Raw genomic sequence first — 288,358 nt, 5'->3', positions numbered from 1 at the left:
TGCTTCTGCCCTCTAGTCCTTACTGGGCACTTACTGTTTTCTGGGCAGCCAGGGACAAGGTGGTCCTGGCCTTTGAAGGCTACAGTCTAGTGCTAGAGAGGAGTGACAGGGGAGTAACACCTGGTACAGGTCGCAGAATGTGAGCTTGAAAGGGATGGAGAGACTGTTAGGACCACCACTCCTCTCCCATTCCCCAAGGAGGAGGGACTTCCCCAAGGTTACCATGTGAGTTGGTAGCAGCCTAGCCTTGAAACCAGCAGACTGATTGATAGGTTTAATTATCTTAATAGGCACTGTTTCCTTATTGAGCACTTCCTACATGCTAAACCCGCATCTTATTATCTCATTTATCCCCACAGCGACCCTGCGAGGTGGTGTCCCCTTTTCACAGACGAGAAAACAGAGGCTGTAGGAGGTTATGCCACTTGCCCAAGGTGGCTTGTCAGCAAGAAAGAGCGAGCAGGACCTGAACCCAGAGCTGTTAGATTCCCAAGTGCCAGCGTTGAAGGCTGCCCCACTCAGCCCGTTCTCCTCTGGGGGAGAGAGGTGAGAACGTGCAGCCGGGTTGGGAGCCCTTCAGGAGCTTAGGGAAGGCGCTAGCCCTGGGAGTTCCAAGCCGGCCTCAGTTCTCTCCCTGCCCCAGACAAGGACACAGTGTCTGCAGTTCCCCACGGAGCAGCAGAGTGGCACATCCCTGCGGGGTGCCTGCAGCCTTGGGCCAAAGCCATGGGGTTGGTGCCAGCCCTACCGCGAGCATCATCTGAGGACACTGGGAGCCGTGCTCCCTGCAGCAGCTTGCAGGCTGTTCTTGCCAGTGTTTCTCTGGGGTGTCCACTCTGTGCCCGAAGTGCCTGCAGTCCAGTCCAGGAAGACAGCCCGAGAGCCACGAGGTCCCTTTTATGATACCAGGAAGGGCTTTGGTACCTGGGGTACCGGCTGATCCATTTCCCCCATTTTTCAGGTGCGGAGCCTGGGGCTCAGAGACGGCGTGGGGCTTGTCCAGGGCCATCGTCCATCACCAGGCAGACTTGGGACATGAGTCTCAGGCTGTGAGTGATACGGGGCCTTCGTGAGTTTCTGGGGCCCTGGGCTCCTGGAGAAGCTTGGGCCTGCTGTACCCCGGCTGGGGGCACTTGACACAGGTCCCCCACCTGGCCCCCTGGCTACCAGCAACAGAGCAGTGGAGGTGACACGCCAAGAGCCAGGCCCCTTTCCCTGGGAGAAGTGGGGCCGACAGTCAGGAAAGGGATGTCGAAGAAAAAACTGCAGAAATCCAAAACAAGAGAAGGGAGTCAGCACCTCATAGCCCAGAACAAGAGTGACTCAGAGGGACTTCCTAGGTGGCGTAGTGGTTAAGAATCTGCCTGCCAATGCAAGAGACACAGGTTCAAGCCCTGCTCCAGGAAGTTCCCACATGCCGCGGAGCAACTAAGCCCGTGCACCACAACTATTTAGTCTGTGCTCTAGAGCCCGTGAGCCACAACGACTGAGCCCATGTACTGCAACTATTGAAGCCCACGTGCCTAGAGCCTGTGCTCCGCAATAAGAGAAGCCACTACAATGAGGAGCCCACGCTCACAGCAACTAGAGAAAGCCTGTGTGCAGCAACGAAGACCCAATGCAGCCAATAAAAAAAAAAAAAAAGAGTGAATCGGAGGTTCAAGGCCAGACCATGATGCTGGCAACTGCACTGGGGGGGAGGGGAGGGGTGCATTTCAGAGAGATTTCACCTCTTCTCCTTCTCCAGCTCCCTGTATTATTCCTTCAAGGAGGGACCTCCAGAACATGCACCAGGCCTCTCATTTCTCAAATATTCCATGTCCCCAAAGCACCTTTTCATGTCTGCAATTAAATGACTGCTTAATACCCATTTCTCTCGCCAAACCAGCAGTTCTACACGGGCCTGGGCCCCACCTGCCTCACTTACGATAGCATCCGAGCGCCTGACCCAGGGCTTGGCCCAGCGCGGGGCTTGGTCAATATGTCTTTTTTTAATTTTTTTTGATCACTATGTCTTGAAGGAGCAAATGGGTGAAATGACTCGGCGCCCCCTGCCCACCCCTGGAGTTCCTGAGCTCTCCAGACCCATGAAGCCGGACTCAGATGAGGCCTTGAGCCCAGGGCGGGTACTGGAGCAGAGCATGCGGGATCCAGGTCCCAGGCCCTCTCCCTGAGGAGTGACCCCCCAGGGCTGACGAGGTAAAAGGCGATCAGGGCCTCCCCCTGACGCTGGGTAACTATCGCTCCGAACCGGGCTGTGGGGGCAGCAGGACTGGAGGGGCCGGCACCTCCGCCCCAGCTTTCCCTGAGCTGCTCTTGGGGGTGACCAGGGACTGGCCCCCTGCATGGGCTTCTAGCAGCCTCTCGGGGGATCTGCCTGCCTTTAACTTGAAGCCTGAGCTTTCTAAAGGAACCCTTTGCCATTGGGCGCCTCCCCCGGCCTCCATTCTGCAGGGAAGACAGTTGTGGGGGACAGGACAGGGCTCCCCCCAGGATGGCCACGTCCTAGTCGCCAGACCTGTGAGTATGTCACCTGACTCGGCAAAGGGACGTGGCAGACGGGATTAAGTGAAGGCTTATCCTGCACCATCTGGGTGGACCCGATGTAATCACAAGGTCCTTGTACGAGGGAGTCGGGAGGGTCAGAGTCGGAGAAAGAAAGTGTGACGATAGAAGCAGAGGTCCGAGACGGATGGACTTTGAACGTGGAGGAAGGGACCCAGAGTCAAGGAAGCCTCTACGAGCTGAAAAAGGCAAGGCACAGAATCTCTCCTGAAGTCTCCAGGAGGAACCAGCCCTGCTGACATCTTGATTTGGGGACGTCTGACCTCCAGAACCGGAGGACAACAAACGAGTGTTGCTGTGGTCATTTGTGAGAGCAGTGCCAGGCAACTAGGATAACAACTATGCCATTTTGTACTTGTCCCCCACCCTTGATTTCCATTTTAATATTTATTTATTTATTTGGCTGTGTTGGGTGTTAGTTGCAGCACACAGGATCTTTGTTGCCACATGCGGGATCTTTAGTGGTGGCACATAGGATCTTTAGTTGCAGTATGAAGGATCTTTTAGTTGTGGCATGCAGGATCTAGTTCCCTGGCCAGGGATCGAAACGTGGTCCCCTGCATTGGGAGTGCAGAGTCTTAACCACTGGACCACCAGGGAAGTCCCTGATTTCCACTTCATAGTGAAGTGATACCCCGTAGCTGTGTGACCTTAGGAAGCCGCTTGACTCCTCTGGGCCTGTCTTTTCTCAATCAATAAAAGGAGAAGAGTAATTCCCACCCCACAGGGCTCTTGTGGACGTTTCACAGGGTAGAGCGTGTATGGGCCACAGCACAAGCCTGACACGCTGATGTCAGCATGAGATGCCCCAGGCCCAAGTTCCGCTCGCTTGATTTGGAAAAGGTACCGAACTGTTTAAAGGCCACCAGGCCGGGCAGCTGGCCACAGATGTCATCAGCCCTCTCCAGGCCTCACTTTCCTCGTCTGTGAAGATGGGACATTGCACACCCAGCTCTCAGGCTGGGCTCGGCTTTGTTTAGCCTGCTCACTGTTTAGAAAATAAAAAGGAGTTGTCCAGGCTTGAAAGTTGAGAAACTGCATCTTAAAACTCCATTTCTACCTTCTTTTGAAAAATGGGCCCAGTTCCTCCACTGCGGGGGTGACCAGAGCTCAGGGCCGGATGCCTTTTTTTTTTTTTTTAGCTCTTTATTGGAATATAATTGCCTTACACTGCTGTGCCAGTTTCTGCTGTACAGCAAAGTGAATCAGCTGTATTTATATATATATCCCCATATCCCCTCCCCCTCATGACTCCCTCCCACCCTCCCTGTCCTGGCCCTCTAAAGCAACACTCATCATCGAGTTGATCTCCCTTTGTTATACAGCAATTTCCCACTAGCTGTCTATTTTACATTTGGTAGTGTATCTCTGTCTATGCTACTCTCTCACTTCATCCCAGCTTCCCCTTTACTCCCCCCCCACCCCGCCAACCCTGTGTCCTCCAGTCCATTCTCTACATCTGCATCTTTATTCTTGCCCTGTCACTGGATTCATCAGCACCATTTTTTTAGATTCCATATATATGAGTTAGCGTATGGTATTTGTTTTTCTCTTTCTGGCTTACTTTGCTCTGTATGACAGTCTCTAGGTCCATCCACCTCATTACATGTAGTTCAATTTCATTTCTTTTTATGGCTGAGTAATATTCCATTGTATATATGTGCCACATCTTCTTTATCCATTCATCTGTGGATGGACATTTAGGTTGTTTCCATGTCTTGGCTATTGTAAATAGTGCTGCGATGAACACTGTGGTACATGTTTCTTTTTGGATTATGGTGTTCTCTGGGTATATGCCCAGTAGTGGGATTACTGGATCATATGGTAGTTCTATTTGTAGTTTTTTAAGGAACCTCCATACTGTTTTCCATGGTGGCTGTACCAACTTACATTCCCACCAACAGTGCAGGAGGGTTCCCTTTTCTCCAAACCCTCTTCAGCAATTGTTGTTTCTAGATTTTGTGATGATGGCCATTCTGACCGGTGTGAGGTGATACCTCATTGTGGCTTTGACTTCCATTTCTCTGATGATTAGTGATGTTGAGCATCTTTTCATGTGTTTGTTAGCCATCTGCATGTCTTCTTTGTCTATTTAGGTCTTATGTCCATTTTTGGATTGGGTTGTTTGCTTTTTTTATATTGAGCTACATGAGCTGCTTGTATATTTTGGAGATTAATCCTCTGTCTGTTGCTTTGTTGGCAAATATTTTCTCCCATTCTGAGGGTTGTCTTCCTGTCTTGTTTATGGTTTCTTTCGCTGTGCAAAAGCTTTTAAGTTTCCTTAGGTCCCATTTGTTTATTCTGGATCTTATTTCCATTATTCTAGGAGCAGATGCCTTTCTGAGACCAGGCCTGTTGTCCCCGGCTTGCGACAGTCACCACCACTCCCTGTGATTACACCCCTCCTGTTCCTTTCACTAACCTGAGCTGGCTGCTCCCACGAGGGCGCTAGAGTTTGTGGGTCCTGGATGAGATGCTCTTGAATTCTACACCTTCGCCTCCTGTGATCCTCTGCTGTAAAGCAGCATTGAGTCTGTGAGCTCTCACTTCTCAAAGATGCTGCATCTCTGGAGCTCTTTTTCTAACTGCTTTATATTCAAGCGAGTAAGATTAGCTTAATATCCAACTCCTTTGTGAAACCAGAGGTCCCTCAAGGGCACTCGCCTCCACAAATGGCTCTGCCTCTCCACCTCCGGCCTCCACCTGTTACACGCCCTCTCCCCTCCTTCTGGTCTGGCTGCCTCTTGTCCAGTTGTGTTGTTTACAACGTCTGATCTCCACAATGGCCCCCTTCTCCCTTTCCAAGTATTACCATTTCAGACCTTCTACAAGAAATAAGAAGAAAATCCCATGCTTGTTAGAAATGAGTCTAAAATAAGAGTGAAGGGGGGACTTCCCTTGTGGTGCAGTGGTTAAGAATCCACCTGCCAATGCAGGGGACATGGGTTTGATCTCTGCTCCAGGAAGATCCTACATGCCATGGAGCAACTAAGCCTGTGCACCACAACTACTGAGCCTGCGCTCTAGGGCCCGCAAGCCACAGCTATTGAGCCCACGTGCCTAGAACCTGTGCTGTGCAACAAGAGAAGTCACTGCACTGAGAAGCCCGTGCACCGCAAGGAAGAGGAGCCCCCACTCGCCACAACTAGAGAAAGCCCATGCACAGCAATGAAGACCCAATGCAGCCAATAACTAACTAACTAAATCAATTTATTAAAAAAAAGAAAGAGTGATGGGGCCCAAAGAACTCTCTTGTCGGTCAAGGGCATGAACTTGAATTCTTGGCTTTTGCAACCTTGAAATGGCCCCTTTGGAGGATTTTTCATCTTCCTTTTTGGATTCTTTTCAATATTCCAAATAACTTGAGTTGTTCATCCAGTGATTTCTGGATGATTGAGGTATTTCTAATATTAAAAATTTTAAAATCACCAGCTTTGGACTGACTCCATTTTGCAGAATGGATCTTAGGGTCCTGGGTCCTTAGAGTGAGATGCTGGTTCACTGCAGACAGGTCTGCCTCGGGCATGCCTCTCTTCTGCTGCCCAAGGCAGGAGTCAGAGCTCTCTGGCGTCATCTCATGACACCCCCGCAGCTCCCCCACCCCCATTGCCACTGTCCCCAGGCCATGCCATTAATTGCTGGCCCTGGAAAATGCACACAAAGGGAAACTGAGGCAGCCAAGGGAATGTTGGTGAGGGGCAAGAGCCTCTCCCTACCTGTTGCTCTCTCTAGGTGCCCACCCCCTCCTCCTCCCTGCCTGGCTAGCATGCCGCCGGCGGGGGGCGGGGCAGATGGTGGGAGCTGCAGTCTGCAGGTGCTCCCGTGGCCCTGGGGAGGGGGAAACGAGAGTCTCTCCCTTTAAACATAGATTAGCAGCTCTCTTCCCTGCTCGCCTTCCTTAAAAAGAGAACTTGTCAAGGTTTACATCAATAATAGATAATGGTGCATCGCTGTGGCAGGTTCCAGCCGGAGGCTGTTTTGATATTTTCTAGAGAATTTGTCAGCAATCGCACAGTCAAGGAACAGTGGGGGCTGGGGGGGCGGGGGCAGAGGAAGCACTTTCATTAATTTCTCCTCATTTGCATTCTCACTGTTAAATAATGTATCGATCATTGTCCGTGTCGTTCTCCGCGTCTGCAGCCTTCCCCTGCCCCTGAGCCGCTGGGGTCCTCCCCAGCGTGAGAGATGAGCTCATCACTGGTCTTTGACAGTGGAGGGCGGGGGGCAGGGCTGGGTGTCTCAGGGACACCCCACAGCCCCGCTGAGCCTGCCCCCAGGATCCTCACTGGCAGGAACTCTCGCCGTATAGGGCATCATTACCTACCGTTTACTAAGTCCTTACCAGGAGCTGGTCCTGAACCAAGAGGTTTACAAGGACAGAATCCTTGTGATAGCCCCATGAGAGCGGCACTGTTATTAACCCATCTTACAGATAAGGAAAGCGAGGCTCAGGCAGGTCAAGGGCCTTCCCCAGGTCACAGAGCCAGGAAGTGGTGGAGCTGGGTTTGAACCCACTCTGCCTAGCTCTAAAGCCTGGGCTCTGGACCTCTAAACCTGCAAACCTCACACCCACCTGGGAGGCTTCCCAACGCCCATGGGGAAAAGGGCGGTGTGCAGTGAGCTGGGAAAATGCTGGTTGGCTTCAGGTGGGGAGGAGGAAGCTGAGGCCAAGGGGTGGACAGTCTGAGTCACCCCAATGAAGAATTGACACTGGCTTGTGGAAGTTCTTAGGAGACAGACTTGGGGTCCACTTCAAGAAGGACTCCCCAGCCCTGAGACCACCTGACAGCAGAACGAGGCTGCCACGGGAGTCGCAGGCATCTGTCACCTGTGTGTTTCAGAGAAGGAGGTCCGCCTGCCAGGGGTTCCTGCTTCCAGTGTTTATATCTGAAAACACACACACACACACACACACACACACACACACACACCCCACTGAAGGATTTCTACCCCAACTGGGGATTTACTGATTAAATTAGGATCTGTCCACACAACAGAGTATCACACGGCCGGTAAAAATGATGCTGGAGGTGCATTTTTATTGCTGTGAAAAGGTGTGCACAATTATCATTGTGTGAACAACGCTGGCCCTGAAGCTGGGGTGGAGCTTGATCCCATGAACGTAAAATTGTGCCCCCGCAGGGCATACGTGAACACGTGCGGGGAAGGGCCGAGAAGGTGCACTGCAGTCTCACCCCTACCTGGCCTGGGCTGGCGGGATTTGGGTGATTTTTCTTTTCTTTGTATTATCCTATATTTCCTCATTTCTCCCGGGCATGTATTTCTTGTGTGATTCCCAGGCAGGTAAACACAGGGCTGTGAGAGCACCCAGGAGTGGGAAGATACATGCCCACAGGGACTGGGCCTTCAGGGTCTGGGGTGACCTCTGGCGTTGCATCTCTGTGCTCCTCTGAAGTCACCCTAAGCAACTCCTCATGCCTCTGTTTCCCCCCAGCTCAGACTGTCCTTTTTCTACCAAGTCTGTATCAAGTATCCCACTTACGCCCAGCCCTGAGAGGGAAACAAACACTTCAGAGAGGTTCAGTGACTTACTCAAGGTCACGCGGCTTTGAGGAAGGGGCGGAGCCTGGGCAACAACCCAGGTCCCAGCTCTGTGGGCCGGTTATACCACCTTGGCTCTCGGTCCTTTCTCAGGTAAACGGCCTGTGGTTGCTGCCTCCACCAGGAAAGAGAGGTAAGCTTCACCACATTCATGACAGGTCCCCCTTCTGCTCAGAACCGAGTTTCACACAGCACTTGGCCATTATTTTTTTCAAAGCTTTCATTTCTGCTTTTTCTCTTGTAGTCGGGTGAGGGTGGGGGGTTTGCGGTCTCTAATCCACCTTTTTGTTTCTCTTCAGATCTTTTTGGGAGCTTTACACCATTGTGCCAGTTTCCGCTGTACCACAAAGTGAATCAGCTGTATTTATACATATATCCGGATATCCCCTCCCCTCTTGAGCCTCCCTCCCACCCTACCTGTTCCACCCCTCTACTAGGTCATCACCAAGAGCTTTTTTTGTTGTTGTTGTTGAGCCTTGCGGCATGTGAGATCTTAGTTTCCAGACCAGCGATCGAACCTGTGTCCCTTACAGTGGAAGCACAAAGTCTTAACCACTGGACCGCCAGAGAAGTCCACTTTTTTAAAAAAATATAAATCACTTTGTTAATTTTCTTTTAATTTAAATGATAGGCTTATTAAAAACCTTTGTCTTGGGGTTTCCCTGGTGGCACAGCGGTTAAGAATCCGCCTGCCAATGCAGGGAACATGGGTTCCATCCCTGGCCTGGGGACATCCCACATGCCACGGAGCAACTAAGCCCATGCGCCACAACTACTGAGCCTGCGTGCCTAGAGCCCATGCTCTGCACCGAGAAGCCACTGCAATGAGAAGCCTGTGCACTGCAACGAAGAGCATCCCCCGCTCTCTGCAACTAGAGAAAGACCCAATGCAGCCAATAAATAAAAAATAAAAAAAATAAAAAAAAAACCTTTGTCCTTCTGATGTTTTGTACTAAAATGTTGTTCCTCAGCTTTATGGAGAGAGAATTGACATATAACATTGTGTAAGTTTAAGATGAACAGTGTGCTGATTTGATACACTTACATATGCAGAATGATTACCACCATAGTATTAGCTAACACCTCCATCACATCTCATAATTATCATCTTTTTTTTTGTGGTGAGAATACTTAAGATTTACTCTCTTAGCAACCTTCAAGCATATAACAGTATTATTAATTGTAGTCACCATGCGAGCCTTGTTTTCAAATTAGCTTAGGGCTATTTGGTCTGAGCTGAACACACTCTTTGTGCTGAGAAGGCCACTAGAGGCTGCCCGGGTACAGGGGGTGGGTCGGGGCTGGCGTCTGAAGACCCTCTCAACTCACATAACCCTCGGGGGTGGGACACACAGGGGCTGCCTGGCTGGCCAGTTCCCCTCATGCACCCAGCTCAGAGCTTTACAAGCAAAACCTCACCTGGTCCCCCTGACTTCCCTGTGAGGCCAGTGCTAACACTGTCCTATTTCACAGATGAGTAAACCGAGGTCTGGAGAATTAAGTGACATGCTCAAGGTCACACAGCAGAGCCAGGAATTGAACCCAGCTCTGTTCAGCTCAGAGGCTGACCTCGGAATCCCTGAACCCTGTGCAATACGTTAGAGCAGGGGGCAGACATCCACACTGGCAGGCGACAAGAAAGGCGAGAAGGGGGAGGTGGCAGAGGGTCTTTGGAAGCGGGCCGGCCTGGATGGAGGGGCTGGTGGAAGCTGCTGACCTGTCAGCCCACGGGGACCCTGAGGGCCTGTGGGTTGACGGTGCCTGTACTTTCCCGGGAGCTTAGTTCGGTTCACAGAGGCAGTTAGTGACACAGATGCACTGGGAATTGAGTTCACGGATCTATATGGATTTAACAGAGATCAATATAAGCAGGAGGCGGGAAATGGAGGTCACGGATATAAACATGTATCTAGACTGTAGCTGAAGCATAAATATAAAGACACAGCAATCATTTCCTCATTTGTCTGTTCAGTAAACACCTGCTGAGCCCCCAGAGGCAGCAGGAGTGATACTGGGCTCCAGGGACACACAGATGAAAAGGACGCAGCACCACCATTGTCCACAAGGGGCGCCCTGAGGGCTGGGGCTGCTGAGCTGCCCACCCAGCGGTTACAACGGAGCAAATGCAGGACGGAGATGCTCCTGGGGCGCAAGGAGGAGGGGCTCCTGGCCCAGATGAGGGCGGGGGGGCATCGGGGGAGCAGTCTTGGGAGGGTAAGGCCCGAGGGGGGTCTTTACACACCTGCACATACACACACACACCACACACACATACACAAACACACACACATGCACAGATACACAGAGACACCGTAGGTAAGTGAGGTATAATTCAGGTACAATAAGGTGCCCAGATCTTACACATTCACTTGGGGAATTTTATATGCCCACGTGACCGCCACCCAGAGCAAGATACAAGCCGTCCCCATCACCCCTTCTAGTCAACACCCCTCCTCCACTGCTCTGATTTTTGTCATCATTTTTGTCACTAGACTTCTGCCTGATCCAGGGTTTCTTTAAATGCACGGCACACACTCACTGGGCCTGTCTTCAAGGTCGTCAGTGCTGTCCGTGGGCCAGTGACAACTTCCTCTCACAGCTGAGCAGCATCCCGTAAGGGCTTGTTTTCCGTTTCTGGCTGTTATGAATCAGGCTGCTATGGACATTTCCAAGCGCGTCCTTTCTGAACACGTGTCTTCATTTTTCTTGGGTGAGTTCGCAGGAGTGGAACTACCGGCCACAGGGCAGGTGGCTGCTGGACGTTACAGGAAACGGTGGTCAGTCCTCCCAAGCGGTGGCATCCTAGGCTCCTGCGGGAACCGGCCCACTTTCAGGTGCTCTGCAGCCTCACCAGCATTTGGTGTTGTCAGCCTGCTGGTTTTTAGCTGCTCCACTGGGGGCTGAGTGGGTTGCAGAGCACGACGTGGAGTTTCCCAGGAGACAGAGAGGGGCTGGAAGGAGGGCACTGCAGTCGTGGAGGCGAGAAAAACGGGGTGGGCGGGGTTCCTGCCTCAGGCCAGGCCGTCCGGGAGGCGGGGAGCAGTGGGGGGCGGGGGGAGGCCGGCGGGGTCAGCGCCCAGGAGGGCCTCGTGTGCAGCCAGGCCATGGACTGTGACCTGGGTTGTCACCTGTGTGGAGGACCCCAATGCAGCCCGGCGACTTGGGCTTGCGTGGCAGGTCAGTGTTTCACTTGGTCCCACCAGGGGAGGCGGGCAGGGCAGAGACGCTGCCCCGCTTGCAGGGGAGGCGCTGCCGCCAGCTCTGCCGCTTCCACCACGGCGCCTCGGGCTGCTGGTGATGCTCTCGGGGCGCCCTGAATACGCCACGCTGTCCTGGGCAACCTGGGGAGACCGGCAAGGCTAGAACCAAGGTCCCGCCCCAAGGGGCTCACGAGGGAGGCCGCCCGGATGAAACCATTCCAGGGAGTGACAGGTGTGTCCGAGGGCCCACTGGGCGTCGGGCCCTGCCCTGGGCACTGGGAGTCGGGGAGAACAACTCAGATCCCGCCCTTGCTGTGCTGAGCAGCGAAAGCACCAGATACCAGTGAAGAGGAGAACAAAGCTGGTGGTAATAATTGTAGCTTTGCTTTACCGCCTGCATCCTACATGCCAGGCGCCGGGCTGATGCGCGAGCGGGGCCGCGACCAGGCCAGAGCGGACGACTGCGGGCCCGGAGCAGACCCGCTGCGTGTGCCGCAGCTGTGTGACCGGGGGTGGGGTGCTGCCGCCCTGGGCCTCGGCTCCCTCTTCTGCAGAACGGGGCAACCCTGACCCCTGACTCGTGACCACCGAGAAGACGCGGTGAAATAACCCGTGCCGCCAGCTAGGGCTCTCCCCACCCCTCCCTCACAGCTCTGCCCCCAGGGCCACCAGGCCCCGGTGACAGTGGTGGCTGCTTCCTCCCACCTCGCCGAGACCCACCTTGGGACCTGCGCTGGGAACCATGACAGACGCCCGAGGAGGCGGGTTCCGCACTGGGCACTGTGGCCTATGGGGCCCCCGAGACCAAGGCTGTCCTTGGCCAAGGGGCACCACAGGGCACGGGGTGGAGGGGAGAAAAGGCAGGGTCCCCCCTGAGCTCTGTGGGTGCAGGAACGGGCTGCTCTGTAAGGTGGGGCCCTGCGCCCTGCCTCATGGGCTATTGGGAGCTCTGGTTGAGTCTGTGCGGGCAGCTTAACACAGGTATTCACGAGTCCTAACCCCCGGCACCCGTGGATAGGACCTCATTGGGAAATAAGGTCTTTGCAGATGTAATTAGCTCAGGAGAGGTCCCGCTGTATGAGGGTGGGCCCTCAATCCAAAGACTGGTGTCCTTATAACACGAGAAGAGACAAAGAGCCACGTGGGGGAGGCCACAGGAAGACGGCGGCAGAGAGTGGAGTGACACGCCCATGAGACGCGGGGTGTCTGGAGCCCCCCGAAGCCAGGACAGTGGTCCGGACCAGATCCTGCCTCAGAGCCTCCAGGAGAAACCAACCCCGCCAACACCTTGGTCTTGGACTTCTGGTCTCTGGGACTGAGAATACTTTTCTGTTGTGTTAAGCCACGCACTTAGTGGTACTCTGTCGCGACAGCCCCAGGGCACTGACACATGAAGCCAGGAGGGCTGCTGCCCCTCTGCCTAACGCCTTCAACCTGGAGGCCACCAGCCAGCTCCCTCGCCTCCTTCAACACTTTGCTAGAACCTCGATTCTCAGAGATCTCACCCTCTTTGACAGCACAACACCCCTCCAATCCTGACCCAGTGCCCCTGCTTTACTCCTCTCCCTGCGTGAATCATCTTCCAATGTTCTCTTTAATTTCCTTACGGATGCCTGCTTCCTCCTAGGAGTGAGCCCCATGTGGCAGGGCTGGGTCCTCAGTGTCGGCACAGAGGGGTCCCTGTCAGTAACTGCTGAATGAATGGATGGGTGGATGGATGTGTCGGTGGATGGGTGGGTGGATGGATGGATGACTGGATGGAAGGGTGGATGGATGTGTGGGTGGGTGGATGGATGTGTGGGTGGGTGGATGGATGGATGGATGGATGGATGGATGGGTAGGTGGATGGATGGATGACTGGATGGAAGGGTGGATGGATGTGTCGGTGGATGGGTGGGTGGATGGATGGATGAATGGATGGAAGGGTGGATGGATGTGTGGGTGGGTGGATGGATGGATGGATGGATGGATGGATGGATGATGGGTAGATGGATAGATAAGTGGGTGAATGGATGGATGGATGGATAGGAGGATGGGTGGATGGATGGGTGGATGGATGTGTGGGTGGATGGGTGGGTGGATGGATGGATGGGTAGATGGATGGATGGATGGGTAGATGGATGGATGGATGACTGGATGGAAGGGTGGATGGATGTGTGCGTGGATGGGTGGATGGATGGATGGATGGATGGTGGGTAGATGGATGGATGAGTGGGTGAATGGATGGATGGATGGATAGGAGGATGGGTGGATGGATGGGTGGGTGAATGGTGGATGGGTGGATGGGTAGGTGGGTGCTTGCACCCTGCAGCACCACAGAGACCCCCTGTGAAGTTCAGCTGCCCACGTTCCTGCAAAGGAAACCTGCCCAGAAGGCATGGGTGTGAGAGCCGGATTTAGGGTGACAGCTCCCCTCCCACAATGAAGCATACAGATGTTTTAGCTTCAATCGACCCCAGCTCTGCTCTTCCCTGTGCAGGTGATTAGCACACGGTTTAATTGGCCTTGCAGAGCTGTGGGCTAAGTGAGCGGAGGGCAAGCTTCCCTGACCCACTGGGACCACGTAACCAAAACGCAGGAAGAAGAGCCGCCTCTGTGGTGACGCTGAGGACCCAACACCTGGGAAAAGGTGGGGAAGCTCTGTGTCACGACTGGGGCCCCAGTCGCGGGTCTCCCATCTCCCTCCTGCACGGCCTCAGCTCTCGGGAGCACAGGGACGGATCTGCCCATTGCCAGGTCCCCAGCGCCCAGCCAGCACATCTTGTGCAGGGCTGCAGTGTTGCACAGCCCCAGGGGGCGCCCACCACCTCAGGCTCTGTGGGAAAGGTTCTCCTTGGGCTTGTGACCCTTGGCGGCCCTGGTCCCCACATGAACCAGGAGCTCAATAAATGTGCCCAGACGGGGGATGCTCAGGCAGCCACGCTCAGACTCACCGACCCTTCTGGCCGATCTGTGAACCTGGGACACAAATGCTTCTCACCTAGTGGAACATCCGGGTCCTCTTAGGCTCAGCTCAAGTGCTGGTCAGAATGTTACCCTCCGTCATGTCCACCCTTCTACCCCCATGCATGCCCTTGTAAGGGCAGCGGTCACAGCAAAACTTTGTGAGGTGCTTACTGTGTGCTGGGCACAGAGTGGTGGTTCTAAACAAGTCATTCTCACAACAACACGGGGCTGTTGCTTCCCCCCGTTTTACAGATGACAAAGCTGAGGTCCCCAGAGATGAAGTAACTTGCCCGAGGTCACATAGCCTGGAAGTGGCAGAGGCAAAACACTAATGCAGGCCTTTCTGACCCAGACTCCCCTTCCATCAGGCTAAGCTCCACGTGCTGCATGGGCCCCGTGGCAGGTACGTGGTGCCCTGTGTATCTGTTGAGCCCCCTGAAGGAAAGGAGAAGAACAGGATGCTCTTCCCAAACTCGAACCCCCCGCCAGTGAGCATTTTGAATTCACTACAGGAGAGGGCGCTGGTTCAAGATATCCAAGTGCTGAGGTTTGAAATGGATGTGGGATCAGTAAGGGAAGGGGAAGAGAGCCAGGGAGAGTGAGGGGGAGTCACCAGGCAGAGGCACCCCTGGCTAATGAGCGGAGAGGCAGAGAACCACAGGTGACAAGGCTGAGCGGGAAGAAAGGCAGAGATGAAACGTGTTGGAAGCACCAAGTTAATGGAACTACTAAGTGGTTCATATTTCCCAGCTAATGAGGCCCCTTCTGCGGGAGAGAGGGGCCAGGACGAGAAGGCACCGTGGCTCAGTGACTCAAGGCACAGGAGCTAATGAAGTCACCGGAGACTCAGAATTCCTTGGGCACCTCTGACTCGACTCCGTGGCGATGATATTTTAATTCAGTCTGAAGATGACCGAAGGAGAGAAAGTCCCCTGTTAACATGACGAGCTTGGGGGACAGGAATTTGGAGGGGGTGACAGGAACTCAGCGAGTTGTCTAACACGGACAAAGGACCCAGGATGGATGCAGGGATGCAGGGATGGTTGGGGCTTCCAGGAAACGTGTTTGAAAAGGCGGAATGAAGCTGCAGCCCGCAGGGGGCAGCCGGGTTCAGGGGCAGGTGCGACATGCTGTCCCGGGAGGCGGCATGGCACGCACGCTGCAGACACACTCAAACACATGACAAAGCCCGTCAACCAATATTTATCCAGCACCACACGCGTGCAAAGGGCAGAGACCAGTGAGGCTTGGATCCCACGGGGCCGAGATCTGTCCAACCTCCAGCTTGGAGCCACGCCCTGCTTCTCTCGGCAGGAAGCCTGCGCTCCTCTGGGGCTGCCTCTGCCCCTTCTCTGGACACATCTCGCATCACCTCCTCCCTCCCCAGGGCACCGGTCACCTGGTCCTTCCTTCAGCTCCTCCTTCCTGGCTCTGGGCCTTTGCACCTGCTATTCCTGCTGCCTGGAGTGCTCTCTGCTGTTAACTCCCACACAATCTCAGGTATCTGCTCAAACGTCACCTCCTCAAGGGACGGCCCCTGACTCCTTACAGGGCTGGTTCCCTCTGGAGGCTCTGACTTAATCTGTCCCACGCCTCTCTCCCAGCTTCTGGTGTCTTCTGGTAGTCACGGGCGTTCCTTGGCTTTTGGCTGCATCACCCCAATCTCTGCCTCCGTCTTCACATCACCCCTTCCCCTGGGTGTCTGGGGCTTCTCTTCCGCCTCTTATAAGGACACTGTCATTGGCTTTAGGACCCACCCTAATCCAGGGTGATCTCAAATCGAGATCCTTACCCTATCACATCTGCAAAGGCCCTTATTCCAAATAAGGTCACATTCTGATGTTCCAGGTGGACATGATTTTTGGGAGGATGCAATTCAATCCATCGCCTGGCTGTATAAAATTCATCACAATTGGAAATCATCCTTTAATGGTGTAATTACCTGTTGGATGTCTGTCTTTCTGGCTGGGCTTTCAGGTCTATGAGAACAAGGACTGGATTGGGTTACCCCTGCTGCCTCTGCAGTGTCCAGTTTTAGGGCAGGCACATTGTGACTGTGTGCAGAATGAATGATAAGGCTGGCAGGCTCTCGGAAAGGAGGTGAGAGAGGGCACACCCAGGGCCACCCCTGCCTGGTGCTGCATCTTTCCATCCCCGGGTGAGGAGCGTCCAGGAGGTCTCCCAGACAGTAAGAGCCAGAAGGGCTCCTACAGATTGGCTGGCTGTCGGCAAGTCCTCAGGACAGGATGGGAGGGCGCAGGTGGGGGGCCCTGAGATGCTCTCCGATGTGAGGGGGTGCCAAGGAGAGGGTACCACTGGCCAGAGTCACTCCCACATGCTCAGACATCAGACGTTTCCTCTGTGTCTTCAAAGAACTTCAGTTTTCCTTTAAATCTTTTCATTTTGCTTAATTATTGTCCAGGCGAACAGTAAGCGAGAGGACATGAAGGATTAAGGAGGGTCAGGAGGAACGTGCATCAGGGCTGTGAGCTGGATGAGGTGAGGATGCGGGGATGCAGAGGCTGAGGGAAACGGAGAGTCTGGCCACAGCACTGAACGTTTTGTTCCCTGCGTGAGGCAGCATGCCGGCGTGGCTGAGAGAGCGGGCTCTGGACTCAGACTGGTCTGGGCTTGAACCCCGGGTGGCCGCTTGCTAACTCGGGGAACTTGGGTGAGTTCTTCATCCTCTCGGAGCCTTGTTCTCCCATCTGTAGCATCAGAGTAATCGTGTCTCCTTCCAAAACGCATCATCAGGAGGTACCGCGAGCACCACACCGTGCCTGGCACAGAGTAAGGGCTCAATATGTGACAATGACAGTACACGTAGAGGTCAGGGGAGATGTGCGGGGCTCGGGGAGTCGTAAATAGGTTCAAAACCTCTGAGGTGGATTCCAGATGGCTTTTGCATTCAGTCTTGAAGGCCGGGCCACACCTGTCCAGTCGCCAGTGTAACAGTTCCAGTGCCCAGAGAGGCTCCAGCGCGTGGAGGACCTCCATACACAGCGGTGAATTGACTAGAAGCTGAACGAACGAATGAAGGAAAGAATGCCAGCAACGCTTCTGTTCTCCAGCTGCAGAGGATGATGGCTTATTCCTCACTCGCCTGGCGTCTCCTGCTCTCTGGCATCCTGGATCAGCCCCCAGACTGCGTGGGGATGACCGACGTTCACAGAATCCTTTCCAGGGCGGGTTGCTGGGATGGAATGGCCCCCACCCCGAACTCTGCCACCTTCCTCGCCCCTCCCCACCACCGGTGACTCCAGCGAGTTTCATGATTAATTTCCCTCCAGAAACGTTCTGATGAAGCCGCACGCTCGCACCAGGCAGCCTCCCAGATCAAGGATTATTTCACAAAGCTGCTTTCCTCTGTGACGTGTGCTCATTAGCTGCTGCAAGGGTCAGACAGTTCGGCTGTTTCAGAGGGGTCATCTCTGAGCAGACAGTCCCCCCCGGAGGAAGGCTCTCCCCAGCCTGCCCATGGTGGAGAAGGTCACGACTGGCCAGGCCCAGTGGCCTGGCATCTGTGGGGGGAAGCAGATACCTGGCAGGGGGTGGGATGTTCTCGAAGGAGAAGATACTGAGAGGAGCCGTACGATATTTCCGATATTCAGCCAATTGTCGACTCAGGAAGATGGCATTTCAAGCTAAGGCCATCTAAGTTGCTCCTATAGAGAGGGAGGGTAGGCAGAGGAGAAAGGAGTCAGAAACCAGGTCCAGTCCTGCTCTGCCTCTTGTCAGCCGTGTGGCTTGGGGAGCTTGGCCTCATCTCTCTGTGCCGGCTTGTTGAGGGCAGGTGATCACGGCACTGCCTCACAGGGAGGGCACGCAGCTTCCCTGCAGCGGCGTGCACCCCTGCTGCAAACCCAGGGCACACTCAACAGGGGCTGTTTCAGCATTAACTAGTAACTCACGGGGGCGCTAGGAGGGTGCGGCTGTCCTTCAGCCGGCTTTCCCGGCATCCACTTCTTCAGAGCTGCTTTTCTGGCAAAGGCACCCCGGAGGCTCCAGAGACTTTGCGGAAAATGCACACTAGCTGATACCAGAGAGGTCCTCTGTGGCCCCCTCCTACTGGCAGGTAAGCCAAGGCCCCACGTAAGTTCATTGCTTGACACAGACAGGATATTCGGCAAATGCTCGTGGAATGAATGAATGAGGCAGATGTTTTGGTTGACCTCTTGGGAGACTGAGAACTAGCCTTCATGAGCATGAGATACACACACACACACACACACACACACACACACACACACACACACGTATGTGCACGCCAGGAGTGGGGTCTGGAGTAGGAGAGTGGTAACCAGCAGTCAGAGGAGAGGGGGCTTTTATGGGGGCATGGAAATCACTGGCATTTTGAACCCAAAGTCGCAGCTGGGGACCCAGCAGCCTCGTCTCTGCCGGGCCTCAGTTGAAGCCTGGCCACCTTCTTTCAGGAATTCCAAGCCAGGGGAGACAGGAGGCAGGGTGGGGAAGGGAGGACAGAGTGAGAGGTGACACCAGAGAAAGGCTGCTGGTCAGACACAACCAATGCCAGACTACTGGGGGATGGGGTACTTTTGTTTTCACATTGCTGCAATCCCTAAGCAATAATTCCCCACTGTGGGAAACGTGGGCACCTCTCCCCCACCCACTGTGCTTTACGGTGAAAAGCAAACCCATCCCATGTCTCCAGACCTAGGATCTGTGCTCACAACCTTTCCTCTTGGCCGCCAGCTCTTTGTAGGCCATGGCACTCACTCTGTTGCTTTCAGCCCAGGCCTTTTGCTCACCTTCCCACTGTCTCATCTACCCACCCCTTACACCCTTCCAGGCCCATCCTCAGTGTCTCCTCCTCCAGGAAGCCTCTCTTGACCACGTCAGCCCACTCTGCCCTCTTGCTCCTCTGGCCTCCTACTGAACTTAGAGTCAAGCTTAGCAAGCAGTGCCTCTCTGGCTGTTCCCCATGAGCTTTCTCTTTCTCGCCACCAGCCGTGGGCTCTCAGAGGATCCGAGTCTTGTCCAGAAGAGCCGAGCCTGGACTGTGTGTGGACATCATCGCCACCAGCAGCAGCAGCGGCATACCTCAGCTGCCATGAACAAATCTAACACCGTGCTACGGCTGTGCTGGCACTTTCCATGCTTTATCTGACTCAAAACTCACAATAACTCTTTGAAGCCGGTCCAGTTATTATCACCATTATAACGGGAGGCTCAGAAGGATTGAGTAACTTGCCCGAAGCCATACATGCACCAGAGTCAGGGTTCAAGAGAAGGTCTGTCTGACCTCAGAGTCCAGCTCTTAACCTCCGTCCGTCAGATTCATAGCAATGACCAAGAGCTCTGCTCTTTACTTACAGGGAAACTCTACCCCCCAGAGAACCAATGCTAGGAGAATCAGAGATAGCATGGCTTTTTACTGGGATGGAGCAGAGCGCTGCCATCTTCCCCCACCTCTAAGAGTTGCACTAATTTCTACGAACATTTATTGAGTACCCACTGCATGCCATGCATTGTGCAGTATGATGAGTACTGAGTCAGATGGTCAAAAGTAAAACGCATGCTGACACTGGCAGCCCGAGACAGAAGCTTTTAGAGAATCAGAAAAGGAGTCCGTGGCCCAGCCCCATCTTTCTCCCGGAGGCCCAGCCAATAGGTGGCGCCAGCTTCTCTGTTTTCAGAAAGACCTTGGAGTATTCTGAAAATTGCATGGACTCCTGGAGAGACAAGAGGGACACTTGGGATTGGGGTCCTGGAGTTTTCAGGAGACAGTAAGCCATAGATACGCCTTATCTGGTGGCTGCTTTGCTTTGTCAGGCTGTTGAATAACGTCAAACCACCCCGGGACCCAAACCGGTCCATCAGGATGGGTTTCTGTGTGCGCGTGTGGTGCCCTGAATGGTGAGGGGCACACACGCCTGCCTGCGCACTTCTGCATTTCTTTTCAGTTAGAGACCTATCAATGCTGACAAGGAACAGGAGCAGGAACACGATGAAATCGTAAGGTTATTGCAGCATGGGTGCACGATGAGGAAAATAAGATAAGTGAAAATCAATTCTCCCCTGTGTGTGTGTGTGTGTGTAAAAAACTCCAGCCAATGAGAAAATGCTGCTTCCTCTGCTCTCAAAGCTGATGCTGAACAGAGCAGGGGCTTTCTGGGGGGGCTCCTGGAGTTGCAAGGTTGGGGTGAACGGGGGCCAGTAGGAGGCTTGTGAAGGGGCCTGGTCAAGCTTCTCTCCCTCTGCCGTCCCCCAACAATGGACCTCTGGGCAGCTCCTTCCTGCTCTGAGCCTCCCCTGCCCCCTACCCCCTCTTCCCTGCATCTTTCCCAAAGGGCTGTCATCATGTCAAAAGCCCAGGGCTTTTAAAAGAGCCTTTCTCTCCTCACCCTTTGATTCTGTTTCCCCCGGGTCTGCTAGAGAACAAAGTGCATGAGTGAGTGGGAACGGGTCCCTCGTGTCAGCCTCCGTTTCAGGCTCCCGTCCATGGGAGTTGCAATTGCTGGCTCTGTGGCTCCCTCCTCCTCCCGCTGTAGGGAGTCAGTGCCCCCATGTGCTCCGTGAGAGCGAGAAGGGCCTCTCAGTCACAATCACTCAGGAGCAGAATTCTTTCACTCCACAAATGTTAGCGCCTACTGTATGCCAGACGCCATTATAGCTGAGGGGATCAAGCAGTCGTCAAATCGTCAGACAAAAGCTTTGGCTCTCCTGGTGTGGCTTTGCTGTCAGACCTTGAGCAAATGGCCTCCATTTTTCCATCTTCATAATGGAGAGACCAAGAATGTATCGTTTATCTATTGCTACAATAATGCTGCATAACAAACAACCCTCAAATCTCAGTGACATGCAACAATATGCACTTACTTCTGTGGGTGGAAACAATGTCTGTCACTTGCAGGCCTGGCCCCCAAGGCCTCCTGCAGGATCCCCCACAGCTTTCTCTTCCCTGGTCTCCTAATCAGATACAGACGGTCCAATGAGGGATGCCAAGCCTCTAGGGCAGGGGTGGGAAAGCTATGGCCCTCCATCTGTTTTGTTTTTGTTTTCTGTTTTTCTTTTTGCTGTGCGCGAGCTTCTCATTGCAGTGTCTTCTCTTGTTGTGGAGCACGGGCTCTAGGTGCACAGCCTTCATTAGTTGCAGCGCCTGGGCTCAGTATTTGTGGCCCTTGAATGGTGGGAGAGTGTTCCACTCAGGAAGGCAGATCACTGCAGGCAGGCCTGCTGGAGAAGCGGATGAGGCCCACAGTTTCCCCTCCGTGGGCGTGGCCTTGAACCTCAGTGTTTGCGTAGTTTCCCTGCGTAGAGCTCTTAATAGCAGAATGTCTAAAGCGCGCTGCTCTGGGAATATGCCTCCCAGGCCATGAATTCCTTAACCAGCATCGTTTACCCCATTCCCTCTCAGGCCAGCTCTTCATCCTGCTCCTCCATCTGACAGCTCTGGGGGCAGCAAAGAGAAGAGTTGGGAGTGGAGGGTTCTCAGGTTTTCTGGGCAAAGAGATGTGCTCAGCGCCTGTGCTGCCCTGGGTTTGCTGGGTGACCTTGGACAAGTTAGTTAACCGCTCTAGGTCTCAGGTGACTCACCTGTTGAGAGGGGGAAGTGAGACACAGGGAAGGCCTTATGGTGGGCCAGGGGCTGGTAGCTGGGTCACGCCTCATGTTGCCTGCTGAGCCCAGAGATGGCCAGCAACTTGCTTATAATCACACAGCCAGTAAGGAACAAACACAGCCTAAGTCCCAACTGCCATAACTCAGTGTCCTCACACTTTGGAAAGGAAGGAGCTCCACAGACAATTAGATCTGAATCCCAGGCTACTCTGTAAAAGGGGAAAAGCTGCCACAGGTGATGGGGGTCGAGGCGCTGCAGAGCTGGGGCAGCTTTAGGGCACCTAAGAGCACGGGAGGGGGTGGGGGGAGCCATGGCTCTTTCTAGGACCTTGGAGCTGGAGTGGCTGCCGGGCTCGGCTCTTAGCAAGAGAATCTGGAGGCCAAGGGGCCATGTCCCTGCCCTCCCACCTTGGCTGAAATGTTGGCAGATTCCGTGATCCTGACTGAGCCTTGGTTTTCTCATCTGTAAAATGGGATAATGTTAGCAACTAGATTACATACATGAGGAGTTTGTGAGAATTCAGGGTGCTGTTCTATCTAAAGCCGGTGCATAGTAGGTATGCAATCAGTGGTAAAGGTCGAAACTCCATCAGGCACAGAGGAGGGCTGTTCAGAGAAAGAATCAGGAAACAGCCTGTTGGCACCTCTCCTAAGAACATCCCCTCCTAAAGCAAGGCCGAGAGGGACCCTGACAGAGGAGCCCTGGACAGGAGGGGTCTGGCTCTGACCTTGGGTGACCCTTCCAACTCTAAGAGGCAGGAGGACCCGGGAATCTCCAGTGGAAGGTTTAAACACGCCTCCCCTCCCCCCGCTGAGGAGTGCAGGGGAGGGGAGGGAGGAAGTCTTTTGGCTTCTCTCCACCCAGACTTGCCCTGGGGTTCCTGAGAACCTTGAATTCATTAGCGGCTGCAGCTCTGAGCCTTGATTAAAAAGATGCCGTCTTTTTTTCTCTTTTCCCCTGGTTCTTTCCTGAGCAGTGATTTCAATCTGCAGCCACCTCTCTCTGGGATGGAGAAGGGCGGGGCTGGGAGCGAGCCCCCTCCGCAACGCCCCCCAGCCCCTCTCCCCTTTCCTCCCTCCCCTTTCCCCCCTCCTTCAGCTGCAGGCCAGGATCGGACACACCTGCAGTGTGCGCATTGATTGCCTGATTAAGGGGGAGATTGATTGGTCCCTGCTGTCATTAGCATATAGTTAGCAGTGGCCTCTCTGCTTGGCCTCCGGCTGGTGGCTCTGACCTGAATGGACCAGTGAGCCTGATGGGAAATGGGAACCTGGTGAGAGAAGGGGCGGAGCGGGGGTGGGGGTGGGGTGGGGGGTGCAACTGAGGTTTCCCAGTGCCCGCGTGGGCAGGGGTAGGGGAATGTGGGGGGAGGCCCCTCACCTGGCTTGGCCCAGGACCTTCCACTGCGACCAGTGGACCTCAGTTTTCCTCTCTTCTAAATGGGGAGATTGAATGCAATGCTTCCTAAGAGCTTTGTCTGAGTCAGCCTTGCCTCCCCAAAGCCTTCATCATCTCCCCCACCCTCCCAGGCCCTCTGTACACCTGGACCGGAAGCCCCCTTAAGCTGAGCTCTCTGTCCTCTTTCCAAGCACTTTCACCCTCATTGTGCTGCAGAGAGGAGCAGCAGCTGCCGGGGTGTGGGGAGACCTAGAAGCCGGGTGTGGTGGAAGGTCCAGCGCAACCCTGGGGCACCCCCAGACCTTGATAGGCACCCCCCACAGGACTTGGGAGCTTTGCTTGGCGGCTGCGTCCACGTCGGGTGCCGAGGACGGGGTCCCTGGTTCGTCCACATCTGTGGTCCAGCACAAACTGGACCTGAGTAGGGGGATGAGGGCTGCATGTCTGCCTCCTGCCCTCAGAGGAGAACGATTTGAAGCTGTCAAGAGTGCAGAAAACTAGCTCCATACGGTGTAAAACAAAGCCACCGTTCTAGTTGCTCAGTGGCTGTGAAACTCGAAACTTTTTCAGAAAGCAAAAATCGGAAGTTCCAGGTGCTCTGGGGGAGGTGGAGGGTGGGGGGCGACCCCAGAGCCCCCAGCCCGGTGGAATTGCCCAGCCAGGGCTCACTCTCCCTCCTCGTCCTTAGACTGACAGCCTGTGCAGAGCACATGGGCAGGGCCTGGAGAGGGAGCACACAGGGGTGGTCTTAGCAGGACTTCAGGGTCAAGTTTGAACCCCAAATGTCACTTAGCCACTCGGTCACCTGCAAGCTCACAGCCTCTCCGAGCACCGGCTCCCTCTTCTGTGACATAGGGGATATTAACTACCCTGAAAGGATGTTTGAAGGGCTTATGTGAGATCGCTGACGTGTGGCGTGGGGTGGGGAGCTCACGAATGATGAGCCGTAGAAGGAAGACTGACCTGGCTGTTTTCACCTTGGCGAGCGAGCAGATAAGACTGTGTAATATGCTTTTCTTACTGCCCTCCTGGAACATATGCTTCAAAAACAAACACCAAGGACTATTGTGACTTCTGTAACCGCAGGGAACCCCCACCTCATCCATCCTGGTGTCATCGCTGGTGCCGCCCAGTACCTGGGACACACAGCAGGTGTGCAGGTGTCAGGTGAGGTGAGGCATCTCGGACTCAGGGTGCTCCCAGGCTCTGTCCCAGGGTGCCTGGCTCAGCCCTGTGCATTGGGACATGTCCTCTAGGGCTGTCAGAAGGTGACAGTGAGGTCAAGCCCAGACCACTCCTCCAGCTCCTCGGAAGGGAGATTTCCATCTGGCCACAGCGAGGGGAGCCCTGGACCGGTGGATGGCTGTGGGGGGCCCCAGGTGGGCCTGACAGGAGAGCAGGCCTGGTGAGCAGCCCTAGGCTGGCAGATGTCCGTGTCCAGGCCACATGCTGGGATCCCCGGCGGGTGGAGCCCCTGAGATTGGCAGCCTCTTGGGTAAGGTCATGTATTCCTTTGCCAGGGCTGTTGTGACACAGTACTGCAAACCGGGCGGCTTAAACAACAGACATTTATTGTCTCTCAGTTCTGAAGGCCAGAAGCTTGAGATCAGGGTGCTGGTAAGACCGGTTCCTTCGGAGGGCCTCTAGGAAAGGGCCTGTCCAGGCCTCTCTTGGCTTGTGGATGGCCACCTTCTACCTGAGTCTCTTCCCTCTGTGCGTCTGTGTCCATGTGTCCCCCTTTTGTAAGGACATCATGTTGGGGTAGAACTTGCCCTAATGACCGCACTTTAACTATGACCTCTATAAAGACCTTGTCTCCAAACAAGGTCATGTTCTGACATATGGGGTTAGGACTTCAATGTATGAATCTGGGTGGGGGGCACTTTGAGCTCAGGGCACGGATGGGACAGTGAGGGTGGCTGTGGAGAGCCTCCAGCCTGGTCCAGCCCGCTGGTGGGCAGACAGAAACCCCCGGGACTCAGGAAGCAGCAGCTCTTGGGGGGCAAAACGGGGCTGGCTGTTGGCCACTGGCACCTGGCTGAGATGCTGGGAGACTCTGACGGGGCCCGGCAGAGCTGGGTGGTGCCAGCCAGGGAGGCAGCCTCAGCCGGTTGGGCCGGAGAAGGCTTCCTGTGAAGTCGCAGCCTTTGAAACCTTGACTAATAACGTTTTCTTCTCTTTCTAAGTTGAATGAGTCAGTAGCTTCATATAGGATCCCATCTGTCCACTCCATGGCTGCCAGTCGGATTCTAGGCCCCTGGCCAATTAAGAAAACCAAACCAGCTTAGTACGAATCTGCTCGACAGCTAGTTTTGGGAGTGTTCTGTCCTCCCTCGGTGGAAGAGAGGCCTCTTGCCTGCCCTTCCGGGTCCAGACCGAATCTAGAATCCTGCAGCCGAGGAGCCTGGCTGGCATCGGAATGTGTATCAGGAAGTGGAAAGCAACAAGGAGATGGATGTCAGCTAAACGTAAGGAAGGCGTTTTCCACCACGTGGCTCAAGGTCGGAACGGAGGGGCCTGTTTCAGGTCTAGCACCTGGTCCATCACGGTGTGAGCTTTTCTTTACCTGGACGTCTCTCCCACGGGCCCCTTGAGGACAGTGCCCAACACTAGTCATTAACAATTGTGGGATGATGAACACGTGCCCAGGGAGGGAGTCAGGGCTCCCCCAGGACTGGGCACCTGTGGGTCTTCAGTCCCTTGGTGGGACTCTGGGAGGACGTCCGCACCGCAGCGGGCAGTGCCCTGGGATTCCCTGAGGCCGGACACGCTGCTGGAGGGGGTGTGTGTGGAGCGGTGGTGGGCCAGTGGGGGAGGGGGGATGCTTGCTGCTGGGCAGTCACCTGACTTCTCTGTGCGAGGGGCTGTGTGTGTGAAGATGGGAAGCTCATGAGGGCAGGTGCCACCCAGAAGCTCCAGTAAAGAGTAAGCAAAATCCCTTGGGGGGGTCAGAAGAGTGGCTGCAAAACCCAGGTGTCTTGCTCAGACAGAGCTCTTTCAGCATCAGGCAGACACGGAGGGTCTGTGCCCTGCCCGCAGCTGAGCAGAGAAGGCCTCGGTTCCTGTGAGAAGTGGCCCCCGGAAGCAGAGAGAGGACAGCCGCCAATGGAGGAAGAGGGCAGAGGACACGACGTTGGGGGCCATTTGTGCAGGGGAGACGCCCAGCGGGACAGTCAGTTGTTAATGTGCTCACCAAATCTCCAAGAAACACCGCTGTTTTTAGGACCCTCACCACGCTCTATCAGAGCCCAGCCCTGCCCTGCCTCCAGCCACCCTGGCCTGTGGTTCCCTGAATCCTCCACATCCATGACCCCTTGCCACAGGGCCTTTGCACACACGGTTCCTCCTGCTCCAGGGCTCTCTCCTCCCCTCCCCCAGCTGCCAACCTCTGTCTTTTGATGCCGACTCGATCAGATGTCAACCTGAGCCTTCCTTTCCTGCCTTCCCTGACTCCCAGGCCGGCCCAGGGCCCTTCATCCTGGGTTCTCATCAAACCTCATGACTTTCCCCCAGAGTGTGACTCCCAGCTTGACACCATACTCACTTCTGGGATCGTCTGAATCACGCGCCATGTGCCCGCCTGGAGCGGGGATGTTGTCTCACTTGGTCTCCATTTTATCCCCAGAGGCCAGCACAGGCTTGGTTCACAGAGGGGCTCACAGACCCTTTCTCAAAGGAAACAGGGATGCCACCAGAGCAGGAACCAGTCCCCCTTGGAGTGGCCGGAATTCCTGAGAAGGGCGTTCAGTGGTTTAGACCGTGCTTCTAGAGCCAGCCCTGGGTTCAAGTTTCCATTCTGCCATTGACTGGCTTAGTGGTGGCCTCAAGTAAGTCACGTAACCGCTCTCTCTGGGAGGTGTTGTCCCCTGTTCCCTGGCCAGGGCAGTGGGAAGAGCCGATGAAAACACACGGAAGGAGGAGCCCTGGGCCCAGAGCCTGGCAGGGGCAGGCTCGGCAGGCAGTGGGGGCCCAGTGATTCTGCCAGTCCCCCCCCACCTCTGCCTCTGCAGGCCTGGATGCTGCTGGCTCTCGCCCAGGGTTGGGAGCAGGGGACCTCCTCCGGCTGCCCCGGAGCCATGCAAGCGGCAGCTGCCCCGAGCGGGCAGGGCAGGCGGGGCCCGGAGGAGACCTGAAAGGCTCTGGGCTGCAGGTGCCGTTGGTGGCAGTGGCTCCAGTCCAGCCCTGCGAGGGACGGCCTGCATGCCCCGCCGGCCCCTCTGTGTCCAGGGCCGGCAGAGCCTTTGGGAAGAACAAGGGGGCGGGGCGCCCTGCAGGAAGCCGGCTGCTGATGCCTGCCTGGACCGCTGCCCTGGGAGCGCAAGGCTTCCCCAGAGCGGCCAGACCCCGGGAGATGCCCAGCGGCAGCACAATCTCGAGGGGCTCACTTAACCTCTGAGGCTCAGTTTCCGCATCTGCGGGTTGGGGGTAGACATGCCTACTGTGCGCAAGGAGAAGACGTTCACAGAACTGCCTGGCGCGAGACAGGTCCTTACCCGTCTCGGCTCCCGGCTCTCCGCCCACAGCTTCCCTGCACGGTGCTCCTTTCCCCTCGGCTTGTTTTTTTTTTGTCTTGTCCCCTTGACCTCCATCCTAGACGTAGGGGCCTTCTCTCTGGTTTTAGGAGAGGATCTCAACCCCCTCCCGACGGCAGAGTTCAGGCACAGAATGGCTTCTCCCCAGCAGGAGGCAGTGTTGATGAGCAAGACGTCACCATTAGCCATGGGACCTGGGCAGTAATGGTGACATTTCAGGACTGGCTCGTGGGGCAGGAGATTTTCAGGCTGAATGTGAAGAATGAAGGGGGTGGGAGGAGGGAGAGGGAGGCGAGACCAGTGTCCCCCGAAGATAAGGTGTTAAATCCCAGCTTCTTCACTCCCTGGCTGTGTGACCTTGGACAAGCCTCTCGACCTCTCTGAGCGTCCTCCTCTGTGAAATGTGGGTAGTAGCTGGTGCCAATTCCTACCCCTCAGGGCTGCTCTGAGGTCCACACGGGCTCCGCAGGTGAAGTCTTTAGGGCGGTGCCCAGCACGCGGCACGGCCTGTCCTTCCTAGTCCCTGCTGCTGCTGTGCTCATTTCTACACCAGGAGTTGGCAAAGTGTTTGAAAAATTCATCAGCCCCAAACTCTCGTCTCCCAGCAGCAGCAAGGCTGCAGGGATACCGCTCGAGGCCTGGGGAGGGGCAGACATTTCCGGACTCCTACCAACATGGCTGCTTTGAGAAAATACCTAAGTTTTTGCCCTTGGACTGGCTAACTGTGTTCACGGCTGGACGGGCTTCCAGAGGGAGTGGAGGTCCAGTGAGGCCGAGGGACTCAGCCAAGGTTACTGTGCCCCAGAACCTCTGTTTCTCCATAAGCCAAGCTGCCTTCTCCCAGGGCTTCTGATGTTTCTGAGGGCCTGGCCGGCGAGAGCACTGGGGAGCGGGCCAGATGGGGTGGGGGTGGGGGCCCTCTGGACAGCCAGCATCTTGAGGCCATGGGACGGTTGGAATTTTCCAGGACCTGCCTGCAGGAGCAGCGACCCTGGCCTGCCTGCCAGTCTGGGCAGAGTTCTTGGCACTGACCCAGAGGCAGCTTCCAGACGTTCTTAGGTGGAGGGCTCTGGGAGGTGGCCCAGGCTCCCTCGGTACCTGGGAGGGGGAGCCGCCTGCCTCTGCCCGGAAGGCCAAGGGGGCAGGCTGACCAGGGCCTGGCGTGGAAGGGGAGATGGTGAGGGCAGAGCTGGGGGACAGGCATCTGTGTTCCCATCTCCTCTTCCCTCAGACAAGCAGAAGGGCGAAATGGGGAGGGAAAGCAGGGGGGTGGAGAGGGGAAGGGGAAAGGGCGATGGGGTAGGGGGGGCCTCCCTGGCCAGTAAGCAGGAGTGAGGGAGGTGGCCTGGCTGTGTCCCCATGCTATCATGGCTGGGGAGCAGTGCTTTTCCCGGGAAATGGCCAGGGTTTCCTCCCCCTCCCTCAACACCACTTTCCTCTGGGTTTTGCCACCATCCTGGTAGAAGTAATGAGGTGACCAAGTGGCCACTGCCACACTCCTATGACCATGTCCCAGGCAGGGCCCACCCCTCCTTCTCCAGGAAGCCTTCCTGGATTGCCCTTAGCTCCACTGAGCACCTTTACCCCTCTGGGCCCTGCCACACTCCAAGCACTTGCCATGAGGCATATGAAGGGGTTTGAGGGGGGGGCAGTCATTTCATATCCACGTCATAGTGGACCCTTCACAGTGAATCATCCAGTCCTGAGAGCCTGATGGTGTCCAAGCAGCTTCCCAAGTTCCCGGTCAGCATCCTGGACCAGTCTTTCCTCCGTGTGTGTCTGACATGCTGGGGGCAGGGAAGCAGGGGGAGGGGAGGAAGCAGCTTTGACTCTTTGCCTTAGGCTGATTTAGTGGCATGAATGATGCAAGAGCACTCTCAGTACACTGAGTAAGAGAACAACAATGCCGCCACGCTTTTCCCAGCACTGCTTACCTGCAGGGACCAGGCGAAGTGCCTCCTGTGCGTGCACCTCTGAGACGGGCCTGACACTGTCCCCACTTTACAGTATAGAGGCCTGGAAGTGGCCCAGGGTCTCACCGCTATGGCAGGAGCTGGCTCTCAGCCAATGGGGAGCTTTGGAAGCCATGCCCCTGCATTCATCCCCATTTTAGAGACAGGAAAATGGAGGCCATTGAGTTCAATGACCACCTCAAGGTATCACGGTAATCAGGCAGATCTAAAGCCTGGGGTTCTTCCTCCTGACGGGGGATGGCAGACATTACACTGGCCGGTTCCCATGAGTTGAGCTGGCTGCCTGGAGCCCTGGGCTAAGAAGGATTCAGAAGCCATGTTTGGGCTCAGTGGGAAAGGGCACTGGATTGATTAGCAATGTCTGCCAAGGGTGTGGGCAGGGAAGCAGTGGCCTGCCTGCCACAACGTTGCCCTGCTGGATTATACCCCACTGGCCCTGAGCTGATGGACGCCTTCCTACTCTGGCAGTCGAGAAGTCCGTTTTATTTCCCTGGGGGCCTTATAGGCCCATTGGTCCTAGAGTTACAGTCTGGGGGCTTCATGGAGGGACTTAAGGGGATTGTGACAGCCACTGAGCACTGGAGCTGGTGCATCCACCGGGCATTAGCGGTGATGCCCTGGTGCCCGAGGCTTTCTGCACTTTGGGTTTTAGCCTGAGCCACAGCAGGGAGAATGCTGGGGGTTTTAATACACCTTGCAGAGAACATCTTTTGGAGCTGGTCTGTATTATCATAGAAGAACTCCCCTGGGATCTGAAGATGAGGAGGGCCCTTCAGAATCTACTGCACCATTTTCATAAGAGCCAAATGAAATGCAAGCTCCAGCTGCCTTTGGCTCCCAAACCACGACCTCGGGCTGCTTCTGCATCTCAAAGCTGCAATAATAAATCTTCCTCCGCGAAGCCTGCAGAGATGCTTCTCCCCGACCCGCTGTGGGTGCTGGGAGGCAGTGCAGGTCCTCGCGACAGCGAGTGTGTATTATGTGTGTTTCGGAGAAAGAAAGGAAGGAGTGTGCGAGCACGGCCCTGGACCTGCTTAGCTGTGTTGACCATACTGGCTAGAATGAGTTCATCTGGGAAATTGGTTCTCTGCCTTTGCTTGTCCTACCTTACAGGTCTCAGGAAACAGGAGCCCATGGTCCTCATCCAGAGCAGAGGAATCTGGAAGTGGAAATGAACGAGAGAGTAAGAAAGGCAGCAACGATGACGGTAATGATGGTGACGTGCCTGGTGCCACGTGCCGGGGGCTGACCTCATGCTATGCTCTGTGCTAAGTGATTCTGGTTAATTTCTGCAACACCCCCCTCAAGGGATGGTGTTACTAGTCGCAGAGGAGGGATGGAGGTCCAGAGAGGGAGGTCCAGAATTGCTGGAGGTCACACAGTCAGTAAGAGGCAGAGCTGAGATTAGTGCCGCTGGCTTCTAAAGCTTCTGCTTCTAGACGCATCTGGCTTTGGTGTGTGAGGCTACCGTGCCAGCCCCGGGTCAGGAGGGAGCTGGAGCCTCTATCCCAGGGAAGGCCTGGACGGGGTCTTCCCAGTTCCTTCCCTTGTCCCTCTTGGACTCCTGGTCTTGGAACTGGACCCTGAGCCAGGGCTGGGTCTCACCCAGGAGGTTTCAGAACTTTCTGAACTGCCAGAACCTTTAGAATGCAGCAAAAAATGATGAAGCGTTGATCCACTGGCTCGCTGGCATGAGTCCTGATTGCAGCTGGGAACAGATACATTCTACCGGAGGCCTCACGGTACAAAGTGAAGATACCTCAGAGATCACCCAGGTCAGAGGTCACAATGTCAAGTAAGGAAGAAGGCGGGTAACCTGGAGCATGGTGGGGTATGGTAACCTGGAGCATGCCCCATCTCTTCCTCCCAGTTTTTGTTTGCTTGCCTTTAAGTATAACACACATAGAGAAGTGCCCAGAGTGTATGTGGGTATGTGAAAGAGTGCCCACGAGTGCATGGGCACTCGTTCACACACTGAACGCCCATGTAACCAGCACCGCAGAAGGCCCCTCCCGTCTACGTGTGCACACCTTGTAAGTGAGACCATACAGTGTGTCCTCTTTGTGTCTGGCTTGTGTCACACAATATCACGTCTGGGAGAGTCACCCATGTTGCTGCCTGTCATGGTAGATGATTCGTTCTCAGTGCTGTATAGTATTCCGCTGGGTGGGAATACGACATTTTACTCATTCTACTGCTGTTGGGCTTCTGGGTAATTATAAACTTAGTGTTGTGATGAATGGTGTGATGCATCTTTTCCTGAACACACTTAGGCATTTCTGGTCGGAGTGGAGTTGCTGGGTCACTGGATATGCATGTGTTCAGTGTTATTAGAGCTGCTGCACAGTTTTCCAAGGTGTTGTTCCAATCTACCCCCCACCAGCAGCGCGTGAGAGCTGTGATTGCTCCACATCCTTGTCAACTCTTGGTATTCTCCATCTTTTCACTTTAGTTCTTCTGGGAGGTGTGCAGTGGGCCTGCACCATGGCTGGCCTTTGCACGTCCCTGATGGCCAGTGAAGCCGAGCCTCACGTTATATGGTTATTGACCATTTTTCTGGGCCATGGTTCTGGCCCTTTTTTCTCCTGGGATGTTTGTCTTTTTCTTACTGGTTTATAGGAGTGTTTTAAACACAAGTCCTGTTATTGTAAGTAACTTCTATTCTGTGCATTACCTTTTCCTTCTCTTAGTAGGTTCTTCTGATGAGTAGATATTCTTACAACAGTCCAATCTATTAATTTATTTTGTTTGTTTATGGCTAGTGCTTTTTTCTGCCCTGTTTAAGACATCTTCGCCTATTCTGAGGTCACAAAGATGTATCCTCTAAATGCTTTATTGCTTTGCCTTTCACAAGCTGAGTTGCAGTCCACGTGGAGTGTGTTTTTTGTGAGGTATGTTTTGAGGTGACTTCCTTTCCTCACTGTACTGCAGGGTTGCCCCTGTTGACCGTGTTGGGCGGGGGGAGCTTCTGTTCTTCGAATCTCTCTCTGTTCCACTGGTCAGATTGTCTATCCTTGTGCCAATCCCATGCTGTCCTAATTACCATGGCTTCATAATAGGTCATCTGATATCTCACTCTGTTTTTAAGATCTTCTTGTTTGTTCTTGTCTCTTTGCTTTTCTGTATAAAATTTTACATCAGCTGTCAATTTCCACCAAAAAGAAACCCACGGGGGTGGGGGGGGCTTCCTAGGTGGCACAGTGGTTAAGAATCTGCCTGCCAATGCAGGGAACATGCTTTCCATCCCTGCTCAAGGAAGATCCCACGTGCTGCGGAGCAACTAAGCCTGTGCGCCACAATTATTGAGCCTGTGCTTTACAGCCCATGAGCCACAACTATTGAGCCCGTGTGCCACAGCCGCTGAAGCTCATGTGCCTAGAACCCATGCTCTGCAACAAGAGAAGCCACGGCAATGAGGAGCCAGTGCAGCACAATGAAGAGTAGCCCCTGCTCACCGCAACTAGAGAAAGCCCATGTGCAGCAATGAAGACCCAACACAGCCAATAAATAGATAAATAAATGTATATATATATAAAAGAAACCCACTGGGATTTTGGTTGGCATTGCATTGAGTTTAGATATTAATCAGGGGGAAATAACATATTTACAGTATTGTAGTTTTCCAATCCATGAACATAGTATAGTCCTCTACTGGTTTAAAACCTTGTTAATTTCTCTCAAAAACATTTTGTAGTTTTCAGTGCAGAGGTCTTGCATGTTTTCATTGCATGTTTTCATTAGACTTCTTCCAACTTTCAAATTTACAGCTAATTCACAAGAGTAAAATAATGACCAATTCTACACTCGCCCACCTGCCCTAAAGGTACAGCTGTTCTGCCCCAGCTGAGTGGGCCTGTGGGAGAGCAGCCCATCATGGCCAGATGGACTTCAATTTTGTTTTAAATCTTGGACTTTAAAAACCCTAGACTTTGGTGTGTGTACAGGAAAGAGTTAACATAGCAGGCCTGAGATAGCTACCCTTGAAAAGGCCTGCCTGCTAGGTGGGCCTTGGACTGGCATCTGGGAATTTGGATTTTGGGAGCGTGCCCACCACCCCTTAATGTGTCAGTGGCTCACTGTATCCAAACTGCTGGTGCAAACCATGTGGTTTATGCTGAACACGTGCCTTCCTTTAGGAAATCTGGATTTCTGGCACACGCTGGGCAGAAGGTGGCTACGTGACCAGCCTCCAATAAAAACCCTAGGTACTGGGCTTCCTAGGTGGCGCAGTGGTTAAGAATCCGCCTGCCAATGCAGGGGACACGGGTTCAATCCCTGCTCCAGGAAGATCTCACACGCCGTGGAGAAACTAAGCCCGTGTGCCACAAGAATTGAGCCTGTGCTGTAGAGCCCGTGAGCCACAACTATTGAGCCCATGTGCTGCAACTACTGAAGCCCATGTGCCTAGAGCCTGTGCTCCGCAACAAGAGAAGCCACGGCAATGAGGAGCCCGCGCACCACAACAAAGAGTAGCCCCCACTCACCGCAACTAAAAGAAAGCCCGCGCACAGCAAAGAAGACCCAATACAGCCAATAAAATAAATAAATAAATAAATAAATAAATATATATATATATATATATATATATAAATTTATAAAACAAACAAAAAACCCTGGGTACTGAGTGTCTAAGGAGCTTTCCTGGTGGACAATTATGAGAACATCCTGCATGACTCCCCTGGGAGAGGACTCTTGGAAGCTCCTACCTGGCTTCCTCTGGATTTTGTACCATCCTCCTTCCCCTTTGCTGATTTTGCTTTGTGTCCTTTTGCTGTAATAAGTCATAGCTGTAATACAACTATATGCTGAGTCCTGCCAGCCTTTCAGTGAATCACCAGTTCTGGGGTGATCTTGGGGACCCCCTGACACAGAGGACCAGAGCTTCCTGCTCCTGGGCCAGGGCTGCTTCCAAGGAGGGTGTAACTGGTGGGAGAAGTAGAAGGAAGCAAGTTACGTTTCACTTTCTGATGGGAGAATGTTTTCGATCTAACGCTGTGCAAGAAAGAAGTGGGTACAGAGCAGCCTGTACCATACAACATAATTTCATTTCATAAATAGGATGTCTCTCTCAGCATTAAAAAGTAAGGAAATCCTGACTCATGTTACAACTTGGATGAACCTGGAGGATATTTTGCCACGTGAAATAAGCCAGACACAAAAGGACAGTTCCTGTATGATTCCACATGTATGAGATCCCTAGAGAAATCAAATCCATAGAGACAGAAAGTTGGACGATGGTTGTCAGGGGCTGGGGGAGGGGAAATGGGGAGTTAGTGTTTCATGGGGACTGAGTTTCAGTTTGGGAAGAAGGAAACGTGCTGGAGACGGATGGTGGGGATGGTTGCCCAACAGTGTGAATGTCCTTAATGCCACTGAACTGGACACTTAAAAATGGTTAAAATGGTATATTTTGTGTTATGTACATTTTACCACAATAAAAAAAAATACAATAAAACGGGGTGTCTCTGTGTTCACATTGTCACAGCCCTGGAAAGGCACAGGCTGACCCACTCATTCATGGCCCTCACCTCCGGGGGGAGGGATTGTGGGAGATCGTGGTCTTTCTGCTTTCCTATTTCCCACATTTTTTGGCATGGACATATATCGGTTTCTAATGTGAAAAATTTCAAATACAGAAAAGCATGGAGAAAAATAAAACAAATATTTATGTATGTATTACTTTTGTAATAAAAAAAATCTATTAACACTAAATACCATGAGGGGGAAAATATCAATGGCCTCAACCAGACAGAAAGAGTGGAAAAACAAGGACAACCTACTTGTTTTGCAAAAACACCTTAAGCCATACTCCCGTTGGAAAATACTCTGTGGAACGGGCCCGGGACTCTTCTGAGGAACCCATTTCTGGCTGGGTAGCGGCCATCTGGGGCACGATCGGGAGGATCTCGTGGATTCCCGGCCACCCAGACCTCCCACTTGGAATCCCTGGGGGCCTGGGTGCTGTGCTGTAAAAATCCTAGTTGGTTCTGACGGTTCACTGGTCTTGGGAACCCATGTCTCTGGGTTCTGTGACACTGCGTCTGCAAAGGCCTTCTCTGCCTGCTATGGCTCTATTCCAGTTTGGTTTGGGTCTTGATCTGAGTGTGAACTGGGTCCTTCAAGCCTGGGAAGTAGGGCCGTCACCCCCAGGGAGCCAAGTGAAAAAGATGGGATGCGCTAGACGAATCCATCACCTCTAACAGCGATGGCCCAAGGCGCTGCCCGTGGAGGGAAAGCACCTCACCCCATATTGTCAATGTGATTCTACACGGCCAGGGTGGGGCTCAGGCAGCCTGAGTGACCTGCCCAAGGTCACCCAGCCGGTGGGTCTGCAGGACTGAGGGAGTCCCCCAGGGGCTGCAGCCCCCCACTCCGTAGGCCCTCCGGAAGGGCGTGGTCAGGCGGACATGGAGGGAGTGGGCTGTGTCCCTTGTCTCTGAGACAGCAGACCTTGGACCACTTTTCTGAGGACCACTCTCTCCCAGCCCCAGAGCCCCGCTTGAGCTCTTCTCCGCCTCCTGGGGAAACATCTGGGGGAGGCAGCAGTGGGGGGACCAGCAGAGGGACAGGAAGGGGCAGGACCCCGTCTCCCCACACCCCCTCCTCAAACCCTTCGCACCAGCCCAGCCTCGTCTGCGCGGCTGTGGAAGAGGCCTGCTCAGAATTCACAGCTGCTCAGGGGCTCATGAATTACGCATGGGCACCAGATCAATCCGTCAGCACCCTGTCAGGGAGGAATCAAAGGCCCCGGCGGCCGGCGGCGGGCCGACAGCTTTCTGTGCGCAGAGGAGCGGAGATGCGGCTTTCAAGGCCTGCCGCCGCAATGGGGCCGCCGCGAGAGCCCTTTGCCGGTGCTGGCGGAGCCCTGGGCGCTCTGCTCCCCGCCCCTCCCCAATGCCCCGGCTCTCTGTTTCTCTGCCAGGCGCGGTTTTGACAAATGTCTTTAAAGGCAGGGGAGGGGTAACAACAAAAAGCCCTGGCCCATGTGTTTTGAGTGCGTTCCAAGATGCTCCTTGTGAATAATTGACGCCAGTGCCAGGTTTGTCAGGAGAAGGTCACCTTGGGTGGGGACGGTTTCAGCCACATCATAAGCTTCCCGTGGAGCTGATGAGACGGTCCCTCCCAGCCCAGGCCCCGGCCCAGTGCCGGGCGGGCTGACTTCCGAACAGGAGGTTCTGAGGTGCTCTGTCCAGGCTCCAACAGCCGGGTGAGCAGAGGAGGGCAGGGCAGAGCCTAGGCGAGGAAGCGGAGGTGGGTGGGTGGCCATTGGGCACCCCTGCCCTCGGGAGAAGCTGGAGACGGACCTGGGAGAGCGACGTATTCATAACTAACGACCACAGACCACGTGGCTCCAGGCGACAGAAATGTATCCTTTCACAGTTCAGGAGGCCAGCGTCCCGGGTCAGCAGAGGTGGTCCCCTCCGGAGGCCCCGCGGGAGAACCTGCTGCGTCCCCTCGCCCAGCGTCTGGAGGCCCCGGTGCTCCCCCGCCTTCCTTGGTCATAGATGCGTCACTCTGGTCTCTGCCTCCATCGTCACATGGTGTGTCCTCCTTTGTGTTTTTGTATCTGCGCCGCTCCTTTTCATAAGGACACTTGTGACTGGATTTAGGGCCCACCCTAATTCAAGATGATCTCAAGATCCTTACCTTAATTACGTCTGCAAAGACTCATTTCAAATAAGGTTGAGCTGCGGTTCTGGGTGGACACATTTTTGGGGGCCACCATTCAACCCACTTCAGCGGGAGACAGCAGCACGAGGTACCATAGGGACAGAGCTGCCTGGGTCTGATGGTTGCTGTGACCTCCCCCTCTGAGGGCTCAGCTGGGCCCAGAGCCCCTCCCGGGACAGAGTCCCAGGACCCCGGAGGGAAACCTCGGGGAGCCGCTGCTGGCCTAGCTCCCCGCCGCAGCCCACCGTGCCCAGGTTCCAGCTGCTCTGGCTGGGACGGGATGTTTTATTACCATTTAGCAAATGAGGACTGTGAGACTCAGACAGAGGAAGTGACTCTCCCCGCGTCCCAGGCCAGTGAGTGGCCGGCTGGGTCAAGGTTGGCGTCTGGGGGCCTCGGGGACCACCTTCTCTCGTTCTGAGCTGCCCAGCTGCGCTCTGGCCCCTCTGTGCTCCATCTGTCTGTGATGCATCGTCTGTGACGCTGCTTTTAGCTGTGTCCACCCCCCAGCCTCATCTGCCCTCCCTCATCCACGCCCTCTGGGCCAGCCACACCAGCCTCTTTGTGGTCCATGGTCCTCGATGCTACCGTACAGATTCCCAACCCTGGAAATTCAGATAGAAGGGAATGGGGTGTGTGTTTTCCAGGCACACGGCTCATTCTCCAAATAGCCCTGTGCTCCTGTCGAGCAGGGGCGTCCTCTGAGCGTGGGCGTGGCCCCTCCCCGCTCCCCCAGGGCCCGGCACACGGGAGGTGCGACTGTGGCTGAGAGAGCACCGGCTCCGATGAGCTCCTCGTGGTCCCATGGTTCATACACACACGACAATCTCCCGTCCTGGATCAGGCGGGGTTATCGGGGTCTGGCTAACATCAGGAAGACTAAAGACGGATTTGTGGAAGGAAATGGGGCTCACAGAATCAAAAGCGACTGCAAACATCTCACACCCACCAGGACAGCAATGATCAAAAGAGCCAGAAAGCAGCAGGTGTGGCGAAGGTGTGGACACCCGTGAATCCTTGTGTGCCGCTGGGGGGAACGTGAAATGGTGCAGCTGTGAGGGTGGGGGACTGAAAAAATTAAACATAGAATTGCCATTTAATCCAGTCATTCTTTTGAGTATAGACTCAAAAGAATTGAAAACAGGGACTCGAGCAGATATTTGTACACTCGTGTTCATGGCAGCGTTTTATTCACACGAGCCAGAAGGTGGACACACGTAAATGTCTCCTGACATATGACAGGTAAGCAAAATGTGGTCCATCCACACGACAGGACAGGACTCAGCCTTAAAAAGGAAGGAAATCCAACACACGCTGCAACGTGGATGAACCTTAAAGACATTATGTAAACAAAATCAGCCAGACGCAAAAGGACAAATACTGTGTGATTTCACTTACGTGGGGGACCGAGAGTGGTCCAATTCTTAGAGACGGGAAGTAGCACGGTGGGCGCAGGGGCTGGAAAGGGGATGGGGAGTTAGTGTTTCATGGGGGCAGAGTTCCAGTTCGGGAAGATGGAAAGTTCTGTGGATGGACGGTGGTAATGGGTGTACAGCACAGTGAATGTACTTAATGGCACTGAACTGTGCACTTAAAAATGGTTAAAATGGTAAATCTCATGTTATGTATATTTTGCCACAATAAGAAAAATTAAGTTGAAAACTTCAAAGCAAAGGTGAAGAAGCCGGTGGTGGAAAGGGCAGGTGGGAGGCACCTCGGGGCGTGGGGAACAGGTGCGAGGCCAGGCTCTTCTCGGCTCCGAGGGAGAAGAGGCTCCAGCTGGCGTCCAGCCCTCGGATCACTCGGCTCAGGGGGCAACATCCCAGGGAGTGGGGGTCGGCTGGCATGGTGAGGGTCTTGTGTCTCTCCCTTGGCCAGGGGAAGGGGGTGCCTTCAGTGACAGCCCTTCTAAGACATCATACGTGTGTCTGTGCCTGGGGTGCGGCCTCCAAAGAAGGTGGGACGGATGCTGGGCCAGTAGAAATGAGTAGGGCTGTGCAGGGCAAGCACAAGCAGTGCCTGGAAGCCTGCCGACCCCTGCGGAGTCTGAACTCGGGGACACCAGCGGCGGCTCCAGGGACGTGTGCGAGGCCAGCTGCATGAGTTGCCTGGGACTGGGTGAACTGCTGGCTGGACCTCCTATCTGACCTCCTCTGCCTGCTGTACGGAAACTGACACTTCTCCTCTGCTCACTCTGTGAGTTGGAATCAGGGGTTCCCATCTGATGGCCCCAATCTGATCCAACAAGTCACCAGTTGCTTTGGGCAAAGAAGCATTCCGAGTCTCACACGCGCCCACTCCTTCCCAACCTGGCCACTTGTGGTGCAGGAAACGGGATGGCGGCCGAGGGCAGGGGCCCGTGGGCGCATAGTGGCTCCATCCTCGCCGCTCTCTGCTGGGCGTGGTTGCTGGGGAGCCCTCAGGACTGAGCACTACCGGTGAGGCTTCAGGTAAGGTCCTGGAGGGTCCCTCTTGTCTGGGCTCTGGGGTGTTTGCCCTCTGGCCAGCCCGGTTCTTCTTTCCCAGCCCTTCTCTGTCTCCCCCCATGTCCTCCATGTGACCCCTGGCCTCTATCAACCACCGCAGCCTCTGCTACAGAATCCTCACCCCTTTGCGAGCAGGTCTCACAGACTCTCAGCTGCTTCCAGGCATGTGGGGGCCTCTGCAGCCCATGCAGGCCATGGGAGCACTGCAGGTGGCCAGGGTTTCCCAGGTTGGCTTGGGGCAGCCTGGGAAGTGATCTTTTCCCAGAGTCTCAAATGTGAACTTGGACAGAAACCTCCCCACTCCCAGTTTTCCTCTGGATCTACCCAATGCAGCATCCCTCTGGGCCAAGTCTGGAGAGGGGCCACAGGGACACATGCTCACCTCCTACCTCTCCTCTGCCTTTCTCCACTTCCTGCCCTTCCCTGTCTACCTGGAACTTTCTCTAGTTTGCATGGCTGGGAAGGGCTGGGCTTCAGGCTTCCTACGTCCTCTCCCTCAGAAGAACATGCAGGGATGGATTAATAATGTCTGCCATGGACAAGGCAGTGAGGAGGGAGGTCTGCGTGCTACTCATCTTCTACCTGGGGCTCATCCACTTCTGGCTCTGAGACATGTCTGGCCATGTCTAGCAAATGTTGGGTGGGACTGAAGACCCCTGAGTGAGAAGTTGTCCTTTGGGGAGAGGGTGTCAGATGACTAGCCTGACGGAGCAACAAACCTCAGTGTCCCCAGGTGGAGATACTATGCTAACGTAGACAGTTACTTGAGTTTACCCTAGGCCTACCTCTTCAAAGATTCACACCCACATCCAGAGGACAGGGAGGATGTGTTTGAAAATCGGAAGATTAAGCTGGGATCTCTCTAATAGAACACAACAAAAAGCAAGGAGATGCTGCTGAGCTTGGAGGGTGGAAACCTCGGAAAGTTCCACCAAGAAGCTTACCCTGAGGAAGCTTCTCCGCCAGGTCTCAGGACTGTCTCCCTTTCGCTGGGGAGACCATGATCATCAGTTTCTACATGTTCCTTTTGAAGACTGCTCTGAGGATGCCGGCTTCAGCATTCTGGCTCCTCCGAGGGAGGACTAAGTGATGTCGGTTTCTAGACATGGCGTTCACTCCCGCCGGCAAAGCCATTCATCATCGTGTGCAAACGGCTTGCCTCCTAAAGGCCACATTATGAGAAGACGCCAATAAGCGTGTTTACATTTGCTGTTGCTCCATCAGGGCAGTCACGCAGGAGCATCTGCTGAATCTGGACTTTCGTCCACATCCCCATCTGCTCCTCCATCCCTCTTCATCGATTGTAGATTGAGTCCATCTTGGGTAACCAACTGCTGGTGGGTTGCTGGGCATTTTTTTTTCCTTTTAATTTTCTGTATCAGGTTTAATTAAACCAAGGTGTGTCTGACCCTGTCAAATCATATCAAAACAGATCTCCCTGCTGCAGGAGGAAAAACATCAGCATAAATTATTGATTAATCTTCATTCAAACTAATCTATCAATGACTTTCTCTGGCTTGGTGGACCTGGAGAGCCCTTAGATATTTCAATGCAAACAGCATTTGAAAGCTTCATTTCAAAGAGGTCTGAGGCTCATTCAATAGCAGTCAATTGCTTCAGCAGCCAGTGGGGACCTACCCCTGAAATGCTGAAGTGCAGTCTTTCACTTTGGCCCCAGTTCAGCAGTGCCTATGATGTGTCCTGTCTAGTCAGGGAGTTCCATCTTGTCCCTGCCCTAGGAAGGGGGCAGCTCACAGCTCAGCAGGGGAGGAAAGCAGAGGACAAAGATAAACACACGCACAGGACACGCAGATAAAATTTGTAAAGTGCTATGATAGAGGTATTATGGAGTAACACTGATAATCACACAGAAAGCTGCTGTGATTATGCAGAGATCTAATGTTTAAACTGATCTGGAGAAGTTATCAGGAACAGTTTTATGCTGATAAATTTGAAAATTGAATGAAACAGACAAATTATTTTAAAACACAACTTATCAAACTATCATAAGAAAAATACCTATCTATTAAAGAAATTAAATCCAAAATTAAAACTATCTGACAAAGACATTTCCACATGGCTTCACTGGTGAATTCTACTAAACATTTAAGGAAGAAATAACTCCAATTTTACACAAAATCTCCCAGAGAGTACAGAAGGAAGGGATATTTCCAAGTCATTTTATAAGGCTAGCACATTAAATTAAATAAATAAATATTAAACCCTGACAAGGACATCACAATAAAGGAACATTATGGATCAACTATTTTCATGAAAATAGATGCAAAAATACTTAACAAAATATTACCAAATCAAATAAAACAATACCATGACCAGGTGGAATTTATTTCAGGAATGCAATGTTGGCTTAACACTCAAAAATCAACCATGGGACTTCCCTGGTGATACAGTGGTTAAGAATCTGTGTGCCAATGCAGGGAACATGGATTTGATCCCTTGTATAGGAAGATCCCACATGCTGCTGAGCAGCTTAGACCGTGCGCCACAACTACTGAACCTGTGCTCTAGAGCCCTTGAGCTGCAACTACTGAAGACCATGTGCCTAGAGCCTGTGCTCCACAACAAGAGAAGCCACCACAAGTGATCAACAAAGACCCAATGCAGCCAATAAATAAAGAAATTAAAAAAAAATCAATCATAATATAATAAAGGAGAAAATATATGATCATCTTTATTGGTGCTAAAAAATTATTTGATGGAAGTCAATACTATCCATGAAAAGAAAGTTCTTAGCAAACTAGAAATAGAAGGGGATGTTCTTAACTTGATAAGTGATATATATTAAAAATCTACAGCAAACATCATACTTAATGGTATGTTAAAGAAACTTCCACTTCCCCTAACCCCAATCCTGAGACTGGAAGTGAAACAACGTTTCCCACTACTATTACTTTTATTCTACATTGTGTTGGCAATCTTTTTTTTTTTTTTTCTTTGTTGGCGCACAGGCTTAGTTGCTCCGTGGCATGTGGGATCTTCCTGGAGCAGGGATCGAACCCGTGTCCCCTGCATTGGCAGGCAGATTCTTAACCACTGTGCCACCTAGGAAGCCCCTGTTGGCAATCTTAAACAATGCAATAAAGCAAGAAAAAAAAGTATAAGGATCGAAGGAAAAAATAAAAACCATAAACCTGTCATTAGCTATAGATATCATCACATCCATTGAAATTCCAACAGAATCTACAACAAACTACCAGAATTAATGAGTGACTTAGCAAGATTCTAGAAACAAGGTCAGAATACTCAGTTTCCTTATCCCAGAAACAAACAAAAAGAGAAGTGAAATAGAAAATAACATTTACAATAGAATGAAAGATAAAATACTGAGGAATCAATCTGTGGAAAGACATACAAGACCTGCCACTATACTGAACAAAGCCTGTAGTCCATTTAGCAGCACTGTACTGATGCTCATTTCCTGGTTTGGATATTGTAGTATAGTTATTATGTAAGATGTCACCATCGGGGGAATCTCGGGGGAAGGGTACACAGGACTCTCTCTACTATTTCTGCAACTTCCTGTGAGTCTACCATGATTTCAAAATAAAAAGTCTTTAAAGAGTGTATACTCTTTGATTTAGTAATCCTGTTTCTGGGATTACAGCCTAAGGAAACATTAAAATGCACTCAAAGGTTTAGTTAAAAGGATACTATATTTGTGTGCTAGGGCTGCCATAACAAAGGACCACAGACTGGGTGGCTTTAATAACACAAATATATTTCCTCACATTTCTGGAGGCCAGAAGCCCAAGATCAAGGTGTGGGCAGGACTGGTATCTTCTGAGGCCTCTCTCTGTGGCTTGCAGACGGCCACTTTCTTGCTGTGTCCTCACACGGTCCTCCCTCGGTCTGTGTTGTGTGTCCCCAATCTCCTCTTTCTGAGGACAGCACTCACACTGGATTACAGCCCATCCATATGACCTCATTGTACCTTAATAACCTCCTTAAAGGCCCTATCTCCAAATGGCCACATTCTGAGGTATTATGAGTCAGGACTTCAACATATGAATGTGGGGGAGGGGGACACAATTCAGCCCACATTATCGTATCCAAGCATTGTCTCTAGTGATGAAAAACTGAAAACAACTAACATGTCCACTAATGGGGGATTCGTGGAGTGAACTGAGGGGCAAGCATGTGATGGAACACTAGGTAGTTATTTAAAAAGACAGAAACGTAGGCTTATTAACGTTTAAAGATGCTCACAAGATGCTAGGGAGTAAAAGAGCCAGTTACAAGATGGCATGTAGTAATATAACCTGATATTTCTTAAGAAAAAAATCTGCATCTCTCTCTGGAAGGGTCTGCATCCCCATAGTAACTGTGCTTCTTTCTGAGTGTTGTGATTATGAGGAATTTTTATTTCTTCTGTGTGGTATTTTCTATTTCTTGTCTTTTAAAATAACGAACATGTATTATTTATGTAATAACTTTTTTAAAACTTATTAAAAAAGAATTTTATAGCACATTTTATTGCCCTGGGAATTCACTAGAGAAAATCACGAAGAGAAATTCCAACAACTGGTAGGGTTCTTATTTGTAAGCAATAGAAATAGTTTCTAGCTGATTTAAGCAGAACATGAATTCATTAGAAGGATGTGGGGCTCACAGACTCTCTGGAGGAGGCCAAGGACCCAGCTTGGAGCCGGGAGGGAAGAACCAAAGCTCACAGGACTGGGTTAGTGAAGACGCGGCACTGCCACCGGGAACAAGATGCCCTGGGTGCCCTGACTACCACTGCCCCGGGGCATCATCACACCCGCTGTGGAGCAGCGGCACTCCTCACCAGGACTGATTCTGCAAGGTCCTCATTGCTTGCCTCTGGTCAAGGTCAGGGTGGGTGCTATTGATAGGCTGAGTCTGGGGCACATCTGCCATGTTCAGCTTTGACAGTGGAAGGGGGAGGCCTCTGCAGACCTGGGAAGGCGTTTCAGGTGTTGGTGACCAAACAGAATGGCATCCTCAGCCCTTATGAACCAAGAACAGGGTCAGCAAACTATGGCCCACGGGCCAAATGCAGCCCAAAGGTTGTTTTTGTATAGCCCATGAACTAAGAATTGCTTTACATTTTGAAATACAGTAGTAAAGAACAATTAAAATAAAAGCAGTACTTCTGGACATGTGAAAATGTAATGAAAGGATAATTTCAGTGTCTATAAAGTTTTATTGGCACACGGCCACGTCGCGTGTTCACATATTGTCTATGGTCGCTTTTGCATGATGATGGCAGCTTCGACAAGGAAAAGCAAAGCTGTAAATATTTACGATTAGGCTCTTTATAGAAAGTTTGAATGACTGACCCCTGACCCAGAACGATGATTCCCTCCAGCCACAACCATACTGTGTTCACTGCTCTCGTTCATAATGACCAAGAGATCTCGTGGGGCTTACGCCCAGGCAGGATGTAAGATGGCTTCTCAGAGACGGGAGCCAGCTCCTCACGTTGAGCTGCCGTGAGCATGTCTCTGGTGTGTCTCCTGGCCTCCGCTTCTCATCCTGCATCTCATCAGAGCTCCTGCTGCCCATCTGCTTCTCTACCTTCTTCTCTAGAGCTTTTCTCTGTAGCTCTTGGCTTTTGCTTTCTCGCAGTTTCTAACTCCTCATCGCCCCAGCTTGTTCTTGGACCTTCCTGGGCCCTCACCTCACCTCACGAGCCCCTCTCCTTGCACCTTCTCAGCTTGACTCTCTGGTTGGTCCAGCCTATCTAGGCAAAGCTTCTTACACCAGGTCCCTTTGTGGGCCAGTGACCAGCAAGGGCCTGGCCACTCTTGGTCCCTTCAGCGTGGCCAGGGGTAGCCATGAGACACTGGGCATGGACATCTATGGCTGCCCACACACAGGGAGATATTTCCCTTTGAAGATGCTGGGGGGTCAGCAGATGCCACCATGTCCAAGTAAACCATGGAGTGATACAGACCAGCGATGCAAATCCTGCACACATTGCGACGCATTCAGAGGTGTGGAGGAGGGCCATGCAGGACTGCTGACGGTGTGCCAGGCAGCTTCTGCATGTACTGAGCCATTTACTTCTCATATAACCTTGACAGGAAGACCAGTGGGCTGGCCAAGCCTGTCTTCCTCTCCTCCCAGGCACACAGCTGGATGACATTTTCTAGCCTCTCTCACAGTTTGGTGGAACTATGTGCTGAACTCAGGTCAGGAACATGCATGGAAGTGATGATTGCCACTTCCAGGGCTGGTTCACAAAATCCTCCTGTGTCAACTCCCCGTTTTCTCTTTCCTAGCATCAGCCAGCTGGACGTTGAGACCAGGGCAATATTGGAAGCTACATGGAGAAAATGACAGAGTGCCTTTAATCCTGAGTCTCTGAGTGGAGCAGAGACCCTCCTGGCCTGGGTCCCTGAGTCCCTGCATGGAGCAGAGACTCTCCTGGCCTGGGTCCCTGAGTCACTGTGTGGAACAGAGCTCTTCCTGACTGCTGACTGAACTTTTCATGAGTGTAGTAGATTAAAGATGGTCACAAATTCTGTGAACTTTTCCCACTGAAAGGAGGGGGTCTATATTCCCTCCCCTGAAATGAGTGGGCTTGCTAACTGTTTCATCCAATAGAATATGGTGGAAATGACATCATGTCTATTTCTGGCCCCATTCCACTTCCTGTTTCTTGGCGCACACACTCTTGGGGCTGAGCTGCTGTGTGAAGAGAGGCTACCCGGCTGGAGAGACCACAGGGAGAGGCCCCAAGACCATAAGCAGAGGCCCAGAGAGTACGTGGAGAGGGAGAGGACCAGCAGAGGCCAGCCTTCCAGGTGTCTATGCCAAGGCACCAGATGGCTGGCTAGTGAAGCCACCTTGAAACCACCAGACAAGCTTAGCCACCAGCTGAATCCAACACGTGATCTCCATCAACGCCACATAGAACACAAGATCATCAAGCCAAGCTCTGTGTGAATCCCTGGCCCCTAAAATCGTGAGATTTAATAAAACGGTTGCTGTTCTAAGCCACAATTTTCAAAGTAGTTTTCTTTTTTTTTAAAAAAATAAAGCAGTAGATAACTAGAACTATGAATGAGAAATAAATTTCTATTATGTTATGACATTGATATCTTAGAGTTTGTTGGGGTGCTGGTGTTCCCTTAACTAATTTGGGGGATGCTATTATTAGGCCTGCCTTCCAGGCAAGGCACGGGATATCTTGTCCAAGCTGATGGACAGGTGGTAAGTGGCACAGCAAGGAAGTGGCTCTGGACTGGCTGATCTGGGCTGGCTCAGTTGGCCGACTCTGCTTCTGGCTGATCTGGCTGGGCTTGACTGCTGGGTAGATCCAGGTCTGCTCTATCCATGTTCATCCTGGGGCCAGCTCTTTACAAGGTGCATCACCCGAACACAAGAGAAAAGCCCTGCTCTGCAAGCACAGTTCAAGCCTGTGCTCCTGGTAAGTCCACTTACCTCTAGGGGCCCAAGACAGTCTCAAGGCCATGCCCAAGGTCAAGGGGTGGAGGAAGTCCCACCCCACTGGGAGGCCACGGCAAGGGGTGAGGACACAGTGTTGTAGGGAGGGGAGGAATCAGGACCAATAATTCAATGCATCCCAGGAGGCTGAAGTCCAGCTGGATGGGAAGATGAGGAGGAGGTAACTTCAGGCTAAAGGACAAACTGCCTGTGAACTCCTAGTCTTCATACTTTAGTTCTTGTGTGACAGCCTCAGCCCATCTTGGGTATTTTGTCCTTTGTCCACATTTTGACATCGAGAGTTCTTGTTCCCTGGGGGAGGTGAGCTTTGGGTCCTTGGCCCAGTCCCCAGGGGCCCTGGACCACCCTTCTCCACAAGCCCCTAGGCCAGGCAGCCCTCCCCTCTCCTTGGAATTGTTCTGTCCCCCTTGTAGGTGTGTGCAACCTTCAGTCGCCTGAAGATTTCCAGTCCTGCCAGACTGACCCTCCCCATTCGCAGGCCCAGCAGCCTGGGGGCAGATGAAGGATGCCCCCCGCCCTCTCCCTGCACAGAGCAGAATCAATACAAACTATCCACGCAGCTGGCACACGTGTCAGAGGAAGCCTGGCGAGAAACTCGGGCTCCACCGGGAGAGTCAGGCCTTAAACACAGAGCTATTTTTAGCTGGAAACTTTACGAGAAGAAAGGCTGTGTCGGGCCTGAGAGGGCCTGTCATCATTGTGGCGGAGGCTCCTCTGGAAAGAGGGGAGAAGCCTCAAGCAGGCTTGAAGAGCCCCTGCCACGGGGTACAGCATCCCCTCCCAGAGCTTCTGAAGACCATGCGAAAGTGCTCAGTGACTAAGGGCTTCACAATTCCTGACCTTCAGCTTTCTGAAATGTGAGAGCGAACCCTTCTGCTTCAACAGCTGTGTTTTCCCTTTAGTGGGAGATACTCTGAAGTGTCCAGGGCCCTTCTCTCATCCCAGGGGTGTGGAACCATCTGAGTCCTGGCACCCTTTGATGGAGGCTGTAGACCTTCCCCCCATCTCATGCAAGTTTACCAATGATGCGAACTCATCTGTCACGGGGCCCTGGAGCTGGGAGAGACCCCTTGGGTCCATGGACCCCTGATTCAGATGGCCTCCTTACTCTACGGAGCACTGGACATGGGGTTCCCTGCTACCCTACCTTCTCTCCTTCCCGTATACCCTGCACCCTGGAAAACGCAGCAGCGTAGGGGGAAGGCAGGGCTTTGTGAGTTCCCGCTGTGGGACTCAGTCTCTGCTAGGAGGTGATGATGCGCAAGGCTCTCAGCGATGGCAGCTCTCTTCCCAGTTTTCTGGACCAGCCTGCAGACTTCCCACAGATGCTCACCACCCCAGCTCCTCTTGCTCAAAATCCTCCTGTCCTTCCAGGCTCATTTCAAACGTCACCACCTCCGGGAAGCCCTCCTTTATACCCAGGACCTCTTCTGAATTCCCTGTGGGCTTCGTCTGTTCTTTCCTGAGGGCCTCTGACCCCAGCAGACTGCATGCGTCCAGAGGGAGGGGCCCGAGCCGCAGAAGTGGCACAGCTGTGGTGTACACAGCTCCGGGGTGAAACCCTACCTCCTCTACTTTATAGCTTGTGACCTGGGGCAAGTCCCTTATCTGCTGGTGGGCGGTGAGATGGTGGGCAGGAGGAAGGTTCCTCTAGAGATGGAAGGGGGAAGCCCAGGGTCCTGCCCCAGCCGAGCCCAGGGTCCTGCCCCAGCCGAGGCCAGAGCCGAGCTTGGGGAGGAAGGTCAGGTGCAGCTTTAGGGCGCCTGCCACCCACTTCTAGTTCCCACAGATGGTGCTTCTGGTGGTGACACCTCACTGGAAGTTGTCAGGCCCCACTGTCTCTGTGTCTCAGCTTCCTTCACATCCTTGACCTATGACCTCACAGGGGTCACATCGCTGCCCTCCCCTTCACCACCCCCCTCCTGTAGTAACCAGCCGAGGAACAGGAGGCGGTTCTGTTATGAACGCTGGCCCCGAAGGGGAAACACATTCACGATAAAAAACACATTCATGAAAAATTCCAGTTTTTATGACAACTAATGATCCGGGGGCCAAAACAGATCTGGAATTTTACTTCCTATTTCGCCTACTTTTTCTTCTTTAAAAAACAATGCATCCACACATCTCAAAAGCCCAGGTCCTCTGGTGGTTTGGGATGGAGGCAGCCCCGAATTCGCTGGGAGCGTTGTCCCACCTCACTGCATAAAATGAGGTGGGTTTTGCCAAGGACAAATCCACCCTTTTCTTTCCCTCTGAAGGACGTTCCATTTTCAGCCTGGAAAACAAACGTGGGGCTGGGCTAAGAATGTGAGTGCTCTGCTTTAAACTAATACCAAATTACTGTCACAGCCACGACCAACAGTGCAACAACAGCAGCAGCAGCTGACTTTTAGCTAATTGTGTGTTGAATCTGCACAAAATCTAGGTATCATTCCTGTCAAGGAGCCCTCCAGCCTGCACTTGTTTGCCTCTCTTGACAGGGAACTTACTACTGCGAGCCACTGATTTAGAGAATCCCAGTCTTCCGGGGGCACTGGCAGGTGCTGCACATCTTTTGCTTTCAGACAGCAGGGCTGCTGGATGCAACAGCCTAAACGGACTTTGGCATCTCATACAGGAAGGGGTGGGACTGGAGGGACGTTTGAAGCTTCCAGAATCAATAGAAGAAGCAGAGAACGGTAAGAGCTGAGGCTGGTGGGGCAGCTGGAACCACAGCTGGCCACCCCAGGAACAGCTGGGCAGGCTGCTGCTGCCAGCACCTGGGCAGGTGCTGTGGCCGCTGGGTGTGCACTCAACTGTCCCTGAATCTTCGCTCCATTTCCCCAGAATCTGAAGCCTCCAACTGGCTGAGCCACGCCCATGTCTGGCCTGGATGTTAGGGTAGCGGGAGGAGGGGAAGCCGGGGGAGGAGGTGACAGGAGGGGCCGGGGTCCTTCTAGGACTCACACACTGGGATCCCTGAGCAGGGTGGGTGAAGTCAGGCTCCCAGGCACCTACTAAGCTCACCACAGCCAAGGCCAGAGGGTCAAGTCAGACCAAGTTTTACGTGACATCCCTCTGTCCAGGCACAGCCTCCTCCCATCACTATAACAACGCCCATCCCAAAATAAGCAGCAGGTTATCCAGAGGGGGAGGAAAAGAGCCTGTCAACGCGCTGCCCAGCTTGAATGGAGGCCGGCTGCCCCGGGGGCCTCGTCTCAGGATTGCTTCTCATGGTTTTGGCCTCGTGCTTCCCAGTAGTTGCAGAAAACCCAACAGCTTGGTACCAAGGAGGGCCTGAGCGACTGCCCTTCACTCCTTCCCAAAGTCTGGAACCAAAAGACAAGACAAAGACCCACATGACGTCTGTCGTAGACGTCATTCAGCCAGAGGAGCCAAGATCCCAGCTTCACTGTGGAATGAAGATGGGACACAGGAAGGAAGGTGGGATCACCGCTGGCCAACCTGTGGAAAGGGAAACTTAGAACATGACAACCCCTCTCCCAGGACGGAGCCAGGCGGTCAGACGGAGTTCCGGGTCTGCTCCTTAGGATGAGGGAGGGCCACCACCTCAATTCCATCTTTAAAATCCTACTATTCAGCCTGAGAGGCAGCGTGATGGTGGTTATGAACTTGGGCCCTACAACCAGGAAGACGTGCAGCAGTACGTGAGCTGTGGGACCTTGGATGAGTGACTTAACCTCTCTGAGCCTACTGCCTCATCTGGAAAAGCACCTCAGGGTTCTGTTCTGAGGGCAAAGTTGGGTCACGCAGATGACAGGCTAGTGGCAGGCATGGAGAGGCGCTGCCCATGTCATCTTCAGGAAGGACCTGCTGCCCAGCTGCTGCAATGTGGCCACCAGAAGGGCCCCAGCTCCCAGCTCCTTCGGGGGGCCCGGGCTCTAGAAACCTGCCTCTCCACCCCAGGCCGTGTCCTCGGGGACAGTCAGCATCCAGTGACTGAGAGAGGCAGCCGTACAAGTCTGGCTGTTTGGGACCAACGTGGGATCCCTGGAAAGACAGTCTTCACCTGAGCTCCCTGCTGGGCTGGCTGAGGCCTCACAGTGCCGGTGTCACCATTCAGCTCCGCCCTCCGCCCAATCCTGCTTCCGCCCTCTCCCCTTCCCAGGTGCTGATCACTAATAAACATCTTGCATCCCATCTCGGATCCTGCTTCCAGAACCCAAGCTGCAGCAGGGCTCTGTACCATGCCAGGCACACGTGAGGCCTCCCTGAGTGTCCTACTAGTCCTGTTACATCACCACCATCACCACCACCACCACCATCATCACCACCACCATCAGCAGCATCATCCCTATCCCAACCAAATATCAGGTTGGAAGACAAGTAGATAGGTTCAAAATTGGGTGGAAATGAAAAACCAGAGACCAAAACAAGGTGAAATGTCCAAAGAGCAGGTAAAAAGTCCTGTCTGGGAGAGGGGCTTAGAACACCTGTCCTCAAAGCGGTGGAGACTCTACTAGCCCAGGAGTCAGAATGTAGAAATGCATGTAAATCGAGGTAAGAAAAAGAAAATCCAAGAAGTGGTTTAAACAGGAGGTGCTGTCATTGGTCACATGCACGGCTTCTGATGGCTGAACTTGGGGCACTGGCCATGTCTGCAGGCTGAGTTGTTCTGAGCCCAAATGCCAGCCACTTGCTGGCACACTTGTCTATGTCACCACCCAGCCAAGTTCACACGTGGCAAGTGATGCTGTCTCATGCTCCCCGGCATGTACAAGTGCATGAATCAGGGCTTGGGGGAGTCGGAACTTGGACCAGAATATCTTGGTATTTAATAACAGCAAGAAAGGACGCGGACAGAGAATCAAAGGACCTTGCCGCTAAATGCCTGGAAAAGCTATTTTAAGTGGAGCTGCTGTTTTAAGTAAATTCCACTCAGCCCTCCCATTAACCCCTTGAAATTGGTCGTGAAAGATTTTGCTCGGTGACAGTCAGAGAACCGTCCTTATCTCCTCAGGGAGCAGGAGGGAAGGGGCGGCTCTGGCTGCACCTGGAGGAGAATTAGCTCCAGGCGGAGATGCTGGCCCCTCAGGCCCCTCTGGGGAGGTGGGAAGCAGCTGTTTGGGTCCACAAGGATCACATCACTCCGGGCCGTGCTTGGGAACAAACTCTTTGTCCCTGCCTGAGCCCCTCCATACCTGGCATCCATCACCCGCCAGAGAAGCAAAAGGACAGATGGGGGGTTTTACAGGGTGGACACTCAGGCTAGAGCGGGAGGTGAACTCAGGGCTCCCTCATTCAGTCAGCAAGTCCCCAGATGAGGTGCTGGGACACATGGGGACTCAGTCCCTGTCGTTCACTCCAGGCGGACACAGCACAATGCCACAAGGTCCTGCACGAGGTGGGTGGGGGATGTTTCATATATTTTCTGAACCACTTGAAGGTAAGCCGAAGACATTCTAACACTTCTCCCCTCAATACATCAGCCTGTGTCTCCTAAGAACAGGATATATTCCAACACCAGCTGCCAGGAAACAGACCCTGATGCCGTGTGATCTGTTGTGTAATCCCTATTCTAACTTCTCCAGCATCTGAGACCGCATCTCAGGCCACCCTCCCCAGCACCTGAGTATTGACTGCTCTATCCCTTCACTCCACAAACACTTACTGAGCGTTACTATTTGCCAGGCCCTGTTGTAGGTGCAGGGGATGCAGAGGGAACAAGAGGACCCAGGCCCCTGCCCCTGGGGGGGCCTACCTGCAAGTTGGGGAGAGAGAGTCAGCAGGAAATGAGCAAAGCAATTTTGGACACTGACACTGGCAGTGAAGCCCATAAACTGAGTGACAGATTTGGAGGTGACTTCTGGGCTGGGACTCGGATGACAAGCAGGGATGGCCATGCCTCTTTGTACTGGGGTCCCAGACCACGCGTTCATTCATTCGCTCACTCACTACCTAGGGAGTGAAGGCACCCCAGGTGCCCAGCAGTGCGCTGGCAAGTTAGGGATGTGGCAGGTGTTTCCCATGGCTCTCCATGCCCGACCCGGGTCTGTGGGGGTAAATCACTTGGCTCTTAGCTCGTGGGTCTTCAGATGGAAAGGAAGTGAACTCCAGGAGCTGCGTTTCAGGAACTATCTATCGTGAGGAGCTTCCTCCTACCTGGATGACGAGAGCAGGGCTTGGAGCTGATGCTGTGATGGGTAGAGGCTTTTGGGGGTTGAGACTTTGGGGAGGGGGGGTGAGTATGTTTCGAATGTCCACTTGTGTCCAGAGGGCAGAGTGTGATCATTTGAACATGCCCGCAAGGTAGGTGGAGTGCCCTCCGATGGTGGAGCATAATTCCGCTCCCCTTGACTTAGTGACTCACTTCTAACAGAGAAAACGAGCGTCGTGCCTTATGACAGGAGGCGAGGTCATAAAAGGCACTGCAGGGTCCTGCTTGCTCTCTCTCTTGGTCCCTCGCCCTGGGGGGCGGTTCGCTACCGTCCCGGCAGGACCCTCAAGAAGCCCCATGGAGGTACCCATCTGGCGAGGAACTGGGGTCGAGTCTTGATTTTTAAAAAGCCTCAAGGTGTTCTATTTAAAGATGACAGGTGAAGAGGCATCTAAATCGAGGATCTGGTTTCTTTTAAGTTCATCTTTTTGATTATCCGAAACACAAGGGCAGGGCCAGGTGGAGGCTAGTGGTGGGCAGGATGTGGAAAAATCCTCTGCTGGTTGTAATGTGTAAGCGAGGAACACGGTACAAGGCGAGGAAGAGAAGCGAGGGCCTGGCGTTAGAAAATTAAAGTTGTTTGCTGTGACTTGATGGCTTAATCAGCCGATCGATACTGTTCACAGGGCACAGGGAGTTGTGGGAGTAGTGAGTTGAGATGAAAAATGCATGAGGGGCCGGGGGGCCTAGGAGGAGAGAATGAAAGAGCCGGCCTGTTCTATTTGTCCAACACCGGCCAAGAAATTAAATCGGCAAGGAGGAGATGGTGCGCCACGGGGCTGGCTGCAACTTGGAACATGTGCGTGCAGCCACTTTCCCTTCGTGAGGCTGAAACATGCTAATTAAATGGCCTTCCTTGACTAAAGATGGATTCAATAACCTTTAGCGGTGTTAAACACCAGGAGAAACTGAAATCGTGCGGGTCTCCAAAGAGGCTGTTGGAGTCACGGTGTTAATGATCTTGGGAAAGGCAGCCAACATGCCCCGGGAGGCGCAGAGCTCTCAGCACCGGCAGGGCCTTGGGCGTAGCCGCCACGAACACCATATTCAGGGGCAAAACCCAGCAGTGAACTGGGACTCTCATTTAGCTCCCCGGAAAGATGAGAGAGAGAAAGAGGAAAACAGGCTCCTACTGAGGATTGTTTTAAAAAGCCAGCTTCATCAGAGGTCCTTGTGTCAATTAGGATCAAACTCAGCTGTAAGTGAAAGTATACCCAGAACGATGGTGCCTTAAACGAGACATCTTAGTTTTCTCCCACATGAGAGACGAGCAGGGATGGACGTCAAGGTTGCCAGAGAGCCAGGCTCCTTCTGTCCGGCTGCTGTGCCATCCTCAGCGTGGGGCATCTACCTCATGGTCCAGGTTGGCTGCCTGAGGCCAGTCATCGTGTCCATACTTCCACCAGCAGGAAGGAGGAAGGGGCAGAAAAGACCTCCCTCCTCTCACCCTCCACTTAAGAAGCCCCTCCAGCAGTTGGACATAACCTGAGTCACATCTCAATGACCATTTAACTGTAAAGGGGCTGGGATATGAAGTCTTTATCCCAGGCTCAAACTGGAAGCCCTATTAGAAAGGGAAGGATGGAAGAGAGGCTTTGGGGAAGGCAAGTAGCAGACTCTGGCCGTGTCCTGAAGTCAGAATGCACTCCGCCCGAATCGAAACAATGCCTCACTCAAAACAAGACATTGACCTTGAGTGCAATGCAAGGGAAGGCGACGACAACAAAGGCAGAGCATAAGCCCCCCGGAAGGGGGAAAATGTAACGTGGCAGAATGTTAAAAGGACACGGAATTAGTCATGTACTCCGTGACATTTAAGTCACGACGCTATTCACGCTATACAGTGTAAAAACGGTAAACTTTATCCAGACAGAAAACAAAAACCTACCCTGACCATATCCATGTAACAGCTCTGCAGCGGGCCCTCAGCACCCGGGTATTTCAGTCCCACTTAAGGCACAGCAAGGTCCTCAGTCTGGGCCCTGGGTTCCATGGCTTGAGAAAGTTAATCTTGCAGTTAATCTTCTTAATCCTCAGTTAACCATGAAACAAGCCATGAAAAAAAAAGGAATCCTAGGTTCCCAACATACACCTACTATGTGCTTAAAACCTATCGGGGTAACAGTCAGATACGGATCAAATACTTCCATGAACAAACTGAACATTTCCAATGCAGTCAGGGCCAAGAAAGCCAGTAAGGGGGGGGTGTGTTAGGACCGGGTTAGGCTGCATGCGAGGGATGGAAGACACACGTAACTGCGGCTGAAACAGACGTTCACTTCTCTCTCTTCCTCTGGGCCTGGAGGTGGCAGAGGGCTGGCACAGAGCCCTCCGGTGCATCTGTTCTGGCTTGTTCTGCACGGGTGGCCTCCTTGGTCCCAGAGGGCGGCTCCTCATCCCCCAGCATGAACGAGAAACACAAGAGCGGCCCCTGTTGTGGTTTTGAAACATGTGCACACATTCTTGACAACCTCAATGTCTTGTTTCGAGTGAGACATTGTTTCAGACATTACCTAGAGGTGGGGCTTGAGGAGGCCCCTGGTGACCGCTGTGAGGGGAGTGAGGAGAGAAGGGGACCTCGTCAAGCTGTCCCCATGATCAAGTGGAAGCCAGGAAACCTGCCCAGTGGACTCAACCATCCTCTTACGGAGACTTCCAGGCTCCCGGTTGAAGGAGCTGCCTTGCTTCTAATGGGCTAAAAGGAAACTTTTCCGTGTTTAAGTAAATTGAAAGGAAATATAAAGGAGCCATAACTTGCTGGGTTTGAAAATAAAACTGTTTCTCATTCCTAGCCTCTCCAGATGGAAAAAAAAAAATCTCACAACAAAAAATGGCCTCTGGGCAGAGATCAAACCAGGAAAGGACTGTAAAATCCTGGTGAAGCTTCAGAGATGCCTAGAGCAAGACCTCACGGTGCCGTTACCAATTTACTGCCTTTCAGCTGCAAATTCACCCTTCACTGCCTGATCTATTCAAGGATGTGGGCCCTCTGAATACTTTTTCTTTGCCTTCTGGCACTGTGCTAAGCACTGACCACACACACTGGAGGAAAGGGATCTTCCCCTTCTCCACCCTGGCCCAAGCTGCACAGGAGTGAGCTAGGCTCCTGCAGGGGGGCTCTTCCAGCTCCTGGTTCCAGCAGCTTCTCAGGCCCCTCTGTTCAAGTTCAAGGGAAACTAGTGGTACTTTTCTCTTAGCACCCCAGCAAGACGTCATTGGGTGTTTTTGGCGGGGTTGGTTCACGTGCCCAGCCCCGAACCAATCACAGCAGGGGTGTGTGTGTTAGGTGAGTCTGATACTAAGATTGGCCAGGATTTCCTTCCCCTGGAGTGGAGGGGTAGACGGATGAGAGATGATCTAACTGAAGCACAGGGACTGATGAGAGGCTTTGGGGGTTGGTCCCCCAGAGACAGTGTGAGGTCCTGCCTTAATCCCGAGAAGGGTGTCACCATCACGGTGCCCGGATGCTTGTGGGCATGTGCTTCTCACGCACAAACGGGGGTCATGGTAGGATGGCATCCCTGACTTGGCAGCCTGGGGCTCCTGAGAACCCACAGCCTCTATGCAGTGAGGTGCCGAGCCCAGAAACGCGCAGGCTCAGGTACAAGATTCAGCCATGAAACACCTCCACTTGGGCCACGGTGAACCAGACACATCTCATCCCACCTGCCTCCCATCATGGGTGTTTATGTTCTGAGAAAGGAGGCCGCTGTGGGGCCACTCTTGCCCCTTGTCACCTTCGGCCCTTCTGCAGTCCAGGTGCGGCACCTCTGCCCCAAGCAGAGGGTCTGGCCTGGGGCCCCTCACCGAGGCTGGAGACACGTTGAACGGTGTCACACATTCACTCACTCACGGGCTGCCCAGGCCCCTGTGTGTCAGGCCCACGGCGAGGACTGGCCCACGCAGTATTCAGTGTCTCCTGCTGGTACCATCTCATAACCAGCACTTGGCAACAGCCCCTAAGTTCCAAAAAGCTCTAGAACCACCTGCCCGCCTCCTGATTAGATCCCTACTCTTTCATGCTAAGACGTTTTCTTGAACTTTGTTGGTTTGCAAACTAATGGAAAGAAACAGGAAGGAGAGCAAATTAACTATGGCCTTTTGGCAATCATTAATTTGACCAACTACCCTTTGGAAATGAAAGGCCAGTGCCTATTAGCTTTAGGGGCACTGAGTGCAAAGTCAAATATCAAAAGGCCACGGCAAGATAGGGACCGGATTCTAATCAAGGCAGAGAGAAGTGGCACGTTCACAGAAATGCAGGTAGGATCGGGAAATGCGGCGGTGTCCCGAGACCCCGATATAGTCTTCTGAGTAGCACTTCCGCTTTCTAAACAGCATTTTAAATCTCTGTGCTTAAGACACAGCCTGACACACAGCTGAGGCTGCCTGAGAACATCCTCAGAGGGGAGGCCCTCCCATGGGGTTGCCGCCAAACCTGTGGATTCCTTTCTCTGAGTGTTTTCTTCAGAGCGAGCAAAGAGAGATGAGCGGGTGTCACCTAGGCCAGGGCGCAAGACGGAACAGGCCCACCTGGGTGAGCACTGCCCCAGAACAAACTCTCGGTGCCTGCAGTGGGTGTCACTGACAAGGCTGTTGTCACTGTCTGGCCCTCTCTCGTTTGCCATGTGAACTGAATTCCTGGCCCCTGTACACAGTAGGTGCACAATAAATATTTGGTGTGACCCCTCACAGGACTCCTGCACTGGACAGCCAGGGTCACGGACCCAATTCACAGATGAAGTATCCACACTCAGAAGGATCAACTGACTGGCCCACCGTCACCTACTCAGCAGCAGAGTGGACACCAGAGCCTGGCTTTCTTATTCTTTTCCACTTTTGGCAAGTAGTTATCGAGCACCTACTGTGTGTAAGGGGACAGGGCAGTGCCCTAGACAAAGTTCCTACCCTCATGGAGCTGACACTTTTGTAGGGGGGACAGATGATAAGATAAATAACTAATGCCCAGTGCAGGGGGTCCTCTGAAGAACAGCAGAGGAAGGGGACTGAAAGGGACGGAATGTCCACACTTCTAGCGAATGGTCAGGAAGGCCTGTCTGATAAGGTTGCTCTTCCTGGAGGAACAAGAGGGCAGCCTGAGCTGACACTGCATGTGGTCCTCTTCTATTCGAAGTGAAAGATGACTTGGACTCAAGCTAATGTAGAAACAGGAGAAATAGTAACCTCTACCATCTATCAAGAACCTACTATTCATGGCATTGTTTCCAGTGTATTTATATGATGTTTGGGGTAAATAATACTAGCAGCTATTAAAAAAAAAAACCCTCAAATCTCAGTGATTTAACACAATAAAAGGTTTAGAAGTTTAGTCCTCGCACATAAAATCCACTGGGTGGCTCAAGGGTGCTCACCTCCAGGCAGTGACTCAGGGACTCAGAACCCTTCCGCCACCTAACTCTGCCGTGGCCGTGTGCTGCTTCCAGCGGGGCCGCAGGAAAGGAAGAGGGAGTGCGGGAAATGCGGGTCTTCCACGGCCCCACTGGGTCTTTCAAGGGACCCAGGAAATACAGTTTAGCTGGGTGTTAAAGAAGAGGCAATAGGCTGAGGTGAGCACACGATTAGTAACTGCGAGGAAAAAAAAAAAAGAGCAAGCCCTGGGGCTTTCTGGAGGCAGGACGTCTGGGCAGAGGACAACCAGAAGCCAGGAGATGGGAACGTCTGGCACTTCCTGGAAGGCAAGGATCCCACGCTGGGGGCTCTTTCCACGCCCCAGCCCGGTGCCCCTCCCCCGCCACATTTGAGGATGGTGTCCTTCCCAGCGTCAGGCTGGGGTGACGACGGCCCCTGTCCTGAGTGTGGGCCCCCAGGAGCCTGTGGGGGAGGGACCCTAACCCTAACGCCGGGCGTCCTTGGGCATGTGGGGTCCTGCCTGGGAGGGATGGGCGCTGAGCGCATTGCGGGAAAGGGCTGGGTGATCTGCTGAGACAAACGGCTCCCGCATCCAGCATCTCTGTGCCCCTTCCGTCCCCTTCCCACAGCAGAGCTGCCAGCGTGGGGTTTGGGTGGCTTGGCAGTCCCGGAGGCTGGGAGCTGTGATGTGGGGCTGTCGCCCTGGGCGGCTCTCCCGTATCCCCTAGTGACCTCACACAGGCTTGGTTAAGTGCTAGGGACTCGGTCCACAGCTGCCCATCTGCCTGCAGGACGCTGTCCGACTGCCGTCCCGTGACAGGGAGGGCGAGAACCCCTGACATTAGACCACTCCTGGCCGAGGCGCTTTGTCACCGCATGGCTCCCCGGGCCCCAGGCTGAGCTGCAGAAACAGGTCTGTCGCTGCCTACGCTTTCTTTTAATACTCTGTGCTGTAGCGGGGTCTGGCTCATGTTGACACTGCAGTGCAAGTGTTTTCCCAAGAAGGGTTTTGGGGGAGCGGAAATCATGCTGACTGAGGGAGTCTGTCTGGTTTTCATGCTGCCGCTGACCTGCTGGGTGATCGAGAGCAGGGCTCCAGGCCTCGGACGCCCTGAGTGACTATCCAACAGACGGGCTGAACAGGGAGGAAGCTAAGGTCCCTGCCAAGAGGTGGCGGGGAGAGAAAGAGAGAACCTCTAGAGGGAGGCAGGAGGAGAGGGGGAGAGGAGGGGAGAGGGAGGGAGGAAGAGGCAGAGGAGGGAAAAGTGCGCAACGCTGATCATCACAGCAGAACAACACTCAGTCTGAAGCCCAACAGGTTAGACTCAACATCAAAAGCACAACCCGTAAACAAAAAAATCGGATAAATTGGACCTCATCAAAGCTGAATATATCTGCTTTGGGAAAGGCCCCATTAAGAGGATGAAAAGACAAGCGACAGTTGGGAGAAAATATGTGCAAATCACATGCCTGCCAAGGATTCATATGCAGAATATATAAAGAACTCTCAAAACTCAGCATTTAAAAACAACCCAATTAGAAAATGGGCAAAAGACATGCACAGACATTTCACCTAAGACAAAATCCAGATGGTAAAGAAGCACATGAAAAGATGTTCAACATCATTAGCCGTTGCAGGAATGCAAATAAAAACCACACTGAGATATCACTCCACACCTACCAGAATGGTCAAAATAAAAAATAGTGATAAAACCAAATGCTGCAAAAGATGTGGAGAAACCAGATTCCTCAGACACTGCTGCTGTGAATGTCATATGATATAGTTTGGCATTTACTTTTAAAACTAAAAATGGACTTACTGTACGACCCAGCGATTGTACTCGAGCATATATATTCCACAGAAATGAAAACTTATTTTCATGCAGAAACCTGTACGTGGGTGTTCACAGCGGCTTTACTGGTAATGGCCACAAGCTGGAAACCACTAAACGTCCTCCAATGGATAAATGGTTAAACAAGGTGTGGAAACCACTGGAATATTTCTCAGCAACTAAAAGGAATGGATTCCTGATACACATGGCAACTTGGATGATCCTCAAGAAAATTATACTGTGTGAAAAAAACCAACCTCAAAGGCATATATACGGTGGAATTCCACGTATGCAACATTCATGATGTAAAATGATTCTGGAGATGGAGAACAGATTAGGGGTGGCCAGGGGTTAGGGATGGGGAAGGAGGCGTGCGTCGTTAGAAAAAGGTAGCATGAGGGAGCCTGGCAGGGAGGGTACCATTAGATATCTTGGTGGTGGTGGTTCCACGAAGCTACACACATGATAAAACCGCACAGAGTTACATGCAGACACACAACCACACAGACACACGTGTGATGGTGAAATCCAGGGAAGCCGGTGAAGGGCATCCGGGACCTCCCCGCGCATGTCTTGGTAACTTCCTGTGAATCCGTAACTCTTTCAAAATAAAAACCTGAAAATCCAGGAGAGACTCGTTGCCTAAGTTATGGTCATCGAAGAGTGGAAGGCCCCTGTCACAAAAACCCAGGGAGGGACGGACGAGGAACACGAAACCCTCAGGGCAGTGTCACTGCTCACACTTTTGACACAAGCGGGCACTTTGTGTGGTGGAGGCTGCTCCCTTCTCTTCTAGAGGAAGGGTTTCTGCTGGACCACAGCTGCCCAGTTAGAGACGGCACCTCCCAGCAGCCCTTGCAGCCAGGTCTGCCATGTGACTAAGTTCTTGTTGATGAAGGTCAAGTGGAACTGACACATGCCAGTGCTGGTCTGGTCTTTTTTTTTTTTTTTTAAATAAATAAATAAATGTATTTATTTATTTCTGGCTGCACTGTGTCTTCGTTGCTGTGCACAGGCTTTCTCTATTTGCAGTGAGTGGGGCTACTCTTCATTGTGGTGCGTGGACTTCTCATTGTGGTGGCTTCTCTTGTTGTGGAGCACAGCCTCTAGGTACACAGGCTTCAATAGTTATGGCAAATGGGCTCAGTAGTTGTGGCACATGGGCTTAGCTGCTCCATGGCATGTGGGATCCTCCTGGACCAGGGACTGAACCCATGTCCCCTACATTGGAAGGCAGATTCTTAATGACTGCGCCACCAGGGAGGTCCTGCTGGGTCTGGTCTTACAACACCTGTGCGTTTCTCCCTTTTCACCTTCACAGGAAGGTGACTGTGACCCGGCTTCCGCCATGCAGACCACATCCCAGGTCACATGGGCGAGAGGACGGAGGAACGGGGTCCCTGAGTGGCGCGTGGAGCAGAGCAGTCCTGGGATCTGAAGCACTCCCTCCCCCTGGGGCGCTGAAGTGGAAGAGAAATAAGTGTCTACATTCTTTAAGCCCCTGTTTTGGGGGCTTCTGTGTTGGAGTAACATAGCCTTTGCTAAATGGGAAAAAGCAGGTTTCAAAACAGTACACAGTATGATCTGATTTTTTACAAAAAATGCACACATGTTCACAGGAAGGTCTGGAAAGGTATACACCGAAGTGCTCTGGTAACTGTCTCTTGCTAGTGGGAACGATGGATATTATTTTCTTTGCTTGTCCACATTACCTAATTTTCTATAACAGGAGCACATGTATTCCTTCTGGAATTAAGAAATCGAGTCTATGATTGAGATGACGGCCAAGAATTAGACGAGGATGCGGAACGCGTTAAGTAACAATTCACCCCACGGCGCGGGGGCGGGCCAAGCTTGCTGGCGGCCCAGGCTGGCTCTCAAGCTCAGGGCCTCTTACTGTCCTCCACCCTCCCCTCATCGCCCCCTTGTCCCCCACCTTCCCCGTACCTTCTTGCCCAGAGGGACCTTCACTATTCTGTCTCTATCAAGCTGGGGGGCCCATGATGCAGATGAAGCCCGCCCGCTCGGTTAGCACCAAGCCACCGCTCCCACTGTCCCCAAGGACAGCCAGCCTGCAGCCGAAATTTCAAACTCAATTAGCACAGAGACAGGCTGAAGCTGTTCTTGAGTCACTAATCATCCGAGAGCTGCCAAGACGGTGCTCTACCTGGGATGTGCCTGTGAACGTGAAGGTTTCTCTCTTCAAGTACTCATAACAGGGAGCAGCCAACCGGCAGTTTAAAATGCAACTTGGGAGCGATGTTTTGAGGTTCCTTCCATTAATTCCAGGAGCGGGGGTGGGGATGAGCGTCGGGGCAGGATGGCGGAGATGCGGAAAGCAGCCTGCCTGTCCTAGCAAGTGAAGCCTAATTATTCCCCGAGTAGACGAGCTGGAGGACAGGCTTGTCCACGAGTGCCCTGCTTGGGCTCATCTCTGATGCCCATACTGTGTGGCCTTGAATGAGGTCTGTCTGCGATGCACCAGCCTGGCCGGCTGCACCCCAAGTAAGCGGCTGGGCGGAATTGGCCCACCCTCTCCTGTCGAAGGCAGGACAGTGAAAGCCCCTGCTCACCTTGGCGCACTAGCCGAGATGCGGACGCTGGGAGGCACAGACAAGCAACGTGAGTTGTCAGCTGTGTCCCCTATCTACAGACCCGACGGCCCCAAGACGCTGCCCGTCGAGTCGGCGGGGGTTTGGGATCTTGTGAGAATCCTGATGGCTGAAGCCGCTGTCCCGTCCCCTCCCAGCTCGGGTGACCTTAAAAGGCTCCCGATTTAGCATCAGGCCCACACTCCAACACTCTGAATGCAATGGAGAGTTTGCACGTTAACACCGAAAGATCACCGTGTTGTGCCTGCAGCTTTCCGTCAGTGGTGTGAAGTGTAAAAGCATCCCTCGATACCGAAAGGCCAATTCCCAATTTAGCTCAGGAAAAAAATCTGGACAACCTTTCATGGCCCTCCTCGTCCCATTCTGCTGGTTCTTAACGGGCGCCCTGCTGGTTAACAGTAACCTGGCCGGCAGAAAGGACGGGGTGAATGCTTCACTGCTTACGCTGTCAGAGAAGCAGCTTCAAGGCAGAGGTTTCCAAGTTCCGGCCGAGAGTGCTCCTCGGGCAACTCTTGACACAACGCACCCAGCAGCCCAGGGACTGCTTAGTCCCTTTGCTTCCGGGGAGGAAGCTTTCGACGACGTGGGCAGTGGGATACCCAGGCCCTTCAGGCCTCGCACACACAACAGGGAAAACAGCACGAACCCACCTGGGAGTAAAGCAGACACTATACAGAGCCTCTGGCACAGAGCGGACGCTGAGCTGTCCAGGTGGCAATCAAGTTCCCTCAAATACCTTGTCCTTGTTCTGGCCTGGAGCTCACCGCGCACAGTCTAAGGAATGGGGTTGGGGGGTGGGGTGCAGCTGGCACACCCGTTGATGGCCACAGTCCTTCCCGGGAGGGGCACCAAAGGATGCTTCCAGACTTCGTGGCTGTGCCCACGGCAGCATCTGGTCCCAGCTCCCTCACAGTCCAACCCCCCTCCAGCCTCTACTTGTGCCCACTTCAGGTCACTGTGTTCTCTAGATGTGAAGGGTGGACACACAAAGCCAGGTTCTCATGGGTGCCTCTGAAGCACCAAGCATTCAGGAATCTGGCCAACACCCTCCAGCCCCCTCACCTTTCCAGAGGCCAGCCCCTCCCTCTCAGCTTCCCCTGCTGGGCACTGAAGGAGAAGGTCAGAGCGGGGAGCGTCCTAAAGGTTGACTAGCCCGACCCTTATATTTACTCCCTTCTTTTAATTAGGGAAAGTTAAAAAAAAAAATAGAAAAACAGAATATCACGCATCACCCACCTACCCAACGTCCAGCCTCAATAATTACTCACGGCCAACTGTGTTTCATCTACAAGCCCCCACCCCCTCCAACTCTCCTGCCTCGCCGTCACTGGGGCATCAGCTGTGTGTCTTGCAGGAGAGGGGACGGGCCCACACAGAGGACCAGCGACATGTCTGAGTCCTACAACTGGGAGCGGGGGGCCCTGGCCTAGCCACCCCCGTAACACGTTCTGCTGTTGCTACGCTCTACCTGTGCGATCACTTATTTATTTATGTTTATTTCTTACTGAAGTATAGTTGACTCACAATGTTGTGTTAGTTTCTGCTGTTGCGTGCTATTATTTACTGTTTTTCTTTAATGGTCTCACTTTTTCGCCCGAGTACATTAGTGAAACGTGGAAGCTTTTTACACGCCTGTAAATGGGGAACAGGCATCAGTGGCCACAGAAGAGCAGAAACGAGTGAAAATGACGCAGAGGGTACAGGAACAATGCCACTCAATCTAAGCAGACACCACTGCCTGCCCACAGCTCTGAACTCAAGGTCTGCTCTCTCTCCACTGGAAACAGAGCTTGGCGGGAGGTGCAGGGATCTTTGGGACCAACTAGGACGCTCTCAGATTTGCTGCCAACACTTAAAAATCCAAATAGCTCTCCACAACTGTTACCGTAATCCCATGCTGTGTCTGAGGGCTGGTTTTCTCACGTGGGAACCTCCCTGGTGAGCGCTGTCAGCCAGCTGGCAGGCAGGATGTACCTGTCATCAGCACGTGCTCCAATTTGGTCACAGCTGGTCACCTTGTCGTCACTTCACGCGAGCTCTGCATACCTGTACGTCCTGCACGGGGTCAGTCTACTTGCCATTTAAAGATGTGTAGCCGTGCAATGAAATGTTATTCTACACCCGATGTCCTCAATTCTGGATGTTCTTGCAACAAACATGCGTCTTACAAGACCAAAGAAAGGAACCCCCACAAGTCCATGAAGCGGTTACGTTCTGTTACCAGGAGCCTTGAGATGGGATCGCCTGTCACACGTTCGACAGTAAGACTCGAGGCAGGAGAAAGAGCCAACCTCCTTGGACGAGATGAAAGGGATGTGAGAGCAACGAAAGGCTGGTGTGACTGATTCATGTGTCACACAGGATTATCACGAAAGCCTGCGCCAGTTTAATTGGCAGCATGATTTTTTTTCTTAGGGGATCATGAAATAATGGTGCATCTTATGAGCAACAGCATCTTAAACGGGATAAACCCTGCTATTTAATCTAAAACCACCTGCTGTATGGAAGCGTTCCTGCGCTACGCCACGCGGCTGCTCACCCTATTGCCCCAAACTGGGCCCCGAGAGCACCGCCATCTCCTAGAGAGACCAGCGGTTCCCAGACTCCCACGTCAGCCACCTGCAGGGCTTGTTAACCACGAAATTGCCGGACCCAGCCCCAGCATCTCGGATTCAGCTGTCTGGGGCGGGGCCTGAGGGTCTGTGCTCCTAGTAAGCTCCCATGATGCTGCGGTGCTGGACCACACTTGGAGGGCACTGTTCTATCGTTTCCCCATCACTAAAGTCCCGCCATCCTCTGGCTCTTTCCAGCCTGGGAGGGGTAGGTGTGGAGGGTCTGCGTGGTACCAGAACCCAGGTAGGTGCCACCCATTCTTCTGGACATTCCAGAAGGCAGAGTCTCTCTGGCATCGTTCACCACAAAGAGAACATCACTTGTCGCATAGGCCGGGCCTGCTGGAAAGCTCTGGGGACTCCCCTGTCCTTCTCAAGGCCTCCAGCAGGTCAACGCTTCTTCATACAAACAGGTTATGGCTTTAAGTATTGGGGTCAAAGCCCTGAATGAACTCAGCAGACTGGGCCGGAGTCTGTTCACGGTACTGTTTAGGACGACACAGGACACACCTGTCCTGCCCGCTCCCACATGTTCTGGCTGGTAACACGGGCAGATTCCGTTCCCTTTGGTGTATGTGTGTGTTACTGGTTTAGTAAAGTGAAAACATCTGTGCACTTTTCTCCTCAAAAAGAACAATCCGTTTTCAAGCTGCTGAGACACCTCTGAAATGGAATCTTTGCCAATGCTGCCCTCTCTCCTGAAAGCAAGAAGCAGGGAAGTGTGTCCTCAAGAATTATTTCAAATGCAGACATTACTTAGTTTTTTTTTTTTTTCCTTCAAAATGCCCAGATCTGCTCACATGTTAACGGAATTGAACGTAAAAGGTGCTTTAAGAAACAGGAGACAAAGCCTTGTCCCGGCTACAAAAGGTTTATTGCTTATAAAAATAAGTTATGGAACAAAACAAAAAACTGGGCACGACACAAGGGCTCATTCCACCTATAAAATGACTTAGAACACGGATCTAGCGGGGTCAGTGGACTAGTACTGAGAACACACACGGGAGAACACGCTGCTTAACTTCCTGACATGGACTCCTAAGGTGGTGCCTGTGCCTTCCACACGCAGCTCACGTGTGTAACAGTCCCGTCAACGGAGATAGAGTCTGCTCTTCGAGAAGCTCGGCCTTGGCGCTGTTTTGCGGAAGCGAGCGGGCGGCAGTATTGCTATCGGGGCCGTGAAGACACGCCTGAGCCGTCACTATGGCTGGGGGCTCGTCTGGAAGGTGCTGCATGGGGGTCTGTGGGCTGGCCAGGGGCTGGGGCGGGGTTACTGTCGGCAGGTGTCGTGGAAGGCTTCGAGGGTTCGGAAATCCCTCCACGTGGGGGGAAGGCCATCTTGCAGAAACTTCCCGCAGCGCTGGCATGGGGCCTGGAACAGCTTTATGTAACTTCTTAGCCAGGTCTAAAAAGAGAAGTGAGGAGAGAAAAGAAAGCAATGGGACCTAGGTGTTTCCAATGTCATCCTTCTTGTCAAGCCTAATGATCACCAGGACAGAGCGCTGGGGTTGGCCATGACCCCAAGAGGTGCCCGGTGATGTCACAGACAGCTCTGTGCTGAGTCCACAAGGTCACAGCACTGCTGATTCTCCGTTCTGGCGCCCCGGGCCCCTCCCAGCTAAGGGAGTTTTAAAACAGAAATTCCTCCTCTCGGGGGCAGGCAGCGCTCCCGGAGGCTCGGGGGCGCGTAGCCACATTCCAGCTGAGTCCCGGTCTTCTGATCCCCTCCTTGTTCCCCGCCCAGACTCGTGCGGAGAGAGGGCGCGCTGAGAATCCCCCGCTAAGGTCGACATGCCTTCTTTCTAATCTGATTTCAGAGGTCGCCACTCACTGCCCCGTGTGGCCCGACACACCTGGGGGAGGGCAGGGACAGCCTGGTGCCACCACGTAACATAATAAGCAGCACGTGCAGCCCGGCGGGCTCAGAGGGCAGCGCTCCTGCGACATCATGCATACGGATGAGGCACTCCTAACGCGATTCTCAGACTCAAGGAGACTCACGGCCACACCGACCCAAACCCGCCACAACAGGCGGCGCGTGAGGCTAGCTCCCTGTGACAGGGGTACGCGAATGCTGTCATTTAATGTCCTCCTGAATCAGGTAAGGGGAGCGCACCCTTTCCTGAGCACTTTTGGCCGAGCTGACGGATCCGAAGCCCTCTGTCTTGGGCACAGCTGCCATCCTGGTGGCAGGCTGTGGCCCACCCACCCCGCCCCCTTCCCAAGGCTGGGGTTTGAGGTTTTGGCAATAAACACGAGGTCAGTGGGTCATTCAGTTAAACTATTTATCTTTCCCAAACCCCAAAGTCAGTTACCAAAAGGAAACGGGGCATTACAGTTAGGTTACAAAGCAGGTCTTTCCATCCACCCAAAAAGGAGGTGCTGGCTGAAGACTGGGACTGACCCTGTTCTCCACACCAGAGAGCCACCAGGGGCCAGCTCCGCTGGGCCCCGGGTCTGCCCATGCAGCCTTCCCGGTGCATGCGTTGATCCATGAACTGGGCTGTATTTTCTAAGAAATGAAATGAACTACAGGCTCCTGGAAGCTTAACTGTGGCGGCAGGCGCAGTGAGGGGGACCGGACGAGCGGCACTCCGCCTGGCTGTTGGCACCGATGGGGACTTGCTCACAGGCCTGTTTTCTGAGCACGTTCTCTAACAGGCAGCCGCACTGGCAGGCGTTAAGTGCGCGTCAGCAGTAGTGAGAGACGGAGCCCAGCCACGCGAGAGCACGAAGCCACGTGAGCGCGGGGCTGACACAGCTGGCCGCTTCTGCCAGGACGCAGTGGGGCGGCTGTCGGCCCTGCCTAGGCCGCCTGGCAGGCATGTGATAAGCTGATAAATTGGCTCTGGGGGCGGAGGGGCGGAGCAGAGGAGAGTCCTGAGGTGTAGGAATGATCTCCGTGACGTAAATATCCTGGTTCAACGTCAAGTCACCAATGGTTGGAACAACCAGCTTGGGAAACTGAACATTACCGAGGGCTGGCGGGAGCTGAGCCCAGCATACCAGGGATGGCTGTCTCTGGGTCACCCCACATCCTGAGCTCCGAGCTGAAGTCTAAGGAGCAGGTGTCTTGGAGGAACGGTGTCACTGTACCCGCTCAGTGCCAAGCACGGGGCCTGGCACAGGTCAGGGGCTCGGTAAATACCTACTGACTAAGCCAGCATTGGAAACTGTGGTTTGCAAGGTCACTTCTGAACCCACTGTGTGTTCCGCAATGACAGGGAACGCCAGCTAATTAAGCAGGACGTGGTTTCTCCTAGATCTCTCCCCAGTTGAAAGGAAGTATCATTTCCAAACTGGGTCATCTCCCCCTGCGAGGCCCTTGTGAGCTAAAGACAAACCAGCTACCTTCTGAGCTGCCTGTTCTCACGTGCGGAGCCGAGGCTCAAGAGGGAGACCCGATTCCTAAGGTCACTTACCATGAAGGACCGGACCACGACGTCGGGCATCTGGGGCAGCTGGTAGTGGAGCAGTGCGGTGGTGGCATGGTCTGTCACCTGCGAACCAAGGACAATGACTGGGTGAGAGCCACTTGGAACCACCACAGAGAAAACAAGATGAAGGAGCTCCTTTTATATGATATCTTGTGGAGGAAAAGACACCTAATAAAATCTGAAGGTCGAAAGTTGGTTCACAAAGTTGGGGGCAGGGAAGGGGAGAGCAGGTGTGTTGTAAGCAGATAGGACACAGGTATTCAGGCCTGGAGGCAAGTGATGTGTGGAACCTCCCAGCAACTCTGGGCAGCCTGCAGCACCTGAGAGGCGTGGCCAGAGGCCAGTGGACAGGGAAAGAGGTGGTGGATCGCAGCAGGCTTTATAAGCCCCGCCACTGCATGAAACATGGCCTGACGCAGAGGCTCCTTTCTAACAGTCCACATTCGACTTCATCTTTACCCGGTAACAATTTTCCTGCCAGTGTAACTGGTCTTTCTGCTTCCTTTAATTTCCATTCTGTCTCATAATTTGTAGCCATATAGGTTCTGTGATTGGGGCTCTGATCATTTCTGATGATCTTCTCCTGGGGCCTCACAGATCCTACCATTACCTTTCTGAAAGGCCATGCCACTCCCAGTGTGGTCCTCTGTCTGACTAGCTCCCTGAAAACTGTGGTCTACTGGGCCACACCCACTGTCCCATAACACCCGCTGTCCCAAAACTCCCCCAGCAGGGCCAAGGGCATGACTGCTTTAAGTTCACTAGAGGTATCTGAGAACCAAACAGAATGCATACTAGGTTTAAGCCCCAGCTCTGTCTGCTGACCTTGACCCAACTACTCGATCTCTCTGGGTCTCAATGTCCCTCCTGAAAAGCAAAGGGCTGGTCTAAGATACCCTGTCGTTCTGAAATTTGATGACACCACAGATTGCTAATGCCTGCCATCCACCAGCAAATTAACAGATTATTCCTAATTTGATAGCTGTGTTCAAACTCATGGTTTTATTTGATTATCTTCATTAGGGAGTCTTGCCATTACAAATGATGTGATCCAAAACCAAAATGAAACAAAAAACCCCAGATAAAATGATTAACTTTGTGAACAAGAGTGAACGGGGTCTGCCTGTGTTGACGCATCCATTTTCCCGCCCCCACCAGGGCACCGTCACGTGCTGACGGGCCTCGGCAGCAGTCAGCAAACGGACCAGGTGGAAACCAGCAGGACTGGTCCAGGCCCCACACGGGGAGTTGCAAATGATGTGGAAGTTAGTCCAGCAGTGTGTCCACACTCAAGGCCAGAGAGGCTACACCCTGAAGAGGACGCAGGCTCCCCAGCTCAGAGAACCCCACTCTAAGCCACGGATTCCCTCTGGATAAAACAGTCATGCGTGTGAATTGCTTATCCTCCAGCTGTGCCCAGGACCCCCTGTTCCCTCCTGTCTGCTCTCCCCGGGCCCCGGACTGGCCCTCTTTCCCCCTGGACTTTCATGGCCTACCTGGTAGCTGGTGAAGCCCACTAGACGATCAGCTCTGTGCAGGCAGGGGTCACAACTGTGCAGTTCATGTTGTGTCCCCAAGGCCTGGAATAGCATGTGGCACCCAGCAGGTGCTCAACACATATTTGATGAATAAAGAAATAAACTTCAGGGCTTCCCTGGTGGCACAGTGGTTAAGAATCTGCCTGCCAGTGCAGGGGACATGGGTTCGATCCCTGGTCCGGGAAGATCCTACATGCCGCAGGGCAACTAAGCCCATGCACCACAACTACTGAGCCTGCGCTCTAGAGCCCGTGAGCCACAACTATTGAGCCCATGTGCCACAACTATTGGAGCCCACGTGCCTAGAGCCTGTGCTCTGCAACATGAGAAGCCCCCACAATGAGAAACCCACACACCACAATGAAGAGTAGCCCCTGCTCACTGCAACTAGAGAGAAAGCCTGCGCACAGCAACAAAGACCCAACGCAGCCAAAAATAAAAAAGTTAAAAAAAAAGAAAGAAAGAAAGAAACTTTAAAATGGCCACTCACCAAAGGCCGTGTACCAGAAACACCTGTACTGGCTTTCTTGCAAATACAGCAATGGTTCACATAGCCAACGTTGCTGAGAAATTCTTACCCAAATGACTTTCAAGATAAATGGTTCTTACCCCTTCAAGTGCAAAGGCTGTTTTTATTTTAAGCATTTTTGACAGACAGCTTTCTAAAATGAGCAATGCTTAAAACAAAATCCACAGTAGAATAACTTGGCAAAATGGCGGGTGGTGACTGGCGGGGTGAAATGAACGGCTACAAAATGCCGCAAAGCAAACGGGGCCCCGATGATACCTGAGCTTAAAGCTTGGTTCTTCCCCATCCAGGTGCCCTGCTAAAAAAAACCCCACGGAAGTGCCATTTATAGGCTTATAAGACATTCCTTACTATCACATTTGCCATTAAAAAAGAAACCAAGATTCTGGAGAATTCTTTCTCCTGCCCCTACCATTTATTTTACAAGCCTCTCAGGTAGCCCCGCCCTGAACACAAGCAGTCGGAGCAGGTGTGCTGGGTACCCGCTGCCCCCAGCTCGGGGTGTGCTCCTTTCCCAAGATGCAGAGCTCATTTCCAGTCCCCGGCTGAGCCTTGATCCGTCCACTTCAGCACCTCGAGGGCCTGGCTGGGGGCCCGATTTCCCAAACAGACGGGTCACTCAGAGGCCACGTCCAAGGCTGAGATGCTTTGTTTGACGGCGTGTTTTCTTTTTTTTTTTTTCTTATACAAGTTTTGGCACAGATGACCAACATTTAAGATTCAGAAAATGTCCCCTAACTTGGATCCTCAGCCTCTCAACACGTCAGAAGGTCTAGGAGCAGCAACAGTGCGCCTGCCTCATGGGTTGCTGCGGAGATTAGGTGGTCCAACCACATGATGTGCCCTGTGACTGTGACCCGGTCCTGCCCACCGGCCTCCCCAGGTCCCAGTGGCCCCACCAGCTGGGGTGGCGGGGGGTGGGGGGCAGCGCCTCCGGGCAGGGCAGGCGCCTGCAGTGTGCTCCGTGCTCCCAGTCTCACACCCAGCCCGGTTCCCTCTGCTACCTGCCTGGCCCCTGTTGGCCTTTGGATTTTAGGGCATTGACCCAAAAAGTACCAAGCATCTCTACCCCTCAGCCTCCTGGTCGCTGGGTGCCTGGCTGGCAAACCTGTGCTCATCTCCCCTCCCTTCCTTAGCTGACCTCTGGACTTGACCTCTTCTGAGTTTGGTAAGTGCACGGTGCTAAGGCAGGCAAGGCACTGTGCTAATTACAGGCACATCCAAGGCGCTCTACCAGCCCTGCTCCTCCCGTGTGCTCTCAGTAACGACCCCCACATCTACCCGGCGACCTAAGCCAGAGACCTGGGCTTCTCCTCCCCCGAGTACTCAAGCAGCCTCTTGTATTACAGCTCACTTATCCGGAACCCCTCTTCTTCTCCCACCCCACTGCCTAAGCTTCTGCCTTTTCCTGTCGTGCTCATCAGAAGAGCCCCAACTGGTTCCCTCCGTCTGTGGCACCCAGAGGGAGCTTCTGCAGGAGGGTCAAGTCTGTGCCTCGGTCTCTCCAAGCAATGCCACCTTGGGCAAGTTACGTCATCTTTTTTAGCTGCAGTTTTCCCATCTGGAAAAGGGGATAATAATGGACAGTACCTGTCACGTGGGATGTTTGTGAGGATTAAAATAACGCGTGTGTGCTGTTCAATAAATAATAGTGATTATTACCACTGAGCTAGACTCTTAACTATGTCACTTCCCTGCTGAAAACCCTTTTACAGCACATGAAGGCACTTAGCATAGAATCCAAAAGTGTGAACCTGCGGGACTTGGTCCGGACTCTTCTCCTCCCCACCCCACCCCCATTCTGAGAATGTTTCAGCCCCCCCAGTGCTCCATCTCCTCCTCCCTCAGAGGCCCCCCTCCTCCCCTCCCCTCCCCTCCTCTGCCCAGCTCCTCTTCCTCTTTCTGAGTCGGTCTGGATCTCTGTGCTTCCTGCCGGGTCATGTCTCTTTGTTTAGATCTTGTCTTTCATAGTGTTCCTCACAACTAAGCTTGTATAATTATTTTTTTTTGCAATTTTGGTTTAGTGTCAGTTTCCCTAACTTGGCTGTGAACTCTGAGGCCGACCACCATGTCAGTCCAGCGACCAACACAGAGGTTCTCGAGACGTGTGTTGACTGAACGGACGATCCCGTCTGTCACTGAGACATCCAGGGAGACTGGCTCACGTGAGGTTTGGGGGCAGAGACAAGGGCCTTAACGGGGGGTGGGGGAGGACTCTGGATCCTGGTCTACCCATACCCCGCGGGGAATCATGACTTTCTGTCTGCTAGGAGTCGCGGGGGTTCACTGGCCGGTTCTCCCCTCCTTCCTTGCACGTGGGAACCTTCCAGTCTCCCTTGTAGTTGGGCCACAGGGCTCGTTCCGGCTGAGGCATCAGGAAGCGGACGTGGCCTGTGCTGCTTCCACGGAAGGCGGTGAAGGGAGCAGCTGTGGACTCCCCAGGCTCCCTCCCCCTGCGGTGCTGGGAGCCACACACTCAGACGGTGGGGTCGGGTCCCAGAGTGACTGTGTGGCGCCCAGCCCTCAGACACGCAGGAGGGGTGTGCAGTGGGCGCAAGAAATAACATCTGTTGTTTCAACAACAAAAACTATGAAGTTAATTTGTTACAGCAGCCTTCTCTCTCCTCTTCAGACTGAAATACTACATCCTCCTTGGATTCTTTATTTCCCATCTACAAGGTGAGCCATGGTCCACGAGTCCTGTAGTGCTGCACACACAAGTTCAAGCTGAGGCCAAGGAAATCTCCAGAATGGTGCCGCTTGAAATGCGGCTCATGGACCATCACCTAAGAATGTGTTGGGAACGTGAGTTCTTGGGCCCAGTAGACCTAGAATCAGAATCTCTGGGGTGGCCCAGAAATCAGGCCAGCCTCTCCAGTGAGTCTTACGGATGCTGAGACGCAGAAGGATGCAAAGGTGAAGGAGCACACAAATCCCTGGGGATCCTGCCACTGAGCAGGAATCACGCAGGTAGGTGTGTAGGTAGGGGTGGGGTGGGGCCGAGACGGGGCATTTCCAACAGACCCCCGGGCCCGCCCCTGCTTGGCTGAGGGGCCAGGCCACTCAGGTGGCAGGGCATCCTGGGCACTACAGGAAAAAGGCATGTCATTCTGGGGTATGAAACAAAGGACTACAAACCCGAAGGAGAGCTTGTCTTTTTCACGAATCAAAATAAACGATACTACCCAAATTTCATAATGGTGCTGTGGAAAGAGGGGGCGGGGCTGGTAGTGATGAAGTATTTTCACAGTGCAATAATTCCACAGTGGGTGGTGGAGGGTTGGTAGGGTTTTCCTTATTTCTGAAAGGTGCTCTTTCTGGACCACGGGATAATCTTATTAACCTATGATAACCACACCAATGAGAGCTTATGATGAATGTGCCCCGCTCACTCAGTCCCCACAGGAGCTCAGGCGGGTGCTCTCCTACATCCACCTTAGAGAGGAGGAAATGGAGACTTACAGAGTGTGGGAAGATGCCCCAGGCCACACAGCTGGCGGGGGCAACGCGTGTGTGCAAGGCTGAGCCTACGCCACCTCCCTCCTGAGACACCTCAGCCAGCTCTGCGGTTTGCTGATAGAGGCACACGTCCCAGGGGCCCGGCATCACCTGCCCACCACCTCCCAGCCCGGCGAAGTCTACAGCAAGCCAGACACCCACTGCCAGGTGCAGGTCAGACCTGTAAATGCGGGTGCTGGATAACAGGCTTCTCCAGAGCAGCACGGAATTCACTGGGAAATGTCCTTCACCAGACACCACTGGAGTAGCGCGCCCAAGCTCTGTTTTGGCATCTAGCCCCCAGGCAGGGCACTGAATCAGTTTTTCCATTACTGGGTCAGCAATCTGGCCAAATTCAGCCTCTTTTTCAAAAGGCCCGGTGTATTCTCCTAACCGCCAAGTGGTGGCAGCTTTTTCTAGCACTGATGCGATCATTTAATTTCTTCAACTTTCCATTACCAATTACACAAGTATTTTAATAGAAGGAAACAAAGCTGACTATTTTGCTATTATGCTTTCCCTCCCTCCTCCCAAACTTCCTGCACCGGTTCTCAGGTTCCCGTGGCTGAACTCCAAAGTAGCAGGTAAGACATGGTTGTCACACGTTGGAGAAATTCACCTGCAATGATCTTCCTTTTGGTCAAAGCATTCCACCTTCAATATTTTTTTGTTTCACACTTCAACAACAAAGTTGTTTTTTTTGCTCAGCATCCAAGATGTGGGGAAAAACAGGCCTGGGGCAACAACAAAAAGTTGCTATTAACTAATTTAAATAGACTCTGGGCCAGCCCAGCCTCGTTCGGGTCCCATTGTGATGCCGAGCTAATGAGATTCCCCCGGGAGATGAAAGCTGCCCTGTGTGGCAGCGGAGGCCTCGGAAGGGCACTAATGCTCCTGAGAAAGGGAGGCCATTCATCCCACACTGAGTGCTGGTTTGAAAAGAGCTCGGGAAAGATCAAAGCAGATGGCGAACCCCAGGAAAGGGAGGGAGGAGAAGACCTGAAGGTAAGAATGGCGAGGGAGACAGGGGACCACGCTGCAAAGAGGAGTGAGGGGTGGGGCGCAGTGGCTGAGCTGAAACCAGCAAGGGCGGGAAGAGGACGGGCAGGCGAAGGAGGACAGAGAGACTCCGAGGAGTGTGCAGACACTGGGGCCTTCACTAAGAGATGCCCCGCTTCCCCTCAGGGCAAAGGAAAACTGCAGATGCTCTGGCTCGGCCCGGGGTGCGCACCTCCGCACCCCTCCCCCCGCCCCGCCCACAATCCCGTCTCAAGGGCGGAGTGCAGGTGGTTTATTTACTTAGACTAAGGTGCCATTCCCGCTGCTGCCAACACACCCACTCTGCCACCAACCAGGGCTCACTGAAATTCCCTCTCCCCCAGCTCAAAGAGGCGGAGAAGGTCTTCCTGCACCCAAATCGACAGGGAAGTCAGAAAGGGAGAAAGGAATCTTTCAAGAGACCTTGGAACAGCTGCCAGTCAGCACGCTGGAGAAGGAGACGCCAGTCAAAACAAGTCTCCCAAAGCTCCTCCACCATATTGTGTGCAAAGAGCTTCTGACGTCTGGAGGGTCCTTCGGAGATCAGGAGTTATTTTAGCTGAACCCTAAGTGGAACTGCTGGCAGTAACAGCAGGATTCCAAGTCAACATCTACTGAGCACCAGTTCTGAGCAAGGGCTGGTCTACACCATGCGGCTCGGTGAGGAGCCTGGGCTTTGGGGCCAGACTGCACGAATTTGGATCTTGTCTGTGTCTTATGAGCCAGGTGACCTTGGACAAGGATTAAATGTGTCAATGCAGGGAAAGTGCTTAAACAGTGCCCGACAAACGGCAGGCACCCACCAAATGGGAATCATCCTATCTTTTTTCTCACTATCCCCACAACCTTGTGATGGCGCTACAAATGGAGGACAATTTCCATTCCAAGTGAGGGAGGAAGTCACAGGGAGGTTAAGTGACCTGCCCAAGCCAAGCAGCTCCTGGCAGCAGAGCAGGGCCCTGGGCCTTCGGGGGGACAGAGGCTGCGGGGGGATGAGGAAAGGTGGCACATGAGGCCACTCCTCCCTACAAGGGAAGGGACCCCAAGACTCTCAGGGCGGAGGCAGGACTCTGTCCTAAGTCTGTTCACTTACACCACAGCTCTCAGCACGTGCACAGCTGTCCTGTGCCTCCCTCCCAGAAGCTTCTGCCTGTCTTGCTCAACTGTCCACCCTGAACCCAGCACCTACCCTGAACAAGTTCCAACATAGGACCCTCAAGAACTCAAGACTGAACGAGTCTCCCTGCCTTGCAGAATGAAGGGGAAACAGGGCAAATAAAAGCCGGCAGCGTTAAGGCAGGTATGCATGCATACTGATCAAGGAAAATAAAAAATACAGTCGGGCGGTGGGGGGGGGGCGTGCTAAAAAACGGGGGAAACCCCACTGCGGCAGTGATGGCTTTGGCATACGGAGCCCACTCTTCTTCTCACGTGTGCCCTCATCCTGCTGTGGGGGCAAAGAGAACGGGTTCAAGTCCAGCAAGACTATTTTCTGCTGACAGTCAGCACCCCAGAGCCTGGGTTTTATGGCGGCCAGACAGACTCCGTTCTTTCTCCATAAGGGAAGAACAGAGACAGAGTGGGTGACACACAGGAAGGATTAGCGAGGCGCGGGGAGGGGACCAAGCTCTCCTAATAGATCATTACCCCCCAGCACTTTCCTCTTTTAAAAAGCAAGACTGTGTTGCATTTCTTGGTGGCCCAGGGACTGTCCTCAGGGACTCCCGAATCCGCTAAGTTTGAAGGCATGGTTCTGACTCTGTGCGGGCATCTGGGCCGGAGCGGAGAGCTTGCAGTACAGCAGAGGGGAGGCGTACAGACTCCGGAGGCGGGCTGCCGGCACCAACCCCCAGCTTTTAGAAGGCAGTCTAGGCTGGGGGCCGGGACCTGTGTTGTTAAAAGCTCCCTAGGGGTTCTGATGTCAGCAGTGTCGGGACTTACGGGTGAACAGGCCGCTGCACGTCACTCCCACTTCCTACCACCAGGGGGCGGGACTGTGGCCACAACATTGCCGGGGGCGGAGCTGAGCCTGGACCCCGGCTCCAGCAGTTATGCGCACTCCTCCTAATGCGATGGACTAATGGCACCGAGTGCATTATCTCATCTGCTGCGTGCAGCCCACGAAGCCCAAGGCCTCCCTTGCCGAGCTAGGAGAGCTGGGGCCTCTGCTTATAAAAAGCATGTCCCGCAAGATTAATAAATAGGAAAAGTTAAGCACCCGAGTGTTTAGAAGTTGCTTATTTAAAAGAGAAGTCTGGTAGAGACCAGATCTGGCTCTCCTCCAGCCAATACCTGCTTCCACACTATGAAGAGGCGCTTCTCCTGGCCTGCATTAACGTGAACAAAAGGCAGCCAGGTGGGAGCGGAGACCTGGAGCTGCCGGGAGGCCGGGGTCCAGTCCTGGGTTCATCACTAATTACCTGGGTGACCTTGGCCGCATCACTCCCCCCCATGGCCCTCGGTAAAACAGTGCGAGGCTGCGATCACTGGGTGCCTCAAGGTCTCGGTTTTTAGTGGACGCTGCTGCAGGCCCTGTCGGCATGGCCGGAGGGTATGCCTGTGCCGAGTTCCACCCTCAGGCCAACCAGCGTGACATGAAAGCCCTTTGTTCTTTTAAAAAGGACAAGCTGATCCCAGCAGGCAGCAGGGGCACCAGGTTCCTGCCCTCCTCCACCTGCTGCCCTGATGTGATGTTACCCTCATGCGGTCCTCAATTTCTGGGCTGATTACCAAGAGCTCAGAACCAGCGAGACCATCAGCACAGCACTGTTCTTGGGAACCTCCTCCCATCTCGATGGGTTTCAAAGAGACTCTGGAGCACAAACTAACAGGCAGCAAAGCCAAACATTTGTTACTTAGTCGTACACATGCTGGTCCTGCAACTCAAAGAAATAAAAATAAACTTTCATCTGCTGGATATACTTTCATGCTACACAAGGAGATTAGACCAAGAGTTTGGGTCTCTACTCTGGGTTTTGCCAAAGACAGGCCCACCCTTAAAAAGAGGGACACTAGGAATTTCTCGGAAGGAGAAAATTCTTTGTGGGTCTGGGAGTCAAGGATGTGAACTTAGTGCATTAAATGTTTAAAGGGACAGCAACCCTGCCAGCAACGCTGCTCCAAGGATGAGCACTGGTTTTATGAAGACTATTTAAAACAGTCCCAGAAGTACTCATTCCACAAAAAGAGGAACCATCACTATTTCAAAATTGAGAGCTATGAAGCCAGTCCTGAAAGTGCTGGTGGCTGGGGGCGATGGGAAGCACTGCAGAGACCAGCTTTTAAAACTGGGATAAAAGTCCAGGAGAGTGGAAGCGTGGGGTTTAGTTTTTATTATGTGGTTCGAGTCTCTAACCTGTACCCTGGATTTGTGTGCCACGGGTTCGGCAGGCTGAGAGGCCCGAGGAGGAAGCGCTGGGGTCCAGGGGGACTAGGGATTTACTTAGACAAGATCAATACTTCCTTCTGTCTTGATGCAGGAGCCACTTGCATGGGCTGGAAGGGCTTAGAACTGTCCACCAGAGCCTGGTAGAGCTGCCTGGGGATGAGACCAGGGGCAGGGCTGTCTGGGTTGGAACTGGGGAGGGTAGGACAGACACTGCTGTTCCATCCGCCTGAAATCCCTCATCGCAGCTTTGAGATCAAGCTCTGTCTGAGAAGGATGAGATCTTGTCTATAGTACAGAACATGGCCTGTGGCACAGACTGGGGCCTCCATAAAAGAGCCTTTGTTTGGTGTGAGGGGTTCCAACCCGACCCTCTTGAAAGTCCCAACCAAGATGCCACTGATGCCCCAAAAGGAAGCCCCTCAGCTCCCCGGACCCTTGTGTGCAGACTGGCTGTGGCTCCTGCAGCCCATCCCCCCGGCCAGGCCCCTCTTCAGCCACTGCAGGATCCACCCAACCCCGTGGTGCGGCGCCTGTGGTCCTCGACGACCTGGGTCCCAGCCTTGTCTCCCTCCATCATTCACCAGTGACATTGGCTGCTTTAGTAAGCCCTCCTCCCAGACCCGCTTCCCTGACTCTGCTCAGCCCCTAACCCTGGAATGCCCCACCCCTGACTAAGCCTTTCTCTCCCTCGGAGACTTAGGTCGGGGCCTCCCGTCCCACCTGGGGCTCTCCTGTACGCCCAGTAGCACCTGTGGTCACTCTGGCCCTGTGCACGCCCGACCTGTGACCAGAAGCCCCTGCCTCACCCCAGGCTGAGCTCTGCATTGGCTCCACTCCCCTGGCAGGACCCCAAGTGAAGGAGAGATGCGGTAGGCATGACGCTATTGATTTATTTTTGGCCGGTGGGGTTAGGGGAGCAGCGTAAAAGGGGGAGTTCAGGGGCAGGAAAAGCTGAGGTCATGGGGCAGTGTGGGGAGGAGGGCCTCGGTGAAGAGGGAAACCTAGGGTGGACTTGGAGGCGCTCTCCAGGGTCCTGCCCAGCTTTAAGCTTCTGCCAGAGGTCTTGTGCAGCACCGAGAGGAGTCGCACATGAAAGGTCCTTCACATCTCCCAGGATTAAGGAATTAAGGCTCTTCATTTAGATGAACGAAAAAAAGTTCAATGCTTCCCAGATGGTAAAATGCCAGATTCTGCTGCTGGCTGCCAGGAAAGTCCAAGCCCAAAGATACCTGAATTGTTCTGTACCCACTTGGTGTGATGTTATTTTCTGCAGGAACAGCCTTGCAGCTAGAGAAACACATCCAGAGACATCTGGGCTCCCAAGAAAATACAGACAATACCACCTACTTCCCCATCAAAACTGAGGCAAGTGCAGGAGAAAGAACAGGGACTGCAGAGCGGGGAGTGAGCCCTGCCTGAGAGCCCTGTCCAGCTGCCGTGGTGCTGGGTGCCTCTGCCCAGCCCCTGCTGGGTGGGGAAACAGGGTGCCAGGGTGGACCACATCCAGCTCACATGCCTCCTGGGGACCACCAGACATGCCACCAGCCCTCTCAGGACACAGGTCCTGGGACTGTGACTACATTAGCATGTCAGGGCTGCCCAAAGGGTGTAATTTGGGGTGCCCATTCCATGAGGTAGCTACTCTTATGATCTCTGTTTTACAGATGAGGAAACTGAGGCAAGTGAGGCCACACCAAGGGCAGTGGTCAGCTGGGGTCTGAACACAGGACAGCCTGGCTCCCAGCCACTGCCGGATTGCCTCTCTCTGGACCAGTCACTGTGGGGAAGATGATGGCAGGCCTGCTGGGAGGGACGGGGGAGGGGGTGGTGGCCAGGCCTGCTGCCGGGAAGGTGCCCTCAGGGCTGGGTGGCCCGTGGGGTGGTGGAAAGGGGCCTGGGAAGGGCAAGAGGCCGGGCTTCTCAGAAGCAGCTGCTGGGTTCTGACCCGGAGCACACGAGTCTCGGGCAACCCCTCAGGAAGGAAGCAGGGCTCTGTGACTCCTCTAATGGCAGAGAACCACAAACCACTTCCAACCGGCCGGGTGGGCGTTCCTGCTCCACTGTAACCGTAAGCCTGGGTCCGCGTGAGGCTCTTGGCCTTTACCGCCCTCGGAGTGGTGGCGGGAGCCTTGCAGAGGGAAGGTGCTGGGGTATCACAAGGGGAAAATAAACAATCAAATCTATCCTAGGTTTAGAGGCTTGTGAATATGCAAACACGCCCCTTAAGAAACAAGGTGGTGATACAGGCTCTTCAGCTGTAGGGTGAGTGGGATGACCTCTCCCTGCTGCTCTCAGCTCCCACAGCCCTGGGCTGGCACTTAACAACATGCCCTCCTCTCCTCCTTCTGCCCACCCAGCCTAGTCAATACAGCCTGGCTCTCGGCTCAGGAAAGGGCTGCCCTCCGGGATGACCTGGAATTGTCCGTCGCCTCTCCTGTCCTGAAGCTCATTGACAGCCTGATGCTTGGCTCCTGCAGTCTTCCCCCCTCCACCCCCCATCACTGAGACCACTGACGGGAATCCCTCTTCCTTCATGAAGCTCCCACAGCCCTCGCACTGGTCAAAGTTGCTCCCTCGGCTTTTGCTCTTGGGGCTGCCGAGACACACTTGTGAGGCAGCGACAGAATGCCCAGAAACAGGATGCCAATGCCACCATATTCAGTCCATCGTACACAAGTTCTCCTCTTGGAAAAAGTTAGACAGCACTGAAGAGAAAAGAGGACTATGAGGACAATGGGAAAAAACAGAGGACCCTCCTGTGACAGGGAGACCCCCCTTGAGGAGGCTGAGGGATCCCCTCTAGGTGCAGGAGCCTCTGCCAGTGGCCTCACCTGAGCAGGGCACCCGCCAAGGGCAAGGACAGAGATCTAACCCGAGATCTCAGGACTCTCATCACAACCACAGACTCTTCCAGGATCTTATCTGTGCTTTTTGAAGAGGGGCTGCTGAAAGGAAATGTAAATGAGCCGGTAGGAAGAAATTTTAGATGTCCAGAGCATGAGATTGAAAAGAATCGAACAACTATTTACTGAGCCCCTCTGGTGATGTGAGATGCTACAGCACGTACAGACACGCACAGCCCTAGGTGAGAGGCGGGTCCTATCCTCTGGGAACATCCCATGTTGGGACAGCTCCCCTTCCTGGTTTGGAACTAGTGACAAGTTAGGTCTGTCATGTACTATTTGGGTAGGCACTCAATTTATGCGAGGCACTCAATGTCTCCAAAACTTCAGAGAAGTGACTCTTCTAGGGCTGATGCAATCTTGTCTATTGACAAGCACTGGGTGGCCGCTTGATAACGTCTCTCCTTGATAAAGTCTGCCCCACTGGGGCCAGTGTTTGTATCGAAGCACGAACAAGGGAGCGAACAAATGAATGAATGAGTGAAGCCAGGAATGAAGCAGTAGTGGCGGCCTGCCCGGAACACTGTCCACCACTGGACAGCCCCTGTCCACGGCTAAGCTCTGCACGGGACTGAAAGGGTTACTCTTCCCTCTGCTGCCTCTAGAATAATGATCGTGGACTAAGAACTGGACATCTGTGGCTACGACTTCTATGCTCTGCTTCCAAGTGGAAGAGCTGCCGCGCAGATGCCAGTCCCTTCGACACCGTCTCTCACGTCCCCACCTGCCTACCTGGGGCTGCACACACACTTCGCCTCTTTCTTTGGCCTTCCTGCCAAGATCTAACGCAGTAAGGAGCTCTCGCTCTTCCTAAGTTACTGGATGAAAATGCCCACTGTTTTGAAGTGAGGAGGTTAAAGATCAAAACAGTGAGTGCCCCTGCAGAGTTTAAATGTCAGAAAAATATGAACACGCTTGAAACCTTTCCTCGCTCTTTGTGATTCTGCCCTTTCAGATGGTCCCCCCTATTTCGAAGTTCCATTCTCTGAATCTGCTCTGCTGGAGACTTGCTGGCTATAAAAAGCTCCTTCGCCCTAGGACCGAGTGCAGAGAGCCTCCGGGGCACCGCGGTAAATGATGGGGGCCTGTGGGCAGCCGTGGCCCCATGGCCAGCTGTCCCCAGCCCTCCGCCACCGGGGAAGGGGGCTAATGAGGAATAGGGAGAGGGCTTGCTGACAGTTCCCGTCGCAGACAAAAGGCAGGTCGCGTTCAGCTTCGTGTGGCAGGATTTGCCACGGGACCTTGTGTGCTTGTCTTGAACCCGGGGAGCCAGGCACAGCCCGAGGAGAACCTGACAGGTGTGTGTTTCCATTCTCTTAGCGCCTGGTGTTATTTTCCAGAAATAAAAAGGCGAGTGTAAGCTTGGCTTGGCTCTGCGAGGCAGTGCCCCCTCCCATCCCCGGCTTTGTCACTTTGAGGCAAAAGACCTGGGAGGGCTTCCCGCCTTCCCATCAGGCCTCTCCCTGTGGCGGCCACCGCTGCTACTTGTGGGCAGGAAAACACACACAGCACACAGTAACTGCAACTGCATAATGAGCCCCAAAGAAAGGAAGCACTGGGGCTCTACCTACACAGAGCAACGCAGGCAGAGCCCCCTGGCGTGCCCAGAGAGCCACGCTGCCTTCAGCGTCCCCACCTCAGGGATGGCGCACAGTTCCGGCATCTGCCCACATGGGCAGGACAGTTGGGCACTGCTTCCTGCCCGAGGAATGCCCTCTTACTGGTGACCAGCGATTCTCCTTGACCTTGCACTTTGCCAATCACTTTTCCTCCTGGTCCAGGCTGAGACTTTCCGGGTCGGCGGATAACTGAGCCTCCCTGGCTGGGCTTAACCCCGCTGGGGGTAAGCAGGCCGGTGAACGCTTACCACTGTGCTCTCAAGCAGTGTCTTGCTGGGAAACGCTGCAAGCAACATCAATCAGGACACCTCAAATTTAAGTGGGTGGACAGGAAGAAAATAGAATTCTAAGAAAAAGCTGATACTAAAAAGCAGAGTTTGGAAATGTTGCCACCTAATCTTTTCTCTTGGCATTTTGAGTTTGAAATGTTAAACATCATCCCGTCAGTGGGACCCGGCCTTCAGAATCTGCGAGGAACATGGCAGTCCCAGCTTTGCTTTCAGTGCACGGCCTGGCTGTGGAACAGGTAGGGCTGCCTTCTGACCCCCAACGTGGCCTGAAATTAACCCAATGAAATAAGCCCGGTGTGCTCACCCCCCCATCGTGATTCCACACGACACGTGCCTCAGCCTCTTCACCAACGTCTTCCGCAAGAACAAGGCCCCAAACCCCTTCCACGCAACGATGGTCAGTTGGAAAGCTTTACTGATAAAGGATTAAACTGAATTCTGTACAACATTATTTTCCAATATATTCCTTAATTTGACAGCAAATAGACAATGTTTCAGTAAGGAAGAGCGCGGACCCTGTAATCCACTAATTCTTACCTGCCCCTGAAAAAGGAAAAGTACCTCCACGTTATCTGCCTTTTGTTCTCATCAGAAAGCACTATCTTCCCGTCTCCAAATTGTGGTTCTTTAACCTAGTACAGGTCATCTCAGAGGTCAAGTTCATTTAGTTAAAAAATAGGTGAGGGGAGGGATGATAAAGGAAGCTCGGAAAGGGCTCTGTACAAACAGACAACATGTCATTCACCAGCTGAGATAAAATTCCAATCTCAACAAATTTATCCATTTTTACTGCTGAACTCCAACACGTAACATAAACTATGAAGAGGGAATTGGCGGGTGCTCCTAAATCTCAACTAGCTAATATCAAATTTTAGACACTGCTGTACTGTGTGCTTGTAGTCTTAAGCAAATATAAAGAGTGCTTGGCAGGTTATTTTTAGGGGCAGTAGAATAAAAACATAGCAATGTCTCTCCAAATCTATGCTTCACCAAGTCTGTGTTTCACACATTTTACAACTTCCTAATAAACTTCCTGCGTGCATTCAAAAATACTTAATACTACACAGAACGTTAAAAAATATATTTGCCGAAGCAAGCCTGGGCAAGGCCCTCCCTCATAAAGGGTATCTGAACGGAAGTTGGACATTGTTAAAACCCCAGGTTATGGGTCTGTGATGCTCGGGGCCCCTGAAGTCATTGCCCGCCTTTTGTGGAGCCAGAAAGTACCTCGCTGCAGTACCACAGAGGACTCTAAGATAAACCGGGTTAAAAAACAAAAAACCTCAAAACTGTTTCAACGTTCCTCACTATGAAAGTGAAACAAGAGACAGGTGATGAGCAGTGTTCTTTCTCCTCCGAATGCTCTCCAGCCGGCGGCTGGGGGAAAATGACACGAGCCGTAGGCAGGCACAAGTCAGCAATTAAGGCCGAGGCTTCGTGCAAGCTGCACAGGTAAGGGCCTTGGGTACGGGCAACCGGATAAGGCCAAGATTAAAAGGTGGCTGCCGACACTAAAGCCCACACGTGACCACGTGCTTCCTTCCCTTAGGCTCCCACCCAGGGAGGGAGGCCACTGTCTCTTTCTGCGTCTAGGTAGCTCAGTTGGATAAAGGAGTTTCAGAAGAGCCAACACAATGAGCTTCTTTTTTAAATGAATTTTAGATGGCAGACTAGTTTCAGATTTACAGAAAAGTTGCAAAGACGGGGCATGCAGTTCCCACACGCCCCTCAGCCGGTTTCCCCACCGTCAGCATCTCTCATTATCAGGTACGCTCAGCTGTGACAAGATCATGACATTTTCACGCGTTCGGAGGCTCCCTGGATGCTGTGGTGTTGAGCCTCAGACCCCTCCCAGCCCTGGACATCTGTCCTTTGCTTCCCCCTTGCACTGTAAAGGGGTCCAGGGAGCAATGTGAGCTGAGGTACATCAGACACCACTGGAGGGCTGGTCCATTATGCTCCTCTGATACGAGAGCCCAAGGCTCACTGCTTAACAGGGATGGGGTTTCCTTTCGGGTGATGACAATGTTTTGGAACTTGATACAGGCAGTGGTTGCATGACACTGTGAAAGCACTAAAAGCTATGGAATTGTTCACTTTAAAATAGTTAATTTTATGTTATATGAATTTCACCTCCATTGGAAAAAAAAAAACACCGTCCTATGCTAAGCTAGCGGGCACATCCTGGATACAGTTATTACTCAAGTGGAGATAACTTAGGCCCAGCTTTCAAAATCATATCTTTCTTCCACATCCATCCCTCCAGTGGTCTCTCACTGAATTGAGAATAAACTCCAAACTCTACACAGGGACCCCGAGGCGCCTGTCAGCCTGGCGCTGCCTCCCACACTGTCCGCGCCTGCCCTCCGCCCGCTCCCATCACAGCGGGGCTGCACCGGGCCACGTCCGGCGCCCACACCACCTCTCAGGGCTGCTGCTTCCACTCTCTGGGACCCTCTTCCTGCGGCTCTTCACACAGCTGCCTCCTTCTCCTGCTTCCTCTCTCAGTTTAAATTTTGCTGCATAGAGGCCTCCTGCGACCACCCTGATGTGAAGGAGGCCCCTGCTGTCCTGGACCACTGCCCCCTGGTAACGACCTGGAGTTCTCCTATTGATCCCACTGCCCTGTTTGTCTTGTTCCCCCTGTATTCCCAGCACCTTGCGTAGCGCCTGCACACGGCAAAGGGGCTCAATAATCGCTGTTGTACGTGAGGAGGCGATGAGTGTATTTACAACCACTCTATCATCTGCACTGCTGGATGGAAGCAGAGACAGAGGATGGAGAGCACAGAAGAAAGAGGCTGGTGCCCTGCAGGGGAGCTGGCCTGAGGGCTGTGGGAGGAGCCCTCAGAAGCCGCAGGTATTGAGCTGGTTCAGGGAAGGGACCCTTCCACCACTGGGAGCTGGGAAATGGATCTCTGGTCACATTTCATTTTTTCTGACATCTCCCAGACAGTATTTCTCAAGGAAGCCCAACATCTGAAAAAAATGTCACTGTTTAATACAGAGTGGGGGTGGGGGTAGGGCGCCTGCCTCCTTCAGCCCACCCTTAAGGCACCTGTAGATTACAGGGCTGTGAGAAACTGAAATTAAAAACTGTGGGTTGAGCTTGGAGCAACTCAAAAGGCTCTGATTTTTTTTAAGGTATTATTTATATGTAGTAAAATTTGCCCTTTGTAGGTATACAGTTTCATGAGTTTTGAAACATACAGCTGTGCAATCACCATAATTACGACACAGAGTATTTCCATCACCCACACGTGTTCTTTTATATCCCTCTGGGGACACCTCCTGCCCTCACTCCCAGTCCCTGGCAAGCACTGATCTGATCTCTGTCCCTAATGTTTTGTCTTTTCCAGAATGTCATATAAATGGAATCACAGAGTGAGCAGCCTTTTGTGTCTGGCTTTTTGCACTTTTTTAAAAAGCCTCTGATTTAAGACCAATGTTTACACCTTGAAGTATTCATATTTCTCTTAATGCCTCCTGAGGTAGAAGCAAAAAGTACAACTTACCTTCTGGAACACTTGATAGTTGGATTTGGACCATATATCAAGCTGCGGGGGGGAAGAGATAAAATAGCATCAATTTTAGAGAAATGATATTGTAACTATTGTTGCTAAGCTTGAAAAAAACAAAACCCCCATGATTATAGAAAAACACAATCTTGGGATTGAAAGGATCCTAAAGGTTGTGCCTATATTTCTTATCAACCTGTGGTGATTTAAGGAGACAAAATGAAAAAATATAAAAGTGAACTTGAGGCACTTGGTGCGTCCACAGCCCCATGAGCTGAGCCCCTTGCTCATTTTTCTAATTTTGACTCCTACCAAGGTTCTCTCGCATCACCCAACGTGCCAAGGTCAGTCCTGCCTCAGGACCTTTGCACCTGCTGTGTGCTTTGCCTGGACTGCTTTTCCCACAAGCCCTCACATGGCTCCTCCTTCACTTTCTTTGGCTCAAACATCACCTTGCCAGAGAGGTATCCCCGTTACTCTAAAGTATCGTTCTCATACCTGTTGTCTGGGTCCTCTTTATCCTTTCAAAACTAAAAATTCTCATAGCTCTTAAGACTGAAACTTTATTTCTTTTGTGTACACTGTCCTGGCACAGGACCTAGCATGTCACAGCCACACATGGAGGAAGACAGTGCAGCTGTTGAACACCTGTTCCACGCCCGGCACACACTGGGCCTTGCACATGTACTCTCCCACTCACTCCCCAGAGCAAGCCCGTGTGGCTGGTCCCATTAGCAACCTTCCTTCCCAGACGATGAGATAATGGTTCGGAGCCGTTCGATTGCCCACAGTAATCTGGAGAAGCTTCTTACAGATGGTCTTGCTTGGTGGTGCTCAAACCTGGCTGGTATCAGAAGACCCTAAAGGGATTTTTTTTGTTTTTTAATATACAGATTTCTTGGTCCCTCCCCTGGAATGTCTGAATTAGTAGGTGTGGAGTGGGCCTGAGAACCTGTTCACTTGTTCATTCGTTTTCACAGCGCTCCACAGGTTCACTGCGATGGCCGGTCAGGTCAGGCACCCTGGAACCTCTGGGCAAGGAAACAGAGGTCTGAGACGACATGCGGGCAGAGTTCAGAATCTAGTCCTCCTCTGGCCGCACTTGGTCCTGCACAGGGTACTCATGGCTCGATCTAACCAAAACCACTCTGGTTTGACAGGTTGCATGAGAAATCAAATCAATGCCTTCTCACTGTTTCAAGAGGTTAGAACAAATGGCGTACGGCAAAAATAGAGCTCCCCCCAACATGTGCAGGAGACAGCGCAAGGGCAGGGCAGATTAAGAGGGGCCATCAGTAGGTCCCACGGGGGCTAACAAGTCAACTTTACTAGAGTTCACGAGTTGAGCAAATTGAAACACCTGGTCAATGGGCCTCTTGGAACCTGCCTTTGGGGCTGGCCAGCAGTCAAGGTGGAAAGCTGAGACACAGCTACTTAAGCCTGTGTGTTGTGTGTTGACTTTGGAGTGCCTGGGAGCACGAGGAGACAACAGCTGGGAAGACTCTGCTAGGAGGAGTGGAAGCGAAGCACCTGACGCGGGACAGTGGGGAGTTCTACTTCTGTTCTGAGGGCTTTCTGAAAACTGCCCTTGGCAATGAAAGGCTGAGCTGGGAACAGGCATGCGTGCAGTTCTCCCAGCTTCTTCCTGTTTGTAAGTGGAGGAATCGGGGTGGTCCTGAGAGGCCCCCCGGACACGGCAGGGCTCCTGCTGGAGAGGCTGAGTTTAGTGGATCCATGTCCAGGAACGATAACGGAGGAACTGTGATTGAACATTTATTTGAATCTGTCTGCATCCCCCCATCCCCAGTGCTGAACCATCTCCTTCTTGAATTTCCATACCTGAATGCTCTCCTTCTATGGTGTCAGTTTTCTGTCATTGCCCCCCACCTCCCACCCCCAATTAGGCCAATTGATGGAGTAAGAATTTTTAAAATCTTCAGGTACTAGATTTTTAATTTGACAGGCTAGCAATTTGTAGGGGGAAAAGTGACATGTTACCTCCAGATAACTCTGAAGGAAACCTCAAAATACACATACGAAGTCAATTCCCTATGTTATCAATTCTGCTGAAGAAAACTGTTGGGCAGCTGGTCATATGTGGGAGGATAAGTCAGGTTCACATCATAATCTTAGTGCCGCGGTTTAGCCCAGGGCTTAACAAATGTAGCGTTTAAAGACTATTCAGACATTGTGGAAAGAACAAGAACGACTTTTTGTATCTTTTAGTTTTACCAAATCACTGCCAAGATGACAGGGAGATGCCAAAGATTCTAAATCTAAATTTTTGGAGAAGTCACATCAATGTCTGAACTTGGAACTAATACAGTTCTCTTTCCATTTTCAGCCCACAGCTGTTTCTTCTGAAGTTCTCCGCTGTTTATCCTTCCTGCCTGTTCACATCATACGTAGGCAGACATAAACACAGGGCCATGCAAAAAGAAAAAAGAATCTGCACACAGCCTGAAAATTTTAATTTAAAAGAGAAAATTATATACATATAAAAAAAACCCTTCAGCATCTGCAAAATATTCTAAATAAAAAAATCACCCAGAGAGAAATACGCACAGGTTTAATTAAGAGATGGACTCCTAGCCTGACTGTGGCTTCTTGAAACATGCAGCGCTCATTCCGAGTGAGAGCACTGCTCTTTTTGAAGGCGATTTGAATATATTATTCAGGACCCTGGGGACCGGTTCTGACCATCTGGGATAGAAGGATAGCAGACAATACGCCTGTTTCCCAGGTGCATGGTGGGGGGGTTGATGACAATGGCTTTCCCTTTTGTGGCGAAGGCACAGCAGGCAGTTCGTACTTGATTTTCTGCTAGAATTATGCCAAAGAAAGCCATTTAACTGAGCGTTCTTGAGTCAGTGCCCTGCCTCTCCTCAGGGCCAGGAGGATTTCAGAAATTCATTTCAAGGAGCCGGGACTGATCCAAGTGAATATTTATTAGCTTCAGCTTTTTTGCTGCAAAGGAGGGCATGGCTACCAGTTTTTTGCGGGCTTCAATATTCAAAAAGGAGCATTCTGGAAGCTACAAACTTTCAGCCCGGCGAATGAGAAATTATTCTGAACTATATAGTTCAGGAAAAAAGAAACTAAAGCATCCCTTGGTATTCTGGGCAAGGATTAGAAAGATCTTAAAATGGAAAAGCCAATCCTATGGTAATTGGGGCTGAATCTACAGTCTTAGAAGCAGCCTGTGGACTCTGGGGATTGAAACAAGTATTTTAGGGGTGGGAACGTGGTCTCTCCACAGGTAAAATAGAAACAAACCCCACAGATGACCAACTGCTTCAGCACAGACACATCTGCTCTCAGGTTACAAGTCAGACATCAAAGGTCCTCTCGATGCACAGGAAGAACTGGTGGCAACAGTGACAGTCAAATTTACTCACCGAAATGAAAAATCCAAATGTCCCTGAATGAGGAGGCAAAGGAATGCTGACTCTAATGACGCCCACCACCATCAGCATCGCTGGCACCACCAGAGAGGGCAGACACCGTGTGCTGAGCACTATGTGTTTAGCCTGCGCTGGACCTGCGTTATCTTTCTAAAGTCTCCCAGCAATCACAGGAGGATGATAAAATTACTTCCAGTTCACAGATGAGGAAACTGAGGCTCAGAGAAGTTAAGCAACTTGTCCAAAATTACATAGTTAATATGTGGTAGAGAATTCAAAACCAGGTCTGTCTCCAGAGGCCCAGCTCTTAACCTGGGAGGAAGACGGCACGGCACCTAGACTCCAGAGGGGATGCTGACTCACAGTGCCCCTGAGTTGTCACAGCTCCACGTGGGGTGGGAGGACCCTCTTGCAAAGTTGAAGATGACAATCCTCCCAGGAATGCTGATGTGAAAGCCATCACCACTAACGTCCCTTTAGCAGCAAGTGAACATTATGGCAGCTTATCAGAAAGTTATCGACTTGTCATTTCAAAACACAGTACAATGAACTATAAATTACCTAAGATTGACACTTCCAAATAAAACTCGTACGTCTCCCTGGGACTTCGACTTCTAAAGCTTTTATTTATTAGTAGCTTCATCGTGCAAGGTCAACAGGTGATATGTCAGTAGGGGTAGGGTTCTATCAACCAGCAACGGTGATGGAGTTCTCCACGGTCATCCAAGTTTTCAAAACCACAAACTTTTATTTGGTCACCTGCTAAAGTCTGCCCACCCTCCCCTGGAGAATAAAAAAGTGAACAAGTTTTACAGATCTGTTCTTCTTCAACTTTTCACTTTCAATCAGGACATACATTTGTTACTAAAAAACTGCCAAAAGCACAATTTCAGGGCATGCTCTGCATATGAATGAAACCGGATTCCCCTTCCCCCGTAAGTAACATGAGGCCATTTTTCTGAAGGTCGTCTGAACAATTTCAAAGGCTATAACAAATCAAAATGTTCCCTGCATCTAATATCAAACGGGGCTGATGCCAACACTTATTAGAGAAATCAGATTCTAGCTTCCCCCAACCCCCTCGACCCAAACACACACACACATCCAACTTTGAAGTGGGAAGAATGTGGGGATCAGAAATTACCCTGGAGACAGCTCTGGCTGTCTTTGAAGGTTCCCTTTGATACCACCATTTCTCTTCCTCTCTTGTGCTAGGAGGCTAAAAGCTGCCTTTTTTTATTGATATGGGGTAATTAATGAAGCTATAGCATTAACATAACCTAAATCCCCTAATAAGATGAATTCAACCGAGACACTTGCATGTTTTCAGCTAAGTCTGACTGGTGTAAAGTCAGGACAATGGCCAGGTATTCAACCTAAATCTGCCTTTTAACATGCTGAGTCATGGCTCCTCGCTCCTCCCTGATGACAAGGAAGAGCGGGCGGTAAGTCTTAACAGCATTTTTATATTTTATTAGAGGAATTAGTCTACTGGTGCTTGGCATCAAAAATATGCATCACAGGTAAAGAGACAGGATGATCGGGATAGAGGTGGTGGTTGTTAGTGCAAAGTGATAGATAGGCTTGCTGGGATTCTAATGGGGAGAAAACGTGCCAGAGCTGGAAATCGGGGGTGGCGCGGGGCCACTATTGTAGCAACAGGGATAATTAAACCTTCCAGAGGCTGGCTGCTTTGGGTTTGGAAGACACAGACAACAGCACAGGCAGGAGGAGTTCGGACCCCTGTAAGCCGAGGCAAGGCTTTCCAAGTCACACCCACCGCATGGGGGCAGAGATCCACACCCAGGCCAGCGCTCAGGCACCACCTCAGCAAACGCAGGGGCTGCACCTTCAGAGCAGTAAAGTGCAGGCAGCGACTGTTCTCAGAGACCACACCGCAAGCCCCAGTGGCTCCTTCCAAATGCTGCATTTTATCTGGGATGTGCCAGACGGTTCAACACAGTAACCGCACTAATGCTTATATGTCTATGAATACATAAGCTCACATACACCAGCATCGGTACTAAAAAGAGAACACTAATAATGTCTGCGTGACTTTGTTTTCATCATGTGTAAAGTACTCGGAAAAAAAAGGGGGCTAATCAAGCTGGCTGGGCTTAGATTCCGGGTGGAGGAGTCGGTCGAGAGCTTCTCTGCCGGATGTGGTAAATGTGCCGTTAAAATAACAAGTGGACTCCGTCCTCCCAATCGTGCTCTTCCTACTTTTAGGGTCCCTGCTTATCACCAGGGCCAATGTATGTGGCTGTAAAAGGGAGCAAGAGGCCTCCTGTACTGCCTTTGTGATACGACTCAGTAGAATTCAGGTTCCTAGACACACTCGCTTTCCTTCTGGTGAACAGAGAATGCGCGCTGATCTCTCATTAGGCAACTATGACCCGTGTGCACCTGTGTGCCTCCTTTATTCTTTATTTACGACTGCACTCCCTGCTGCTTCATCTAGTACCCATCTCTAATTTCTCTTCCTTTCTCGTCTCTAATTTCTGATTCTCCACTCTTTCATCCCAGCTAAAGCACTTTCACATCCCCAGGAGGCTTTTGCCTGGAAGATGAGTCTAACAGTGGTACCTCGGATTCCATAACCACTGGAGGCAACGTCTGCTTCTCACAATGCCTACCAGACCAAACGTGGAGTACGCTAGTATTTTTATTAATTGCGAGACAGACATGTCAACAAATAATCAGGATGTACTAATTCTTGTGCTAGAGAAAGACTGCTCAAAATGCTACGGAGGCATGTGATGATGGTCACATGTGCTGTGAGTGGAGGCAAACCCAAGCCTGCCATCTCTAGAGCCCATGCTCACAGAAGAGGCCTCTGGGAAAATGGGGACAGGATGAGAAAATGCGGACAGCATTCGGCCAGTGTAAAGGGAAGAGTGAGTCTGTCCGGTGGACAGGAGGGGCAAGCATCCCGGGGCAAGGGCCCAGAGCAGCTACGAGTGTGTGAAAGAATCTGGCATGTTCTGGGAGCCACAAGTAGCACAAAAGTCTGGAAAGTAGGATGAAATGTAGGCAGAGAATGATGGCAGATGAAGTCAGAAAGGTGGGCAGAGGCCAGATCACTAGGCATTTCTATGCCTCGCTAAGGAGTCTGGATTTTATTCTATAAGCCAGAGTTTTCAGAAGTGTGTTTTGCCAAATGCCAGTGTCACAATACGCTCCAAGAATAAAGGAAGGAAAAATGGGTGGTCAGATTAGTTAGGAAAAGACTGCATGCTGTATGACCCTCATAAGGCACATAGGCAAACTGAAGTGTGTAAGCCCTTCTACAGGAAGAAACCCTGCTGCACCTTCTCTAAGCCAGGGTTTCTCACACTCTTTTGGTCATGGACTGCTTTCTGCCTAACAGCTACCAACAGCCCGCTTTCCTGCTTTGGGCAGCAGGGAGATGGCAGAAAGCAGGAAGGGATCCCCTCGGTGGCGGACTTCAGGAAGGCCAAGTGAAGGACAGACGGGGGAGGGAAGCAGACCTGGAGACTGGAAGTGAGGAGGCTGGTGCAGCAACTCGCACGGAAAGAACGAGAATGGAGGAGAACGGAGGAGGAGCGGAGACAGACGGGAGGGGCCCAGCTGAAGGGATAAAGAGGGAGACTCACCAGAACCCGCTATCAGACTCCGAGTAGAGGCCGTGGGAGGAAGGCCTGGGCAGTGAGGTGGCACTGTCATCCCAGATAAGGACTGGCTGAGGGAAGCTGAAGTTGGTTTTGGACGGGCTGAACTTGAGGTCCATCTGGAGAGGAGAGGTCTGACCTCGACACAAATCAGGAGTGATCCGTGTCGTGGGGGAGACGTGCAACCACAGGGGTACATGTAAAAGTGGTCGAGGGGCATGAGTGGGGAGGGGATGAGAACCCCTGGTAATCTGGGAGTCAAGGGGGCAGATGGGAGGAAAGGAACTACCCACAGCAGCTGCGGAGGAGGAATCAGAGGGAGATTCTGGAAGTATACACGTGAGACTATTCTCTAATTCCCTTGTTTCAAGTGCAGAATAAAAATAGTACTAGTTATCATTTATTGAGTATTAACTAGGTGGCAAAGCGCTTGTATTATTTTGGACACTTTCAGTATGGGGCGGTTAAATCAATGTCATGTTAAAGGTTGATACTGATGTTGCAAAGGAGGTGAAATCTCCGCCCCTTACAATCTGAGTTCAGAGTATGCTTCATGTGCATCCTGACTTCAGTGTCTCTTCCAGCACAGCCACTCCTAGTACCTAGCTTTTTTATGTATTTCCTGTTTATCTCCCCAAGTCACCTGTAAATCCTTGGAGAGCCCGGGCTGTGTTTCACACCAGGGCTGTCTATAAAGTTGTCAACCTTGAACAGAGGCAACGAGGACCCTGTCTCTAGAGGCCCACTGATTTGGGCTCGTGGCGAGGGTCTCCACCGCCCCGGCCTTGCTTCTGCTGCTGTGAAGGAGTTCGGAATCACCATCCGAGTTTCTGAGTCACGCACAAAGCAGATCACACTTGCCCCAATTACCTACTTTATTCTCTACACTTGCTCCAGAGACATTTTGGTTTTTCCAAAAAGAAAAAGGAAAGCATCCCTCGAGGAACGCTTTCCTCTCAATGGGGAGATGTACAAGAACTTGGCAGAGCCCTGGGAGTAAGAGTAGCTTCCCACGGTGACAACACTCAAGTGGAAAGTGGAGACTGGGAAATGTTGGGTTACTTGTTCCAAATATAAACCTCGCTACTCTATGGGGCACACCTTTTCTATAACACACGGCTATGTGCTAAGCTACACTTGTCACCTGTTTTTGAAGAACATTCTATCCTCATTATAACGTGGCCGTTGGGTGGGTAAGTGCTGGTACTAACAAACTTTTAAATTTTAATGGGATTCACCAGGAGAAGGGGAAGCTCCAGGGAGAGGTGAACACAGAGGCTTCACGCCCAGGAAGTGACCAGGGTGCACCTGGGTGGGTCTCTCTCACAGAACACCCATTATGCTCTGGAAGCAGACACAAACGAAGGCTGTCAGCTCCTATTAGCATCCTCTGGTGCTCTCTGTGACTCCATATGGAGGGTGTGCAGTCGAGAGAAATGAGGGGTTCACACGGATGAGCCTCCCATGAAACAAATCACCCATGGAAATAACCCATCTTTTTTCAATTGCGGTATTCAATGTGCACTGCTAGGGGTAACCAACTTCCGGGGGCTACTTGCTAGTGTCAAGGAGAAAGATCATTGTCAGTTGTGTGTCAAACTAACTCAAATTTTCCGTGTGGTTCTAGGAAAAGCTAAATGCCGAACCATGAGCTATTGATGTGCTGCATGACCAGGCAGGGGGAATAAAAGGAAAGAAAAGAAAGGAAGAAAGAAATCCATTTCCTCAGAAGACACATTTAATGAGGCAACTGGGGTCTAAGGTGATAAATTAGGAATTCAACTAAGGGTATCAGGCTTAAAGGAAAAAGCAGAAGCCTGATGAAAAATGCAAGGGGAGAGACAGAAATGTTTTTCTGTAAAGCATTCAGCTTCACACTGATACATCGATGCTTGTTGATCATTTCAGCTCTGATTGCGAGTGTTTAATGTCATTCATCTGGGACTCTGCTACATTTGTCCTGGGATACAGAAAATAAAGGAAAAAGCAAAACAAAGGGCTGCGGAATGCTTACCTTGCCGTCCTCCGTGTGGACATTTTCGTGATACCCCTTCACTATCGTCCGATCAATGAACAGGCTCCGCATGACGACGATCACCTTCAACACCTTCCCCAAGGTCACCTGTCAACACACACGCACAAACATGAGTGCTTCCCCTTGACCGTGCACGTCACACGAACTGGGCGAGACGATGAGAAGAAAGGATCGCCTCTCTTTCCGTTTATGAGACAGGCACTCACGGACCCTCGGAGGACAGGCGTGGTGCTCGCCCCTCATGCCAGCCTCCTAAGGCACTTAAGACGGCGCAGGTGCCAATTCATCCAACCACCCTGAATTTATTTATAATTCTGGCTTATAAACCATCAGGATAATTTCCTGATGTTTACTATCTGATGGATAAAGTAAATTTCCCTCTTATTTTTTTCTGTCTCAAGAGTACCTTCTTCAAAGGCTATCCTACGATTCTGGCCTTGCAGGAGTTTGTGAGCGCATTCATACTATGTCATGACCCTATATGTACACCCACTGACTATGCAGACAGTACAACAGAGAAATGAAAGGCAGGCACCAGATATGCCCTCGTTGAATTATCTATTTTTAAAAAATATTTATTTATTTGGCTGCGCCAGGTCTTACTTGCGGCACGCGGGATCTTTTTTAGTTGAGGCATGCGGGATCTTTTTTAGTTGTGGCATGTGGGATCTTTAGTTGCAGCATGTGGGATCCAGTTCCCTGACTAGGGATTGAAGCCAGGCCCCCTGCACTGGGAGCGTGGAGTCTTAGTCACTGGACCACCAGGGAAGTCCTTGAACTATCTATTTTTAACAGCTGATAAAAAGTGGTGCAGTTCTGAAGGTAAATGAATAGTAGCTGAATTTTATTTCTAAAAAGGAACATGACCCTGTAAATACACTTAAGTGCTTTTACTCTCTTAGAACCTAAGCACATGTTACAGATAAAAAAACAAAACAAAACATACCTTAAAAAAGTGCAGTTTCATACATGCCAGGGAAAAAGTGACCTGCTGTGCTTTCAGCCCTCAAGAGAATCAGCACCTTCCTTTCTTTTAGGGGCTCATGTCACCCTTCTATACTTTGTCAAACCTCTTCTTTCATTTCCTAGATGATATCGTATAAGCAGACTCGGCACAGGACCCAACCCAAGGCGCACTGTCCGGGTTGTCCCGTGAGGCTCTGACATCACAGAATGGGCTGCAAGGAGCCCTGCTGGGCTCAGACAGGAGTCTCCACCCCAAACAGCAATCCTGACCCTGTGAATCCAGCAGCGGCCGTTTCTGGGGATGCCACCTTCAATCATCCCGTCCTTATGTCCCCACTCCTTGCAGTTATAATTTTTTAAAAAGTAAATTTATTTATTGATTGGCTGCATTGGATCTTCATTGCTGCACACGGGCTTTCTCTAATCGTGGCGAGTGGGGGCTACTCTTCATTGTGGTGTGTGGGCTCCTCATTGCCATGGCTTCTCTTGCTGCAGAACATGGGCTCTAGGCATGTGGTCTTCAGTAGTTGCAGCACACGGGCTCAACAGCTGTGGTGCACGGGCTTAGTTGCTCCACACACGTGGGATCTTCCTGGAGCAGGGATCGAACCCGTGTCCCACGCACTGGCAGGTGGATTCTTAACCACTGTGCCACCAGGGAAGTCTTCCTTGCAGTTTTTAATCTACTGTCCCCAACAGCAATGGTCCTCTCTCTTTGATCAGTCCTGGGTGTCAGTGAACATTACTAATACCTAATTCCTTCAATAATGTCTGCTGCTAAGTTGGTCTCTATTTCTATATGCCCCAAACGGTACAGAGTAAGATATATTTATTTACAATTGAGAGTATTAAAAGCATCTTATTTTTGGATAGTACTTTTAAATATTGCCACACCATGTAACATTTAATGGGTCATTTCTTGTAGAACTGGAAATCACTATTTAAGGATGCCAATAAACCAGTAAGGTAGGAGCAGAAACTCTGTCTCTAGTTTACATGCAGTGTTGGAAGGAAGCAGGGGAGGGAGAGGAGCCCAGTTGCAGTTTCACAGCCGCAAACACTGAAATGAGCAGCCGCTTGCTGGGCTGCACTGAAGGTCCAACAAACCCCCTCCAACGGGGCCACCATTTTCAACATATTTTAACTCTCCCTGCTAATAAGCATAGATAACTAAGCAATTGTTTCCCTAAAAGAAACAAAATCTAGCTAACTTTAACTGATAAATTCCCTGAGTAACTTCTCAAGCTTAAGATGAAATTCAGAAAAAAAACCACACTAAAGACACTAGAAATGTTATATTTAATTGTTTTGTTTTTAAAAGTGAATTTTGGTATTTTAAAGTTAAGTAATAGCAAAATAGTTAATAAATGCTTATTATGGAACAACCTAAAATTAGAGGAAAAAAGGAATAAAATAATTGTTTATAGTCTTTCCATCCAAAGATAGTCACCATTTTAACACTTTGAGGTGCTTCCTTTTAATGTTTTTACTATCAAAAATCTATGGTTTCTGGGCTTCCTAAGTGGCGCAGTGCTTGAGAAACCACCTGCCAATGCAAGGGACACCGGTTTCACCCCTGCTCCAGGAAGATCTGACATGCCGCGGAGCAACTAAGCCCATGCGCCACAACTATTGAGCCTGCGCTTTAGAGCCCGTGAGCCATAGCTATTGAGCCCATGTGCTGCAACGACTGAAGCCCACGCACCTAGAGCCCATGCTCTGCAACAAGAGAAGCCACTGCAATGAGCCTGCACACCACAACGAAGAGTAGTCCCCACTCACCACAACTAAAAAGAAAGCCCGCGCACAGCAAAAAAGACCCAACACAGCCAATTAAAAAAACAAAAAACAAAAAACTATGGTTTCTGAATTTTTTCCCACGTTTATAATTGAAACTAAATATATAATTTCAAGTCAAAATTTTACTTAAAATTATGAGGTAAGCTTTGTTCCATATTGCTGTGTAGTCTTCAAAAATGGCATTGCACATGGCCTGGCATTCTACAGAGTGGATATACTACCATTCTTGTAACCATTCTCATATTGCTGGACATGAGTTTCTTTCAAACTTCCCCTAATATTAATATTAGGCTGCAATGTGTACTTTTGTTCACCAAGCTTTTGCGGCATTTGGGATTATTTCCTGAGGACAGATTGGTAGAGTTGTTATTACTGGGGCAAGCAGTACAAACACTTTAAGACTTCTGACACACTACACCAGCTGCCGACCACAGGGTAAGAACACTGTCGTCAGCTCTCCACTCCTGTCAGCAAGGAGACAAAATAAAATCCACCCCTCCCAGAAGCACTGCCTTGATTACTCTCGTTAAACCTTCTATTATGAAGACTTAAAAAAACATACACAAAAGTAAATGAAATGGTATAAAGAATCTCCACAGTCCCATCCCAACGTCAATAACTACAACTCTCGCCAGATCTGGGTTTACCTACCTACACCCTCACCTACTTTTCCCTTCTTGTATTATTTTGAAACAAATAACAGCCATGGTATCATTTTACCTGTAAATATTTCAGTCTGTATCTCTAAAAGATAAGGGCTCTGAAAACAAAAGAACATAACCATGCTGCCACTCCACATCTAAAACAATAAGAAATCTCTAGTATCATCAAACCTGCAGTTCAGTCAGTGTTCAAATTTCTAGCAGGCTCATAAATGCCACATTTTTAAAAAGTCTGCTTGTATCAGGATCTGAATATGGTCCACACAATGTGATTGGCTGACGTGTTTTGTAAGTCTCTCTTAAACTAAAGGTATCCCCCTCTCTATCTCCTCCCCACATTTTATCTGTTGAAGAAACTGGGTCGTTTTTCCTATAGAGTTTTCCAGTCTGGATTTTTCTGATGGCATCCCGGTGGTGTATTTTATATGTTCCTCCTTCCTCTGTACTTCCTGTAAAGTAGTAATAGGTGAGATTCAGGCTTAATTTTTCTTTCTGGCAAGACTGCTTCACGGGGGTGTCACAGTCTACCAGCAGGAGGCATGTGAGGTCGGGCGTCTCAGCGTGTGATGCTGGCAGCTGACGACCCACTAAATTCACCCGGGGTTACAGCGGCCGTACTCCAACGCCAGCAGCAGCCTTCATTTAGTAGCTGGAACACTTTCATAAAGAAAAACTTCGCCCCATCTACTAATTGGTTACCCAGTGGTAGGATTTATTATATCGGTAAGACAGGATAAATGCTCAATTCTTTCCATTTATTCACCATTTTTTTTAACTTTTTATTTTATATTGGAGTATAGCTGATTAACAATGTTGTGTTACTTTCCAGTGTACGGCAAAGTGATTCGGTCATGCATATGCCAGTTTTCAAACAATGCATCGGTTCACTAGTTTACTTCCAATGTAGATGGCTTAGTTTTTTTCCCTCAACATTACTGTAAACTCAAGAGTGAACCGTATTTGATATGTTTTTATCCGGTGCAATTATTCTCCTTACGGGTGCTCGAACTGTCCTGTCTGTGGCTGGTGGGCATCTTTCTGAGGCTGAATCCTTTTGTCATAACCCTAGTCTCTGTGATGGCTTCCTTGCTGTCTGGTATATGATACTCTAGGCCTGTCCTGTACAATTCCCACCTGAGGTCATGAATCAGCTATTTCCTCACGCAGCTCTGATTCTTTTCAGTGGGAAATGGTATTTCAAGAGCACGACCAGGACAAAATGGGCAAGTCATGTTTTGATGGTTAAAATTTCTGTTTTCACTTTTATGAATCTGGATCAGAGCAGTTTTTCCTTTCCCTCTTTTTCCCCTTATCCTGTATTTATTTATATATTGAGGGTTCAGTGGTCTGTCTTCTTTTCTAATAAGAAAATAAGATAATCTGCAGTCATACTGCTCCCCCCCAAATCACACCTCCCGTACCCCTCCTGCCCGGTTTGCGCTGGAGTCCCGGGACAGGCTGGTTCTTCATGCCCTGCCTCGCGTGCTGGGGCATCACCCTATCAGGGAGGGTGCAGGAGTGTGGGAGGCTCACCAAGAGCATCCCCTCCAGCTTGTGTCTATCCTGGGCTGTACTAGTTTATGGACACTCAGTGCTATGAAGTCTGGCTCTGGTTACTTTTATTATCTCTCAAACCCATCAAGCTCTATGAAGTTTGTCAGTTCTTATTTTTGATAGAGCCAGAAAGGACCCTGGTCCTCAACTAGGCTGGATATGCATAGATTTATGACTTTTTGAATTTTTAACATGGTCATAATGAAACTACATACACACTTTTGAAGCTTACCATTTTGAGGCTTTGGAATCAGGCGCATTTGGAATTGGGTCTCGGCTCTGCTACTGGCAAGCTTGGCCCAGGTACTTACCTCCTCTGAACATCAGCTGCCCCCAGCTAATGGAGATAATGACAGCTCCGTCTCAGAATGACCGGCAGGAGTGGAGGAGACAATGCACTGATAAGGGGTGCGGCAGAGGGCCCGCTTCCCAGGGGCAGCTATTGCTACTCAGCCCAAACCCTTGCCTGGACTTCACAGAGGTGAAAGGATTTGAAGCCAGTTAACATCAAAGCTGGAACCAGAATGGCTGCTGCCTCCAGTCCAGTGAAATTGCCACTTATGCTAATTTGCCCTTCTGCTGTCACACCTGGGGCTAAAGGGACACAGGCAGAGAGTGGGTGACAGTTGTGCGGGTCCTGAGGTATGAACAAAAATGTGCTCTTGTTGAATGACTGCTGAGAGTCTGCAAGCCTGAGGTGCAGGTGGTGGGGCGGCAGGTACGAAGTTGCCACATGGGCCAATCTTGCTGACTCCCAAAGGAGGCCACTTAGTGTGAAGGTCAAGTGCAGTGGGATTCTGCGCCACACCTGCCACTTACAGGCAGGGTGACCAAGGGCAAGTCAAAGCCAACTCTTGTGCCTGTTCACTCAGCTGCGGAATGCCGAGGCGCCTGCTGAGGAAGTAAATTCGACGATCCATGGAAGACACATGACCGCTGGCATGGCACGCCATGCAATTCGCCAGCCACCAGCCTTCGTTATGCTCGGAGGTGGTGCGGTGGAGAGGGTCCTATGAGCCCTTCAAGCCCTGCCCTCAAGACGGAGATTCGTGTGTGTCCACTAATGTTCTTTCTGGCCCGCGTGTCACTCTATAATGATTCAGATTGTTGTGTATCTGGACTGTGCCAGTTCCTAGTGTATCTGGATGTAGCAGGTTGCAATGACCTTGGAGTTCTGGTAGACGGATATGGCGGTGCACCATATACAGGGCAACACTGCTCTACAAACCAGCCAAAGCTGGCCATGGTCAGAGCAAAACGTCCAGAGACGGGGCTACAGGTCGGTGCTTGGCAACTGCTATGGGATCCCACAAATAAAGCTAATGCCATCTGGTAATGAAGCGGGCTTGCTGTTGCCAAGGTAACTCTTCTTCTACACTGAGCAGCTCACTCACTCCTCCTCCTGCTTCTGTCCCTGTGAGTGTTCAGATGGCAAGTTGTGAAGAGTTGAGGGGAGCGCTGTGCTTCCCCAACAGGAACCAAGGTGCGCTTGGAAAGGAAGCTGCTGGGCCAGGCTGCCCAGCCAGCCGTCACCCTTTCAGGAAGTGCCCTTAGAGATGCTGTCCCAGCCCATCTCCTTGTGCGGGCAGCCAGGGCTGAACTTGTGGTCTTCTCTCTCTGTTCTAACGCAGTCGCCTAGCAAGCTGTGTGGCACTGGGAGAATTTCTAGTTCACTATGGCAAAGCAAGTCGCAAAGTGGGAGGTAAGTAGAGGAGAACAGCAAAAATGTTTTGTTTCGCTCTGCCACCAACTGCTATCCAACGCAAACGTAACAAATCTGGTAGTTGAGTTGTTACCCACACTGGCAGACCAGGTGAGCTTAGAAAGGGACAGAGCTGGGACTTCCCTGGTGGTCCAGCGGTAAAGAATCCGCCTTGCAACTTAGTGGACGTGGGTTTGATCCCTGCTCGGGGCACTAAGATTCCACATGCCTCGGGGCAACTGAGCCACAACTGAGCAACGCCACAACTACTGAGCTCTCATGCCTTAACTGGAGAGCCCATGTGCCCTGGAGCCTGCGTGCTACAACTAGAGAAGAGAAAACCCACGTGCCACAATGAAAGATCCCGCATGCCGCAACTAAGGCCTGACACAGCCAAAAATAAAATAAACAAATAAATAAAAATTAAAAAGGAAAAAAGAAAGGGAGAGAAGCTGATTGCCTGCAACCTCGCTCCCCCTGACCTATGCAGGGGAAGGCACCCCGAGCCTGAGCAGCAGCTGTGTCTAGGATGCAGGGGAGGTGAGCCGACCGATAGTTTGTTGGCATGAGGAGCCCTGGCCTGGACACAGCACCCCTTGCCCCGGCATAAAGCTCGTGTGTGGGAGGTGAAACGGGTAGCACAGTATCTGCCACCCACACAAAGGCTGCATGGCTGAGCTCTGCTTTTGGGGAGGGGATATATTAAAAAAAAAAAAAAGGCAGCAGCCAACAATATATATATATGTATCCACAAATGTTATTTTCCAGGTAGAAACAAGGTAAAAGTTTACCATGTAGGTGTTCTTAAGGGGTCTGCTGTACTTGAAATGATGTTTTTCAAAGTATAGTTAGAAAGGGGTGGGGAGGGAGGGAGAGAGGGGCAGACGGGCACTTATAGGAAGGTCAGAAACAGTTTTTCTTCAGTCCAGTACCAACAACCTTCCTCTTTGTACTAATTCCAAAGAAAGACGAGGATAAAGTGACCGATGCCTGTGAGCATTTACTTACTGACTATACAAGCGTATGTATTACGTGAAGCGCTGGGCGAGGATACCGATTCAGAGGAATGTGTAACTTTGGAGCTGGCAATTCTCCAACTCTCCCATTTTCAAAGGGAAAAGCCTAGAGAGGTTAAGAAGCATCAAATACGGCTCCTGCCATGAAGGGGGTGATAAAACTGGCAAACGCTTGAACGAACTGGAGGGTACACGGTGCTTTACCATGTGGGGCTCACCGTGTCCTCAAGGAGTTTGGGGGAGAAGCGTGCTGCGTCACTGAGCTGCTGGAAAATGCTTGGTTGCGCGCCTGCCCAATTCACCCCGTGTTCTGAAAGGTGGAACTGGCTGTAGAGATGAATGCTCTCTGGATGATGTCCCTCGGAACATTCCTCCAAGAGCTGTTCTTAGAGGCGACCTGGAGAAAACATTCCCCCAAGCTTTTCCCTGACACTGGGGGTCTTCCCCCAAATACTGTGGACACACTCTCGGCTCTATGACAAGGACCGGGGTGCGCCCACGGGGCTGCAGCTTTCTCTCCATTTAAGAGCCCGGCCACACAGCCCAGGCAGGTGTCTTAGTCTCACTCTTAATAGCAGGGAGCTGAGGTTTAGAAAGGTTTGAGGGCAAAGTCACTGCTGTTCTGCACAGGGCCAGAAGCCTGCCTTGTGCTGTTGCCCCTTCTCATGCCTGGTCCATGACCCCACAGCAGTGTCTCTAAATCACAAGACATGGCGACCACAGAGCCTTGGACCATCTAATCCTCTAACCGCCAGCCATGTATGCTGGGACTCTGGTCAGTGGCTCAACACCGTGCTTCACAAAGCTCCTGGCTTCCCTCCCAAACGGCTTTATACTCACAGTCCTGACCCCATCTATAAGACGCCACTGAAACACTTGCTTTGTCTAATTTTAGTGGGGTTTTTTGTTTTTTGTTTTTTTTAAAGTTAGCACTCTGAATTCTGCACAGCTGCTAAGTATGTGTAGCCCTGAGGGAACCATGCTGGGCGGAACTGTTCTCTTACCAGCAGGCCTCGCAAAGCTGCAGCAGTAAGAGGGGCTGGGCACTAGCGGTACAGAGGGAAACTGGCTGCTGCTTCTTTCTAGGAAAACTGTGAAACTGGAAACAGCCAAGGGAAAACGGAGCCAGACTAACCCTGAAAGGCTGAAACTCTGGTCAAGCTGAGGTAGAGAAGATAAACTTGCTGTCACGGCTGGAAGAGGAGGCCACTGGTACTGAAGGAGCTGGACAGTAACCCTATTGTAACGAGAACGGGCTACGGGACTCGGAAACCAAGAGATCAGACTGAGGGATCGTGAAAGATAAATCTGATATTCTTCTACGCCGAAGGTCACTTATTTTTTGCTCAACGGGATGGCTCAATTGTGCCTCTGATGATAAAATGCAATGCAACGTAGTGTGATATAAGAAAGAAAAATCAAACTGGATAAGCTGACTTTAGGTTCTGTCTACCAACAAGTTAGAAAATCAACTTGCCGGCAAGGCAACTCCCTTATTGGTAGACAGAACCTAAAGTCAGCTTATCTGCCTCTTCTTCCTAGGTCTTTGTCAAAAGAAGATACAATTCACCTCTTGAGGCTGTAACAACTTTTCATCTCAAATCTGATACCTTCGTGGGAGTTGCTTTCCCCTGTTTTCCCCTCAGAGTCCTTAAACATAACTCCCAGAGTTTAGATTTCAGCTCTGCCCCTTCCTGGCTGTGTGACTTGAGGCAAGTTACCCGGCCCATTAAGCCCCAGTTTTCTTGCCTGTAGACCCAGGATAAGGCTGCTGTGAGGAGGAGGAGACCCCAGCACTGTGATTCAAACTCGGCAAGTATGCCATCCGTGGTCACGCCGAGTAACTCCCTCCTTGCCCTTGTCATGGGGGACAGGCAGCATGGGGAGGGGGTGAGAGCCAGGGCTTTGGAGCCTGAGAGACCCAAGTTCAAATTCTGCCTCTGCCACATACAAAGTAGCGGTGGCTCTGCGAAAACCAACCTGCGTGAGCTCTGGCTTCCTCGTCTCTAAAACGAAACCTTTTATAAGGACTGGGAGGCTAGTGCTATGAAGTGTCCTGGGGAGTGACTGCTGTCACTCACTACATGGTAGCAATGATTAGTATCCCTGCAGTCATCCTTTTTAACAATTATGAAGGGACTTCCCAGGTGGCGCAGCGGTTAAGAATCCGCCTGCCAATGCTGGGGACGTGGGTTCGATCCCTGGTCCGGGAAGATCCCACGTGCCACGGAGCAACTAATGCCTGTACGTCACAACTACTGAGCCTGCGCTCTAGAGGTCTCAAGCCACAACTACTGAGCCTGTGAGTGGCAACTACTGAAGACCGCGCTCCTAGAGCCTGTGCTCCGCAACCAGGGAAGCCACTGCAATGAGAAGCCCTTGCACCACCACAGCTAGAGAAAGCCCATGCACAGCAACGAAGACCCAATGCAGCCAATAAATAAAATAAATAAATATTAACCCCCCCCCCCAACAATTACGAAGCACCCTGCCTCATAATATGAGGCTTATTTTTCTTTAGGCAGCTTATCTCCTTGATGAGTAAACTTGAACCACTTACTCCTGGAGCTATGCTATCAGTGTTAACAATCACGGCACTTCTGCTCTTCCTGAACCCACTTCCTCTCTTCAAAAGGCAAAACTGCCCTGGCGGGAGGGGAGTTTCATCAGAGACCACGCATCTCCAAGTCTCCTTAGCAGTTTTCATGACAAGGAAAGGCTAAGAAATAAGTTTCCATTTCATACCATAAATAACAACTTCCTCACAGCCTTCCTCTCTCATCTGGCTTCAAGTTTTCTCAATGACAACAAAATTCACACACAATGTAAAGAAGCAAAAAGACAGAGAAGAACTGTGCTTCCTGATCTTGGTTTCTGGCTACCTTAGGGTTTCCCTTGCAGTGTTATGAAAAATCCCCCAAATTGTCAAAATAGAATTCAGTTCATTTTCATTTGTAAAACATACATTCAAATATATAACATAAACCCCTCTGAAAAAGGACGACATGATGCCTGTATAAAAATAGGGCACCTACATTCCAAAAAGATGTTGTGAGAATGAAGTGGGATATGGATTAGCTGACAAAAGGAGAAGCTGACTGCTGTTTTCTCCAACATGCTGAAAACATCAAGTTTCTCCTAAGGGATGTGAAACAGAATCCCTGTCAACACACACACCCTTTACTTGTCCTGTGGCCTGAACAAGGCAGCAAGAAACCCACAGCACCCACATTCCCATGAGGAAACAAAGAAACACCATGCAGGCAAAGGAGCAGGAAAAAAACCCACAAGACCAAATCAATGAGGAGGAAATAGGAAAAATGCCTGAAAAAGAATTTAGAGTAATGATAGTAAAAATGATACAAAATCTCGATAACAAAATAGAGAAAGTACAAGAAACAGTTCATAAGAACTCAGAAAAACAAACAGCAATGGATAACAAAATAACTGAAATTAAAAATACTCTAGATGCTATAACCAGCAGAATGATTGAGGCAGAAGAATGAATAAGTGAGCTGGAAGATAGAATGGGGGAAATAAACGCCACAGAGCAGGAAAAAGAAAAAAGAAAAAAAAGAATAGAAGACAGTCTCAGAGACCTCAGTGATAACATTAAGCATACCAACATTCGAATTATAGGCATCCCAGAAGAAGAAGAAAACAAGAAAAGAGTCTGAGAAAATATTTGAAGAGGTTATAGTGGAAAACTTCCCCAACATGGGAAAGGAAATAATTCACCAAGTCCAAGAAGCACAGAGAGTCCCATTCAGAATAAACCCAAGGAGAAATACACCAAGACACATATTAATCAAACTAACGACAATTAAACACAAAGAAAAAATATTAAAAGCAGCAAGAGAAAAGCAACAAACAACATATAAGGGAAAACCCATAAGGATAACAGCTGACCTTTCTACAGAAACGCTGCAGGCCAGAAGGGAATGGCAGGATATACTGAAAGTCCTGAAAGAGAGAAACCTACAGCCAAGAATACTCTACCCAGCAAGAATCTCATTCAGATTTGACGGAGAAATCAAAAGCTTTCCAGACAAGCAAAAGTTAAGAGAATTCAGCACCACCAAACCAGCCTTACAACAAGTGCTAAAGGAACTTCTCTAAGTAGGACACACAAGAAAAGGAAAACACCTACAAAGACAAACTCAAAACAATTCAGAAAATGGTAATTGGAACACACATGTCAATAATCACTTTAAATGTAAATGGATTAAATGCTCCAACCAAAAGACACAGACTGGCTGAATGGATACAAAAACAAGACTCTTCTATATGCTGCCTACAAGAAACCCACTTCAGACCAAGGGATACATAGAGATTGAAAGTAAAGGGATGGAAAAAGATATTCCATGCAAATGGAAGTCAAAAGAAAGCTGGAGTAGCAATACTCATATCAGACAAATTAGACTTGAAAGACTATTACAAGAGACAAGGAAGGACACTACATAATGATCAAGTGATCCATTCAAGAAGAACATATCACAATGGTAAATATCTATGCCCCCAATATAGGAGCACCTCAATACATAAGGCAAATGCTAACAGCTATAAAAGGGGACATCGACAGGAACACAATAACAGTGGGAGACTTGAACACCCCACTTACATCAACAGACAGATCATCCAAACAGAAAATAAATAAAGACACACAAGCTTTAAATGACACATTAGACCATCTCGACTTAATTGATATTTATAGGACATTCCATCCAAAAACGACAGACTACACTTTCTTCTCAAGTGCACATGGAACATTTTCCAGGATAGATCACATCTTGGGTCACAAATCAAACCTCAGCAAATTCAAGAAAACTGAAATCATATCAAGCATCTTCTCAGACCACAATGCCATGAGACTAGATATTAATTACAGGAAAAAAACTGCAAAAAATACAAACACATGGAGGCTAAACAATTCACTCTTAAACAACCAAGAAATCACTAAAGAAATCAAAGAGGAAATCAAAAAATATCTAGAAACAAATGACAACGAAAACACAACAACCCAAAACCTATGGGACGCAGCAAAAGCAGTTCTAAGAGGGAATTTTATAGCAATACAGTCCTACCTTAAGAAACAAGAAAATTATCGAATAAACAACCTAACCTTACACCTAAAACAACTAGAGAAAGAAGAACAAAGAAACCCCAAAGTGAGCAGAAGGAAAGAAATCATAAAGATCAGAGCAGAAATAAATGAAAAAGAAAGGAAGGAAACCATAGCAAAAATAAATAAAACTAAAAGCTGGTTCTTTGAGAAGATTAACAAAATTGATAAACCATTAGCCAGACTCATCAAGAAAAAAAGGGAGAAGATGCAAATCAACAGAATTAGAAATGAAAAAGGAGAAGTAACAACGGACACCTCAGAAATACAAAACATCATGAGAGACTACTACAAGAAACTATATGCCAATCAATTGGATAACCTGGAAGAAATGGATACATTCTTAGAAAAATACAATCTTCCAAGACTGAACCAGGAAGAAATAGAAACCATGAACAGACCAATCACAGCTATGGAAATTGAGGCAGTGATTAAAAATCTCCCAACACACAAAAGCCCAGGACCAGATGGGTTCATGGGCGAATTCTATCAAACATTTCGAGAAGAGCTAACACCTATCCTTCTCAAACTCTTCCAAAATATTGCAGAAGGCGGAACACTCCCAAACTCATTCTACAAGGCTACCATCACCCTGATACCAAAACCAGGCAAAGATGTCACAAAAAAAGAAAACTACAGACCAATATCACTGATGACTATAGATGCAAAAATCCTCAACAAAATACTAGCTAACAGACTCCAACAGCACATTAAAAAAAATCATACACCACGATCAAGTGGGGTTTATCCCTGGGATGCAAGGATTCTTCAATATACGCAAATCAATCAACGTGATACATCATATCAACAAATTGAAGGATAAAAACCATATGATCATCTCAACAGATGCAGAAAAAGTTTTTGACAAAGTGCAACATCCATTTATGATAAAAGCTCTCCAGAAAATGGGCATAGAAGGAAATTACCTCAACATAATAAAAGCCATATATGAAAAACCAAAAGCCAACATCGTTCTCAATGGGGAAAAACTGGAAGAATTCCCTCTAAGAATAGGAACAAGACAAGGGCGTCCACTCTCACCATTATTATTCAACATAGTTTTGGAAGTTTTAGCCACAGCAATCAGAGAAGAAAAAGAAATAAAAGGGATACAAATTGGAAAAGAAGAAGTAAAATTGTCACTCTTTGCAGATGACATGATATTATATATAGAAAACCCTCAAGACTCTACCAGAAAACTGCTAGCACTAATTGATGAGTTTAGTAAAGTAGCAGGATACAAAATTAATGCACAGAAATCTCTTGCATTCCTATACACTAACAACGGAAGAGCACAAAGAGAAATTAAGGAAACTCTCCCATTCACCATTGCAACAAAAAGAATAAAATACCTAGGAATAAACCTGCCTAAGGAGGCAAAAGATCTGTATGCAGAAAACTTTAAGACATTGATGAAAGAAATCAAAGACGACACAAACAGATGGAGGGACATACAATGTTCCTGGATTGGAAGAATCAACATAGTGAAAATGACTGTACTACCCAAAGCAATTTACAGATTCAATGCAATCCTGATCAAATTACCAATGGCATTTTTCACAGAGCTAGAGCAAGAAATCTTACAATTTGTACGGAAACGCAAAAGACCCCGAATAGCCAAAGCAATCTTGAGAAGGAAAAATGGAGTTGGTGGAATCAGGCTTCCTGACTTCAAACTATACTACAAGGCCATAGTGATCAAGACAGTATGGTACTGGCACAAAAAGAGAAAGGAAGATCAATGGAATAGAATAGAGAACTCAGAAGTAAGCCCAAACACATATGGGCACCTTATCTTTGACAAAGGAGGCACGAATATATAATGGAAAAAAGACAGCCTCTTCAATAAGTGGTGCTGGGAAAATTGGACAGCAACATGTAAAAGAATGAAATTAGAACATTTCCTAACACCATACACAAAAAGAAACTCCAAATGGATTCAAGACCTACATGTAAGGCCAGACACTATCAAACTCCTAGAGGAAAACAGAGGCAGAACACTCTATGACATACATCAAAGCAACATCCTTTTTGACCCACCTCCTAGAATCATGGAAATAAAATCAAGAATAAGCAAATGGGATCTCATGAAACTTAAAAGCTTTTGCACAGCGAAAGAAACCATAAACAAGACTAGAAGGCAACCCTCAGAATGGGAAAAAATAGTTGCCTATGAAACAACGGACAAAGGATTAACCTCCAAAATATACAAGCAGCTCATGCAGCTCAATACCAAAAAAAAACAAATAACCCAATCCACAAATGGGCGGAAGACCTAAACAGACATTTCTCCAAAGAAGACATACAGATGGCCAACAAACACATGAAAAGATGCTCAACATCACTAATCATCAGAGAAATGCAAGTCAAAGCCACAATGAGGTATCACCTCACACCAGTCAGAATGGCCATCATCACAAAATCCGGAAACAACAAATGTTGGAGAGGGTGTGGAGAAAAGGGAACTCTCCTGCACTGTTGGTGGGAATGTAAGTTGGTACAGCCGCTATGGAAAACAATTTGGAGGTTCCTTAAAAAACTACAAATAGAACTACCATATGATCCAGTAATCCCACTCCTGGGCATATACCCAAAGAAAACCATAACCCCAAAAGAAACTTGTACCATAATGTTTATTGCAGCACTATTTACAATAGCCAGGATATGGAAGCAACCGAAATGCCCATCAACAAATGAATGGATACAGAAGATGTGGCATATATACACAATGGAATATTACTCAGCTATAAAAAGGGATGAGATGGAGCTATATGTAATGAGGTGGATAGACCTACAGTCTGTCATACAGAGTGAAGTAAGTCAGAAAGAGAAAGACAGATATTGTATGTTAACTCACATATACGGAATCTAAAAATGGTACTGATGAACTCAGTGACAAGAACAAGGACGCAGATACAGAGAATGGACTGGAGAACTCGAGGTCTGGGAGGGGGCGGGGGGTGAAGGGGAAGCTGAGATGCAGCGAGAGAGTAGCACAGACATATATATACTACCAACTGAAAAACAGATAGTCAGTGGGAAGTTGTAGTATAACAAACGGAGTCCAACTCCAGGATGGAAGATGCCTTAGAGGACTGGGGCAGGGAGGGTGGGGGGACTCGAGGTGGGGGGAGTCAAGGAAGGGAGGGAATACGGGGATATGTGTATAAAAACAGATGATTGAACTTGGTGTACCCCCCAAAAAATAATAAATAAATAAAATTAAAAAAATAATAATTTTATTTATTCATTTCTTTATTTATTCGCTGTGATGGGTCTTCATTGCTGCACATGGGCTTTCTCTAGTTGAAGTGAGAGGGGGCTACTCTTCGTTGTGGTGCTTGGGCTTTTCACTGTGGTGGCTTTTCTTATTGCAGAGCACAGGCTCTAGGCATGCAGGCTTCAGCAGTTGCAGCACACGGGCTCAGCAATTGCGGCACATGGGCTTAGTTGCTCCGCAGCATGTGGGATCTTCCTGGCAGGTGGGATCTTCCTGGACCAGGGATTGAACCTGTGTCCCCTGCATTGGCAGGCCGATTCTTAACCACTGTGCCACCAGGGAAGTCCTCAATGTTTCCATCTTGCTGGACGTGCCTGATGCCAGGGAAGAAGCTACTTTCTGTCCTGTGCAGAACCAGCTGACCCAGGGGTGAGAACTGGGTCCAAGGGCAACCCTACCTGGGTCTGGTACAGAAGGGCTCTCCCCATACTTGCTAGGCCACGTAAACTGCCTCCTTCCAGAATCGGGACTGGAGAACACGGAGAAGACTGGGAACCAAAAATAGCACTCCTGTGAGAGGGAGGCCGTGTAGGAAGAGATGGTGGAGGAATGAAGGGCTGGGGAAAGGAGGAGGGGAGACAGACAGACAGACGGATGCTCTGGGACCTGCAGCTGCCTTGGACTACAAATGGCTCGCTTTCCAGTTTTCCCCTGCCTTCCACCCAGCAACTACTTGTTAACATGTGTCATGTGCAGGCTGGGCACGAGGTATGCAGAGACAAGCAAAAGAGACTTTTGGAGAGCTAACAGTCTAGTGGAGGAGACAGGCAACAACTAAGCGTATACATAAACATGTAGAGTTTGCAAAAAGTTTTAAAGGAAATAAAAAGGGAAGAGCTCAAAGAGATTACTTAGGCAACACCTAAGTGTGAAAAAATGACATTTAGATGAAATGATTCAATTATTTATTCGTTCATTCAATTCACTCAAATATTTCTTGGACACTCTGATTGTGCCAAGTGTTGGTCTAAGGATTAGAGATGGAGTAGTGAATGAAAGGTCTCATGAGGGTGCATTCTTGGGGCAGGGGAGGGATGAGCAGACCAGGTAATAAAAAAACAAAAATATACCATGAGTGTGGGGCTAGGGAGGCAATATGGCTGGGTGAGGGAGTAGGTTCACATGCGGTAGAAAGCACCACACACAGCTAAGCTAGGCCGTGCAGGGTGCTAGGGCAGGGGGCCCGGCCACGGGAGGAGCCTGGTAGAGGCCTTGGTGGGGAAAGACCCGAGGAAGGAGGAGGCCGCTGGGGCAGGCAGGAGAGTGGCAGGGGCCGGGCAAGGGCAGAGGCCCTGACAAGGAGTTGAGCTGCATCCGGGGTGAAGTGGAAGCTGCTGCAGGGTTTTCAGCAGAGAAATGTCAGGTTTAATGTGTTCTTTAAAAAAACATGTCCTTGGCTGCTCGGTGGAGAGATGAAGAGAAGAACCTGGGAGACCACGAGAGAGGACAATGACAGCTTCGACTGGCGCCGTGGTGGCAGAGGAGGGGAGACGTCAGTAGATTTCAGATAGAACGAAGATAGAATTGAAGACAGGATTTGCTGACTGACAGGGTATGTGGTGAGAGAAACGGGGAAACTAAGGAAGCTTGCAGGTTTCTGGCTTGAGCACCAACCAGGTAGATGGTTTTGCTATTTACTGAGATAATATGGAGAAGCAGAGGGATAAGACAGGGGGACGGGAAAATCACTTTCCTTTTATGAACTTTAAGATATTTCTGAAATGTCTCAGTGGAAAGATGTTAAATGGGCAGTTTGGAGATTAGGACTCACGGCTGAGGTCTGGGCTAGAGAGTTCAAGTTTACGAACGATCGTATCAGGCCCTCGTTTTCCAGGCAGGCTGGGTGAATGCAGGTGAGCTGCAACTTCACCCTAAACCCATGCACCGGCGCAGCATCCTCGGGGCTCCGAGGAGCTCAGGGGCGTTCTTCCCGGAAAAAAGGTGGGTCTGTGGACTTAAACAGGAACTGACCCTTTGACGGAGCAATTCAAGTCCAGGAGAAGGTGACCCCCACACAGATCTGCCACTTGCCACCTGCATCAGAATGGGACCATGGTGCCCTCTGTGGCAAATGTGGCCCCCGTTACCTCTCCACTTCTGTCGATACCCTGTTAGGCAGCACTTGGCTTTTTAATATTTCGACTGTAGGATGTATGCCAACTTGACCTTGATGTAGAAAATTTTAATTCAAATCAATACATGGCCAAGGTCACTTTAAAATCCAATTAATATGAATGGGAAAATATGCCCCACAGTTCTGTGAGCTGAAAATGGAACACTTGCAAGTTAACAACAAAAAAAGAGACAGCCACACAAGCCTGTCTGGGTCCTTCCGTGTTTGATAATGCAGCTAGCTAGCTGTGTCCTTAAATACAGGCAGTACCTAGAATACCAAGAAATTTTATTATTATATTATTTTTTTTTGGTTTCTATTTAGGGTAGCTTAAAATTGAACTGCAGTTTTTTAAATTTTTTTGAAGAAAAACATAAAATGTACCAAAAACTGTGAATTCCTGTAATCCGATTTTAAATAATTAAAACCCTGGACTTCAACTCATCCAGGAATCCCTAGAGAAATATAAGGCTTTAATATAGTTTGAATAGTGGCAATTTGCATTTATATAGAACACATTCACAAAACTGCCTGCAATGATAACTGTAACATAAGGGGAAACTGAGGCTGGTATTTCAGAGTCTTACTCCTACAAGCAAAGGCAACCAGGGCTACAGGACACTTCCTCCTCAGATTCACCACCTCTGTCCCCACATTTCTCCTTAGTGATTTTAGAGAATTGCTTACCCTATACCAAGAATCAGAGAAACCTGTTACAAACGATGGGGATGTTATGAGGCCTGGGTTCTTCTGGGTTTTTCTCTCTTCCCTCAGCGTCACTGCTGTTCCATCTGGAATCCCAGCTTTCCTACCCTTAAACCAGGTTAGAACAGAATATAAACCAAGCATCCATCTAAAAAGACAAAATTGCTTCGTGACTTCGAGGAACGACAGCAAATTATGTAAAATTGGATATTCTTACAGATACTGGGGTGCCAGTGAAATATCATAAACCTATTTCTCAATTTATTTTACATTTGGGCATTTAAAAAAAAGGGGGGGGGGTGTGCTGCTGAAGGGACTGGAGCTGAGCTATATGAGGAAAGGCCCACTTTGGGTGGCCTTATCAGCATCCCAGGGAATCCTCACAGATTCGAGGTGCAGATGTCTTGTAACGCGGGGTGGAAAAGCAAGCTTCAACCTAAACGCTGCCGGCTAAGGTCGCGAGACAGTCGTGTGAGGGCGTGTTCACCTCCCCAGATTACACGGCAGCAGCAAATGAAAAGCGGCCCAAGTCTCTGCAGCCAAAGGACAAGCTGCTGCCTTGCACAGTGTCTGCTCGGCCCCCCATGCAATGGCTCAAAGGATCGTTCTGCACTCTCCTTCATTCGAGAATCATACAAACCAGCAGGCTTCCCATCCATCCCCCCCCCTCCCCACCAACCGCCAGTTACCTCATCTGCTGCTAGCATTAATGCTCTTCACACACTCATTATTCTTTAATGATGCCTGTTTGTAAATAGCAAGACGGGATGCAATTAAACCATGAGAGGCTAAATAAACACACATACTAATTAGGATCTCTACAAGAGATTTTTTTTTAATGTATAGACTGGAATTTACCTTTCATTACTCTAACTTAATTGCAATAGTGCACCAATAGTCAACACAAATTAAGTGCTCTAAATGATTTCCCCATATTAAGGGTGAGCAAGTGATCCTTCCTTTGGGTAACAAGCCCTGTTCTGCACAAGGAGGGGATGAAATGGGAAAACAGCACCACTAAGCATCAGGACAAGGATTTCAGCAGTAAGGCAGGTATCACACCATTGTCAAGATGCTGGTGCTTCAGATGCCTGAAGTTAAGGAGGTCAGGGTCATAGGTTCACATGGCAGCCTTCACCTCTCTTGTGAGTCGTCTAGCTTTGCTCAGTTCCGAGGTAGCAGGCATCACCCCCTAACATTTGTCAGCTTTCTGTCACTGGTTCCAAAAGAGAAAGAGTAAAGGTTTGGATCAATCAGTTCAAATCCACTCCCACCCCTAGAATAACGCCCAGGAACATTTGCTCTGTGGCAAGATGGTACTCCGCAGATATTTCTGCATGAAAGGGACATCTGTTAAGTGCAGGAAAAGAAAAGTTCTGGTGTTTTAACCTTTGATTCTAGAAGGTGAGAAAGATTATATACATTTGGTAACCGAACTGAACTGAAACAGAATATGGTGGTGTAGCAGAAACATTAGACATCTTTTCTGCAAAGACCTCAGAGTACCAACAATTTATTCATTCAACAAATATTGACTGAGCCCCTCCAGATAGCAGGCGCAGGATCAGGGTCAGGAAACTACTTTAGGAAAAATGTCACTCACTCCAGAACTCTTTTCATCTTTTACATATTTTACTTGTCCTTCCCTAATCACTGCTGCTAAGTCATGTATCATCTTCCTCTTCGTCAAGTACAGACACGCACGGATGCACATGGGCCCCAGCTTCCCTCCTGCTTCCTAACTGGGCCAGTGCTGCCACTGGCTTGGAATCAACAACTCTGAAAAAAGCCAGGTTCTGAGAGGTCCAGAGGGGCAAGATGGCAGAGGTGACCGCCCTGAGGACCTGAGACTCTACATTCAACTACATGACCAATTCAGTCTCAACCAGATTCCCCAGTTCCTGACTTTAAGATAAATACTTGGGACGTTCTCCATGACAACATTTCTCAAACTATATTCCATGAGAAGGGGTCTGTGGCCAAATATGTCAGGGAAACTGTGGGGACCTCCTCCTCCCCTTGCAGATCCACAGCGTACAAGGGCACATGAGAGGCTCTGGAAAGGACGGCAATGAAGGAACCTGCTTAACCAGCTTTGTTTAACCAGTGAGTGCTTCCGAAACTTACTGGACACATCACCCTTCTTAAGAATTCGTGTTCCAAGAAATTCACTTTGCGAAACACCTTTACGTTACTACCAGGAAAGAAATACCCTGCCTATTCAACCCGTCCCCAGCAGCCTGGATCCTACCCTTCCAGTTTGATACCACACCTCAGCTCATCCGCTGCCCGCTTCCCTCCCCAAAGGCAGAAGCAGCATGGCATCGCTAACCCCAGAGCCTGGAACCCACAGGACCTGGGCTCGCTGCGCACCAGACCAACGGAGACGCCGATGATGGAAAACGCTCCCTGACAGACTGTAGATAAAAACGTATCAACCCTAAGATGTTTAACTGCTCCCAGTTCAAGAACTTTCAAAGATTCACTCTTACATTCATTTTTATGGTTACATTATAAGTCTCTGAAAATCCTAGTCTTGTGATAGCAGCACCGACAGCCCTCACTTAATCACTCTGGTAGATCGTATATAAAAACAAAATAGAGCTAAAAAAATCATTCCGTGTTAGTGAGCAGATGTCTAGCCCATTTGCAATTAATACGACCCACTTCCATACAATCAGACTGCTTAAAATTCCTGGAACAAGATGTAAAAGTTAAGATGCACATGTTCTGATTTTAATGAGAATGAATGGAAACTATAAATCCGCTCTCCCTTTGAGGGTAGGTACAATCGACATATAAGTCCCAACTGCGCACTAAATTTATCAACAAAACAATCACATTTGATAAAGCGTGTGTGAAAGAAGGAAACAGAACTGGGAAAGTCAGGAGTATACTCGGAAAGCATTTCCTACCAAAATTAAATGTTATCAAAACCATTATTCTTTTAAGAAGCTTTCAAGAAAACTTGACTCATTTCAGTACATTTCCCCCAGTTACCTACGTGTACTAGGAGCTTCCTGTACTTCTCGGAGTCTACGAGATCTTTTCATGGACAGCGCAGATGGTGACAGAAAAGACCATGGCTTTGGTGCTTCCAGGATCTCCCTTCAAATCCCAGCTCCATCACTTCATATGACCTTGAATGAGCTAGTTAACCTTCTGAGTCTCAGCGTTCTTGTCTATAAGATGGTGAAAACATCTTATGTTGAGGGGTTGGTGTGAAAATCAAATCAACAGGCATGTATTAAAGAGCCAAACAGAGTTCCAAGCACATGGCGGGTATATGAAGTGGTAGCAATTATTAGAACTATTATATTCATGGTGGCAGGGGTATACTTCTCTAGGATCTAAAGACAAGTCTCACCTTTCATTTTCATTCCTCCCTGCTTGGAAGGCCCTCCTGTCGACTTACCGAAATCTCAGTCTAGTTGGGAAGTCTCTCCTGTGGTCTGTATTTTCACTAGGCAGCAGTGGGTTTCTCGAGGTGTGGACCCCACAACTCCATCTGAATCAGACACCCTACCTCCGTTCACCCATAAGCTCTGGGGCGGAACCGACATGTCCAACAAGCACCAGGGTCTAGCGAGTCTCTGAACACTGGGGAGGCACCTAACGGGGTGGTGCTCAGTTGGCCTTCTTTGAATCACACAGCAAAAACAAAGAACTTGAACTCTCACAGCACTTACTTATGCCCCTTGTCTTCATTCAGGCCACAGCTATCAGGGGAGTGCCTCCTCGGTGCCAGGCACAGTTCGAGGCCCTGGAGAGATGACCAGGACCAAGAAAGAATCTGATAACACTTTTTTCCTGGGGGAACTCACAGTTTCGTGGGGGATGTGCTCCGGGAGGAGAGAAGCAGGACAGGGGCCAGGCACAAGCTCCGTGGAAGCAAGACACGCAAAAATGATTTGATGGCAGCGACAAACAAAACCAAGGCGGTAAGGCTTCAAAGGCACAGCAAAACCCTTAGAGATTTGGTTGTGGTTCGGAAACACCCAGAAATGGGAGGACACACAGTAGAGCCGAAAGAACGTGTACTTTGGAGGCAAACTGACAGAGGTTAAACCTCAGCTTTGCTACTTGCTTGCTACGTGCCTCAGGCACTTGTTTTGCTTCTCTGTGCCTTACCAACCTCAGAGGGCCGGTGGGATTTTCCACTGCAGAGAGCACGTTCATTCCCTGAACAAATGCTTATACAGGGCCCTCAGCATGTGCCAGGCACTGTCCTAGGTGCTGCGGATGCAGCCGAGAACAAAACAAAGTCTCTGCCTTCAAAGAGCTCGCATTCTGGAGGGTGGAGACTGACAGTAAGCTAATAAATAACATGCCATATGGTGAAAATGCTGTGAAGAAAAATAAAGCAGGGTGAGGAACAGAAAGACAAGGGGTGGGGTAGGGTGCTATTTTAAATAGTGTGGTCCAGGGGCAGAGGGCACAGCTGGTGCAAAGGCCCCAAGGCAGGAGCAGGCCTGATGTGCTCTGGGAGCAGTGAGGAGGCTGGTGTGGCTGGCGTGGTGGGAGCCAGGGGGCAGTGGTGGGAAGCGGGGTCGGAGAGAGCATGGGGGAGGGGATCGTCTAGGGCCTTAGAGATTGTGGTAAAGATATCGCTAGCTGTGATGGGAAGTCTTCTAGGTAGAAGAATGACATTTCAAAAGCAGTGCTTTAGCTGCACGCTGGTTACAGTGAGCGAAAAGGCTACAGAGGTGCAAGGGTAGGAGCAGAGAGTCAGCTGGGAGGCTAAAATCGCCCAGGTGAGAAGGGACCGCAGCTTGAACTGGGGTGTTGGGTGGAGCTGGTGAGACTTGTGAGTGGATCCTGGATGTCTTTTCTTCCTTCCTTCCTTCTTTGCTTCCTTCCTTCCTTCCTTTCCCCCCTCTCTCTTTCTTTGACATTTTTTTAAAAAAAAGTGAAGTACAGTTGATTTACAATGTTGTGCTAATCTCTGCTGTACAGCAAAGTGATTCGGTTATACACATATATACATTCTTTTTTTTATATTCTTTTCCATTAGGATTCTGGATGTATTTCTGAGGAAGAACCCACAGAATTTACCAATGGATTGGCTGTGAAATATGAGAGAAAGGAGAGGCAGAGGCCACTCCAAGACTTCTGGTCTGGGCAACAGGACGAATGGAGGAGTCATTTACTGACATGGGGACCAATGCCCACGTGCAAGCGTGGAAATCAAGTGGTGATGTCAATAGCCTCCTGGGGCTGAAGTCTGGGGAAAGACCTGGGTGAGGATATAAACCTGGGCTTCAGCAGCAACTAGAACATATTTAAATCCTGGAATGGATGAGATCATCTATGGAGGACGAATAGAGAAGGGACTAGACCCAAGAGCTGAGCCCAGGACACGCCAATGTTTTGGGAAGAGGAAGAGGAATCTCTAGAGATGACTGACAAGGAATAACCAAGGAGGTGGGGGAAGATCCTGCAGAGACAGCAGCTGACACTATGAATATTACCTTTAAGGCGAAACCCAACAAAGCCCCTACTTCGAAGTTCTGTCTGACAATCCTCACATCTCTGTAACTGAACACGATAGAGAAATAACAGATGCCCTATAAAATAAGCATGATCACCGAGCAGTCACCCTAAAAACACACAAAGACAGTCACCATATAATTTTAACTAAAAATATAATTCAAGAATAAGGTGAAAAAGGAAGGTGAGAATTCGCATCTATGTTTAAAAAACAGGTCCCACATTAATACAAAGAATTTCTGAACAGAACCAAAGAAATCTGTCTTATGTTCACAATGTTTATGGTCAACAGTCAACATGGTAATTAAGTCACGAACAAGGCCTGTACAACTTCATGATCTTCAGCAAATGTCTAGCAGAGATCACTGCCACCTACCCTCTCCACGCTCTCCCCTCATCCTGGTCGGCTGAGCTCGCCAGCAGCTGGCCTGGCTCCAGGGATAAACCAGGTGATCTTCACAACAACTGCACGAGAGAGGACTCCCATCAGCTCCGTTTTACACGGGAGGAAATGACGGCACAGAGATATTCAGTGACTACTCAACGTCACACGGCTAGAGCCGGCCAAGCGAGGGACGGAACCCCAGCGGCCTGGCTCCAGGTCTGCCTAGGAGCTGGGTGAGTTATGCCGGCGACGAGAGTGATGCCCATCACTGCTCCTACAACCACGTACGGCACGATCAGTTAAATTAATTTTAATTAAAATTCAATATAAGGTAATTTACATAATTAATAATACTATAGGCCATGTTAGTATAAACTCACACTCAGCTTTTAATCCAACTGCCAAGCGAAATGGATTGTATATGTGGCTTTTATTAGATTTGAGCAACTGTTTTATCTCAATGCACAGAAAACAATGAAAAGATTAAATGGAGGAAAAGTCAACTGTGTAGATTGGGATTAGGAAATAAAGTAAAATAGCAAGATAAACTGCTTTTAAAATCAGTTGAAGATTTAATACAGCTCTGGAAAATTTCAATTATTTACACGCTTGGTCTATGCAGTGTAAATCCGGGCTAATGAGATTCAATTGGTGTGTATAAATCTGAAGCAGGACAACCCGATTGTCTAAAGAAAATAGTGGCTTGGGGTCCTGTGTTAATAACTCTTAGAAACAAAGATTATGATTCAGGAAGAGTAACATCATTTTTGCTTCACATTATTGATTGCAGGGGGTATTGAGAGCAATGGCTCCATTTGGTCAAATATAAACTCTGAGACAAGTTGCCAGGGATTCAAAGAATCTACTGATCAATACCATTTATTGTTCTTCTAATAATAAGACCAACAACAACAATTTACATTCTCTTTGTCCTATAGAAATTACGAAGTCCCACGAGAACGTTTCTTCTTTGTAAAGTCCCCCGTGTCTGGTACTAAGGACTACACAGCGCTGCGCGAAGAGGTGGATCACAATGGATGCTCACGGGCACCTGGCCAGATGGAGTACTTCCCCTCAGGCGCTTCCTAAAGGCTTTGTGCACAGTGGTACATGATGCTGTAGGTACTGTCAAGTGCATTTTAAAGCAAAGTGATCCATTTAAGATGAATCCAGGACACCTCTGCACACAGTACACTCTTTCTAATACAGGCATAAACAGGACTTTAGGAACACAAAGGAAGGAACTATCTCAGCCCGAAGAAGTAACGGTGCGCTTCTTGAAAGGTCACATGAGACCCCAATCTCAAAGAAGGCACAGCTTTTACCAGAAGGGGCAGAGGTTGGACAAGGACACCACAGTCAGAGGGAAAAGCAGGCACAAAGCACAGAAGCAAAAGGGCATGGAGTGTCTGGGGAATCCTGCGGTTTCTAAGGAGCCCCTGGAAACGAGGAGGTGTTTTCTCTTGTCACAATGGGTGGGGAGAGCTACTGGCATTTCGCAATTTGGGGTCTGGGATGCTCATCCTTCTGCAAGAACACCACCAGTTCCACACAAGGAGGGACTGTCCCATCCAAAATGTCAGTAATGTCTCCACTGAGAAACATCAGAGGATACCCAGGCGGCAGGGAGAGACAGTAAGAGGGGAAGAGGTTGGAAAGGTAAACTGAGGTCTGGTTATAAAGACCACATAAGCTTTGCTAAGGAGGAGGGCTTTCTCCTGCAAGCAACAGAGTAGGAGACTGGCTTGGGGAGACCTGCCCTTTGGAATGAGTGTTAAGTATGAAAGATGGAGCGGTGGCTGAGTGTGCAGAAACAAGGAGACCAGGGGATCGGGTAGGAGGCTCTGACTGGAAGGTGCCAGGCAGGACGGACAGCACGTCAGGAAGCATGTGGATGCGGCATTTTGTGTGTACAGGGATGACTCACTGCTAGAGTTTTCAATTCAGGGTCATCTTTCACGAAGTATTTGATCAATACAATTCTCGTATTTGCTACAAGGATGAAGGTAAGTGATGGAGCAGAGAGCTGACAAATTGGGAGCAGGTATAAGACAAGAAGCCTGGAACTCAGGGACCCTGGAAACAGACGCAACACTTCCACCATTGAATAAAACTGAATTAGACCAAAAAAAAAAAAAAGGTAGCTGTTGTTTGACTACTTTTTAAGGTACCTGTGCATTTATTCAACTCCTTTTTCTAAATTTTGAAAACAGTTTCATCCTGCCTCAAAAAGGCAGGTGCCACTGGTTTCTACCAAACATCAATTTTATAAATGAATTAATAATATTTTAAAACCAAAATGTGATGAAATGCCTTTGGAGTTGGAATAGCTTTGTCCAACATTTAAATCCACGATTATAAATGCTAGGCTAGCCTAATGGAATATACCTGGAAGAGTTGGCAGAACGTGCTTCCCAAGTTTGGTGAGATAAATGCAATTGAGACGTGTTGAGGGAAACTAGAGGTCTGACTGACTCAGGGGCTTCCAAGGTATCATTAGAAATGACAGACACCAGTAACTACTGGCATATTAGCACGGGGGGCAGGGGGAGGGTTTGGGGATGCCTAACTAGGCTACCCCTCACTTAGACTAAAAATTTTTAGGGAATCTGAGGGACACTATCAATTTCCATTGAACCCTAAACACACATTCATATAACAGATGAAAGTGCCCCACCACCTCTGGGAGCAACTGTCTTGAACTAATAGGTAAAGAAACTACGGAAACAATATGTACCTAGTAAATGCTATTTGTAAGAAAGGAAGAAAGGAAGGAAGGAGGGAAGGAAAGAGGGAAGGGAAGGGAAAAGGGAAGGGAAGGGAGAAAAGTATAAACTACTTCTGGAAATTAGTTCTAAGAAAAAAATGTTGTCAGAATATAAAAACTATGTAATTAAAAAAAAATTTTTTTTAATGCTTTAGTTGTCAGAAAACTGAGAAACAGCTTTAATGCCAAGCAATTTGTGTAAGCTGCTCCACTCTGGGGGCTTTCTTCACACGGCCGTTCTCTTTAAAAGCAGTATCTCTAGCACTGTGCTTTTACCCTGGAAGCCACCAGAAATTCACGTGGAAATGAAGTACAGCTGTTAAAATATATTGAATATAAAAGAAGAATATGGAGATTAGCGGCTGAATCAGCAGCAACCAGAGAGCCTCAAGAAAGGACTCAGAGCTCCATCAGGGCTTAAGACCAGTGTCCTTAACATTCTTTGGGAATTAACCGCCCTTTCCAATGGGAGCCACAGACCCTCTCCCTCAGAAAAAGGCACGTAAGTACATCTACATGCAAAATCTGCAGGGGTTCAGGGATTTCCTGAAGCCTATCCATTATCTTCTAGGAGTTCACGGACCAGCTTAAGATCCCTGAGATTACAACAAGAGCTACTTTCAGAAAATTAAATCGGAACAGGATGAGGAACCCCCACAAAAGTGCCATCTGTATGTCTTAATGGAACACTATCTATACATACTTAAAATCACACGCCCTCAAAAGATAAAGCCAAGCATGACTTTGGTGTACATATTCAGACAGAAGCACTGCAAATATCTTGCCTAAGAAACCTCAGAATCCAGTGGGCCCTGAAAAATTACCGCACCCCTGGCCCCCTCCCTTCGCGCCTAGCATGGCCTCCCCTTCTCGGTCTGCTCGGCCCCGAGTTCCCCTCTGGCACCACGGGCGCTGGATACTCCAAGGGCAAGCAGCGCCCCAAGGAAGCAGCAACAACGTGCTTCAGGGCTGGGTGAGAACAAAATGACACCTGGACAGCTTCAAGTAACTTTTTATTTTAATGGGTGAAAGTTTGTGCTCTTGAGTCAGACAGACTGGGGTCTGAACTGTCATTTACGATTGGGGTTATCTTTCAGCTGTGTGACCCTGATCCTCTTCAAGCCCCAGCTTATTAGCCTGGAAACAGGGGGTCCCGGACAGGACCAGTGAGGCGGGGCATGTCAAGGCCTGGGCTTGGTGCCCGGCACAAAGAGCGCACTGACTGAACAACGGACGCTTACTGAGGAAATCGGTAAGATCAGGCCAGTATTTCTGTTCCCAGGGAGTTTGACACTTAAAAGGACAGTTTTTCTTTTATAAAATTTAATCCTAAGAATAATGCATGGTTACAATAAAAGAAATCAAACAATATTTAAGTGTTCCAAGCAGAAAGTTAAAGAACTAACTCCTCTCCCCTTCACCCATGAGACAACAACTATGCTACCAGCAGGGTAAAGACAGCCCCTCTGGACTCTTCACAAATGAAGTTACAAATTCACACCCATTTCCCTCAAAGCCAGTACTGCACAGTCTCTACTCTAGGCTCACATCACCTAATAGCCCCTCTCAGTATTTTAAAAAATCTTTCAATTCAGTTTCCTTATATATACGCACATGAATATGAATGGATATGTATTCAACACATAATTACTGGGCACTACTATGTGTCAGGCACTGGTCTAGGGGTTTGGGACACATCAGTGAACGAACAGATAAGATCTGGTGGTCCAGTGGTTAGGACTTTGTGCTTTCACTGCCGAGGGCCCGGGTCCAATCCCTGGTCAGGGAATTAAGATCCTGCAAACCGCAAGGCTCACATAACAGACAAGAAAATCATGTACTATCTTAGAAAGTGAAAAGTACTATTTAAAAAAAATAAAGGCTGTTCAGGCAGATGGAGGCGGGGGGGGTTGCACATACTGGTCAGGAGAGGTCTCAAGGAGAAGGGACACAAGGGCAAGCCTTGAAGGCTATGAGGAACAAGGCCCGCAGACGTCTTAGGGCAAGGGCCCTAAGGCAGGAGTGGGCCCAGCAGGGCGGGGAGACGCAGGTGGGGTCGGAGCAACGCAGGTGGGGTCGGAGCAGGCAGAAGAGCCTTAGGAGGACGGGGGCTTCTACTGGAGTGAAACGGGGAGCTGTCGCAGGTTCTGAGCAGAGAAGATGCACTACTTGAGTTTCGCTTGGAAAGACTCTGGCTCTGTGTGCAGAGGAGATGGGAGGCAGCTGGGCAGGGAGGCCAGTCAGGAGGCTGCTGTAGTGACCCAGGGGAGAAGTAGACAGGGGTGGTAGCGGTGGAGGAGGTAGGGACAACGGCCACATTCTGGACCAGACACATAATTTCACCTAATGTAAAAATCTAAACGTGCTGGCTTAAAATGTTACTTATTTTGAAATACTATTGAACAATTTCAGACTTACAGAAAAGTTGCAGCAATAGTACAAAGGATTCCTGTGTGCCCTTCACCTAGAGGCCCTGCATGTTAGCATCACACTGCATGAGTTTGGGCCTGTGGGCTCACATCTGCTCTCTCTACACACACACAGACGCAGGTGTGCACATCCACACGCATACTGTCTGTCATCAACCTTTTTTCCCATTCATTTCAACAGTCATTGGTTCTTCCCGATTCTTATGTAGAACAATTATTACTAGGGTGGCTGCCAAATTTTCTAATTCTTTCTACGCTTATTAGCTCACAGTCTACGCTAAGGAATGGCTTTCCCGTAGCTATTTTCATGCTACTCCGATCCCTCCCGTTTCTTTCTTTATCCCTTTATTTGTTTAAATCGGTACGGACGCGTGGGTTACGATGGTTTCTGTGGGCTGTAATCCTATCACAGCAGCCTTGGTGCTCGAAGGCCCCAGGCTTGCCTAACAGAAGCCAAGCTGGCTTCTGTGTCCACTGCACAAACCCTCGTTGTTCTGTGAGCACTTCCCTTGCTTTGGCTCAAGAAGGCGTTCCAGGTTCACTTTGTACTTTCCCTGCCCCTCTTCTGGAACCAGCCATTTCTCCAAGGAGCCTTGTTCTTGTTAGTGAGAATGATGTTTAGAAACTCAGATGGGGACAAGAGACGCACTCATTGTTCCTGGAGTCTCACTGCTTGTAGACCTTCTCAGCAGAAGGAGTTGGGACATATGTGCACATGGATATGTGAACACACACTTGTATCTATTTCTATTTCTACCTGCATATACATATCAAAAACAATTAGTTCACACCGATACTGCCAGTTTCAATTCAACACCAAGGGTTTATTCTAGCTTTTTCCTTTTCCTTTTTTTTTTTTTTTGGTAACATCCCTCTCCAAGGGGAAGTTTCGTTCCTGTTATCTGCAATTTATTTATTTGCTCAATCCTAGAATACATATAAAGTGGTTTCAGAATTGTTAATGCATACCCACTATCAAAAACTGGCAAACTACTAAGAGTTTCAACACCCGTTCACAGGTCTAACAATCCTAAGCCCAAGGATCTAGAGTCACGATGCTGTGTTCAATGGTTACTCCATCCCTTCCCCAAAGTGCGGTTACATTATTCATTTGAAATACAGTTATGTTTATTTCTATTTGCATTCCTTTTAAAAAAAAATCCACTCTAGTCAATTATATTTATTTTTTTGCATGCATGAAATGCTACCATGGTTCTAAAAGTCCAAACTAAACAAAAGGATATTCTCAGAAACACGTCCCCCTCCCTACACACATCCATCCTACCCTATTACTAGCTCCCTCCCTCTAACCAATTTCTTTGTTTCAGGTTGATCACCTTTTCTGTGTGTATCCTCCACAAACAAGAAGATAACAGACACTCTATATCTCCTTTCTTACAAAAGAGGAAGCATATTAAGGATACTCTTACACTTTGCTTTTTTTCTCTTAACAATGTATCCTAGGAATCACTTGAAGTGAGTCATAGAGATCTTCCTCATTCTTATTTTTTTTTTAGATATCTGAAATACAGCTTTATTCTGATTCTAAATGAAAAGGAATGGGACTGACAGTAACAAACTGAATGTTGTGATGTGATCGCAGCAGTCTTCCATTTGAAACTCAAGGAGGAAACAACTGGGTTACAAAACACCTAAATGTGCAGGTCCAAAAAATGAAGGTTTTTTTTTTTTTTTAACTGCCACATTCACTCCAAAGTCCATTCATCCCCTTCAGCATCCCAAAGATTAAGCACATGTTCTGCTCAGCTACATAATAAAGTGGCAAATACGCTGCACCACTGACATCACAGGGCAGTTGTCTATAAAACTAGACTTCTGACGCTGGGCTCCAGCTTTGCTTTCTCACAGGTCATCATCTTCATCCGGGAGGGCAGTAGTCTGAGCAACCTCTAGATCGTGCTCGTACTATGCTGCCAAGGCTGGGTCCATGACCACCTCTGGCGGAGCGAGAGCAGGCATGGCGACAAACTCCAGGTTAGGGTCTCCGATCAGTTTTCTAGCAAGCCAGAGGAAGGGCTTTTCAAAGTTGTAGTTACTTTTTTTTTTTTTTTCATTTTATTTATTTATTATTTTTTTGAGGTACACCAAGTTCAATCATCTGTATTTATACACATATCCCCATATTCCCTCCCTCCCTCGACTCCCTGCCACCCTCCCCGTCCCAGTCCTCTAAGGCATCATCCATCCTCGAGCTGAACTCCCTTTGTTATACAGCAGCTTCCCACTGGCTATTTTACAGTTGGTAGTATATATATGTCTATGCTACTCTCTCACTTCGTCTCAGCTTCCCCTTCACCCCTCACCCCCCCAAACCTCAAGTTCTCCAGTCCATTCTCTGCATCTGCGTCCTTGTTTTTGTCTTGTCACTGAGTTCATCAGTACCATTTTTAGATTCCGTATATGTGAGTTAGCATACAATATTTGTCTTTCTCTTTCTGACTTACTTCACTCTGTATGACAGTCTCTAGGTCTATCCACCTCATTACATATAGCTCCATCTCATTCCTTTTTATAGCTGAGTAATATTCCATTGTATATATATGCCACATCTTCTTTATCCATTCATCTGTTGATAGGCATTTAGGTTGCTTCCATGTCCTGGCTATTGTAAATAGTGCTGCAATAAACATTGTGGTACATGTTTCTTTTGGGATTATGGTTTTCTCTGGGTATATGCCCAGTAGTGGGATTACTGGATCATATGGTAGTTCTATTTGTAGTTTTTTAAGGAACCTCCAAACTGTTTTCCATAGCGGCTGTACCAACTTACATTCCCACCAACAGCTGTAGTTACTTTTGGCAGAAATGTCATAGTACTGCAGATTCTTCTTTCGGTGGAAGACAACTGACTTTGCCTTAACCTTTCTGTCCTTAATATCCACTTTGTTGCCACCAAACACGATGGGGATGTTCTCACACACTCGTACCAGATCTCTATGCCAGTTGGGCACATTCTTGTAAGTAACTCTTGATGTGACATCAAACATTATAATGGCACACTGAGCTTGGATGTAATAGCCATCTCTCAGTCCGCCAAACTTCTCCTGACCAGCTGTATCCCACACATTGAACTTAATAGGTCCTCTGTTGGTATGGGACAAGAGGAGGTGGACCTCAACATCCAAGGTAGCTACATACTTCTTCTCAAATTCACCAGTCAGATGACGTTTCACAAACGTAGTTTTTCCAGTACCACCATCACCAACCAACACAAGTTTGAACTGAACTTGGGGTTCTCCTTGGGCAGTCATCGTGATGTTACTTCCAGAAGGGTCTCTGCACCCGTTTGACTGAGGGCTGGAAAGACGGCGGAAGTGCAATTCAAATGCCCAGAGACGTCCTCATTCTTTTCAAAAGATGAAAATAAGCAATGATGTGGCTCCACTGTGTGGCTGTATCATAATTTATTCAATCACTCTCCTCTGCACAGGCACTGAGGTTTTTCAAGTATTTTGCAATTACAAACAAGCTGCAATTAATTAACAATCTTGTGAGTATACATCTTCATACCGCTGAAGGTGTGTCTTCAGGGTAAATTCCTAGAAGTAGTATTGCTGGGTTAGAAGGTAAATGCACACATAGCTTTATCAGACGCTGCCAAAGTCCCTCCAAAATGGTTGTACCAATCTGCATTCCCACTAGCGATGGATGGTGGTGGCTGTTTCCTCACAGGCGCGCCAGCAGAATGTGTTGTTATACTTTTTTAAGTTTTGCAAATCTGGTAGGTGAGAAATGGTACCTCAGCGCAGTTTTAATTTGCATTTCTCTAATTATGGGTCTGGTTGAACATCTTTTCATATGTTTAAGTACCATTTTTATATCTTTTTGGGGGTTAACTGTATGCTTCTTTTTCTCATTTTCTATTCCATTTTTGGTCTTTTTACCCTTTTTAAGAGTTAAAAAATGATCTTAGGTATATTAGCTCTGTATCTGTGATACATATTGCAAACATTTTCTCCCCATGTGTTGGCTGTCTTCTGACTTTATGGGTTTTTTTGCCACCTAAATTTTTGGCCTTTTTATGGTAGAGGCCCTGTTGATTTTAGATGCTACCTTTATCACATGTAAATGTTTAAGTGTAATTGAGTCTCCTTCTAGTCTATTTTTTTCTACTAGCCTGACTGTTAACCCATGAGCCAATACCAATAATTATAGAGGCTTTAGGGTATGTTTCAATGTCCAACAGGGCAAGACCCTGGTAGCTTTTATGTTTTCCCATCCTTTCTTGCATGCTTCTTTTCCAAATGAACTTTTATATCAACTGAAATGAAATCTTTTAACGAGTGTATTATGTTTGCTCACATTTCTTGATATGACTGATACACATGGCCTCAACTTGGTCACATGATGGAATAGTTATTATGCGCATGTTTCCAATGCTTCTTTCTCTAAGTGACGCTTGCTTGCTCCCTTATTTATTGATTGATTGGTTGTATTTAGGAAGGTTTATATTTTCGTTCTCATGCTTACCTTTGTATCTACACATTTTAATGCCCTTAGACTCCCACTTTCTTAGATACCATCTTAGCATTTCATTCATCAACTTTTAATAGAATCCCTTAAAGCTTATTTATTATAAATATGAAAATAAATGAGCTCATTCTACTTTCATCTTTACCTATCTCTTCCCCTATTTTTTGTTTAGATTATTTCTACCATGTTAGAACACATAACAGTTATATACTATTACTCTACCCTCATCACTGCCTTTGTTTTAGTCATATATCAACAATTAAATACATTACATGCTCACTAACCGTCCTTGGGCTGAAGTTTCCCCTCTCATCTTTTTGTTGCATGAACCTCATTCTCCAGTAGACTCCTCAAGATGGGCTAATGGGTAGAGAATTCTCGCATGTTTAAAATGGCTTTTCTCTGATACTTGAAAGACATATTTATCTTCGATTCACACTTTCTTTGAAAATGCTGCTCCATCATTGCCTTGCTTTATATATTGTTTTTGAGACATCTGATGCCAGCCTAATTCTTTTGCCTTGTAAGTGATTTCATTTTTTTGCTTGGAAGTCTTGAGGATTTTTTTCCTTATCTTTTAAGTCAGACAGCATTACTAGACTACATCTTAGACTTGATTGTTGCTGGTCAATTTTCCCAAGCACCCAATGAGACCCTTTAATTTGCACCTTTAAATGTGCAAATTTAGACCTTTCATTTGTAGGAATTTTTCTTAGAATATAGTTTTACATGTTAGTTCTGTTCCATTATTTTGCTTTCCTTCTTCATGAACTCCAATTATGTATATGTTGTTTCTTCTTTGTCTGTGTTTCACTTCAACTGTTTTCTCTCTGAACCTTTCTACTTCTTTCTTTACCTTATTTTTACTCTCTTCGTTGTTGTTTCTCAGCCTTTCTTCAATGCCCTTTATTAAATTTCATTTGAATCTATTTTTCCTTGAGCTTCTTGAAATTTAGTCTTAATTTCTGAGATAATTTTATCATTTTTCCTGAGTACAGTAAATCCTTTTCATTTCTTCATCTTTTTGCCTGTTTCTGTTTTTTTAACTTCTGAATTCCTGATTTAAGGATTTGTCTTTTCACCTCTCCAAATGTCTGAGGATATTAAAATCAGTTTGGAGTGCTGTCTGCTTTCAACTGCTTTGCGGTGTTTGTTTCCTTTTGTGGGGGGTGGGGTGGGGACATTTCTTTAGTTGAAGTGTTTATTCCTTCAACATTTTATTACGAAAAATTTCAAACATCTAAGAAGTTGAAAGAGTTGTAGGGTGAACACCCATATTCCCATGAGCTAGATTCTATAATTGTTCTGTTCTACTGCTTTATCACATATATATTCATCTCTCTGTCCATTTATTCATCTTATTTTTTGGAAGAGTTTGAAAGCTGCAGACATTAGTATATTTCATCCCTAAACAGGAAGGCAAGCAAATCATTAAGCAGTTTAATGTTTGTTAAAGAAATGTTTTTTGAGGTAAAGTTTGCCTCCAATACAGTGCATAAATGTTTAGATTGCACCATTCTCTGAATTCTGGCAACTGCACACAACCATATAAACTGCACCTCTGTCAGAATGCAGAACACTTCCACCACTACAAAATGTTTCCTCATGCCCTTCCCAGTCCGTGTCTGCTCTAACCCTCCCAGGGAAAGCTGTTCTAATTTTTATTCACCTTAGTTTTGGCCCATTCTAAACTGTGAGGTAATGCAATCATACAGTATGTACTCTTTTGTACAATGCATTTTTCCCTCAGCAAAGGTTAACAGTGGGTGTGCAAGTGATAGCTCATTAGGATTTGTTTGTTTTTCACTCACACATAATTTGGAGTGTGGGTATTCTTGGTCTCTTAGTTGTGTTTAAGGTGTGGTTTTTGTAGTTTTATTTGTTCTTGCTTTCCCGTATTGTTTGGAAGATACGTGGAGTGACTTGAATTTAAATAACTATGCATAACATTTCTGAGTGTGAACATTTTCAAACATAAAGGAAGACAGATTGCTTAATAACCACCCAAATTTAAAAATTATCAAAATTTTGCCTTACCTGTTTTATTTATCCCTCCGTTTTCTTTGCTGAAGTATTTTTAAAGCAAACCTCATACTTTATGTCATTTCAGCTCTACATATGAAGTATCTGCCTCTAAAAAATTGATGTTTTGTTTCATAACCATGAGGACATTATTAATCCTAACAAAATTACCAACTATTCCTTGGTATCCTTTGAAATTCAGACCATGTGCAGCACCTTTGGATTGCTGAGAAAACATGCTTTTATAGGTGTTTTGTTTGAATCAGGATCTAGACGATGTCCACACGTTACGTACTGCTGTTAAGCCTTTTAAGAGCTCCATCCTCCCCACTTTCCCCACATTACTGACTTGGTTGAAGAAACTAAGTTAGTTGTCCTGTAGAATGTCCCATATTCCCTTGACTTTTACTTTTTGACTTTTTTTTTAAACCTCAAAGTTTTTAATCACCAATAAACTTCCATTCATATCACTGCCATTGCAACAAACAGTTCTAGAACCACTTTTTGAAATTTAGTTTGATAAACTATTTTGAATAGTCTTAACAGTTAACATACTTCTTAAAGTAGCAGTTCCCAAACACTTCGGTCTCAGGACCTTTCTACACTCCTGAAAATTACTGAGGACCTCAAGCAACTTTTGTTTCTATAGGATATAGCTGTCAATATTTACCATATTAGAAATAAAACAGAAATGTTTAAAACAGACTACAGAAGCCAACAGGTCCCGCATGATGCTGTCCCCCTCACCGTGTAGCCTCTAGAAAACTCCACTATGAACCTGTGAATGAACAAGGGTGACAAAGGAAAAAAAAAAAACGGTTTTGACTTTGTGGACCCCCGGAACAGGTCTGTGACTCCTTGTTGCCAAACCATAATTTGAGAACCGCTGTCGTAAAGAATGGATCTGATTTTTGGAAACAAATGTCCTTTGGAACCAGGTTTGGTAAACCAATTTTTTATGTGTTAAGAGTGAAGTAGCACTATAAAAACCAACTTCTGTTATAAATTTTATAAGATAGCATTTTTCCCAAAAAAAAAAGCATTTAACAAAGAATTTCGATAATATCCTATGCTGTGACAAAAAATGGGTATGCTATGTTAAAACATGGAAACACAGTCACAAAGAGATTGCTGTAGCATCACAGAATTTTAGCAGTGGATGGTCTTAAGAAATTTCTGAAGGACAACTAAAGTTATTACCTAAGTCTCTGTATATGGGAAAAACCTGTTTCACTACTTCAGAATTGTTGGTGGGGTGTAAATTAGTGCAACCGTTTAGGACAACACTTGGCATCGTCATGGGAAGCTGAATATTTGCATGCCCTAAATCAGGGTTTCCCAGTGTTGGCACTTTAATTTGGGGCTGGATAATCCTTTGAAGCGAGAACTGTCCTGCTCATTGCAGGATGTTTAGCAGCATCTCTGGTCTCTACCCACTAGATGCCAGCAGCACCCCTCTTCCCATGTTGTGACAATTAAAAATGTTTCTAGACATCACCAAATGTCCCTTGGGAGGAAAAGCGATCACCCCCCAGTCGAGAACCACTTCCCTAAACCAAGCATTCTTCTCCTGGGAGTTGCTCCAAGAAAAACCTCAGCCCATGGGTCCCAAGGAACATAAACAAGAATGTTCAAAGCAGATTGCTCATAATACAAAACAAAAAAACAGAAACAAATCAATAGAAAAATGGATAACAAAATTAGGATATATTCATATAATGGAATATTTCATATTAGCAAAATGAGTAAGCTATTATAGCTAAAGCAACAATTTGAGTAAAATTTAGTTAAAAAAAAGAATGTTGAGTGAAAAAATTAAGTCCCTGAAGACAACATGTGATACCTTTTAAAAATCATTAAGTTACACAGGCAAAATTAAAGAACACAATATACATATGTAGTTAGGAACACATATATTTGTGTTAAGCCCTCCCTCAAAAAAGGAAAGGGAATGACCCACAAAGGGAGGGATAACAGTTCCTATAGGATAGAGGTGGGGACACTCACAGGGTGTAAGGTTGCAGATAATGTTCTAGCTCTCGGGCTGGGTGGTAGGTTCACAAATGTTTATTTTTTCAATGTATTTAATCATCTATTTATTTATTCAGGCTGCGCCAGGTGTTAGTTGCGGCATGTAAGGATCTTCATTGTGGCATGGTGGATCTTTTAGTTGTGGCATGTTAGCTTCTTAGTTGTGGCACGCATACGGGATCTAGTTCCCTGACCAGGGATCAAACCTGGGCCCCCTGCATTGGGAGTGCAGAGTCTTACCCACTGGACCACAAGGGAAGCCCCTCTATTATTAAATAATTAAATTTGAAAGGGCGATGTCTGAATCAATGATGACAGTGTGGTCATCAATCAAGGATTATGACTGATTCAACCTGAAGTTAAACTTAAAAAAAAATCAAATGCCCAGACCTACCCGTAGCCTGTGAGGCCCTGAGTCTGGTCCCCGTCCGTTTCGGTTCGGAAGTCTCACCTCCTCCTTCTCCTCCCTCGTTCCCTGCACTCCCACCAGCCTAGGCTCCTGGGTGTGAGCTGAATACACCGTCTGTCCTGGGCTCGGCCCAGCTCCGGGCTCGCCTCACTTCCCTCAGGTCTCTGCTCACAGAGGGCTTCCCTGAGCCCCAGCTTCCCCCACTGTGCCCTCCTCTCTCCAGCCCCTACCCTGCTCTGCCAGCCCCACCCCACCCCGCCCCCCAAGCCATCATATTACACAACACCTGGCTGGTCTCCCGTCCATGAGGGCAAAGCAGGGTCCATGCATGCGGGGACTGCGGTCAAGGCTGGACAGAGCCCAGCACTATGCCTTCCTCTCCCGGTGCTCAGTGTTTACTGAATAAACAGATGAATGCTTTAGCAACCAAGCTCACCAAAGGGACTGGCGCTTGATCTGAGACTTCCCCAAAAGGCCCAACTTCACTGGACCTCCAAGGGCGCAACGGTTTAACATCATGCTTTTTGAAATGTGCTCTACAGACAACCTGAGACTCGGGTGGGAAATGTGGCTTTTGGGCTCTACCCCACAGCCACTGAATCAGAATTTCTGGGCTGCCTGCCAGGAATATGTGTTTTCCCCAAACTACACTGGTGATTCTTGGGCCTACTGAAGTCTGAAAACTCTTGAACCCAGCAGAGAAATCAAGGCCCCAAACAGTTCAGCAGTTTAGCTGTTTGACAGTCTTTCCTATCTCAGAGAGCTTGGGATGGAGTGAAATGAGATAATGTGTCTAATGGTTTAAAACAGACGTGTCATTCAAAAACAAGGCTCGAATATGTTAAAGAAATTGAGGGTTGGTAAAAATACATATTAAAGAGATTGATAAATGAGTTCTACCTGTTGTAAACCATATGACATATAAAGAAAGTTTAAATTATAAAAGTATTAAGGTATGTTTCAAATGTCATGGTTGAAGTTTCATCTTTTTCTTCTTCTCTTACATTTTCATACCTAGCAGATCAGTAAAAAAAATTGTGGATTAATATTTTAAATGCTGAAAGAAGCCAGCTGCTTGTTCTAGTCTGACTCAGTTAAGCTCTTACAATATTTTGACTGTTTGAAGAAAATTAATAATGGGACGTTAGGCAGTAGATTAACTGAAACTAAATATCAACACAGCTAGATTTATTTTTGGATGACTGAGCTCATCTCTTCAAAGAACAGAAACAGGATTTATTTTATCATGAGTGATTAATCTACACCAAGACAGTCCCTGAACAGAGCAGAGAGAGCTGGCCACAGTGTAGTTAAAGATTACGTAAAGAGGCTGAAAGTTCAAATTTCACATTGGCCAGGACTTGGCCTGTCCAGGCTCCAGTCGATGACCCAAGGCTCACAAAGATGCCAGGAGAAGTTAACATGATAATCACCCTGAAAGTTCTGGAAGCATGCTAGTTCCCTCTCCCCTGAGCAGCAGGTCCCCACTGCGATCGTGGGGAGTAACCGGTACATCCGGAGGAGAAAGATGCTTTTATGTGCCATTCAGGTGTTCACTCAGCACACACCAACTCTGCCTGACCTGTCCTCCCTTCCCTCCCCTGCCCCATCTCCTGAGCCTGCACTCCCCGTGGGTCCACAGCAGGAAGCAGACACATGCTTGGGCCTACAGGTCAGGCACAGAGCCCAGGTCAGAGGTGACCACTCCTACGTCTGATGGGCTCTGAAGCTGGATGCCTCCAGGCCAGCAAGGAAAGGCAGGTTTAGCTTTTAGAGGAATCAAATTGACCCTAAGTCACCTTGCCAATTCGATACACAGTCCTCATTTTTTCCCTTCCCCCCTACATTGTGAAGAAGCTGTTGGTGACAGGCTGGGGCTCCCAGGTACAGATCTTCGTACGTCTAAGGCACCCTGCTGCTCCTTGGCAGGGATTGCTTGGTGAAGGAGGAAACCAAAATGGGATCACCAAGCTTGCCCTTTGTTCACAGAATGCTCTGGAATTCAATGACTTTACACCATTTTCCCAGGTATGCACAAAAAATCCAAAACCCCCTCTGCGTTCACACACCAAAACCAGAAGAGATCTACAGCGACAACAAAATCAGTGGGACACGCTGACCGTGGAAGCCAGGCCATTCAACCAGAGCCATTCCTGAACCCCTCCATACACCTGTGTGGGCACCATGCCACTACATTTCACAATTCAAGGGACTCTTGAAGAAAGCTGTCTGTTCCACTGCTCCCAACACCAACCCTCCTCTGTTGGACAGGGGACTGCATTGGCTCTATGGCTTGGGCAAAAGCTTAAAAATATATGCTGGTGTATGCGCAAGAATGCTCACGCCACCATTATTTAAAAAGCAAAACCTGAAACAACCCAAACACACACTGACAGGAGAAAGAATAGAGTGTGTACAGTCACAGAATGAACTATTACATAAGCATGAAGATGATCAAATGATCAGATACAACCACCAACATGGCTACATCTGAGAAACAATCACAGAATATGATACTGTTCTTATAAAGTTCAAAATTCAACGGAAGTCAACGATACATTATGTAGGGACACATGTCCACATGGTAAACTCACACTTAAAAAAGGAAGAGAAGAGGATGATTATCGGGATGGTGATGATTCTGGGGGAGAAGCAGGGATGGGAGGAGCACACATTGGTTACGTTCTGCTTCTCAGACTGGATGCTGAGCTCACGTGTTTATCGTTACACTTTATAACTGACATATGCACTACATATATTCCTTTGTATACATCAAATTACACAATTAAAAATAATTTAAAAATTACCTGCCTGGTGTCTGGTCGCCTAAACCTTACTCACCCATCAGCACGAACTATAATCAGAGACGGGAGGAAGAAGCACCTTGGGGGCCTGGAAGTGGTGTTCTTGGTTGCACGACCCAGGAGAAACCACTACCTCAGTTTCCTCACTTGTAAAATGAGAACCATCAGTGCTACCTACCTCGAGGTTCACTGTGAGGATGAAAGGAGATGAGCGCTAGGTAAACCACAAGGCTCCACACAGTACAGGGGACAGGGGAGGTCTACTTTGTCATGTGGATTGCTTTCTCGGCCCTACCTCTCTTCCCCTGGGGAATGACCCCCTCCACTCCTCGTGGTTCTAGGGGGCTGCCAAGGCAGGCCCCACCCCTTAGGGTTCAGGTTAGGCCAGTGGGAATGTTTCTCCTGGGATGTATGAGCACAGGCACAGGATGAAAGGATGAAAGGCAGTTGCTGCCAAATCATTTGGGCCACAGAGTTCCAAAGGGACCTTGTCCTGCTCCTGACACCCCTGGAGTGACCCTGGTTTTTGTCCCTCCTGGCAGGGCAGCTCTATCTTCGTGTCCGTGAACATCCAGCATCATTAAGAAGCAAAACAAAGAGAAAAGTCAACCCTGTTCTTGCTTGAGTTCGTCAGAGTGGGTTTCTGTCGCCTGCACTCACGGAAGCCTGGCTGACTGACTCAGGAGAAAACGCCGCTTTATTACGCAGCACGCGTGTGCTTCAGGCTTCGGCCAAGCAGGTGAAGGGAGATGTCAGCAGAGACTGCCCATGTGCGTCCTGCTCCAGTGGCCTAACTGGTGTCCCCATCAGTCTCACTCGCCTCCAAAGCTTTCAGAGTGCACTGCCCCCCAGGTTCACACAACTCATCTCAGAAGAATCTCCAGAAAACAGCTTTCACTCTGGCCTGAACCCCGTGCAGCGGTACCCCACTGCTTACAGCACGGGTCCCACACTGTCCCCACCGTCACAAGGAACAGGTGACCAGCGAGGGCAGGAGGGGAGGTGGCAGCTGCCGGTCCTGCTCTCCCCACCAGGTGAAAATTCCCTTAGACCTCAGGGAAGACACGTGTGGTGGCAGCAAGTGGCCTAGAAACCTGCAATCTAATAAAATACCATCTTTTAAAAGTAAAAGCCAAATAAAGCCATGATGTTAAAAGTACGATTACCCACCTGGCAATCTGACTCGGAATCAGATCGCCCACTGCTCGTGCTATAAATAGGCACCATCTTGTGTGAATCCCCATGTCACCTAAGGAAGGTGACGGCTAGCTGGCCAGGTGCACGGTGATGTGGATTAGCCACTCGTGCCAGTCAAAAAGCTGTGTACAAAATAGATTCTGCCCTCGATCGCGCTCCTAAACGCTCATCAGTCTATTAAAACAGAAGCTCAGTGAGAAAGCAGATGAGGCTGACAGGTCATTGTGAAATAAAAGTCCACTTTCTCAGGTGGAAGTAACTCTAATATCTTAGATCCGTTTCCTTAGAATCCTGTTCTCTCTGCTCATTCCCGTCAATGCCAAATTCCTACCTTCATCAGGAAATGGAAGCTCAATGACCCAGAAATAATTTGCGCAAACCCATCTCACTGCGGACGCTTTCATTTTTATCTTCATTAACTCTTTGGTCCCTGTTACGTATCCTGGAAGCAGGATTTATGTTTCAGCTGCTGGGTCCAGAGGATCTTAACGTTTAGACAATTTGTACATTTAACCCAGGCAGAAAATACTGCATGTTTTTGTAGACAGATACAAACTGTTTTCTTTTTCTAGTAAAAGAACACTGTGTTATCTCATTCACTGTATTTTTTAACTGAAAGAATTTTAAAGAAAAGTAGCATATCACCCAGATGAACGTCACTAATGTTGCCTCACATGTGAAATCCCACCCATTCAACAATCCCGCATCTTTTCCTTTCTTAAGAGAAAAACACTCATGCACAGTAAGCCTGCTCTTTTCAGGTGACTGGACTGAGCAAACAGTCCTCATCCTGGTGGCTCGCTATTTTTTTTTGTTTTGTTTTTTTTAATTGTGGCACATGGGCTTAGTTGCTCCGCAGTACGTGGGATCTTCCCAGAGCAGGGATCGAACCCATGTCCCCTGCATTGGCAGGCAGATTCTTAACCACTGCGCCACCTAGGAAGCCCTGGCTCGCTATTTATATAAGAGTTTACGAAGTAAAATGCCAACGTCCAGGGACTTCACATCAGGTCCCAGGGACCCAGTGCTGGCGAGATGTAAAAAAACATCCAGCCCTGAAGCTCACCTCCCTGACGTCCATCAAAAACCATCGTTCTTACTCGGTTAATTCTTTTTTGTAAAGCATGGAGGCTCCTCAAAATCTGTGCTCAGGGAAGGGCTCTTCAAGCATGTATTAGCACACAGAGCTCCAGAAAAGCGTCTCATCACTGGAGTCTCTATGTCGTTCTAATTACTAATACAATTTTGCATTTCTATGCCTGTGTATTTCCCAAACACACCTGTCTTTGGTGAATTTATGCGAATACCAAACATCAGTGGTGAGGTCACGAGGCCGACTTGCTCAGAGCAAATCCATATCAGAAACAACAAAATCGGAAACCGTCAGTGACAAGGTCTCAGACACTTTCCTCAAACATGGAATAGATTTTATAAATGATTTCCCATACAACCTGCTTCTGTTTTAAGAGGCTGTTTTTGTTAGCGGGATCCCATAGGTGAGTATTCCTATCGTCTCTGGCACACTATAAAACAGATTCACCAAAACACCACTGCCAGACTCACAGGGGACAGGGTGTCACGCTGTATTTCCCGTCTGGGTAACTCTTAGATGACCTCTGCGATTTCATTCACAAGCAAAGGAGCAGCGTGCAGATGTCTGAACCTACAGAATGCCAGTAAAGAGAAATACACATGCTACTCAACACCAATCTGGGATTTAATTTCCATTCCAGGGCTCTGACAACACAGAAATAGGTTTAACCAGAAGGCCAATTTCCTTGCACGTGTCCCTACAAACAGGTCAGAGAGAACTTACCAGAAGCATGGCGGATGTTCCATTGGGTCTGGATAAGTGGATGGACATTTCAGGGAACATCCTGTCAATGCGGCTGATCACGTCATCAACATACCTGAGAGGCAGAAAGAAACACATGTGTGAGAGCTGGAGCCCTGGTCACAGAAATATACATCTACAGTACACTAAAGACTTTTCTTCTCAATTTCATTTTTCATTCACGAAATACATGTTTAAGAAGGCAAATGGGATTTATGCGGCTTTTTAGGAAAAATACCACTCCCCAGTCCCTCCTACTGCTTTCCAGAACCATCCATATTTTTAGTGATTTCTTTTGGTACTTACCTCCGTATTTCCACATGATGTGTTTTTAATGCCAGTTCTTGGTTTTTCACTGTCAGGTGTGACCTCGTGGCTTTCCTCTATAGACCAGAATTTAGTTCTGCTAGCTTCCTGGCCACTGGGCTCCAATTGCAGGGCCCTCCCTCTGTCCTTCTGGTCTAGAGATGGAAGTAGCTCCCTAATCTTGCTCTCTTCCGCTCGCCTCCTGTTTCCTTTTCGGCTTCTCTTCTCTATCACCCCAATAATCAATTCTCTGGATTAAATTCCTTCTTTTTTAAATCCCTGAAGTCACTCCTGTTTTTTCTGGTTTGAGTTTAACGAATTCAAATTACAGCACAATTTTTGCTTAAACCAGTATTTATTGTTCACATTCTAAAATCTCTGCGTATATTTCTTAAATAGACACATAGTGGCTAAGGAATATATTTACTTGTACAGTTTTTTGTTTTGCTGGATTTTCACTTGATTCGTTTTCTGTGTACCTATTACATTTTTTTCCTTTAAACTCTCTACCCAACTAAAACTTCTCTCACTACGGTCAAACATATCAGATAATCTAGCAGTTTCCATCTTTTTCTTGGAAACATCCCTCTGAAAGGCAGTCTTCTGTTTTTCTGGCTCAAATGGAAGCTGTATCTCTGAAGATTTAATAATCACTGAGATAACTAACATTAAGCACTTAGCATGGCGTATACTAAAGACTCAAAATTTGTAACTACTCTTACTGGTATATCATGGGCATTGTGGGCATATTTTGCAAAACTGCCCTCTCTTAGCAGGAAGAATTGTCGCACCCCACCACCCCAGTGGAAGCTCAATGAGGAAACGCCAACCCACAGCATCAGCAGAGCTGGGTCTGGTTCAGATCCTCTGAGAATAGAATCACAGCAGCATTTGTGCTCACCGTCCAATCACATGGACACAAAGGGGATGTAGAATACAATAGCTGAGACGCAAAACTATCTGTTAAGGATTTTACATTGGATTTTGTATCTGTTGGATATGACAAATTAAATTACATGTCCATTAGATCAGGGACATATAAAAGCTATGTTCTCTTGGGGGGAAGAGGGAGATTAGCTCTCCACTCACAACATGAACAGATTTTAGTTTGAAACCTGGGGCTCGTGAGATAGAGCAGACAACACAATGCCATTTGTTAAAAAGTGAACATCAACATATGAGCTATGGAAGTCAGACAGTAATCTTGCTGGTTAACCTATCAGGTTTTCCTTAGAGAATGTTATATGCAGTTTTAAAATTCAAGTGGAAAAAGGAAGGGGGAAATCTCTAGAAGGCCCAGCGATGAGTAACAGTGACAGGAAGACCAGAGCAGAGTGAGAAGAGGTGGAAGTGCGTTGAAGGCTACTTGCTCCTGTGGAAAAGAGGGCTGCCTGCGGGGACGCTCGGGCATTCTTCAAGTGTGCAAATAGCTTTTACAAACTCGGTACCAAATAGCCATCTTCCATCTTGAGAAAGGACCATCAGAGGAGGATGTGGCATTTATAAAGCAAACTAGCTTAGAAAGAACAAGAAGTATAAGAGGTGCTGTTTAAAGGCATGGCCCCACTCTGTTGATCTTGAAAAGGGTTTCGAAAACAATCTTTCCTGGATGGCTAAGATCCAGACTGACTAAGACATCACACATCATCTCCCACGATCCCTTCTAGATTTACAGCTTCATGATACACAACCTTGGCTCTAAGCTTAAATGCTACAAAAGAGGGGAAAAGATGAAGAAAGGAGGAAATTAACTCATTTTTCATTACTGCCTGCTGTTTCTTGAGGTGGTGGAAGACATGTGGCGAAATTCATGTCAAAAGTTTACTCTAGGTCACTGGAAACATTTCTGCATTTACAGACTTCTTTGCTAACTCTATGTGTGCAGTTTAAACCCAGTTACTTCAGACTCAGCAGGAAGCAAAAATCCACTGTCCTGTGTGGATGGAGGTCATTGCTAAGTATATGCTAATGGGGAGGGGGAGAGGCAATGTCTTCTGAACGGATCCTCGATCAATAGCCATCATAGCTCTGGACAGTAGAATGCAAATGAATACGCAGGACTTCAACACAGGGTAACATCATCATTTGCTCTCCCTTGTACCTTTCACCTTGAAGGTTTCAAAATACTTTCTAGAAAACTTGTCTCTCTAGTAGGCTAGGAATTTAGGGGGATAGGTAGGTTAGGTGATGATTCCAGAAACCAAGTTCAGTGTGCAGATTTCCAGGCTTCTATGCCAACTACCTGACTCTGCTTGCTTTTAGCAGGGGCCAGAGTGCTAAAAGGGCAGACAACAAATGTTCCTTGCCGTTTCTGGAATCCTTTACATATGAGCTCTTTACTTGTAAAGGAAAGCAGTGGCAGGAGAAAAAGAGTTCCTGGGAGAAATATCTGATGCGGACATAGGAAAGTAGAGAGGTCTGGGGCAGTATTTTTTGTTCCCTCCCCAACCAGTGATCTCAGATAAAGCTCAGCAAGCTCAATGCAAAGATTTTATTAAGTGAAAATGCATTTCAAGGAGACTGTTTTTCATTCCCATTCCTAACATAAAGGAGATGCAAATTTCCTTTTCACAGGTGACATTATGTATTTGCCAAAAAGAGAAAGAGAGGAAGTCAGCTCCATCTTTTGCTGAGGAAAACAATGTCTAAATCCTAGAAGCAAAGAATCAAAACATTTCATTTTCAAATAGACCCAACCTTCAAAACGCAAATCCACCACTACTGACTTGACAGAAATAAGGAAAGCTTGGAACAACAGCAAATTAAAAAGCTGGAGATGGGATGACATTTTCTTTCTGCCGAGAGTGCGGGTTGGTATGGGAAGGGGTCCTGATTTCCTCTCTGGCAGTACCTCCTGGCGGGTGTGCCCCGCCAGCCCCGCCAGCGCGTGCAGAGCTCGGAGTGCAGGGCCGAGGACAGGTAGGAACAGCGCGCTCCCCTCCCACACTCCACCATATGTTACATTCTGCTCTGCGGCAGGATCGAATTACTTTAATTTCTACCTTTGGAATATAGGCAAACAAGCACTAACACAGCAGTGGTGACTAGTTTACACTTGAGCAGACGCGGTGCGGAACGACATTAATTTAGTGCCAAATTGAGCAGTGAGTCACAATTTGCACATATCTGTCAACCTGTTAACAGGGTAATAACTTGGAAAGATTGCTGTTCCTATTTACATTACAGAGGCCTTTCAAAAACGGAGAGCTGCCTGGTTCTCCTCCTTGAAGCATGCTGCCGATCCGCTGGCTGGCTGGTCCAAGAACCAGGCTTTCAGAAACACAAACTCCTAGAAATCACAGGTTCAGATTAAGGTGTGATTCATAGTTTCAATATTTTCAGGTAGAAAATGAACTTTTAAGCAATTAGAGAATTCCATCTTCCAGTCCTGCTCCTCAGTTACAGTCAGACTCTCAATGGCTTTGGATCCATTCTCCCCAGTGCATCTGAAGGCGCCTTCTCAGGGTTTCCAAAGGCTTCCTTAGTACCAAGCTTCAGTCTCAACTATTCCAACATCTCTGGTGCATCAGAAACAATTACACCATCCTCAGATTCCTAACATTCACCTCTGAAGCCCTATAAACCTGTTCTCTTTTGCTTTTCTTCAAGTATCTTGGCCTGTTCCTTAATCAGAGAATTTAAGCACACTGGGACCTCAGAGGTCCTCTTACTCAATGTCCCCGTCAATCTAGGGACTTAACAGCATCTCCAAGAGGCGGTCTGCTTAAATAAACAACCCTGTAGCACACCTTACAAGGCAGCCCCATGCACTGCTGGACCACCGGTCTGCTTCCAACCCACTGACCAGTATCTCTACCCAATTACCCCCTTCAGCCTTGTGAAGTCACACACAAATATTTCCTCTGAAACCTAAAGGCTTTCTGCAAACATGCAAAAAAAAGACTATTGGGTTTTCTGATTTATCATTTTTTAAATCTTTCTTGGGTCACAGATCCCTTTCAGATTGTATTAAAAACTAATATACATGTCTGCACAAAATTTTCCATACAATTTTCTGCAGTTTATAGGTCCCTTAAAGTCCATTCATGGACCCCAAATTCAAAATAACTGCTCTAGACCACTTCTAGAATGAAGGTACCTGGTTTTCTGCTTTGTTCCTTTCTGAATGGTAAACTATATTTTTCAATAAAGCTATCTTCATTTTAGAAATATATATATATGTATACAGCTTAGAAGTGAACATAACTGAAATGGTAGTACAGGGGTATAATGGATCTCATAGTACTGATCATCTAAAAATCATGCTTCCATGCTGGAGTCCAAGGTTAGTGTTTGTTTTTAAACTACTGTCTCTCACTGTTAAGAGGTCACCTGATAGTGAGTAACCCTTTCTGTCCTCCACAGCCACATCACTTGTGTTTTATAGAAGCTCCTTGCTTGTATAAAGAAAGAACCCCCTGCTTACTGCACAGCTCGGTGGTGAACTTAACCTCAAGTCCTAGGAGGGCCCACGAGGCCCCATGGTCCAGCTGCTGCTCTGCTCCGGCCTGGCCCGCCTCCTCCTTCCACATCCCCAGCAGGCTTGCACTACCTTCCGAGCAGTGTACCTTCTACATTCTTCGCCTGGAGGATTCTTCTCATTAATTCCTCCCACCCCCATGCCCAGGTCAGCCCAGTGCACCCTTCAAGTCTTTGGGATTCAGCTTAAAGGACATTTCCTCAGGGAAAACTTCTCTGACACTCCTCCCGGCCCCCCCATCAGTCAGTGCCCCTCATCTCACCTCTTACGGCACTTTTAAATTCTGTGTCTCCTGTTCCAGTTGTAATTAAGCAATTTTTCCAAGTGATTATTTGTTTAATGTCTATCTCCCCAACAGGTCTCTCCAAGGGATTACATGACTGCCTTCTTCAAGGCTGAATCCCAGCACCTGGCCACGGTGCCTGGTACCCACCGGACACTCCTTAAATATTTGCCGAAGGAGTAGACAGGACATTAAGCTATGCAGATGCCAGTTGGGTGGTTATGAAACAGCGACAATGCAAAGTTCTCTTTAGCAGAGGAAGATTTGAGGTGCTGAAGAGTTCATTATATTAGCCATCAAAAGTCACTAACAACGGCAAACACAGAGCCCCACAGAACAAACCTCAAAGAAAGCAGCAGAGATTCTTCAAAGTGTTACAGCTTAATATGCAGCTACAAAATCCCTGCATCTGTTTTAGGAGAAGCTCGATGCCTCTTAGAAGCAAGAGCCTTCTGAAGACGTGTGTTGCGTTATTGACATGCCAGTTTTCAAATGCTGCTTTTAATGAACTAATTCATCCTGCAAAAACATTAGTACAAAGATGTGTGCTACCAAATCGGGATTATAATACCAAAATGATAACAAAACAGAATGTGAAAGACAATTCTAAAGATATCGGTTTTGCAGAACACTACTTCTCTCCCCTACACATTGCAATATATTGCAAAGTATTTGTTATTAAAGCCTTAAAATAACTTGTTGGACAGATGGCTTAGTTCTCTAAAGTCTGACCCCTCCTCAAAAGAAAAGAAAAAAAAAAAATCAACAAACCTGGACTCCAGCCAGGTTTGATCTCGTGTTAGCGAGATGTTTAGCAGCTCAAACCAGATTTAAATAGCATTTACCCCACACAGTGTGTATGATACAGGCTGTTCATTTTCTCCACCCATACAAAATCTGAAAGTCAGGAATGCATATATTAATAAACCACCTTTTTGGGGAAAGGGTAATGCCCAGCAGATAACAGAAAGGGAATAATTTGCACCATCTGAAAATGATTTAAGGTTTTCCTCCACACCTGCCCAGAATGATGAGACGACAGGACTTTGCCAGTGGGTGGAAACAGAAGGGGGTTTGTTTAATTACTTCATGAGAATGAGATTGCCTGAAACTCCAACTATCAATCTCAACATGCTAAGAAAGAGGACTGAACACTTAGGTCAAACTTGCTCACTTCTTCCACTTCGGTCAAACTTCTCAGGTTTGTAAAATATTTGTATCATCATGTCTATCAAAAACATTTGGTTATTCTCTAACTGCATGTAAAATAGCAAGACCAAATGAATTACAGACAGAAAGAGGAGCTTAGATTCCTCCACCATCTCTCTTCACACCCCCTCCCTTACTACCTCTACCCAACTAGCTGCCTACCTACTGTTATTATCATTCAAGAAAAGACACTCAAAATTTCAACATCTCTTTATGGAAACTCAACACCTAAGCAGACACGGCTAAGATCAGGAAGACATGCTTCCTTGGAGTGGAACTGTAGCCAGGCCACAGAATTAGAAGGGAAGCTTTCCCCTCTTCTCTCCTGAGTAGCTTATGAACTTTGAACTACGTGAATACGTTACCCGAACAAATGTGGGAGACCCACCTGGGCAAGCAAACAAAAGCTACCTCCATTTCCATAAGTTGAGATAAATGCACAAATACTCACCATATACTGAAATATGGAAACAAACGTTCCTTCTTCTATTGGGTGTCAAGCAGCCCAGTAAGCCCTAGCTATGTAGGGACTGGAACACATGGTAAATACTATCATAAAGACAGAATTCTTCTCATAGACTATTTAGCACAATTTAGAAAGGTAAAGAATTTAGTTTGTAAACTATCCCTATTAAATCTATTAACAAATATTTATTGAGTGCCTACCATCATCAATAATTACTGTGCTCAGGGAATGATCTTAAGCACTAAGGATAAAAAAAAAAACAAAAAAAAAAACCCAAAAAACTGTATTAGCTGGTTCAGAGCAGGCTTTCTCTGGAGGGACGGGTCCAACCTGTACTTCCTGCTGGAGGAGACTCAGGTTAGGCAGGAAAGCAGGCCTTGCTTTTCAGTTTTCAAAGCACTTTTGTATCCTTTGTCTCCTCTGATCTCTCACAACTCTGTGAAATAAGATGGGCAAGTACAAAACTCCTGCTTTATAACTGACAGAAAAAAGGAGCTTAAGTGACCTGCCTGAGGTAACAGCACAGCTGAGTGGCAGAGCTGAGCCCAGAATTGTCTCTGACCCCCATTCCAGGGCTTTCCTGCACACCACAGTGCTTTTAGAGGTCTGTGAGGATTCCATGGGAAAAACAGATTGCCTTTTTGTCATTCCCTAGACTTTATAAGACGACTGATGAGTTTTTGAGTACCATATTGACAAAATGGGATCAATGTATGATTTCCTCTTTTCCCAGTTGTTCAGTAAATATCCACTCAGTGCCTAACTGAGCCCAGGGACACAGCGATGCTCAGGTGGTCTCTGCCTCAAGGGGCTTACACTGCATTTGGTTACAAGCCATTTCCCTTCAAGGCCACAGGCTTATTTCCAGAAAAAAACAGGACAAATAAGTTAAATCTCCTTCCATTCTCCTGATGGGAAAAAATGAACAAAGTTGGTAGTTATAGGAAGGGGCAAAAAAGTGAACACTTGTTTTGCATTTTATTTTATATTAATAACCAAAAGGTAGACGTTTTTCTCAACTTCTGTTCTTCTCTCATTAAAAATTTATTCAGATATTGGCGGGTCCCAGTTTCCCCTAAAACGTTTAAACAATCTATTAAGCTCGGGAAAGAATTATAATTTCACTCAACATCTACCTCTTCTGCAAGCCCTTCCATGTTACAGAGAAGAAAAAAAAACCCAAACAAAAAACCCATATTGCGCTTTCCAGCAATACCAATTAACAATAGTTGTTAAATCAGTCACCTCTGTCAGATCTGTGAAAACGACCCTCAGAGCTCACAGTTGGCTCTCTCTCACGCCGGGCTCTAGTCACCACGCTCTCCCTGCCGCTCGGCAGAAGGGCTGGCCTGGGCTACTGCACTAGTCCCTGTGGTTTTCCACACCTGCCTGCGCCTCTGGCAACAGTCCCTTTAGTAAAGACTCCTCAAACTGGAAATCATCCCTTTGTTGGAGCCTCCTCCCAGAACACTAAAAGGTTCTTCTCAAATAAATCCTATGATATTACAACCAACCCTGCAATTCTCCTGCTAGAATAAGAAATCTGAAAAATAAATGGAAAAATAGTTCAATTAATTGAGAATAGTAGTGATACGACTATTCTAAATTGGTAAGGAGGTAATAAAACTTTACAAATGCTCTGCTTACTTAATTCAGCATCACTGTTTAACAAGTGTTTCCTGGAGTGCTGTAACTGTGGGTGTGGCTAGTTTTGAAATTCATGGCCTTTAAACAGAATATGGGATCATAATGAAAGCATCCACCTCGCTGAAAAACTGTTACCCAGTCTCTGCTCCTCCTCTTACTGCCCCTTAAAGGGATCGTGCCCCTCCACGCTGCAGGCGTGAACTGTTCCTTCTCAGACTACAGCCAAGGGCGAGTTTGTGTTTCCAAGTTCACTGTCCAATTCACATTTGCCCCAGACCAAAAATTTCCAAAGTGTGACGTGAAACTCACAGAGTGGTATGTGAGGTGGTGGTAGGTGATATACGGACAAACATTTTCAATTTAAACACATATGTATACAGAAGAAAAGTATACGAGTAGCAAACAAAACCTGTGGATTTCATAGATATTACTTCTTAGATGGGGCTGTTTTTTTTTAAATTGATTAATTTATTTATTGGCTGTGTTGGGTCTTTGTTGCTGCACACAGGCTTTCTCTAGTTGCAGTGAGCAGGGGCTACTCTTCATTGTGATACTCGGGCTCCTTGTTGCAGAGCATGGGCTCTAGGCGTGCAGGCTTCAGGAGTTGCAGCACATGGGCTCAATAGTTGTGGCGCACCGGCTTAGTTGCTCCACGGCATGTGGGATCTTCCTGGAGCAGGGATTGAACCCGTGTCCCCTGCACTGGCAGGCAGATTCTTAACCACTGCGCCACCTAGGAAGTCCCGGGGCTAAGTTTTAAAAATAAGTTTATTTAAAGAAAAATATTGTGCAAATAATAGAGCAACTGACCAAAGACTATGGCAAAAATCCTATAGGTGGTTGAAAATGACTAAGTTTAGAAATGCCCTTCGAATAAGGCAGGTAATTAAACAGCTTTGTTTCAAAAAGGTTTTGCTTGTCTTTGTAGATAGTGGGGTTTTTTTCATTCTAAATGAATCTTCACTTCTGGACCTTAAGAAACAAAGTCTTCCCCCATACATCTGGAGCTACTGAAAAGAGGAGATACAGCTAAGCATCCTAGGAGGGGCTAGGTCAGCAATATGGCGAAGCAAGGGCTGTGGCTGATCCATCATCCGGGAGCTGACTACACGAGAATGCGCATCTGGGAATCTGCCATGTGAGCGTAGGACCAGGGCCTCCTTAACAGAAACTAAAATGGCTTTCATTTGGACACCAGCATGCATGGCCACTGGCTCCAAAATTCCTTCTGCCACCCTCACAGGAGTTAAAAATTGTACCAGAACATATTTCTCCCAGTGGAGCCAAACCTAGGATTCTACCGGTGGCAGGTAAAATGATGCTTACGGCACCCTGGACAAACTCTCAGAGGGCGCCCCCTACAGGTTTACAGTAGCCTCACCAAACCAGAACCAACTCAACATTTATCATAGGCCCCTAAATTAAGAAATCTTGTATAACAAAGGGAGTCCAACTCGAGGATGGAAGATGCCTTAGAGGACTGGGGCAGGGAGGGTGGGGGGGGACTCGAGGGGGGGGGCATCAAGGAAGGGAGGGAATATGGGGATATGTGTATAAAAACAGTTGATTGAACCTGGTGTACCCCCCAAAAAATAAAAAAAAATAAAAAAAAAAATTCCAATGGAGAGCACTATTCAGATCTATTGTGAAATAATGAATTCCTTTCAACTTACCTCACGTGGCAGTATTTGTTCTCTGTATAATTTCATTCAAATAAATTATTTAGCAAGCAAAAAAAAAAAAAAAAAAAGAAATCTTGCAGTTTACATTGCACGTCAAAGGAGAAATAGAGTTAATCAACCTGACCGTCTGCTCACCACTGAGTCTTGCCTATGGCACCCCATCCCAAGGAAACGTCCCTCTGCCCAAGGAAAGGGGAAAACTTCAGAGGAACAAAGCCCATCATTTACAACAAGGAAGGTCATAAGAATTATTAAAAAAAAAAAAAAAAAAAAAAAGCTTGGAAGGGTGACTTCATCCAGAAAATTCCTAAAAACAGTTAATAACAGGTCTCTCTCAGTAATGAATAGAACAAGCAGATAGAAATCAGTAAGAATACAGAAGATTTGAACAATATTCTAGACTAACTTGACCCAAATTACAGAATACACACACTTTTCAAGTACAAATAGAACATTCATCAAGTGAGACCCTACCCCTGCACCCCCCACCCCACCCCCCCGCCCCAAAAAAAGACAGACCATAAACTGGGTCTTAAAACAAGTTCAAAACTATGCAGAATGTGTTCTCTGGCCACACACACACACGGAAAACTCCCCAGGTATTTAGATAATAAGCAACATACTACTAAATAACTCATAAGACAAAAAAGAAATCACCAGGGAAATTAGAAAGTATCTTGAGCTGAGTGATAACAAAAATACTTCGAAATTTGGGGGATGCAGCTAACGCCAGGCTTGGAGGGAAATTTACAGGTTAAAAAGGCTTAAATTAAAAACAGAAAAATGACTAAAAGATCTAAGATCTAAGCTTTCATTTTAACAAGTTAGAAAAAGAAAAGCAAATGAAACCCAAAGTAAGAAGGAAGGAAATAATATTTGTAAATGAGTGAAATATGAAACAGATAAAAAAATAGAGAAAAATCACTGAAATCAAGAGCAGATAATTTGAAAATAAATAAATAAAATTGAGAAATTTCTAGCTAGACTGATCAAAAAAAAAAAAGAGAGGACACAATTTAACAATATTGGGAATGAATGAGAAAACACTCATTCTAGAGACTTAAAAGGATAATAAAAGAATATTACAAACAACTTTCTGCAAACAAATTCAACCAGTTAGATGAAATGAACAGTCTTTGAAAGATATAAACTATGTAACTGATATAAGAAGAAATAAAAATCTAACTTGCCTTCTATCTTTTTTTAATTTATTATATTTGTTACCAAAAGTCTCCCCATACAAAAAACTCCAGGCCCACATGGATTCATTGGTTAATTCTAACAAAAATTTAGGGGAGAAATAATACCAATCTCAAGGAAACGCCTTCAGAAAACAGAGGAAGAAGGAACATTCTCAACTTATTTAATGGGGCCAAAGTTACCCTCATACTGAAACTAGACAAAAGAACTACAAAGAAAGAATACTACTGACTATACACTTCATAAAGACACAAAATTCCTTAACAAAATGTTAGCAAATAGAATCCAGCAATATATAAGAAAGATAATACACCATGATCGTGTGATTTTAGAAAAGCAAAGTTGAATTAACATTCAAAAATCACCCCATGTTGTGGTATATACATAAAATGGAGTATCATTCAGAATAAAAGGGTGCATTGGGGGAAATTATACCTCATTAAGGCTGATTTTTTTAAATGTTCAGAATACGTATTGAATTCTCTGCACTAGTTTCAAATATGAATGGGGTGAGAGTCAAATTAAGTCCTTCAGACAAGTTTGGGGGGTAGACAAGGAGAGAGGCTGGGTCCCTTGGGGACTCCAGGTGATGAGAACTTGGTTTGCTGCACTGAGTCTGCATCAGTGTTGGGAAGATCATGAGCAGCACTGCAGCCCTGAACCAGGTGAGGGGCAGGGGCAGCGTGCGGAATCACAGCCCTAGAAGGGGCAGGAGCACAGCTGCGTTTCACCTTCGTCACTGTCTTCTCATCAGAGCCTGGCACCAGTCCTCACAACTTCGGTGGAAATGGACACTGATCCGTAGAACGTATGAGAGGAGGTGCAGCCTTCGCACACCAAACACCCCCACAGCAGTAGAATTTCAGCAGGACAACCTCACACGGTGAAGCTCTTCTGGCCTCCGTATTTGCCCATCTGGATTACTGAGTTTCACACGCATTTAAATATAGAAAACATATTGGATATGTTTAGACCTGTACATCACTACTAAAGCAAGATATTTCCCTCAAAACAATTTCTGGGTAGAAATACTTTCTTTTCAGGTGGAAAGGGAACAACAAATATTTTAGGAAGGCAGTACTGCAGTTCAGATCATAACGTGAGTCCCACTGGATGGGTTCATGTCCCAGCTCTACTAAGTGAGGCAAATTACTGGGCTTCAACCCTCATCCTGAAACGAGGATAACAATAGTATCCTTCATAAGCTGGCTTTAAAGACTAAATGAGAACGTAGCACATTTCCTAGTATAACAAACATACACATACATACACAGAGTAACAGTAGGTTATATGATGATAAGTCAGTACCTTAAACTCTCACCCAGAATCCGAGTAACTGGGTACCTTTTGCCACTGTTTTCTCCACCACCTCATATTAGCCCAAAGTGTGTGTAGCTGAGAGAATCCTGGATTAGGTGCAGAACGATCTGGGTTCTATCTCGGTTCTCCTACTCACTCACAGGTTCCTCTTCTTTAGACAACATCTCGAAGGGTCCTTCCAGCTCTAGTCAATTCAATAAACACTCCCTAAGAGCTTACAATATGCACAAGGAAGCAATTATACAGTTTCTAAAGACTATCCATCTTCGAATGGTACATATGGTAATTATACTAGAAAATTCAATCAATCAGAAGACCCCATTCCTTAACCTTTGTGAACAACTGAAATCTGCTGTACTTTAGTAAAATTCATCAGTGCTTTAACAGCAGGACTATTTCAAGTATATAGTCCTGGCATAAAACACATTGCCTCCGTCACTGTCTAGTGGGGCCCATTACTAGAAACGTCCGAAGAAATGTATAACTAGAAAGGACTCCTGCAACCAAGCCTTAGCACTAAAGATGAGTGTCTTAACAAGAACTGCAGGAAACAGCAATTCTGTAATCAAGCAAATTTACAGGAAGGGCCTACCTGCTAGAGTTCACACATGAATATTTACGGTGGCTGGGTGGGCTGCCCCGCTGTGGCCAAGCAGGCTGTTCAGAGGGCACATGTAATTAAAGGGCACATGACGAATGCATCTGTCACCTGAGGATCTCAGAATAAAATAGATAAAACCAAATATTTACTTGAATGCTAATGGCTTTCGGAACAGAAGCCAGGAATATAAGCATCCAGGTCCTTAAATTCTTAAATTTCAGACACCCACGCTCGTAAACAGAAGATCTGCTACAACGAGCAGATGCAGCCGTAACTCAGATTCGGCTGTGTCGTACCAACCACTCCACGTCATGCTCCGAACAGCATCATAGGCACCTACCCTAGGAAGGCTGCGACTCAGCTCTGACCTGGGGGCGGGGGGAGGGGTGTGCAGGTGTGCACAGACATCGTGCACACACACTCTGTTTCAGTGGGCAGAGCAGGCTGTTCAGGAGCTGGGGACGCAGCTCAAAGTGGCAGGAAGCCCGTTTCTCCTGTGAGGACCCCTCAGTTGTCCTCAACACGGAGGACTCGGTGACTTGCCCTATGAATGAGTCGACAAGACAACGGTGTCGGAATCAAACGCTTGGAACTGTGCTAATCCGGGGGATTATGTGTAAAGGAGAGAGAATCATTCCATTTTGGTAAAAACAGGTGCAGTGCCAACGTGAATAATAATAAAGGCATGACAAATTGGAGGGTATGCTTAGAACATGAACACACCGAGTCACCCTTTTTGGAAACAAGGTATACAAAGACTTAACAACAAGGGGAAAGAGTCTGTCTCTAACAGAGAGGAGATGACATGGTTACTCCTGAAACATGCAAATAGAAGTTGCTGCGTGAAGACAGATCAATTATTCTTGGTTGATGAGAATAATAAGAGACAGTTCCAGCAGGGAACACTGAGGTTAAACATTAGGCAAAACTTTACAAGTGGAAGGATTGCTAGCAGAGTAGATAGGCTGCTGGGAGAGGCAAGGAAATGACCACCTGTAGAGGCATTCAGGGTTAAACTTGACAGCGGCCTAATGACGCCTGGAATTATGCCTGCCACAGTCGGGAGAGCGGCAGAAATGCGCCATCAGAGAGGTCTGTTCTGATCTACAGGAGGATGAAAACAAGGAGGTTAAACTCCTGCTTTTCAACACTTTTAACCCTCTGGTATAAGTGAGGGTTTTGCCCACGGGGCAACACTCTTGACATTTAAACCATCACATGCCTGTTTCAATGGCCTGCATATGCTGTCACAGGCAAGAAATCAACACAATGGAGACTTGCTTCAGAGAAGAGAAAGGCAGGCTGTCTGGGAGGTGGCTATGGGTAATACACAGCACACCCAGAGGGCAGTATTTCTTCCCTGCCTGCAGTGCTCTCTGACATTTTTCAGTCTTAATTCAAAGCTTTCTTTCTTTGTTGAGTTCCAAACAGGGGCATATTATTTGTTGTTAAACAATGTAAAGTGTTTAAGCTCGATTAGCATGACTCAGAAACTTTTCATCATTTTCAGAAAGGTTCTAAGGGCCTGCTGACAGCTCTGGGAAACAGGACTTTTTCAGTTTTCCACTGTAACTGATGATTGACCACTGGCCTCTGCATTCCAAGGCCTAATAAAGGCAGCAGGGTACAGGACAGAACTCTTGCCTTCATTAACTCGCTGAGGAATCCCGTGTTGGGGAAACTTTGCCTTCCACGACCCCTTTACACCTAAGCTAGTAGAGCCCATGCACGTCCCCTGGGACCTGAACGCTCTAAGGCTAAATGGCCTCCTGCTCACTCTCTGAGATGACAACGCGTGGGGTGGCACTGCCAGCATTTTTTCTCCCTCCATGAGAAGGGAGACACTTTAGTGAATCAATCCCTGTTTAGAAATATATTCCAAGAGTTGACAGATTAAAGAATCATAATAACAACCCCCCAAAGAATCATATGATTCTGGAGCTGGAATGCAACTGAGAGGATGGCTCGTCCAAATTCTTTACTCTTTGGAAGTGAAATGGGGCACAGATGCTGGCGGGCTTGGGTAAAGCCTTCTAGCTGGTTGCAGGCAAATCTGGGATTAGAATGCAGACCTGAATCTCTTCGGGTCCTAGATATGTGGCTACTAATAAACAGTGTGAACAATAAACTCTTCCAAAAGACAGATTTAAGAGCCTCTTAGAGTCACATGTAAAAAAGTTGTCATTGTATTTTCCCACTGTGGTTTTTACAATATTCTTATCCACTTCTCACTTTTCCAACAATACATTCTGGTCATAGTTTAAATGTATTGAAATCACGCCACATGTTTGGAGAAAGCTATTTTTAAGCACAGACTCTGGATAAATAATGTGTGTTAAATGTTCGCCTGGATGTACTCGACTCAATCCAGGCGGGGTGCTGCCCCACGCTCAATGAATATCTGCTTTAGTATCTCCTGAAAAACTTTTGGGATAAAGTAATAATCCAGTTACACACACTTTAGGTAAGATTCTCAGCACTCTTCCCTTCAGTGAAGAGGAAAAGCTGGATGAAGCATAGAGTAAAATGGTTTCATTTTATGTGGATTTTAAGTAACAGGTTAATGATTTTCATTCTGCAGATGTGGATGACATTTCAGCATTGATTCAAACACCCTTGATCCATCTATTTTGGTTTGTGAGAAAGTTTCTACTCTAAAAATAAAACTTTAAAAAACTGAACATATATTTCGAAAACCTGTGCTGCACTGACCAGTAAAATATTGAAGCATACTGTTCAGCGAGACCATTTTCAAGCCACATATCACTTTCTCTATGGGTCTGACCCAACTGTTTCAAAGTTCATTTTTACAGTGTTGGGGATAATAGCTACCGTATCATTCACAGGAGCCATGTCCAGTCAATTTCTACAGAGAGGAAATGGAATTTTTCCAAATAGATTCAGTTTTAGTGGAGAGAATGTGCAAAGACCCCCTGGGGTTAGTATGTCTGAAACAAAATGGCCAGAAATTAAGTTTAGATAATTTCAGGGTATATTTTTCAAGTGTGACTGGCTCAAAACGGGAGGGCCGCCATCTTAAACATGACATTTTTTAAAGCCCCCAGAAGCAGCAAGCAGAAAAAGAAGATTCCTATATCACGGCGAAAGTATTTCTGATAGCAGTAGCTGAAAGGGGCAGGATCAATCCCTACAGCCTGGCCTCACTCGTCCACCACTTCTGGATGATGGGCTCTTCCTCGTTAGCAAAGCTTTCAGATGCCGAAATTGAATTTTATCCATTTTTATGACCATCTTTTGAAAACAAAGATATATTTCTTCCTAATGAGAAAACAATTTTATTAATGTTATGGGCATCAGATACTCAAGCCCTTGTGCTTTATATTTAAAGTTTTTTTTCCTGTTTCTCTTCCTGTTATATAAGCCCTGGCTCCTGGCTGTTAGCATGTGTGCTGCATGTTTCCAAACATGTTACCCTGACAACCCAAAGAAAATGGGCTCTGCCAGAGGGTCTCTGACAGGTCTGAGAAACTGACAACAGCAGCATCAGTGAGGCCTGCTCTCCTGCTTCTTGGTTCCTGACTATGTTCCAATTTGTTACGGGGTCAGAAACTGAACGGTGACTGAGTGAGTGTGCCCTTACACGATGCTGGTGACCCACCCGGCACTAAGCCCCTCCAGCCTGACTGTGAGGCAATGGAGATGCTGAAAGGGATAGACACATGGGCTCTGATGAACCTGGGCAAGTAAGTAAACACTCTCGACCTGCTTCCTCAACTGAAAAAATGAAGGTAATGGTTGCACTTAGCCCAGAAGGTTGTTAGGATTAAATAAGGTGTTAAGTACTTAGAACAGTGCCTGAAACCAGGTAATTACTCAAAAAACAACAGCTGCCTCAGATGGCAGTGGTGGTGGGGCTATGACGATTACGAGGCCGTATCCAGGCTCATCTGTGCCTTTGTTAATTCCTTCAATGCCAAGATGGCCAATGAAAATTTCATCCGCTGAGGCAAACCACTCTGGCCCCTTGTCAGAAAGGCCCACCAATAAAACACCATGGGGATTTTTAATGATATAAGAACAAGAGGAAGAAGAGGGGAGTTGGTGGCGGGGAGGGGTAGATTTTGGTATTCTGATGTCGGTATCTAACCCCTGTCCTGCTCTCTCTTATTCAAACCTTGACCCAAGGATGTGCAGTTCTTGTAAGATGGTGGTCTGTTTTAGAAAGTGGAAAGCATAATGTTTAAACACAAGGGATCAAACTGGTCTGCTTTGATGGAGTCCTTTCCGACACAAGGACATAGTAACCATATTTCAAGCTTTCCCACGGCACTATGCTAATGCACGTCCAACGTTACATTCTAAAATCCCACAGCCCTTCCAGCAATTCCATTCTCAGTTCTTATTTTAAACTCACTGTATTTACATGACTGTACCTTTCTGAGGAAAGGTTTTTTAAAAGTGAAAGTATATAAACTTACAGATACCGTGTATGCAATACAAATTTTATTTATCTGGGTCTGTATCATTTATACATATTTTCACTTAATGTAAAAAAGGTTTGGGAAGGTGAAAAAATTCAGATCCCTTAATCTTCTCTTTTGAAAATAAATTATTCATGAAGCTCTCTCCCTCATTCCCAAATGGTTAGGTTTAAACAATTGCTTAAAGTGCTGTTTTTAACTGAAGAACACATTATTCATAAAGCCTGCAGCCCAGGAAACACTTACTTGCTAACTGGTCATTTTCATCTGATCAATGACTTCACAGGGATGAAACAGACCACAGTGGAATGTGCTTCCAGCAGAGGCCAGTGGCATTAAGTGCCTGCCTCTGGTAAACAAAGCAAGTTGGTTAATGCTCATTTTATGGTCCACATATTACCCTGAAAATCTATCACAGTGTGGCTTAGTCAACCTTATCTGAGATGATCTGGGAGTGCTAAGCACAGTGGGAACCTTCCTGTAACAGGTTAATGGATCAATTTATTTATTTCAAATTTGTTCTTTTCAAGTTGAAAAACCACTAAAGACTTTCTAAGCAATCAGCTCAATAACCATGCGGTGAGGCCGTCATGCTGGATCTGGCGATCTCGGCCCTTCTCTGTCATTTACGGTTCCCGGGTCAGTGCTCTGGCTCGGGGGTGGCGCCAGAGCAGAGTCCAGCAAGACACAGAGCCTGGCTTTGTCTCTGCAGAGTCCACGTGCCCACCAAAATCTCGGGCTACCTTACGTTCAAAAGTATCACTGGCCTTCACCTTTTCTTAAACACAAACCCAAAGTTAAGAAACAGTTCAAATAACAAAAAATAAAGGATTCCATTTAAATGACAAAGTCTAGGCCACTCTTACTCGTCCATATGTACTCCCAAATTTCTCATTAAAAAAGTCACTAATTTTAGATCTCTCCACCCACCCCGCCCTGACCAAAAAAAAAAACACCTGGGGGAATTGTCTTCTTAAATGAGTATCTTTCAAATACTAATGCTCCATTGGAGAGTAAGCAAGCATCATCAAGCAACAGGTGATAACTAGAGATTCGGCAGTCCTCAACGATCCCTGGGAACCACGGGCATCTAGAGGTGCGACATGGTTCTGATGCCTGAGATTAAGACTGCATTCCTGCTAATTCCAAACTCAAGATTTTAAGGACCAGGCAAGAGGTAGTTTTACTGATATTTTTGCTGAATTTCAAGTCACATGCAATAGGGCTAAAAACTCAACGATGTCCCTAACGTAAGGAAGAACAGGTTTACAATTCCCCAGGGTTCTTTTTGCTCTTCTAGTACCACTTCTAATGACACGGCTGAAAGTAAGAATTTGGAGTCCCTGTGTCCATCCTCACACTACCCCAGGCAATACCACATGAGAGACAAGAACTGGACTCTGGACACTGACTGTGCTCATTCAGATCCTCGCTCTGACACTTACTAGCTATGTGACCTTAGCCAAGTCGCCTAGCCTCTCTGTGCCTCAGTTTCCTCATAGGTTAAGGAAACATAATGGTACCAACTTCCTAGGGATCTCGTAAGGATTAAATGGCTTAATAAACGCAGAGTCCTAAGACAAGAGAGCAGCAGCTAGTAAGTATATCTGAACGCTCGCTAGAACCTGACCTCCGTCACTCTTCACTAGCTGTGTGGTCCTCGTTCACTTTCTCGCACCCCAGTTTCTTCCTCTGGAAAACAAGAACCAGTGATACTATTTTCCTCATGGCGTGGCTAAGTAACACTGCAGGTAACGAGTGCTTGGCACAGGGTCTGGTACGTAACACGTGCTCCACACGCACAGCAATCATCATCATCGTATCAGGAACCCAAAGCTTTCTCACACAGTCTTCGACTTCGTGCAAGAATCTTTGTGTCTGAATAAACAATATGCCATCAGCTTATTCACGATACAAACCCTGGGCCATTCCAATTTGTGTGTGTTGATTCAAAAATATCCGAAAGGCCTGGTACTATTTTTGGAACTGTACTTCACCAAGAAATCTCTCTTAAACGTATCCCCCATGACACCACTGCTGTGAATCAACAAAAAATGCTCAGTGGCTACCTGCAAATGGATAACTGTAAAATTAAACTGAAGTGCATGTTTTTTTAAGGTATTGCTTCTGCTCTCATTATCAGCTGCCATTTATAGCAGAGACTCCAACTCAGAAAACACTTGTGTCTCATGACTCTTATACTCGGGGGCTGGAATGGGCTCAAAGCTAACAGATATTTGTGCTTACAAGAATCCTAGTACTCAGAGCTGAAAGGAACCCAACCCCCATATCTTACTGAAGGATGGAAACCTAGTGGCATTAAACAGCAGGCCCAAGGTCACGTAATTACTAAGGGCAGAGGTGGGGCGAGGATCCTGCTTTGCTCCAAGGCCCTCCTTCTTCCCACTATATTAGAAGGCTCCCCAGTGCAGACATTCTATTTATGAATCTAGAGCTTGCACTGTCTCAGACGCCAGTTACTATTCTGTCTCTAACCACAGTATGTGTCTACACACTTGCACACACACACGGTGCAATGAGGGAATCCGTAACAGAAAGACAGAGATGTCAGCCCTCAATGCTGGGACGTGGTACACCTAGAGCATAAAATGTCTGATGATACTTAAGTCAGTATGCATTTCCTTATTATTTTAATATCTTGTATTTTTTTAGTTTAAGTGCCTTCGAAACATTTTAGAGAAATATTTTTCTTTTAGTTATTTTTCAGGATACTATAATCACAGTAAAAAGGGTTAGAGCTTTTGGGGAAAGGCTCACAATTTCTAGGGTGGCCAGGCAGGGGTGGGGCCTTATGTGCCCCTGATTCACCACCTACTGTCAGGGGGCCACCTCTCTTCTAGCCTAGTGGGTAATCAGGAGTGAGCAGGAAGGCCCAGACAAACAACCAGAGGATGAAGAGGAGCTGCTGTTCGGCTGGCGATGGGCATCGTGCACGGAGCTCAGAGGGGGTGCGACGGTAGCGCACGGGGGGTGGCCACGTCGAGGGGGGTCAGCAAGGCCTCCGAGGCAGCGTTCTCTGAACGGAGCAAGTATTTACCTGTTGGAATCTCTCTAACTCTCCTCCTGGAGACTAGACCGAGCAACTAGAACAGGGAGAAGTGGGTGAAATCTTCAGTGAAACTTGATTTTAAAAATTCCCCAAGAACCACAGAATACAGGTGGGCAGGACGGCACAGGGTCAGCAGCTGTGAGGTTGGGTGGTGGGAGGGGAAAAGGGACAAACGACGGGTCCCAGGACCACACCCCCCCAAGCCACAAGGAAACACCTCCTCCAAAAAGAGGGGCCCTAACAGAGTGGGAGCCCTGCAACGCGGGGCTGGAACAGCTAGCACACCGAGTGCGTCCTCTCAGTGTCTGAGTGAGGAAGGTGGCAAACACCCACGGGGACTGGCTGAAGGGGCAGCCTGGGCCGCAGAGCCGCCCAGCAAGCACTCCACTGAGGTAGGCAGGTCCTCCTCCTGAGGGCGTGTGCTGGGGGCAGGATAGGAAGCCCCGAAAGGTAGGAGGGCAGGTCGTCCACAGCAAGTGCCAGGTAGCAAACACAGCATCTAAAGGCCAGGCACCCAGCACCTTCGAGGGCCCGCACAGCACAGAGCTCTGAGAGGCAGACGCCTGGGTCCTTTATGTGATGGGGAGGCAAACTTGGCCGCCACATTCCCTCCACAGAACAGGGAAATCCATCCCCCACATGGGGACGCAACAGAAACGCAACCCTGCCCCACTCAACACGACAAGAAAAAAGAAGATGCAACTAAACAGACGAATAGTCCACACCATGAAAAAGTGACCACAGCAGATAAAAACTGTGACCAATTACTTCATACTGAGCTAAAAGACATGAAGAAAACAACTAACTGATGGTTTCAAAAAAGAGCACAAATCAGAAACAGAAGTTCTCAGAAGTGAGATGGCCGGACAACAAGAGCATATATAATGAGAACTAACAAAATTCAGGAAAATGTGAGAAACATTCTTTAGAAATAAGACCAAATGAAAAGAAACATAAGAGCAAGAGACATCACAGAAAGCACAGTAGGAGAAATGGAGGCAAGAAGGAGACAACTGAGGGGTAAGAGAATCAAATGCATCGTGTAGAGCTTTTCTGGATGCTAATAAAAAACAAACCAAGTGTAAAAGGACATTTTCAAAACAACTGGGGAAATGTGAATATGGGCTGAGTATTACAGGAAGTGAGGGAATTACTGTTAATTCTGTCAAGTGTGATAATAGCTGTGATTATAAAGTGAATGTCCTAATTTTGTAGAAACAAGTATTCAGGAGTAAAATGACATGATGTCAGAGATTTGCTTTCACACATTAGAGCAGAAACTACTTTAAAAAAAAAAAAGCAAAAAACAAAGAAAAAAAGATAAGGAAAACATGGCCAAATATTGGAGATTTCCGATTTAGGGGACTGTCCCATGGAGTTCATTCTACTATTCTCTTCTTTTCCATATATTTGAAACTTTAATTAGTGGTGGAGGAGGGGGGAGGGGGGGCGCACCTGCTGTGTGACCAGAAGAAAGCAGAGCAGGCAGAAGGAACAGTGCTGAGGCTCAAGGCAGAAACGAGCTTGGAGATTTCCAGAAACAGGGAAAAGGCCTTGGGGGGGGGGGGGGGGGAGGCGGGGGGGCATGTGGGGGGTTTAGAAGGGAGGTCATTGGGGAGGTTGAGGGGGAAGTGGATGGATCTGAAGCTATGGAACCAGGCTGGGGCCACATTATGTAGGCCTTTGTAGACCAGGAGGAGGAGCCTGGAATTTATTCTTAAAGTGACAGGAAGCTACTGCAAGGTTTAATCATTAGGGACAAAATGGAATTTATGTTGGAAAAACACAGCCCTGCAAGAATGGAAGCAGGGAGACCACTGGGAGGGGTCTGCAGGACTCCAGAGGTGAGATGTGAGTAGCTTGCATCCAGGCCACACTGGCGGTGACAGAGAGAAGGGTGGGATGTGAGATGCGATTCAGAAATACTGCTAGTGCACTAGACTGAGGGGGGAGGAGGAGGAGGAGGAGGTGAAGAAAAGAGACATCCACTCTTGGACTTTGGTCATCATGATGAGCTGTCTGATTGTAGTCTTTCCCCAGAAACGCGAAGAAAATTTCCCAGTTCTCCATGGTTATCTCTAAACGGTACTCTATGCAAAGGGCCCTCTTTCTCTAAAAGAAAATTTCAAAAGCACTGTCAGATTTAAATCACCATCAGAAGTCTGACTTACATGTGCCCTGGCTCAGGCCACTCCCTACACAGATAATGAAGCCATAAACATGCAGACGATGCAGGTAAGTGACAGAAGAGTTTACTGCAAAGCCCACTATACTCTCACTTAAAAAAAAAAAAATCCTACATTGGCAACTGCTGTCTTCCACCCAACCATCTTAGTTCTAGTACAGATATCTTCTAATTGGATTTGTTCCATCACAAACCTAAAGGCTTCATATATAAGAGGTTTGAACCACTGAATATTTATTTCAGATACTTTCGAAGGTATGAATACTAAAATGATCTGTCCCTTCTTACATGGGAAGTGAGGTCAAGTTTCATATTCCAATTTCTAACTGGAGCAAGTCCTCAATACAAAATAGTGTCTTTAGAGTTACCAAAAAAAAAAAAAAGACAGCTTTAGCAAGTGTTATTCCTCTATCAAACACTGATTTTCAGAAAAGTTGCACTGTAAATAGAGGAAGAGAAAGTCAAGGAGAGATGTCTATGTAGTCAAGGGAGAAAGTAAAGACACACTTGCAAGGCAGCAAAGAACAAATGTTACTTCCCGCAATCAACTCCTCAAAAGCCAGATCCTCCTCCTGAGGGCACCAAAGTCTAAGGTGATATGTCCATCACCCAGCCCCGGGCCCTGAAGACATGGGGCTCACTAAACATCCACTGAGAGAATGAATGGGTGCTGTCTTTGACTCTAAAGGTCTTCCTCCCCTGAACTCTCCAAGTCCCTGAGCTGAAAGAAGAGAGGTTCAACTAGGAGCAATGCTCCAGAGGACATGGGTCAGGAAAACCCCTGGTGACATCACAGAAAGAACTGTTGTACCACAAAAGCTACAGTCTGGACGCTGGGCAGCCTACCAAGATTGCGGCATTGGTCCTGTTCAGAAAGTCAAGAACAAACTAAGAATCAATTTACAAAGGGGAGAAGTAGGAAACGTACAGTGCAATCGTGGTAAGCTTTTCAGGAGAAAGGTGAAGGAAATGGATCACCTCCCAGCCACTGAGGAAAAAAAAGAGGCACTGTGGACATGAAGGTTAAGGCCAAGAGGAGAAGCTAGATATGAGCCTCGTTATCAAGTAGCAAGTGGGCCACAGTGCCTAAAATTTTCTAGATCTTTATCAGGAAAAGACTATAAACAGCTGCATTATTCCCAACAAAAAGTGGGGCCCTTAAGAACACGTTATGTCGTTTGTTGTGAAGCATTTAAAATGATAACATTAAGCCTAAATGTATGCAGGAAGGAAGATAAGGAACGTGCAAACGCCACTAACTCAGTATCCATCTGTAAAGGAATTTTAAGAGCAGCATGTCATACCATGTCATAATATAACCAATCAGTAAGCATTTAGAAACAAATTTTACAGTTTTAAAAAAACTGTAGATGGCCAACAGGCACATGAAAAGATGCTCAACATCACTAATCATCAGGGAAATGCAAATCAAAGCCACAATGAGATACCACCTCACCCCTATCGGAACGGCTATTATAAAAAAGACAACAAATAACAAGTGTTGGCGAGGATGTGGAGAAAAGGAAACCCTGGTGCACTGTTGGTAGGAATGTAAACTGATGCAGCCATTGCAGAAAACAGTGTGGAGGTCCCTCAATCTAAAAATAGAACTACTATATGATTCAGCAATTCCACTCCTGGGTATTTAGCCAAAGAAAACAAAAAACACTAAGTAGAAAAGATTACACACCCTATGTTTACTTCAGCATGATTAACAACAGCCAAGATATGGAAGCAACCAACTGCCCATCAGCAGATGAGCAGATAAAGAGGATATGGCAGCCTCCCCCATAAGTGGTGCTGGGAAAACTGGACAGCTACACATAAAAGAATGGGATTAGAACACTCCCTGACACCATACACAAAAATAAGCTCAAAATGGATTAAGGACCTAAACGTAAGGCCAGACACTATAAAACTCTTAGAGGAAAACATAGGCAGAACACTCTATGACATACATCAAAGCAAGATCCTTTTTGACCCACCTCCTAAAATAATGGAAATAAAATCAAGAATAAACAAATGGGACCTAATGAAACTTAAAAGCTTTTGCACAGCGAAAGAAACCATAAACAAGACAAGAAGACAACCCTCAGAATGGGAGAAAATACTTGCCAATGAAGCAACGGACAAAGGATTAATCTCCAAAATATACAAGCAGCTCATGCAACTTAATGCCAAAAAAGCAAATAACTCAATCCACAAATGTGTGGAAGACCTAAATAGACATTTCTCCAAAGAAGACATGCAGATGGCCAACAAACACATGAAAAGATGCTCAACATCACTAATCATCAGAGAAATGCAAGTCAAAGCCACAAAGAGGTACCACCTCACACGGGTCAGAATGGCCATCATCAAAACATCTAGAGACAATAAATGTTGGAGAGGGTGTGGATAAAAGGGAACTCTCCTGCACTGTTGGTGGGACTTAAGTTGGTACAGCCACTATGGAAAACAGTTTGGAGGTTCCTTAAAAAACTAAAAATGGAACTACCATATGATCCAGTAATCCCACTACTGGGCATATACCCAGAGAAAACCATAATCCCAAGAGAAACATGTACCATAATGTTTATTGCAGCACTATTTACAATAGCCAGGACATGGACGCAACCTAAATGCCCATCAACAGATGAATGGATAAAGAAGATGTGGCACATATATACAATGGAATATTACTCAGCCATAAAAAGGAATGAAATTGAACTATATGTAATGAGGTGGATAGACCTAGAGACTGTCATACAGAGTGAAGTAAGCCAGAAAGAGAAAAACAAATACAGTATGCTAACTCATATATATGGAATCTGAAGAAATGGTACTGATGAACCCAGTGACAGGGCAAGAGTGGAGATACAGATGTAGAGAATGGACTTGAGGAAATGGGGTTGGGGGCGGGGGGCAAAGGGGAAGCTGGGACGAAGTGAGAGAGTAGCATAGACATAGATACACTATCAAATGTAAAATAGATAGCTAGTGGGAAGTTGCTGTATAACAAAGGGAGATCAACTTGATGATGGGTGATGCTTTAGAGGGCCAGGACAGGGAGGGTGGGAGGGAGTCACGGGAGGGAGGGGATATGGGGATATATGTATAAATACAGCTGATTCACTTTGGTGTACGTCAAAAACTGGTACAAGAGTGTAAAGCAATTATATTCCAACAAAGAGCTTAAAAAAATAAATAAATATCATGGAGCAAAAAAAAAAGGAAGGATATGGTATGTACGTATGTACATACACACACACACACCCACCCAACCACACACACAAGAATATCATTCAGCCATAAAAAAGAATGAAATCTTGCCATTTGCGACAACATGGATGGACATAGAGGATATTATGCTAAATGAAATGTCAGAGAAAGGCAAATATTATATGACTTCCCTTACGTGCGGAATCTAAAGAACAAAATAAATGAACAAACATAAAATAGAAACAAGAGTTATAGATACAAAAACCAAACAGGCGGTTGCCAGTGGGGAGGGTGGGGGGGGGGGGAGAGGAAAGAGATAGGTGAGGGAGATTAACAGGCACAAACTTTCAGTTGCAAAATAAATGAATCACAGGTTTGAAGTGTACGGTGTGGGAAACAGAGTCAGTAACTATGTCATATCTTTGTATGGTGACATATTGTAACTAGACTTATAGCAGTGATCATTTCGAAATGTACAGAAATATCAAATCACTATGTTGTGTAACAGGAATTAACAGTATTATCGGTCAGTTATACTTCAAAAACAAACTTATAGAAAAAGAGATTAGATTTGTGGTTACCAGAGGCAGGAGGTGGGGGGGGGGGGGGGAGGGAGAATTGGATGAAGGTGGTCAAGAGGTACAAACTTCCAATTATAAGATAAATAAATACTAAGGATGTAAGGTATATGGTAAGTATAATTCACACTGCTTTAGGTTATATATGAAAGTTAAGAGAGTAAATCCTAGGAGTTCTCATCACAAGGAAAAACTTTTTTTCTATTTCTTTAATTTTGTATCTCTATGAGATGACAGAACAGCATCATCACTGAAGTCACTGTGATAATCACTGCATGACGTATGTAAGTCAAATCACTGTGCTGTACACCTTAAACTTAAATAGTGCTGTATATCAATTATAGCTCAATAAAACTGGGAGAGAAAAAGATTGAGAATTTTTTCCAAAACTGATTATGTATTTTTCTATACTGAAACATTTAGAAAGTAATTACTATTACAGAATTTATAAACAATTTAACAAATCAATAAAAAACTTCATGGGAATTCCCTGGCAGTCCAGTGGTTAAGACTTGGCGCTCTCACTGTCAGGACCCAGGTTCCCTCCCTGGTCAGGGAACTAAGATCCCACAAGCCACATAGCCAAAACAAAAAACAAACAACAACAACAAAAAACCACTTCAAACACTCAAATGCTTGGAACAAGAAGACAACCAACATTAACTACAAACGATCTTCCTGGCACCAGCTCCTATCTGGAAAAATCCTAAACTCCATCAGTATACTTTTCTGCTTCAATAGTTATCTGTCCATTCCCTCTTTCTTCCTCATGAACCAAACCCTGACTGTGTCAGATATCAATCACCCTTCAGGGAAGGTGCCCCCAGCTGGAGGGTAAATCCTGAGTGGTCTGAGTCTAACCACGTGAGGGTAATTCTGGGTCCCTGGGGAATGACCAAGATGCCAAGGGGCATTTGTGTGATGTGCGACCTTTTGGCCAGTGAGACTTGTGGCGAAATCAGATGCAGGGCTTCCGGGAAAGGTTTCCTTCTTCTTAACAGGAGGCAGGAGAATAGGCAGAACTACCTCCACCTTGTCTTTACCTTGTCAGGACTGCATGGGCCTCGGTCATCTTGCAACCGTGAAGGGGACAGCCTAAGGACAAGGTCAGCACTCTGAAAATGGCAGTATGATATCCACGCACTACTGAATTACTGTATTTCACTGGATTCTAAGACATTCTTCCCCCACAGTTAATCATCTCTCAAGTCAGATGTCTTTTATAATCAATAGTAAGTCATAGTTTAATTGGCAGAGATTTTTCTTTCTCGGTGGAACGTAAAATGAGGGTACATCTTAGAGTTGGTGACATCTCAGATTTGATTAAACATAGTACACTCCCCAGAGCTGCCCCATCCTCAAACTTTTTGTTATGATAAATTGTCTTGTAAATAAATTGTTCTGTTGGTTAAGTTAGTTATAGTGGGGTTTCTGATACCTGTGGAGTAAGGTACCAGGCTTAACTGATACACACTTGTCCCTTGGTATCCACAGAGGATTAGTTCCAGGACCCCCTTCAGGTACCAAACTCTGCAGGTGCTCAAGTCTGTTGTATAAAATGGTGTCGTGTCTGCGTATAACCTACTCACATCCTCTCATATACTTTAAACCATCTCTAGATTACTTAACACCTAATATATTTACAACTACATTTATATTTATAATGTAAAATGCTACATAAATAGTTGTAAATACAATGTAAAAGCTATGCTTGCTTTTTGGAACTTTCTAGAAGGGTTTTCCTCTGAGTATTTTCAACCCCCAGTTGGTTGAATCTGCAGATGAGGATGGCCGACTGTACAGATCAAACAGGAATAACCTGGGGCTCCCGTGTGATCCTGAGTCCATATACTGATCTCCACTCCTTTCCACCTGTACTACTACTAGGCTAGGTTGTTAATGACCCTAGGGGACCAGGATGTGTGATCATATCTAACCATGGAGATAGGGTTTTTACAGTGAGAAGATTGGAGATTGCCAAATTTAATTATTTCATTTAAAAAATGAGAAAGTTCAGGCCCAAAGGGACGTGACCTGTCCAATGATGTGGAGCCGGCCAATGACAGAACTTGAGAGTCTCAACTGTGTGCTCTGGGCTGTCCGGTTCACCCACAGGGGCCTACTGTGCCCACATGCCCAAAGGTGCAGCACAGGAGAAAACAACTGGGTTAACTCAAGCAACATTTTACTATAAATGCTTGTTCCAATTTATCTCTCAGGTACAGTTTTTTTAAATTAATTTATTTATTTTTGGCTGTGTTGGGTCTTCGTTGCTGCACTTGGGCTTTCTCTAGTTGCAGCGAGCGGGGGCTACTCCTTGTTGCTGTGCGTGGGCTTCTCATTTGGTGGCTTCTCTTGGTACGGAGCACGGGTTCTAGGCACTTGGGCCTCAGTAGTTGGTGCACAGGCTTAGTTGCTCCAAGGCATGTAGGACTGTCCTGGGCCAGGGCTCGAACCCATGTCCCCTGCACTGGCAGGCGGATTTTTAACCACTGCACCAGCAGGGAAGTGCCTCAAGCACTACTGCAACTGGGTGCCTTCTCACCACTTCTGCTGTGATCCCATGACATCCCCCACTGGCACTTCACTGGCTAGTGCATTTGCGATCACTTCCTTGCTGCTGGTTTTTTACACACCTCTTGTGTTTCCCATCAGTTCAGAAGGGCACCTACATTTTTTAAAAGACCAGCAAACCCAAAAGGTGCCAGGGAGGAATGTGTGATTCAGGCATAAAAACTTTGGTAAGAGAGGGTGATCAATGGAACCTAAGTGATTTTCTGTCTGATACGCTTGGTTCTAAGTTTAACTCTCATCTATTTTCATGCTGACCTTTAAGCCAATGTAAAAAGCCATAGAAAGAAACAATTACTTTGCAGTCATTCTTAAAACTTGTTTTGGTTACTGTTATTTATTTTTTATCCTTTAAATATGTGAGTTGGAAAAGGTTTGTTGAATACTCAAGTAAGTTTGTATAGTATCTTGGAGCCAATATTTTTTAAAAGGAATGTATCTCCCATTTTGTCACCGAATAAGTGGCGGGTTAGCATCACACCTCTGTTATGGGAAGTTCACCTAATTTTAAATACTGTAAGCAGTCACCTCTGTGTGTTACAAAGAGTATACAGAAATGTGGTCAGTAGGCTGTCCAGACCGTGTTACTTTTCCTTTAAGCTTGCTGGTCAACCCCACTGCTTATTAGTTCCTCCAACAGACAGTGGGCAGAAGCAAAGACAAGTTTTGCCACATGCTGGTGTTGCAGGAAAAGAGTGAGACACGTGAGGATGGTCATGTCCCAGGTCTCAGGGCCGCCGAATGAGGGTCCTTGGCTTCGCGCAGGAAAGAATTCAAGAGCTAGCCATAGTAAAGTGAAAGCAGGTTTATTTAGAGAGATACAGGTTCCACAGATAGAAGGCAGTCCGTCTCAGAAACTGAGAGCAGCCCTGGGAGAAACACACTCCAGAGACAGACTGCAGGCTGTCTCAGAAGGCAAGAGGCCCCAAAACATGGGGTGGTTAGTTTTAATGGGCTGGGTAATTCCACAGGCTAATGAGTAGAAGATTATTCCAACTATTTTGGGGAAGGTGCAGAGACTTCCAGGAATTGGTCACTGCCCACTTTTTGACCTGTATGGTCGGCCTCGGAACTGTCGTGGCACCTGTGGGTGTCATTTAGCTGATGCATTACAATGAGCGTATAATGACACTCAAGGTCTAGTGGAAGTCGACTCGTCAGCCATCTTGGACCTAGTTGGTTCTAACAAGTTTATGTCATGTCCTACGGCTATGTCATTCTTTTAAAGGTTGTGCCCTGCCCCCTTCCTGTCTCATTAGAACACCAAGGAAAGAACTGACAGAGAAGAAAGGAGACTAAAACTAAAACCAATGGCTACAGGGAAGCACAAGTTTGATAAAAGTCCTGAGTTCTCATCTGGTTGCTGCTTCTAAACAAACAAGCTTCATAAAGTTTGAGCAAATATTCTCTCTCTTGGTTTCAGTTTAATAAGTAGCTGTGTCTAGAGTCATTCATTCTTTTAACCAACATTTACCATATCCAGTACTGTAAAAAGCGCTGGGGGCACAAAGATGATGATACAATCCCTGCCCTCAAAGAGTTCACTGTCTAGAGAGGCAAAGAACATCAACACAGAACCCTGGACAAGATAAGGAATAACACAGAGAAGAAACACATGGGCATGATGAGGATGCAGATGTCTTTGGGATCAACTGGGTGTGAAACAGGAGGGAAGGGGGCAGGGCACAACCTTTAAAAGAATGACACAGCCATAGGACATGACATAAACTGGTTAGAACCAACTAGGTCCAAGATGGCAGATGAGACTTCCACTAGACCTTGAGCCTCAGCACATGCTCACTGCAATACATCAGCATGCTAAACGACACACCCACAGGCGCCATGACAGTTCCAAGGTCGACCATAAAAGGCCAACAAGTGGGCGCTGGCCCAATTCCTGGAAATCCCCACCCCTTCCCCAAAATAGCTGGAATACTCCTCCACTCATTAGCCTATGAAACTACCCACTCCTATAAAAACTGACAACCCTGTACCCTGGGGCCTCTCTCACATTCTGAGATGGCCCACACTCTCTGGAGTGTTTCTGTCTAAATAAATCCACTTCTTGTCTCACTATGTCTCTCACCGAATTCTTCCTGCAATGAGACATCAACAACATGAGCTTCATTAAGTCCTGAGACCAGGTGTGTGATCTCAGTTAAAAGACTGTGGGTTCAAGTCCCAATCTGAGTTTCACCGTTTCGGGTACAAGGGACAGGAATTCACTAAAACTAAAGGAAAATGAGGCAGTTCATTGGCAGGAAACCCAGATGTCTCTTGCAGACCCAAATAACAGGAAAGCTGCCAGTCCTCCAAGGGAGAAGGTCTAGGAACTAAGGGGCTGCCAGGGATCGAGGCAGCATCTCTGTCTGACTGGCTGAGGGCCAACAGCTATTCCACTCAGCAGGGTGTGTGATGGAGGACTGTGGGGTGTGAGGTCAGCAGCTCCTTACTGTCTCATCCAGGGCAGAGAAGGTTCTATAAGGACCAGAGTGATATTATAAAGAGGAGTTAAAAGAGATCTTAGAACTGTATTAGTCCAATTCCTCATAGTTAAAAGTGAAGACTTTGGGTGAACTAAAGTCTCGTGGCCAAAATTCACCTGGCTAAATTGAGAGAGCCCAGAAAACACCAGCCTCTGGTCTCTCACTAAGCCCAGGAATCTAACCACGCCCCTGCTCTAAAATGCTAGGATGCTAGCGATTCAGTTATTTCTCCATTATCCTAATTAGTTGATGATAAATTATGATCTTAAAATCAAAGGCCAAGAGGAAAAAAGAAAAATGAAAACAGGCACGGGGGAGGGGGGATCACGTTATTTTATTACTGGGATGAGTGATGGGATTACTCCCAGGTTCAAGAATGCTAGTCCTGAAACCAAAGATGAACAAATGTTACCACTGATCTAATCTTCCATTACTGACAGGCCTTGCCAATGAATTAAAATCAACCCTGCTGCGAAAAACAAGGCAATCTAGGCAAGTGAGCAAAGAAATATCTTCAAAGTCTCTTCTTCCTTGATAAGCTGAACTTTTGACCAATTCGCCTCATCACTTGCTTTAAAAAAATTCTGTAAATATAAAGTGTTTACAGTGATTATGGAAATAGCTACCAAAAGACATCCAACCAAATAACAAATGAGCACAGCAATAAAGTAAGCTGGTTCTGAATGTAACCTACAATGCTATTATCTAATCAGGAAAGACTGAAAAACACATCATTATGCTTTAAGAACACTGTAATTATAAAAGAGGCCTTCCCCCCTTTTGCTCTCCCAAACCCTGATCACAACACAGTTATTTCAAGATTCAGCTTGCAGGAGCTCCATTTAAACAGGAAAAGCACTAATTGGGACTCTAGTAGCAGCTGTACTACTTTGATGTCCATTGCAAGGATGAACTTGAGCAGAATTGTTTATGGCCCTGCCAAGCCAGAGTCAGGAAGGTTAACCCTTAGGCTGCTCGGTATTCAGTCACGGTTTCTGGAACCCTATTCACGCGTTGCTTCTGCAAGAAGCAACTCCACATGTAACACATCCTCTGACTGGGGTCTCTGAGAGTATCACAGAGCAGTCAACTGGCAACTGAATAAGTCAGATAAGGAAGTGACAGCTCTAGAACTCAAGGCAGTCAGATCAAAGCCTGGTTTCTTAGAAACAGAACTGTACTGAAAGATCAAACATTTGGTTCCATTTGCCATGACTGCTGTAGCCTTATACTGTCTCTCTGGGCCTTATTTTCCTTGAGTGTAAAAGTAAGTTGGTCTGTTATGGGGATAGATGGTGCTGATGGCTGCACGACAACGTGCATGTACTTAATACCATTGAACCGTACACTTAAGCATGGTTAGAATGGTAAATTTTAGGTTCTGTGAATTATAACACGATTGAAAAGAAGAGAACGAGACCAAAAAAAAAAAAAAAAAAAAAGGAATTTGGTTCAGATGATTGCTAAGGAGTATTCCAATTCCCTAAAAACCAAAGTTAGGGCAAGATGATTTTTTTTTTTTTAAAGACTGATTCCTTTTTTTTTTTTTTTTTTTTTTTAATAAATTCATTAATTTTATTTTTGGCTGTGTTGGGTCTTTGTTGCTACATACAGGCTTTCTCTGGTTGTGGTGAGTGGGGGCTTCTCTTCATTGTGGTACATGGGCTTCTCACTGCAGTGGCTTCGCCTGTTGCAGAGCTCAGGCTCTAGGCATGCAGGCTTCAGTAGTTGTGGCACATGGGCTCAATAGTTGTGGCTCACGGGCTCTAGAGCGCAGGCTCAGTAGTTATGGTGCACACACTAGGGCAACCTGATTTATCTGACCCACCCCCTACAGGCTCTCGGGTGGTGCAGACCAATCTGCTCTGCTGGCTGGCCCCTGAAGAAGGCCTTTCCCCCTCCCTGTCTCTCTCAAGGGGTAGAGAGTGGGGGTGTTCTGGAACCCATTCCACCCCTCAGTTCCCCAACAGCCTAGGGCTGCTCTAGGTCCACAGAAAGGACCTAAGCCATCTCAAAAATGAGTGATCCTAACCAAAAGTTTAAAATTTTACTTTAAAAATAATTAGAAAAAAGGTGAATTGGTCATTATTGAAGGATGCTAGAGAATGAACTCTATTTTGAGAACTGGTGAATAAAGGGAAGTCAAACCTCTATAGATGCATTCCAGCTAGTAGATGAACAAGGAACGACAGTATATGTATTGGGTTGGCCAAAAAGTTGGTTCAAGTTTTCCTGTAACATCTTACAGAATGAACTTTTTGGCCAACCCAATATTACCACTGTGTGCTAATGAATCTAGACACTGAGCAGCAACAGCTGGTAACATCAACAAAAAAGAGAGGGGCTTCCCCAGTGGCGCAGTGGCTAAGAATCCGCCTGCTAATACAGGCGACATGAGTTTGAGCCCTGGTACAGGAAGATCCCACCTGTTGTGGAACAACTAAGCCCATGTGCCACAACTACTGAGCCTGCAAGCCACACTACTGAGCCCACATGCCGCAACTACTGAAGCCAGAGCGCCTAGAGCCCATGCTCTGCAACAAGAGAAGCCACTGCAATAAGAAGCCCGTGTACCACAATGAAGAGTAGCCCCAGCTCTCCGCAACTACAGAAAGCCTGCGTGCAGCAACGAGTACCCAACACAGCCAATAAATAAAAGTAATTAATTAATTAACAAAACAACAACCAAAAAAGAGAGACAACCAGATATTTTGTGCCTCCTGATAGAAGACAATAGCACTGATGAAGTAGCCTTGGCAGAACAAGCAAATCAAACATGACTGACCAACCTTCTTGATCCAACTGCCAATTTATACAGAACATACAGAGGACAGAGAAACACGATCAAGGAAACCATGGGGATGCACTCAGCAAAACCCAGACCACGGGAAACTACAGGACAAACAACCCAGTCTCTTCAACAACAGCAACAAAACTGTGAGAGAAGAAAGAGGAGAGAAAGGAAGAAAGGAAGAAGAGAGAGACTGAAGAAAGAACTATCAATTAAAAGAGACACAAAAGACATATCAACCAATCACAAGATGTGGATTTTATGTGGACCCCAATTCAAACAAACTGTTAAAAAAATTTTTTGTGACACTTATGAGACAACTGGAAATTTGGACACTGACGCTGGGTGTTACAGAACTATTCTTAATTTTACTTAATGTGAAGCAACAGTATTATGTTTTTTTTTTTTTTTAACATGGGTTATATTAAAAAAACAGGTTATGTTTTTTAAAAAGTCTTTATATATTATATATCTCTATACTTTGAAGATACATACTGAAATACTTATGGAGAAAACGATGTCTTAGATTGCTTCAAAATAATATGAGCCTATTCCATCTATTTCATGTATGTTCAAAATTCTCCATTTAAAAAAGGTTTTTAAGAATAAAACATGAGGGACTTCCCTGGTGGTCCAGTGGTTAAGACTCCGCGCTCCCAATACAGGGGGCCCGGGTTCGATCCCTCATCAGGGAACTAGATCCTACATGCAGCAACAAAGATGCCGTGTGCCACAACTAAGACCTGACACAGCCAAAATAGATAAATAAATATTTAAAAAAAAAAAGAATAAAACATGAACAAAGTTATTGGAGAGGAATTGGTAGAGGGCAGATAATTTTTAGGGCAGTGAAACTATTCCGTGTGATACTCTAATAGCAGATACACGTCATTATACATTTGTCAAAACCCATGGAATGTACAACACTGAGAGTGAACTCTTTGTAAACTATGGACTTTGGGTGATGATGACATGTCAATTTAGTTTCTTCAATTCTGAAAATGTACCAATCCAGAGGCGGACTGGGAGTATGTGGGAACTGTCTATACTTTTTGCTCAATTTTGTGGTGAACCTAACACTGCTCTGAAAAAATTAAGTTGATTAACTTAAAATAGTAATAATTATGACAATAATACAAGACTGTCGCACGCACGGTTCCATTTTACCCGCACATACCACGGTGCCACCCTGCGCAGGAGCTCAAACAGGCTGCTCTTGAAAACAATTATGGATCCAGCTGAGCCACCTCAAGGGGGGCCATTGTTCAGCTTTTAATTTTATATATAGAGAACTTTCCACAAAGAAAATTTTATTGTTCAGCTTTTAATTCTATATATAGAGAACTTTCCACAAAGAAAATTTTATTGCTGTTTTTAATATGGCTAGATGCTCTCTACCCTTTCTCCCACAATCCTTTGCCCTTTGTTTATTACACAAAACCCTAAAACTTATATCAAAGAACCCCTCACACACAGAAATGCATTATGATCCTAAACTCCACATAGACTGGATCACCGAGTGCAGCTATGTGGTGACGAGCTGGGGCACAAGCTTCAACAGGAGAGAGATGCACCACAGAGAGGACGGCTGTCACTCGCATCACCTGCCTTTTTCTGTTTCCCTCCCACCCAGGCCTTGGGCCTTGGGAGCCCCCCTGGGTGTCCTCTGGCTCTCTAGTGGCAGGGGCCTGGAGGCTGTGGACACCCAGTCCAGGTCAAACATGGCACTCAGCACCTTCCTTTTGGCCTCATCGTTTTATTAAAGAACGACATCGGACCAACCAATGAATTAAAACAGGTAAGATCCAGAGTACCTTGGTAATCTCTCATTTTAAGCTGATTAGGAAATTTAACCAATACTTGTGCCTTTTCCTTCCAGCGATAGCAGCACATAATATGAGCAGGTGTTTGGTTTATCCAATTAAGCTGCATTACTTACTTGATACTAAAATGTAAAAGCTGTTCTTTAAGAAACTCTGAGTTTTAGTACTGAGACAAGATTGCTCAGGGAATCCTGGGCTCACTACTATCTGCGATCCCCCGTCCAGTGCCTGGGACACAGCAGGTGCTCAATGAAGAAACAAGCGGAGCTTTCTTAATTGAACTCCCCCGTTTGGGAAACGGAGAGGTCATGTGACACTGCATGGACACACTTACCTGTGGCAGGGCCACTTACCCGGAATATTCCTTACCTTTGAACAGGGTTCTTTGCACTAGACCATGCTACCTACCTCCTTGCAGAGCAGCATCTGGCCCCAGGAAGAAAGACAGATGGACGGATAGATGAATGGATACATAGATCATAAAATCCACCCATCCACAGGATTCTATAGGATCTCTTTTTCTCGGAACCTTAGGCTATGTGGTCTGCCCAAACTGGCATTTCAACTTTTTATTGAAAACATGATAAAACTATATGGAGCTCCAATTCAGAATCCCAGCTCAAACTGTAACTGTTTCTTTAAATGACTTCTGGTCTGCAAATTGCCAAAAGTACAAATATATCACTAACAAGAAAATCGCTCTTTCTTGCGGGGAGGATATATAAAACAGACTTTAACAAGTGGGTAGAGGGGAGGGGGGAGGAGAGAACCGAGCCACTGCCTAACAAGAGCCATAGCTGTAAGCACTGAACTGCTTTAGAAATGAACCGGCCACCTAATTCACTCAACATCAAACACTGGGCCACGCAAAAACGTCCTCTCCTTCAGAGCACACCTGATTTTGACCCCCAAACACGGACCACTGCAATCAGCAGAAGGCTGCACCGATTAAGAGATTCTAGCATTCGGGGGAGCTGAAAACAGACTGGCAGGCACCAGCTCCCGTACACAGTAAGCTATTTCATGTGTCTGCACTTCATCTTTCCATAAAACAAATGGGACCTTAGGGCAAAAAGGTAAGGGGTACAAAATTATACATCACTCTTCACTTATCAGGAAGAATCTGACAGGAGACAGTTCTGCTTCCCAATTAGTTCTTAAAAAATCAGCACACAATATTCAATCGTTTTGTGAATTTTTGCCCTTCTTGGAAACTCTTTCTTTAAAATGGGTTTTGACTGTTTGGTGGAAAAGCTGTATCGAAACATTAGCCTGCCTAGTCCCATTTTTTCAAAAAGGCACAAGAGATGTTGAGCTTTAACTATTACTTCACTGCTGCTAAGGAGAGCCTTCTTAGTTCAATGAATTCTGACACTTCTTGCAGGAGACAGCAGTCAGCAAAGACACAATTTAATTCCTTGTTAGTGGAAGAAACAGTTCAATGGAGCAGATTAGGAAATAAAACCCTGGGGGAAGAGTTTCACTCACCTAAATTTTTTGACAGAATTTGCACATTTTAAAAGCAAGGATTAAATCCCAGATTTTCACCAGAAATCAGCATATAGCTTTCTTTTCTCTTTCTTTCTTTTTTTTTTTCCTTTTTGATGCTATTACAAATGGAATTGTTTATTTTGTTTTCTGGTTAATTGCTAGTGTATAGAAATACAACTGATTTTTGTATATTGATCTTGTACCCTGCAACTTTGCTGAATTTGTTTATTAGCTCTAATTGCTATTAACACGTGACCCTTGCTCTAGTCCACACACTTTCTTTTGTCCCCATTTAACTGCTGAAGAAATCGAGTAGCTGGGACTTGCCCAAGGTTCTACTGCCTCTTACGGCCAAGTTTCCACCCAGCTTAACACTCCAGCTCACCCCCTTAATTGAACCTGGTTCTGTTCAGTGTAATGTGCACACACAAATTCCAGCGAGTTCCCTCTACAAAGCCTCCTGTCCATCCCTTCCAACTTCCCAATCTCTACCTCCCAATTGCCATCTTTTAACCATTATCACGAGCCCAGTGGGGCTCCCACCCTGACCCTGGCCCCCAGCTCTGGCTGCCTGGTCACAGAGATAACTCTCAATAAATGAAACCCCAGGACCCTTTACCCCCAACCTCCTACCTAGAGCAGAGAACCATTGGGGGCATCCGCCACCTCTGTTCCCCACCCAGCCCCTGGCAACCCTGGTCTCCAATGAGAGAGCCCTGGTCTCAGGTCTCCCAGAGCTCTGCACAGACGGCCCTGGCAAGGTCAGACCCTTTGCCTGCAACACACCTTCCAGGAAAGCAGGCAAATTCAGAATGCAAGCCAGAATTATTTCAGGGGTTAGGGCCCCCCCCCCCAGCTTTGAATCTGGTTTTCACGCTCACAAAAATGCAGCCCTAAAGGTGGGACTCCCATCTCCAGACCCGGAGAAGCTCCAGCCTAGCTTTCTTTATCAGGAGCTAAATCTGGACGAGGGTATCATTTCTCAAAGCAGCAGGGCTCCTAATTGCGACAAAGAACACCACTGAAATTGTTACTCAAAATATAAATATGATTTCAGAGCTGCTGGTGAGGACTCACATTTTGTGACTATATGAAACTTAATTTCACACCTTGTATAAACATTTGCTCATTCACAGCAATTGTTGCAAGTTCTAAGGAAAACCACTATTTGTTTTAGCTAAATTACAATAAATCACATGCTTCTGATTTCTGCACAGGGTGATAGCTAAAGACATTTTCCCTCAAAACTGGCAAAAGACGAGCATAAGCTCCATGGAGTCTAGGCCCATGTGCTGAAATGAAACGAAAATACCGTCTCTGACGATGAAGAAGTCAAACACAGAAGAAACTGCACAGATGATCCCAAATGCCTTTCTCTCCAGTCTGTTTATTTTAAAACGTGGCCATTTGTGAGAAACAATCCTAACGGATGCAAGCGGCATGGCTCTTCCTTCATCAACTACTCCATGGAGAAGAAATGACCAGTCCCAAAGGGGAGGACCAGAGGGTTCTCGAGGATTTACAACCACCTGGGTGGTTGAAGCTGGTTTGCAGCCACAGTGGCAGGAAGGCGATTTGCCATAGTGACACCACCACAGAGCAAGGCTACAGCGTGAGGAAGGAGGGCTACGGTCGGCTGTGCGGGCCCAGGACCATCACGCTACCACCCAAAGGCAGCAAGGGGAGCTCGGGGATGGGGGCGCGCTGCCAGGCCAGGAATGAGCATGCTTCCGAACAGGAGCTGGCCTCAGATTACCAACCAAATCTGACCACTGACCTGTTTTCTTCCTACTTTATTTTGAAATGGTAGGGAAGGTGAGAAAAGGGATTCCAATCACAAAAAGCATTTGGGGAAAAGAGCTTAGCATGCTCAGACCAAGCCCCCTACCCCACTTAGATATGTATATGCTAGTGGCAGTAGCGACAGTGGTAGCAGAGAGCATTTACTCAGCACTTCGTATGTCCTTCCATGTGTCCCATTGGGGGCACTGATGGCCCCCAATGGGACACGTCCTGGTATGCATGCCATGTCTTGGGCAGGCCCTTCTCCTTAAATCTGGGGTGATCTTATGACTTGCTTTAGCCAACAAAATGTGGCTGTATGTCGATATAACTCAGTCTCTTCTTAATAAGTCAAGAATGTCACACTCTGGAAGGACAATTTTAAGATGTGTATGCATAATGTAGATATAAGAGCCACTTGCCAAGTAAACTTTCTCATTTCCTATTCATTCTGCAAACTTTTCCTCACTAAATAGGTGCTGTTAATTGCCTGGGAAGATTCTTTTATTTCAGCAGTATTTCTTATTTCAAATGCTGTCTGTAATACTATAAAATTGGCTTTGACTTTGATGTGAGACAAATATATGGAAGTTTATTACTACATTAAACCTAGACTTCCCTTCCAGTCATTAGCAATGAATATTTTTATCATCTAAAAATGTGCATCTCGACAGATACGTAAATATTTAGCACCATCCTTTTGAGACTGTTAAGCTTTCATTTTCAATCACGCAGAGGTATGTGTTTTCATTAATAGTCTAATTATAGCGTATATTTTCATTCTGCACAATATTTCGCTTCTATATTTGAAATAATTGAATTCATTTGTGCTAATAAATGTTCTAAATGGACATTTTAATAATTGAAATCAGCACATATTGTAACCCTCAAAACAATTTATAGAACAAGAACGAATGTTTATATTACACCAAGGCAAAACTGCCCATGATCAGTGGCTTGGCTCGAGGTCACATATCAGTTTAAATTCCTTATGTTGCTCCAACTGATTCTACCATAGCTGATCGGGGCCAGTTTTTTACCTCTAGTCTCACAAGTAAGACCCGGCATCTTCACTTGCTGTTCAAGGTCCCCACTTGTCTTTACAACCTTATACTAATGCTCCCCATTCTTCTGTGTTGCTCTGCCTGGAACTTTTCCCTTCGAGAACTACATGGCCAAGGCTCCTGTCACATGGGCTCAAAGGTTGCCATCTCAAGGAAGTCTCCCCTCACCATTCCTTTAAGGCCAGCTTCTCCCAGCTCTTCTAACATTCTATACATTACTTATTTCTTATAGTAATTGTCTTCCATGCCCTTTCTGCTAGAATGTAGACTCCACAAGGGCAGGGGCTCTGTTTTGTTTACCCAGAACCATATATACATATATACGCACATACATATCAGACACTCAGTAGATATCTGCTTAATCAAGAACGACTTATCTGCCAGGCACTGCTCTAGGCACTGGGGCTATAGCAGTAAACAAGACAAACAGGGTCCCTCTTGCACAGAGATTTTAGCCAAATAATTAAAAACAAAAATAAAAAACAAAACCACCCAAGATAATAAAACAATCACAGAACAGCAGACAGTGATAAGTGCTACAAAGATAACTGAAAGGTGGTATGATAGTGACTGAGGAAGCTACTTTAGGCTGTAGTCAGGGAAGGCCTCTCTGAGGAGGTGACATTTCAGCTAGAAAACTGAAAAAGAAGGATATATCTGACTCTTGCACATGCTCGTTTGACTTTCTATCTCCCTGATTTGTTGTTGGCTAAGGCGAGTCACGGTCCCCTCCTTCTGCCCAGTCTCCCTTTCTCCAGCACTTCCTGCCTTTATACCATCAGTGTTTTGCTCCCAGGTTTACCTGTTACGGCCTCACTGTGGACTGTATACTCTGTTGTTCTGACGTTTCCCTCTGCAGCCATTTACACCATGTGCCTTGAACTCAACGTCTCTGGTATTTTTATCACAAACTTAGTTTTCTCTTAGAAACGCAGTATCTGTCTTTGTCCATTATTCCTTGGATGTCGTACATAGTAGGATTTTGGTTTGGGGGACAATCTGAGTCTTTTTACTTTAATAGGTTTTTATTCCATTGGTACTTATTGATAATATAGATGTGTAGTCTAAAACTGGTCATCTTATTTTATGTTTTTAGTTATTAATGCTTTGGGTTTTTTCTTTTTTTTATCTCTTGCTACATGGACTGTCTTTTTTTGCTTTGGGGGTTTATACTGCATCTTCTTTCTTCCTTTCTTTCTCTTTTTTTTTTTCAAGTACTTCTAGGGGTTTTCTTTCTAATTCTACATCATACGCTTAAACATTTATTTCCTGATGTTTAGACATATCTTTGGCTCCCAAATAAGATGAGAAAACATGCCTATCCAAACTCGATTCTACTTGCTCTGTCAATGTTTTTACATTCCCATGTTTTATAACATTTATGTACTGATATATTATTATTCCTGACAATTATTTGGCCTTGACTATATACTCAGAACAACCGATGGCCTTGCCATTCGCCAGAATGTAAACGTTTATATTCCCCGTGCCTCGATATAGGCAGTCGATACACGTTTGCTGAATGAATGAAGGGACTTAGTTGATCCCTTGACTCACTGGATTTTGAAATTAAGTGGGTATTTAAAGAAAGGCTCATGGGCCTTTCCTAGAGTTCATGTTTTAACCACACACCCCTCTTTTTTTTAAAAAAAAAAAAAAAGAACACTGCTAATACTGCTGTCTTTCTAAATAACAAAATTTGGCTAAATATAAAAATTCTTTGGTCAAACTTTCCACACAAATTTTGTGGTACGCTCCACTGTCTCCTGGCACTGAATGAATGCTATGGAAAAAAATCTGAGGTAATGATTCCTGGAAAATGTGATACTTTCCCTGGTCACCAGTTTTCAAGGAGGTTAAGACCCTTCCTTTGATTGACTGGTGCATTTTTGCTGGTTTTAACTTCTTTATTGTTTTCTTTTTTTAATATTTATTTATTTTTTATTTTTTGGCTATGTTAGGTCTTCACTGCTACGTGTGGGCTTTCTCTAGTTGCGGCGAGTGGGGGCTACCCTTCATTGTGATGCGTGGGCTTCTCCACTGCAGTGGCTTCTCTTATTGCAGAGCACGGGCTCTAGGCACACAGGCTTCAGTAGTTGTGGCACATGGGCTTAGTTGCTCCGCGGCATGTGGGATCTTCCTGGACCAGGGCTTGAACCTGTGTCCCCTGCACTGGCAGGCAGATTCTTAACCACTGTGCCACCAGGGAAGCCCCCTTTTTTGTTTCTTTCATTAAGTGTTATGAGTAGAGGCCTTGTGCAGAGACCGAAAATTCAGGAAGTTTTTGAAACGGGGAATAAGCAAAGGCACACAGATGAGAATAAGTAGAAAGATGTGGGAAGGAGTGACTGTCAGTCACCTGGGATGCGACGTGTCCCTAAACCAGCCCCACACGAATCCACTCAGTGTGGACGGGGGATGGGTGGGAAGGTGGACGGGCATGGGCTGGAGCTCTTTCCTTCATTCTAAACAGGTTCTGCTTTCAATAAATCACTGCCTCCCCCAAATATCACACCTGACAATGCACGAGATCAAAATGCTCTCCTGATGATATTAAGTCAGTCTTTTAAGTATTTCAAAGGCATTCTTATTTTCTTGCAAATTTACTCAATTTTCTATCTCCTCTTGCTTTCTGTTTACATTATCCCAACTGTCAAGAAGATAGTCTTCTGACACAATAGTGAGCAATTAAAACACTGCGGGCAGTCATGAAGAATCACACGTGAAACTGGTCCTCTTTCTCCTGGAACAAGGACCAGAAACCTCATCCATCTGGATTCTACTGAGGCCGTGGGGAAAGCAGTCGACTAGGTATCAGGATGCAGGGGATCAGCTCTGGCTCCCGTCCTAGTTCCATCTAAGTGACTGTTCCTCCCAGGGCCTCACAGTTTCCAGTTACACGATGGGAGTACATGCCGAGGTCCTGGGCAGCAAAAAACGACTGGAAAAGGTCAGAGTTTGTGTCTCTTAAGACATGGACTGAATTAGTTGACTTTTAGGTTCACAATTTTTCTAAAAAATATGAGCCAGGAAAATTTTTCCTGTAAATACAGTAGTCACAAAGTAAAATAAAATCATGATATTAAAGGGATAAAATTATGAGCTCTTTTCCCTTTTTAAAAATTTCTCTAGCATAGTGATTATTCAGACTTTTTAATTTAAAAAAAATGACAGAGTAAATATTGAGAAAATATTTACTGGATATGCTTGTTTACACCAGAATAGTTATTAATGTATCAACTATGTGATCTGTCCATTAAAGAAGCCATTAGCTTTGTGAGCTAGCTCTGAATGTGGCTACTCAGAAGTGTGGGGAGATGGGAATGGTGCTGGCTTTCTTCATATGCATTACCTCATTCAGACTTCGTAACAACTATACGTTATCATCCCTATTTTGATAAATGATAGCAAATGATAACAAATGCTATCATCCCTATTTTGTGGGTGAAGAAACCAAGGCTACAGCAATTATATAAGTAGCTGGTGACTATCAGAAAAGAACATTTACAACACTTCGAAAATATTACATTATTCAGACTTCACTAATTAAGACTGAACTTCCTCTTAGCAAAACCATGAAGCAAGGAAACTGGTGTGATTCTAATATTTTACCTGGAACTTCCCCCTCAGGACAAAAGCAGGAGCCCAGAATTTCCCTTGACCTTTCATCTCATAAAAATATGTCTGGAGAGGCCTCAGCAGTGGCTTCTGTGGCCGCCAGCCACAGTGTGATATTACTGCTTTGTAGGAAATGTGGTAAAATATACACAACACGAAATTCACCATCTTAACCATTTCCAAGTATACAGTTCGGTGGCAGTAAGTACAATCACACTGTTGTGCAACCAACTATATTATTTTTAATTTAACTTTTTATTATGGAAATGTCTGAATACAACCAAAAGTAGAGAATCATATAATCAACTCCCACATCAGCCAGCTCCAGCAAGTATCCATCCTGTTTTATTTACTGTCCTCCACATAACTATACTTTTTAAAAACTAAAATAGAATAACACACATTCACAATCAATTCACCTACAATCTACTTCAGTATGATACAGATGTATTTTAACACCCCCCACCAGGAAGTAATAAATTCACCTTTAAAGTAATTTAACTAGGAGCACCCTACTCAAAGTACTTTGTTATTGACCACCTGCTAGTTAAAACCCACCTTCACCAGCACCCTCTCAAGCCCCTGCTTACACACAAACCAGGCACTTCACGAGCTCTCCAATGCCCACAGAACCAGTCCTACCTCCGATTTTCCTTAGACTGTCCTCCTCCAGCCCATCCAACATTTCCTCTTCACACCTTCTCCGTTTAAGAGAGGCTTTGCTTCCTTCCAAGTCCACCTCCAATCTTCTCTGCAAAGGGTCAGGGCCCTAACGGCGCTCGCCTTCCCACAGGTGAGCCGGCGCATAGCTTGTGATAAGCACCCATGGCTCATCTCCAACCACACAGTGATGCTCCCAGGACTCGGCCCTCCGGAACCTTCCTGCTCTGATGGGCATCTTCTGTTTTGCCCAGGGGCCTCTTTCTGACCACCCCTGAGGCTCTTGACCTGAGGTCCTGCAATTGCACTCACTGTTCATACTGCTCACAAGACGACAAGACCACCTCCACAAAACCAGGAATCTTGTCTGGTTAGGCGTCCCAGATCCCTAGTGCCTAGAATAGCACCCAACTCCACCAATGTTTATGGGGCATCCTATACATTTTCCAAAGGTGAGGAGTGCCTCTGACTCCAAAAATGGTCCAGAACCTCCAGCCTAGCCCTTCTGGATCCATGCCTTGGTCATACAGCCGTCCTGGTCATTGGTTTAAGTGTCACTCCAAGAGGGTGTGGTCTCTAGGTTCACCCTGAATTCTATGCTCAGCAGCCTGAAAGCCAGTCCTGCCTCAGGGTCCTAGGTTCTCACCAGATCAAAAATTTCCATTAGAGCAGGAGATCTGGCCAGATCTTACCTCCTGCAGGACTTCTGCTCATAATAATCTCATGAAGAACTATCTGCACAAATCATCAGGGACTGATATTCTCTCATCTGTCTCTGAACATAATGTCACCCTTCAACTGGACTGCAAGCTCCTCATAGTCAAGGGCACATAACACTGCGCACTGATCAGACATGGGGTGGGAAACGCACAAACACTCACAGTCAACGCCACTGGCATTACAGGCGCAGGGAACGCTGAGAAGTGTGCTAAAGACCAACGCAGCTGTGCTAAACGCAGAGAGAAGTGAGTCCTGGCTTTTAAATCATAACCCAGAGGCACTCAAAGAAGAGTCTGTTTTCCCTTCCCAGGCAACTTGTGACAGTTTATCGTAACTGCTACTTGTTCCTAAATATCTTTAAGGCAGACACACTAAACAACAGACGCTTGCTATGTAAAAGTGCAGCTGCATTTCAGAAAATGCAGGTGCCGTCAGAGACCTAAGTCTGCACCTGTGAAGACAGTACTATTCGCGCCCCCCCCCCCCGGCCCTCCCCTCCCCGCCCCCGCAAGATACCACCATTCAGAACTTACATTTTAAAGCAGACCTGTTACTTCCACATCCTCCAGCCCAGCCAGGAACCCCTTAGAAAACAGACAGGAACAACCTATTTTTATTAGTTGCTGCAGAAATCCAAAGTAATCTATTTTCTAACTCCCTACTGGAAGCGAGAAAAACACCTTTGACACTTACCCCTTGCCCACTCCTCACCAAAGATCTGAATCAATGAATCAAACTCAATAAAGGTAACAGGCAAATCGCCACTGAGCCCTGTAAATGACCTGTCCTCTCACAAAGCCAGGGCAGTAGTAATCTAACTTCCTGTTTTATGGCAACGCACGTCATAAATATAAATTAATAATTTTCAAAATCAAAACGTGATAAAACATACAACACAAAAATACATAAAACAATTTAAATTGGGATTGCCATATATACATTACTAATGAGAAAAAAATTTCAAATTGTACACTTTAAATATATGTAGTGTATTGTATGTCAACTGTATCTCAATAAAATTTCTGGAAAAAAAAACGGAATTTAATTTTTCTTTGAAGGTTCGGGAAGGAACTCACATTTTTCAGTGTCTTGGATTAATTTAAATCAGGACATTTACCAAAAATGCCTATTAGTAGAGCTTTTTATAAGTTTCCTTGGTGACCTGTTATGACATTTTATTATTCTTCACTGCCCAATTCCTATGATATAGTCTGGAAAGAAAGCAATGTCCTCCCACGTATACCGTGTGTGTGTGTGTGTGTGTGTGTGTGCGCGCGCGCGTGTGTGTGCACACGCGCGCTCAACAGAAAACATACAAGCCAAAAGGAGATACAATTTTATCTGAGTTTAAACTGATGAGAAAAACAGGAAAGGAGGCCTTGCTACTATCACCATTAACAGGAATCTTCCCACCTTATAGGACATGGATGTGGAAGACGGGTGCACGCCAACAGGAATAAAAATCTACAGAATTCCAATCTATCAGTACTTTCTCTTTTGGTGCCGAGTTTTAAAAGGAGTGCACAGACTCCTACAAAGGATAACTCTTCAGAGTCACCTCCTCCATGAAGCCTTCTTCACTCCCCTCAATAGAACTTCTGCACGACCCCTGGTCATAATATTCACTCGGTTCATACTACTATCATCTCAGTAACAATACTCACAGTACGAGGCTGAGTCAAAAATTATCTGCACTCCAGTTATTAAAATTTCTACAAATACTACAGCCAGTGTGCGGATAATTTTTGACTCACCCTCGTAAATAAGCAACTAGCACTTACTGAGTGGTACTGTCCTACTGTCCCGCTATCATTATCCCTGTTAACCAATGAGAAAACTAAGGGTGAGAGAGGTTAGTTAAGAAGCCCAGGGGCACATAGAGAGAAAACAGGAAACCCAGGGTTCCAACCCAAGCAGACTGACTCCAGAAGCTACTTTTTCAGCCTATACTTCCTTGTCTGTTTTCCCATATGCACTGTGTTCTAAATCCCCTTGCCTGTAGACATCAAAGAACAAGGGTTTTCTGTGTCCCTAGAGTCTACCATCAGGCCTTATATAAGTTTGCTGACAATACATAACACAGTAATTTAACTATTGGTGGTAGTCATTAAAACAAAACAAAACAAAACAAGCCACGCCTTTTCCTTTGCAAACCCTTACTTACCATGTTGAAAGGTTACATAGGAATGCCTTGTCTTATTGCCCTTTGCTTCAATGAGCTCTGCAGATACTGTGCTTTTTTTTTTTAAATTGAAGGTTTGGGGCAACCCTGCATTGTCAGATGATGGTTAGCATTTTTTTTAGCAATATTTTAAAATTAAGGTATGTACATTGTTTTCTTAGACATAATGTTATTGCACATTTAACAGACTACACCAGAGTGTAAATATAACTCTTATATGTGTTGGGAAGCCAAAAAACACGTGACTTACTTTATTGTGATATTCGCTTTATCGGGGTGGTCCAAAACCAAACCTGCTGTATCTCCAAGGGATGCCTGTACAAAAAAGATGAATACTGGGGGCAGGAATAATGATCTGGATCCTAGCCAACAGTAAGTCTCATGGCTGAGGAAGATGACGGTGATCCGCTTAAGGAAGGGCTGGCCGCTGGCTGTGGGGCATGCAGTCAGCAGACATCCTCCAGCTGCCAGCTCACTCAGGGTCAGCATTTAGCGAGCCGTTTCTCTGTGTTAACACGAACTCCCAGAAACCTAAAGCTTCGTTGTGTTCTCCCTGTTAAGAGTGGGGGCACATGGGGCCAGGAAAGAGATGAAGTCCTAGCCAAGGTCCAGTTTATAGTGGGTCCATCCACTGGGTCTGCGGACCCAGCTGGTGGTGCATAGTTGAGATCAACATACTCAGCAGGTGGCACAACCACCACATTAGGTCCTTGGCCTGTGGGGTAAGACCATCCAGAGTGGAGAAGGCCAAGTGGAAGTTTGCTACTACCCTGCCCTGCCCCACCACTGTCTCCCAGCCAAGACAGTAAATCAAAAACAATATTGCCTCCCAGGGCAATGGCAGCAATTACTACCATTTTGAAGGATCTCAAGGATGCAGGGGCAGTGGTCTCCATGCGATTTTCCTGCAGAAACCAGACAGATCCTGGAGGAAAACTGCAGACTATCGAGAGCTCAACCAGGAAGGTGGCCCAAATCACAGCCACTGAGTCAGATGTAACACCTCTTCTAGAGCAGGATAATACAGCCTCTGAGCATACAAAGCCACTGATTTAGTGAATGCACTTTTTATTCTGATCAAAAAAGAAGATCAGAAACAGTTCATATTCCACGGGACAGTACACGCTTACAGTCTTGCCTGAGGGCAAACGTCCGCCCTCTGTCATCACAGAGCAAGAAGAGACCTGGATGTCCGGCCATCCCTCTGATCATCACAGGGATCCCTGACATGATGACGATCAGGTCAGAAGAGCAAGAGGTGGCCAATCACTGCAGGCCTTGGTGAGATACATGCTATGTCTTCCCCTGCATCCAGGGGCCAGGCGCATGCCAGGATGTCTCACTGCAGAGATGGCCCTCCACAGATTTCTCACACCCCACGCCTCTACTGCATAGGTTGAGAATGCACAGCCCTGACCACTGTTATCTGGGACATCTCTCAAGGTTGTGTTTGCAGTGAGCAGCCTTGAGGGATAAAGTAACATCTCCCTGCAAATAAAGAGCAAGCTTGTGCTCGCTTCGGCAGCACATATACTAAAATTGGAACGATACAGAGAAGATTAACATGGCCCCTGCGCAAGGATGACACGCAAATTCATGAAGCGTTCCATATTTTTTACCCCAAAAAAATAATAAATAAATAAATAAAATTAAAAAAAAAAAAAGAAAAAAGAGCAAGCTTGCTGACAGGCTGCTATAATGCAGTGGGTTCCCCAGGCTCAGTGTCCCCTCCTGTGATGTAACCCACTGTGAGCACAGGCGTCCATCTAGGCCCACATGCATCACCCCTTATGGGGTTCAGGGAACCAAGGAGACCCTGCTGACAGACTGGCTACTCCTTTTGGTGGGACTTCTGTTAGCATCTCTGTGACGGGTAAGTAACATTTTAGCCTGCAAAAAGTGGGGGGGGGGGGGCAGTAAAAGTCTCAGACCTTTGACAGTTCTTGCCACCTATATAAAGTAAAACATAAATGATTGCATTTCGTATCTCTTATCACGAGGAAAGAAGCACCACGTCTGGTGGGCCTCTTTGGGTGCTAGCAGACCCACCAAGTCCTCAGGTTGCACAGGCCCTGCCACAATCAGCTCTGAGACGGAAGCAGTACATCCTGGACTCAGCACGAGCAGAACCAGAGGCCTTAGGCTCTAGGGCACCACCACGCTGTCGCAGCCTCCCTCCTCCAACTTGCGTCTGTTTGTACAGGGAATCCCATACAATCGACTGGAGGAGGAGGAAAACGCCCATGCCTGCTTCACAGACAGGCCACTTTGGGAGGTGGGTACAAGCCAAAAGCTCATGGCAGCTACATTACAGACTCCCTCGGGGTGGGCATCAAAGCCAGTAGTGAGGGAAAGGCCTTCCGACGGGTAAGGCTCTGAGCACTCGCAGCAACGTGTCAACCTTGTGCGGTGAAACAAGAGGCACAGGTTACACAATATATGGGCTCCTGGGTAGTGATGAGTGGTCCAGTCAGATTGCCAAGGGCCTAGGAGGAAAGACTGGAAGGTGAGGACAAGGAGGTCTAAGGTGCAGATGTGCATGAACACATGCGGAATGTGAAGGGCAGAAGATCTGTGTATCACCCACCATGGGAGAGCACTGAATAACCAAGGGGACAAAGCGACCTGACCAGTTCATATCAGTCAACCATTGTCAGCATGACAGACCCATGAACAAAGTGGCCACAGTGGCAGAAATGGGCCCAACAGCACGGACTTGCACTTAGATAAGCTGATACAGTTACTGATGCCAACAAATGTCCAAACTGCCAGCAACAGAGACCAACGCTGAGCTGTACAGTAACAGTGGCGTGGCTGACAGAGCGTGGTAGACAAGGACGCACGGCGATAGGTCCCACTTCGGGGAGGAACTTGCTGCCCGGCTATGGGAGTGCAGTCAGCACTCGGCCTCCCGCGGTCGGCTCACCCAGAGACAGCCTCGGAGAGCCACCTCATCGCGGCACGGCCTTCCTGGAGTCACCTGCGTCTGGTGACTGCGCGAGGCAGGATTATAAAGGCCAAGCCTTCTGGCCGATGCAGGATAGCTCTTACAGGTGGTGTTCGCTCCAGAGACCTCCTGGGTCGGACCGGGCGTGGTCAGGGCTGCATCACAGTTCACCCTCTTCCCCTGTTCAATCCTGCCTCTTCCCCTTCCTCTGACAGGTGGAAATAATAATATACTGCACCCCCAAAATAATAAATATACTGCACCCCAAATTCCATCTCAGCATCTGCTTCCAGAAGCCTGATCTATGACACAGGTGAATACGAGACACAATTCTACCTTGTACGGCTCAGATGTGTGGGTTCTGGAGTCCCAGTGCCCAGGTCTGAACCCCAGTCCTGCGATCTCCCAGCTGGGAGACTGTGGACAAGGTAAAGGCAAGGAGAGTAACAGTACCCCTCTGAGGACAACTGTGAGAATTAAACGGATGCCTTCATCACTAAGCAGACCTGTGCTGCTTCTCCCCTCACTGTACATTCGGCTTTGGTTGGTGATCTCTCATCTCATTTCTTTGAACTCTGAGTCTATAAATCTGGGCTCATTTGCAGAACAGAAATATCTGTTCCTACTGGCTGATAAAGTATTGTTTCCCTGCCAAAAAAGCAGTGCTAACAGGGCAGCGCTCCAGGGCCACACAGAGCGCTGAAGCAGAAAGCTGGAATTCTTAGCACACGAATGCTGAACCGTCCCCTTCTTCTTGCAAAGAACCAGAAGCAGGGGGCTGTGTGGCCTCTGCTAGGCTCACACGCAAGACTCAATAAGCAATCAGCGAGGGACCCCACGTAGGGAATCTCAGAACAGCAAAGAGGGGTGGCGATTCTACGATACCATCCAAAAACAGCACCTAAAGAAAGACGCAATTTTTTAATATCCTGCTTTTGGGGTTTTTTTCCCTCTCTCTCTTCCTCCTCCACTGCTCCCCACCCACCAAGTTGGGAGACAGTGGTGGAATATCAGCGGGAGTATTAGAGGAACAAAACGGTCAAGGGTGCAGTCCTGGCTCTGCTACTAATAAATCTGTGACTTCTTTGAGAGAAGCATCTCCCTCCCTGCACCCTTCGTTTCCCTCATGGTGAAATGAAGGGAGGGAAGCAGCTGCTTCCTGGCTCTTCCGGGTCTGGGTTTTCATGACACTCTAGACACGTCCCTCAACAATATCAGAGGCTCCTTAACAGGGAGGACAATGCCACATGCTGTCTAAATGTCTGCTGGATGAACTGTATTGAATTAATTGGTCTTAGGAGACCTTTAAATATTTAAGTGGCCTTTGTTAAAAATAAAAAAGTGTAAAAAAAAAAAATCTTTTAAAGGAGAGGTGAGGTTAATTTGTAAGAACCCATCCTAGCCCCACCCCTGCTTTGTGAAGTGCATACCACACGTGGGGGCGGGGGGGCTCCATTTTAACTGACAAGAGAAGATGGGAGTTCTGGCCAAGAGAAGGAAAAGGGATTTGGTGTCTTTTATTTACTTAATTTCAGTTATTTTATTTTTCCCAAGGTACCCAAGTCAACGAGAAAAAAACAATCTAACTCTATTTTGTTATATGTCAGATAGGAAAAGAACATCTTTTTAGAGCTACTGTGCTTGGGATTTATACTGGCTTAATGATACGATAAAAAGAAATGAAATTTTATTTAGGACTGTGAGAGACTTACAAGGATATTTTCTTTGGGGCACTGAGATGTAAAAGTTGGGGTAGATGAGTGGAAGGAACAAGACTCTAGAAAACACTTCTGGGACTGCAATGGGTGGGGCTAGGATTGGAGAGGGGACAGGTTATTGAATCTGTAGCTAAAAACCCCTTGGTTTCTTCACTGGAGACATTAAGTCCCAGCAAGTCTAACTTGTGTGTAAGGGGGACTGAGGCAGCTGTAGAAAAAGAAAGTTCCTAGAGCCAAGAGTTACATTCCTTTGAAAGCTCTACCTGGGAACATCTTTGCCTGAGCCCCAAATACAGCAGGGTGGGAGAAGTGGAGGGGTCATGAGGACATTCAGGTCAACAATACACAACGGAGCCAAACTGTGGGCAGGGCACGTAGCGGAATCCCAGAAGGTGGTCCTGTCCTATTAGTAAGTGTCCACCAAAGCTTACAGACTAGGGTCTTCTGCAAGCTTGATCCCAAGCCTGGCAAAGTCTCTTGTGGTTATTAAACAGTTTAAAAAAAAAAAAAAAAAAAAAAGGCTTCCAGGGACAAAGATGAGAGGGAGAAGAGAAAACAACCACCTCAGAAAAAGAACCAGAGAAAGGAGCACCGGGTCTCAGGCCCATTATCACGGCAGTCTCCCAGTCTTTTTTACATCATGGTACCCACAGATGATATCCATAAGATACAGTGATATAAGCAGCTGCTCTAGGCCCCAGGCAAGTCTCCTTGAGAGCTGAAGGGATCAGTATGTCTTCACTACTCCAGGAAGTGGGCTCTGGGAGAAGAGCCGGGTAGAAGAGTGAGAGGTGAGATAGGGCAGTCCTATTCAGCAGTTCCCACTTCTCAGAGTCTTGCCTCTGCCCCTTCCTTTTAGGGGGTAAATGGGTAGTGGGCCTGTCTTGGGTTGTTCTAATATGAGCCACCAACATTATATTTTAGTCCCTTTATAGGGAATTTCAACTTTTCGGAGTCTACATCCTCCAGGGAACCCTCCTGGTTCCTTTGGGTTGATTTCATATCCTTCTGAATCCTAACGGCCTCTTTACCTGCCTTCCAGGACACTCTAACTTCTTTAAAGGAAGGTTTATTCATCACTGGATATCCGGCATTTAGCATTACGGACATCAGATTTTATTTTTAAAATTAATAAAAAAGCAGAGCAGACTGCAAATAAGTACCAATTAAAGATAAGGACTAGCAAGAGTCTAGACTCCAGTGGTCCAGAGACCAGTACCCCACCACAAAAATCAGTACAAACTAAATTAAAAGCCTATCTCCAGACCCACAGCCATGACACAAGTACAAGAAAGAAGATGGAAAAGGTGAAGAGACACCATGAAACGTTCAAGTAAAACCTGCGTTGTTTGATCACTAGGTGCTCCAGTCCCCGACGACTATTTCCTCTGAATTTGCCACAGCAACCGGCAGAATGATGAGCGCACTGTAGGTACTTGACAGATTCTCACCAGTCAAGCAACATAGAATAATTTATCTTTGATAGGCTCTATATTAAGGCCCTTTCAAAGCCATAAAGGAATTCTCAAATTTTTATACTTCACCAAAGAAGATATACAAATGGTAAATAAGCACATGAAAAGATGCTCAACATCATTAGTCATTAAGGAAATGCATGTTAAAACCACAATGAGACGCTACTACATAACTATTAGAACGTCTGACATTAAAAAGACTGATTATACCAAGTGTTGGTGAGAACATGGAGCAACTGGAACTCACACACCCTGCTGGCAGGAATGTAAAATGCTACAATCACTTGGAAAACAGTTCGGCGATTTCTTTAGAAGTTAAACATACACCTACCATATGACCTAGATATTGTACTCCTATGTGTTTACCCAACAGAAATGAAAGCATATGTCCATACAAAGACTTGTACATGAATGTTTATACTAGTTTTATTTGCAACAGTCAAAAACTGGAAACAATGAAAACGCCCAACAACAGATGAATGAATATACAAAATTGTGGTATATCTGTTCAATGGAATTCTATCTAGCAATAAAGAGAAATGATCTATTGATATATGCAACACTATAGATGAATCTCAAAATAATTATGCTGAGTAAAAAAATCACATTAAAAAAAGAATATATACTGTATGATTCCATTTATATAAACTTCTAGGAAATGTAAGCTAATCTACAGCAGCTAAAAGCAGCTCAGCGGTCGCGCGGAGATGGAGGTATGGCGTGAGCAAGATCACAAAGGGGCACAAGGAAAGCCGGGGGTGATGAGTATGCTCATTCTCTTGATCCTGGTGGGAAAGGCGATGGTCTCACAGGTACATCAAAACTATACATACATTACACATGTGCGACTTGCTGTATTTTTTGTACACCTCAATAAAGCTGTGAAAAAAAAAGCTATGAAGAAAAATAATACACATCAGATCAGCAATAAACTAAGCTGTGGACTCCTGATTTACATAAATACATTTAAAAGCATCCAAAACGACAATGAAACATGCTTAGCTGTAGATACTAGTTTAACTAGAAGGACCAACCACTAATATAAAATAAAAACACATTGAAAGGAAAAAAGTATCACCAGACTATCTTATCCTGTGGACCAAAGAGTCACAAAGCTAAATAAAGCTGGTCGGGGAAATGAGGTATTGATGACACTGGATACATCCGGAAGCTGACAAGGAAGCAATCAAGTTAGGATCCACCTTCTTCTGAGTTTTAAATTCCAGCAGGTTCTCATCAGTGGCCTTGAGCAAACAGACTCTACCAAAATCTTCCCCACAACAATTTTTGCCCTCATCTTATAGACACTCTAACAAGTGTTTTCCCAGACACCTCCATCCCTGGAGTGTTCCTTGCACCCCTCCTGGAGCAGGGGTCCTGCATCTCAGGTGCAAACAGGAACTATCCTGGGAGCTGTTTAAGAATACAGGTGATGGGCTTCTCCCCACAAAGAGCTCCCTACGTGATTCTACTGTGCAGCCGGGGCTGGGAATCACGCTCTCAAGGCTACCTCATCTCCAGAAAAGAGCTGGGCCCCCACATCTGGCTGGTTGGTCCCTTTACGCGGGAGCCTGCTGTAGTCCACTGCTACCCAGCTGTCAGAACATTCCCAGAGTGAGGACTGACCTTGATAGCTCATCCTAAGGACCAGCAAGCCCTGAGCTCAGAGCTTAATCTATGTTGAGAAACTGCTTCCAAACCGAAAGACAATGGTTGGTTCCCTCACACTAAGCAAACTTGGGGAGATGATATACCTAAGGTCTCAGGAAGCTAGAAATAAGTGTAACCTGGGCTGAAAATAGGGTGGTTTTTTTATTATTAAAAATTCCTATGTATCTGCCATCAATGAGGACTATCAGAGTGACTGGTACCATCAGATCAAAATCCATTCTGCCCTAAAAGACTCAAGCTCAGAGACAAAACCATTTCCTAACTCATGCCTGTTTCCATGTTACCAAGGTCACTGTACCTGTTAGAGCTTACAGAACAGTTTTCAGCACAAACAGACACGCTGGCTCAGTGCTTCTCGACGATTATAACTCTAAATAGGGACTTTCTGGGCCAAAATCTACGGGTTACTAACAGCCCACGTGGCAGAGAAAGAAAAACACACATCAAGAGACCAGCAAAATTACTTTCCATTCCAAGAAAGAACAGAAAGATTAAAAGAGAGAAAGAGAGTTTCACTTACAACCAGAGTGGGTTGGGAACGGCAGAGTGTGAAATATTAACAATCCTGAAGCTCTCTTTGTTATGCAAAAAGGGATTTAAAAAGAAAACCAAGCTTCTATCTGATGAGTGTACTATACAACCACCCATTTCTTTTCTTCCTTTGCCCACCAACGGCCAGAGTGATGTAATAACCACACTCGACAGCTGTCTTCCTGGATAAAATCACCTTGTAAAGGAGAAATGCAATTAGAGGATGCAATGAAATATAATTTTTAAACTGATTTTGCAGGCTGCCACATTCGACTTGGTGCTTAATGGTCAGGTTTTTTATTATAGTTTTCTATTTTATGCAATTTCTCTTTGATTCAGTATCTATGGAAGACATGGAGTCTTAAATTTTAGTCTGTGTCACAAAGGGTCTGAGATAAATATAGGACAGATCAGCTGAGAGCGAGGCCAGGACCAGAACCAGACAGTAAGGGGCTGAACTGCCACTTGACGGGTGGGGCAGGGCTGGGCAGGGTGGCAGCGTCCTTCGCCAGCACCTCCTTTGCGTGCCCTCATTTGGTCTCCCTCCACCACCCCTGGCAGATTCTACCCACTCCCAAGACTTCTCCTACCATCCCTACACTGCTGACTTCTTCAGCAACAATCTAAGCTCTAGACCCATATATCAAAAAAAAAAACATTTTGTTGGGAAAGTTTGAAAAATATACACAAAAGTAGGACTTCCCTGGTGCCACAGTGGTTAAGAATCCACCTGCCAATGCAGGCGACATGGGTTCGATTCCTGGTCTGGGAAGATACCACATGCCACAGAGCAACTAAACCCATGTGCCACAACTACTGAGCCCATGTGCCGTTAACTACTGAAGCCCGTGCGCCTAGAGCCTGTGCTCCATAACAAGAGAAGTCACTGCCATGAGACGCCCGCGCACCACAATGAAGAGTAGCCCCCACTCCCCGCAACTAGAGAAAGCCCGCATGCAGAAACAAAGACCCAACGTAGCTAATAAATAAATAAATAAATAAATAAAACACAAAAGTAGATAAAACAGTACAATGAGCTCATCGACAGTATTACATTCTCATGATCCAGTTTCAACAATTAACGACTATTTTTATCATATCCCCCAACACTTCTGGGGGGGGGGGGCTGGAGTATCTTAAAGCAAGTCAGGTCCATCACACCATTTCCCCAAGGCTCACGGGCACCTCCAACTTAACGCGCTTCAAGGGGAACTCATTCTCTTCTCCGTCTGTTGACAGACAGGAGTACTTCTACACCTTCAGACTGCCAGCTTGATCAAGCATACACCTAGCCTGCAGAGAGGGCTTGATAAATGCTTGCAGAGTGGGAGGTACAAACACAAACACGCGTGTGAACACGCACACCCATGAGCACACACACACACACATGAGTACACACATGTGCACACAGTAGGAAACCAGAGAGCATGAAGCAAAGGTCCAGACGGAGGGTCTAGGGAATGAGACGGGACCCACGACCTGCTACTGGCTTCCTGCCGGGGGCAGCACCTCTGAGAGCGGGGGAACCCCAGGGAATCCGTCCGGCTGAAGCCGGCGAGCACAGCAGTTCTCCTGTCCATCTCAAGTATGACTATCCCGACAAGCTGCAGATTTCGCAGGCAGCTATTAGCTGAACTAAATACGGTTCTCTCAAGGGGAGAAGAGGGGCTGTTACAACACGTATGCTAATGCAGCACAACGACACAGAGCGTTTAAAACAAAATGTCCCTATATTTATTCTCCATAGACAGATTTTTACATTAATATTTATGAGGGATTCCTCGTTTATTTCTCCCAGAGATTTTTCTCCTGCCCAAACAGAGGGGATAAAAGATAAGTAACGTGAACTAATTATGGTTTAAACAGCTACAAAGGACCGCCTTATTTATCCGCATCTGCTACTTGGTTCCTCTTCCCCGTACAGCACTCTCCATACTGGCCCTGCTCACGAGCCCCCAGGGCCTGCTGCTCCCTGTGGCTGGCGGCGCTGCAAGGCCCCTGCCTGCCTCCCCAGCCTCCAGATCCAGTCCTATCCGCCGTCGCTCAGCAGAGCCAGACCCACAACTGCAAATGCTCACCTGCAGGCATTCCCGCACCTGGTTCCCAGCCATTATATACTCAGCGCTTACGCTTCCCATTTACCAAGGGCCATCCAGCACACCTTGTGAAAAGACGTTCTCGCCTCGTCCGCTGGGGCGGGGTAAGGGACAGCATCGAGGGGAACGAGCCTCCAGGACTCATTCACGCAGCCGTCGGTCCGTGATCCAAGGCCAGGCAGGGAAGGCACACAGGGAGCCCTGGTCCCCAAGGAGTTTCCCGTCTTAACAAAACACAAGGCAGACAATGGCAAATGCCAGGCAAGGGCAACCCAATTAAAGCTGCACCGGAGTTCAGAGTTGAAGGTATCTTTCTGCCCAGTCACTGAACCACATTTTCCCTTCTCCAGTCAATGCCACAGATGGAGAAAGACACTTTCCTCCTCCACCTGCCAATAACACAAGCAATAAACACAAAAAAAAAGGACATTTCAAGAACTATTACTGAGTTCACCGTCTCCGGGCCCTCTAATGCAAACTCTGAAGAGCAAGAACAGGCAACAGTGGAGCCTGGACACATAAGGAGGCTATTCCAAACCCTTGGCCTCGAATGCCCTCTGATTCGATTTCAAGGCAAATGGAAAACAAACAAATGTGAACAGCAGCAACAACAAAAAAGCAGAGGGAGAAAATGAAATGGTGCTTGTGCAGTTAAACTTTTACAATCCAATCAGGCAAGGCCCTGGGCTCTTCCCTGTTCCCACTCTGAGGTTAAGGGTGCAGGCTGACTGCAAGCAGCTCAGAATACCAGGTATCGGACCACCAAAGGCTTCTTTCTGTCACTGTGTCAAGACGGGCTGACAACATTTTATCGTGTTCTCACCCCTTTTCCGGCCACAATGGTAACACCTCAAAATAGCTAGGTATATACTAGTTCCTACCAACCTTTCAACCTTTGTAAAGAAAACTGGTTGAACTGAACAGCCTGAAAATTCTTTTGTTGACAAAACAGAGGGATACAATGTATCACAGGACTGAGGCGCCACATACAGGTAACCCCTGCCACATGAACACTGCTCTCCAAACTCAGGATGCGGAACAGATTTGGATAATTTTTTTTTTTTTTTGAGATAAGACTGGTATCCCTCACTCTTCCTGGACACAGCTCCGGTCTTGTAGGAAAAAGGCTAAAGAAGTGCTGAGTCAGACAGCTTAAACATGACTGATGTTAATAAATGAGCTTCTGTAGGGTTGGTTATTGGAAACTGATCTCTTCCTTATTAATATGGTCCCGCAATGGAGAGGAAGATTGCTCCATGTTCTAGAATGCAAACAATGTTTTAATCTTTAATTATATTCTCAATTTCAATTCTTCTGGAGAGCTACAGCCACCAAGGCCTAGGATTATTTCTTTATTACATAGCCTCTCAGTGGTATTTAATGAATATTGTTACTTAATACTTGCCAGTAGGGGAAAGGAGGATTTAGTGAATTTCTACTCAAGTTTTGATGACTTTTTTGCCAAACTCAAGGAAACTTACAGTCGTAAAGTTCTCGGTTTCCTTTCTGGGACACTCGGTACAGGCTACAACACACTTGCTCTGCTCACCAACCCAAGCTCAGAGTTAGTAAGCCTGGGAAATAAACATCCCTGGAAAAGGGGACTCAGGAAACAATGCTGAGTATTTCTAAAGTTCACAGCAATGAACCGGTTTGCTTCTCATTCATGGTGTATTCACTGTTGCTTTGCTCACAGACAAACTAAACTCCAATAAAAGGAGATGCCAAACATTCTTGTTCAAGGCTCCTACTACCATCTAAGTTGAAGAATTTAATATAAACATATCAACATACAACCAAATTCTGCCCTCAACAAAATATCAAGATCCTCGGAAGGCAAAACAAAGCCCAAGTAATCAAGAAGAAAATTAGGCCCTGCAAGGAAGCATGCTCACAGTCACTATCAAATGACATCTGTATCAAGGTTTCTGTAACAGTATAGCAAATGCAGAAACCTGGAATTTCATCTCTGTGCGGCTCAGGAAAAACACTCGTAAAGAAGGTCTGGAAAATCAGCAACAGAAGAGGTAATGATGTAATGGCCAGGAAGCTACAGGAAGAGACTCTGGGTTTAGTGTGCTTCGTCCTGGCAAATATTTGCCTCTCTCGGTTGAAACATCCGTGACCACGAGAAGCGCCCCCGTCGTTCATAATTGCCAAGGACGGATTCATGTCACCGCTTTGCTTTCCGTGATTCCTGTTGGTTTCACATTAAGCAAAAGACAACAGGAGGCTCTGCCTTTCAAGGATAGAAGCAGCTTTTACTATGCATCTTGGAGAGAATCCAATCATCTGTATAAGCACCATGTGTAATTTCAAGTCCACAGTCTTCCTGGGAATTAGTGTGCAAGGTGGTGGCAGAAAATGAGCCTCTTTCACTTAAACTCCCAGAGCCAAATCAGTGGCTGTACTGAAGGCAATCTGTTGTTGAAACACTGGAACCCCTGGGTGCGCGTGCGCTGTCATTATCCCTGTTACCTCCTGAATTGGTGGCACTTCTCGCCAGCAACACTTGTCCCTGCACACAGTTTCTGTGTGTTGCTGTTACTCAGACCTGAGGTAGGTCATCCAAGAATAGGAGAAGGAAGTGAAGACTCCCCGCACTCTCAAAGGTATTAGACAATATTGAAGCAGATGCCAAACGGTGAGGAAGTGCCACTGGCAGGCTCGAAAGAACACCAAGGAATCCTATTCAGCAAGAGAACGGAACAAAGCACTGACACGCACAACATCAATGAATCTCCAAAACATCACATCAAGCAAAACAAACCAGCAAGAAAGTATTAGGCTCTGCGTGACTGCGTTTACGTGGAATTCTAGAAGAGGAAAAACTAGGGAACAGGGACAGAGGTCAGAACTGCTGTTGCCCAGAGCGGGTGAGAAACCGGAGACACACACAGTCAACGCTTTCAAGGAGGTTCGCTGTAAAGAGGAGGGGAGGGGGGAGCCGGAAGGAGGAGATGGTTTTGGAATAAGCACGTCTGCCTTCTCCCAGGAGTGATTCAGGAGAAGGGGAGCACGGATGGAGCAAGAGAGAACCAGGGACCCATGGAGAATGGCTGGGAGCAGGCGAGAGGGGACTGGACCTGGTGGACAAGCAGAAGGGCCGCTCTGGGCTGCGAGCGGGGATGGTGCATCCCCAGTGACTGGCGAGAAGGCAGCCTATCGGAGGCCTTTAATTTCGTAGGCAGGACCTTTTCACAAACCATAAGGTGATACAAAAGAAACTGCCTGGCCTCACGACTTCTGGGGAGGGGGCAGGTAATACTTTAAAAATAGCCTTTCTGTAAAACAATTTATGTTTTTTTGCTCAAACCTAAATGAGATCTACATTTGCAAAATAAGAACACACAAGAGTCCTTCACCTTGGCTGTCAGTGAAAGCCAGCATTTCCTCAGGCCAAGTTGCTGAAACCCAGGAGTCACAGGCCAGTCGGCTTGGCCACACTGATTAAAACCAACATCCCATGTTGCCACAAAAGTACGCTACACTATGCACCGTGGAGATGAGACTGCTGTCTAAGAGAGCACAAGTAAACGTGGCTCCAGCTGCTGCACAGAAAGTACACAGCAATCTCAGGATGCAACTTACAGATCAATCACGTACGATGGCCACTTCCTGGGCTGATCCCAGTCCTACGAGGGTCAAAGGCCGACGGTGTTTACCCAGCAACAGGAGACACAGCTCATTTATGAAAAGGACAGTGTCCTTCTGCAAAGGACTTAACACGAACACTCGGGAATCAGGGATGGGAGGTCACTTCACCAGTGCCCTCTAAACGCTAATACAGGATCAAAGACCTTTCATGATGAATAACATCTCTGTCTCCTTACAAGCTTCTCTGGAGGGGCAGAAAGTTATGAATCACTAATCCCACAAATCACTAATCCTCTGGGAACTCAGAGGGGGGAATCTGAGTCTTCAAAGACTACTGCTATTAAAGCCAACCGCATTTTAAAAACAAACACATCAACGCATGGCACAAATGTGTTCCTGCCACGCCTGTGGTCTCAGCGCACTCAGGCAGAGCCAGTGGTTTTGTGGCAGCAGCTTCCGCGCCACCCAACTGCTGACACAGCTGATGCAGAAGCCCAAATGCCACCGCACGGATAGACGCAGAGCTCCAGGGGCAGGCGAGCAAGAGGCCCAGCCCCTGGTCCTTCACCGGCCTCCTCCGCCGTTTAGAAATAAGCCCTTTCCTTAGAATCCTGTAGGCCGAGGCAAGAAAGCATCTAGCTCTCCATAAAGGAAAGCCTCCATCGTTCACACCTAGCAGAAGAGACATTCAGTGAAGTCTGGCTGGGGCTCCCCGAGGGGATACGTCTCAGCATCCTGCCCGTGGCCTTCTCGGGCACGTCAGGACCACGTCCTTAGGGGTTGGCACACTTGACTATGTTCCTCTGCTACCTGTGTGTGCCTCTGTTTCTACTAAGAGCATCCTAAAGCCAAACTTCTACCTTGTTCATCTCCAAATCCTCAGCACGGAGCACAGAAGCAACCACCTGTAGGCCCCAAGTACATATCTGCTGAATAAATAAGTCAATGGTGCTCACAGGCTCCACCACTCTTCCCTCTGTGCAATGCCTCTCCTCAGTGGCAACTGTGGTACTTTTAAAATATATGTGCACATTCTTTTTTACTTATTTATTGAAACATTTTTATTTATGTATTTATTTTTGGCCCCACCACGTGGCATGCAGGATCTTAGTTCCCCAGCCACGGATCGCATCCGGGCCACGGCAGTGAAAGAGCCGAGTCCCGACCACTGAACCGCCAGGAAATTCCCAAAAACTCTGACACTCCTTCCTTCAAAAGGGAGAGCTTCATCCCCTCCCCCTGAATGTCCGTCAGACTTAGTGACTCATTTCTAACACACAGTACGGGTGGAATTGAGGCTACGTTATCCCTGAGGTGAGGCCATAAAAATGATACACTCTGCCCGGCTCACCTTCTCCTTGACGGCCTTCTCGGGGAGAAGTCACCCCCAAGTCCAGAGGACACCCAGGCCCCCTGTGGACAGGCCCATGTGGGAGGAACTGAGGTCACCCACCGATAGCCAGCACCAACTTGCCTGCCATGTCAGTGAGCCACCTCGGAAGTGACCTTTGAACCCCACTCCAACTTCCAGATGACTGTGGTCCTGGCTGCTCTCTGACTGCAATGTTATGAGAGGCTGTGAGCCAGAACCACCCAGCCAGGCCATTCCCAGACGCCTGATCCACAGAAAATATGGGCGACTATGCTGATTGTTTTTAAACCACTAAGTTTGGGGGCAATTGGTTATGTAGCAATAGATGACAAACGAAGCAACCCTGGACAATTTGGGTGTTGTTTTATAAGGGAGTTCAAGGGATTTCCTTAATGACAAAGCTAGTTTATGGTCATACCATGCTTACGGTAGAAATTCTGTAATGAGAAGTGTCCTATAGATGAAACCACAACACGGCTGATTAACACAAAAATTTAAATATTCCACAGGTCAAATTATACTACCTTAAAATCTAACAACTACATGCAGTAAATGTTGGAATGTGATACAGGACAATACCACAAGTCAATTCTTTTTGGAGGGTTTTTTTTTTTTCAATTATATTTTACACATGCATAGAAAAAAATCTAGAACAATATTCACCAAAACTTTAACAAAAACTTTCTCAGGGTGATGGCATTATTATTTTTTCTTTTCTTTTTTGTTATCTTTGGTTTTTTCAAAATCTACAACACGTATATATTACTAGTGTCCTATTTTTTAGTTTAGAAGAAATGTATGACCCAGTTAGGCCGCAGCTACACCTTACTGGTGTCTCTAGTCCCGACACTCAACACAACAAGTGGCACAAAGTAGGTGCTCAATAAAAGTGAACAGAATGTCCTTTAGTTACAACCCTGCCTACTGGACAGTTGCTCTATAAAGGGATTCCAGGATAATGTGAGTCCACAAAGCTTAATGACGTGAAAAGGCAGCAATTTTCACAGGAAAGAGGCTACTAAGTACAGGAAATCATTTCAACACTGTATTCTTAGGATTCAGTTACCACTTTTCTCTTTGAAACTAAGTATTTTGAGTGATTTATTATAAATTTATAATGACAGTTGTGAACAGTTTTGGGCTTTTTTTGGGGGGGGGGGGCATGAGAACAGAGTCTGTTGATTGCCTTGGTGCTTAAAATAGTTTCTGAGTGTCCTCATAATAGCATGTCACCTGTAAACAGGTTTCAAGCCAATGCAAATTAACAAATGGTGAACAGATGGACTGAGAACTGACTTTTGTCAGAGAGAGAGTTAGCAACAAACACTTTTGGCTCCAGTCTTGTGGGACCATTAGAAAGTCTTTCACTTCTCGCCAAGCATCTTGCCTCAGCAGACAATCCATGCCGGGAAGATGACAAGCTACAAGGCCCGTTAGACTTCTGAGAGCCGAAAGTTGAGATGTGCAGAATCACCACATCAACACGTGAGGAGCATCAGATAGAAGGAGCTTTCTACCAAATGGTGAAAACTCTCTCTACCCTGCATCACTTGAAGAAGCCGTCCCTGTAAGTCTCTGGAAAGGACAGCACCTGTGCATGCAGCAGACAAAAGATAACTTGTCGGAGGCTGGCTGGTTATGTCCATCCCATCCTGGAAGCAAATGCGAATTGTGAAGAAAACCTGACCGTCACAGAAATGGTGGGCTACGAGTCTCCACTGGCGTGAGCAAAGGTCCCCGGAGAACCGCGTCATCTCCCCAGCTCCTTACTGGCCTCTTCCCTCCTCGTTCGTTCTCCAGTCCACCCCAATGTCATCTCCTTGGAGAGGCCTTCTCTAACCACCCGTTTGAAGCAGTCTCCTCTCCTTACCACTCTGTGTTCCCTTCCTAAGTACTAATCATGACCAAAAATCATTGTATTAATTTATTAATTTGTTTAGAGATATTTGTTTTTCGTCTTTTCCCCCCAGTTGAACCAAAAGCTTCAGGAAGATGGGGCCACGTCTTTCTTGCTCATGACTCTATCCCCAGAGCCTAGGACAGTGCGTGGCAGAGAGCAGGTATAATAAATATTTGCTAACAAAACAGAAAATAAATGAGATCCTCTGTAAAGGCAAACAACTGGATCTCCCCAGCAAACACTCCTTCGGACTGGAAATTTTAAAATGTAGTTTGTAACTGAGGATGTAAATGAAAGAGGGCACAACAGGAGGGCAGGTTGGGCTGGCCAATGTGTTTAAAGACCGAGTTGAACCTTTGGGGGATAGTGCCCCTTTCAGGGGACTGTGCGTGTTGATAGAAAAGCTACCGGCAAAGACTGATGTGTTCAATTTCTGATTCCACATCACTGAGTGCGCCTTGGCCCTTATCTACTGAGGCTTCTAGTAAAGAACAACCCACCAGGTAGAACAGCTGTGGTATATCTGAAGGAATACTACACAGCAACAACAAAGGGCAAGCAACCTGGATGAATCTAACAGGTATTATGTTGCGTGAACACAGCTGATATAAATGTCTGATTCCATTCATATGAAGTTTAAGAACAGGTAAAATTAATTGTTCAAAGAAGTCATAATAGTGTGAAACTTAGGGAGGGAGGTGGCACTGGGAACATGAGAGGAACCCTCGTGGGGTTCTGGAAGTGCAGGCCACGTGGCTTGATCTGGGCGGAGCTACATGGAGGTACATGTGAAAAAAATCATCAATCTGTACCCTGTACAGTGTCTGCTGTCTCTCCTGTTGGGAAGAGGAAGAGCACATATATTACTGTTTTAAAGAGGACAAGTGAGCAGCATGGGTTCTAATCCCAGCTCTACCAGACTCTCTCAATGGCCCGCAGCTTATCAAAATGTGCTCCTCCGCTGTCTCGTTTGTAAAATAAGGAGAACTGCGCTTACGCTCTGCCGACTCCGGGAATGTGACAAGGAAACAAAGAACAAGCAGTGAGGTCTCCTAGAGCCCTAGAGCCACACACAAACCATGTACACTATGAACTGCATTATAATGGCTTCTTGCAAGACCTACTCAAAACAGGTTACCTACATTTGGTTTCTAATCTTAACAGATACCTTTTTAAAAGAAAGAAATGATTCTGCAAAAATAAGTTTCCATTAGCCAAAAACAAGCACAAAGTAGAGGTCACCCAGGACGAAAGTACGTTTTCAAACCCATCACTCACTGAGGCGGTAAGACAAGAGTCGTGGGTTGAGCCTTTGGTCTACGTTTAGCAGATACTCCCATCTGGTTAGCAGAGCGTTTCAATGACTGGTGATTCAAAAGGCCAGATGCCAGACCTGCATGGTACTGCAACTGCAGAGAAAAATCAAACACAAGGGGAAGAAAAATAACATTTGGTAAAAGCAGGACAAGGGGTAGTAAACTATCAATACTTGATACATCTTACTGGCTCAGAACATTTTTAATAATTTCAAATGCGGCTGCTAACATTTTGCTTTAAGGAATGTATTTATAAGGAGATAATCAGATCAATAGGAAAAGAAATGTGAATAAGGTGGTTCATCACCACATTACAAAATGATAAAAGAACTGGAAACAATCTAAATGCCCAACAAGAACTGGGAAACGAATAAAATACGTGAAGAACTTTACAACATCATTTTGTTGAATTAAAAAACGAACAAACAGGTTATGTTGTAAACAGAGAGACACTTAAAAACAGGGTCTCTAAAATGTTAACAGTGTATTTCTAAGTAACAGAATTGGGGTAATTTTTATTTTTCACTACTACTTATATATGCTTTATGTAAATGGTTTTAAAGCTCGTGTCATTTTTTTAAAAGAGGATCCAGTGGGTTTCCTTAAAGACAAATTAGTTCTGGGAACTCTTGCTACTCTCATGTCTTGCTTATAATGAAAAACATATAACTCATAGTCCACTGCAGTAAACCAGGAGCACAACAGGCTTACCATAAACAGACTCAAACACACCGCCGGACGGCTCTTTCCATTGGTTAAGACACAAGCATCAGTCACAAGAACGAGCATGTGAATATATCTTATGCCAGTGTATACACACGGATGTAGGCTCACTGAAGAGAACTGGCTGGAGAAGTTACTTCCCCTCTATGTACATGCAATTGGAACAATACAACCAGGGTAAGGAAGCAGCAGACTTTAAATGGGTTGAGAGCCAGCAACCTTGGCTTTGTTCTGAACAAACTGCTGAGCTGCGAGGTTACTTAGGACAGATCATTTTACTTTTCTAGACTTTAATTTTTCTATTGGAAAAGAGAAATAAAACTGCCTCATGCTAAACCAAACAGGCCTTTTAAAAAAAATGTTTATTGAGTTATAATTCACATAAAATAAAATGCACACATTTTAGGTGCACGGTGTGATGTTCCGATAACATATACCTGTGACACTGCCACCCCAATCGAGATACGGAAAATCTCCATCACTGCAGAAAGTCCCCTTGTGCCCCAATGCAGCCAATCTCTCCCTTCCCTCAACTTCGATCATAGGATCTTTCGATTTAAAACACAACTCAGCACTCTTACTCATTGCCAAATGAAGCTTATACACAATTTGACATGTGACAATGACACCCATCTTCTTTTTTAAATCCCATACTTTCGTATTTCAGATCTTAAGAGTTGTCATCCATCTCTATAATAAAATTATCCTTGAAAGGTATCCCAATTCTCAACAGATGTAAATAAAACATTCAAATGTAAAAACGCCAAGCTAAGAATTTGGATTGAGACCATTTATAATATCCAATATGTTTCTTTCTCCCTTCTCAAATTAAGCAAGGTCTTTCAAACATTTATTTAGAATTAACTGAATATACAAATAGTAATTCATTCTGAAGCTCTGAATCAATTTCTTTTCAAAATGCTCTTCCAAGGCATAGATTTCCTTTGCAGAGTCAGCTGCATTACAGCTCATGGTAATGAAACTGGTGACCACCGTATAAAAGGGGCTGGGCCCTGGATGCAAAGGGTAATAACGTTCTGAAAAATAAATGGCCTCACCTAAAGCCACTGGGCTGCACACAAACAGAGACTGAAAGAAAACAAAACCAATTGAAATGATCTGCTTCTTCAAAGTGGCTATAAAAATGAAGATATCCAGTGACCCAGTAAGACTGAAATGTCTGTGTTTGGAGCATCCATATTGCTTTTTAACAGGCTCTTGATTTACTTGGTCGATTTGCTGTGGGAGCCTTATGGCTGCACAATACGAGACAAAGATATATCGCACTGATAATAAAAATAGAGCCCTTCTCGGGGCGGGAAAGGGGGGCATCATTTGGCTCTAACAACTCATCGCAGACCAATGAATTTTGCTCAAATTTGTTTTTCTGCTACGGATTTCTTAAATGGGAAATCAATGGAAGCAAGGGACAGTACAAGTTTGAAAGACAACGTTTCAAAATGTCAGCTCCTTGGGTTTCGATCTTCCCCGCCAGCATTTGCAGTGAGTGCAATATGCACGGGGCTTTAAGGAATTAAAGGGAAAGACAGCTTGGCAGGGGTCCCCTCCTGGCGCAAGGAATCATCTCTCCTTTTGGCTCTCCTTCTTTGTATCTTACTAGGGGCCGTGCAAGCTCAGCCATTCCAGCCCTGCTGACTCTTTTGCGTGGAAGAGTCCTGCTAACTATGCAGGGTGGCAGGGCGATTTTTGCCCACCTGGCATCACTTTGATCATTTGCTCAAACAAACAAACAAAAAACTCCAAAACGGCGGAAATGCATGCTAGCTGTTGTCTTTCAAAGGGTTCCTCTGAAACTTCTACCAGCTTGGACTCTCTCGATGTACACCACACCCCTAGGAGCACATGGAGATGGAAAGACTTTTCTTCCCCCAAAACAAAACCTGCCCTTGAAGGCTGACTCATAGTGATTAAGCAACATTTGTTAATCATATATATGTTTCCCAGTTTCCAGGAACATAGCTCCGACTGTCAAGATCTATAAGGGGCCCATTAAATATTTACCGAACCATCTTTATAATGGGAGAAAAGGTCAAAGTTAATAAAACTGACAGGCAGCTCCTGTCCTACTGGATTTATACATTATTTAAGCACTAAATACTCCATTCCATGAAACACAGTTTAGATCTGAAAAGACTCTTGGAAAATGTTCGCTCAGCCAATGGTTCTAAAACAGCAGAAGGGAGTTCAGAACTAATCCACAAATTAACATTAAGAACATATCACTCCCCAAAATACTGCCATAAGTTTTCAATTACAGGTTCTGTAATATTTTCTATAAAAATATATTTCAATAAACATAACTGCACTCCAAATGTCTGTGGCATGGAAACAACTCTATTTCAAAAGGCACTTATCAAAGTTGTAATGTGATTTTTCTATCCAAGATCATTTCTCCACCAACAGCAAGAATAAAATAAAAGCGGGAGAGAAATACAACAGTCCATTCTCTTCACTTCCACATCTCACAGCGGTGGGGCGTGGTCAGCTGGTGGAGGGGGCTCTGTTTTCACTGGTAAGTGGCCACTCAGCAGGAGCAGCCATTTCCACATTCTCTGGATTTTGAGAACATTTCTCTCAGTTCCAATTTTGCTATCTATTAATGTCAAAGTTCTATTTTCTACGAGTAACCTCAGATTTTTCTGTCAGTTCTCAATCTAAAGCTCTTTCTAATCATTTATGTCTACTAATCAGCTCTATGCCTGGGATATTTTCAACAACTCATAATGATCTGAGGGAAACACCATTTCGAATTGGGAAAACCTTGATTTACTGAATATTTCTTAAAGTAATGCTGTTTCAGTAACATTAAACACGCACAAGTGTTGAATGTTATCAGGTAGGGTCCTGGTAAACTCTAATGTACAGAGTGAGAGCCTCTATAACAAGCATCCTCTTTGAAAATGTGCTACTGGACTCTGCTACTAACAAGAGCTGTGTGATCTTACACGTCTCACTCCCCAAGCTACAAAACATGCATTATATTTTCTCCAAGGATGCACCTAGCTCTAAGGTTTGATTCCTCTAGGTTTCTAAAGAAGTTACGTGGGCATTTGAGTTCACCACAAAGTGCTGAAGTAATGTCCCTACAATTTCATACAACAGCAAACCCTTTTCCTCTAGATAGCCTAGATCTTTACTGCTTTTAAAAAAGTCCAAATCCAATTAGCTTTAATATGCTTCAAATTACAAATAACAAAATATACTGGGAGGAAAGGACATGAAAGGAAATTACAAAAAAAATAGGACTCAAACGCAAAGTTTCTGATTTAAATCTCAGGTTCAGAAAATCAGATGAGCAATGATCCCCTACTTAGTTCTCCAACTTGTTTCACATCTTCCACGTTGTTCTGAATGCTCTACCTGCTCCAAAATAAAGGACACACTCTGCAATGGACACAAGTTTGAGAAGAAAATAGAAGGAAATTCACCATACCCATCATATTCAATATACTAATTAAGCCAGTGGCATTCAATTAGGCCTAGTACTTAAAAGCTGTAGCATTTCCTAGAACCTCCCTGGGGTCCATGGTACAGCATCTATTCATAAGCAACATTATCCTACCCATGCCATATGGCCTGAATCCCACTTTAAGAAAACGGACATTCAAAACTCCCAAAATTTATAAGCCAGATCAATCAAGGTTTGATTCTTTCTAACAGGAAAATCATTATTTCGTTTTCAAAGATTCACCAAAGGCTTCTTTAAGGGTGGTGGCAAGTTCAACAACAACAGCAACAACAAAAGAGTTCTCCTAACCTTACGGCATTTCGCTTTACTTTTAAAAATCACTTTACACAGAATTACATATACAGTCCTAAGAACACTAGTTAGACACACTGGTACTTTCAGGAACTAAACCCTCTGGATGGAGAATGAGATGGAACTAAGTTATAATAAATTCTGGCTGGCTTAGGGCGGGGGGCCCACAGGAGGGGAAGAAGAGATGAGGGGCTCCCCAGCCTCCTCCTCCAGTCCCCCTCGGGCAGCTCCCTTCTCCCAGCACAGAGCTCCTCTCTGTCACTGGGACTTGGCACCCAGGTTAGGAGGCCTGGCGTTCTTTCTTGGTCCAGGAGTGAAGCTGGCCACGAGGGAGACATATCTTGAGGTCACAGCCTTGTTATTGATTACCCTGTATTCTCTACAACGTGCAGGGTAGTGCATTATGTACTGGTGAAACTGAGGAATTTGTCAACGCTTAAGTGGACTGGCAGGTCACTGAAACTGCCCTGGCCCGGCCTGTCACTGGAGCCAACTGAGAGAACAGAAGGACTCCATCAGATGGTCCTCTTAAAGTTGGTCTCTTGCAAAAGCAAACACACACTTTGCGGGTGCTCAGTGCCATGACAGAGCCACGAAGGAATCCTTTCTCCCTCTTTCTCTAATTGCTAAAAAAGTGGGTCTGTCTGAAGCCCTCTGCAGGCTGGTGGAGTTCAGGAAAAGGCAGCCATGGGGACTGCACTCGGATTCCTTCAAATCACAGATTCGAATGTCAGAGAGGAGTCTCAGAGAAGCCAACCCCCCACCTCCACCTCACCTCACCCCCCTTTACAGGACAGCAGACTCTCACCTTAAAGAGGTCGCTGGCCCAAGGTCACACATATCATAAGAGGAAAATGGGCCATTCAGGGTCACCTCACATATCTTTTTCCTGTGGTTTTAAGTGTGCTGCATCTTTCTAACCGGAGGACCTGGCATTTGTTATCTCTGCTGATTCTTCTCGGGCGGGCGGGAACTCGCGCTAAGGGAGCGGGGAAGGAGCATCACTAGGGAGCATCACCAGCATTCGCTGGCTCTCATCTGCTCTCTCTGCTCTGACCTCTTTCAGGCGCTGAGATGTCACATGTTTTTTTCCCTCCTACTGACTCCAGTCATGTCTGAGGTGGGGAGTTTGGGGAAGCTCTAAATGCTATCATTTTAAGGTTTTAATTTGGCATCAAAACTTTGGAGAAATCAAGAAACCACAGAAACCTCAATATTGTCAGAAAACCTAAATTCTAGACTCGGCAGTAACACATCTGACCCTCCTAGCAGCCTTGATATCGTCTGATGGGGCAACTGTGCTAGTGCTGCATGGGTTTTTGTAAGTTATCTTATGGTCCAGGAGAACCCACACGTATAACCTGTTTTTACTTAGGGATTATCTCTGAGAATTTGTGTAATACATCAGGACAGTAACAGGCAAGGGCATTATCCACACAGGACCACTTCCCCACAGCTCACTGACTGTAACAGCCAGAGGTGGTTGGCGTAAGTGCGCTGAAAATCCTTCCAAGGTGCGAGAGTGCACGCCAAGCTCACGGCCCCACTCTAGGGATGTATGACACCTGGTTCAATTCATGCCACAGACACCTGGGTCAAGCCACACACATGAAGCTGGTATATGTGTCTGTGGTAACAGGAGGGTGGGGGAGGCTAATGTGGGATTCTCATACAGCATATTGCTCCTAAACCATTAAGCTTTCAACTAAAACCAATATTTGTGCAAAACTAGGAACACTTCGTCATCACTTTGAGTTGCAAAGACCTTTGCCCCTCATTATTAAAATGTGTTTTGTTTCCAGCTAATGAGAAAGAACCATGTATTACAATAAAGCTCTGTTTCTTCTTTTGAACATAATTCTAAGGAAAGAAATAAGCAAGGTTGCTGGGTATTATCTGTGCCAAGGAAAACAGCTACAGAAAAATACCATACATCTAATTGTCTTGCTTGGGTTTTTATCTAAATATTAGATAATGATATTAGCTTCTTTTCTCCTTTTATTTCCTAATGCTTCTTTCAAATAGCCAATATGAAGAAAGAAAGAAAGAAAGAAAGAAAGAAAGAAAGAAAGAAAGAAAGAAAGAAAGAAAGAAGGAAGGAAAGAAAGAAAAAGAAAGAAAGAAAGAAGGAAAGAAAGAAAGAGAAAGAAAGAAAGAAAGGAAAACAACCTTAGATTTGAGCTTTTATGGGTAAATGATCTTTTTACTTGGGCAAAACAGCATCAATAAACCATAAGAAGGAAGCCTCCAATTTATTTGCCTATTTGTTCTCTACTGGGAAGCTGGGTTTCAGGCCTTTCAATTACCATGAAAGCAGGACACCAAATCAGGGCTGTGCCTCTGCTCAACTGTGGCATCACTTCCATGCTAAATGCCATTTGGGTTTCTTTCTTCCTACATATGAATCCTCAAATGTCCAAACTTCAAAACTGTCAAAGAAGTAAACAGAGAGGACGGATAGCAGGCTTTTTCTTTCTTAAATATCTGTAATGTTTAGGGTTGTTTAGAATTGTTCCTCTGGAGTGTTCCAGAACTCACACCTTTATTAATAGGCCCTTCTCCACAACTGCTCCTATTTACACCACAGCTGCATGCATGTTATCATACTTCAAAGATGCCAATCAGCTGGAAGAGTTATCACTCATGTATTTAAACAGATTCACTAAAAAAGCAAACTGTGAACGTGGCTAAAAATGGAGGAAACAACCATCGCAGGGACTATCTGTAGAGGGAGAGAGAGCAGACAAAAGAAAGCAACAAAAAAGGAAAGAAGAGCTACAAACACCAAAAGACAGACAAGGGTACACAAGAACTGGTGTTTCCCCATCTCCCATTAACCACTTCGCATCTCATACCAGGCTCTCAACCTATTTACCACCATGGTCCCCAAGAGCAATGCACGGGGTCATAAAGATCATATTGGAGGGTCACTGGGCCACTTAAGCAGATGCAGATAGGAAATACGAATAGAAGCAAGGCAAAATTTGACAAGGCACCAATGAGAGCATCCTAACAGATTATTAAACGATGGTGACAATGAGAATGTGTCCTCTGAAGAGGGACAACATGGTGGCAGTCTTGCTCACCTACACTGCTATTGGAGGAAGCAGTCCATGCCAGATGGGCCATCATGTTCTTGTCTCCAACTAAGCCTGAACCACCCCAGAATAATTATCCATTTACAGACTACACTAAATCCAACAAAACCAAAACGTGTCCTTGACCTTTCTCTATCACTAACCAGATAGAAGTAGCAGAGAAGAATGACACGTCCTGGAATTAGCTTTATATTTCCACCAGAAATGCCAAATACTAGTTTTTTATTATATACCTAAGGTCTGGATCAAAAGTCTAAAACGGAACACTAGAATTATGTTCAAGGTGCCTTCTAACACTCAAATTCTATGATGTTGTATTTCTCCATGAAAATGCAGTCTGAACTTGCACTGGTGAAATTTAAATATATTTAGGAAACAAAAACATTTTATCAGTCACAAAAAGCTTCTACTAAAGGCAGTTAATGAGGGGAAAGGGCTCTTTGTGATGTCTGATGCCTGGTGTTAGTTGAAATCTAGTGCAGAGGTCTAGGAAGTAACAAATGTTTGTTGACATACACCACTTTGTTATTCTTACCAAACATTCATAGGTGAGGCCTAGGGGAAGATCTGAATATTCCCATATAATAGGAATGTCGCTGGATATTTTTTTTTCTTTCCCCCCAAAGAAAACAGAGGTTTTTCAACTGAGAAATGAGTAAAATGACAACCACTGGACACTTCCATATCTCAATTCTATAGACAATGACTTCTAAGCATAAGTCACTTGCTGATTTATCACTGAAAAGATATCAGTCAAAAACCAGTAAACATGATTTTTTAAAAAATCACCAATCTGGGGACGCAGCAAAAGCAGTTCTAAGAGGGAAGTTTATAGCAATACAGTCCTACCTTAAGAAACAAGAAAATGATCGAATAAACAACCTAACCTTACATACCTCAAACAACTAGAGAAAGAAGAACAAAGAAACCCCAAAGTGAGCAGAAGGAAAGAAATCATAAAGATCAGAGCAGAAATAAATGAAAAAGAAAGGAAAGAAACCATAAGAAAAATAAATGAAACTAAAAGCTGGTTCTTTGAGAAGATTAACAAAATTGATAAACCATTAGCCAGACTCATCAAGAAAAAAAGGGAGAAGATGCAAATCAACAGAATTAGAAATGAAAAAGGAGAAGTCACAACGGACACCTCAGAAATACAAAACATCATGAGAGACTACTACAAGCAACTATATGCCAATCAATTGGATAACCTGGAAGAAATGGATACATTCTTAGAAAAATACAATCTTCCAAGACTGAACCAGGAAGAAATAGAAACCATGAACAGACCAATCACAAGTACAGAAATTGAGGCAGTGATTAAAAATCTCCCAACACACAAAAGCCCAGGACCAGATGGATTCACAGGCGAATTCTATCAAACATTTCGAGAAGAGTTAACACCTATGCTTCTCAAACTCTTCCAAAATATTGCAGAAGGCGGAGCACTCCCAAACTCATTCTACGAGGCTACCATCACCCTGATACCAAAACCAGGCAAAGATGTCACAAAAAAAGAAAACTACAGACCAATATCACTGATGAATATAGATGCAAAAATCCTCAACAAAATACTAGCTAACAGACTGCAACAGCACATTAAAAAAATCATACACCACGATCAAGTGGGGTTTATCCCTGGGATGCAAGGATTCTTCAATATACGCAAATCAATCAACGTGATACATCATATCAACAAATTGAAGGATAAAAACCATATGATCATTTCAATAGATGCAGAAAAAGCTTTTGACAAAGTTCAACATCCATTTATGATAAAAGCTCTCCAGAAAATGGGCATAGAAGGAAATTACCTCAACATCATAAAAGCCATATATGACAAACCAAAAGCCAACATTGTTCTCAATGGAGAAAAACTGGAAGAATTCCCTCTAAGAACAGGAACAAGACAAGGGTGTCCACTCTCACCACTGTTATTCAACATAGTTTTGGAAGTGTTAGCCACAGCAATCAGAGAAGAAAAAGAAATAAAAGGAATCCAAATTGGAAAAAAAGAAGTAAAATTGTCACTCTTTGCAGATGACATGATATTATATATAGAAAACCCTCAAGACTCTACCAGAAAACTGCTAGCACTCATTGATGAGTTTAGTAAAGTAGCAGGATACAAACTTAACGCACAGAAATCTCTTGCATTCCTATACACTAACAACGGAAGAGCAGAAAGAGAAATTAAGGAAACTCTCCCATTCACCATTGCAACAAAAAGAATAAAATACCTAGGAATAAACCTGCCTAAGGAGACAAAAGATCTGTATGCAGAAAACTTTAAGACATTGATGAAAGAAATCAAAGATGACACAAACAGATGGAGGGACATACCATGTTCCTGGATTGGAAGAATCAACATCGTGAAAATGACTGTACTACCCAAAGCAATTTACAGATTCAATGCAATCCCGATCAAATTACCAATGGCATTTTTCACAGAACTAGAGCAATAAATCTTACGATTTGTATGGAAACGCAAAAGACCCCGAATAGCCAAAGCAATCTTGAGAAGGAAAAATGGAGTTGGTGGAATCAGGCTTCCTGATTTCAAACTATACTACAAGGCCATAGTGATCAAGACAGTATGGTACTGGCACAAAAAGAGAAAGGAAGATCAATGGAATAGAATAGAGAACTCAGAAGTAAGCCCAAACACATATGGGCACCTTATCTTTGACAAAGGAGGCACGAGTATACAATGGAAAAAAGACAGCCTCTTCAATAAGTGGTGCTGGGAAAATTGGACAGCAACATGTCAAAGAATGAAATTAGAACACTTCCTAACACCATACACAAAAATCAACTCCAAATGGATTAAAGACCTACATGTAAGGCCAGACACTATCAAACTCCTAGAGGAAAACATAGGCAGAACACTCTTTGACATACATCAAAGCAACATCCTTTTTGACCCACCTCCTAGTATCATGGAAATAAAATCAAGAATAAACGAATGGGACCTCATGAAACTTAAAAGCTTTTGCACAGCAAAAGAAACCATAAATAAGACTAAAAGGCAACCCTCAGAATGGGAAAAAATAATTGCCTATGAAACAACGGACAAAGGATTAACCTCCAAAATATACAAGCAGCTCATGCAGCTTCATACCAAAAAAGCAAATAACCCAATCCACAAATGGGCAGAAGACCTAAATAGACATTTCTCCAAAGAAGACATACAGATGGCCAACAAACACATGAAAAGATGCTCAACATCACTAATCATCAGAGAAATGCAAGTCAAAGCCACAATGAGGTATCACCTCACACCAATCAGAATGGCCATCATCACAAAGTCTGGAAACAACAAATGTTGGAGAGGGTGTGGAGAAAAGGGAACTCTCCTGCACTGTTGGTGGGACTGTAAGTTGGTACAGCCACTATGGAAAACAATTTGGAGGTTCCTTCAAAAACTACAAATAGAACTACCATATGATCCAGTAATCCCACTCCTGGGCATATACCCAAAGAAAACCATAATCCCAAAAGAAACTTGTACCATCATGTTTATTGCAGCACTCTTTACAATAGCCAGGACATGGAAGCAACCGAAATGCCCATCAACAAATGAATGGATACAGAAGATGTGGCATATATATACAATGGAATATTACTCAGCTATAAAAAGGGATGAGATGGAGCTATATGTAATGAGGTGGATAGAACTACAATCTGTCATACAGAGTGAAGTAAGTCAGAAAGAGAAGGACAAATATTGTATGCTAACTCACATATATGGAATCTAAAAATGGTACTGATGAACTCAGTGACAAGAACAAGGAAGCAGATACAGAGAATGGACTGGAGAACTCGAGGTATGGGAGGGTGCGGGGGGTGAAGGGGAAACTGAGAAGAAGCGAGAGAGTAGCACAGACATATATATACTACCAACTGTAAAATAGTCAGTGGGAAGTTGCTGTATAACAAAGGGAGTCCAACTCCAGGATGGAAGATGCCTTAGAGGACTGGGGCAGGGAGGGTGGGGGGGACTCGAGGGGGGGGGGGCGTCAAGGAAGGGAGGGAATATGGGGATATGTGTATAAAAACAGTTGATTGAACCTGGTGTACCCCCAAAAAAATAAAATAAAATAATAAAAATAAAATAAAATAAAATAAAAAATCACCAATCTGATCAATTTAAAATTACGATTCGATTATTATAAACTTCTTTTATGGGTAGTAAAAATGATTCCTATGTGCTCACAGTCAGTCAGTTTAGATTTAGTTGGACAGTTTACCTCTTCCTTTTTCTAATGGCATGAAATGCTGATTTCTGCTTTAAGCATCCCTGTCATCACCATCGCAAGCAGCCCTCATCAGCTGCTTCTGCTTCCCTCCAGAAACCAATCGTCAGTTGGGAGGCAACTGGCTCCAAGTCAGGGATCTGATCAGCCTCACCCCACGCCTTGCTCACTCGGGAAATGAAACAGGGAGGTGGGGAAGAGGGAAAGATAGCACAGAGCAAACTCAGAAGGAAGAAGAACAGGAAACAGCCGTACCACCACTGACTTTAAAAGACAAAACTATGATGTCAGACCAGCTGAATTTAACAGGAGTGGGAGCAAAAGAACAGTTGCTCAGGTCCAAAGGCTGTGAGAGTAGGAATCAGGAAACAGAAGAAAGCATTCAGCAAGACACCTTCTTTATTGATCATTTTTAACAACTGCCTTTTCCCTTCGGGAATAGGAAGAATGAGGCCTGGTGGCTTAAGGGGCAGTAAGTCCAAGGAGGCAAGTGCTTTCCTTTCTGCTTTGGCAGCAAAGGTTGCAACTCCAGGGGCAGTGTGGTAGGAGGGTGAGCTTTGCACTCAGACAGCCCTGAGTTCAAACCTCAGCTCAAGCACGGGTGATTCTGGGCATTTCTGGGTGTTTCCTCTTCCCTCTGAGCCTGTTTCTGCAACAGCCCAATCCGGGGGAGGGGGTAATTTCTCTCGCAAGGACAAAGCTGTTCTCTTGCTGACTGAGCACACACCCTAAGGCAGACTTCAAAAGCGCCTTTTCCTTATCTCACCACAACCCCATCAAGAGCGGTATCGTAGTCTCCTTTTACAGGTGAAGAAACAGAAGGTCAGTCATAGACATTAGGTGATATGATACATGCAAAAGATGTAAGCACAGGGCCCAGCGCACCGGGAACAGAAAGAGCTGGTCTTGTGATTACTGGAGGTGACTATGCCCCCAAATCTGCCTCTTCCAGCAATGCCAGGAATGACCGAATTTTCACAAAACTGATTAAGAGTATCACCTTTTAATCAAATACTGTCACCCTAAACATGTCAGATAATAAACTGGTAAGTGTAATGGAAAAAAGGAAAAAATACCCCCCCCCACCCCACAGGCTGTTCTGAACGAGTAGGTATGCTGAGAAGGAGCCCCAACCTGGTTCTTCTTGTACCAGTGAGGAAAAGCATGCATCACACTGGTGATGCCTCGCGGCCGACTCCGCGTAAAACTCTCCATAAAACCCAGGACAACTGTACTGGGCTCTCGGAAATGCGGTAAGCACTCAACACGAAAGGCAACCGAGAGCATCAGCTGGGAAGCTCCTACTAGTGTACTCTGGAGACTGGGTTTTAAAGCTATAAACAGCCTAAATGCCCAGAAACGTGGCTCAACCTTGATGCATTAAACAAGCAAGTTACAGAGTATTTCTCAGGCGGCGAACAAAGCACTCAGCACTGGAAGATCAAAGTCTCTCTCCAGACTCCCAGAGTACAGTCGTCCCTAGGTATCTGTGGAGCCCTGGTTCCAGGACCTGCATGGATATCAAACTCTGCAGATGCTCAAATCCCTTACATAAGTGGTGCCGTATTTGCATGTAACCTACACGCATCCCCCGTATACTTTAAACCATCTCTAGATTACTTATAATACCTAATACAATGTAAATGCTATGTAAATAGTTATAAAAACAATGTGGATGCTATGTGAATAGTTCCCAGTGAGTGGAGAACTCAAGTTTTGCTTTTTGGAGCTTTCTGGAATTTTCTTCCCAAATACTTTTGCTCTGCAGTTGGATGAACCTGAGGATGCAGAACCCATGGATGCAAAGAGCTGACTGTACTTGTTTCCTTCTTTGCTGGGATAGTTGAAGGTTTTTTGTTGGTTTAAGTTCTGACTGTGAATGCCTACACAGGTAGTATGAGAAAAGGCAGGAGTCAATGTAGGATTTTCCTATGATAAATGTGGGGCTAGGATTTTTTCTTTTGGAAGGAAAAAAAGGCAAAAAGTCATACATACAATGGGTATGTTTTTGGTTTAAAATGAACAACAGGTCATTGTGAAATTTCTACTGACCAACAGGACTGAGGTATGATTTCTACAGATCTTAATCTACTCAAGAGTGAAGGCATGTAGTCAACTACCTGGATAGAAACCACCGGCCCTCTACTTAATAACATTGGTGAGTTATTCAACTTTCCAGAGCCTCAGTTCTCTTCTCTTATTGGGGATAATACTGCTACTCGATACCACCTGATTATGCTAGAAATGATCTGGGGTTTCACGGAGCAAACCACAGGCAGGCTCGTGGAGTTAGTGAGAAATAAGTACATGAAAGTGCTGAGCAGAGCGGCTGGCACCAAATACACACCCAAGAAATGTTAACTATGATATTATGACTCGGCTGAAGTTGCTGAGCCACGAACAATTAGACTGAGTGTGAGGGGTGACTGAGCCAGTACCTGGAAGGCCTTGGCTCTGATGAAAAACCTTAGAGGAGATGGACCAGTGGAAAACAGGCCTGCTTCTGGGTGGATCTGGGCGAGGGGAGTGCACAGGGTTTGGCAGGACCATAAGAGAGTTAAGCCCCTGATACAAAAAGGGGTGCTCTGATGTGCAGGTTACTTACTTCCATGATGCTTGGCGGTCCTACTCAAACTCCAACTGTGCTGTAAAGAACAAGTCAAACAGCCAAAACGGGGATTAGCAGCAGACAGCTGGGAGTGTCCAAGAAGGAACAGTAATAGCGCATTTATCACAGCCACATCCATCCAGAGGTGGGGAGTAGCCTCCTTTGGGACCAGAGAAAGGAAAATAATAGGCAACTGGTGTGGCATCCAATGTTGCCTTTTGTTACACAATACTCAAATAGATATACTGCCTTTCCCTTTATGTACCCCGCAGGTAGGAGCTGGGCAGAGCTGAAGCTTGTTCAAGCTAGTCCAGAAGCCTTTCTGAAGCACCTTTTGTAGGGCTGACCACTGTACACTGTGTATGGTTTTTTGTGTATCTGTCTTTGCCAGACTGTCTTGTAGCAACTGACAAGCCCCGCAGGCCTAGCAGAGGGGTCTACACGGATGTGCAACAAATGTTTGCTGAGAATGGGATGGCCTGATGGCCACAAAGCACAATGCCCAACATGGGTGGACATAAAAAGAAATGTTCCCTGCTTTTAGAGGGTCAAGATCTGCCTAGAATGGAGGCTCCAAAAGAGCAGCTAAGTGCTCCCAGAGCTCCCCAGTCTTCACTGCTGGGTCCCCAATGTCCAGAACAACACTGCACACGACAATAATAGTAACGTGACCCAATGCGTATACAGGACTCATTGTGAACTAGGTGTTACTCTAATTCATTTAATTCAGTTAATCTATACAACCACCCTATGAGGTAGGTACTGTTATCTCTATTTTACAGATGAGGAAACTGAGCCACAGATGGTAAGTGGCCTGCCCAGGGTCATGGAGCCCAGTGAGTGGTAGGGTCAGGCTTGGAATCTGGACAACCTGGCTCCAAAGTCCCTGCTCTCCAACCACGACACTCCATGGCTTCTCCAGAACTTGGCATGCTCTCAGTAAGTATTTTTAATTTTATTTTTATTTCCTTTTTGCTTTTTTTTTTTAAACAAACCCTTGTGTTGAAGTATTTTTTAAAATAAATGAATAGATGAATACATAACTAGCAGGGGACAGCTAGGGGAGATCTGAACTAATGACAGAGAGTACAGTAGGCATCTGGACTCCGAATCACCTTCATGGGTAAGATCCCTACAAAGTGGGAGGAGGACGGGGCTCTATGGCCTTCCATTCCTCCCTAGCTCGGCCTTTTCAGGGTGCAACCAGCAGTCACGCTCAGTGAATTAGGATTTGCTGTGAGGCTCTCTGGGAAGCAGAGAAAGCAGACGTGTCCACAACCAGGCCCCTTAGAAAACAGGAACAAGCTCACACCATTCAGTCAACAGCTCCCCAACTCCCAGCCATTCGCATTCCTGGCACTTGCTGCCTCTTCCAACTCTGCTGCAACCAGCTGCTCTCACCTCGCCCTTGCTCTCTTCCAGGCCTCCGCCTGCTGCTATGCGAGTGTGCAAATTTGCACACACCACCTTTTTACCCAGTTAGTGCCTTCTCACACCTGAGAAGCAGGGGATGGACAAGAAGCTGGCATTACAGAGCCATAGTTTTTGGGGGGGTTTTTTTTTTTTTGCAATATAAAAATGTATTAAAAGTTCTGAAAGTCAAAAGCTTTCCCATCAATATAGTTGCCAAAACTCCTGTGGCAGCAAAAACTGACAAGAACTGATGTGAGTCTATTTAAATCTTAATTTATCTCACTTAGTGTGAACAGTCGAACATTTTGCGACACAATATTTGATGTCAGGGTACTGCCCCAGACCCCGCTGGAGAAATTCATGGTATATGAACCATACTACCTTTAAATAATCCAAAATAATATTCAAAATCCAAAACACAGACCCAAAAGCTCTGGATAAGGAGCTGTGAAGCTGTGCTGGCAGTGGTGAACAGGCCGGGCAGCACGCCTGACCTGTTGTCACACAGGTGTCGACCTGAACTTCACCTTCTCAGGGAGCCTCCTCTAGCCACCGAATCTCAAGGGGCCTCTAGGAACTCTCCATTACACCACAGTGCTTCACCTTCATCACAGCAGCAAACCCGAAGAGGTGTTTTACATGTACTGTTGGTTTCTTTGTTTAGTGTATACACTGCCTGCTCTACCCCACCCCCAACAACACCCACTAGGATAAAAGCTCCACTGAAAGCCAGACTCTGGCTCTCTTCATCACCACTATGGCTCCAACACCCAGAACAGTGCCTGCCACACAGCTGTAGCTCAATAAGTACCTGACGAATGAATGAATGAATAAATAAGAAAACAACTCAGAAGAGGCACGGAGGCATCGCAGGAACTGTACACAGCCAGACCCACACGCCCTGCCTACGCAAATTAAAAATCCATATACTCCCAAGCAGCATGGATTTCTCACACCCTCTGTGGACTTTATTTGGTAGGCAATCGGGGGAGGGGTGCCACTGAGGATATTAGGCAGGGGAGTGGTGCAATCAAAGGGCACCGGAGCCTTCAAGTCATTTTTCAGAACAGCCTGAGAGCCTCTGGGTCAGAACCACCTACAGAATGCCCACCAAAAGCATAGAGTCCAGGGCCCCTACCTTAAACCTGCTGGGTCAGAATGTCTACCAGGGAGCCCAGGAATGAACACGGTAAGAAGCATCGCAGGCAGCTCTCAGACACGCTAAAATCTGAATCCATTCACAGTACAATCTCAAAAATATGTGTTTACTCACTGATTGATTGAAAAAGTCAGTCTCTACTAGAACCCACCAAGAATATGCTACAGAGGGGAACGCCAGGCAGGTCACAATGAGCTAATCTAAGGACACCACTCTTGTTGGCCCACCACGTGAATTCAGGATTTTAAACATGGGTGCAATATGCTTCCATCATTGAGAACCTTCCATCTTCCCAACTCCTGTAGAAAAACTGTTTCGTGCACTGTTGAAAACTGGTGGAGACGTTTTTAGAGACATGGATGGACCTAGAGACTGTCATACAGAGTGAAGTGAGTCAGAAAGAGAAAAACAAATATTGTATATTAACAAATATATGTGGACTATAGAAAAATGGTGCAAAGCAACCGGTTTGCAAGGCAGAAATAGAGACACAGATGTAGAGAACAAACATATGGACACCAAAGGGGAAAGCAGGGAGGGTTGGGGGGGGATGAATTGGGAGACTGGGATACCAAATTGTACACTCTAAATATATGCAATTTATTGTAAAAAATAAATAAAAAATTAAAAAAAAAGAAAAGAAAAGAAAACTGGTGGAGAGAGCAGGATAGGGACACACAGTAGACACTGAAAGAGCTTTTAGAATCCTGAGCCCCTATTTCAGCTCTAAACTACATTTGATTAAGCAAATACAAAAGCTGCCTTGGAAGAGTTTTCAAATAGTTAAATTTTCAATCTTTAAAAAAAAAATCCATCAGATTTGATTGATAAGTGTAGTTTTTAAAACTAAGAGTAAAAAAGTGAAGATTGGCAACATTTTTTGCCATATAATTTGCTTTCTTTGCCTTTTTCCACAGCACTGCACATAAATCAAAGAAATGCTAAGGAGACCCATATATCACCAACTGGCATTTCAAAACTATTTACCAAGTCTTTAACAGACACAGGTCAGAGTATGGAAAACCATGACCAAGGAGGCTGAAATTAAAGGGAGAAAATTAACTCAAACACTGACAGAGAGTTAATTAAGTTTACAAGTAACTTTCCAATGAGCAAATTATGATATTTAATAAGAACAGCCTTGGTGAAGCAGGGTTGCAAAATATGCAGGGGAGGGGAGTGGGAAGGAAGACAAGCCAACAGAATTTTCCAAACAAGAATGTATATTTGAACAAGCTGCCTTTCTATGATTAAGCACAGAAATCTGGGAACAGGGCAGGGGAAATGATGTTTTAATAAGCTATGAGACAGGCTTGTGAGCTGCATTTTGCATTTCCCTTGCAAAAGAAGAGGGGATAGGTGGCAAGGGTGTTCAAAAGTTGCAGATCGAAGTATACAGGCTACTTTGTGTGAGCTGCTGCTAAAGGTGGCACAGAGGTCAAGAAAGGTGGATTTAAATGGGCTCTACTTCCCATACAGAAAAATGGAAGTATCCCTCAAAGGCAGCATGCTAAAATTGGCGGCTTACATCCTCATTTTCAAGGACAGGAAGAGATGTAAAAAGGCTTTATCTGTCTGCCTTCATCAGCTCAGCTTACCATAACAAAATACCATAGACTGGGAGGCTTAATCAACAGACACTTATTTCTCATACTTCGAGAGGCTGGGAAGTCCAAGATGCAGGTGCCAGCAGGCTTGGTTCTCAGTGAGGACCTTCTTTCTAGCCTGCACAGGGCCACCACCTCACTATGTGCTCACATGACCTGTTCTTTGTGTGCTCACAGAGAGAAAGCACTCTGGTCCCTCTGCCTCTTCTAACAAGGATATCTAATCCCATTATGGGGGCCCTACTCTCGTGACCTCATCTAACTTAATCACCTTAAAGGCCCCCACCTCCTAATACAATCACATTCAGGTAACATTAGGGCGTCAGCATATGACATCTGAGGGGGATACATACATTCAGTCCGTAACATGGTCCATCTGTTCAAGATGGCACAGGCCTTGTGAGTGCCTGGCCGGGCGCTCCACCATGATTCCAAGAAACAGGGCTGTGGGCACTGGCACCAGAGTCATGCTTAGTCTTGGGGACAGCATCCCTCCACCCCTTCACTAGAGCACTGCTGGCCCTCCCTTGTCCCAGCACAAGGGTAGTGGCTCTAATTTTAATGGAGTCACCACTTCTTTGAAAAGTTCAGCTTTTAACGCTGCAATCACCATGTACTCTTGCCCTCACTATACATTCTGGAAAAGCTAACTGCTGATAGCCAAAATAGTAAGAGAGCTCCACTGAGAAAAGAGGTTTTAAAGCCAGCTTGTAGGTAAAAGGGGGAAAAGGTCAATCTTTTCTTCTCAAGAACTCGGTGTTTTATCATCTCTCTTTGCTGCTACATAATGAAATATTAGCATCAGACAGATCCTCTTAGAAAGCATACGAGGGACCCAGAGACATATTACTCTATTTCAAATCAGCCAGGTGCAAGTGTCTGCACAAATTTCTTAGAATCACACAATGAAAAAGAGACCTTCTTAAAAAATATAAGCCCACTACATCAAAATGTGCTTTTAAAAACAGTAAGTTAAGATGCTGGAAACCTATGTGTAATAGAAAGCAAAATGTATCCAAAACAGGAGCCAGAGGTCTTCCTGTTGCATACTGTAGAAGGAACAGTCAGCCATGTTCCCAAACCACAAAAATGACAGCAAATGAATAAACCCAGAGTGTAAGCCCACAAGGATAAAGAGAACAGGAGAGGAGAGGACAACAGCAAAGAGGTCAACTACATTTTACATGATACAAAGAACACATACCAGCACTAACCCAGCAAAGAGCACTACGCTGAAACTTACCCGGGGCGGGGGGGGGGGGGGGGGGGCGGGCAGCGAGGGGAGGCAGGGTTAGGGAGGTTCGGAGGGTAGAAGAAGTCAATAAAGAGCAAAGTGAACTGGACTGCAGAATTTCCAAAGACTGAGGAAGTAGAGGCACCCAGTATGGTGGAAGGCCAGATGTGGGGTAGGAATAAAAACAAGGTAGAATGGTTAAGTCTTTTGTAAACATGTATCCCTACTCCCATCAGAAGCCAGAACAGGCTGTCCTAGAGAGGCTCAGGGACAACTGAAAACAGAGGGACAAATCTGCACTCTGAATGGTGAGACAACGCCCCACCTTCAGCCTTCACAAAAAAGAAACTACAATCGTAGCACACTACATGGCTCAGCCATGAACAACATTTCATAGTCATGATAGTACAAAACCTGAATATCAATGCAAGCAAATCGATGGGGAGAAGGTGGGATATGAGAGTTAAATCTACCTTCCATAGTAGAGTCAATAGCTGACATGTAAAATAGCAGTCTAAGCAAGTTGTTTAGAAAAATGTAGGCAAGTATCCAAAGAAACAACTAAAAGAGTTTAAAGGCGTTCCCTCCAGGGAGTGGCATGTGGAACTGTCAGACAAAGGACAATGCTTTTGTTATAAATCTTGGAGGTTGACTTACTCATCTTTCTGTATTCCTTTGATGAAAATAAAAATTATAATAGAAAAAAAAATAGAGCCTCGAAGTTAAGCAGGTCCTGAAAACATAAGCCCCTGCACGCTACAAAATGTGCATCATCACCTGGGGACTATTAGTTTACTATAGCAGCACTTAATTTTATCTCAAGTTTTACTGCGACAGTTAAAGGTTTTTATAATAGCAGATGCCTTCCCTCCTACATATCAATTAATTTGCAAACTCACTCAGGTTGCAGAAATAATGAGATGCAGAAAGCTTTTTTCCACTGGTGAGCACTGCCATCAGAAGGTAGATGTGGTGGGCGAGGCAATCACTGTGCTGTTAGCTGCGAGCCAGAGCAGCCTGGGCTCTGGAGGACGCTCTGCCGCTAGCCCACTAGCCCCGAGGACCTGCCCCTGGCCTCAAATCAAGAGGAAGAACATAACAGCAATCACCTTGAAAAATGGAAACACAATGGAAAAATTCTAGAGACACGCAAGGGAGTGAGAGACAGCCTCTGCTTCATGAAATAAAATCATGGTTTTTATGCTCCTTTTTATAGGTTCTCGTTCAGTGTTTACCAAGAAAGTAAACTTTTTGAAAAGAAATGATGTGGCGCTCTAAGTTCAACTTTGGACTGTGATTTGGCAAAACCACCTATCAAGCCCACACATTTGATTTTTTTTTTCTTCTTTCTGAAAGAGCTGAACCGAAGTAACCAATGTTGTTTCAAAACACAGGGTTGAAAATAGTTACACCGCTTCTGGCTCTGCCAAAGAACTGTCTCTTTTCTCACTTTCACTTAAATCTTTTTTTTAATGACCCAAATGATAAGAGGAACTAGAAGACACTTTTTCATTTTCACCTATGCAAATAACATTTTGTACAGAACAAGTCATCAACTGTAGATCCTAACACCTTGAGGAGCCGAGAGGTTCATGAGGCAGAGCCAATTGGTAGGGATGGCACACACCCCCCCATCACGAGGGTCCACTCCCCTGGTTCCACCTGCTCTAGGAAAGGCCTCTTTTCCACCCAGCCTCCCTCCTGGCGTCTTGTCCCCCCTCCCGAAGCCTGGCAGTCCAGCCCCCCTCCTCATGGGCAGTGCCTGGCACTGCCGCCACGCTGAGCCGTCTTTCTAGCCTGTGATAAATTGTCTGAGTGTGAATAAGCATTTCAGAAGGCTTCCTGTTTTGAGAATTCACCTTTCCAACAAATTAAATAGGCATCTACAGCAGCCTGACAGGTAGCAAACGCACATTTTCTCCTTCACAACTGGTGCCGACCAGAAGTAAACTATCACTCAAATAATTTCCATTCCCCACCGGCCGAAAGCATTCTCATGCCCGGTGTCTGTCCCTCTAACCATATCACTCTATTAAGAATGCCCGTCAAAGCCTCTGGATTTTGAGGACAATAATTTTCTTTCTTTACACGCTTGTGAAAGCAATCCAAAGTTCCCCTGACATTTTCCGACCTGGCATTGTCTATAAAGGGCACAGGTTAACAACGTTTAAGAAAAGACCACGTACAATATATAAATCATGAAGATTCCTGGGACGTTGTTTGGTCCAGGACTTCAGATTCAATACCAGTATTACCAAGAAAAGAAACTGCTTTTCCTTCCACTTGCACACCATACTGGGCTCCAAAATGCCAACAAAGGCATTTTCGGATCTACAATCATTTGACATTTTTTCTAAGAAAATTCAAATTTGAAAAACTTTGGTAAATTTAGAGTCTTGTGAAGTACCACCCGCCTCCCCTTCCACTCCCCAAAAAAGGGCAAGAAAATTCATCATTAAAGGTTACCCCTCCATCGAATGTCATCAGAGCGTGGTATTTCAGCACATGCATTTGTGTATATAAATCTCCAACTGTTCTGAGATCGCCACCATCGCTGACATAACCAGATGAGTTAATAATGGAAAGACTGCCTTCCTAAACTCCTTTTTATTTTCTCTTCATTTCTGTCAGTGCAACTTAGACCCTCTGTGTTCTCTGGATTCTACTTGGCCTAAAAGTAAAAGGAAGACACCTTCCTTCCTCCCCCCACTAACCCCTCTCCCCACTGAAGAATCCAAGGACATTCATAACTTGGTGATTAAAAATACACTATTTTTATTTCAAGAGTTCAACCATAACACATTCCCTTCTTTAAAAATTTTATAGCATCTACACTTTCAATTTGGGATTTTTCATTCATGCTAGGTGAGCCTCTTATGTTCTATATTAAATGCAAGGCGTGTGTGATCAGTACTATTAATAATATAACAGTGCCAATCTCAGAAGCAGCACCACAGCACCGACACACAGCCCCGCCTGAATAGATGTGGAATCGTGAGTACCACTGCAATCTTATTAAATACATGGGAATAAAGAACGCAGCTTACTGCTCTGCCCCTCCCCAGCTCAAGAATCAGGAGGAATTTTTCCTTTCTTTCCCAAAGGCATAACATATCATTAGCTCTCATAAATATAAACAGATCTGAAACAGAAAACAAGTGATTACCTTTATCAGATTCCAGGAAGAAAGGGAAGGTGAGTTTTAAAGTGTTCATGGACAAATCAAGATTATAAATTCATCAAAGTGTATCAGACTCAAGAATTTAAGGTCACTAAAGTCACCTACTATGATTATGACAGTAAAACAAACCCCAGTTCTCACTTCTCCGAGAACCAGTTTCCTAACAAAGCCTGCCCTTCACTTTGATATCATCACAGTGTTTTGTCCAAGGAGGAAACTTGGGAAATGTTCTCTAGAGAGATCTGCAGAAGAATCCTAGGTATACCTCACTTCCAGGTGGGAAAGATGGATAAAAATGAGCAAGTGGTGGAGAACAGAATCTCAAAGTGACAGCCTGGGTGTCTTACATGTTACCATGAAGACATTTAACGGCACCCTCCTTGTTTCCTCAGCAATCCCATGCGCTAGTTAACTTAGGGATGGTCCCTCCCTTTGCATGCAGTGCATTTATGCAGAGTTCCTGTCTGGGCACCGTCTGTGGCCGTCACCCTTCTCCTGTCTGGCTGAGAGCACAGGTCAACGAGAAAGAGGCTCAAGGTAGGAGGACGTTACATGCAGGGTTTTGTTTTGGTTTTCATTTCACTCTTTTTCAAAAATTTTTTATTGAAATATAGTTGACTTACAGCACCTTTACTATAAAACATCCAATTGTCGTGGGTTAAAAATGGGGACTGTTTGTGCTGAGATTTCAGCTCTTAAAACCACCTATGCAGGTGGCCTAGTTTGCTCACAGCATGATACATTTGCCAGAGCGTGTGCGCGCACACACACACGCACACACATGCACACTTACCTCAAATGAGCAGCACAGAATCAGAAAAGACAAACCAAGACTCCTAGCCTATGAAACAATAACAATAACAGTTTCTACGTGTCTAGTGTGTGCCAGCCATTCAGTCCTGACGGCCCAATAAAGGAGAAGGTGTTCCCATGAACTCCGCTTCACCTTTAAGGAAAAAAGCTTGGGGAAGTGAAGTTACTTGCCCAAAGTCACACAGCTGACCTCGGGTCCAAATAAGCCCAACCCACAAGCTAAATTACTAAGCTGTCCTGCCTCGCCAAGTAGGATTTCACTCATTCAATACTGAATGAGGATAACAAATATGTACTGCGAATCTACTGTGCCCGGCACTGCACAAAGTCCAATACTGGGAATAAAGCAGCGAGCAGAGCAGAGTCCCACCCTCGTGGAGAGGACATTCCAGAGAGGCATGGGAAAGACACCGAACACGAGGAGCAAGTAAACACGCGGGATGGTACACATGATAGTGCGTGTGGAGCAGAGGGGGCCGCGAGGGGCTGCGGTACTCAGTAGGGTGGTCAAGGAGGGCCTCTCTGAGAAGGTACCGTTTGAGCCGAGACCTGAAGGGCACAAAGGCATCTCTGAGGTAACCAAGGAAACACGAGACAGAGGAGGAGAGGCAAGCACGGCTGTCTGGGACACCCTGACGCCAAGAACCCCAGAGGGGAGCCTGTCTCGGGACAGCTGCACGTTATCCCTGCGCCGCCTCTCTCCCTGGGGCGCCTGGGGCTGGTGCGCAGGTCTCCGGCCTCGCCGTCGCCACACGGGACGGCCGACCCTAGCTGGTCCTATGCCTGGGCCTCCTCTCTCTCCGGTTCCATTTGCCAAAACTCATCCCACACGAGGAGCACCCCCACTGACAATGCTCATTCCACACGTTCTCCTGCACTTGCTTCCACAGGTGGCATGTGGTAACGTACCTCTGTTTGCCCACTGGGTTGACAAAGACCTAAAGGCGAGATAAAATCAAGTGTGAGGTACAAAAACAGGCACTTGGTCTCTGTTGGTGGAGAGTGTAAACCGGTACGACTACCTTGAAGGGCAAGTGGACAGTACCTACCAACATGGTAAATGAAGTTCCCCTGAGGCCAGAGACTCTTCCTCTAGAAACGTACTGGACATCCAGGCAAACACTAACACAGAGGATACCCACCGTGGCCCTGACTGGAAATAGCCTAAACGCCCTCCACGGAGAGCTGGGCGTGGTACCTCCACAGAGTAGACTCTGAGCAGCTGTTTAAAAAAGAATGAATTGAGAGCAGTGAGGATGAGGGCTTCCCTGGTGGCGCAGTGGTTAAGAATCTGCCTGCCAGTGCAGGGGACACGGGTTGGACCCCTGGTCTGGGAAGATCCCACATGCCACGGAGCAACTAAGCCCGTGTGCCACAACTACTGAGGCCCGCGAGCCTAGAGCCCACGCTCCACAACAAGAGGAGCCACCGCACTGAGAAGCCCGCGCACCACAACAAGCCCCTGCTCGCTGCAACTAGAGAAAGCCTGCAAGGCAGCAATAAAGACCCAACGCAGCCAATAAATTAATTAAAAAAAAAGAGAGAGAGAGAGAAAGAGTAGTGAGGATGAATTCTGGTCTTGCAAAAGAACATGTCTGATACGAACTGTGACCGTAAGTGAAGATCGCTTCATTCTTAGGAGTGTAGGGTCAGGAGAGTAAAGCATTTACACGCCAACGCTTTAGCAGAAAATATAATGATAATGTGTATAATGACAATGATAAAGTAACCGTGGTGAATCCAGTTAAGAGAGTATATACAGAGTTTAATGCCCTATTCTTTCTTATAACTTTCCTGAAAGCTGGAAATATTTTCAAAATAAAAAGTTTAAGGACGGCGTCAAGACCATGGCCAATCATCCCCAGGGGAAAGCTCTAAGACCCCCAGAGGACCGGGAACCCCTTCAAGGAGGAGGAGGCACCCAGGCCGGCACCGAGCAGGCTGGGCAGGGGCGGGCGGAAAACCCGTGGCAAGAACGAACCCAAAGCTTCCGTCAGCCAGTTAGCACACCATCCCCTGGCCCAGCCCGAGAGGCAGCAAAGCTAGTTCCGATGCAGATTCTGGGTCGGGGCTGCGCAGCCCACCCTCCCACCCACCCATCTCCCCAGCCCAGTAGGGGTGGACATTCTGACTGACAGCTGTGAAGGGCCTCCTCAAAAGAAAAGGAAACAAACATGAAATTACATGTGTGTGCTGGAGTACTTCAAGTAGAAAAAGAGATACTTTGGAAACACCTGAAAAAGCCAGAGAACAAAAATACTACCTGGCCCACATTTAACGAAGAACACCTCACCTTCCCGAGCATCTGCATGCCCTGGGACACAGGCCATCTGCCTTCTGTGCTGCTGTGTTTTACCTGTGTTAGCAATTCGTCTGTCAGAGCCAGCACCCCTGTTTATTAAGAATGGACATGATGCGGTGGTTTGGATCTGACGCTCAGCTCTGCCCTTTAGGACCTGAATGACCGTAGGCGAGTGATGTTAACCTCTTTCTCTGCAGCTTCAAAAAGATATAATACACATACTTTCATGGGGGTGGCTGTGAAAACTAAGACACGCCATTCACTGCAGAAACATTACGGATTCTAGCGATACAACTTTGAGCCTCACAGAGCTTACAGCCTGTAAGCACAACTGGACATTAAACAGATAACCCCTGAAGCTAAAAATTCACGAACGTTTGTGACAGACGCCTCAACAAAAAGGCCCAGTGCTGAAAGCCCAGGCCAGAAGAACATTCCTGGCAGATGGAACAGCATGTGAAAAAGCAGAGGCAAGGGGGAGCTTGTGAAAGTGAAAGGAGAAAGCGCATGTGAAATGTTTCATCGCAGAGCTGGGAGCAGGGGAAGCCCTCCACAAAGGGCGGCGGGAATAACAGACGCCCTAGGTAAGAAGCACACCCTCACCATCGTGGGCACACAGTACTCCATTTATCGTGGAGAATGGGAAGCTTGAGTCACAGCACAAATAAGCAGAGTTGAAATGGGTAAAACCTTAATTTATGGGCTCACTATACATGAGGTTGCTATATTCTCATCACTTTCTGAAACGACTTTCTGATTGAGTGTCACCCTATGGAATGAAAGCATGAACAGTAACAGCTGCGCAAGGTTTTCAAGCCCGTGGTTCAGTTCTGTACCTGGGCATCAGCTCAGTCAGCCACAAATCGCCCCAGGCATCTACGCAAAATAAGAGTAAGGTAGGCTTTTAGAGCAGTGCTTCTAGCAGTTGAAAGACTAGTTACTGGCACACAAAATAAACAGCACATCACTGAAACCCACGGAGCCGGTGGTAATTCATATTTCAAAACCTGAGGCTTGGATGGCGGAGAGAACAGATGGCCATGCAACATGCAAACAGCCACAGCAATGATGGGCTCAGGCTGCCTTCGGGGCCGAGAGCTAACTGGAGCTGCCGGGCGGTGAGGGGAAAGGATGGCGGTGTGGCCAAGGGGTTCCGGGGGACATCACGAAACGCCGATGAGCAAAACAGGCAGGGCTCTCCCTGAGCCATGGGGCCCAGGCACAAGAGGCATGTTTCTTGCGCACAAGCTTTGGCCGACACAGGGCGCGTGCCCCCACCAGAAGTAAGAGGAGCATCCAGATCTCTGGATGCAGCTGTGACACGTCACCTGCCTCCCCAACACCAGCTAAATCCCACCTGCCCCGCAGATGCCACGCGCGGGGTGGTGGGAGGACGGATGAATGACGCAACGACGAAGGTGCGAAGAATCCGCAGAAGTAACAGTCGGGGAGATGTGACCTGTCATTCTAGTCCATGCTGCTGTATCGTTAAGGGGAAAAAAAGGCCCAAAGAGAAAGTGGCTTCACCAAGGAGACACTTTCATCCATTTCTTTCACTCATTCATTTGCTCATTCAACAAATATTTATGGGCTGCTTCCTAAAATGAGCCAGGCATCTTCTAAACCCTTGGGAAACATCAATGAAATAAACAAAGAACATTTTCTAGTACAGAAAGACAGAAAATAAGCTCTTTTTTTTTTTTTAAGTAAAATATACAGTATGTTAGAAGATGAGACCTGTTAGGGTTGTAACACATGTAGGGCAGGGAGGCGGGGAATGGGTGCTGCAATATTAAATACGGTGCTTCCTGAGAAGATAAATCTCGGGCAAAGATCTGAAAACAAGGATACAGACGTGTGGGCTAGTCAGAGGAAGAACAGTCAGCACAGAGGCCCTGAGGTGGAGAGGGGGGTACACCTTGGATGTTTTAGAATCAGAAAGGAGGCTGCGGGCTGGAGCAGAGACATCAAAGGAGAGAGGAGAAGCATAGAGCTGGGGGGGGAGGGGGGCAGATCTCACGGGGTATGGAAGGCCACCAAAAGCACAGTGGCCTTTACTCTGGGACAGATGGGAGCCACTGCAGAGCTTGAAGCAGAGGAGTGACATATCTAGACTTTCCTCACTAAAGGACACCCTGACTGCTAGTCAAGGGGACTACAGGCTCCTGGGACTTCCCTGGTGGCGCAGTGGTTAAGAATCTGTCTGAAAAAAAAAGAAGAAAAAAGAAAAAAAGAAGAAAAAAAGAATCTGTCTGCCAATGCAGGGGACACGGGTTCGATCCCTGGTCGGGGAGGATCCCACATGCCACAGAGCAACGAAGCCCATGTGCCACAACTACTGAACCTGTGCTCCAGAGTCCATGAGCCACAACTACTGAGCCAGTGTGCCAGAATTACTGAAGCCCAAGCGCCTAGAGCCTGTGCTCCACAACAGGAGAAGCCAGTGCACTGAGAAGCCTGCGCACCGCAATGAAGAGTGGCCCCCGCTCACCACAACTAGAGAAAGCCTGCACGCAGCAACAAAGACCCAATAAATAAATAAATAAATTAAAAAAAAAAAAAAAGACTAGGCTACAGAAGTAGGGAGAATCACCAAGTCCTGGGCACGCCCAACACAAGAACATGAATGTCAACCTGGTTTAACAAGGGCTTCAGATTAAGCGGTAATATTTTCGTCCCTTTTACTTTCAACTTGGACTTCTAAATTGCAAAGAATGTCACAGACCAAAATAACCCCCCATAGAACAGAGTTAATGATTTTTATTTTCAGATGGGAGAAGAACTTCTCGGGCTTCAAAAAAAAAAAGTAAGAACACAAACAGAACTATTAGTAGATTTGATGTTCAAATGCTTTAAGTTTATCATCAAACCTGTCATTTACCACATTGAGTGCAATGTGTCAGGTGCTTTGCTGAGAGGCAGGAGGGCTCAGGAGCCGGCGGAGGGCAGAGCTCTAGGCCGACTTCACCACCACCCTGCTGTGGAAGGGACGCTCTGGGCCCCCTAAAATGAGAATGAGAATGATAACTGTATATACGCCTTAGGGCTGCTGTGGGGATTAAGTGTGTTAATTCACGAAACAACCTCGCCCACTGCCTGGCACGCACCAGAGCGCAATACACGCTGGCCACTGTCATTACCAGCTGCCACAGCACAGTCCACGTATGCGCCCCAGGCCGCCACACGGAGGGAGGAGAGTGAGCGGGCTCTCGAGGTTACGGAGGCTGAGCTGAATCCCCACCCCCGTCCCAGGCTGTCTGATGTCAGAGGCCACGCCAGGTCCATGTCACCTTAGGAGGGAGGCCTCCTTCAAGTGAGTCACCCAGAGAGCGAACGAGGACACTGCTGCTGTCCAAGGATGAGGATGAGGAACCAGGAGGCGGGTGTCCACCTTAGCAGAATCACGCCCCGTGAGGGTCAGGGGACACCATGACACACAACACTGGGTCCCACCTCGAGGGGCTTTCACAGGGGACACCCTTCACCTCTGTGACCACAGGTCCGTCCCTTATGAAAAACAGTACCTCTATGGCCTCTGTTCTGGCTCTGAAATGTCAGGATTCTGTGTTTTGGAATTTTTTTGTTTGCTTGTTTCATAAGACCATAGAAGGGGGAAGTATCAATAAAAAAGTAGGACCGTTTGATAAAGAGAAAACAGACAACACGTGTTCCCCTCTCACGTACTTTCTGAGATGATAAATCTCACTCGCGCTACCACACCGGTACCAACTATTACACGTCACTTTTCAAAACGCCATCAGGTAGAAACTGATAACGTGAGAGATTCCAGCTCGTCGTGCTCAGCGTCAGTCCTGACACGGGGACCAAGCGACACCAAACAAAACCAGGCCTTTCAAGCCGACGGAGCCTCGCTCTCTTCCCTGAGGCGGGGAACTGAATTATTTAAAGATGAACAGCAAGTGCCGCCACCTTGCTGCTTTACTTTCCTATGGGAGAGCAGCTGAGACCACACGAGGGAAGACACCGCATGGCAGGTGACGCGAGAACAACCACGTATAAAACACATACGTGCGACACTGGGGACGGGGTGGTGGGGCCCCGAGGAAAGGGGCCAAGGTGGCTCCACGCACAGAGAAGGGGTCACCTGACGGGAGCCTGCCCACGCGGACGTCGCGAGAAAGCTACACATAAGGCTGCACGTCTATACGCTGGGCAAAAGTGTGACGCGGCAGACAAATCCTAAGGCAGTAGGTTTACTTTTAGCTGCATCCTGCCAGGGACAGACAGCAGGGCTTACCTACACCCAGACCTTTTAGCCCATTGAGAGAAATCTGGATCAAGGACACGAAGACCCCATTAGGAAGTAAGAGACGTGACAAAGTATTACACTTCCTCAGAAGGTTTTCGCTTCTTCCTGCTGGCACGCCCCCTCCACACGCACACACCAGCACACCCTCCAGGATTCGCTAGGAAGGCCCCAGCAACACTTTTATTCTCCCCTTGTTTTGCTAATTTCAGAGATAACGGATGCTTACCTTAGTCACGCGGTCTCGGGAGGGAAGGGATCTGCAGCCTTGCTCCAAAGAGGCAGGCTGCACCCGCGGCCGGGATCCGGGGCCACAGAGGTTCCCGCACGACTCTGCGGGGTGCTGCTCACGACCTATCCGTGGAGCCATGAAGGCAGGGCCAGCACTACTCACACGACCAAACCACGGGCAGCAAAGGAGGATAAAGAGGAGGAAAGAGAAAGAACAAAATGAAGTAGAAGAAGAGGGGCAGAGAGGGGAAAAGCGAAAAGGACAAAAGGCAGGGCAAGAGAGGGCCACCCGTATCAGCATCCCTTAGTGCCTAACCTGGGCCTCCAGTGGGGGCTGGAAGGATGGGGAGGAGGAGATGCGCCGACAGAGGGGACAGGAGCATGGGGGCAAGCAGAGAGCAGTAGAGGACGCAGTTGTGGGGCACCAGGCTTGAGTGGGTCGAGCTGAGCACACAGACCACACTAAGACCGTGCACATCTCCCTCGCTCTCACATCCACTCTTTCACCATCAGCTTGGCGATTCGGAGGCAAGGAGCAAACCGCGTGGACACTAAGCTTTGGAAAGAACAAGGTATGGAAAGCGTGGGGGAGCGGCAGTGAATGAACATTTTAACTTCTGAGAATCCCGCTCTGTGCAGGCGAGTGGCTGTCCTGAGACCCAAGTGCGGAGCCCACAGAGCTCGTCCGCGCCCCCTTCCCACCCAGGGCTGCGGGCCTCCCTCCTGGAGTTGCCCGACCTGCAGTGCTCCTGTGCGTGTTGAGAGTTATGAGCTAAACCTCTGCTACTGAAAAATGTGTAGCCACAGGACCAAAAAAATAATTATGTTTTTAAATGTTTAAATATTCAGTGTGGCTTAAAAACTTAGGACCGAGGTCCAAATTAGGACTGTGTGGCAAAATGGAAAGGGGGCAGAAGTCAGTCCAAAGCAATTATGTGCAAGCACACTCATGGGGTCTGGCCTATGGCGGCAGCTGCCACCAACTTTCTTCTTCTCAAGAATGCAAATGATTAAGAGAGATTAAATACCCACTTTGCTTAAATACTCTTGATAATGAGTTTCTTTCCTTCTTTTAAGGGTGTTTGATGTTGGCAGCTGATGGATCTTGAGTTAAATTGTTTTAATTCAAAACAGCACCATCTGTTGTTAGGATCTGCCGGCTCAAGAGAGGAGCAAGAACAGCACTGCCGCGAGCCGGGAAGGTGACAGAGTAAATGATCTAGATGTGCGTGGAGAGGCAGGTGGTGGGGTGGAGAGTGCACTGCGGCGGGGAGTTTGGAGACCGCGAATCTTGTCCCAGCTCAGCCTCCGAGTGGCCACGAGATCTGGGACTCAAATTCTTCCTCTACAAAATGGGAGGCTGGCTTAAAGATGGCGATGACGGTGACACTGGCAGTCGTGACTGGTAGCTACGGTTCCCAGCGCATGCTGTGTGCCTGGCGCTAAGAGGAGAGTTTTACACAAAAGATCTCATTTATATGCTTTTTATACCTTGTTTAAACTCCTTATGCCTGAGAGTATGTGTACTAATGTTGTCCCCATTTCACAGCTGAGAAAACCAGACTCAGAGAGGTAATGTCACTTGCCCAAAGTCACAAAGCTAAGAGTGGGAAAGTCAAGGTGTGTGTGTGACTCTAGAGACTGTGCTTGTAAGCAAGGTACCATGCTGCCCAGCAGCCACTGAAGAGCCCTGGATTCCAGCCCCTCCAGTATCCAGAGTCCTGTGGCTACAACCCACCTGCGCTCTGAGTCCTCACTGAAGCAAAAGCCAAGCTGAGTGCTAAGCAATTCTGCTCCTGGAATCTCAGACCTGGGAGTGGACTCCACTGCAGCCGGCAGCACCGCAAGACAGGTCTCATTCCACTGGGCTCCTCTTTCAGTCCACATCTGTGACCCGAATGTTGATGTGAGTTGTAAAAATGAACAAAACCTGAACTAGATCCAGTGGAAAATCCCCAGCATTTGATTTTTTTTGAGAGGCTCGCTAAGTATCTTCCAAGATATGCTTATTCACTTAGAACCAAGGCACTGACTGTATAAAAGGGGGTGACCATGTTCCCATTAATCATGTGAACAGTACCTCGACGAACCCTTGATATGGGGCAAATTAGGGGGTCATCAGGTTACTTTGTGAAGGGCAAGGTAAGTTTTCTAACAACATCTGAAGTAGGCAAATATAAATAAAACTCTCAGTAATAAAAGCACTACCTCCAAACAACTTAAATGCACGCTTCAGAAATCTACATAATTAAAATTAGGAGGATGAGGAAGACAGTGTTTCAAAAGAGAAAAGAAAAATAATCTATCAGAAGGTCAGGATTTAGGTGCTAGTATTACAGTTACTTTTACTGCCAGACTCTGGGCAACTCTAACCTTTAAGGCTCCATTTTCCCATCTACCATCTTAAAAAAAGGGGGGGAAGGCAGGGATAAAAATGCCTTCAAGAAATAATAAACTCAAAATCCAGAGCACTACATGGTGGGGACACTGGGGGAGGTTGAGGGGGAAGGGCTCACGAGCACCTGGGCAGGAACCACCCCTTGGCTTGGCTTCTTAAACTAGGAGTAGGTACACAAGTATTCACTTTCTTATTATTTATGCATTTCGTATATGAATAGATTCATATTTTACATATAGAATCTGGCATAATATTAAAGAGAAAAAACTCCTCTGACTGCCCCAATGTGGAGAGCAAACAAAAACATATGCGATCAGAAAACAATAAACGGATGACTTTGATTAAAATTTAGCAGATTTAAAAAAGGAATTCTAGGACTTCCCAGGTGGCGCAGTGGTTAAGAATCCGCCTGCCAATGCAGGGGACATGGGTTTGAGCCCTGCTCTGGGAAGATTCCACATGCCACGGAGCAACTAAGCCCGTGCACCACAACTATTGAGGCTGTGCTCTAGAGCCCATGAGCCACAACTATTGAGCCCGTGTGCCGCAACTATTGAAGCCCACGCACCTAGAGCCTGTGCTCCACAAGAGAAGCCACTACAATGAGAGCCTGTGCACCACAATGAAGAGTAGCCCCCACTTGCAGCAACTAGAGAAAGCCCGTGTGCAGCAACGAAGACCCAACACAGCCAATAAATAAATAAAATAAAATAAAATTTTTAAAAAAAAGGAATTCTAATGGTCAGCATCATAATTTATGATTCAGGAAAAAGATTCTTGGTGTGAGAGAACCAACATTCAACAGCACAGTGGACAGATATCAATAAGAAAAATGAGAAACCATCCAACGGAAAGAGGGGCCAAAGCATGAACGAGCAAAGTGCAAACGAAGTCACGCAAATACCACTTCTTCCTGGGGCGCAGGCAGAGAGCTTCTTCCAGTAATACCCGGTATCGACAAAAATCGCGGGAAATGGCATCCCCACACACCGTGGTCCAGGGTGTCAGCTGGGACTTATTTTCTTCCTCATATTTGCTATAATTTCCAAACTTCTGTAATAAACCTGTTACTTTCATCATTCAAAATGTAATTTTTTAAGTGACTCATGAGGTTACTGAGCGGAAAAAAGAAAAAAAGGACAAAGGGGGGATGGAGAGCCAGGAGGAGGGAAGGAGGGAGAAGAAGGAAAGGGGAGTCTGAGGCTCCAGGCTCGGCAGCTGCAGGCCTAGCACAGGTCACTAGCGCTCCAGGCTCAGTATTCTCCTCCAGGAAAGGGGAACAACATTGCATATGTCAGAGTTGCTTCTAGGCTGAGAAATAACATACAGCACCTTGCACTGTGTCTGAGGGTTTACAGGTGCAAAGCAAGTGCTCTTTTTATTATTACTCCTACTTCTCACAGCCACCACTTCTTCATGGGTCCTTCATCAGAAACTCCCAAGGAAGAGGGGGCTGGTGCCCAGCAGGTCTGTCCTCAGGGGCCACGAGAGAGAGAGAGAGAGAGAGAGAGAGAGAGAGAGAGAGAGAGAGAGAGAGAGGGGAGGAGGATACAGGCTTCCCCTCTCCCCCGGGGCAGCTGGTCTATTGGCAGCCTGTCTGCCCAATGCACCACATTTTTAGTTTGCAAGCTAACTTTGTTTCTTAATTATCTGCTATGCAGTTGGATCTGCTGACCTCACATCTGAAGGACAATCCTGTATCTGCTTAAATGATCAAAAACAGTACACATTTTACCCACAAAGTCCATGGTTGGAAAATTACCTGTAGAACTGAGTCTAATGAAGACATTCATTTAATTTGTTTCATTTCTGGTCAGTTTTCATTTAATAAGCAGCATGCCATTAACAAGGCAAAAATAAAATTTATTTAATTCAGTGGAAATGCATTAAAAACAGGGAAAGGTTTTAATCACATGTTATCTCACGCCATACACCAAACATAATTTTAGATCTATTAGAAGTATGAAATCAAGTCATGAAAAAAAAGACCATCTCACAACTACTTTCTTCATTTAAGAGACATGAGAAAAAAAGAAAAAGACCAACAGATTTGACTAAATAAATACTTAAAAATTTCTGTGGGTTAGAAAAAGAAAATACAACAAAATCTAAGGCAAACAACAAATTGGGATGATATATGCAGAAACAAAAAAGCTTAATATTAATAGTGTTAAAGAAAAACAATGAAAAATATTTGCACAAAGTATGCCAAGATATGTGTTTAAGAATATTCTCTGCAGCATATTTTTAAGTGTAAAATAACTAGGCAACCTGTCTATCAATATGAGAAAGTAAAATATAGTGGCTATATCCACATAGTGGACTAGCTTATGAATGGTGTACATACATATGGTCTATATGATATATTACTGAATGAAAGAGAATTATAAGATGTTTAGCAAGATCCACATTTTTTTGTTGCTGTTAAACACACACATGCACACGCGCACACGAAAAGGTCCTAAAGAACTATTCATCAAGCTGTTCATAGTGGTTATACCAAAAAAAAAAAAAAGGTGCTATATCTGAGTGGTAGGGGGAAAAGGGTGGGAGGGAATCCCCCCCCAGCCATTCCCTTTTTACTTTTTAGACCTTTATACTTGTTTTACAACAAACAGATATTATCTTATAATTCCACAGAAAGCAATACTGTGTCAGCCACTTCTAACCGCTTGTCAATATACATTCTCCTTTACTCTTGTAGAAATAGAAGCCCAGGTTTTTAAATAGGACCCACTGCTGCCCAGTCAAAAGACTGTATTTCTCAGCAATCCTTGCAGCTAGGTATAGCCAAGCCAGGTATAGGCTAAGTTCTGACCAACAAACAAAATGTTCTGGCAGGTTCTGGGAAACCTCCTTAAAAGCTCATGATGAGGGCTTCCCTGGTGGCACAGTGGTTACGAATCCGCCTGCCAATGCAGGGGACACAGGTTCAATCCCTGGTTCGGGAAGACAGCACATGCCATGGAGCAACTAAGCCTATGTGCCACACCTACTGAGGCTGTGCTCTACAGCCTGCGAGCCACAACTATTGAGCCCATGTGTGGCAACTACTGAAGCCCATGCGCCTAGAGCCCATGCTCTGCAACAAGAGAAGCCACTGCAACGAGAAGCCCGCGCACCGCAACACTCACTACAACCAGAGAAAGCCCGTGCACAGGAACGAAGACCCAATGCAGCCAAAAATTAAAATAAATAAATAATTTACAAAAAAAAAAGCTCATGATGAGTGTCCTCTGCTCTTTCTTCTTCACTCCTTCTTCCAGGTTGCTGCTACGAATGAGAATGTGATGATGGCTGGAGCTCCAGCAGCCATATTGGACAACATGGGAATGAAAGCCACACGTGGCAAAGCAGTAAGATAAACGGAACTTTGGTCCCTGACAATACGGAGCTCCCATACCAATCCTGTGATATTTTTAAAGGACTATGGTATTTACAGCCAAACTTGATCCTGATACAAATAAATTTATATGTCTAAACTTAGCAAATTAAGAGGCAATGATCTGAATCGACAAAAGAGAAGAAATACATCCAATAATATAAATACTCCAATAATATAAAGGTGAAAGTTCAATCTCACTACTAATTAAGGAAATGAACACAGTAAGCTGCTCTGGTTCACCTATCAACTAAGTAAAGATGGGAATATTTTTGTCTTATTTTGACAATTTTTTCCAATACTCATCTTCTCAAACACTGAAATGGGCCAACCGATATTGCCATGGCTTGTAAAGTGGTACAGTCATTTTGGAAAGCCATTTGGTAATATGTACCAAGAGTGTTTTTAAAACTCTATACCTCATATCAGACCCAGGTAAGAGTCAGCATCCTCCACCCTGACTCTCCATTGACTGCAGCTACAAGACCTGGGCAGCACGTATGGAGCAGTTATCTGAGGGTTCTGAGAAGTAAACGGAAGCAGGGGAACTAAGGAACAAGACCAGAATGCAAAGTACCAGTGGACCAGAGATGAGTGAACCATCTATTTATCCCCTAGTAGCTTCCAGCCTGAACTCAATGCTGCCCAAGCTGGAAGTATGCGTCACGGCAGACTGAGACACCCCAGGAAACGTTCTCTAGTTCTAGCTCAAAGAGTGGGAAAAGGGTCGCCTAGTTAAGAGAGAGTGGGCACAATCGTCCCCTGTTGGGGTTTTCCCTTCTCTGCGTTCTCTCACGTCCCAGCTTCTCAGCAGTCGTAGAAGCAGCAGTGACAACAGCACTAGCAGCTGCAGCAGGAACCCAAAAAGGCCTAAAATTTTGAGGGGAGGGAAATTTCCTTTCCAATCAGAGGAAGCGTAGACCAACGGGATTGGAAGAACATGCTCCACCCTTTTATTTTCTCTCTGCCCTCCCATCACTTCGTCCCAAATGCAACAGTGAGAAGCACAGAGCAGAGCAGGGCAAATAAAGCCCCAGCTTTCTAGTCATGAACCAGAAAGGAGAGGCCCACAGAACCAGAAAGTAAGAGAGATGGCAGAAAAAGGTGTGCCTGGGGAAGCAAACTTCTAAAGTTGTTTAGGAACTCCTGCACAAACATGGGTTTGCCCCTGGAGAGCATAAAACACACTCTTAACAACTCGACTACGGGATAGATGGTCACCAAGTCACAAACGGTGAGTGGCATAAACATGAGACAGCCTGGACTAACCACGCAAAGGCTTTGAAAACAAAACACTGAGCCCACAACCCACTGAAGGCTGACCTGAACCTGCAGCCTAACCCAACAGGGTCGACTGCCTGCTAAAACAAACAAAAAAAATTCATATTCTCTGCAGAATTTAAACAGTTTCCTAACATAATAATGAAAATGTCTAGGATGCAATCCAACATTACTTGGCATATAAAGGATAAGGAAATTTTCAATTCAAATAGGTAAGCTAAATATACCACTACAAGATGACAGAGATGCTGGAATTTTCTGACAAAGGCATTAAATGCCTATTATAAAAATGCTCCAGCAAGGAAGGGCAAACACTCTTGAAATGAAGAGAAAAATAGAAAGTCTCAGCAAAGAAAGAGAAGATACAAAGAAGAGCTAAATGGAATTTTTAGAAGTGAAGAACGGAAGAACACACACACACATACACATACACCCCTAAGACCATTTGGCACCTTTGCAGTAGTTCAACTGGTAATCTACGGTTTTATATCGAAGCCTGTCCAACTCCTGAAAAATAAAAAAACCCATACCCTTTGACCCAATAACTCTACTGTGGGGCTCTATTCTTAGAAAGTACCCCTAAGCAAAGATAAAACTGTGCAAGAAGATGTTTACTCCATCAGTATTTGTAACAGTGGTAAACTAAAGGTCCACTCTAATAGGGAAATAGTATGGGAAACTATGGTACATGCCTTGAGGAGAATATTACACAGTTTTTAAAATTTAAGTTTTCTGAATACTACAGAATAATGTTACAATATCATTAACAAATTCTTGGGACAGAATGGGAAATGGGGTGGGGGTAGTTTTGACTGTATATGAAGCTAACACAGAAACATTCGCCTAGGAAAACAGACTAGAAGAAAAGAATGTTCAAGTGTTAATGGTGCTAAACCACGCAGAGGGGCTATAGATGACTTTTTTCTTCTTTCTGCTTCTCTTTTTCAGATTGGGATAATAAGCACATATTACTTTGAAAATAATAATTAACTACTTCCTACTTCCCCCCAAAATTTCCCTATCTTGCATTCTCACCATTATCTCTCAAGATACTGAGTCACGTTACAGATTTTCCAACCAAAATCTTTCTCTCGAGAATGAAAAAAATGTTTCTTGGATACAGGAATCTCAATTACTCTTGTTTCTAGCCCTCCAGTCAAACACTTGGCAAGGAAAAACATTCCTACTGCTGATGGTTAATAAGTAATGTGAAATTATTCAGAACTACTCAAATTAGACCAGTCTTCCTTATCAGGAAAAAAAAATTTAATATGACACATTTGCAAGAACACCATTCCAAAGTAGCTTGGTCTCTACGGACAATTACAGAATGTCAAGCTGTCACACAGACACCACTAATAACTAAACTGTTCTTTTGATTCCTCCTAACTTAAAGGTCCCCACCTTCCCAAACTGTCAAGGAGGCCCCTTCCCCTCCATCTGTTCTACTGTACCAGGCTTAACATGAAAGGCCAACAGCAGAACCCCTCCGGGTCCGTCAGCCTGGCCCATCAACCACGTGGATGAGCCATCCCACTCTGTGGCCACGGTCTGTCCTTCATCCAACACCCTGGTTACGGGGTGGGGAGCAGGGACTGGCAGCGTGCTGGGGTCTCGTCCACTCGCGTTACAATTTCCAGGAGCAAAGCAGACCATTCCTAAACCACAGCAGACTAGCTGTGACTAATTTTCAGTATAAAAAATGCACACTGGGTTTCTGCCCTTTAAGCACTGGTGTAGCTGCTTAGTTAATTAGAGATGTGCTGTTAAAAGCAAATAGCACCGCAGGAGAAAACAGCGTCAACTCTGGTACCTGGGCAATCTGGTGTCTTCTCCAGCCTCCCTGAAATGTGATGAAGCATGACCTTTAAGAGCAGTGGATCACCAATCAATTTCAGTGAAACAACCTTGCATGGGACACAAGAGCGTGCCCTACCTCGGCAGCAGGGCCTCACCATCTCATCATGCAGAAAAAGTTCCCGAGATTTATCTCAATTGATTTTACTTGCAAGGAAAACACATCATAAAACTGCAACCTCAGCAGGACACTAAAGGTCGGTCTCGGCTTCTTGAGGGATGAACTTGATATCGATAGTTATTAGGACACATTCATACAAGATACACAGGAGAGACAGAGAGAAGCTGCTGGTAATCTTACTTAATCCTGATGCGGCCCTAAATCAGGCTCTCCAGACTGTGGGAAAAATCAAGGAAAAACTTCAATATTCCTGAGATGAGATTCTCTGTGCATGTGCTCATCTTTGGAGGCAGAACAGCAGCAAGGTGGTGATTCTAGAGCCCCGTGTGGGGAGACATCGTGCAAAGGGCTGGAAGGCCACCAGTGTCAGTGCGTCACTGCTCCTGCACTTCTCGGTGACAAGTTGGTGAGATCTGGTCCAGTCTCCAGCAGAGAAAGAGAACTAGGTCAGCCCAACCAGGAAAATATATACGATCACAGAGCGTTGAGACCTGGACAGGACCTCACAATCAGAAATGGCTGAGAAAGAAACACAGCAATCAGAGCACTCGGCAGCTGATGCTTAACTTCTGCTCCACCAACTGGCAACAAGGCTGGCTCCCAGAACCCCACATTACCCTAACCACACACTCAACCCTCAGGAAAAGTCGACAACTGAAAACACTGTCAGAAAGAAATGGAGGCAATCCAAAGAGAACAAGAAAAGGTAAAGTTTCTTCAAAAGAAACCAGAATTGGGATGTGTGTGTATACACACAGGTCTTACATGGTTTTAAAATAAAGTTATTGCTTTTTCTTAAACCTAACACACAAAGAGTCCTTGAGTTCCAGCCCAAGAAACTGGAGGAATAAAATGTTTCTTATACTGTGGAACAGGCCTGATCATACTCACTACCAACTCAACAAATATTGGAGCCTTACTTGCAATGTAATACAAACAGTATTTAACTACGAATCAGGAAACAGGGGTCCGGCCACAAGCAGGTGACATGGGAAAGCATCCCAGAAGAGGGGAGGGCAGGTGGGCTTTTCAGGAGAGAGAGCATCTGGGAAGGAGTGAGGAGAAAAGGATGTTTCAGAAGAGGCACAATTTCGGGAAAAGGGAAATCTGGAAAATACAAACTGACAGAAGATTGACTAGCCTGACTACAGGAGGATGCACGTACGGCGTCAGATGGGAGAGGCACCCAGGGTGGGCTGCGGCCTGAATGCCAGGCTACAAAGGGCGGGCGGCTGGCAGTGGGTTCACCACCTGATTTTGGCTGAAGATGTCCAACAAGGGAAGTCACTGTAAGAGACAGGGTCCAGGCCCTGCCATATCCATGGGGGAAAGAACACTAGGAAGTCAATATAAATTACAGATAGAGAGTATCTTTTTTAACAGTAAAAGATACTAACAGCAATAACGGTAGTAGAATGGCTTCAAAGGACTCCCAAGCTGGATTTCTCGCTGTTGCTCTGTAGGCAGGGCTCTCCCCAGCAGCTCCCTGCAAGAAGCCCCTGCCCTTCACAGAGGCCTCCCCCAACCCATCTAAAGGAGCCCCACCCCTGTCTCTCCCTAGGCTTTCATCCTGCTTTAGTATGTCTTTAAAGCACTTCTTATTATTTTTTTTTCAAAGATTTATTATTTTATTTATTTATTTTTGGCTGTTTTGGGTCTTCGTTGCTGCGTGTAGGCTTTCTTTAGTTGCAGCAAGTGGGGGCTACCGTTCAATGCGGTGCACGGGCTTCTCACTGCAGTGGCTTCTCTTGCTGAGGAGCAGGGACTCCAGACACATGGGCTTCAGTAGTCGTGGCTCGTGGGCTCTAGAGCACAAGCTCAGTAGTTGTGGCGCACGGGCTTAGTTGCTCCGGGGCATGTGGGATCTTGCCGGACCAGGGATCGAAGCCGTGTCCCTTGCACTGGCAGGCAGATTCTTAACCACTGCACCACCAGGGAAGTCCCGTGATGTTATGCATATTTTTTAATTTGTTCCCCCACCCCCACCCCTGCCGAGAATGTAAGCTGCATATAGGCAAGAACCTTGACACTTTTTTCACTACTCTACTGACAACATCTAAGCATATAGTAGGCACTCAATACATACTGGATGAATGACTGAAAGGACTTCGTGATGGCCTCAATCAGTGTTTCTCAACCATAACTTGTCCAAGGAACCCTAGATTCAACACATACATACATATACAACTATATACATACGTATACACACACCCCCCCATACACATACTGCTGCCAATGTTGTAATCAATATATCCTTTTTCAACTGAAGTGTCAAGACAGTAGTTTTTATAATCAATTGTGAGATGCGTCCCAAATAATGCATTCCCAATAACAGTTAAAGGACATGAGATTGTCAATTATTTACTGATAAATAGATCAGATTCAAGGTTATCCCTCTAACATGTCTGCCACTCATTTACATTTCAGTAAACTTTCTTGAGTGGAAAAGAAAGGAGTAGAATGACAGCTGGCTGGTACATGGATTTCTGGAAGGATCAGCCCAAATGCCACATGTACTTTGTTCTAAAATCTGACAATGTTGGGAAGAAGAGAGGGCTTGTCTTAGCCACAGACTGACACCCTCTAGCTGAGGGTCCACTTTCTTTCTCATCCCATCATTACAATGCTTTCCAAACACCTATGCCATCTCCTGCCCACGTCGCTGAGCCAGACATCAAGACTGTGGAAACAGGCCCAGTTAAATAAAAAGCAGGGTTATAGCAGGGTTCTATATGGCCCAGGGTTCTTGCCAGCCTCGAGATCTGTGCCATCCAATTTAGTGGCCACTGGCCACGTGCGGCTACTTAATTTAAATTTAATTTTAAAAAAATTTAAAATGGAGTCCTTCAGTTACAATAGCCACATTCTAAGCTACATGTCAATAATACATGTTACACATCAACAGCTACAGGAGTAACCTAGAGAATATTTCCATCATCACAGAAAGTTCTACTGGCAAGCACCGCTCTGGATTCAGAGAGTGAGTATGTCAGATGCCACAACGAGGCCAGAAGAACTGCAACAGAGGAGACTAGAGTACCAGAGCAGGCCCCTTCCCTTGGCATCTTAACCACGAAGGGGCATTCAGCTTATGATCAACTGTACAGAAGAGGGACCACAAAACAAAACAAACCCTGGTCCAGGAAAAAGGGCAACGGGAGAGAATGAGGGGGCTACCATTCACTTTCTGCCTTATTCCACCCAGTCTAAGCATTAGCCTGGCTGTGATACAGGCAAGCTGCATGCAGCAAAGCCCTCACAAGCAGAGATGGATGGCCACACAGAAAAGGGACCGTGAAGGAGGAAACTAGCATCAGCAAGTACCCGGATCTCTCGACTTCAGGAGGGAGTTGCCATGAGGCAATTTTATTCTTTTACATTTCCTCTACAAGGGGTCAGCTATTTGTCTACAAACTTCTGCTTCACAAGTGAAACCAAAACATCTCAGGAAAGGGCTGACATTTAATCTGCAAACAGTCCCTATTTTGAGGCTTCATAATAAAAGATTAATTCTACACAGTGGCTACCTAGTATGCACTGTGTAGGTTTCTGAAGTAGACAATGGCTCTCAGGATAAAGCCTAATGACTGCGCAGAAGTGCCATTTCAAAGGTGAGATTTAAATATACACACATTGAGGGGAAAAAACAACCTCTCCATAACAAAGCCTAGTCAAACTCAGAAGCAGTGAGGTTCTCCACACTCCAGGTCAAGTGAAATTACTGCTCTGTCCTGTTCTTTATGAGTTGGCCCTTAATAATTCTGTGGAAAGGTGGCTCAGAAACCTGTGAGTTAGCTTGGCTATAAACACAGCAAGAGAAAACAAAGTAACAGGATGGGAGGTGTGAATTTAAGATAAGCACCAAAGATCTGAATACAGTACAGGGGGTTAGGGAGAAGTGGGGGAGATAGGTAGGTTGGCTGGGGAAAATGCTTACTTCTTAAACACACACACACACACGCGCGCGCGCACACAGACACATACACACATACACACACACGGACACGGACACTCTAGTGAGATCTGACTATGTGCCAAACCATACAGGGAATAATCCATAGATACTATCTCAATCCTTACAACATCACAGCAAGGAGGACACTATTACTAACCCCATTTTACATGCAAAAACTGAGGCACAGAGACATTAAGCAACACGGCAGAACTCACACAGCCAGGAAATGGCAGAAGCGGGCTGTGAACCCAGATAGCCAGGTTCCAGAACGCAAGTTTGAAACTCCTGTGCCACAATCCCAATTGCTGCTCTGCTTCTCCTACTGTTGTCCTTCGTGTACGCTGTGTTCCAGGCAAAACAGCTGAGTCTCAATGCTGAAAACAGAGTTCACCAAAGTGTATAAGCTGGTGTCTACCAGATCAGTCCTGGGCTGTTTCCAGGTGAACAATGCTTTTCATGTTAGTAGCTCTATATCACAATGTCTACTAGAAAACCCATATATAATTAATAATTAAGTCACAAAGTTTCCTTTTTAAAGACAATATATTAAGGGAAAAAGCTAATATATTTAAAAGGTATCAAGTAATCAAAAGTAAAAATGATATGGGAAGAAGACGACAGTGGTATGAGAACCTCATTTTTTCAGACTGGCAAGTTCAGAAATCTAGTTTTTTAACACCTTAATTTTTTTTTTTTTTTAAACATCTGCTCACACTGCCCTTTCTGCCTGGAATATTCTTTCCATCTTCTTCCCCACCCTCCATCCTTCCATGACTGCCTGTCGAAAGCACAGACATCTTTCAAGGGCAGGTCAACACCCCTCCCCTAGTCTTTAGGGTGTACTGACCAGGGTCATCTCCTCCAAAAGATCCTCAGAGGCCCCCTGCGCCTTCCCGGTGTGGTTAGGACCCTCTGCTCTGTACCACGCAGATGTGTCCTGCTCACCTCCCACTGTGCCAGAAGCGGTGTGAAGGCAGGTCCTTGTCTTCCCCAAGGCCCCACAGGCTCCAGCACACAGGAGGCCCTCAAGATACATTTCCTAAATGATGATGCTGGGGCCGCCCCAGGCACTCTCAGGAGACAAGATCAGGTACTCCTCACTTCCGTCAACCAAGAAGAAAGGGCGCAAGACGGCATCTTCCAAACAGTTCCTGAAACACAAGACCCCAGCAGGAAGGTCATGAACCCAGTCCATGAAGAACTGGAAATTCTTTCTCACTCATGCTCATCAAGTTTGACCGCAAGTCTGCAGGCCTAACCAGGACTGAGCTTTGTGCCTCACTGTCTATGAGAACTTTATAAACAAAATACAGTAATTAACCTTAGGACTACTGAAAACCACAGGTACAACCAGACAAAATTAATATCTACAAGATCAAACAGGACAGCAAAGATGATTAAATCAAGAAGGAATTTGCTGTGGGTCAACTCAGACTCCAAACCACACATGAAACCTGCTGCTAAGATGCCTTCTGCTCACTCACAGCACCACTAAGCTGCTTCCAAGACGCAAGGTTCAGAAGAGGAAGCCTGGGGACGAATATCACACCAACGGGGAGGACTCCTCGTCATTCACCTGTGCCCTGGAGTCCACAGAGCAGCCAGGACCACTAAACCCACAGAGAGCACCAAATCTCCTTTTAGTCAAACCTCCATCACAACGGAATGGTAACGAGTAGTCCTGCTGAGAGAAGGAGCTATTTCTTGAGCCCTTACCATGTGTCAGACACCATTCTAAGTGCTGCAGGCATATCAACTCACAGAAGGCACACAACAGCCCAGCGAGGAGCCACTGTGGTTAGGCCCACTTTGTGGATGAGGAAGCAGAGAGGGGCGAGTCACTCGCCCCAGACACCCAGGAAGGACTTAGCAGAGTTTGAAGCCGGCATCAGACAGAGCCCAAGTGCTTAATCATCGTGTCATATTCTGTGCACCTAACTTCGCAATGTTACCCTCAAACAGAACTGACATAACACACGCTCCCATTTCCACCACAATAACTATGGCATATTGTTTATTTCATGCCTTCATTAAGTAACTTCATTAAGTAGGACAAATACTGGCAGTTTTTACAGCTCATTATTAGTCCTGCAACACACACTGCTCCTGTGAGAAATAAAGATTAATCTCCCTACCTCTGAACGGCTTCCTCGCCAGGGCCATCAGGACAGGGAAAAGGAGGAGCAGGCCTCAACCTCATCAGCCCAGGCAAACAACCAGGCGGCTGCCCATCCCCCACCCCCAAGCAGGCACGAGCCATTTCAGAAGCAACCTTCTGACTCTCAGAGTAAAACAGAGGAAGGTAAAGTCTTGGTACCCAAGGACTCGCGACGTGCCAAGGAAGCCTCCAGACTGGCTCAGCCCGACTCCTTTCTCTAGAACCGCCCGCCCCAACTCCATGGGCACATTCATTGGACCAGAACAGACGGCTGACTCCTGATTCCCTCATGGAAAGTGGGACTGAAAGGTTCTTCGTCCAGCCCTGCTGCTCACCTCAGCTGAGGTGATGTAAACACCGAGGCTGTGAAGCTTTCTGGCTTGGCCAAGTGCATACATCTGCAGACAGAGAAGCCTGATGGGGAGACAGGAAGATGCAGGGACAAGGAACCATGAGTCCCAGAGGGCTGAGACTGGCAGACGTGTTGCTCTAGTTCCTGACATCTTTCTGGTTCTCAGTGCCAGTCCCTTGGAAGCCCTGGCTCCATTTCCTGCCCGTTGGTCCCATAAAACACCCAATGAACACCCCCTTTTTGCTTATATGAACTCAAGTGCATTTTTTCCTTGAAACCAGAAAAGCCTAGAAAAGGCAAAAGTAAACATCAGCCTGTGTCACCTGAGGTAATCTTCAACCAACCCCATCAAGCAGGATTATTTAAAGTGCTGGGCTTGTTTGGGTCTCACCCACCAGTAAGGGGAGACACAGAGGGATGGGATCATAGAAAGAGCCCAGGGCTCAGCCATCTCAGGTTTCAGGCAAGACAGTGCCTTCGCTGGGGTTGAGTGTCCTTACCAGCAAGCCTGCAGGGACCACCAAGTTCAACTGGCCTGATCTGCAAGTCTCTGGAAGGTCCAAACACGATCGTGGATGGAGCTCTGGACTGTGGTCTTCTGTGGGCAACTTCTCCGAGGGAAACACACACGGGGACAGAGCCAGCAAGGGCATGAAAGTACTCGGGGTGCCTTAAAGAGGGAACCCAGAGCTGGGCACTTAAATATCCTCCAGCCAGTTTCCTTCTACCTGAAATAAGCAGGTATAACTTAGGTGGGACCTCAGTAAACTTCATTTTCTCTAGGATAAATATAAGCACATGGTGAAGCCAATGGGAGGTCAAAATTTCAGTTTCTCAGATATTAAATTAGCAAGTGACTAGAAAATTCTGCGTCTATCTGGGATCTTCTGGCAGATGGTCCCAAACATTACTCATCAAAGGGAAAAGACTCCCTGAGTTCAGGACTCATAAGCCCCTTGACAGCAGTCAATTGACTTTATCTTTCCTCAAGACGCTGAATAATCGACGTCCCCCCCCCTCCACTTTCTCAACCCCTCCCGACAACAATGGCGAAGTTGTCACCACTATGGCTCCAGTGAGGCAACAAACACGATGGAATATTCTGTGCTCAAGGGAAAAAATATGAAAAGTGACAATCCTGTTTTTTTTTTTAACATTAAGAATTTTATGAGACTTAGGCACCAATTTAAAAGTAAAATCTTAATATCAGGCTGAATGAAAATATGTTGAATGAGATCACTTGAAAGTCATATATAAAAAGCATGATATAATGTGCATAAAAGGATTCTGGTCCCCTCTTTCTGCTGCACAGAGGGGCTAAGTGCATTACTTTTCTTTTTTTCTACAGCAATTGGAAGGTCATGTGAAGGACACTAACAAAAATGTCTGGGTCCTCCAAATCCACATCTCTGCAACTTCAGTGAAAATGTATCAAAAGCTAAGGATTTTGTAACTAGCTCCACTGTCAATATATCATATTTCACTTATCTAAAACCTTCTGAAATCACGATGTATCTGAAAATTCTCTTTGGCAGCGTGCTGTCTTTCTCAGTGGTGCAGAAAGTAATGCTGCGTCTTACAATCAATGGCATCTTACAGTCAATAAGACAGAAGCCATCGGGTGAAGGCGCCGCCCCACACCATTCACACCGCCTTCCGAACCCTGAAAACAACTAACAAACCCATCCTGGCCCCTTTCTGGAAATCCCGCTTTATCTGAAAGGACAGGGCAGCAGCCGCGGCTAGATGTCCTCACCATATCAGAGAGAAATGAAACATAACCCCCACACAAGGATCAGAGAGAACAGTTGTCCACACGTCAAACGAGACCTCTAGGATCAGAAGCCAAACAAGTGTTTTTCCTTTCTTAAAAGCTTCTAACTAGAGTACTCACTTCGGAGAGAGGCGCACATCTCAGGGAGGGCAGGAGGGAGAAGAATCACCCTCAGAGTGACTTCGGTGAAGAGCTCATAGACCAGCATGGGGCTCGGCTCAAGGGAGACAAGCTTCAGGTTTCAACATTAATTTGTGCACAATTCTCCTCGCAGGTTGGTACAAGGTAGTTAGATTAATAAATTAATCAAAGTACAAATTACGCTGGCAGGCTTCAGCGCCTGGCTTCTCCTAAGGCCAACCTGCCCACAGCGCCAGGGCTGCGTTTCACAGCCCCCAAATCGGAGCTGGCGGGTGATGGGCGCAGAAGAGAGGCAGTCGCGCTCCCGAGCAGGGGAGCCAGGGTGGCGATCGGAGGGGCGGGCGGAGGGAGGGCTCCGCTGAGCCGTGACAGTGGAAGCCTTAAACACAAGATCCATTACAGCCAGAACACCCACAGCCATTTACACATCACAGTGGGAAATAAATCCTCGGGAAAGCAAAGGCCGAGGGGAAGAGCCAGTAATATGCCTTGTCCGAAACCCACCTCAAGCCAGATCTCTTGTCCACCGAGATGTGTGACCAGGATCCTTCTCTCACCCGACCCCTCACTTGGAAGTCAGGTTATTATCAATATTAGGATCAATGCTTATCTATTTCATTAGCATACTCCTAAGAACTAACATTTATTGAGCCCTGGGAGAAGTCTTTACTTAATACTGGTGATTCAAGTAGGTAAGAACTATTATTACTCCCATTTAAAAGATGTGGAAACTGAGACTCAAGGACCAAGGGACCTGCCCAAGGTCACCCAGTGAACAAACCACAGAGCCTGGGATCAATCTAGATACACAGCTACACTGCCAGGGGAGGAGGGGAGGTTCAAGGTAGAAAAACTACTAACAAGTGAACGAAAACTGTCCCCATTTCTTTGTAAAAGAATAATTGATTTGCACGAACTTGATCCCATGTGTAGAGTCATGGCAGAGTTAGCAAGCGGGTCCCTGCTATGAGGTGAAGTAGCAGCGACACACAATCTGGCAGAAACGCAAACCCACAGCCACCAGCAGATTGACACAGCCTGAAGAAGCTGGGTCAAAGGAACAAGAGAGAAGAGTCGACAGAAAAGTTGTAAAACACCACCTGGACCTTTTAGGCTGTCAGGTTCATCTACACCCATCAGCTACGGATACGTCACAAAGCAAATTCTATGCAGGCCAACTGATAAACGTCTTTCTTTGCAGATGGTGGGAGAACGAGCACAAAAGGACAGCATTTGTTGCTGCCCTCAGCAGCACAGTCCCATTCCACCATTTCATGATGAAGCGCGTCACCCTTTCTGAGCTTCTGCAGGAAACCCTTCACCCTCTCCACCCATCACACTCCATTACTCAGCTTCCAAATTCAATTTTCAAACAAACTGTCTCAAACATTTCCCGCTTTCTTTCAGAGGAAGGCATACACGAGTTTTGCCTTTGTCTCCTGTCACCCCACAAGGAGCTCCAGACAGTACAGTCACCCCTCATCTACAAAGGATTGATACAAGAATCTTTCTGCGAAGGATGCTTTAGGAAAGAAAGAACAGACAAGAGGAGAGGGACCATGGGAAGGAGGGACGAGGCATGGGTGAGGGATGGAGGCTGAGCCTGGACTCTGGGAAGAAGTCCTCAAATCAGAGAGTGAGCCAGGGCGAAAAAGACTGAAGGCACCTCGTTCACAGCACAGTCATGCAAGCCCTGGCCCCCGAGGCTCCAGGGCTCTAGGGCTTGGGAGGGTCTGTCCAGCCCATGGCAGTCAGAGTTGGAAGTGAGGTTGTGGCATAAAAATAATAATACTTCTAGACATTTTTTTCTGGCCACGCCCCACGACATGTGGGATCTTACTTCTGAAACCAGGGATCGAACCCAAGCCCCCTGCAGTGGAAGCGCAGAGTCTTAACCACTGGACCACCAGGGAAGACCCTACTCCTAGACATTTTGATGTTTGTTACAAGACTGTGCTTTTTATACTTAGGCTGGTAGCAGGCTACAAATAAATGTTGATGAGGTGGACTTTTAAACCATATTGTTTTAGCTTGAATATTCTATAAGAAGCTTTTATAAAGTATGACTTGCTAAATCACTACAAAATTTGTTGTAAGAAGGGTGTAAATATTTTATTAATAAAATGCTTTGTATACAAATTTAAAAGAAAAAAATAATAATTCTTTCTCTGTGGCAGTATTTCTTGAACTTGTGGGGGCCACAGGCCCCCTGAAAGGATCCTGATGAAAGCTGGGGATTATTTTCCTGAAAAATGGACCTACATACATTCAGGATCCAACAGAAGCCTGACCACAGACCCCAAATTAAGGACCCTTGCCTTTTGTGAAGCTACTTTTTGATGATATATATTTTATCAAACAAAAACAGGCAAGCAGCAGGAGGGGTGGGAGGGGATGGACTGACGGGCACAGAATATAATGTAGCTCAACATCCCCTCCAATCCAACGCTTATATTACTTCTATGACATCTCGGCCATGTGCCAGCAGAAGACACAGGAACGGATGAGTACTGCTGTGATGACCAAGATCAGAGATCACTTCTGTGGTCCTGAAGGTTTGGGGAGCTAAGTTATGCCTTAGCCACTCAAATTTAAAAACAACAACAAAACCCTGACAATATGACATAATATACTTACATCAGGGAATTACAATTCACATAAGAAATTCTCCCTTGCCAGCATACATATACGTGTGTGTGTGTGTGTGTGTGTGTGTGTGTGTGTGTGTGTGTGTATACATATATTTAAAATAAGATTACAGACAATGACCTTTGTGACTTATATCAATGCTCAGGGTCATAGATCTCACAGGCAGTTACTAAACCTTTGGAAGTTTCTATCCAAAGATTTTACCTAGAAGAAGAGCCACTTTCTAACAATGCCCTCGTTATAAAGACACCACCACGTTCTCTAGAAAGAAAGCAGTTGCCCTGCATCTGTGTCGCTGAGACAGCAAAGGCAGACTAGAGAATAAGGGGATCTGGAGTCAGGCTCTGTGCCTCTTCCCTGCCATTTACAGTCTGGTGGCCTGGGGCAGGTCACTTAACTTTCAGGAAGCTGAGCTCCCTCGTCAGTAAAATGAGGCTAAGACGCAGGGTTACTAGAGCACTGACGATGATGAGGGTGCCGACGACAGCAGTGAGGATGATGGTGGTGACTAACACGGACCAGCCCTCTCCGAGCCCCTCACATACACCAACCAGGCTTTCCATCTTCTCAACAGCCCTGAGCGAGATACTGTCCTCAACCTCATTTTACAGGTCGGAAAACAGGAGTAAGTTGCCCAAGGTCACAAGCAGTAAAGAGAAGAAGCAGGACTTGAACCCAAGCAGGCAATCTGGCTCCAGAGCTCATGCTTTTACCGCCACACTCCTCAGCCTCTCTGGTTGGACGAGGTGATGAATGCTTCCACGCTTTAGAAACGATAAAGTGCTGAAATAAACACAAGACACTCCTGTAACTTTCACTGTCTCCTTTCTCTGCCCTTTTCATATCTGCCTCAAAATAATCAAGATAATTTGCCTCTGTTTGTATCCCCAAACTAGTTAAAAAAAAAAAAAAAAGGAAAAAAAAACTTAATACGCATTACCCTTCAGTAAGTCATGGCATGAGCAGAATGCACAAACCAAGTAAAGACATCTCAGCAGCTGGGTGCTCAGGACATACAGTGGCTGAGAGTCACCTCCCACCTGAACATCAAGAAAAGTGGGACCTGGAACCCTACCTATGCCCCCAGCTCCTCCCCTCAAAAACACACGTCATTAGCACTGTACTAACTTCAACGACAAGGAAGCTATCTAGTTAACTGAAAGTGTTTTGTTGGTTTGTCTTCTTCTGCTGGGCCTTGCTAGACCTTGGAAATACACTGGTGAACAGCGTCCCTGGCCCCAGCCCCAGTCATGGGTACTCACAGTTCAATGCAAATCACGCCACGATGTGGGCAAAGGGGGCTGCAGGAGTACAGAGGGGTTATCCCATCCTGACCTGGGGAGTTAGAAGACTCTCCCAAGTATGTGACCATAAACAAACATGGAAAAATAAAGCGAGAGAATATCAGGCAAACAAAAAGAGGGGTGGGGTCCTCTGAAACAGGCCGTTTAAACAGCATGAGGGCAGGAGGGCTTGCAGGTTGAGTGCGGGGCTGGGGCACCACGGCAGTCAGACTGTGAGCCAGATCACTAGCAGCTGCATCACAGAGTCTGTCTTCATCCTGAGCACAAGCAGGAATCAACATATTTTAAGCAGGAGACTTGTGAGATCAAACTTGCACATTTAAAGGTCACTCTGATGCTATGCAGGGAGAGACGGGAGGTGGTGAGACAGGCAGGCCAGTTAGGAGACTTCTGCAAATGTCCTGGCTATGAGGGAAGATGCCTGGGGGGAGGTGGGGGGATTCATCCATTTAGCGGTAAATGCTTACTAAGCACACGCCAAGCACTAGGAACCCGGGTTCGACGCCACTGCTGGACGTGTGAGGGTCCAGTGCAGCTGCTGTGCAGAGGGAGTGAAATCAGGGGGCAGGGATGCTGCCTGATTGATGGTGCTGGTTTTCCTTAACTCACCCCAGAGCCAGTGTTTCTAGCTCTCCCCTGGCCATCAGCTCCCAAGTCGCCACCTCCCTACGAGGCTGGCCTGTCACAGACGAGTGGGAGAGGAAGGTGCAGGTGCTGTCACTGGGAAATGCCCTCCAGACTCCACCAGGGAGCAGCTATTGTCAATGCGCCTTTAGGATCAAAAACAAACTGGAGGCTCACAGGAGGCCTTTACCATCTTCTGACTCATCAGAATAAAGCAACTCTACCCTCTGAGAACCAGAAGCTCTGAAAACCTTCCTCGAAAGCGATACGTGCCCATCACTGTGTGACTGAGAAGGACAACACTTCACAATTCAGAGGGAGTTTCAACAGGAAAGGCAACATTCCCCACAAGACATCTTGCTAGGAAATTACCACGCTCTGGTTTATAAGCCGAGCTCCCCAAGCACAGCATTTTGGCCAAGGATTCCGATGAACTGCCAGCAGGATAATGTGGTGATGTTGTTTGAGCTACTGTGAAAATGCATTAAAATCTGGATGTCTGAGCTCATGCAAGCCATTAAAATGAACGTGAACTGCTCTGTCTTAGACTGTGCAAAACAAGGGTAGGAGAGCGCTGGCCTCTATACTCCTCTGCAGCTTCTTGGAACACTCTAAAGGCATTGAGGGCTAGCACCTTTGCTATCCAAACCAGGCTGAGGGTAATCTAGTTAACCAACAACATCTCCACTGGCTCCAGTTAAGTGTTGAGGGGTAGAGGGCACGGCGGACGGGAACCTGCAGCGCTGAAAGGAAACTCGTGCCCACCGAGACTTCCTCTGTGCCGGCCCCGTGCATTCACCACCCAGGAAAATAAGTGTCTTCAGACTCATTTTGCAGGTGAAGAGGATGAAATCTGGAGAGAAATTATAGTATACAGAAATCATCGCAGTGATTTTCAAAGGAAAGAAAATACACTTCCACCTGATCACTACACAAAACTCTTCAACAGCCACCTCATCATTTTCTGCTCACTAAGAAACAGAGGTCGAGAGTTCATTTTATCTTGAAACTTGGGGGATTCTCATTCTCATCACAAACACCATGGATGATGTAAGATTCTGAATCAGTGCAGTCCCTGGGAAACATACTGAATTATCATTTGTGATTTTAAATGGTAAGCTAGATAAATGACTGGATGGACAACCAGGCAGGCGCTCAGGCAACAGGAGAGGACACAGTGCACCCAGGGGGCCCCAGCTTGTCCTGGTGAGGCACCGGTCAGTGCACAGAGCCAATCTCACCCATGGGCAAAATTAGCCTTCAGGGCTCCAGGTATTTAAATGAAATTTAAACAGACCCATTCGCAGGGAATTCCCTGGCGTTCCAGTGGTTAGAACTTGCCATTTTCACTGCTGGGGCCCAAGTTCAAACCCTGGCTGGGGAACTATAATCCCACAAACTGCACTGCATGGCTAGAAAAAATAAAAATAAACAGATCCATTCACAAATAGAGAAAGTAAATAACAAATGTGTAGCATCCTTTGGTATGCAGTCACTAATCATACCACAAAGAACACATGGAAAGCTCTTTTAGGACACAAACAGTCCAACTGGGTCAGGTCTGAGGTCAATGGTGGCAAGAAAGTCAGCGCCCTGACTGAGTGATTGTTTCCTCCCTCTGGACACAATATAAGATATATATTTATGTTCTCTTGAAATCAGTGAGAACACCTTAAAACAAGCGCAACCTTAGGCTACAGCAGCATAAGGGTAAACAAACCAGAAAGTGTATACACAGCAATAAATTTGCATTTGCATTAAGCATAAGACAATTAAAATGCACCAAGCTATAAAAACAGGATGACATTTAAGATCTCAGGACTGTTCTAGATAAGCTACATATGTCAATTAAGTCACCCAGCACCTTGTCAATTATGCTCCTTTCTGACAGTAAAGACAGGTAAACTGAGGCTTATAGACGCCACTGATTGGGGGGGGGGGGTGAAGGAGACCAATACTAGAGTCAGGAATTATTATTAAAATCATGTGTTTTGGGCATTTTGATCGAGTTAGAGAATTGGATATACGCTAAGTTCCAGGAAAATGGGAACTTAGTTTCATTCACTGTGTCTAGAACAGTGCTTGTAACATAGCAGATGCTCAATAAACACATATTCACAGATGGATTAGATATTTCCTAGCAAAAGGCACACTACTCAGAAGCAGTCTGGAGAGGTATATGACTGAGCGTTTTATAACGTGTGCAACCACTTTCTTGCACATGAACGCAATGCACACGCTCAAACCTGCAGACTCTCTTGCCTCCAAATCCACTGTGTACGTACTGAGAGGGCCGAGCCCAGATGCTCAGCGGCACCAACTACTGACAAGTGATCAATAACTGGAGAAGCTACCGACTGAAAATCACAGCGGTACGATGTAACTCTCCAACCCTAGAACACACAGAAACATCCACACCGGTAAAAAATATGAGCAACTGGCATCCCATGAACCCAAACAGGACTAAGCACAATTCCTGTTAAAATGCGGAAAAAAGTGGGCAGGGGGCCTATTTTTACACAGCTATCCCTGGGGTCCCCACCCATGCCAGGGAAGGGCTACAAAGAGGCTCCAAGGCAGTACCTTTCTTTCCATGACATGCCCAGCAAAGATGCCAGTTAGTTGCTAAGATCCCAACTTCTCATATCATATTCACCACTTCGGAGCTTAAAGCAGATGAGGGTGGCTCCCCCTCTGAATCTGCGGGGCCTGGAGCTGCTTTGCTCATAGAGGTCAAGGCAACGGCCCTGACCTGCGTCCGTGCCCGCGCTGGGCCCCGCACAGTCTTGCTCTGCAGACAGAGCTGTCAATGGGTCACACCCATCCCCGCGGTTCCTTTTGATACAGCGTATGGACTGATCACTGCTCCTGCTTCACTGACAGGGGATCTGCAGGCACAAAACCGCAGGTAAACAGCAATATTTTAATAGGCTTCCACAGTGGAAGAAACCTTTCTGCTTTTCTGGACATCCAGCTGACATTCCCCTTGCAGGCCACCAAACACTGCAGGTCCCATCCAGTTAGAGGGCCGGTGGGGTGGCCTGGACAAGTCACTCTGTCTATAAAAGGAGGGGCCGCTGCCCCACCTGATGGTGGAGGTCCCCCTGAGATCTAACACTTGGTCTAAGGAGGCACAGTGCCTGGAGTCTGTTTGGAAATACGGGGTGGCGGGGGTGGGGCGGGGGCAGGCAGGCTCAGTTACGAGTGTCCGCGTGTCCCCCACGGGAGGTACTCAAAGGTGACACCACAGCCCCAACCCTCAAGAAAAGGGGACGGGCCTGGAGAGCACACAGCTGGGGCAGTGCGATCAGTGCAGCCGCTGAAAGCCTGTGGGGCAAACATTCTGGAGGCGTCCCTGCAGCAGCGCTTTAACGCTCCAGGCTCCTTGCAGTGGAACCGGGGTGCGTCTAGTAGAGCAGCCACACACGAAGCTGGAGATTTCAGAAAGAGCCTTCAGTCCACAGGGTTGAGGCGAGTTTGATGGTGCAACAAGTTACTGACTTGCCAGAACCTACTAGACGAGCCAACTCTCCCTGGGGGGAGTGAGGGTCTTGGGAGTTTTGGTCACTTGGTCAAGTTAGCGAGGAAAAGCAGAAGGTCGAGCAGGCCCGCAGCCCAGGGAGCACCCTCAACCAGCTCCACCAGGCCAGGTCAGGCCCGAGAGGCTGCTGGAGCCTCTCAAACAGACACATGACAGTTGCAAAAGAAGGAAATGCAGATGGCAAACTCCAGAAGCCTCAGCTTCCCCTCCCTCACAGGCAGAACGCCTGAGCCTGGCCCAGAGGTCCTTGCGATTAGGGTGTGGCCACCAGAGACGGGATAAAGGCACTCACTTCCATACCTCCTCCCTTTCAGCTCTCCCACACCCAACAACAATACAAAGCTGCAAAAAGTCAAGGGGACGTAAACAGCAGCAGACTCAGAAGGGAAAAAACACAACCTGACCATCTAAAAAGGACAGAGGAAGAGATTAAGAGGCTTCAATTTAACCCCATTCAAATATTATGGAAAGTTTCAAATAACAACTATTTATTAAATGCCACTATAATCCTACCCTGAACCAGAAACTTTATATACAGTTTCTAATGACACATTCAGACCAATCCAATGAGACTGATTTTATGCCCATTTTCTAGTTCAGCAGGCTGAGGCTCAAGGCGCTAGACAGCACCCCAAGTCTAAGTGCTCACAAAGGACAAGGCTTACCCCTGTAGGGGCAACAAACAGGCAGAGGAGGATAAAAGCTGTCACAGGGCACCTCATCTGGGCACATCTCAGAAGACTTCCTGGGGGAGTCTAAGACCTAAATGACGAAGAGTTTTCCAAAGAAAGGAGGGAGGAGGAGGAAGAGCGTGTGCAAAGACCCTGAGATCAGAAGATCCTGGGGAACTACAATGCATTCTGCAGATGAGAATCGGCAAAAATAAGAACAGGGAAAGTGGGAGGAAAGGAAGCTGAACGCTGAAGGATTCAGGATGAAATGACATGATGTCGGGAGTCTCTCACTACACACTGGGCACTGCTCTCATCAGCCCTCACAGCAGCCCTGTAAGGCAGAAGTGTCGTTATCCACTTCTGACTGATGAGGAGACAGAGACAGTGGGAGCGTAGGCAACTCGCCCCAACCCATAAAGCTGCGGAGTCAAACCCAACAGAGGCCAACCCCATGGCCCTGCTGGTAATGAGCACCCAACTTACAAAATGGATATAATCCAAGTGTTTATTTTTACACGGGCCCGTGTGTGCAAACATTTTCCTGAAGAAACAACGCTAGGAATCCCAGACTAGCCCATGATGTTTTCCTCACCGGCAAGAGGACTACAGACCAAGCTGAACTCTGAGCTCTGGGAGGAAGGCCTTATCAAGCGCCAAAGTGAGAGGATTTCTCCTGGCTTTGCACAGATGGTCTGCCCTGGGCAAGACACAGCCCTTCCCACCAACTTCTCTGCCGTCCCCTCATTCCTCACGTCTTCCCAGACCCCTCACCCTTTTACCATCCTCAAGTCCCACATCCCACCCAAACCCCTGGCTCCACACCAAAAGGATAGCTATCCTCCTCACCAAACCCCCAATCCCCCCGATCCCTCACGCCCACCTCCAGGTTTTATGAGGAAAGAGCCCCCTCCCACTAATTGATACTAATGTGTGAATATTGATATCTATGCCCAGGCTTCCTCAGGGGGAAAAGTGCTGATTACCTAAAGGAATCTAATTTGTAGAATTTCAGAAGAGTATACTAAAGTCAAGTTAGGGAGGCTGTGTGATAAAGCGGAAGTCACTGGAAGACAGGCCAGCACTGCCTGGGAGCCTGTTCTCGCCACTTTGTTAAGATAATAATACCAGCCCCAGAGAGTATTTACGCTATGCCAGGTAAGTGCTGTACTTATATTACCTCATTGAGTCTCAACATATTTTTCTGTGGTGGGTACAACTATCATCCCCATTTTAGAGAATAGAAAACTGAGGCGCAGAAAGGGAAGCCTCATCGCTGTCGGGTAGCAGAGCGGGGACGTGAACCAAAGCAGCCTAGCTCTGGAGCCTGTGCTCTTAACCACCAAGCAACACTGCCACTCCATAAACAAATACATGCATATGCTCTTGGTATGCCTGGGAATCATAACTACCACTTACACACACTTACTACATGTGAGTTATCCTAAGGCATTTGACATGCTTCACTTCATTTAATCTTCCCTATAACACTACGATACAAACACTTGTATCACCCCCATTTTACAGAAGGAGAAACTGATGCTCTGAACAAGTTTTTCACGTGTTCAAGGTGCAGTGTGAGGGCAGAGCTGGATCACATCTCAGGCAGCCTAACTCCAGAACTTACAGCTAATCCTTGACATTTCCAGCTCTACCTTCCTTTACTTCTGAATCCAACAGTTTCTAGAAACCCTGGAGACTGATTTTGTTTGGTTGTGTTACTCTTTGTTCTTTTCACAACGGCTCCCACAGTATCAGGGCCTGGAGTGGGGAGGGAGGAGAAGGGTGCAGGGTTCAAGGCCAGCCAGGGCAGTCACTACTACAGTCAAGCTCACTCTGCTGGCAAGTTCCCGCTGAGAGACAGGGAGCCGCGAAGGTTAGATTTAGGTGACAGAACTCCTCTAAGGATGGTACCCGGCACCCTTGCTAACCATGAGGATGATCCAGAGAGTGCCTGACCTGAAGCCATGATGAGTGAGGCTTTGGGGGGCATTTACGTGATTTTCTTTCCTTGTTATGCTCTGAATAAATCCGGATTCCCTGAGTGAGTCGGGGGTGGGCCTGGTGGTAAGGAAAACACTGGGAACAGAAACTCCTGATAATACACCAAGTGGGATAATCCCTAAGAGGCTGAGGCAGTTAACTCGCCTCTTCCCAGACAGTTTTCGCATTTTTGCCAAAACAACAGCTGCCACAGAACACCTGACATCAGGTGCTGTTGCTTAAATTAGCCTGACTCCGTCAACTCCGGACGACTTCCACCAAGTCCCATCCCCTCCTGAGCGCTGGCTGTCAAGCCGGCTCTCTCAGTAAGGGCACACAGGGTGACAGGCGACACAGATGAACCGGCCAACCTCAGCCCTCAAAAAGCTTATCATCAGTTCACCAACCGACCTCACCTTTCCTTCCAAATTACCCTTCTGGAATCCGGCCCTGGCCTCCATCACAGGACCTCAGAATTTTCTCTCATCTACAAGTAGCACAACTAGATTTCTTAGTAATGGCCCCAAATGGAAATGTCCTGATAGCACTTCATCAAAAATACAAGCAAGCATACCACAAAAGGGGTTATAAATTAAAAATTCAACAGAAAAAGCTCTTTATTTATTCTTTCATTCATTCAGTGAATTTTAATTGAATGTGCACTGAGTACCAGAAGCCCTGCTGGGCGCTGGGGACTCCCCCCAGGGAATGAGACAGACACAGTCTCTCTCCTCAGGGACTTAAAAAGAGCACAGGGCCCCTAAAGGAAAAGGTTCCGTGTTGCAGTTTTAACCAATCCCACCCGTTAGCTCCATGATGCCAAAACGTCAAGAGCATCTTCAAGGCTGGATTTGAGGGACATGAATGTTACAGTAACTAAAAAAGCCACTCGGTAACTAGATTCCGATAAGAACAGCTTGGGAGGGTAGAGTGGAGGAAATGTCTTCTGACTTTCCAACTGAATGTTCTTGGAATAGAAAGTCGCTCCCTCTCTAACAAAAGTGAAAAATTAAGCATGCAAAAACAAAGAAAAGGCAGGCCCTTCCCCAGGGCCCGTTTCCCAACCCCAGGAGAAAGTGACAGTTCTGGGGTCTTTGCTGCTTCAAACATAACCAGGGAAAGGCTGAAGTCTTTGCCCCCTTTTCAGGCAAATACACAAGCAGCCTCCTGCCACAAACAAATGAAGAAAGTCAAAGCCAGAAATCAAATCCTAGAGACAGGACTCTGGAAACCTTTAGAAAGGGGCCTTCAGAATAGTCTGGCCTAACTCTCAGCATATCTGAACTTAATAAGCGATATGAAGTCCACATTCAGTATCTTACAGCACTGACGCCAATTATTTTTTGCCCTCGTCAAGAGGGCTTGTCATCCCTCTACAGAACAATTATCCATAGGTGCATAAGAGCTGAAAGCTACATTCTTTCCCCAATTCAGCATGGGAAAAGTGCTGCTCACAGTGATTTGATATCATTTCGTTAGATTAGATTAATTTTTAAATGTGTTACCCTAACAATTATGCCAACTACCATGTAATTAATATTCCAACTGACTTTACAAAATTACCAAATCCCCTAAAGAAAATAATTAGTTGGTAAGCGTGAACGAGACTTTTCAATGGCCAGCAGCACATAAAATAGAAAGTTCATCACATAATGGGTGGCATCAAGGCTTTTCACACGCTTCCTTCAATTCTCAGCCAGCAGTGTGGAAAGCTGACACTGGCAAGTTACCCCAAACTTCATCTAACACATTAATGCACTTTCTGGTTTAAACTCTTTGAGGGTAAAATGATGAATGATGAAAGCTTTTGCAATTAAAAAGCTCTTTTCATTTGTAAGAGAGGCAAGATAAACAACGTACCATTGTCTGCTGCTTCCATACCCCAGCTGGAAATTAGAATACTGGCTTATTTCTTGGGGCTAATTCTTGAGTTTAGTTACAGAAATGTACATAAGGCATCCTTACCCTTGTTTTCCTCTTTTCTTTCAAGGTTTGAAGTATGGTATTCTTATAATAGATCTTAAATCCCTTTTAGAGTAAAGTAAGGTATAAATAAGCAATAGGCAAATAGGACATGATCTACCATAACAGAAATAAAAAACGTATCTTCCCTGCAGCCCACCTTTGAATAATTGGCAGGGGCTGCCTAGCCACAGAACAGAGCTGTGAACCCTGGAGCAGCCTCAGCAGGAAAGAATGCAAAGGGTGATTAGTGATGTCTGCCCTGGAGGAGAGCGACAGTTTGAGGACAATATACCATGTATTTGCCATCTCCACAGTAAACCACTAAAAATGAACAAAATGCAAAATAGAGTCATGAATAAAATATAACATTTGAATTGATCCTAAGATGAAGGTTAAAGAGGGGAAAACGTTTGCTATAGTCAAAACCTTAAGCCAAACCAGATTATAGCATCAAGTTTTAAAGGAAAGAGCACTGACCTATGTGAGGAAAGGCAAATTCTAGTCTAGCTACAAAGCTGTGAGCAGGCCGGTTCATTGGGCCTTGGTTTGCCTGGCTATAAAATAAGGAGATAAACTAAATATCTCTTAATTATTCCCTTTATTTCGCCGATTAATGGTACAAGAGTCCAAAAATCCCCTCTCTGCTGGAGCACTAGGGAGCTGGTTGAAGAAGTTACTTTACAAGCGCGCACCAGGCCAGGATGTAACTGAAACCCCTACACTGTTCACACTACTCATGTGGGACTCACAATCTGTGATACATTTCTACACCTAGTTTTAACCCACAGCATCTCCAGGACAACGATTTCCACACACGTAATTTTTCTTTTCCTTAAGACATTCTCTTTTCCACCTGAGGGCAAGAGTGTGGGGCAGGCACAGGGACTTCTATTTTAACTCTATTAAATTTGGCAAACAATTAAAACTACCTTCATTCAAAAGTTGAGTTACCACTTCAATTTAAAACCAGTCGCTTCCATTGGAGTCCCAGGTACTATGGTTTCGAGATCAGCCTAAATCTTCCCACCACTGAAGAGTCTCCACCACTTGAGCCTACTCCAAGAACATTACCCACATGATACATCAACACAGCGTCCACATACATCCAAACATCAAAAAGCAAGACCCTCTACCAGGAGTCCAACCAGAAATAAGTCACCTATAGATCAGCCCTCAGCCGATCACCAGGTAAACTCATGTTAAGATGCCCAAGCGTGCCCCTAGAGAAACAAGGAAGCTCAAACAGGACAGCCTGAGAGGGCAGGGTTGTCTGCATGGGACCCGAATAGCCTCACATCTGGCCCAGGCACCTGCAGCAGACATCTCTAATTCTGTGTCTGCCCTGCGTCCTCTCTTGCCTGTATCCAATTCTAAGCACCCCAACTCCTGTCTTCAGCGCATCTGCGCTGAGCAACCAGAATCGCACACCTGAACTCGATGAGCTGACTGGATAGGCAGGGGCCGCCTACCAAACAGGACCAGAGTCCATGTTCAGGGTCTGGTGTGGACACCTGGAGATCACCTGGTAGAAGGACCATGCAAACCTACAGCTGCCAGGCAGTCTTTTCCACCACTGGGAGACATGAGGCCAACACTGGGAAGCAGGCACAGAGAGGGCAGGAGAGCTGGCAGGTCCCCACACCAGCTGGGCACCCTGATCCTCAAGACTGAAGTGGGTTTCTGTCAACAGCAGCCCAGAGCGTAGAGGACAAGTCTTACAAGTTAAATGCATGCATCCCAGGCTCAAGCTCCTTCTTTAGCGCCTGAGTCTCAGACAGCTGCCAGGGTTCCACTGCAAACCAAAGAATGTTAAATACTCCCACAGACAAATTCAAAGGAAAAATTTTACACACTGGAAACACCGTCAAGGCTCACCTGTTACCTAAGACCTGAGAAGGAAAAGAACCACAGAAAAGAGGAAAGCAATGATGGGGCAGAGCCGTTCCCAATCAGTAACTGTAAGGACAATTATCTCCAGGGAGGTAGCAGTCTAATGAGAAAAGCTTCCAAAATCGTTGCAAACATATATTCTAGCTTTCTATCAGCAGCAAAAACCAAAACACAACACGACACAACAACGCACAGCACCCAAACAAGAGGAACTTGTGGGTAAACAAACTGTTTCCAGGCTTATGAGCCTGATTGTTCCTGTTATTTTCACACTACAGCTCAGTTTTCCTTTTACAGCTGTCCTAAGGTCTACGCCATGGGCCTGCCTACTGCAGGACCATGAATAGCAAATTCTATGGAGAGGGTTTAGAACAATCTCTCTCAGACGGGTGTAGAGTGGTTAGAGAAGAGAGTATTAGGAGGCTGGGATTAACATATACACACTACTATATGTAAACAGATAAGCAGGGGGCTTCCCAGGTGGTGGAGTGGTTAAGAATCCACCTGCCAATGCAGGGGACATGGGTTTGATCCCTGGGCTGGGAAGATTCCACATGCTGGGGAACAACTAAGCCCGTGCATCACAACTACTGAGCCCACGTGCCGCCCACTACTGAAGCCCACGCACCTAGAGCCTGTGCTCCGCAACAAGAGAAGCCGCCACATTAAGAGTGCACACTGCAATGAAGAGTAGCCCCTGCTCTCCACTACAGAAAGCCCTCACGCACAGCAGTGAAGACCCAACACAACCTATAAATTAAATAAATAAATAAAATTAAAAAAAAAAAAAGATAACCAGCAAGGAGCTTCTATATAGCACAGGGAACTATACTCAATACCTTGTAATAACACATAAGGGAATGAGTCTGAAGAATATATACAGACACACACATCACTGAATCGCTGTGCTGTACACCAGAAACTAGCACGATATTGTAAGTCAACTATACTTCAATTTAAAAAAAAAAAAAATGAAAAAAAGAGAGATGGGCACTTCCCTGGTGGTCCAGAGGTTAAGACTTCGCACTTGGGTTCGAGCCCTGGTCGGGGAACTAAGATCCCGCATGCCATGTGGCACAGCCAAAAAAAAAAAAAAAAAAAAAGAGAGAGAGAGAGAGAGTAATCTACCAAACAGTACTACAGTGATGCTCTTCCCTCAACAATGGGGAAGACAGGCCAAGCAATGCAAACAATGTGAGCAGCTGCACACTTAGACCACCAGTCCTTCACCTTCTGGGGGTCAGGGACCCCTCTGAGAATCTGATGACAGCTAGGAAGTCCTCCCCAGAAAAACACATACCCCACAACATTCTGCATGTGATTTCATGGGGTTCATAAAAGCTGCTCCCTACACCCAGCGGCCAGGTTAAACGCACCTGACTCTGAACAATCCTCAGAGACGTCAAATCTCCCACAGGGTAAGTCTGACACTTCCAACTCTGTAATCTGATGCTGAATTAAGGACAAAAAAGAAAGAAAAACCCTCACTTTCTGCCTTTATGAAATGTAAGAAAACTTGTTTTTTCCTGTACTAGCTCCATTTCTGACACGTCCCCCTTACCTTGTTTGACCATTTATAGGCCTGAAGAAGCTGACTGTACAGAGGCGTTTTGTCCTGCACGGGATCCAGGCTTAGCAGCCCACTGTTATGGAGAGGATGGTTCTCAGAAGGCTTGCCGACCAAGTTGCTCAGACGTTCCAGCTCACTGAAAAACAGCAAATAAACAAATAAACCCAAGTCCACTGAAACGCCAGTGCTGAGCCAACCACATTGGTCAGAGGTTGTTCTTCAAACTCTCTGTCATAAGTCCCTTAAGAAGAAATACTTTCTCAAAGTTTAAGAAGACCAGGATCACTTGAGAGAACCCCTAACTGGGGACTGGCCTTATTTTACAACTGAGCTCTCTGGCGCCATTCCAAAGGAGAACAAGGCTTAAGAGCAATGAAATCAACACGACTCCTAAAATCAGGACTGAACAACTCAAATGGTTCTCTGCTGGGCGGTGGGGAGAGGAGGGGAGGTGGGGGAAGACTTTCTGGAACTTTGAAATGTGGTATAACGCTGCTTTTCACTAAGAGTTTTCAGATCCACGTACAGATCATCACATTCAGCAGAACAGCAAGTACCTGAATACATGATGATTATTTACCATTCACACAGAGGTAGATTTGTAAGTGGTGCTTCACAGATGGTAAAACTTAACAAAACAAAGAAGAGATAAAATAAACAAACGGAATGGGAAAACATCACCGAGGGGGCTGTGTCAAACAAACACAGTTCAGTCTAGCAGAAAAAAAAACTCTAGCGCAGCTTGGGAAAGGGAGCCACCAGCAAAAGCACATTCCAGGAGCACGTTCTGAGGGGCCAGTCCCAAAGTGTCAACAAAACACTCTGTAGGAACAGCTTCTCATGTCATGTTCACTTTGGAATCTTCAGCCACCTTCTTCTTGTTACTGCTGTCTAAAGATTTAAGAAGGCAAAGGGGTGATGTCAACATTCTTAAACTTTCTACAACGGTGAAGGGTTGCAACATCCTGCACATTAGCAAGGGAAGCCAATCAGAGAGGAGACGGAAGAGAGGGAAGAACCAACCACCAGCACATCCCCTCAAGCAGGGAAAGTATTAACTGGCACTGCGCCACAGAACAGCAAGTGGGTGTGGGAGCTGTGGAGGGGTGTGTGATTTCCTGGCTTTCCCCCAAAACAAGAATAGCAACTACTTAGAAGGAAAAAAATAAATAAAAAGAGGCTCCCATCATTTGGTCACCACCTCCTCTTCCATTCTACCTCCTCCTTCCATCTGGTTTCTACAGAGATCAAGTTAAGAAGGAAAGAAAAAAAAAAAAAAACGAAAAACAAAAAAACCCCAGCCACTCCAGAAATTATAGGATGACTAGCTCACCCAATGCCTTCCCCTGCTAAGGTCAGTTCAGAGAGGTAAAAGGCAAAAATCCTGCAGTTTTAACCCTCCTGGAAAGGACCGGCTCTCAGCAGGCAGGGAAGGCAAATCCAGGACCGAATCAATTAAAAAGTGCCTACTGCGCGCCAGGCATTTTACAAACATCCTCTCACTTAATTTCACTCATAAAGTAGAAGAAGGTGAGTTGTAAGAAAGAGAAAGAAATATACAATCCTTAACCCTAAAAGACCACAAATTAATATTTCTTGGGAAGAGGGGGAAGCTGTAAGCAGAAGTGATTACGCTGGTTAAGCCTGAGATTAGGTCTCTCTAGAGGCAGGAACTTAACAGGAGCAGTGAGAGTCAGAGTGAAAGTACTGATCAGGTGGTTTCGGAGAGGGTAGGGGAAGACAAAAAGATAGATCAAAGCCTGTTTTGCCGTGTCTGGGGGTGGGGCGGGGTGGAACGGATGAATTCCAGGTTCAGGGACGAAAACCTGGGGCCAGTCCGATGGAGTGCACTTGGCTTTGGGGCAGCGCTGAGCAGGTCCCGTTTGGCACTATTTGACCAGACATGGCGGGGCCCAGAGGGCCCACCAGTGAGGACGCTGTCGAGCTGAGATGAGGAGTGGGAGTTCCTGGGAAGAGCACGTCCCTTCGGAAGAAATGCAAGGACCATAGAAGAGGTCCAGGGCGGCGGGAGACAGCCAGGACCTGGAAGCCAGGAGCAGGGAGACGAGAAAGCGGGGGTGGAGGATGAGGTGGCCCTGAGGGGCAGGCAGAGGCTTGGAGAGGAGGGAGGGGAAGCAAGGGAGCAGGGAAAAGGGACTTAGCCCCTGACTCAGGAGACTCGCGCGGGGTCGGGACAGGGTGGGAGGTCCCCGACCCCGGCCCCTTCAGCCGGTACCTACTTGAGGTCCCGGTTGACCGAATGCAAGTTGTCCTGGAAGTGCGCAATGAAGGCCTTCTCCCGGCCCTCCAGCGTCTCCTTGTTCCGCATGCCATCCTTCAGGCAGTCGAACACCCTGCTCACGCTGGAGCGCAGCGCCTGGATGGCACTGATAGCCTGGGCAAAGGCCTCCAGGTTCACGCCGACACTTAGCACGTCCGCCATGTTGCGCCTCCACAGCCGGTCCCCCGAAACCGGCGAGCAAAAAGCCGCGCTCGCTGATGACGTAAGCCCTCGAAGGGCTCTGGGAAATGTAGTTCTCGCGGGGCGGGGCTGCCCAGGGGATTCTTCGGAGCGCTCTGCGAGAGACGGTTTCCCCTTTCAAACGAATGCGTGGACTGGAAAATGAGCGTCTGCATTTGGGGAAGTCGGGCTGAACTCCCGGCTTTGCTAATGGTGACAAGGAAGTATAGAAAGTTACTTCACTTCCCCAAACGTGCACTCTTGGGAGTCATATGGAAAAGAATTGATCAGAGCAATGACGTGTCTGTGGTGTAAAGCATTGAATAAAGGCTTCCATATTCTTAAATCAATGGGGGGAAAGGGAAATTTCTTCCCTATGGTAGGATGCCAACTAATAAATGCAGAAGGAATAATGGAAAGAAAATTACCATTTGGCAACCGTTAGATGAACAATTGATTCAGATAGGAATTGAGGGATGAAAGTGGGTGAAAGTGTGAGGAGTAACGGGATGGTTACATAGTGTCAACGTAGCGTCCTACAAGAAGTTTGTTAATTCAGAGGGAGAAAATAATGATCCGGCCATTTCAGTTCTGGTTATATTCTCAACAGAAGGAAAAGTAGGGTCTGGAACAGGTAGTTGTACACCCAAATTCATAGCAGAAGCTTTATCCACAAGAGCCAAAAGGCGGAAGCAACCCAAGAGTCCATCATGGATGAATTCCTAGGCAACATGTGGCCTGTACATACAAGGGAATGTTTATTCAGCCTCAAAAAAGGAAGGAAAGGGGCTTCCTAGGTGGCTCAGTGGTTAAGAATCCACCTGCCAATGCAGGGGACACAGGTTCGATCCCTGCTCTGGGAAGATCCCACATGCTGCGGAGCAACTAAGCCCGTGCGCCACAACTGTTGAGCCTGTGCTTTAGAGCCCGTGAGCCGCAACTATTGAGCCCATGTCTTGCAACTACTGAAGCCCATGCACCTAGAGCCCGGGCTCCGCAACAAGAGAAGCCACGGCAATGAGGAGCCCGTGCACCACAACGAAGAGTAGCCCCCACTCACCGCAACTGAAAGAAAGCCCGCCCACAGCAAAAAAGACCCAACACAGCCAATAAAAAAATAAAATAAATAAATACTTTAAAAAAAAAAAGGGAGGAGATTCTGACACACGCTACCAAGGGTGAACCTTCAAGGTGTTCAACTAAGTGAAATATGTCTGTCACAAAAGGTTAAATACTGTATGATTTCACTTATATGAGGTACCTAGAAGGGTCAAATTCATAGAAACAGAGAGTAGAATGGTGGTTGCCAGGAGCTGGGGTGGGGGGAGGGAATGGGGACTTAGTGTTTAATGAGCACAGCATTTCAGTTGGGGAAGAGGAGGAAGTTTTGTGGCTGGTGGTACCGGTAGCACAGCAGGGTGAATGCACTTAATGCTACAGAACTGGACACTTAAAATGGTTAAAATGGTCATTTTATGTTATGTATATTTTATGAAAAACGTTTTTAATTCAATAAGGTAAAGGTAACAGGTAATAGTGATTTCATAGTGGAGAAACCTGGCTGACACTACCCTCACAAGAGATCAAGGTCAACACCATCAGGGTAGGACAGGCCACCCCCTAATATGATCCACTGAGAAGAGCACAACATGACTTCTGTGATATTCCTGCCAAAAATGCAAAGTCTGAATCTGATCAGGACATCTGACAAACTCAAAGACATTGGACAAAATAACTGACCTTTACCTTCCCACAAAACACCTGTGCCGTGAAAGACAAAGAAGGACAGAGGAGCAGTTCCAGATTAAAGGAGATTAAAAAGATGTGACCACTGAATGCACCACATGATCTGGGATTTTCTTTTGCTGACCCGATTGAGACAGTTGGTGAAATCTGGATAAGGTCTGTAAATTAGTTCGCCGTATTTTATAGGTGCCAATGTCATGATTTTGATTATTGTATGGTGGTTATGCAAGAGGATGTCCTTGTTTGGGGGAAATATACCCCGAAGGGAATGAAGGAGCATCGTTATGTCTGCATGAAAAAGAAAGTGGCATGAATATGTTTATTTAGAAAGAGAAGGATAAAGCAGATATGGTAAAATACTAACAGCTGTGGAAACTGGATGAGGGGTATACAGAAATTATTGGTACTATTCTTGCAATTGTAAGCCTGAAATTGTATCAAAATACAGTACTTTGTTTTCAATGGCCCTTGATAAGGGGTGTGGAAAGTGTAAACATGATCCGCTAGCTGTTTCACAAAATGTCGAGCACATTCAATAGCTATATTTGCTCTACGAGGCTGTGCGGACCAGGATTTTGAAATTCTGTAGTTTACCTCAAGCCCGCTTCCTTAATAATTCCCTGACTCTTCTCCAACCTCACTCTCCTCAGACCACCTCAATTCAAAGTCTCTAGTTCTGGAACGCTACAGATAAATTCTGCTCAAAACTTGGGCCCTGATGTTGCCCTCTGTGAGTGTTAAAAATTTAAATACCATTTAAATGAGTTAATAGTCCCATAAGAAAGAAAGGTGTTTTATTGTCTTGGGTTTATAGAGTTGCTTTCATTTCCTGATCTCTACCTCTTTTCTAGTGTGGCTCTTTAGAATGTATCCTAAGGAGAAAGGGTACAGATAGCAGGAAAATTCTGGGTGTGGAATTTTGAACAAGTCATTGAGCCTCACTGAGCCTCAGTTTTCTCATCTGTACAGTAGGCCTAGTAATAATACCTATCTTTATAAAATAGCTGTGGGGTTTATGAAAGTTTCGGGTGGGGCTGTGACATGAGCTCCCATCCCCCACTCAAGGATTCTTTGCATAGAATCAAGCAAAGATTAGCAAGGGGTCTATTCAGATTATCTCTAATGGCATTACCCTGTTGCCAAGAGCTTGTCAATGAACTGTGTCCTATAATTCACTATTTTTAATGGCCTTTTTTTAATCTCCTTTATAGTGTAGGGGGGTTGTTTTTGTTTTTAAAGACTTCCGTAGGATGCTTTCTTAACTTTACAAAAGAGAAGAAAAATACCTGTGTCTGTTGGCTTGGTTTGGTGATGGCTTCAGTTTCTTCATCTTTTCTAGAGGAAGAGCAGAGAAGGCAAACTCCATTATCGTGTTTTCACTCACGTGAAGGCTTAGAGAATGTGATCCCTGCTGTATATTTTGTCCCCGGGGTGGGGGGTGGAAACTGTACCAATCTATTTTTTGCCCACACCCATGTGTATCTAGGAACACGAAGTTTTGCATACAATTTCAGGGAGTTCACAGCCCCCACCAGAGCCCAAGCATGAACCTCTGTTTAGAGTCATGCTCTAATGCAAGTACCATAGGAGTATAGCTGGCAGCCAGCTTGTAACCATCGGGTCTCCAATGCCTTGGGCACAATAGGTGTTCACTCTGTGAAAGCAATGAATTAACCCAATATATTACATTTGCTTCTTGGATCCTCTCTCAAAATTATTTCATCTTTTTGTATACTTAGACACCATCTCTCCCTCCTGCTCAGCCCTCCTCCTGCCACTCCCCCACCCCCCCACACACATACAGTTAGATTTTCCTTTGTCTCCTTCTCTGACGCAGTGGTTTAGACGCTGATTGGCACAATAAAGTACAAATACACTCTGCTCCCACCGTCATTAGTTTTCAGGATTTCTCTCTGGCTCCGCTCTTCTGGGAAACTCAGAAATTGATCAGTGGAAATACACATTTCCCCTGAACCTAGTAAGGAGTCTTTCATCATGTCAACAAAATACTTTTCATTTTGGAAAGGAATGGACAGAGTTTCTCTAAGGTGTTGTAAATTCCTGAGAATGTTGGCACATGTATGCTTGCCTGTGTGTGTGTTTGTGGGATAGAAATTACTTTAAAGGAGTTCATTTCAAGAAATATCAGACTTTAATTATTATGATCTTGTGTTTGGGTAAAAGGCAGCACCCTGCTACTAATTTCTTCTACATGAATAAGCCATTAGCTTGGTGCTAGCAGCTCAGGAGTATTAGAATGAGCAGTCAGAATTAAAGTTGTCAGGATTTAATTAAAATATGCTGCAACTCCCATCCTATTTAGAGAGCATGTGTTCAGCATTCAGACTGAGAAGACACCCTCATCAATTAATAATTATTAAGAATTCACTAGATGCAGAACACCACATTGGACGGCTGGGCAGAATGTCACCAGATAGATTTAAAACCAAATTTGCCTTGGATAAGCCACCGCAGAACTGAGCCACCTGTCAGAGTCGACGTGGCACGATGCTTAAGACCTTGGGGGTGGCCCTGAGGATTACACAGAGGCAGCACATGGTTCTGGGGACATGGTAGGCATTCGGGTTAGTCGTTCAACAAATACAGATATTGAATGTGCTCGACATTTTGCAAAACAGCTGGGGAGCCAGTGGAATAACCGGGCCCAGCCTAGCCTGGTAAACATCACTGAAAATATCCGAAGTGGACCACGTGCTCCTCCCCACTCAGCTGCTTTCGGCTCAGGGCATCAAACACTTTTAAATTGCTTAGAACCAGGTTTATTATAATCAGTTTCAGCAAGTATGGTTAAGAGTTCTTGTTTGGTCTCTTCTGAACCTACCCCTGCTCCTGTTTTCCTCTTATTTCCTGCCTCTCACGATTTTGACACAAGGACGATGATGATGGTGGCCAAAGTGATCCCAAGGACAAAGAAGGTTGCTGGAGGTCAGCAAATCAGCCCAGGCTCGGCCCCACTGGGGTCTCTCAGGCAAACAAGTTAACCCTCCTGAACCTCAGTTCTTGCATCTAGAGAATAAGGAAGTGGGATGGCCCCCCAGAACTACCCATCAGGAGTGTAAGACTAGAGGAACTTGTTATTCGTTCAAGGGGGGAAATGAGAGAGGCTCATTCTCCCCTAATGCTGATCACGACCGCTGCACCAGGTCTTCTGCACTCCCAAGGCATTCATTTACTCAGTGACATCCACCAAATAAAAGGATTAAAGAAGGCTCCAGTGGAACCATTCTTGCCCTCCTGGAGCTCGCTCACAGCCTAGCGGGGGAGACAGTCACAAATGGGACATGAAAAGCAGCGAGGCTCACGTGTGGGGGAAGAGACCCACACGGAGAATTTGGAGGCCTTAGAGAGAGCCGTGACAGCATCCTCCTGCAGAGGGGAGGCCTGGGCCCAGCCTGCCAAGGTGACTGGGGGGTAACCAGGTGCAGCTGGGGTAGGGGAGGGGCAGCGGTAAGGGAGTTCAGTAGACACTTCTAAGGAGGGGGCGGTGTGCGATGCGATTAGATCTGTGTTTTTGAAAGTCCATTCTGTAGCAGCAGAAGTGTCCAAGCGTAGAGGCAGAGAGACTAGAAAGCCAGGGGGACCTCCACCTGCAGAGCAGCCAAGAAAGGACCACACTCGAGCTGTATCCTTCCCATCGCAGGAAGCCAGAAGGTATTTTAAATATTTTAGTAAATTATTGATTGGCCATTTGGATGCCCACTTAATCAACCACCGAGCATGTTACGGGCCTCCGCTTTCTGCCGTGTTCATACGTAATTAAGTACAAAACATCTCAAGAATGGACCCTTTTACCAACACATTAGGCTGAATCAAAGTGGAACACAACACAAGTTGTTTGTGCAGCCTTGACCGCAGCCCGTTTGAGGGAGGAACTGCCTTCTAATCCCATTACTATGTTATGTGGATGGTGCATTTTAATTAAGAGGAACCGTGCACAGCCAGCGTCAGAAGCTACCAATCCTGGAACCCTCACCCAGAACCTGGGGGCAGGTGCCAAGCTTGTGGGCTCCCAGGGAAAGCCAAGGCGTGGGGCAGCTGCAGCAGCGCAAGGGTCTTTTTCTCAGAAGCTCTCATTGGGTGCTCATCTGCCTCCCCCCTTCCCCCTCCCCCTCCCCCCCGGCCCCATCACAGCCTTCCAGCTCCGTGTCCCCTATTCCAACTCTTGGTAAGCCTCAGGGAAGACAACACAAAGAAAGCACATCAGATTCCTGACAAAGAAACGGTCCATTCGCCTTGGCGATGGAGTCTTATTTTTTTTTAATGTGTTGCTTTATTTTTCCTAATTACATATACCCACTTACTTTGAAATCTTGGAGAGGGTAGGAAAAGCCTACGTAAGAAGATAGTTATGCATAGTTCCACCACTCGACATAATTCACACCTACACATTATTTTACAAAACTGGACCTCCATTTTTTGTAATAGAGCCTACATACCTTTCCCTATCATAAAAGTCTTCAAAAAACATTTTAATTATTGCCAAGGATTCCATTTGATGTTTTACAAAATTTCTTGAACCCCCTACTGTTGACCACTTAGGCTTTTCTACCTTAACCAATACAGCAGTGGACATCCTAACTTGTAAATTTTTGTGTGTAAAGTGAACACATTCCTTGCAATCAGCTGAAAATTACTTTCCCTGTTTGGGGATAAGCGGTACAGAGGAGAACCAGGAGACCAGTTTCTACCTCCCTGGTGTTAATATCACTGGTCCATTCTTGGGAGGCAGTTGGGGGCAGAGATGGAGGGAGCACAGGCTTTGGAGGACGGACAGACCCGTGTGCAGGTCCCGCCTGTGCCACTTCTGAGTGATCTCGTTAGAGGTGTGTTTGGCTGCAACTAGCAATCACAGAAAAAGCTAAAGGTAGTTTAAAGAGAGGAGGGCTTATTGGTCTCACGTGGTAGATGGTCAGGAGGTACACATGGGCTGATGCAATGGCCCAACAGGGACCCACCCTTTCACCGCTCTGCCCCAGCACCCTTAGCCTGAGCCTCGTTTCTGTCACTTCTTGGCTGCAGGACGACTGGATCCCAGCTCTAGACTACAGGCAGGAAGAAGGAGGAAGGGGCAGAAGTGGCAGCAGCAGGCTGGTGCTCGTGCCTCATTGGACAGAACAATGTCACATGGCTACCTTTATCTGCAAAGGAGCATGGGAAATCAAATTTTATCTTTCTTTTCTGTTGTCCAATAGACATACAATGTGAGCCACATATTTTCTACTAGTCACGTTAAAAAGAAGTAGAGAGCCTCACACCTACTAGGATGGCTACTATTTAAAAGAAAGAAAGAAAGAAAGAGAGGCAGGGAGGGAGGGAGAAAGGAAGGAAGGGAGGGAGGAAGGAAATAAGTTTTGCCAAGGATGTGGAGAAACTGGAACCCTTGTACACTGTTGGTAGAATAGAGTGGTGCAGCCACTGTGGAAAACAGTATGGTGGTTCCTCAAAAAATTAAAAATAGAATTGCTATAGTATCTAGCAATTCCACTCTGAATATACACTCAGAAGAATCAAAAACGGGGTCTTGAAAAGATATTTGTACACTCGTGTTCATAATGGTTCAGCAATATTCAAATGGTGGAGGAAACCCAAATGTCCACCAATAGATGAACGGATCAGCAAAACGTGATATGTACATGCAATGGACAATTCTTCAGCCTTTAAAAAGAAGGCAACTCTGACACACACTACAACATGAATGAACCCTGAAGATACTATAAGTGAAATAAGCCAGTCACAAAAAGATAAATGAGTTACCTAGAATAGTCGAATTCATAGAGACAGAAAGTAGAATGGTGGTGCCCAGGGCTGGGGGCAGAGGGAAATGGGTAGTTGTTGTTTAATGGGGACACAATTTCAGATGAAAAGAGTTCTGGAGATGGATGGTGGTGACAGTTACAGAACAATGTGAATGTACTTTACTAAACTACACACTTAAAAATGGTCAAGTCGGTCAACTTTATCTTGTGTGTATTTTATCACGGTTGAAAAAAACCAAAGAGAAACCAGGTGAAATTAATTACAACAGTAGGTTTTATTTAACCCAATATATCCAAAATATGATCATGTTAACACAAACATTGCTAATGAGATCGTTTACATTCTTTTCTGCCTATTAAATCTTTGAAATGCTTTGCATGCAGCTAGTGGCTAGACTGTTGAACAGCACAGCGCTGAAACCAAGGCAGGCAAGGGAGAAGCATAAGTGGGAAACAGAGGTTGGGTCAGCCAGCTTGACCCTTGGTCGGGTTAATTGATCTCCCTGAGCCAGGGGATGGGACAAGGGTGGTGTCCCCCTGTGATCGGTGCAAGAATTATATTGGATACTATGTGGAAAGCCTGCAGTAAACTGTCTGGCACACAATAGCTGCTGCTTTAAATAGTAGTAATTGCTATTCATGTTTTCATGTAGCCATGGAGTATGGAGATAATTAAAAAGGACATCATGCAAACTGTTTCTTCAAAAGTTTGTAAGACAGTAAGGGAAATTTGAAAATATTTTGTGGGTTTTTTTTTTTGTAATATTTATTTATTTGGCCATGCCAGGTCTTAGTTGCAGCAGGTGGCATCTCTGATGCCACATGTGGGACACAGTTTCAGCTCACTGGCTCCTTAGTTGTGGCGTGCATGCGGGGTCTAGTTCCCTGCCCAGGGATGGGACCTGGGCCCCCTGTATTGGGGGCATGGAGTCTTAACCAGTGGACCACCAGGGAAGTCCCTTGTGAATTTTTTTAAGGGTCATCTTTTAGAGGTACATACTGAGTTATTTCTGGGTAAGATGATACGATATACGAGCTTTGCTTCTCAGTAATATGGGGGGACAGAGGTAAATGGGGAAATGGGTGAGAGAAGATTGACTGTCAGATGAAAATTGTTGAAGCTGTTAATGAGTGTGTGGGTTTCACTACATTGCTTGATATTTTCCACAATGAAAAGTTTGGTTTTTTTTAAGGGTATTATATGGATATTGAACATGCCTTGAGTTTTTAAGATTCTAGGTGTTTTTGTTTCTTGTTTTGTTTTGTTTTATTTGTTTATTTTTAGAATTTGTTGGTTTTGGTGACAGCCTGGTAGAAACAAATGGTCTAAGTCATCTAAGTGGCTTCTTGGACACCAAAAGCAGCCAGTGCACTGTGCACTGTGACGGTCATTGCTGGAAAGGAAGAAGAGAGTGTGGTGTGGCCAACAAGCGCTTTATGCCTCCTGCATAATTTCCCCAAGAGAGAGACTTCTGTTTTCTCTCCACCCAAAAGATGATGTCTTGTGTTATCTGTGCTGTCTAAATGGTAACTGACTCTATTCAACTGCTTGATTTTTGGGTGAGTTCAGGGTTTTTTTTCCAAATTGATTTGAATATGTAAGAGCTAACTATAGTAGTCACTTTTGTTAAATGTTCAATTACTGAAAGGCGAGGAAAGTTTTTTTTTTTTTAAATGATAGCTTCATTGGGGACTTCCCTGGTTACGCAGTGGTTAAGAATCCACCTGGTTCAAGCCCTGGTCCAGGAAGATCCCACATGCTGCAGAGCAACTAAGCCTGTGAGCCACAACTACTGAGTCTACGTGCTGCAACTACTGAAGCCTGTGCACCTAGAGCGCATGCTCCACAAGAGAAGCCACCGCAAAGAGTAGCCCCGACTCACAGCAACTAGAGAAAGCCCACATACAGGAACGAAGACCTAACACGGCCAAAAATTTAAAAATTAACAGCTTCATTGAGATGTAATTCACGTGCTTTAAAATTCACCTTTAAAAAATGTTTTTAGCATATTCACAAAGTTGTACAACCATCACCACTATCTAATTCCAGAATATTTTCCACTCCCCTCTATCCCTGGAAACCACTAATTACTTTCTGTCTTTATGGATTTGTCTACTCTGCAAATTTCATATCAGTGGAATCATATGATATATGGTCTTTTGTGCCTGGCTTCTTTCACTAAGCATAGTGCTTTCATGGCTCGCCCATATTGTAGTGTGTACTGGTACTTCATTCTTTTATGTTTATCCATTCAACAGTTGATGGACCTTTGGGTTGTTTCCACTTTTTTTGGCTATAATGAATAATACTGCTGTGAACATATATGTACCAGTTACTGTGCAGGTGTATATTTTGAGTTCTCTTGAATATTTATCTAGAAGTGGAATTGCTGGGTCAAATGCTACCTCTTTTTTCAATTTTGAGAAACTGCCAAAGTTTTCCACAGTGGCTGCACTATTTTACATTCCCACCAGCAGTGTATGAGGGTTACAATTTCTCTACATCCTCACCAACACTTTTTGTTGTCTGCCTTTTTGATTATAGCCATCCTGGTAGGTATGAACTGAAATCTCATTGTGGTTTTGATTTGCATTTCCCTAATGACTAATAATGTTGAGCATCTTTTCTTATGCTTATTGGTCATTTGTATATCTTCTTTGGAGAAGTATCTATTTGAATCCTTTGTTCATTTTTAACTCACTTGTCTTTTTATTGTTGCGTTTTAAAAGGGTTTTAAAATTAATTCTGAATGATACCTGACCTTATAGTGAACATAATTGAGCACATACTAGAAGTTCTTTGAGATATTCATCATACTACACCTCACCCAAACTGCTAACCAGCATCCTAAATTGTACTAGATATGACGTTTTCATCATGAATGGCTACCATAACCAAAATATCTCCAAAAACCTTTCCATGGAAGAGAGCAGAGGGAGGAGAAGGATGACATTCCTTTTTATACCTTGTGTTTTCTGAGCAATTGCTGGCATCTGGCTAAGTGATTGCTCTTCGAGAACTACTCCTAACAGGAGAGAGATGAATGCAAGTCAACTAAAATTCAAACTGTTATAAAGGGGCTTCCCTCATGGCACAGTGGTTAAGAATCCATCTGCCAATGCAGGGGACACAGGTTCGAGCCCTTGTCCGGGAAGATCCCACATGCCACGGAGCAACTAAGCCCATGGGCCACAACTACTGAGCCTGTGCTCTAGAGCCTGTGAGCCACAACTACTGAAGCCTGTGTGCCTAGAGCCTGTGCTCCACAACAAGAGAAGCCACTGCACTGAGAAGCCTGTGCACCACAATGAAGAGTAGCCCCTGCTCGCCACAACTAGAAAAAAAAAGCTCACGTAGCAACAAAAACCCAATGCAGCCAAAAAACAAACAAAAACAAACAAACCCCCAACAAACAAACAAACAAAAACACAATTGCTATAAGATCAAGGCCGTATGAATGGTGACCACCAATTTTGAAAAGAACTTATGGAAGAGAGAGTCACTTCATCTGGGATGCAGAAAGGGCTCTTGAAGGATGTAGTATTCAAGCTAATGCAGTCATTCTCAAGTCTGTCTGAAGGATATTCTGGGACTGATATCCACAGATTGATATCCACATATTGATCCTGAAACATTTATTCAATAAATATTGATTAATTGAATACTATAAGCCCAGGGGATTCAGCAGGGTACATGGTGAGATAAAGTCCCTGCCTCTCAGAGTCTACATTCTAGTGAAGGGAAGCAGATGGTAAAAAAGAATAGCTATGTCTATAATATGTCATGTAGTGAGAACTGCTCAGAAGGAAAATAAAGTAGGATGAATGGACAGAGCGGTAAGGAGGCAGCCATTCTGACAGGTTGGTCTGATAAGGAGATCTCTGAATGGTAACCTGTGTGAGGTTAGGGACTGAGCTGGGAGGATACCTGTGGGAAGGGCATTCCAGCAGAAGAGAAGGCAAAGGAGAATTCATAGGAGGCGAAATTAGATAGGGCCTTTCATGCAAACATCTACCATGGAACGAAGTTGTCCTTGGACCGCACATCAATGATGGACTGATGCATCCCATCGTCTTTTTTTTTTTTTTTTTTTTTACTTATTTATTTTTTTGGCTGCTTTGGGTCTTTGTTGCTTTGTGGGCTTTCTCTAATTGCGGCGAGTGGGGGCTACTCTTTGTTGTGGTGTGTAGGCTTCTCATTGCGGTGGCTTCTCTTGTTGTGGAGCGCAGGCTCTAGGCATGCAGCCTTCAGTAGTTGTGGCTTGCAGGCTCTAGAGCGCAGGCTCAGTAGTTGTGGTGCACAGGCTTAGTTGCTCCGCAGCATGTGGAATCTTCCAGACCAGGGATCGAACCCATGTCCCCTGCATTGGCAGGTGGATTCTTAACCACTGCACCACCAGGCAAGCCCTCCATCAAGTCTTTGTTGGAGTCATCTCAATCATCTCAAGTTAATTCTGACAAGTTTGTTGTCATGTTGTTTTCTTGTGGCAGGTAAGTAACCAGTAGGAGCAGAAGGTCTGGGGGGGGGGGGGTCTTTTGACTGCATGGTCTTGTCTTTAGGCCTTCCCCTTAGGGAACCTCTGTACTAATGAGAATCTGGTTTTCAACAAAGTCCATACCTCTGAAGAGACCATACATAGAGGTTGTGGAGTGAATGGAAGGTTTGGGATTCAAACGAAATAAACAAAATATGGGCCAAATCTGGCTGCACAGAGGTTGAAGACATCTTCTCCTTGGTCTCTTTGTCCTCTCCCCTAAGACAGTTTCCTAAAAAACTGTGATCTTTGTTACTGTAGAGAATCCGCCCAAGTCATCACATTCTCTCCTTAAAGGAGCTGGGTGTGCTTCATTTGGAGCAGAGCAGATGAGAGCAGGAGGAAGGTCACGATGGTGACCTTCAGCTCACCTTCATGTCAACCATGGGGAAGACTCCGGTGTAATCTAGGGGCAATAATGCAAGCCAGTTATAGGGAGGACCAGTTCAACCTTATACTGCAAAGGACTTCCTACAATCGGGAAGGCAGTGAGCCCAATGACTAAAGGTATTCAAGTAGAAAGTAAATGGGCATTTATCTGGAGTCTATGCAGGGGATTCCGGCACTGGTTAGTAGGCTAGACCAGAACCCCCTTAGAGCTAAGCTTCTATAATCACATTGTACTGTCTTCTAGGTAAAAATCAAGACCATTCATGAATGAGAACCCCATGGAACAACTTGAAGGTCATTTACAGTGCACTCTGAGTCTTTTTCCTCGAGTTGCATGCTGTTGAGGGGGCTTTAATTAAGCTTTCCCCTCCGGGCACAACCAGGCTGTTTGTGGTGAGTGCAATATGCCATCCCAGAATATGTCAAACTTCATTTGCAAAATATCAGACTGCTGTTTTTTTCCCAGAGCCAATCTGCAGAGTAATACGTTCAATAACTTTTGCTCTTTTCGCTCTCAAAGATAGGTCTCTTTTTGGAGTCGATAGCGCAATAAATGCGGAATCTGGTGCAAATTCCAATGGAAAGAAAAGATATTGTTATTTAAAGGCCAAATAACGGCTTAAAATTAGAGTTGTGAAGGCATTGAAAAACACCAGACTTCCCAGATGGCTTGGAGATAATTCACTTTGCACTCAGTCCGTTCACACGCTAAAAAAAAATACTTTTGACTCTGTTTCTCCTCAGATTGAAAGTTGGTGCCTGCTTTAAACATATGTGCTTCTCTCTTTAAATTTAGCTCTGAGTCATGTTGTATTACATTAGGAATTCAGCAGGCAGGCACTTGGAAAATGTACATCAATGCGTTTATTTTTAAATTATATAAAAATAAAAATATATATGTTTAAATATATTAGGCTGTATTTTTGCCCACTTTCAAAATGGTTGTTCTCAAGAACAGATTAGATAAAAACAATAATAACGATGATGACAGTATGATTCTGGAATGCTGCCCGTTCCTGAGGATCCCAGAGCAAGTCGACAAATCCTGTAGCTCCTCGCCCCCAGCCCAGCTAAGCGCGAGATTCGTCATTGAAACCTCCGCCTCCACCGGGGAC

At 47.0% G+C, this 288,358-nt stretch overlaps 2 protein-coding genes and 1 non-coding gene across 4 annotated transcripts; 1 reads left to right on the top strand and 2 right to left on the bottom strand.

The window, feature by feature from the left end:
• Positions 1-66,808: 66,808 nt before the first annotated feature.
• MED27 (mediator complex subunit 27) lies at positions 66,809-274,829 on the bottom strand. Of its 2 annotated transcripts, none has more exons than XM_057721729.1 (8): positions 274,575-274,829; positions 272,326-272,470; positions 208,008-208,138; positions 141,547-141,640; positions 96,762-96,869; positions 87,709-87,750; positions 69,376-69,453; positions 66,809-67,358 (listed from the first exon to the last, which is right to left on the bottom strand). In XM_057721729.1, the coding sequence occupies exons 1-8, from the start codon at positions 274,775-274,777 to the stop codon at positions 67,224-67,226; spliced, it is 936 nt and encodes a 311-aa protein (XP_057577712.1). In that variant the 5' UTR covers positions 274,778-274,829; the 3' UTR covers positions 66,809-67,223. The 2 variants fall into 2 exon arrangements, with proteins under 2 accessions (XP_057577712.1, XP_057577713.1); XM_057721730.1 differs by having other exon boundaries at positions 274,571-274,796.
• Positions 128,484-130,045, bottom strand: LOC130845084 (GTP-binding nuclear protein Ran-like). The gene is made up of 2 exons (XM_057721731.1): positions 129,573-130,045; positions 128,484-128,829 (listed from the first exon to the last, which is right to left on the bottom strand). Exons 1-2 carry the CDS (start codon positions 130,043-130,045, stop codon positions 128,700-128,702), a joined length of 603 nt encoding a protein of 200 aa, XP_057577714.1. The 3' UTR covers positions 128,484-128,699.
• On the top strand, positions 190,932-191,038 carry LOC130846879 (U6 spliceosomal RNA). The gene has a single exon (XR_009051674.1). It is a non-coding gene; the product is annotated as a U6 spliceosomal RNA (small nuclear RNA).
• Positions 274,830-288,358: the final 13,529 nt, after the last annotated feature.

The sequence above is a fragment of the Hippopotamus amphibius genome, chromosome 2 (assembly GCF_030028045.1).
Source record: "Hippopotamus amphibius kiboko isolate mHipAmp2 chromosome 2, mHipAmp2.hap2, whole genome shotgun sequence".
NCBI classification, from domain to species: domain Eukaryota; kingdom Metazoa; phylum Chordata; class Mammalia; order Artiodactyla; family Hippopotamidae; genus Hippopotamus; species Hippopotamus amphibius.
Note: the sequence above shows the minus strand (reverse complement) of the source record. Positions and strands in the feature narration are given on the sequence as shown.

Bases quoted from the DNA above. Each gene is read 5' to 3' on its own strand.
- LOC130845084 (XM_057721731.1), bottom strand. From the start codon at position 130,045: ATGACTGCCCAAGGAGAACCCCAAGTTCAGTTCAAACTTGTGTTGGTT. The intron at 128,830-129,572 runs GTGGGAATGTAA...AAAAAAAAAAAG, and splicing joins AAAAGTAACTACAGCTGTTG to TAACTACAACTTTGAAAAGC.
- MED27 (XM_057721729.1), bottom strand. From the start codon at position 274,777: ATGGCGGACGTGCTAAGTGTCGGCGTGAACCTGGAGGCCTTTGCCCAG. The intron at 69,454-87,708 runs GTAAGTTGTACT...CTTGGTTCGCAG, and splicing joins ACTATCAAGTGTTCCAGAAG to GTGACAGACCATGCCACCAC. The intron at 67,359-69,375 runs GTAAGTGACCTT...TTCTCTTTTTAG, and splicing joins TCGTGGTCCGGTCCTTCATG to ACCTGGCTAAGAAGTTACAT.